The sequence below is a fragment of the Eptesicus fuscus genome, chromosome 22, assembly GCF_027574615.1.
Source record: "Eptesicus fuscus isolate TK198812 chromosome 22, DD_ASM_mEF_20220401, whole genome shotgun sequence".
Lineage (NCBI taxonomy): Eukaryota > Metazoa > Chordata > Mammalia > Chiroptera > Vespertilionidae > Eptesicus > Eptesicus fuscus.
Genome location: NC_072494.1, coordinates 27,359,159 through 27,638,544, shown reverse-complemented (window position 1 = coordinate 27,638,544; position 279,386 = coordinate 27,359,159). Strand labels below are relative to the sequence as shown.

At 38.5% G+C, this 279,386-nt stretch overlaps 5 protein-coding genes and 2 non-coding genes across 14 annotated transcripts; 5 read left to right on the top strand and 2 right to left on the bottom strand.

Moving 5' to 3' along the window:
• Positions 1 to 6,087: 6,087 nt before the first annotated feature.
• PTGS2 (prostaglandin-endoperoxide synthase 2) lies at positions 6,088 to 13,370 on the top strand. The gene is made up of 10 exons (XM_008145965.3): positions 6,088 to 6,234; positions 7,001 to 7,117; positions 7,236 to 7,379; positions 8,156 to 8,299; positions 8,724 to 8,905; positions 9,567 to 9,650; positions 9,776 to 10,022; positions 10,318 to 10,604; positions 10,984 to 11,131; positions 11,281 to 13,370. Exons 1-10 carry the CDS (start codon positions 6,183 to 6,185, stop codon positions 11,688 to 11,690), a joined length of 1,815 nt encoding a protein of 604 aa, XP_008144187.2. The 5' UTR covers positions 6,088 to 6,182; the 3' UTR covers positions 11,691 to 13,370.
• A 102,251-nt stretch (positions 13,371 to 115,621) lies between these two features.
• Positions 115,622 to 126,782, top strand: PDC (phosducin). The gene is made up of 4 exons (XM_008145964.3): positions 115,622 to 115,642; positions 121,403 to 121,487; positions 123,106 to 123,257; positions 126,258 to 126,782. Exons 2-4 carry the CDS (start codon positions 121,427 to 121,429, stop codon positions 126,780 to 126,782), a joined length of 738 nt encoding a protein of 245 aa, XP_008144186.2. The 5' UTR covers positions 115,622 to 115,642; positions 121,403 to 121,426.
• A 25,998-nt stretch (positions 126,783 to 152,780) lies between these two features.
• ODR4 (odr-4 GPCR localization factor homolog) lies at positions 152,781 to 183,488 on the bottom strand. 8 transcript variants are annotated; one of them, XR_008555164.1, is made up of 16 exons: positions 183,175 to 183,488; positions 182,803 to 182,841; positions 180,055 to 180,175; positions 177,457 to 177,591; positions 173,942 to 174,037; positions 171,227 to 171,333; positions 170,204 to 170,240; positions 169,301 to 169,441; positions 167,937 to 168,032; positions 167,144 to 167,209; positions 165,789 to 165,917; positions 165,002 to 165,090; positions 160,448 to 160,635; positions 154,598 to 154,708; positions 153,234 to 153,428; positions 152,781 to 153,097 (listed from the first exon to the last, which is right to left on the bottom strand). XR_008555164.1 is itself a non-coding variant. In XM_054711957.1 (15 exons), the coding sequence occupies exons 3-15, from the start codon at positions 180,151 to 180,153 to the stop codon at positions 153,361 to 153,363; spliced, it is 1,362 nt and encodes a 453-aa protein (XP_054567932.1). In that variant the 5' UTR covers positions 180,154 to 180,175; positions 182,803 to 182,841; positions 183,150 to 183,488; the 3' UTR covers positions 153,167 to 153,360. The 8 variants fall into 8 exon arrangements, 7 of the variants coding, with proteins under 7 accessions (XP_054567932.1, XP_054567931.1, XP_054567930.1 ...); XM_054711957.1 differs by lacking the exon at positions 152,781 to 153,097 and having other exon boundaries at positions 153,167 to 153,428; positions 183,150 to 183,488; XM_054711956.1 differs by lacking the exon at positions 152,781 to 153,097 and having other exon boundaries at positions 153,167 to 153,428; positions 182,773 to 182,841.
• On the top strand, positions 183,425 to 255,757 carry TPR (translocated promoter region, nuclear basket protein). The gene is made up of 52 exons (XM_008145959.3): positions 183,425 to 183,539; positions 183,901 to 184,209; positions 185,828 to 185,932; positions 190,931 to 191,004; positions 192,791 to 192,887; positions 194,239 to 194,342; positions 194,668 to 194,832; positions 195,225 to 195,317; positions 195,700 to 195,780; positions 195,861 to 195,948; positions 196,678 to 196,818; positions 197,761 to 197,852; positions 198,117 to 198,314; positions 200,806 to 200,913; positions 201,800 to 202,026; positions 203,689 to 203,852; positions 204,290 to 204,423; positions 204,505 to 204,653; positions 206,722 to 206,884; positions 209,218 to 209,352; positions 209,852 to 209,992; positions 210,908 to 211,073; positions 212,099 to 212,265; positions 213,461 to 213,613; positions 214,017 to 214,133; positions 215,436 to 215,639; positions 215,748 to 215,932; positions 216,471 to 216,618; positions 218,754 to 218,891; positions 218,983 to 219,114; positions 220,167 to 220,297; positions 221,470 to 221,680; positions 223,689 to 223,832; positions 224,392 to 224,590; positions 225,471 to 225,676; positions 225,861 to 225,922; positions 226,495 to 226,703; positions 227,994 to 228,266; positions 228,496 to 228,644; positions 229,264 to 229,347; positions 236,218 to 236,415; positions 237,340 to 237,471; positions 237,681 to 237,771; positions 247,070 to 247,251; positions 248,374 to 248,442; positions 248,570 to 248,664; positions 249,885 to 249,991; positions 251,222 to 251,317; positions 251,429 to 251,588; positions 253,127 to 253,245; positions 254,879 to 254,974; positions 255,561 to 255,757. Exons 1-52 carry the CDS (start codon positions 183,470 to 183,472, stop codon positions 255,614 to 255,616), a joined length of 7,317 nt encoding a protein of 2,438 aa, XP_008144181.2. The 5' UTR covers positions 183,425 to 183,469; the 3' UTR covers positions 255,617 to 255,757.
• Positions 198,585 to 198,712, top strand: LOC114233154 (small nucleolar RNA SNORA66). The gene has a single exon (XR_003619296.1). It is a non-coding gene; the product is annotated as a small nucleolar RNA SNORA66 (small nucleolar RNA).
• Positions 204,690 to 204,791, top strand: LOC114233150 (U6 spliceosomal RNA). The gene has a single exon (XR_008555237.1). It is a non-coding gene; the product is annotated as a U6 spliceosomal RNA (small nuclear RNA).
• On the bottom strand, positions 255,707 to 271,306 carry PRG4 (proteoglycan 4). The gene is made up of 12 exons (XM_028152178.2): positions 271,231 to 271,306; positions 268,526 to 268,648; positions 267,138 to 267,254; positions 264,368 to 264,517; positions 263,436 to 263,558; positions 260,239 to 261,837; positions 259,334 to 259,411; positions 258,102 to 258,238; positions 257,672 to 257,828; positions 257,051 to 257,248; positions 256,531 to 256,656; positions 255,707 to 255,902 (listed from the first exon to the last, which is right to left on the bottom strand). The coding sequence occupies exons 1-12, from the start codon at positions 271,304 to 271,306 to the stop codon at positions 255,805 to 255,807; spliced, it is 2,982 nt and encodes a 993-aa protein (XP_028007979.2). The 3' UTR covers positions 255,707 to 255,804.
• Positions 271,307 to 279,386: the final 8,080 nt, after the last annotated feature.

Genomic DNA, 279,386 nt, shown 5'->3' with positions numbered 1-279,386 from the left:
TTAAAGAGAAAAAGAGGAAGAGGGAGAGGGAGAGGGAGAGGGGAAGAAGGAGAGAGAGAGAGAGGGAGAGGGAGAGGGAGAGAGAGAGAGAAACATTGACCTGCTATTCTACTTGTTCATGAATTCACTGGTTGATTCTTTATATGCCATGACATGGGATAGAACCACAGAGTATTGGGACAATGCTCCAACCAACTGAGCAATCTGGCCAGAGCCATCTCTCCAGTTTGGGCAGTGTTTTTCTGTCACCTCACTTCTTTGAAGGACTAAGAAGAGTGTTGAATTATCAGTTTATTTGGATTTTTATTCTTTGTTAGGGGTGAAGTGGTGACTTCTGAGCGCCTTATGTGGCAGTTCAGAAACTGAAAGTCTTAAACTAGGTATTTAATTGATTAGTGTGTTCTCACCATGTCCATCCCTGTTCACCCTGCTCACATTCTCCTGCACTTCCTTATCCCCTTTTGCAATTCCTAGCTCATCTGAGTAGTTATGATATACAACCATGAAAAAATGAAGAAAAAGAAGAATCTGCCCAGTCGGTGTGGCTCAGTGCTTGAGTGTCAACTTATGAACCAGGAGGTCAGGGTTCAATTCCTGGCAGGGCACATGGCTGGGTTGTGGGCTCGATTCCCAGTGGGGGCGTGCAGGAGGAAGCTGATCAATGGTTTTCTTTCATCATTGATGTTTCTATCTCTCTCTCTCCCTCTCCCTTTCTCTCTGAAACCAATAAAAATATAAGTTTTTTACAAAGAAAAGAAAAATCTATCAGGGAATTGATTTATTTGAGAAAGAGAAGTGTTTTATAAAACATATAAATGCATATTATTTGGTACTTATTTATTGCCTTAAATTATAAAAAATAAATGTTTTTTTATAGCCTTAAATTTTTTCTTGTGTAGCCATGACTGGGTACACAACCAAGACTTACTAAAGGACTAAAATAGTCTTTTATAAGTAGCATTTCTACCCTTCAAGGAACAAACATACTCTGTGCCATATGCTTGGTAAAATATCTTTTAAGAATAATGCTGTAGGTTGTCCAGGACCAAACCAGAGAGGGTCAGACCTGCATTACCACCATTTGTCCACCAACCAGAACTGAAATATCATTGCTGACATGTACACATAAGGAACTGTTTGACATTGAAATTGGGTCTCAAAAGAACTGTTGGCCCAGAAAGAAACTCACTATAGACTGATTAATTTGCCTCTCAGCATAACCATTATTGCTTGTCTCATTTTCGGTTCTTATAAGTGTATTTTTAGTAGCACATGATCTCACTCATCTAGGGGAAATGATGAACAACATAGACTGATGAACAAGAACATACCCAGAGACAAGGAAGCATGGATCAGACTGTCGGACCTCAGAGGGAGGGTAGGGGAGGGTGGGGATAAAGCGGAGAGACCAACCAAAGGACTTGTGTGCATACATATGAGCCTAACCAGTGGTCAAGGACAACAGGGGGGTGGGGATATGCGTGGGGAGGGGTGTGGGATGGGAACGGGGGGATGAGGACAAATATGTGATACCTTAATCAATAAAGAAATTTAAACAACAACAAAAAAGAATAATGCTGTAAAATAGTAGTCAAGTTTTCAGGCTAATTTAAATTGGCTAATTGAAATAAGCGAATATTCTAGAAAAATTAATTGTACTGGACAAAAAGCTGTTCCTAAAGTGTTAACTAAAATTTTTATTGATAGTTCATCTCATGGTAAAATTGCGTAACATGTAATAAACCTAAAGCAGTCATATTTTAGTGCAAAAAATTAAAATTTAAAAGCTATCAAGACTACATTATAAAATTTCCAAAAGCCTCCTAATATTTAAATAGAAAAAGGGGGGATAGTAGAAGAATATCATGTAAGGAAAAATATCCTGTAAGTAAATTACATCTAGAAAATTTTTACTTTAGAAAATTAACTTTCATTTGTAATGCTAACAGCAAGACACCCAGGTAAAACATACATGGTGTCAAAACAAGCCAAAGGAAAATCGTTTGGGCAAAAAATGAAAAAGGATCACAAGTCAAATTTATAGAAAAAGATTCCTTTATTAACTTTTGGTCGAGAATATGTTTGTATATTTTCAGAAAACAACTCCGAGACCATGTGGATTCCTACAACAGAGAGGAATTGACAGGACTTCTCCAGCCATGAAGACAGAAGAGAAACAGTCCAGAGATGGAAGATGCTGACCATGCCTTGCCATACTAGCAGTCAGCAGCTGTGCGTCACTGCAGGTTGCCCAGGACCAAACCAGAGAGGGTCAGACCTGCATTACCACCATTTGTCCACCAACCAGAACTGAAATATCAATTGCTGACATGTACACATAAGGAACTGTTTGACAATGAAATTGGGTCTCAAAAGAACTGTTGGCCCAGAAAGAAACTCACTATAGACTGATTAATTTACCTCTCAGCATAATCATTATTGCTTGTCTCATTTTCGGTTCTTATAAGTGTATTTTTAGTAGCACATGATCTCCCTCATCTAGGGGAAATGATGAACAACATAGACTGATGAACAAGAACAGACCCGGAGACAAGGAACCATAGATCAGACTGTCAGACCTCAGAGGGAGGGTAGGGGAGGATGGGGATAAAGGAGAGAGATCAACCAAAGGACTTGTGTGCATGCATATGAGCCTAACCAGTGGTCAAGGACAACAGGGGGGTGGAAGCATGCGTGGGGAGGGGTGTGGGATGGGAACGGGGGGATGAGGACAAATATGTGATACCTTAATCAATAAAGAAATTTAAAAAAAGAAAAAAGAATAATGCTGATACAAGATGGCAAAGCTCTTTTTCTAGCCAGGATGCCATGAATGAAAACGACTACCGGCAATCTCCACTCTCTCTGAGTGAGTCACTAAATCAACCAAAGTAGCAGGGAAGGAAATGGAAAGAAACTCCTTTCCCCAGATAATGGATGTAAGTATCCTTCCCTCTTTGAGTGGTAGCACTCTATAAGAGTAATAAAAAATGTCTCTCTTAAAGATGTTAGCTCATTTGGAATTTTGGGTAGTGGGAGTCTTTTTGTCAATTTTCTTTTAACTTATATGAATGGCTTATCGCTTCTATTAATAACAATTTTATTCCTTTTCAGTCTATTCATGAAAGTTAAATCTAAAATGAGCACCGCACATGTAGCCTTTTAAGAACATTATAATGTCAGACATAAGATCTACCTAGTTATCTTCACATACAGAAAAAGAAGTTGATAAAAATTTAAGTAGCAGAAGGGGGCAGTAAAACTCAACAGAATACTCTGAAGACTTTCCCTTCAAATAGATGATTTCCCAAGAAATTTCAGAGATTAAATAAAAGAAGTATAACAGATATACATATTTATCTAAATATACACAGAAACACTAACTATATATAAAAGTGAGAGCTATAATTTTTACATAATCAAAGCCTGATTTTCTAGGGTATATCATGGCACAATACTCATCGTATTACATTTTCAAATAAAACAGGTTTAGTGCCCAGCTAGTGTTGCTCAGTGGTTGAGCATCTACCTATGAACCAGGAGGTCATGGTTTAACTTCAGGTCAGGGCACATGCCTGGGCTTTGGGTTCAATCCCCAGTGGGGGTGGGGGGGGGGTGCAGGAGGCAGCTGATCAATGATTCTCTCTCATCATTGATGTTTCTCTCTCTCTTCCTCTCTGAAGTTAATGCAGATATATTTTAAAAACAAACACTGTGTCCACCCTTAAAGTGTCATTTTTTCCTTGAACTCTCTCCTGACTGCACAGGTATACTGAACTCTCTTCACTCTACTGTGCTACGCAAGTTACAGTGTAGCTTAAACCAAGACATTTAGATTAAACCAAGACATTTAACCAAATAGATGTTTTTATTGAATTTCCACTATGGGACAGATTTCCATTTCTTCAAGTTCCAAGTAGTATAAACACGAATATTCTCTATGCCTTGTTTTGTCCTCACCTTAGAATTCAGTCTCAACCAACAACAGAACACACTTCTGTACATAGCAGGTATATAATTAAGACGTGATGAGGAGGATAATGATGATGCCAACTTCAAAATGAATGCAGGATTACCATGTAAAAATTTAGTACACTCTCAGAGTCAGAGCATGGATTCTTACAAGGCATCTAACTAAGCTTGAATCAGCAGTCCTAAAAATCAATTTAAAATTTGAGTAGATACAACTTAAAATGAAATGGAAAATTGGGTTTAAAGGAATTGTTTTAAAGACCTATGTTCTTAGTTGAAATTTCGTGTAAGACAGTACAATAAATGGGAGTGTCACAGATGGAATGATTAAATATGACTAGAGGATAGAAAGGTTTCCTGGATGAAATGGAATTTTAGTCATTTGTGTCTCATGTACAATCAGATAATGTGTAAATTGAGCAATATGATAAAAAAATTCCAGCCGAAACCGGTTTGGCTCAGTGGATAAAGCGTCGGCCTGCGGACTGAAAGGTCCCGGGTTCAATTCCGGTCAAGGGCATGTACCTTGGTTGCGGGCACATCCCCAGTAGGGGGTGTGCAGGAGGCAGCTGGTCGATGTTTCTCTCTCATCGATGTTTCTAACTCTCTACCCCTCTCTCTTCCTCTCTGTAAAAAATCAATAAAATATATTTAAAAAAAAAAATTCCAAGTGGATCTCTTTTTTTTTTTTCTTTAAGATTTCTACAAATTGTGGTATCCGATGTGGTTTTATTTCAGGTGTTATGCAGTACTTTTCCATCAATGTTAAGAACGTATGGCTTCTTTGAACATTTTATTCTTCCACTTTGCTGCTGCTAATTTCTTTTTTTCCTAGTTCACCTTCACACACCTTTCCCCTCACCACCAAAAGATAGCTATTAAACAAAAAGAAAGGATGAGAAAGTTCAAAATTGTTAAAAATAACCCTTCCTTTACATCCATTCTATCCAAGTCCTCAAACTATGTTCCAAAATGACAGAAAAACTAGTCCCTAAATGCAGTGTTATACTTTGAACCATTGTCACACCTCATCTTGGAAAAATGGGCAGAGAAGACCAAAAAAACAAAAAACAAAAAACAAAAACCTTTTAAACTCTCCCTCCTATTTGTATCTCCTGTGAAGGGCTGGTGACCAAAAAGGTGGAAACTACACGCAAAGAAATACATGCATTACAGCAGATGTTTTGCACATTTAGCATCCCTGCGGGTTCTGGACCCTTGAAAGGAGAGGAAATAGGGGGGAATACATCTCCGGCTCAAACTGACTATTTACTGGATAACTGCTTTAGGAGTCATGTTGTGGAGAGGGATTTACCTCCTTCCTCTCCAAGAAGCAAGGAGCAGATGGTGGTGCTGAGAACAGTATTTCCTGTGGTAAACACAATTAAGCTATAAAGAGAAGTTACAGATATGTACACGCACTATAGCTATTATATTTCATTCAGCTACATAACATTTTTAAAAATGTTAAAGGCATGTATTGCTGCCTATACAGTAGGTCAAAGGTTGTCACGAAAATCAAACCTGACATGTTTGAAATACATGACGCGTGTAAAGCGTGCCAGCCTTTCCTGGCTTTGATCGTCCCGGTCTGTCCAGATTGCAACTTCCCAGGCTTTCCAAAGACCTAGGGACCCAGACATGGCGGCGGTGACGCTGGAGGGGGGAGGGAGGGGATTCCCTACTTGCGCTCCGGAACCTCCGGGCGCTCACGCCAGCAGACAACCACCACGGAGTCCCGGAGTCCCGACACAGAAGACTGGGAATAAGAAAGGCGCAAACCCGAGCTCAAGGGCAGAGGAATTGGGGGTGGGGGTGGGGGATAGGAGAATGGGGGGAAAGGGTAAAGATACGAGTGGGGGTGGGGGTGGGAATCGGATTTGCACCCACCTTGGGGAAGCCGAGAAAGAGCAGCTTCCCGAGTTCCTGACTTTGTCATTTGCTTGGGTAACCTGGGTCTTACGCAATTTTTTAAGTGTGTGTGCGGGGCGGCAGGGGCTGGGGGGAGTTGGGCGGGTAAGAAAGGCGGAAAGAACTAGTCATGGCGTCACGTGGGCTAGTTTTCACGCATAAAAGGAAGGTTCTCTCCGTTAGCCTCCAGTTGTCAAAGGACTCGAGAGAGCGCTTACAGAGTACGCCCAGGAATTCCACCAGCGCTCCTCCAGCTCCATCCAGCGCCTGAGCGCACAGCCGCGCTCCCCGCCGCAGAGATGCTCGCCCGCGCCCTGCTGCTCTGCGCAGCCCTGGCTCTCCGCGCTGCAGGTGGGTACCTGGAGCCCCGCGCCCCGCAAGTCTCCACTCGGACTTGCCCTGGCCCCTCGCTCTGAGCACTCTCGGAATAGGGAGTCTGTAGACTTTGTAAAAGAACTTGGACCACTTGACCCCAAAGAACTGGGTAGATATCCCAGCTTTGCCACCAGCTCTGAACATCAAGGACCAGTTGCTTAACTGGTCCGGGTCTATTTTCTCATCAGCTAAATAGGCATAGTGATACTAATTTGCAGGTTGTCATTTTGATGAGACAGGATGAGGTCAATACATGTGGAATGTTTGTGTGTGGTACCCACTGTTACTGAGTGGAGTAATTGTTTTCTTTAAATACCCCAGTTAGTGCTTTCCTTCTCAGGAAAGCCCAGGTTTATGTTTGTTTGCTTTTGTTTTTCAGATAGGCAAAGTGTTTTAAAAGTAAGCTGTTTTTACTTCGCGATTTTCCCTAGATCTATCCGTCCTAATTTTGAGAGAGCTACTCATTTGAGCTTCTTAGTGCTGATTTGAGCATCTAAAACGTTACTAAGAAAGAGCTTAGCAACATGATTTCCATTATTTTTTTTTAGAATAGGAAGTAGGTATTACTGCTTTATAACCATTCTGTGAGGCAGGTTTTAAAAAACTTTATTTTCCCATGACTATTTGTATATTTCTAGAATTGATTGTAAAATATATCCATAGGAAGTAAAACAAGTAAATGTTTAAGTCAAGATTAAGATGCTGAGGAACAATTTATTTACTGCCCTTACTTTTATTGTAGCAAATCCTTGCTGTTCCAACCCATGCCAAAACCAAGGTGTATGTATGAGTGTTGGATTTGACCAGTATACGTGTGACTGTACTCGAACAGGATTCTACGGGGAAAACTGTTCAACACGTAAGTTTACCTTTGGGTGCTCTCATTTGGAAGGGGGATATATATAGTTGTCATTTTACAGATTCTATCGCCTAATGTGCCCCATTAATTTCGCCATCCTTTTTTTCTCTCATTGCAGCTGAATTTATGACAAGAATAAAATTACTCCTGAAACCCACTCCAAACACAGTGCACTACATACTTACCCACTTCAAGGGAGTCTGGGACATTGTCAATAGTATCCCCTTCCTGAGAAATTCAATTATGAAATATGTGTTGACGTGTAAGTACATTCTCTTTCTAAGGTTTTCAGTCTCCTCAAAGGAAAAAAATTTTTTATAATACCCCCGATTACTAAACCTAATCCAAAAACATATTTCCAACCTTATCAAAATGATTTTAAATATACTTTTTTAGTGTGCCTTCTAACTTAATGGCAAAAAATATGGACATTTCAGTCCCATCCAGTTTATAAAGGCTTGTCTCACAGTCAGAATTTTGCTTACAATTCTGTCCATCTTTCCCAAGCTTCTTGGATAGTTACTTAAAAAATCAAGATGGTAGACCATTTGGTCTTGTGTAAAGTATATATACTTTCTTAAAGATGCATTTTAATGAATCATTCTTTTAAGTTCAGTTAGAATTTAAAGTGTACATGTTTTAAAAGAGTACTATTGTTGGAATTAAATTCAATTTCTGGTGCTATTTTGCACATTTTATTTTTTTTATTTTATTTTTTTTATTTTTATTTTTTAAATATATTTTATTGATTTTTCGCAGAGAGGAAGGGAGAGGGACAGAGAGTTAGAAACATCGATGAGAGAGAAACATCGATCAGCTGCCTCCTGCACACCTCCTACTGGGGATGTGCCCGCAACCAAGGTACATGCCCTTGACCGGAATCGAACCTGGGACCCTTCAGTCCGCAGGCCGACGCTCTATCCACTGAGCCACACCGGTCAGGGCTATTTTGCACATTTTATGATTTAAAAAATGAATATTGATTTGCCTTGCATATGGGAACAAATTAAACAAAATTTTTTCTCTTGAAAATTTCAGCCAGATCACATTTGATTGACAGCCCACCAACTTATAATGCACACTATGGCTATAAAAGCTGGGAAGCCTTTTCGAATCTCTCCTATTACACCAGAGCTCTTCCTCCTGTGTCTGATGACTGCCCAACTCCCATGGGTGTGAAAGGTGAGTGAGAGGAGGCAGTTAGAGATGTATTGAAATGGGAGGAAGTGTGGGGGGGGGGTTTGAATTGCTACTTAGAACATTTGACCCTACATTATCATTTATTTGCTAATAAACGTATAATTCTTCCTTTCTTATGGCTATTTATGGAGATTCTTTGAAACTGTGAGTCCATGTAGACTATTTCATGAAAGGGATTATCTTAATGTTTTTTAATTATTTTATTAAAACTGGACTCATACTAGTTAAACCGCAGATAAAATTAATAAATAAGAAGTTGCTTCCCAGTGTCTTGGAACTGTTTTTATATTATGATCCTGGTCACAGTTGTATTTCTCCTGTGAGGGAGAAAGGCCCTGATAAATTGACAGTATACTATCTGCTTCCTTGAATATATGGATGAATTCTTGGTTTTCTCATTTTTCAGGGAAGAAAGAGCTTCCTGATTCAGAAGTGATCCTAGATAAATTTCTGATAAGAAGAGAGTTCATTCCTGATCCCCAGGGCACAAATTTGATGTTCGCATTCTTTGCCCAGCACTTCACCCATCAGTTTTTCAAGACAGATCATAAGCGAGGACCAGCTTTTACTAAAGGACTGGGTCATGGGGTAAGATAGAACTAAATCAGAAATATAGCTAATCATAGTGAGGTGCCAACATTGAAGACCATGTATTTATTTGCCACACCAAGTAATTCACCCTCTTTTTGAAAAGTGTCCTATCTATAAAATTTTTAGTGGAGTTTCATTTTAACTCACTGGTTAAGTAAACACACACACACACACACACACACACACACACACACAGGTATCATTTGGCTCATATTTTTAGTTCAAAATATTAGCACTGCCAAAGTTATGTCTTCAAAAGCATGTTTGTACCCTGATTATGCTGCTTTAAATATAAAGTGAAATCTTTGCAGCATTATATTTTGGATTCCAATACATTTATTAGTAATAATTTTATATCAATACATTTGCTGATGCTTTTTAAAGGAAATATCCATATAATTATAGCAAAGCATATGATATTTTAATAGGCTGCATAGGAGATACTAATGCCTTTAAACACAAGAGACATAGGTTTGTAGCTTCAGTAGATAAACATATTAACTTAGTATTTTGTGGCTATGAAAAAAGTGTTTTATTGAAAGTTTTTCATTGAAGCAAGCTAAATCATCAAATTGTTTAATAATAAATTATATCATAGATGCTTTATATAAGAACAACTTCAATAGCAGCAAACTGAATTTTTTCTATAATTTTCCAGGTGGATTTAAGTCATGTGTATGGTGAAACTTTGGATAGACAGCATAAACTGCGCCTTTTCAAGGATGGAAAACTGAAATACCAGGTTTGTCCCATTTGAATATTAAGAATTAGCTATGACTTACCCCTTTGCCTATATTTTTAAATCTCTGGTTGAAATGCGTTTCTTAGCTTTTAAGTTAATGTTTATTTATTACCACTGTTTTTTAGGTAGTTGATGGAGAGGTCTATCCTCCCACAGTCAAAGATACCCAGGCCGAGATGATCTACCCGCCTCATGTCCCTGAACACCTGCGGCTTGCGGTGGGCCAGGAGGTATTTGGTCTGGTGCCTGGTCTGATGATGTATGCCACGATTTGGCTGCGCGAACATAACAGGGTGTGTGATGTGCTTAAGCAGGAGCATCCAGAATGGGATGACGAACGGTTGTTCCAGACAAGCAGGCTAATACTGATAGGTAAGGAGGATAAGAGAATAATTTCAATAAAACCATCTTCCCCGGAGAAAACTAGTTCGTTGCCTTCGCTATGTTTTAAGTCACTTTGGGGGAATGTAGTGAATTTAAAATTACATGCTCCATATTAACTTAATCCGTGAGCATGATTATAATATAGAACTGCCTTTTGTATTCATGGTAAAAATGAAAAAGTAGAAGTGAAGGAATAGCACGTCAACAAAATTGCATTTTGGTTGCTTGAAAGTTAATGATCAGAAAGAAATAATGTTCCAAATGTTTTATTTTGCGCAAATAGGAGAAACTATTAAGATTGTGATTGAAGACTATGTACAGCACTTGAGTGGCTATCACTTCAAACTGAAGTTTGACCCAGAGCTGCTCTTCAACCAACAATTCCAGTACCAAAACCGCATCGCTGCTGAGTTTAACACCCTCTACCACTGGCACCCCCTTCTGCCTGACACCTTTCAAATTGATGACCAGGAGTACAGCTATCAACAGTTTCTCTACAACAATTCTTTATTAATGGAACATGGCATTACCCAATTTGTTGAATCATTCAGCAAGCAAAATGCTGGCAGGGTAAGCATTACTATTGAAAAACAAAATAAAACAGAGGACTAGTCCTAAATAGAAATGTCTTTTATTAAACTTACTAAAAAGGTAATTCGTTTGCTAATAAAATTCTCTTCTTGAAATAAGAAGCCTCACATTTTTTGAAAAGTCAAAGCTTTTAGTCTACAGTTATCAAATGGCAATATGTAATCATACCTTAGCTATAGGTATTTTTAAAAACTTTCTATAATCTCAGACTATAGAAATGATCATTTCAAACTTGAATAGTTTAGGTCTCAGATGGGAGCATAGGTCTTAGTTACTTGGTACCCAAGGAAGGCTTTTAAAATAGAAATTGTAAATATGCCTAAAGTTGTTGTTTTATAATGTAATTCCTTTTCCCCAGGTTAGTGGCGGTCGGAATCTTCCCGCTGCAGTACGAAAAGTAGCCAAGGACTCAATGGAGCACAGCAGACACATGAAATATCAGCCTCTGAACGAGTACCGCAAGCGCTTTCGGATGAAGCCCTATGAATCATTTGAAGAACTTACAGGTGAGAAAGAGTTTCTAAACTTAAAAGATTCAGAGGGCCTAATGCAAACAACAGAGAAGTTGGAAGCAGACTGAGGAAAGGGGTAAAACTACTTTGTTGTATTTTGTGAACATTTACATCGGTTGTGTCTGTCTTTGTCACCCTCACAGGAGAGAAGGAAATGGCTGCCGAGTTAGAAGAGCTCTATGGTGACATTGATGCCATGGAGCTGTATCCTGCCCTTCTGATAGAAGAGCCTCGCCCAGATAGCATCTTTGGTGAGACCATGGTAGAACTCGGAGCCCCCTTTTCCTTGAAGGGACTGATGGGCAATCCTATATGTTCTCCTCACTACTGGAAACCTAGCACTTTTGGCGGTGAAGTGGGTTTTAAAATCATCAATACTGCCTCCATTCAGTCTCTCATCTGCAATAACGTGAAAGGCTGCCCCTCTACGTCGTTCAGTGTTGGGGACCCCAAGCCCACCAACACAGTCACCATGAGTGCGAACCCCTCCCACTCTGGACTGGAGGATATCAATCCTACCGTGCTACTAAAAGGACGTTCAGCTGAACTGTAGAAGCCTATTGATCATATTTATTTATTTATATGAATGATTCCTTTTAATTATTTAATAATTATATTAAACTCCTTATGTGACTTAACTTCTGTTAAGGAAAAAGGGGTTATCCTTGTGAAGATTTTTGTGTCAATGATTTAAAGATGTCTTTTCTCCAAGTTAAAGGGAAAAACAGATGTCATTTGACATTTTTTACTTGAATTTCAGTTTAGACTGTTACAGTGAGAGCCACAGCAAAGATGTTTGAATATTTAAATGTTGTTACAAGATGGCAAAATGCTGCACATTTCTGTCTCCACTCCGATTCTTACAGTGTATCTTCCATGATACACTGGAAGCAACTACCTGTACACTGGTCCTTTGATTTTCTTCTAGCCATTTTGCTAAGAGAAGCTCTTCTGATCAGTTTACTTCTTCTATTTTGTTTCTCTGGTTTCAAGACCTCAGTTTGTCTTTCTTTGGACTCTACCTATATTTTCTTATCTGAACTTTTGCAAGATTTCAGGAAAACCTCAGCTCAGGACTACTATAGAGCTCCTCTTAAGAAGAATAAAAGAAAACAAAAGCTCTCAAAAAAAAAAAAGTCCTTGATAAAAGGTGTGCTCACGTGTTAAGTGAAAGAGAGAGAACTTTATGTTTAATTTTAACTATGTGTAACTGAAGAAGCTACAAAGAGACTTAGAACTGTAAGGGGTTCTTGACAAGAAGAGCTTTATATTCCTACTCTGAGGAATGTCCTTTTCCTTTAAAAACAAAAGCACACTATTCCTGAATAGTTCCCAGGAAGATAATGCTTCTTCTTATCCACATCTCATTGTCAGCTGACATTTTCTGGTACTGTACATTAATTAATTTATTGAGGATTATTATTTATGTTTTGTTAGGACATTGTTGTTATAAACTGGGTTGAAGCCTCTCTATCTCTTCTTTGGGATTACCTCTTTGAATTTTGAAAACTACAAGAGAAATTATTGGGTTAAGATGTGAATTAATTTTCAGGAACCCAACTCTGGTACATTGAGTTATTAGGTTGGAATTTATGTCATTAAGATTCACCTATACACCAGCACACAGAACATTGTGTCTCACCAGCCTGGAAGTGCCATAAAACTGACCTTTTATACGTTTTTTAAGGACCTGTGGATGCTACATTAATTCATCCCATCATAACTTATTGAAGAGACATTAGTCAAAGTACTGTAGATTTTAATATTTTTTTTTAATTTCTTTATTGATTAAGGTGTCACATATTTGTCCTCATCCCCCCATTCCCATCCCACAGATTTTAATATTTTTAATCAAGCACTGATTATGGATAACATTAGTATTTATGTAAATAAGAGCATGTCTCGTGGGTAGAGGGAGATGATGAAATCTCATTAAAGAAATAACTCAGGGAAATTTTCTTTAAGATTTTATGTTTAAAAGGTTAGAAAAAGAAATAGTCAATATTAGAAGGGGTTGCATAAAAACTATTAACTTCCCTAATTTAAAAACTGAATTGTTATTAACATCAACCTGCTGTCTGAACCCAGGAATTTGGAATGTGTGTATGAATGTTTTTGGTGCCTCAGACTGTATTTAAATTTATGTAAAGTACAAGTGTTGATATAAGTCTGTTTATTTTTATACTAAAGAATTGAAAAATCTCTTCTAAAATAAATTTGGACTGTTTCTATATATCTTTGTCATATGGTGTGTGATTTCTCTAAAGGGTTATACTTAAAGTAAACCATTGTTTTGTATTTTCCTACCTATTCCAAACTAGACTAGCCTTTAATGAAGTGGATCTGCCCTCAGCCATACAGAGGCTTCATAGGATCACTATTCATAATCTTATTAACTGCCACACCATATGGAAAACATGTGCTTCATGCTACAGAATATGGCAACAAACTTTTTTTCATTGCCTAATATAGAAGGGGGGGGGAAAAAAACAAGTACATAAAAGCAAAGAATTAGAAAAGAATTACTAATAAGGTACAAAATTTAAAAGGAAGTTTAAAGAGGAAGATATTATACTGAGTTGGGCAAGTCATCGATACCTGGCTCTTTGGCTTTTGTTGTACCCTCCCGACTCTTGACATCTTGGTAATTTCAATATCCAAATGGACCACATATTACCATTCTGCCTGGCCTCTTTCTTCCTTGGCCTTCTCCATTCCTGTGATGCATATTTCCCAAGGTCATACATACCTTGATCTCATCATTATTAATTACTATCCAAATCTTGATTTCAAGTATCCTCCTTTTTTACCAACACCTACAGCTCACCTATTTTAGGACTCACACTCTAACTTCTAACTCTCCAAATTTCCCTAGGCCTACTGACCTATCACCCTCATCACTTCAGTGTTTTTCACCACATTAACTCCGCATTTCCTAATTTATGCACCTAGCTCAGATTCCTTTGCCAATCATCATGGCAACCTCCTTCCATTGTTCTTAACTGGCACAGCTTAATTAATTTTGCCAATCCTCCTAATCTGTTTGGCTTCTCAGTAGCATTTAACACAAATGTCTAGAGCTTCTTTACTGAAAGAAGCTATATGATTTGATCCTCTCCTGGTCTTTCTCTATTTTCACAGAGTGCTACTACTCAGTTTTCAAACTCTTCATCCTCAATTATATCTATAAATTCAAGTATTTTGTTCCCCCTCTCCTTTAACTGTACTCTTCCAGGTGAATCCTATCCAAGCTCAAAAACTGAAACACTAACTAATCACTCCCAAATTTATGTCTCTAGAACCAACCTCTAATTGTCCATTGAAACTTTTCTACTCAAATACATAAATAATGGCTTATTTTACATCTCTTCCCTCTCAGCACCATATACCCAAAGTATTAATAATCCAAAGTTAAGGATATCACCATCCCCTGGTTTTCAAGCAAAACCCCCGTTCTTCTTCATGCCCATAGCCAGTCGAGCAGCAGTCTTATGGACTATATCCACAGATAAATCCTAAATCTGTCACTTTTCTCCAACTCCACTACTGCCAACCTAGTCGATGCATTAATTTCTTAATTGGTTTTCCCTCTTCTATTACTGCTGTGCTCCAAACCATTCTACTTATGAGAGTGGTCATTTTCAAACATAAATCATATGCCCCTCCCTTGTTTGAAATCTTCTGGTGGCTTCCTGTTACACAATGGATAAATCTAAACACCTTATCCTATCTTATGAGGGTCTCACTAATCTGTCCCTGCCTATCTATCTGATCTCATCCACTATAACTTCCCACCTTTGTGCACTGTGCTCCAGCCATGTTTCTTCAGGTTTGCTCAAATAAATAAGAATAGGCTTCATGAAAGAAGTAAAATATGTGCTGATTCTTGAATAAAGAGTAAAACCTTAAAAAACAAACAAAGAGAACTATCCATTCTGAAAATTAGTTTGGTAGTTTCTTCTAAAACTAAAAGTTTAATATATATATATATATCAGTTTTCTAGTGATGCTATAACAAATTATCACAAGCATACTGGCTTAAAAAACAATTTATTATCTACATTTCTGGATGTCAGAAGTAAGAAATAGATCTTATGAGTGAAACTTAAGGTATCAGTAGGGCTGTGTTTCTTCTGGGCACTCTCAGGGAGAATCTGACTCAATGTTCCAGCTTCCCGAGGCCACCTGCATCCTTTGCCTCACAGTCCCTTTCTCTGTCATCAAAGCCAGTAGGGTACTATCTTCTAATATCTCTGACTCTGACCCTCTTGCCTCCCTCCCAAAATGGCCCTTTTGATTACTTTGGGCCCATGACAATAATGCAGGAAAATGTCCCTTCCTCATGATCCTTATTTTTTTCACATATACGAAGTCCTTTTTGCCATGTAAAGCAACATGTTCACAGGTTCTAGGGATTAGGGCATGGACATCTTTGGAAGACCATTATTTTGCCAACCACATCATACAACCCAGTAATTGTACTCTTGGCCATTTATACCAGATAAACAAAAACCTATACCCATGCAAAAATCTGCACATGAATGTTCATAGAGACTTTATTCATAATAGATTTAAAAAACTGGAATAATCCCATTGTCTGTATCCATGGGGCAGTAAGGGCCTGGGGCGGGGGGCGGGGGCAGGCTGGAGGGGGTCAATGGGGAAAAAATGAGATAAATGTAATACTTTCAACAATAAGAAATTATTTAAAAGAAAAAAAAACTGGAATAATCCAAATGTCCTTCAAAATGTTAATGGCTAAACAAACTGTGGCAAATTGTGCTATGTCTATACCATGGAGTACTATACAGCAAAACAAACAAACAAACTTCTGATACATGCAACTTGGGTGGAATTCAAAAGAATTATGCTGAGTGAAAAAAAAAGCCAATCTTACAAAGTTACCTACTATATGCTTCTTTTTATATAACATTCTTGAAATAACAAAACTATAGGGATAGAGAACAGATTAGTGGTTACCAGATTAGGAATAGGGGGTTAGCTACAGCTATAAAGGGATAGCATGAGAAAGCCTGATCCTGATTGAATGTCTGTACCTTGACTGAGGTGGTAGTTACAAAAAGCTACATATCCTATGTAATAAAAGGCTAATATGCAAATAGACCAAACAGCAGAACAACCGGTCGCTATGAAGCACACTGACCACCAGGGGGCAGACACTCAACGTAGGAGCTGCCCCCTGGTGGTCAGTGCGCTCCCACAAGGGGAGCTCTGCTCAGCCAGAAGCCAGGCTCATGGCTCGAGAGCGCAGTGTGGCAGTGGGAGACTCTCCCTGAGGCAGCACTAAGGAGCGTCTGGCTGAGCAGCACTCCCATAGGGAGCTCCCGTGGGGAGTGGGCTTAAGCCGGCAGGCGGACATCCCCAAGAGGGCGCAGGCTGGGCTGAGGGACCCCCTCCCCCAGTGTACCAATGTCGTGCGCTGGCCTCTAATGTGATATAATTGCATAGAACTGTACACACACACACACACACACATGCGCGCGCACGCAAATGCATGTATACATGGCAAAATCTGAATAAGATCTGTGTATTTTACCAACGTCAATTTCTTGGTTTTGATAATGTACTATAATTATGAAAGATGTCAACATTGGGGGAGGAGGTATAAGTTTTCTTGGTATCTCTCTGTACATTTCTTTGCCACTTCCTGTGAATTAATAGTTATTGCAAAACAAAAAGGTTTTTAAAAGACGAAGAGACACAATGTTGTTCTTGATAGAGGGAATAGATTTATAGGCCATTTTTGTACCATGTGATTTTCTTAACCCTCATCCAAACTGCCACAGTAGATTGGGCCTAAACCAAGCTGGGAAAATTGATTTCTTCAAGGAATTTGAAAGTAGGATGGAGATTCTAGTTCAGCCAAACAATATGCTTTTGACAATGGTGTCAATGAAATCTAATGGGTAAGCCAAACAGTCTCTTCATAAGTGGCATGGCAACAGCTGAATATCCCCATGAAAAGAAAGAACCGCAATTATACCTCACAATACACACAAGTTAATTCAAGACAGTTTATGGATATGCAGGTAAAAGATAAAAGTAAAAAGCTATGAAGGGAAAAAATAGAACAACATGTTCATGAACCTAGGGTAGGCAAATAATTATCTACATTTCAGTATGTCAGAAGAAAGAAATAGATCTTATGAGTTAAACACAAGGTATCAGTATTAAGATGTTTTTAGTTTTTGTTGAATTTATTGGAGTAACATCTTACCTTATAATAGACAAATATGCAAATTGACGGCACCTTCGCTACGCCCAAGCCACGCCCACCAACAAAGCCATGCCCACCAACCACGCCCACCAGGAAACCGTTGCAGGGACGTTGGGGTGTGGCGGAGCCCAAGGCCGGGAAAGCCTCGGGCGGAGGCTTTCCCAGCCGTGGGCACCAGCGGGGAGCCTGCACGGATGGCAGGAAACCACTGGGGGTCGGCTCCTGTGATTGGTAGCAGGGACGCTGGGTACGGCCAAGCCCAAGGCCGGGCTTTCCCGGCCTTGGGCACCAGCGGGGAGCCTGCAAGGATCGCAGGAAACCACTGGGGGTCGGCTCCTGCGATCCTTAGCAGGGATGTTGGGTGCGGCCGAGCCCAAGGCCACCGCCCAGGGCCAAGCCCCGACCCTGAAAGAAGGCAGAAGGTGATGGCCACAGCCAAGACCTGGGTCCCCGGTGCCGGCAGAAAATTGGTGCAGGCAGCCAGGTGAATGAAGGTCTACTGCACGAATCTTCGTGCAAACAGGCTACTAGTTGGTTAATAAAATTATATAGGTTTTAAGTGTATAATTCTTTCTAAAAGATTTTTTATTGACTTTAGAGAGAGGAAGGGAGAAAGAGAGGAAAGAAGAGAGAGAAACATTAATGAGAGAGAGAAAAATTGATCCCACATGCACTTTGACCAGGGATCAAACCCACAACCTGGGTATGTGCCCCGACTTGGAATCAAACCTGTCACCTTTTAGTGTATGGGAGAATGCTCTAACCAACTGAGGCACATCGGCCAGGTCTCAAGAGAATAATTCTATAAAACATCATCTGAATGTTGTATTGTGTGTTCATCCCCCAAATTCAAGTCTTACATCATCATTTATCCACCCTTTACACTATTCTACCTTCCCCCACCCACCTTTCCCTCTGGTAATCACATGTTGTCTATGTCTATGTGTTTGTTTTTGCTTAATCCCTTCACCTTTTTCTCCCAGCCTCCCAACCTTCTTCTCTTCTGACAGCTATCAGTGATACAGAATAGACTCTGTATCTATGAGTCTATTTCTATTTTGTTTGTTAGTTTATTTTGTTCATAAGATTCCACATATAAATGAAATCATATTGTATCTGTCTTTCTCTGACTGGCTTATTTTACTTAGCATAAAACTCTCCAGATTCATCCATTCTGTCACAAAAGGTAAGATTTCCTTCTTTTTACAATTGAGTAGTATTCCATTGTATAAATGTACCACGGCTCTTTTATCCACTCATGTACTGATGGGGACTAGGCTATTGTAAATAACATTGGGTGTAATAACAATGAACATAGGGGTGCAAAAGAATTGTAGCTTTTATCCAGAAAATACTAATGATAAAAGAAAATGTATTAATAAAGTAGACTTATAAAATTAGATTGCTTGTTCACCAAAAGACTAGGAAAATAAATAGTAAATAGTCACAATACACAAATCTAACAAAAGACTTCAATATAGGATATATAAATAACTCAATAGTAAAAAGACAAGTTAATGAAAAACAAAAGACTTAAGTAGGAATATACACAGGATGATATATTAATGTCTAATAAGTACATGAAAATATGTTCAACATCATTAGCCATCAGAGAAATGCAGATTAAAAACAGTGAGACACTACTACACACCTATTAGAACAATTAAAATTTAAAAGATTAACTATAACGGTTAATGTTATCTGTCAACTTGGCTAAGCTATGCTGTCCAATTGTCTGGACAATTGTCTGGACAAACTTTAAGAAGTTTTATCTTAAAACTTCTTCACAGATGTCACTGTGAAGAAGTTTTAAGATAAATAGTTTAAGATAAACAGTCTAGATGTCACTGTGAAGAAGTTTTCAGGTGTGATTAACATTGAAATCAGCCCTGGCCGGTTTTGCTCAATGGATAGAGTATTGACCTGTGGACTGAAGGGTCCCAAGTTCGATTCCAGTCAGGAGCACATGCTCAGGTTGTGGGCTCAATCCCCAGTAGGGGGTGTTCAGGAGGTAGCCAATCGATGATTCTCTCTCATCATTCATGTTTCTATCTCTCTCTCCCTCTCCCTTCCTCTCTGAAATCAATAAAAATATATTTTAAAAAAACACACATTGAAATCAGTAGACTTTGAGTAAGGCATATATTCGTCTATAATGTGGTGAGCCTCATCCAATCAAGTTGAAGACATTAAGAGCAAAGATTGAGGTTCCCTAGAAGAGAAGAACTTCTCAAGGCAACAGCATTAAAAACTCTGCCTGAGATTCCAGCCTGCTGCCCTGAAGAATCTCGAGTCAAGACTGCAACATCAACTCCTACCTGAATTTCCAGCATGCAAATTTCAATCTTTATCATAGAATATAATGTGTAAGGAAAGAGAACTCCCAGTCACTATTTGGATAGAGGGTTTACCATGTTAGAACTGCAGTAAAGATTAGGAATGTACCTGGGTCATCCTATTCAAATGGCAATGTTTTTGGTATATCAAAACCAATTACTCTATATAGATTTAAATATACATCACTTATGTGAAAATAATCAATAATTACAACAATAAATAATGGGGTGAGAATGAAAAATCAAAGCAAATGATTGAACCCCTAAAGTTTCCTCACTTTCCTCATTCCATAGATATAGATATAGATGATAGAGATAGAGATACCTTTGACATGTGCCATAACATTTAATAAGTATATTTTAACAACTTAATATCACAGTCTTAGGAAACTCTGAGCTGTTTTTTTCCTAGAGTTTTCAACAAAGCTGAGATTTAAATAAAGATTAAAAAATCACAGTTGTTTCCCATCTCCATCTCCAATTCCATTGTACTATTAAGGGCTCAAATGTTTGCAGAGCTTAGCCCACAGTCTAGCTATGAAATAAAAGGAAATAGTTTAAGATAAACAGTACAGACCAGGCAGCGTGGCTCAGTGGTAGAGTGTCAACCTATGAACCAGGAGGTCACAGTTGATTTCTGTCAGGGCACATGACCAGGTGGCAAGCTCAATCCCCAGTGTGCGGCGTGCAAGAAGCAGCTGATCAATGATTCTCTCTCATCATTGATGTTTCTATCTCTCTCTCCCTTTCCCTTCCTCTCTGGAATCAATAAAAATTATTTTTTAAAATGGACTTATAAAACAAAGAAATAGTTCATAGTTTGTTAAATAGTTCTGTTTCTTAATCTAGATAAAAAGCATTACTTTCAAGGACTTTCATTAAACACAATAGTATTCAAGTGATCAGACTGCTCTCACAATAATAATTTACTTAAATGCCTTAAATTAAGTAGAATTTATTTCAACATTCTATGTAAATTTGCTCAGAAAAATAAATGGCCAAACTACCTACAAGCTAAACATGGAAAGAATTTCAGAGAACAGGTCATTATTTGATTAAAATAAAGGACATAGGAACAGTTATCCTCAGTTTACTTCCCAATTTCTTTCTTAGATGACTCCTCAGTGAAACCAATGGAAGAAGCTCAGTATTTGGGCTGGTCTTGTGTCTCATCCTATGTGCTTCATTGCACCTCTGTATCTTTGTGCACCCGGACCCTGTCCAGAGAGCATTTGCTTGCCCTTTCTTGTACCTGATTGATCCTAACAGGTGATGTAGAAGCATCATAGCGTGACTTTCTCTGGCTATTACTCAACATCTGTTCCCGATGACAACATTCGCAAATACAGGGTGGGGTGTATTTTACCTGCTCTTGAAGGAGTGTTCTCTACTTACATAGTATTCCGAAAGAAGCAAGGAAAAAAGACCAATGGGTTAACATTCTTTCGCCTTAAGCCAAAAATAGTTGGAGATGATGCAAAGAGACAAGAATGTTTCTTTCATCCACACCCTGAAAACGACCATTTAAAATGTAAATTTTCTGTAACATTGTCATGCTATATTTTACTCAGACTTGATTTATCACTATTAAGAAATGTTCAAAATATTGTGTTATCTGAAATGCTGTTTAAGATGAAAGGTGCCTGTTGCAGAGAGAGAGAGAGAGAGAGAGAGAGAGAGAGAGAGAGAGAGAGAGAGAGAGAGAGAGAGGCTTTGAGTATTAGAAACAGTGCAATTTTATTAAAGCTCCAGCTTTGCTAAGTTTATGCCAAATACTTTGATACAGATTTCCCTTTACCATATTGATCATCTTTATTCATTTAAAAGGTGGTATATCTTATAAGTATTCTTCATAAAGTGAATTCAAATAAACAAGTATTCTTTAGAACATGATTTCTATTTTATATTTAGAAATTCAGAGCCTCACTTGAAATAGAGGTATCCTATTTGAATTTCTAGACTAAATCACTTCATTCAAGAACATGACTTTTCACATTCCTGATAAACAGCATGGTGGCAGACTGACTACATGCTTCTGGCCAGCGCATGGGCTTTAGAGTTGGGCAAACCTGTGCTCTGCCACTTTCTATAAATGTGGTTAATAGCAGACCTCATATTCCTTACCTTTAAAACATAAATTAGGCCCTAGCTGGTTTGGTTCAGTGGATAGAGTGCCAGCCTGCAGACTGAAGGGTTCCGGGTTCAATTCCAATCAAGGGCATATGCCCAGGTTGCCGGCTCTATCCCCAGTGGGGGGCATACAGGAGGCAGCCAATCAATGATTCTCTCTTATCACTGATGTTTCTATCTCTCTCTCCCTCTCCCTTCCTCTCTGAAATCAATAAAATATATGATAAATTGGGAACAGGATTGACATACAATGTAAGGTATATATGTGTGTATATATATATATGTGTGTGTGTGTGTGTGTGTGTGTATGTGTATATATATATATGTATATATATATATATATTCAGAGAAGGGAGAGGAGAGAGAAATAGAAGCATCAATGATGAGAGAGAATCATTGACTAGCTGCCTACTGCATGCCTCCTACTGGGGATCAAGACTGCAACCAGGGTATGTGACCTGACCAGGAAGTAAACCGTGACCTCCTGGGTCCTAGGTCGACTCTCAACTGCTGAGCCACGCGTGGCTGGGCAAGGTAGCTATTTTTATTGTTCTATTCCAATCTATAAATAAAGGCAAATGACTTTTTATTTTTCCAATCACAATAAATAGTGTTAATAATAATAATACTGCAGTAAGAAAATAAATCAGAGAAAGTGGAAGTAATATGAGACTCTAATATTAGCTTTCTATGTCACTGGGAACTAGGAATTTCTCTGAGTTTTATTTTATTCAGTGATACTCTGAGAAGGCTACATACTTCTTCTTCTTATATAAGGCTCCTAAATTAGTATCAACATATCCTGTGGTAACTCAATATAGTTCTTTGTTTCTCAATTGGTTTAGTAGATACAAGGGACTGGAGATAAGAAGCTTTACAGCTCAGGAAAGGTCTGCCCTGTCAGACTATGATGAAAAATGTTACCTAGGGTGTTCTTTAAAAATACATATATATATATATATATATATATATATATATATATATATATATATATATATTCATTCATTGATTTCAGAGAGGGAGAGGTAGTAAGGGATAGAAACATCAATGATGAGAGAGAATCATTGATCAGCTGCCTCCTGCACACCCCACATAAGGGATCATCCTGCAACCCGGGCATGTGCCCTGACCAAGGAATCAAACTGTGACCTCCTGGTTCATAGGTAGACACTCAACCATTGAGCCACTCCAGCTGGACTAGAGTGTTTTTCAAACTTGATAGTTGTGGTAGACAGGGTCATGCCTCCCTCTAAAGTTATCTAAGTCCTAATGCCCAGAATTTGCCATATATTATATAACAAGGAGCAGTAAAAGCTGCAGATGGAATTAAGGCTGCAATTCATTTGACCTTAAAATAAAGAAATTATCCTGTATTACCCAATGCAATCATAAGAGTCCTTAAGTGTGAAAGAGGAAGGCAGAAAAGCCAATGTAAGGGTGACATAATGTGAAAAAGACCAGTTACCAACTGGCTTTGAAAATGAAATAGGGTAGGGGACCAAGGATATGGGGAGCCTCTAGGAGCTTGAAAGGGCAAGAAACTTATTCTCCCCTAGAGCCACCAGAAAGTAACACAAGGCTTGATTTTAGACAAACATGACCTATTTAGGACTTCTGAACTATGGATCTGGAAGATTATAAATTTGTATTGTTAAAGCCACCATGCTTGAGGTAATTTGTTATAGCAGCAATAAGACACTAATACAAAAGTTAACAAGGACAAGAGAAGAATAAATTGGGAGTAATGGGACCCACCTCTTATGATGGGAACTATTTATAATTTACTCAATATATATATTATATACAACAAATCATATGTGCATTTTGAACTCAGTCTCCTTCTGCTACATGTTAATGTTATGGTCCCTGCTTCTGCATCCCACAGAGACTAGCAGAGTGTGTGTTTCTTGCTTTAATGCCCTTATTACTTATTTGTCTTAAGTCTTGTCTTACATATTTGCTTTAAGTACAATCTTTAAGCTCCTCTAGTCATCATTGAATTTCTTCAGAGATCTTCCTTTAGGGGGAATTTTCTCTGCAAATACTGACTGTACAGTTGATTAAATTTTACACCTGTCTGCTCACTCTCTGATGAATCTTGCTTGATATTAACTGTAGTCTTGTTTTTGTGTGTGGATTGGAGGGGGATATTAAAGAAGAATTTATCATTTTCTTCTCAAATTGAAAATGAAAGCCTTCACTTGCCCACTTGTAAAATAAGTGCAACACCACTAAACTTCCTCCTTTCCCCAACATAATGTCAGCTCAGAATGAGAAAAAAACTGGTAAGATGCTTCATGTCCAGTACCCTACAGCTTTAATAAGATCCAGAAGGAGGAAGCACATCAAATTGGGGACTATCACAATATGGTGAAATGAAAAAAAAATTGATTTCTAGAGTCAGAGAAACCTGTAGGCTCAATAAACTCCTTATCATCCTATCTTTCACTAGTCTTTATTACAGAACTGTGGTATTCATTTTTCTATTCTTGGAGTGAAGCTTAGTACTGAGAACAACCAAAATACTCCATACTGTGATTACCAGAGTCTGGGGGAAAGAAGTGACAAAGGGAGATATTGATCAAAGGGCACAAAATTTTAGTTACTAGATTAATAAATTCTGGGAACCTAGTGTACAGCGTGATGTAGTTAATAATTATCTATCTATATATAAAAGCCTAAGTGACAGTTTGACCATTCGACCATATGACCGGTAGCTATGATGCGCACTGACCACCCGGGGGCAGATGCTCGATGCACAGACATAGAAAAATGGAACAGACTGATGAATCTCAGAGGGAAGCGGGGAGAGGGGAGGGCAGGAAGAGATTAACCAAAGATCTTATATGCATGCTAGAGGCCCAGTGGACAAATGTACCTGTGGGGTACCTCGCCTGCAGGGAACGCATAATAATTATTATGCGTTCAGAGATCATAATATTCTGGCCACTCAGTGTGTGTGTGTGTGTGTGTGTGTGTGTGTGTGTGTGTGTGTGTATACTCCTTACTGGGTTTTGATTGAGTAGATATATCACATCTAGCACTGAAGAGACTTTTGATATTACTAAGTCACTCTGGTGGGATACATGGCTTAGACTCTAAGAGAACCGCTAGTAGCGTTGCCTAAGACCATCGGAAAACACAGATATTTACATTACGATTCATAACAGTAGCAAAATTACAGTTATGAAGTAGCAACGAAAATAATTTTATGGTTGGGGGTCACCACAACATGAGGAACTGTATTAAAGGGTTGCGGCATTAGAAAGGTTGAGAACCACTGGCTTAGAGGATGGACTCTTTTGCTATCAGATTATTTTGAGAATCTGATAAAAGCTATAGACCTAAAACAACAAATAACCACAACACAAAAATTGTCATAAAACTTCAGACAGTTCTTTAGGCCTCTGAATAAGATCCAAGTTAAGAATGTAGGGCAAGCATGTCAAACTCTCGGCCCACGGGCCACATGCCTCGTTTATTTGGCCTGTGTTAGCCTTTGAGTTTGTTATTGAGACAGGCCAGTAATCTAGGACAAGCGGAATAGAAAACTGAGACAGATAGTGAAAACAGTAGTTTGCAGCCATCTAGAAAATACTATTTTCCCTAAACCAGGGACACTTAAGAGTAAATGATTTGCACTTCTCCCCAACCAGAGGGTTAATAGCTTAAATCACCTACTCAGGGAGACATAGCAGAAATCCAATTAGTGCCATTTGTGCCAACCACACCCAAGGACAGATGACGTTAAGAGAATAAATCTCATTCTGGTATATCAGCAAAAGGCTGGTGAATATTGTATTGAAATCCTCCCCTAAGATTCCTGCTTGCAAGAGAGAAATAAAAGTTTCAAGATGAAGGACCCAGCCTGAGCTCTCCCTCCCAGGAGCTGGCACGAGCCTCCGCCACCATTCTTCCCCCACAGGCTTGCATCTCTGATCTCTAAAGGACTCCATGAGGCTTGCAACCAGGGGGCTATGGGCAGCAGCAGTTCATCCAGGGCAAACCCCCTGAATCTCTCCCCAAGGGCCCCTTTTCTCTGACTTCTTAGTGAGCCAAAGCAGACCAGCCTGGGCTCACTTCCCCAGGCCTTCCTTGTTTCATTGTCCTCAACTTTAATAAACATCTTCTAAAATTCACCTGGCCTGTCAGCATGGCTCAGTGGTTGAGCTTTGACCTATGAACCAGGAGGTCAAGGTTTGATTCCTGGTCAGGGCACATGCCCAGGTTGCAGGCAAGTGGGGATTGTGTGCAGGAGGCAGTTGATCAATGATTCTCTCTCATCACTGATGTTCCTATCTCTCTCTCTCCATCTCCCTTCCTCTCTGAAATCAATAAAATAATTTTTTTAATTAAAAATAAAATTCACCTGGGCTCGTGTTGTGAAACACTTCCTGGGAAAAGTCAAGAATCTACACACTGCTGGCCAGCCTGCCCTAGGCAGACCTGCTTGGGCCAGAGAGAGGGAAAAAAAAAAAAAGTTCTTAAAATCTTCACCTATTGTGGGCACTGATCACAGACATAGGACCATCCATGGAGAACCAGAATATAAATTTGTTTTTGTAATGTTAGTGGGGTATTTTTTTTTTGGGGGGGGGGGAGGTAAGAATTGTGTGAATGGTTTAGGTAAAGAATAGGCGTGGAAATGTTTATAAAGGAACATAAAGAAAATGAGACTTTACTTCCTCTGAATGAATCTCATTAATCTTGCCAGTGTTTTCTTGGCTTCCAAGAAATCTTTATCAAACCAGGAAGTGGGTCAGCCTAACCTGGAGCAGACCGGGCAATGAGATGATATGTAAACAATTTCAAGACTTCTGTAAATCTGTGGAAAATTTACAAAATTTCCTAGACTTAAAAGATGGCTTGTCATATCTCAGAGGCTTTCCCACGTTTTCATCTTCTTTTACCCTGAATTCTCTGATACACTAAGATCTGCACACAAGTTAAGAGGTTGAAATATTAAACAACAGTCAGTTTAGTAAGAAAGTGGAAATTTTCGACACTACATAAGATGTCTCCTAAATAGATAAATTAAATAGGGGAGAAATATGATTGTATTAAATACAATATAATGATCCTTTGTTAAAACATATTTCTCCTACATTGATCCTAAGAGTTGCCATTTATAAATAGCCAGTATTAGTTACAGTTGAGTATGATGAGATATTTCTTTGAATAAAGTAGCTAATCCTAAAGGTGTCCATATCTTTATTTAGACATTGAGGATTTTGATACATGGCTCAGTCTTTCATTTCCCCACAATTCCTACCCATCTTTTAAAAGATTATGGGGATTGTGTAGACAACCGAGTTCAATGGTCTATGATTTTCAGTTCTACTGCATTTCATCCAACATCCACCCCTTTCCAAGGCAACCTTTATTATCATTTAGCACTACTAGCTCAAAAAATGTAACCCATAATCCTTCCATTGACTTCTGTACCAATAATTCTCTCCCACCTAACTTACACATTGTTACATTCCTACCTCATATAGGCCTAATCACTTATTCCTCAATTTTATTTCAGTCAATAGATCCTCTTTCAAGTTTTCTTGCTTTCCTCTCATAAATTCTCACCATCCAGATTCCTTATATTTTGGCATATTAGAAATTACAATATTATCTTCACTTGAACAGAAATTTTGCTTTTTTATGAAGTCAGAACTATGAATTCTTTATTGTTTGTGATTTTAAATCTTGCCCCAAACTCCCTCACTCTAAAGTCTACATTCTATTCTACTACTTGTATAGTGTTGCATTTCACATTTAGGCCGTCAGTGCATCAGGAGTTCACTTTTCTAAAAATAGAGCAGAAGTGAAAACTCCTTGGGCCAATAGCTAAGAGGCAGCAGAGAAGGCAGGGGCATGAGTTAGGCAGGTTAGCAAAGACATATCATGGTTCACTCCCCCAATCTCTGTAGACCTCACTTAGCAAAATCCCTACCTTATTGATATGTTCAGATGAGAAATTCTGACTTCTTCAAAGAAAAGATAATACTGTAAAAATAAACCAATTAATTATCAAATTTAAAAAGTTGTGGAAAGTAAACATGATTTTAACAGTAAATGCCCCGGCCAGCGGGGTCTTCTAACGGGGGTACCGAGGCGGCGCACCTAAGAGAATGAGAGACAGACAAGGGACGCAAAGAATGGAGGCAAGACAAAAGGGATTCTGATCAAGCCTCAAAATTTTATTTTTTACAGCGTTCTTTATTTGTGATTTCTAGAAGGGTGGATGCCTAGGAGGGGTGGGGGCTGACCTAGATAATCGGCTAAAGTCGTAACTATAGATAAAGGGTGTGGCGGTTGAAGGGCAGCTACAGAAGAAATGCTTTGTCCTCAGGCAAGAGGAAGTGGGCCTAGTTTCAGTAACTTACTGAAGGTCAGAGTTAATCCTTTGACCAACTCTTGGCTCCTGACAAGTAAAGAATTCAGTATGTGTGGAAAGCTAAACTCAAGATAATCTTCTGGAAAGCAGAATAAAAATATGTGAGGGAAATGGAACAGAAAAGCTAAAAGAATTCGAGAAATCCAGGAAGGCTAACTTCTAATAAAAAGGAAGTTTAGAAAAAGAAAACAACAAAAATACAGGGGAATTTTGCTTAAGTTATAAGGAAGATGTTCTATAGTGAAAAGGGGTTAATGAGTGCTGCCTAGAAATGAAAACAGACAGAAACCATAATGTTATGAAATTTTGGAACACTGGTGATGAAGAAGTGAAAGAAAAATTTCCAGACATAAGAGAAGTAAGTTACAATTAAAAGAGAGAAAATTGGATGGTATTGGACTTCTCAGGAACAGCACTGGACACCAGGAATCAGCAGAAATATACCTTTTACATTTTGAGGGAAGAATTTCAAGATTAAGTTCTATAGATAGCCAATTCTCAATCAAATGTGAGGCTAAAATTAGACTTTCAGATGTTCAAGAGCTAAAAAATGAAAGTGAAAGAAAATGACCTTTTGAGTACTTGTTCACAGGAAGCTATCAGAGAATTGCTGCAGTTAGAATAAGGTCAGACCGGCCAATATGGTACAGGGTTGAGCATCAACCTATGAACCAGGAGCCAGGAGGTCACGGTTCAATTCCTGGTCAGGGCACATGCCCAGGTTGCGCGCTCAATCCCCAGTGTGGGGGCGTGCAGCAAGGCAGCCGATCAACAATTCTTTCCCATTATTGACATTTCTAATGCTCTCTCTCTTTCTCTCTCTCTCTCTCCCTTCCTCTCTGAAATAAATAAATAAATAAATAAATAAATAAATAAATAAGGTCATAAAAAAAGGAAAGAAGAAAATAATGGGTCTTTTTAAACAAGGTATCCAATAGAGCAGTGATAAAATCCAGTTCCACATTGATGGTGAAGCTTAAAGCACCAGGGTGAGACACTCAGCAGGTTTGGGGGTTGAGTCTCCAGAAAATAATATGGAATTGAGAGATTATTTGACATGTTTGAGATTTTAGGAAATAATATTGATAGCAATTTAATAGACAGAATGGAATATTTGCAAAAATGAAGCATAGATATTTTTGAGCAAATGAAAAAGCTAAGTAAATTTGGCTGAAGGGAAAACTAAATTTGGGGCAAAGAGGAGAGCTAATTAGGCTCTCAGCACACAACTGGTTCTGAGTCTTTTATAGAGTCACAGTAATGTAAACACGGTTGACTGAACCAAAATTGTAATAAAGTTAGATTGGGATGATGGGAGAGAACAAAGAATAAAAAAGCAAAAAACCTCATCTGCATTACAGAAAATTAATATAATATGTGTAAAATTAATAAATCAAGAAATAGTATAAGCATGATATCTAGGAATATGAAGATTAATCCTAAAAGAAAAAAACTAAATGCTAAAAGGGTTTGCTCAGGGGAACAGTAATGGTTGGAATAATTTTTCTCATGATAAGATTTCAGTAAAATCATACTTAATTTAAAAATAAGTAAAAAAAAAAAGTTACTTCACATTTTTCCACTCATAAGATGGTGAAACCTGAATAATCACTCTAGAGCAGTGGTCGTCAACCTTTCAGACTTCACGGACCACCAGTGGTCTGTGGACCACCGTTTGCTGACCACTGCTCCAGAGGTAACACAGAAAAAAGAACAGGGGCAATTTTGGAGGGACAGTGATTATTTTGTTTTTAGAGCCTGTTGAATTGTTAGATTGACACCAAAATCTAAATCCACAGACCTTCAAGCCTCATGTGTCTGGTGGTCACCTGGTCATTTTCCATTACCTCAAGTCAGTCTTGCCAAAACTAACTTCATGATTATTATCCCCACCTCTACATCACCCTCTCTGGATATATATATATATATCTAATAATAGACAAATATGCAAATTGACCGCACCTTTGCTACACCTAAGCCACGCCCACCAGCCAAGCCATGCCTACCAACCAATCAGGACGAGTATGCAAATTACCCAACAAAGATGGTGGCTAATTTGCATATCAAGACAGCGTCGAAAGAAGCCAAGAGCTGCAGAAGGGAGTAAAGCTTCGAAGAAGCAAGCAAGTGGGGGGCGGGGGGGGGGAGGAGAAGGGAGGAGCGAAGTCAGGGCCGGGGGCGAAGGGAAAAGCAGGCGGGCTGGTGAGAAGGCGGGGCGGGTGACAAGGGCGAAGCGGAGGCGGGGCCAGGGGAGAAGGGAAAAGCAGGCGGGCTGGCGGAGAAGGTGGGGCAGGCACAAGGGAGGAACGGAGGCGGGGTAGAGTGCAGCAGAAAATCCTATTGCAGGATTTTTCCTGCAACGAGAACGCTAGTATATATATATTTCTCTCTCTCTCTCTCTCAATTGGTAGTAGTATCAGTATCAGTAACCATTTAGCCTAATCTAGAAATATGAAGTCATCCTTGATTATTCCTTGAACTCATCCCTGACAGACATTTCTAAGTTCTGCTGATATTACTACCTAAAATTTTTAATATGCACCTTTATCCATTTCTACTTGTCTAATTTTACCTTTAAGTATTCAAAGCTTGAATTACAGTAATCTGTTTACGTTTTTATCTTCCTTAATTCTATCCTTCACTTAATCACCAAATGATTTTAACTATGTTTACCACTCTACCAAGTCAGTGGTTCTTACAGTTGTGTATGTGTGTGTGTGCCTGACCTATTTTAGAAAAGAAAAATATTTAGTGATGTTAATCTATATATATAAAAGCCTAAGCAACCAAATGACCGAACGACTGGTCGACTGATTACTATGATGCGCACTAACCACCAGGGGGCAGATGCTCAATGTAGGAGCTGCCCCCTGGTGGTCAGTGCGCTCCCACAGCTAACCTCCAGCAGACAGCCAACCTCCTGTGGTCCCTCCCCTGCCCCCGCCAGCCAACCTCCCGCAGTCCCTCCCCCCAGCCAGTCGACCAACTTCCCGTGGTCCCTCCCCCAGCTGGCCAGCCCCCCCACATTGGCCCCAATCACCGGCCAGGCCAAGGGACCCCACCCGTGCACAAATTTTGCACTGTGCCTCTAGTGCAGTGATGGTGAACCTATGACACGCGTGTCAGCACTGACACACGTAGCCATTTTTGATGACACGCGGCCGCTGAGGCGGCCGCATGCCGAGGATGAAACATTTGCTGCTCCTGAGGATGAAACATTTGCGAAATAATGTTTTTTCCTCAAAGTGACACACTACCCGAGTTATGCTCAGTTTTTTGGCGAAGTTTGACACACTAAACTCAAAAGGTTGCCCATCACTGCTCTAGTGTAAAAATAAAAAGACTCAAGGAACTCAGAATAACTCAGCAATAATTACAAATCAATTAGTATCATAATGTCACAACAAATGGCACAATTATGTTCACTCATCCAATCAAAGAGTAATTATTGAGCACTCACTACTATGTGCCAGAGGGTGCAGGGAGTTCTACAGTGGCCAAAGCAATAGAGTCCTTGCTTTCAGAGACACACAATTAACCAATAAATAAATAAATAGGTAGTGGTAAGTACTATAAAAAATAACATTTCAGTTAGGTTAGTTTATTTATTAAGGGAGTGCAGTAAAGACCTCAATTATGTGGTGACATCTGAACAGAGACTTGAAAGAAGTGAGAGAGCCATGTGGGTGTCTGAGAGAAAGGTGTTTCAGAAAGAGGAAACAGAATGTGCAAGCATTCTGAAGTGAGAGTGCTCAGAGTGTTTGAGGAACAGCAAGGAGCCAATTGGTTGGAGTGGAGTGAACAGGAAGGAAATAGTAGATGAGGTCAGAAAGGAAGCCTTATGCTGGGTCATCTAAGGCCTCATAGGCCATGGAGAGGACTGGATTAAACCTAAATGTGATGGAGATTTTCTAGTGGCAGGGGTATGACAAGCACTGTCTATCCATTGTGGATCTATCTACTATTTGGATTCTTATCAATTACAGGTGTAGGCATCTCTTCTGTTCTGGTTCCGCTGACTTTATAAAGAGAAGGATCTTAATGTTTGTTGATTTTATGGAATGAGGGGAAGAACAGTAGATGAAGGTTTTCAGTCCAAATGTAGTATAGAGGAAATCAATTTTCTTTAGGAACCTTATTGCTGGTAGAGAGATTCTACCCACTTACAAATCTTTTACTTCATATTGAAATAGCTAATATTAATCTGCAAAAAGAATAGTCACTCATTCTTTGCACCTCTGCTCTGGGTTATATTGCAAAGCATTCCTGAGTTGACTGCCAATGAAGAGTGCCATGCTCAAATTATTTTTCCCCCACTATAAACTAGTTTACCCATGAAGAAAGAAAGATGATAGATGATTTCCTGACTACATACTTCCATCTCCACCACCCAGAAGAGAAAATCCTGCTCTCTAGTTTCAATAAAAACCAAGATGAAAGCCTCTGGTTGGCCTGGTTGGAATCACATGTTCATCCTTGGCTCAATCATGGCAGATAGGTGAATGAATGAGTCACTCTGACAAGCCAGATACATATCAGGTGCCCACCCCAGGCCTGGGGAGAAGATACTATGATAACCTGAGCAGGAAAGGGAAGGGAAGCCAGACTGATAAAAGACTGATAAAACATATAATCATGTACTGTATAGAGCACAGAAAATCTTGGACAATCTGAAGACCGCCTCCTTCCTCCTTCTACAGCCTTATCTCCTTCCAAGAATTATGTTCCAAAGTAGAGCAGAGTGCTTCAGAGAATGAGCTGTGAGGTTAGCAGATCTAGGTTTACAACATAAATTTGCAATTTACTAATTATAAGACCTTGAGTATTTTTTGTAACCTCCGTAAGCTTTAGTTTCTTAATTTGTTAAATATGGTAAATAATGGAACTAAAGGAAATTACTATTATATAAAACAACAACACATAGCAGGTGTGAGATTTTAGGGGGCCAATAAATATCACCCCTCTTTTCCTTTCAAGTTTGTTAAATTTAAAGAGATATTCAGACATCAGAAAATAGAAATATGCTTAAAACATGTCAAATCGTGTATTTCTGCTTAAAACCCTTTAGAGATTTCCCATCTCACACAGAGTAAAAGCCATACTGAGAGAGTTGCTATTAATGTGCAAAAACAACAATCACTCCTTCTTTGCATGTCTGATGATTATAGGTTTAGAAGACCCTGAAATCATCTTCCCGTCACCTCTTTGTCCTCATTTCTTATGGTTTCCAAGGTGCTCACTTTACATAACCACACTGACCTCATTACTCTTCAACAAGCTTTCAGGAAATCTCCCACCTCAGGTCCTTTGCCCTTGCTTTTCCCACTGCTGAGTGCACTCCAGGCACAGGTATACACGTGGCTTGCTTCCCACTTATGGAAGGAAATAGATAGAGCCCCGTGGTCGGCAAACTCATTAGTCAACAGAGGGGCAAACCGCAGCTCGTGAGCTGCAGTTTGCCGACCACTAATATAGCCTCTTCCCTCATTGGGCTAATTGTCTAGTAGGGAGATGGACAATAAATGCACAAACAAACAAGCATTACATGAATACAAAGTGTGGTCAGTGTTATGATAGAAAATACTTATACACATACTCCAAGAGAGAATATGGGCAGTATTACTGAATTCAAAATGGTGGACAAAGGAAGGGTCCCTACAAGAAAAGGTTATTAAGCTGGGAGTGGCATGCAAATAACATAATCAGAAAGTACAGACCTTGTCCCATTATCCAGTGTAGTAGAAATGGAATAATGAAGAGTTACCTGAGGGCCAAGCAGACAAGCGGAAAGGGTCTGAAATGTTCAGTCACACCCAGTCACTGGCAGATGGGCCTTGGTTCCCCTAGTTTTCAGGCCTTTGAACTACACCACCAGCTTTCCTGTGTCTTCAGCTTCCCAATAGCAGGCCATGGGTTTTCTTGATAGTTGCATGAGCCAATACCTAGTAATAGATCCATAATTGCATGAGCCAAATCCTAATAATAGATTATATATCCTATTGGTTCTGTTTCTGTTTCTCTGAAGAATCCTGACAAATACAACTGCTAATTAGATTACATACCTTATTTAGTTTTCACTAGTTTTTATATGCACTCATTTGCTTGTCTATGTGTGTACACTTCTGTGCAATTTATACATATACAGTTTCATGTAGTCTCCCATCACAATCAACATACAGAACTACTCATACAACTCAATAACAAACAGAAAAATCTAATTAAAACTGGGAAGAGGATGAAAAAGGTAAAAGGGAGTCAAATACATGGAGGTAGGAGGAGACTAGATTTTGGGTAGTAAGAACAAAATAGGGTTTACAGATGTATTTTAAAGTTGTACACCTGAAATTTATATAATGTTTTAACCAATGTTACCCCAATAAATCTAATAACAATTTTTAAGTGGGCAGAGGATTAGAATACATATTTTTCCAAAGGAGACATACAGATAGCTTATGTACATATATACATACAGGTGCATTAAAAGGTGCTTAACATCACTAATCATTGGAAAAATGCAAATCAAAACCACAATGAAATATCTCCTCACAACTGTTAGAATGGCAATTATCAACAAAAAATAACAAGTGTTGGAGATAACATGGAGAAAATGGAAAACTTATACACTGTTGGTAAAATTCTAAATTGGTACAACCACTATAGCAAACAGTATGGAGGCTCCTCAAAAACTTAAAAATAGACTTGCCATATAAACCAGCAATTCCACTTCTATGAATTTACATCCAAAAGAAAAGAAGACACTAACTCAAAAATGTATCTGCACCCCCATGTTCATTGCAGCATTATTTAAAAAGCCAAGACATGGCAACAATCTAAGTGTTCATCAATGGATGAATGAATAAAGAAAATGTGAACACACACACACACACACACACACACACACATACACATACACATACACAATGGAATATTATTCAGCCATAAAAAGGAAATCCTGCCATTTGAAACAACATGGTTGGAAAGGGCACTATGCTAAGTGAAATAAGTGATACAGAAAAAATACCATATGATCTCACTGACTGTTATATGTGGAATCTAAAACAAACACTGAACTCATAAATACAAAGAATTGATTGGTGGTTGCCAGAGACAGGGGGTGAAGGGTAGGTGAAATGTACGAAGTAAATCAAAAGGTACAAACTTCCAGTTATAAAATAAGTTGGAATGTAATGTACAGCATAGTGACTATAGTTAACAATACTGTATTCCATATTTGAAAGTTGCTAAGGGAGTAGATCTTAAGAATTCTCATCATAAGAAAAAAAATTTTAACTATGTGTGGTGATAAAAAAAAAGATACCAAGGTGTTCCATGAGCATATAGGAATTCCTCATGCTCCTCTTTTATAGTCTCACCTTCCTACCTCATCGCTGTCCTCTAATCTAGTCTCCATCTTTGTTGTTCTGCCATTTTGAGAATGTTATGTAAATGGAATCATATAGTGTATAAACTTTTTTTCTTTTTGTGTATAAACTTTTGAGACTGGATTTTTCCAATAAGCATAATGCCCTTAGATCCATCTAAGACATTGTAAGGAGCAATAGTTCATTCCTTTTTATAGCTGAGCAGTATTCAATTGCATGGATGTACCCATGTTTGCTCAGCCATTCACCCATTGAAAGACATTTCAGTTGTTTCCTCTCAAATTTATTTTTTTAAGTAAATAATTCGAAAACTTTGGGTCTTTCACTTTTATAAATAACTTTCAATTCACCTCTAGAATGAGTGAACAACTCATTGATGAACTATTTCTGAGCAAGATGAATGCAGTCAGCAGTAGGAACAGGTGGGTCATGCAAGCTGCTGCCATGTGTAATGAGCATCACATGGGATGTCACTCTGAATAAACATGACTTTACAAGAGTGACTTTTAAAATTATCTAAGCACTGATTCATTATAGCTTAATCCAAAACTGTCAAGCCTCAGGAGGCTGTGTGGGGAGGGCACCAGACATGGTGGGCATGAGGCAAAGAGGGCTGGTGCAACTGAAATGTTGCATAGGAGAAAGGAAGAGGGGTGACGGGGGAATGGTGTGCAAAGGAGAAGAGCATCACCTTTCCTGTGGTTCTGAAACAGGAAAGATGACAACATGGGAGTCATTTACACTTCCTGTTTCCCTCCAGTCACCGGTGGTTGGACTGTCACTGCACTCAGCACCACGCCCCTTTGAGTCTACACTTTATGCCCATTAGTAGCCATTTTGTTACTGATTTTATAAATCCATGTAGGGGCAGGGAGGCGATGTTTTGTGTTCCAACAAATTCAGAAGAATGTGTTCTCTTTTAAGTCAACTAGGTTTCTATACATTTGAAGTTAGCTCATTTTGAGTAATTTACCTTCTCCAGATGCTACACCTGCAAAACAGAGTAATCATATCTTCCTGAAGGCAATTTAGCAGGTCAAAAAAATTCCTATAATTGCCACCTTTACTATTTCATTAAAATAGTGTTTTATCAAAGTATTCTATTGAGGAGGAACTTTTGTGACCCTCTAGGTCTGTGGTTGGCAAACTGCGGCTCGCGATCCACATGCGGCTCTTTGGCCCCTTGAGTGTGGCTCTTCCACAAAATACCATGGCCTAAGCGAGTCTATTTTGAAGAAGTGGCGTTAGAAGAAGTTTAAGTTTAAAAAATTGGGCTCTCAAAAGAAATTTTAATTGTTGTACTGTTGATATTTGGCTCTGTTGACTAATGAGTTTGCCGACCACTGCTCTAGGTGAACAAAAATATATTTTAGAAACAGTACCTGCTCTCAGTGGACTCACAATTAAACTGGAAAAAATAAATGTTGAATGTATAAAGCATGAAATATATACACAAGGGCCTTATCCTAGCAATTAAAAATTTCCTTGAAATTCTCTTCAATAAATTTTCCTCCACTCTACCTTAGTGGTCCACTTCCATGATCATCACCTTGATAAGCCATCAGACTATTGAATCAAACACTCTGCTCTGTGGCCATATCCTTCTTCCTTCAAATGGCTTGTGTGAATGCCCTCAATGGGACCACACCAGTATCTCCTTGGGCTCTCCAGTCCTCAGTGTCTCTACTGCAACTCTTTTCTTTAGCTCCCTCCTGACTTTTGTTCTCTTCTTTTCCAGAATAAACAAATGGTCAGAATTTAAATGAAAAAGCCACATAGGAGAGGAAGCTGGTACACTTACAAATTCACGATTTCTAAACTCAAATGTGCCTTTAATAATGCTGGTAATCTTGCCCAGCCAGCATGGCTCAGTGGTTGAGCGTCAACTTATGAACCAGTCGGTCACAGTTCAATTCCAGGTCAGGACACATGCCCAGGTTTCGGGCTCCATTCCTAGTGCGGGGCGTGCAGGAGGCAGCTCAATCAATTATTCTCATTCATCATTGATGTTTCCATTTCTCTCTCCCTCTCCCTTCCTCTCTGAAATCAATTTTTCAAAAAATTTTAAGAAGTCCTAGTAATTCCATTGTGTTTCTCTGACCAAATTGCTCTCTCCTTTCCAAGCAGGTTACTTCATACCTCCTTTCTCTCTTCAAACTTCTGGCCTAGACCCATTCTTCCTCTTGCTCCCTGAAAATGGCCTACCTTTACCATAATAGAGAGAACACAGGCTAGCAGAGGTGAACTCCAACAAGTTCCTCCTATTGTTCCTAGCAGATGTCCCTGCACCTGGATCCACTGTAGCCTCCTTCACTCCTATTGTAGCCAGTGTACCCCTCCTCCTATTCAAGATCTGGATTCAACCCTCTTTTGAGTCCATCATCATCCATTGTCTCTTCTTTCTCTGCCTCTTTACTTATTCCCATAACTTTAACTCTTCCCATCAGCACTTTACCATGCATGTCCATCTCAGAACAAAACTCCCTTATTCTCCTTTCTTCCATTCCTGTTACCCTCTTCTTCCTCCTTTCCCCAGTGGACCATTACAAAATACAAAGCTATTTTTTATGATGACTATTGCTCTGTAGCTGTCCATAATGCCATTCTCCCTAGCTATCCCTTTTCTAGCAAAAAACCATGCCCTCAGCTACAGAAGTAGGCATGCCCCGGGCTTGACCAATTGAGGTCATTCTCTGACTGCAGCAATTGGTGAAGGGCCCTGTGGCCTGTGTAATAAAGTAAACAGAAAGCACACTGGGTATTTCTAAGGGAGATGAATTAATCCAGGGAACTCTTTCCATAAGCATGGGAAGGTTTAAAGAGCAAAAAGGAGATTAATAACTACTATATCTGCAGATACAGAAAAAGGGGAAGGGGGTAGGGACACAGAAGTTCACGGAGATGACCCCTGTAGACCTGGAACTCCAAGCTGTTGGGAAACTCTCCACAACTGGGATGTGGGCTTCTGAGGAGCAGATTTGACTGGCAAGTCACAGAAAGCCTGGGAGGTACAGCCTAGTTAAGTCGTGTGCAACAGAACAACCGTCAATCCATCTGCCAATCCATTTGTCCTGGGAGTCCCTGGTTCCTCTTAGGAATACTATGAGTTCAGGAAGAAGCCGGAACCCGGAGCCCCTTTCCCCTGCTGCTGGAGTGAGGAGGTAGGGACTGAAAAAAAGGAAAGGAAATTCCTCTCTTCCCTCCTTTTGCCTTCTATTTATCCGCCCACTGATAGAATTTAATAAGAAACTAGCTGATAAAGGAATCTGAGAAACGAAATTAGCCAAGTCCCAGCCCCAACGCCACAAAGCAGAATATAAAAACTTATTTTTAAGGACATAGAACATTACTTCAAACCAAAGTAGTAAAAAAAAAAAAAGTGTTCAGAAGAAATACCACCTACCTAATAAATAATAGCACTTATAATGATGTTCCCCTAACTTTCTGCTAAGCTACCTGTTGACGTGAAACTTCTGGGCTTGGGTTAGCTTCTCTGCTTTTCATGGCAACTATTGGATGTGACATCTGCTGTTCTCATTCCAACCCAGATCCTCTAAAGAAAAGCCCTCAGGAGTGTGTATACTGTTGTTCACAGCCCTGCATGGCAACAGGATTTGGTGTCTCCCTCATTTGAAAAGCTCCTCTCCACACCCCTCACAAGGCCCTCTAGGAGAAAAACATTTTCCACATATTCTGCTTATGTATCTTAGTAGCTGATTATACCTGCATGTTTGTTTCCAAAATACTGCCCGTTACAACTTGCACAACTTGGAAGCAGGCATATTGGTTCAGTATTCGAAAGTGTACATTTACATAAAAATGTGTCTCCCTTTTCCTGCAGGCATCAAAGTTTCAGCGCCCTGCCCTTCCAAGCCATTCATAGGGTTTGAAGGGCAGGGCAATGACAGAACACACTCATGCTTCATTGCCATGGCTGAAGACCTGGCTGGTCTTCGTACTCCCCAAGGAAAATGTTATGGCTTTTCTATTGGAAGGCAGGGAAGAAAGCCCTACATTTCCTACTCTAGAAATTCCTTTGGAAAACTGGATGATGCTGTAACCTGTCACACAGGATAAGGCCATGCCTAGAAACAGTGAAAACCAAACAATCGTGCAAACAAAGTCCTCTTTACTAGTAGCAAATTATTACACTAATTAACGTCTGGCAATGTGAACTATGTAACAGATTTTCCAGCTATGATGCTGTGGCTCACGAGTGTACCCCAGGGTGTTTATGGGTGTGTCCAAATATTGATCCTCTCAGCTCTCGGGTTAGCTGGATCCCAGGGGTGCCTTTGTTTTCCACCAGGTCCATTAAAATAATGATAATGTTCTGTTTGTACTATGATATAATAGGTTAAGAAGCCCTGTTGTAATTGACCATATTTTCCTCTTTTTTTTTTTTTTTTCCTTTTATGCCAGGAAGTTCTGAGACAAATGTGAAGTTTGATTACATACATTTTCATTTAGGATATTTATATATTTTTTTCTCCCTTTGCTCTGGTTTTCTATTTTATTGACCTCATTCCACATGTCTTTTATGCAGATAAATAAAATCTTTTGAAAAATTATCCAGATAAAAATTTCCATTAATGACATTAGAGATGTTGAAATATGGAATGTAACCACACAAACATGGACCTACGAATAAGTGATCCTCCTAACAAGAAAAGTGGCCTTTGATGAAAATCCTGCACTAGACTACAGGTAAGCACATTTTCAAATCAAAATCCAAGTTGTTTCTTCAACATGGTCATTCATGATATTGATGTATATTTAATGAATCTTAAATCAACAATATACAGTTGACATGTGCAGTGCATTATTAAATAGAAACAGAGTTAAATGTGTCCTCTCTGAAATCAATTAAAAACTAAAGGATGCATTTAAAAACACACACACACACACAAAAAAACACACACACAAAAAAAAAACACAAACACAACAACAACAACAAAAAACAGACAGAGCTGGATTGCCCAAAAGATAAGGAGTGAACTCTGTAGTGTCTTTCTGGCATGGGTGAAGAAGCTGTTTCCTAGTCCTTTTTTTTTTTTTTTTTTTTGTCCTTTGATTTCTTCCTATCCTTTCTATCCCCTTTGTTTTTATTTTTTTAAATATATTTTTATTGATTTCAGAGAGAAAGGGAGAGGGAGAGACATAGAAACATCAATGATGAGAGAGAATAATTGATTGGCTGCCTCCTGCATGTCCCCTACCAGAGATCTAGCCCACAACCCTGACATGTGTCCTGATGGAGAATCAAACTGTGACCTCCTGGATCATAGGTCCATGCTCAACCACTGACCACACCACCTGGGCCAAAAATGTATGTTTTTAGAAACTAGCTAGAGAGGCCCAACATTTTGAAACTATGATCTCTCCCTAGACACAAGAGCTTTGGATAACAGAAAGGTTTTTTTAAAAAGACCTTGTTTATTGGTTTAGCTCTCAATTAATCAATAAAACATAGTGATTAATCATCAATGAATATTTCTTTTTTTTCCAATATATATTTTATTGATTTTTTACAGAGAGGGATAGAGAATTAGAAACATCGATGAGAGAGAATCATCGATCAGCTGCCTCTTGCACACCCCCTACTGGGGATGTGCCCGCAACCAAGGTACATGCCCTTGACCGGAATCGAATCTGGGACCTTTCAGTCCGAAGGCCGACGCTCTATCCACTGAGCCAAACCGGTTTTGGCTAATCATCAATGAATATTTCTACATATACAAACATGGAAGGACTCCCATGACATGAAAACCCAGAGAAAGAAAAAAAGTGTTGTTTTTTTCTTTTTGTGAAATCAGCATAGATACCTGACAATAACTAAAAGAATATGAAGATAACAACAAAAGTGTTTTATTAATCCTCACCCAAGGATATTTTTTCCCATTGATTTTTTAAAAATATATTTTATTGATTTTTTACAGAGAGGAAGGGAGAGGGATAGATAGTTAAAAAATCAATGAGGGAGAAACATCGATCAGTTGCCTCCTGCACACCACCACCCACTGGGGATGTGCCCGCAACGAAGGTACATGCCCTTGACAGGAATCGAACCTGGGACCTTTCAGTCCGTAGGCCGACGCTCTATCCACTGAGCCAAACCGGTTTCAGCTGCCATTGATTTTTAGAGAGAGTGGAAGGGAGAGACGGGGAGAGAAAGAGAGAGACATCGATGTGAGAGAGACACATTGATTGGTTGCACCCCAACCTGGGGTCTGGGAATGAACCTGCAAGCCAGGTATATCCCCTTGATCAGGAATCGAACCTGCAACCCTTCCATGCATGGGCCAATACTCTACCACTGAGCCACATTGGCCAGGGTTCAAGCATATAACTTCTTTAGTAAAAGGTTTATCTTTACCTTAAGCATACCCTGTCCATTGTTTCTGTGCATCTAGGTGAACACACGTGTGAAATGACAAAAGTAATTGTCTTTCCCAGACCCCTGGAGGGTGTAACCACCCTCAATAGAAGTAGGTAATCTTGTTAACTATCCTGTACTTTGCTTTCTTTCACCTTCATGCAACTTCCCTTACTTTCCCTCCTAAATTCCCAAGGTATAAACAAACTGCAAAACTCATTCTGTGGAACATTTGCGATCTTGCTTCCTGGCAATTGTTGTCAGATTGGCTCAAATAAATTATTATGCAAATTGTCCACAGGTCTGGACATTTCTTACGTCAACACAGGGTATTAATAAATTGACAGATCTGTACAAAGTTACTCTTCATTAAACTCTCCAAAACAGCATTCTCTCTAACTCATATCCTGACTAGCTACTGTTTACTGGTTAAAGTTAAGTTGTCATGCAACTGTGTGCACTGATGCAGGAATTTACAAATTCAGACTCCCATCGTGGTTATTATGAATTTGTATGGGTTATGGACTTCTAGGAGAACCAGAAAAAAACTATGAACAGTTCTCTCCAGAAAACAAAAAATGGATGGCCACAAAAACTCAAAAATGTTTGTATAGTTTAAGGAGGTGACAAACCTGAAATTCTTCATAGATATTAAGAGGTCCTTTCTATCATCTATTAATTGAATATGATTTCAAGATAAGAGGGAAAGAAAAAATACAGCTTCTAAATTGTGCCCTCAAAGATACTGATGCACAAAAGATACTAGTGCTAGCTTAACATTCAATTATTATATCAGTAGAATGTGCTAGATTATGTTGCATGAACAAACAATCCCAAAATAAGCAGTTTATAGCACATTAAAAGTTTATTTCTCACTCACATGTGCCATGTAAGTGTGTGCATGTATTTGGTAATTGTTGTCACTTAGAAATGCAGACTGCTGAGGCACCATTATCCTGGCAATGGTGCTTGATCGGTGAGACAGGAAAAGCCAGTGCGGTTTATCACATTGTCTTTCAGAGTTTCTGTGTGGAAGTGATAAATAATCCTTTCTACTCAGATTTCATCAGTCCAAGTAAGGGACACTGCACGTATGACTTTAAAAGGTGGGAAAGGAAAGGAGTAATAAAAACTACTATTGTCTTTGCTTCAAGAGTTAGCTGTAGGTGTTATTCACTATGTCTGAGCTTCCATGAACACGACCGTGTGTTCTCTTTCTTTGTAATAAAAAAACCTTACATTTTCATACCTCATGAGGATTCTCATCAAATATTATTAATAATTTAGCATGGGTTCTACTTTCTTCTTTAAAGCTATATTCTGACTCACACCTTCCAAAACTGGAGAAATCAACCACTTAGCTTTATGGAACTGCCACTATAACAACATGCTACCATAGTCTGTGGAGAGATGGCGCACTCACTGTCAATCTCTATGAAGTAATTGAGTCAACTTTGCAAAACGTACCAGTAATGTGGCCTATTTTCTACCACTCCAATGGTGCGCCGGCATAGGCAAGTATTTGACTATTATGTCTTGCTGAAGTCATGCCTTGCCCTCCAGTTCTTCCCATAGGTCTTTGTATGCCTTTCTGCACTTGCTTCACTGGCCCATAATTGTCAACATGCCTTTCTGATTCATTAGATAGTAATCTCATTCATTCATTCATTAAACAAATATTTGATTTTAATGTACTTTATATTCCTACTCTTAACAGAGGGCCTAGCACAGATGTGAGTTCATAAATTATCAATGAAGTAATGAATAAATTAAAGAATACTATTATGATCAGTGTTATTTTTATAGGAGTAGCTGCTATCTATTGAAAAGAAGCCAGGATCCTTAACTAATTTATCAAGTGCTTTTCATATATTCTTGATTCACTGTTAAGTGTCTTACATTATAATCCCCTTTAATCCTTATAATAACCTTAGGGTATAAGCATTATTATCTTTACCAGATAACTCTACTCCATCTCTGCCACTCTATTTTCAACTGCATCTAATTGGTATTAGCTCCCTCCCTGAATTAGAGGATTCACTACTGAAAACTTTCCATCTCCTTATGTGTAGGAGCATCACTCTGTTACAGTTGAATTGTGTCCTTCCCCAGCCCTTCAATTCATATGTTGAAGTTCTGATCCTCCTGCTACTTCAGAATGTGAACTTACTGAGAAATAAGATGATTGCAGATATAATTAGTTAAGATGATGTCCTTCCTCCTCCTCCTCCTCCTCCTCCTCCTCCTCCTCTTCCTCCTTCTTATTCAATAAAAAAAAAAAGTCTTTAGCCCAGCCTATGTGGCTCGGTGGTTGAGTGTTGACATATGAACCACAAGGTTCCCAGTCAGGGCACATGCCCAGGTTGTGGGCTTGATCCCCAGTGTGGGGTGTGCAAGAGGCAGCTGATCAATGGTTCTCTCTCATCACTGATGTTTCTATCTCTCTCTCCCTCCCCCTTCCTCTATGAAATTTAAAAAAGTCTTAAAAATAAGACAATAGACCCTTCAAGTTTTCTTTCCATTTCAATCTCCTTTGGAGTTTCTCTTCCTTAAATTTAAATTGTTTCTGTCCTCCACACTTTCTTTCACTGCTCTCTTTCCCTTCATTACATCTTTTCCATCAGCTTCAACTACCATCCTTTTGCTGATGATTTTCTCATATCTTACCTACAGTTTTTCATGCGTTGCTTGTGGTTAATTTGCAGTCAGCATTTATCCACATATTCTTCCAGTACGTCTCCATGTATCAGAGAGGCTCAAAGGAAAAACAAAAACTTCCCTACTACCTTGCTTCTAGAGTTCTATATGTGAATTAAATTCCACCAGATAAATGCACTTGCAAGAGATGTGGAAGGCAGCAGTGGGCGAAGACCATCTCCCTGCTGCTTTGAGAGCTTCTCTGGCAAGCAGCACTGTGGAGCATGATTTTTCTGCATCTTCACTGCAGCTCCACGGATGATGAAAAGTGATGTGGCAGCTGCAGTGATAACTTCCTGGTTTGGGTTTCCTGATTTCTGAATCACAGGTAAAGGGGTGCTTAGACTCAGTATCTCCAGTGAAAGCCTTACAATTTCTTCCTGACTTTGTCAAAGTTGAAAGCTTTCCTAGAAGGGCAATTCTACCTAAAATTTATTTCTCCAGCTGCTCCAACAATGTGTTAATTCCCTTGATTCTTATCTCTAATTATATGAATTCAACCCCTTTCTGTCTAAGATAACTAGAATAGTTTCTGCTGCATGCACTGATGGAGAATTTGCTTCCTAGAATCGGGGCATTATTGCAACAAAACCAAGAATGTGTAGCATTAGCTTGGTGGCTGGGTAGTTGGTAACTAAAACACAGATATTGCAGAGCAAAAACTTAGGGATAATCTACACAATAAAAGAGAAATATGCAAATTGACCGCACCTCCATGATGCCCACCAGCCAATCAGGAGTATGCAAATTAACCCAACAAAGGTGGCGGGTTAATTTGCATATGCAGGCACGGAGTGGCTGGGCGAGGCAGGACACCTGCTATGAGGGGAAGGGCGGGGGGGGGGGGGTGCGGAGGAAGCTACAGGAGCAGCGCTCTGCCAGGAGCAAGGACTTGCAGGCTCCCGGGTGGCCGGGAGTGAAGCAAGGGGAAGGAAGGCCTATTCTTGCATGAATCTTCATGCAACGGGCCTCTAGTTGTTTAATAGGGAAAAACGTTCTTATAAAACTGCCACTTGCAACACCTTGCACACCAATCATATCTTAACAGAGCTTATAATTCAAGTGGAAATAATCGGAAAGACTCCTATCAGTGGGGGTCAGCTGCTTCTTGCCTCTTATCTCTTACCAAATCAGAAGAGAGTTAGGAATGCAAGCTAGCTGCAAGAGCTGGTTCTGGCTGTGGACAGGTGGTCTGGAGAAAAAAGGAGCTGCAGCCCCACCTGTCTCCAGCATCCCCATTAAGACTTCCCAGGCAGATAGTGGGAACTTGCTCGTGGAGAAACTTCTCACTGGCAAAAGTCAGATTGAGAATGCTGCCTCCCTTCTCAAGGCTTTTCTCTCTGACAGCTTCAGTGTGGGGTGAGTGGCAGGTGAGAACGCACTGGAGCAGGAAATAAAACACCAGCAATTTCAATCACCCTGTGCCTAGATAATATGCTTTGCTATGGTTACCTACAAACATACCAAGTTTTTGAGGAAAATGTATTGCTAAAAGTAACTTGAAAGCCTGCCTTACAAAAGCCTGTGATTTTTTTTTATTTTTTTTAATTTCTAAAGCAACCTCTGGATCCCCGAACCTGCACCACCAGGAAACAGGAGTGAAAGATGTTTTGCCTCCTAAGGAGGGCAGAGTCCCACTACCTACTTCAGATAAGATCACAGAAAACAGTGGATGCCGGAGGCCCTTCCTGACAGCAGAATCAGAGGTTGAAAGAGAAACTAAACTTAATTTACTGTCAGGGTAGGGAGGTTTTCTGGTTTCTGCCTATGGGATTTGAAAATTGCTAGAGATAGTGATTATTACACATTTCCAATTCTTTCATTTTCTGAATGAGAGTTTGTAAAGCACTTATTTTGTCCCTCTTCCCTTTTTGTAAACTGGCCAGGGCAGAGGTTTATGGAGAAAACTAGAGGCCCATCGCACGAAATCGAGCACAGGTAGGGTCCCTAGGCCTAACCTTCGATCAGGGCCATGTTCCACCCACTCGCTAGTTCCAAATCCCGCCCCGCCACCACCCACCCTGGTTCCCTGTGGTTCCCCGTTCGCCATACTGCAATCGGAGCCTGTGGGCTGGAGGGGAGAGACCAAGAGGTGGTCAATGCACCTCATAGCGACTGGTTGAGCAGTCATTCTGGTCATTACGCCCTCATGGCTGCTGGCCTTTTATTATATAGGATGTTTATAAGTCACTGGATCATTGGAGTCACATCTAGTCATAACTGAAAGGACACAGATCACCCAGAGAGATTGTGGACTCTGCATCACCCAGCAATCCTGGACTTGGAGCTAATGTGGGAACAGAGAAGACCCAGGGACTGTCTCCCTTTGTATAGGGGTGAATGTGCTGTGTGTGAAAAAAGCAGTACACTCAGATTTGGGGCCACCAAAGTGCCAGACTTTGGCAGAGACCACTTGTGCCTTAATGTCTGTTCTCTGCTCCTATCATAATAGAATTTTCAGGTAGAAACATGGCTGCAGAACAGGAGATTCTATTCCTTAGCTTTCTTTGTAGCTGGGTGTGACCATGTAACTAGGTTCTGGCTAAGGGATGTGAACAGAATTAATCAGGTTTTTTAAAAAAGTGTATATCCAACCTTGTCATTCTCCATTTCCTGCTTGTCAAATGTGAAACAGTCACCTTGGAACATAATGTAGAAGCCACACCAGAGGAACCTGGTGAATTTTATGGGACAACCTGCCCTATTGGCCATGTACCACCTACCTCAGGATTTTAGGTTAAAGAGAAGTGAATTGAATCTGCTTCAGTCACTGTTTCCTTAGACTTTGTTACAGCAGCAGAAGTAGTCTTCCATTACCCTATGTCCTCTCCTAGCCATTCCTCTCCCCACCACACCCTGGCCCACCCTACTCAAGGACCCTCTTAACATTATCTTGAAAACTCCTCTTCCTTCCATATGCAATTCCAAAGGATAATATTTGATTCACTGTATCACAGTATTTGCTTTTTGCTTTCTCCTTTATCTTCCTCACTAGAGTATAAGAGCTTGAGGCAGTAGAGACTATCTCTTGTTCATCATGGGTTTCCTAGAGCTCACTGCCTAGGATGTAATGAGCACTGAATAGACAGATGTTTAAAGGAATAAAAGGTCCATTTTTGGACCTGATATAAACTTCTTGAATGACTTTCCTTAGGATCATGATTCTATTGCATTGATCCAAAAGGGTCTGTAGAATATATTTACCTAAGTCTATACCTGAACTTCAGTGTGTATGCAGATCAAAATAATCAGATTTATGTATGTATGTATGTATGTATGTATGTATGTATGTATTTATTTATTTATTTATTTATTTATTTATTTATTTATTTATTTTTTAAGTGGAGATAAGTGGAAAAAGCCAGAGGATCATCAGAAGACCTGGGTGCATCTTGCTACTACCACAGGCTGGTCTTGTGTAAATCATTTGTTTTCATTACCTGATAGAAACTGTTCTCTCAGAGTGCTCGAGGCCAGCAAGATGAGAGTAGATTTAAGAAATGTCACACTTTTAGGACGTTTTTTAAAAGCGAGAGAAAATTGGGGAAATTGGTTAGCACTCACTTTTTTGTTTCATACTCTCCTTGTTTATTTTTCTAACATATTTGCTTTACAAATAATGATAAAAGATCTGAGGGATCAATGGAGGTATGCTAAATGATTAAATGAAAAAATGATTAAATTGGAAAAAAAAGATTAAATTGCATTATAAACACTTGCTATTTAACATTTTCCCATTAAGTTGATGGGGGCAAAGGGGGATTTGTTTCCACTCTCAATGTTATACTCAGTTACATTTTATACTGAATGTATGCTATTTGATTACTATATTAAAACTAATAAAAAGTACTTCAAGGCCTATATATTTTCCTATTGGCTTCTATAATAAATTTTACTTAAATGAATTATCTATTTTTATATTAGAAAAATATTTTGTTTGGCTAGTAAAATCATCATCAAGAAAAAACAGTCTCCCTAGGAGAAAAAAGAAAAGTAAATAAATGGTTTGAAAGAAAAGTCAATACATTCATTAAGAGTCATATTGCATCAAAGTGAAAATTTTCTGTTTTCTTGAACAACTAGAGTGTAAATTTATAAAATGCAAATTAGGAAGGCAATTTTCAGTAATTTTGATCCAAAAGTATTCAAAACACATAATAAGATGACTCTATTATTTTCTTGAAGTTTTTCCAGTATTTCGAAAGTAAAAGGTGCAATCAAATGAATTTTCCTGGTTAAATCAGTTAACGTGGTTCACTGTATATTCACTTTGTTTTGGCTTTGTGTAGATAAGGAATTTCAGAAGAGGATTTAAAATTTGAAAGAAGCATTAAGACCCACCCTGAAAAATTCCAGGTTGCTTATTATAAATTGAGGATGAGTGATAGGTAGAAGGGCCCTGGCACCCCCTGCCAGGAGCACATGAGCGGTTCTGGCTTCTGTTAATAAACGCACAGATAAAGCACTGAATGTTTTATAAACAAGCTGAGCGACTGACAGTGGGGTTGCCCTAAAATAGCAACAGCATACCAGTTTTACTGAACATCCCAAAAAGGACAGATGACATTAAATGTTCCTAATTAGGGAGGGTTAAAAATAAAATATTATCATTTTTTAAAAAGAATTTTTAATCTGAGAGATACCGCTCAAAGATGGCATCTATAAAGTGATCTGTAAATGATTTTATAAGCAGTGGCAGAAGAGTAGAACAATGTGAGCCCACAATCAGCAGAGTAATTGGAAGTAAGTACAGCCACGTTCCAGAGACCTGGCGTCATTGGCATTGGGATGTGGTAGGTATGACTACTATTCATTGGCCTAAGACTATGTTCAGAATGTGCGTTTAGATTTTAATACCTCTACGTCACTAAGAAATAGACAAACTAAGGAACAAAGCTTTGCTAAACCATAACGTCAAGGTGGGCAAGTAGATAAAGAGAATTATAGACACTCAGCTGAAAAAAAGACACTGACTCCAAAGAAGTTTGCTTAGAGTTTTATCCTTGGAATGGCTACAGAGGAAGAAAGAAAAGACGGGTGAAGGGTTTTGATGGAGAAGGATTTGAGATAGGTGTTTAGGCTGTTCCAGGGAGGAGTGACAAAAAACTTTCTAAATCTGTGACTCTTAAATGGTGTGATGCTAATATATATATATAGTAAAAGGATAATATGCAAATCGACCAAATGGTGGAACAACCGGTTGCTATGATGCACACTGACCACCAGGGGGCAGATGCTCAACGCAGGAGCTGCCCCCTGGTGGTCAGTGCGCTCCCGCAGGGGGAGTGCTACTCAGCCAGAAGCCCTGAGCCAGGCTTACAGCTGGCGAGCACAGCGGCGGTGGCGGAGCCTCTCCCACCTCCACGGCAGCCGAACATCCCTGAGGACTTCCAGACTGTGAGAAGGCGCAGGCTGGGCTGAGAGACCCCGAGTGCATGAATTTGGTGCACCGGGCCTCTAGTCTAATATAATTTGCATGGACAAGTCTTTGAACTTTGTTTCTTAAACTTTGATTTTATGAAACACAAATATGAATAAGCTCAAGTTAATGTTATTTTGTTAGGATTGAATTATTTTAATTAGTTACTTTATCTTTAAATTTTTTTACCAATCCACATAGTGTTGGTAAAGATTACCAGTCCTCAGATATAATATGAATGGCTCTGCTCTCTGCTAAACTTTAAGTCTCAGGTCAGTTTCCTATTGACAGCACATAAGAGTCTAAGGGGGAGTGGTCAATGGGGGAAAAAGGAGACTCATGTAATACTTTAAACTATAAAGAATTTAAATTAAAAAAAAAAAAGAGTCTAAGGGCAAAATCCAGAGGCCTCAGATATGCTCCTGTAAAGATTTATTTCAAATTACAGAGAAGCATTCCTAAGTGAAAAAAAAAAAAAAGCAGAAAGAAATAAAAGAAAGTATTTGATGTGGAAGCTTTGACATTGTAATAAGAACTTTCTGTTGTATTTTGGTAAAACCTTAAAAAAAAACACACTATTTTTAAAAATGTATTCAATAACTTATGCCACAAACACTTTCATCTCTACCCACATCTAAACCCCATTCCTGAATTTCCCCATTAAGACATAGAGTAAGTTTGTGAAATGAAGTGAGGTTCAAAGATTGGGTAGGGTCAGGATTAGGGCTGGGGGTCAGGAGAAGAGACTGTGTGGCTCAGGTAAACTTAGGAATAGGGGTCAGGGATAGGCTGAGGGTCAGAAAGGGGTAAGCTAACATGCATGTCAACCTACATTACCCACATGGTTCAGTTGGGTACAGTGTTATAGTCAAAGGAGAAGAGGAAAATAAGAATTCTGATTTTTATTTATGTTGTCCCCCAAAACACAAGGGGAACTCCAGATTCCGCATAACAGTCTTTAGATACTGAGTGGATAGGACAGAACCTTTTGTAGTGTGCATGAAAAGGAGAAAGCCTAAAGAACAGTCACTTATTAATAATTTTTGTCTAGTTACCCATACATTGCATGGTAACTTTTAAGAGATAAATATCTAAGTTTTATAGTTACAAAATAGATATGAAAATCTGTATGCCCATGAGAACTAAGTAATGGTCAAGAGAGGAGGATGAGAGTAAAAACTCGTTAGAAAAATTATAATAAACTGCTCTCTTTAGGCCACATGCCAAATACTTAAGAATACATAAAACTACTGACATAGAGAGAGGGCTGTAAATATGTTTAATCTTGTTATAAAAGCATTATGTTGTGTCCAAAACTTGGTAATGTGATCAATCTTAAATACAAATCTGAATCAGGTACTCCCTCATTTAAGTACTTGGTAATAGCAATACTTCAAGTCTACTACCAAATTATACATTAATCAGCTTGGCTGAAGTTACAAACAATTCAAAAGTCTTAGGGGCTCAAAACAAATATCAAAATTTCCTCATGTTGCATATCAACCACTGTGGCTCTATTCCACATATTTTCCTCTAACAGGACCCAGGATTAAGGAGCAGTCCCTGTTTGGTACATGCATTCTTTTTTTTAAATTTAATTTTATTTATTTTTATATGAAGAGTTCTAGGCATATAAGATATATTTAAGAAATTTTAACTCCCCCTCACCCTTATATCTATGTAAACTTTAACATAACCTAAATTTTATATAAAAGTTCATGATAAAATGTTAACATTTCAGTTTTTTAGATATTAGTTTATATTTTTCATCATTTTTATTTTTTATTTTTATTGTTTAAAGTATTAGTATTACATGCATTCTTATCATAGGAAGTGCTAAGCCTCATTTATGTTTTGATATTCAACTCAAGTATTCCCTCTCTAGAAGGCTCTCTCCAGCGCCCTCTATGGGTTGACATCCTCTTCTATGAGAGTCCTGGCATGGCTCCACCATGGCACTCAACATACTGTATTGTCATTGTCAGTTTGCTAGCTCTTCTCTAGAAACACAGCTCCTTTAGGCAAGAGACAGTGAGTTGTGTTTGTATGCATAAAAACAACCCCAAGTCTAGCATGGGCTATCTTTTTATTTTATTTATTTATTTATTTATTTATTTATTTTTTTAAATTTCTTTATTGATTAAGGTGTCACATATTTGTCCTCATCCCCCTATTCCCATCCCCCCCCCTCCCCACGCATGCCCCAACCCCCTGTTGAACTTAACCGTTGGATAGGCTCATATGCATGCACACAAGTCCTTTGGTTGAACTCTCCCCCTCTCCCCACCCTCCCCTATCCTCCCTCTGAGGCCCGATAGTCCCATCGATGCCTCCTTGCTTCTGGTTCTGTTCTTGTTCCTCAGTCTATGTTGTTCATCATTCCCCCTAGATGAGCGAGATCATATGTCACTAGATATATACTTATGAGAACTGAATGTGAGACGAGCAATAATAGTTATGTTGACAGGCAGATGGATCAGTCTGTAGTGAGTTTCTTTCTGGACCAACAGTTCTTTTGAGACCCAATTTCAATGTCCACCAGTTCCTTATCTGTACCTGTCAGCACTGACCCCTCAGCTCTGGATGGTGGACAAATGGTGGTAACGGAGGTCCGACTCCCTCTGGTTTGGTCTCGGCGAACCCAGGGGCACGGCTTCACCCGGACTAAGGGGCACGTGGCCTCACCTGGATCTAGGGACACATGGTCTCACCCGGACCCAGGGACGCTTGGGCTCTCCCAGACCCAGGGGCACGTGGCCTCATCCGGGCCTAGGTGTACAAGGCCTCACCCGGATCCAGGGACACATGGTCTCACCCGGACCCAGGGACGCTTGGCCTCTCCCAGACCCAGGGGCACGTGGCCTCACCCGGGCCTAGGTGCACGAGGCCTCACCCAGATCCAGGGACACATTGTCTCACCCGGACCCAGGGACGCTTGGCCTTTCCCAGCCCCAGGGGCACGTGGCCTCACCCGGGCCTAGGTGCACGAGGCCTCACCCGGATCCAGGGACACATGGTCTCGCCCGGACCCAGAGACGCTTGGCCTCTCCCAGCCCCAGGGGCACGTGGCCTCACCCGGGCGTAGGTGCACGAGGCCTCACCCGGATCCAGGGACACATGGTCTCACCCGGACCCAGGGACGCTTGGCCTCTCCCAGACCCAGGGCCACTTGGGCTCACCCGGGCGTAGGTGCACGAGGCCTCACCCGGATCCAGGGACACATGGTCTCGCCTGGACCCAGGGACGCTTGGCCTCTCCCAGACCCAGGGGCACGTGGCCTCACCCGGGCCTAGGTGCACGAGGCCTCACCCGGATCCAGGGACACATGGTCTCGCCCGGACCCAGGTGCGCGTGGCCTCTCTCACACCCAGGGGCACGTGGCCTCACCCGGGCGTAGGTGCACGAGGCCTCACCCGGATCCAGGGACACATGGTCTCACCCGGACCCAGGGACGCTTGGCCTCCCCAAGACCCAGGGGCACGTGGCCTCACCCGGGCATAGGTGCACGAGGCCTCACCCAGATCCAGGGACACATGGTCTCACCCGGACCCAGGGGTGCGTGGCCTTTCCCAGCCCCAGGGGCACGTGGCCTCACCCGGGCCTAGGTGCACGAGGCCTCACCCGGATCCAGGGACACTTGGTCTCGCCCGGACCCAGGGGTGCATGGCCTCTCCCAGCCCCAGGGGCACGTGGCCTCACCCGGGCCTAGGTGCACGAGGCCTCACTCGGATCCAAGGACACATGGTCTCACCCGGATCCAGGGACGCCTGGCCTCTCCCAGACCCAGGGGCATGTGGCCTCACCCGGGCCTAGGCGCACGAGGCCTCACCCGGATCCAGGGACACACGGTCTCACCCGGACCCAGGGACGCCTGGCCTCCCCCAGGATGGGCTATCTTTTTAAATGACTGAATGAAAAAAGAGTGAGTTAGTGAGAGATAGATAGGTGGGATTCCTTTGAATCAGGAGATACGTTGAAGACTGAGAAGAGTTTAGGAATCTTATCTCTGATGTTTTTCCAGAAAAGCTTTAGGCTACAGTGTCTGCTACAAAGGAAGGTGGTAAAAATGGGATAAGGAGTGTGAGAACTGTCTAAGTTCTCAAAAAACTTGCTATGGAGAGGATCAAATAAGAATGAATTACAGCAATATTTTTCAACATAATCTAGGGCACCTTATGAAAAATTTTAAATTTTAAATTTTCATTTTCATAATCATCCAAAATATAATTTTATTCTAGATTTTATGACTGCCCTCCTTATAACCAGATGTCCCACATGATTTTATTGCCCATAGTTTTTATTGTTTGTTTATTTGTTTTGTTAATCCTCACCTGAGGATATTTTTCCATTGATTTTTTAGAGTTAGTGGGAGGAGGAGAGACAGAGAGAGAGCATTGATGTGAGAGAGACACATTGATTGGTTGCCTCCCACACACCCCCTGACCAGTTGGGCTGGGGATCGAGCCTGCAACCGAGGTACATGCCCTTGACTGGAATCGAACCTGGGACCCTTCAGTCCACATGCTGATGCTCTATCCACTGAGCCAAACCAGCTAGGGCTTGCCCATGTTTTCATTTGTATTTATGATCATGTGACATGGAACTATTTTAATTATCCCTGGCATTCGATCAGAGAATCACAACTACTAGGGATCTATCTATTGTCTATTTATCTATCTATCTATGGATTTATCTTTTTACAGAGATTGGACCTTATACAATTGAGGGAGCTGGTTTCGAAGCAGTCTCTATAAGTTTCTTGTCTTTCCAGTGAATGCTGGAGCTTAAAATCCATGAGGCAGGCAGTGAGGAAGAAAAGGTGAATCTATCATCAGGGAGACCAAGAATAAGCTTATGGGGGAGAACCCCTAAGCACAAGCTGGAAGCTTCAAGAATGGACTGAATCTAGGGTTAGTTCTTATTGCCTCTGCCCTGAGCCATGTGAGTGTCCTGGAGTAGCTAGCAGCTTCACCCTGGAACTAAACAAATACACCTGTCCCAGGAATCACAGAAGCTGTGGGAGCATCCAAGAGAAGATGGAGAAGCTGTAGGCCTGACCACTGACTTACACAAATTGGGTGAACCAGAATATAACTGACAATGTGTGCGAGCTACAAAATAATTGCTGCTTCACTTCTGCCTTCCAAATATTGCACAAGAATCTCTCTTCTGCCTTATCCTAACCAGAAACATACAAGAAGGGCCCTTCTGGGAAATGTGGTTCAGGCTAGCCAAGTTGACACATTACAAAGCCACCACCCTGGTTTATGAAAATTAAACTATAAATTGTATGTGTATGCCAAATGACATCACAGCCTAGGGTGTAAATAATAACAGTCACAATGTATTGAATATTTTATGTTCTATTCTTCAAGCTTATTAACTCATCGAGTCATCACAAACCAATGCTGTAGGGACTATTATTGTTCCCATTTTCCAGCCATGGAACTGCATCACAAAATGGTCAAGTAACTTGACTAAGGTCATAAAGCCAATAAGTAGTAGCAGAAGCAGAAGTTAAGCCACGCAGACAGTCTAGCTCTGGAGGCTCTACCCTTACCCATTACGCTCTGCTACCTTCCTGTGAGACAATGTGAGAAAATATTGAGTAGAAGTGAGTCAACAGATGGCGCAAGGTCGTCTACTAATAAGCTTGTCAAGTGCAAAAGGACTTGGGCCATAGCAGTCAATACCGATTTCCCATTGCGAGCAGCATAACATTGCTCACCTAATTACATTAATGATATAAATGTTGCTTGAATTTGCTTTGTATAGATTTATTTTGGGTTTACGTTGTCTGAAAACTATAAGGAAACATGAGGAATTGACACAGCATTTATAATTTTAAAAATATATTTGTTTATTGATTTCAGAGAGGGAGAGAGAGAAACATCAATGATGAGAAAGAATCACTGATCAGCTGCCTCCTGCATGCCCCCTACTGGGGATCAAGCCCACAATCTGGGCATGTGCCCTGACCAGGAATTGAACCTGAATCTCCTGGTTCATGCATGGGTCGACACACAACCACTGAACCACACTGGCTGGGCACATGCTTAATTTTTATGATGGAAATAAAATCAGTACACTCTCAAATAGTGAATGGCTTAACTCATATTGGGGCAAGCTGCGCTGTTTCTGACTGAGAAAAGGGATGTGAGGAGCCAACACTTCTGAGCACATCATTAATAAACTAAAGGATGAACAAGTATACTAATAATAAGTGAATGAATCATTAGTTAAGCCCATGGACAAATGTTTTTCAAAATTCCTCAATCCCTACTAAATGGGAGATGCTTTTGCCAGCTGATATTAAGTTCTTGAATTAAAATGTGCATGCAGTTTTCCTCGTCTCTTCACAAAAAGCCAGATTTTCACAACAAAATACTTCCTCTTTGTCCCTGGGGGCAAAATGGTCAAAACCATACTCTTGGAAACAAAAGCAGGGACTTAAGGTACGTCAGGATGATTATGGCTGTCTGGTTGGAATCCTTCTGAGACTGCCCTTGCACAATCCTATGTGTAACTCGGCATTTGAAAATTAAAATGCATTTGGAGTTTTCTGTGACAATGGCTTTGTATTGCACAAGTCCCCAAGTGCTTTCAATCACTTCACCACTTCCCCCATCCACAAACTGCCTACATTTCCTTTATAGCATATGATGGGCTGGAAAAGGCATCTTTTCTATACTGCATGTGTCTTACCCACCAGACACTAAATAATCACATTTGGCACCAAGACTGTTCCTAACAGACTTGTCTGGAGATTATCTGCCTGCCCTGGCCCTGGAGTATCTTCCCATCTGAGCTGGACTCTGATGACCACACACACCATGGGTCCTGCCAAGTCCAACTCCTTCTCGCTTGATGCTTGGAATCCTCTCTCACCCCTTAATGCGTCCCTACTGACTCCACACAAAACTTGCCCAAACACTTTTAACTCTCCTAAATCAAATCAGCTCCCTCTCCTTCCCAAACCCTGACAAGCCCCATCCACTGCCCTCTATCCTATTTCACAATGCTGTAAGTGCCCTACTGGGGCATGGGTTGCAGGCTCGATCCCCAGTGCGGGGCATGCAGGAAGCAGCTGATCAATGATCTCTCTCTCCCTCTCCCTTCCTCTCTGAAATCAATAAAAATATTTAAACAACAACAAAAAAAACCTGCTGTGGGCGTGAATGCACTTTTTTTTTTTAATGCACTTTCTTAGTCTTCTTTTTAGTTTCAGGGAAAATTACTGACCAGCCAAAATGAGTCCTTTCCTCACTTCACCAGACAATTCATTGTTTTTCCCTTAATGCTTCCACAATATGGTTAAGACTTCTTTTTCTTCCATTTTCTTCCTTTATTTCTTCTTTTTATTTTTTTTTAACTTAACATAAGGTATTACTATTGCCTCTTGTGAAATATTAAACTCCTGGATTAGAATTCTGCCTCCTCCTGTAATAATGGAATAAGCAAGTGGATGTCATATTATTAAAGTTCTTTGTATGTCACACATATATTAGAAAGGCAATGGAGAGCTATTGAAACATCTTAAGCAGAGGACTAATTATAAACAGTTTGCGTATTAGAAAGACAATCCTGGAAGCACTGTGGTGTGAAAGCTGAGCTAGGAGTAGTGTATAGAAGGATGGTTTCTAGATGAATAGTATCACTGAACTAGACAAAGCTAATGAATTTGGCATTTAGTCATAAGAACCTGAATTAAGGAATTGATATGAGAAACAGAAAGCTGGAGCATATCTGGGAAATAATTAGACATATAAATACATAATTATTTTTATTAGAATCTACATGCATAGTTCCTTTCATTTAAAAAAACTGATAATTAGCCACACAACCTCTAATCCTCTTTCTTTATTATACCCCCAGTTTTGATTCCTCTCTGTCACTTCCCAAGCACTCTTTTTTGACACTCCCAGTTTCTCCTTCTTCCCAGAATATTAACACATCATGTAGCCACCATGACATAGGAAAACTATAAACTTTTAGAGGAAAAGAGCCAAGTTTTGCTTGTTCACCATCCAAATGTCTGTCCATTACTATGTCTCTAGCACACAATAAGTACTCCATATTTTTGTGTTGAATAAATAAATAGTTGTCTTCCCTTTGATCACATTTGGAAGGTCTACTGTAGGCATCAGCTGCAGTCCTTTGTTGCTAAGTACAGAAACCATCTCTGAAGAGACAGTGAGGAATCAAGACTGTGGGGTTATAATAAGGAAAGAGGGCAAAAGTCCCAGGCGTGGTTGGCAGATTTTTCAAAACTAAGAAATCAGAGTATATCGAAAGGCCAGTTGGAGATCACAAAACCTATAGGAAGGCTAAGGAAAGCTCAAGAACTAAAGCAAATCTTTGATGGCTACATGTAGGAAATACAGAAACTTTCTGGGAGCATGAAGGCATCAGCAATGGAATGAATAAAGTCCCATTCTTTACACCTCATTCAAGATCAACTTAGAAAGTAATAGCATGAAATGGTGCAATTTGTGTGAAAAGCCTAATTTTAATCCAGGCTAAAAAAAATCTAAGTCTAGGTACCGAGAGCATAGCCCAGTCAGAGTAGAGTCTCTACAAGTACTTGTTCAGTGTTCAAACGGTGCTCAACTTTTGGCTGAGGAGGGCAAAGCTGACTGATTGCTGTCCAGTCAGATTATATCCAAGGAGGAAAGGTTAATTCCCTAAAAGTAAATCTCTTGTTAGAAGTAGAAGATTTCAGGCAGCCACAAACCAATAAATATTCACTATATATAAAAAATGCTAAGAATATAGTAATTTTCATTATGTTCAGAGTACTCAGGAAGTCCTGTAACTAATGCTAGGAAATAGCATTTTTTTTTTTTACAAAGGAAATTGCTAAGATTAAATTATCTTTATAAAACTGCAATAGTCAATCATAATTTCCATGCAATTTCTTTGTTTCCTTATTTTTCTTATTTCTTTATTTATTGATTTTTAGGGAGAGAGACAGAGACAGAGAGAGACAGAGAGATATGTTGATTTGTTGTTCAACTTATTTATGCATTCATTGGTTGATTCTTGTATGTGTCCTAACCAGGGATCAAACCCACACATTTGGCATATTGGGATGGATGCTCTAACCAACCCAGAGCTATTACCTTTTTTTTTTTTTTTCATTTTTCCCTATTATGTGCAAATTAATGTGGCTTCTGAGATAGTATTCACATGCCTTGCTTTGTTATTACAAGTTTCAGCTGTTCATGCACTCCTTTTAGTCCCTATTCTTCTTCCTCCTTAGAGGACTAGGAAAGAGATTATTTTCTAATCTGATAATAATCTTGCTCATGCCATTCTTTCTCTATTTCCTTGCTTCACTCTGGAATTTATCTCTTTCCTCTGATCTAACCCAGACCCAGTTTATTAAATTTCAGAGTCTGGTGTAATAGTAAACATTTCCCCAACTGAGTCACATAAATAAGGGTAGCTGTCCTTATTGAAGTGTAACAATTTGCTAGTTTGAAATCTTTTCCCTTTTCTAGGTCCACATTAAATGGGATGTGACACCATAAGGTGATGAGTAAAATTCACTTTTTACAGAAATAAAAATGCATTGTATTATGTTAATGTATTATCTGTGTGGTGGAATGATAGCCCTGAGATCCATGCAAAGCCCTGCAATTACAGATTATTATAATGTTACCTCTAACAGGTTGAATAGCAACAGATAGTGTGATTTAACACTAAAGACTATAAAGGACCTGCTAAATGAGAAGATAAAACTTCCAGCTATGCAACACCGAAATGAAGTACATGAAAAAGACAGCATTTTTTTTTATAGTGTAATTTGTTTAGAATTTCTAGAAAATACATGAGCCAACTCTCATGAATCTCTCTTGATCTGGGTGAAGGAAAAGTGGTAGGAATCTCTTTTTCTTATTTAAGTTGGTTATATGAAAACTAGAGGCCCAGTGCACAAAATTCGTGCATAGGGGCAGGGGTTCCCTCAGCCCAGCCTGCACCCTCTCCAATCCAGGACCCCTCAGGGGATGTTCGACTGCCGGTTTAGGCCCGATCCCAGGGATTGGGCCTAAACCGGCAGTCAGACATCCCTCTCACAATCCTGGACCGCTGGCTCCTAACCGCTCACCCTCCTGCCTACCTGATCGCCCCTAATTGCCCCCGCCAGCCTGATCACCCCTAACCGCCTCTGCCTGCTAGCCTGGTCACCCCTAACTGCCTCTACCTGCTGGTCTAATCGCCACCATCTGCTCCGCCCTCCTTGCCGGCCTAGATACCCCCAACTGCCGCCCCTGCTGGCTTGGTTGCCCCAGGCAGCCTGCTGCTCGGTTGTTTGGTCATCCCTCACTAACCCCCCTGCTAGCCTAGTCGCCCCATGCAGCTTGTTCTGTCGTCCGCTCGGTTGCGATGGTCACTTAGGCTTTTATATAGATAGATGATCATATACCTCCATTTTAAAAACAGGGCAAGTAGAGCATTTCAATTAAACAAGAAGAAAAGCCATAAAAATCGTACTGAAACAGCATTTTTCTGCCTCTGTCTCTCAGCCACAAATGTAGGGGCTCCAGGTTACCCATCTCAGCCTTGGAAGCACCTGAGTTTGTCATGTTCCTGCTTCATAGCACACAAACCGCAGGGCTCCTCCCCCTCTGCTCTGGTTCCTGTTGTGCCCTCTCTGACGGTGACATTCTCTCCCGCTTCTCCTCTTTTCCAGGTATTGTGCCTGGTCCATAACTTGACCTGCTCCAAAAGCAGCCTCACATGGAGACATTTCCCTTAACCCACAGCTGTGCTACACTCTATCGCATAGGATACAAGGAAGTGTTGCTTTGTCCCCTCAAGTTTTAAAATACATCTCTTTTATTTTTATCATCTCCTCTTTTGGGGTTCTTGCACAAGTGTGTTGGGTCAAGTATAAAATAAAGGGACAAGCTCAACAGCACATCCCCAGTTTTACTCAGAATTACCCTTCCACTGTGACACTGACCCTTTGACTTCGGGCTGACTCACTCTTTTATAGAATGAACACTGTTACTGGTGGTCCCTCAGTCATTTATGCAAATAAGACTCCTTTTGGGTATTTCCAAACCAGTCTTATAGACAACCTCAACACGTTTGAATCCTCTGGGGGAATCCAAGAGATAGATAGGCTCCACAAACTAAGATTTTTTGTTTCACAGAAAAGAGACAACCCTCCATAGACTACTCTAATGCTAGCACAGTAAGTCTAGTGTGTCCTCCTTCGCCCTGCATTTGATTACACTGAGGAAGTCTCATATCCTGATTCACTGGGACTTTTCAACTTTCATTTTGCTTGACCTTGGAGTTGTATCTTTGGTACCATCTCATTGAAAGTCTGTTTCCCTTGTCTTTGCTAGTCATTCCGTCCTGGTTTTCTTTCTGCTGTGTTCCTCAGATAAGGGTAATGATTCCCATGTATCTAATTCTAGCCCCCCTCACTTTTATAACAAGGGGAGTATTTGTTACTATGGTATATATCTAACTGCTTATTGTATATGTAAACTTGGGTTATTCCAAAGCATCTCAACCTGACATGTTCAAAACCAGCTTCTATTTCCTTATTCATTCAGTTCTCATTATGCTTCTGTTAATATCACCATCCATGTACTTGGCTACAAGGACTGTTTAAGGACTTCAGACAATGTCAACTTTTCTTTCATTCTCAAACTTCCAACATCAGTTATTACACTATGCCCTGAAATACAGCCCTTCTCATGAATGCCATCGTTGTAGCCCCAGTTTGGTCATTCATGTCTTCAATAATCGACAATAATACATTTTGGCCAGTATATTCCCATCTGCATCCTTCATGATAACCCAAAAGTTATCTTAAAACACACACACACACACACACACACACACACACACACACACACACACATATACACACACACACAAATTTGCATCCTTCTACTGGTTCAAAATCTACTTATTTCCATTACCCATTTTCATTTTACAATCTGTTCCCAACCAATCTTTCCACTTTCATATCTTTCAAATTTCTTATATACTAGTCAAAAAGAGTCCATCCACCATTTCTGGAACATGCTATTCACTTTCATCTCTCTGCCTTTCTCCATGCTGGTAACTCTCCTGGAATGCCTCCTTCCCTTTTTCTATTAAGCATCGTTCAAGTTTGTGTTCGAATCCCATCTTCTTTCTAAAATCTTCTGCCATTGTGCTTCAAAAATCTCTTGCTCTCAGAGATTTGCATTACTTGATGCAGCAAATCATGCTTATATATTACTTTATTATCTTTACCTAGAATGCAACAGCATCTTATTCTTATTGCCTGGCACACATAAGGATAAAAGCAAAATAGCAAAAGCCGACTACATTAAAGATGAGGGCTTTAAAATAAAAGTATACGCTCAATATTTTCCTTAATTGATTAAAGATTCATTTCCTCAAAATAATAGCTCATCTAGGATTTTCTGCAAACTGTACCTATTAAAAGGATCTTGCTTCAAATATTAAATGCTAGTTGAAAAAATAAAATCTGAATTTTCTATGGCTATCATGATTGCCATAAGTTAGATGTAATGGCTCTGATTTTACTCAATACTTCAATTGTTTATGCTTAGATAGAGTAATTATAATTCTTCTGGTTATAAGTAAGTAAAATGGACTCTAGCTAGTTAAGCAAAAAGGGGACTGTATTATTTTCTCACAGAACGTAAGGACAGGCTATGGCTGCCTCAAGCACAACTGAAATGAGAATTTAACTCGGGAGTCTCCCAACATTCATCTTTGCTTATCTCTGAAACTGCTTCATTGCTCTTCTTCTCTCCTCCATCTCCTCTAATTCTTCCTTATCTATCTATCTATCTATCTATCTATCTATCTATCTATCTATCTATCTATCTCTCTATCTCTCTATCTCTCTATCTCTCTATCTCTATCTCTATTTCTGCCTGCGTCCTCCCCCGCCCCCATTCTTCCTTCCTATCTCCTGCTTACTTTTCTTGTTTCCAAGTGTACTAGTATATGACAGAACATTACTTGGCAACAGAGCCCGAGGTTGAAGTTTATTCATTCAGTCAGTAACTATTCTTTTTTTCTGATTTATCTCTTTCTTTTTTTTTTTACCTACAATCTCACAATTCTGGCCATGAGGCAGGATCTCACTGTAGGAATAGCACAGTTCCCATGTGGTAGTGGAGAAGGGAGGGCAATTCCCAGAAAAAAGAGAGTGAAAGTTTGCTCAAAAAGGGAGGGTACAGTTTCTGAACAGCCAATCAAACAAGTGTCCAATTCACCCAGTCAAAAAATTAAAAAATCAAACAAACCAAAAGCCAGAGCTACAAATAATTAGCAAAATAAACTGTTTTAGATTGTATCTCTTCTTTGGCTGTTGTTTAGTTTAAATGACTTGTTGGCATCATTAGCAATATGAAATAGATGGTGATCAAAGAGAAAAAAAATATCTTAAAAATTGGCCAATCAATCCTACCTAATAAAATAGTAATATGCAAATTGACCGCATCTTTGCTACGCCCAAGCCATGCCCACCAGCCAATCAGGGTGAGTATGCAAATTACCCAACAAAGATGACGGTTAATTTGCATATGCTGAGGGAGGGAGGAGTGAAGACTGAAGACAACTTAGAAGGAAGAGGGAGGAAAAGCAGAAAGCAAGGTGGCTGCCAGAGGGAAAGTCCAGGCGGGGCGGGGCGGAGCAGGGTGGGCGGCAGCGGCACGTGGGTGCAGGCACGGCGGCCGCAGCGGCCGCTTGCAGGATTCTTCCTGCAAATGGGCTACTAGTATCTGAATAAGAAAAGATTGACAGCACAGCAGAATTTAAACAAGGCTAGTGTTTGAGGCACTATTCTCATCAAATGTCCCAAGACAAAGTTATTCCATGGTCCATTACATTTAGAAAAATCAGCACATTACAGTCCTCACCTGGAGAGTCACAATACATACTTATGTTCTAGGGAAACATGAGGAAATTTTTAACATTCTAAACTTATTCCTTTTTAATACTTTTTAATTTATTGTTTTTCTAGTCATCATTTTGTGTTATCTTTATGACTATTTCTGTGAAGCCACAAATCCTTTTATGCTTTTAAGTCCCTGGATATTCCCCAAACTTAAAATGGCTAAGAGACTTGGGTTCAAGAGATAATTTCCAACGGGCTGGGAAGTTTAGTGTGTTCACTCAAAGAAGCTTAAAGTGTCCTCTCAGGAACAAGATCAATGCCATCATCTTCAATCAACTTTTTGTCAGACTCTTTACCAAACCTACCTTATTTAAAGTTCTGGATACTTTCTTATCCTTAGTTTACTCTGAGAGAACTAGAATTTTGGAGAAATTTGATGCAATTTAAGAAGATTAAGCTAGTGCTTAACCTTTTGCACTCGGATGTCGAGTGTGACTCGACACGGTTAGCATTAGAATAAAGGAATCGAGAAAAAAGCAAGCGAGTGCAAAGGGTTAAGGGTTAAAAACTCATCTTGGTAAATTTTTTTGTACGAATGCTAAGTTCACTTTTATTTTGGACAAATATTTTATTGTTCAAACTTTGAAACTTTATTAAATAATCTTCATTATGTTGATTTCTGGTAAGGAAGAGAAATTCATGGCATAAATTATTTTTATAGGACAAGTGAGGGGCAATAGCCTCACCCATTACATTTTGAATTTCTCATTAAACTCCAAATCTAATGGGGATTTCCAACTCTGCACATTCCCTATAAAACTTGTTTTTTTAAAAAAAATTAAATAGTTAACATGCAAGGTAACTTCTGTTAAAAGTTAGGCATACATTGTATTTCAACATATATTAAGTCATCATATTCTAAAGCATGTTGACACAAAGCCTATGGTGTTATAGGAGACTAAGAATTAATGTATTTTGCATGAACAGGAAATTGGAATTTTGCCAAGACAGCTACAGCTGCAAGACAATTTTATAGTTAGGTTGGGTAGCTTCTCCTTTACTGGGTGTTTGGGTGGAAATGTTACTTGTGAGTCACCAAGCATGGAGGAAGATTATAGTGACCCTGACAATACTCCTTGCCAGGTGTTTTCTAGTATGTCATTTATAGAAAGGGGTCATGGGGCCATCCCACAATGTAATTATTTAATTATGAGAAATTTAAAGGGAAATATTTGAAGACTAAAGATTGGAAAATCCCAAATGCTTCCCTTGTGGTGGAAAAATCCCACGTAGCTAGACAAATAAATAAAGGGTATATCCAAACAAAAGTCACAAATAAGTCATGGTGTAATCATAGGTATAAATCATGCCCATGTAAATACTGTAAGACAAAGAAACCCATGGTGGAGGTCAGGGAAGTATTTCTAAATATAAATATATTTGCAATTGATAAAGAAGAAGGAGACTTTTGCTGTAATCTGTGCATGTGGCTCTAAAATTAAAAAGTATAGAAATAACTGCAAAAAAATATTTCAGAATAAATATTAGGATTCCTGTGGAATCTTGTGACTTCCTAACACATTTGGAAATATGTGGTAGTAGTTATATTTTTCCATCTCTTATAATTATTTTATGAAAACTTTATAATCCAGCTGTATTCTTTTCGAAACTCAAAGTTCTTTGGTTAAATTTCAGAAATTACTTAAATTTCATCTGCATTTGAATCTAGCAATTTTTTATATTCAAGTTCCTTATAATATCGGTTTTTGAAGGTAGGGAAAGCAATCTCCTAATATTTATACATTCAAATAAAGAAATATTTGTTGGGTCTCTACCTTATTCTCTACCAGTCAAGATTCTTGGCCCCAGGGAAATGAAGGACGAGTTTCTTTTCCTCATAGGACTCACTTTCTACTGGGGAGACAAAGCAATTAATACACAAGAAGTAAATTTAAGCAAGTTAACTAAACTGCAATAAGAGCTGAGAAAGAAACAGGGTATAATAGCATGCAATGTCTCTGAAAGGTGATGTTTGAATTGAGACACAGATCCAGCCATGTGAAAAAGCCTGGTAAATGGGTTTTATATACTAGTACAGGGAACAGAAAATGCTAAGACCTGGAGAAGCAAAAGAGTTTGAGTTTATCCAAGGAACAGAAGAGAGTCCAGAGTATCTGTAGCATTGGGAATAAGGAGAGAGGTATGAACTGTGCCCGATGACGGAGGCAGAGCCCAGGGTATTGTAAGGAGTCTGAATTTTACTGAAAATGGAATGGTACACAGACAACAATGTGGTGAAGGCCAGGGGTGGAAAGGGAGGGCTGGGGCTGGGTGGAGAAGGGAAAAAAGGTGGGGGAATAGAGGACATCTGCAATAGTGTCAACTGTTTTTTAAAAAGAAAGCATGATGGTAAACCATTAAACTTCCTGGTTAGACTCAGTGGTTAATATAATCAAACAAAATAATAACTATTTCAAGATGTCAACTAACACTTAAAAAGATTTTAATTACTTTTTAGAAGACGTTTTTTATTATGAAACCCAACCTTTTTTCTTTCATATGCTATTCCATTGCTAAGGCTATGAGACCTTAGTTATGAAGTTAAGCATAACTCTAAAGATTAATTTTTATAGATCAGGAAGAAGTGGTTGTGGGGTAAGAAGGTGAAAGTTTTAAGAAGTTAATTCATTTTATAGCTTTGAGATGAAATAAGGAAGGTTTTCTGAAATAGGAGTAAGAATATGCATTATTTTATTCTGATAAAAATGCATCAGATACTAATTTTAATTAATTTTGCAAATATAGGAAGGTACAAATCCTATCTAATAAAGAGGGAATATAATATGTTAATTGACCATCATGCCCTCACAAAGATGGTGGCGCCCACAGCCAATAAGGAGGGAATATGCTAATTGACTGCCATTGCCCTCAAAGATAGTGGTGCCCACAGCCACAAGATGGCAACACCCAGTCCCCTCAGCCCTGCCAGGTGGCAGGCGCATGGCACAGCCGGGCCCGCCCCCAGGCGGGTCTGGCTGCTCCGCGCCCCTGCCTTCGGAGTCCCCCAGTTCCCTCAGCCCCCCAGCCACCCAGGGCTGACCCGAGGCACAGGCAAGCCTCGGTTGTCAGCTGCCCAGCCACCCAGGGCTGCCAAGGCTCAGGTAACAAGGGCCAGCCGAGGCTTGGCTGCCGGCAGTGGCAGCAGCAGAGGTGTGATGGGGGTGGCACCTTCCCCTGATCGGGTTGCCTCCTGCCCCTGAGGGCTCCCAGACTGTGAGAGGGGGCAGGCCAGGCTGAGGGACCCCCCTGCTCCAGTGCATGAATTTTCATGCACCAGGCCTCTAGTAAGAAAAGTATAATCATTTATAATAGCATTACCTTCTAGTCTTTCTTAATCATTCTGATATATGTATATTTGACAAAAGTGAAATTTTTCAACCAAATTCTTTTCATTTACTATTACCTTTTGGACAATTTTTCATGTCAATGAATAGGCTTTGACAACACCATGTTAATATCTGCACAATATGCCCTAGCTAGTTTGACTCAATGGATAGAGCGTTGGCCAGTGAACTGAAAGGTCCTAGGATCGATTCCGGTCAAGGGTACATACCCGGGTTGTGGGCTTGATCCCCAGTAGGGGCATGCAGAAGGCAGCCAATCAATGATTCTCTATCATTATTGGTGTTTCTATCTCTCTCTTCCTCTCCCTTCCTCTCTGAAATCAATAAAAATATATTTAAAACATATATATTTGCACAATAATTCTTCTTGTTGCTATAAGATGATTAATTTTTTCATTTATATGTTTTGGTTTCTTTTTTTCCCCTTTATCTTAGAAAGGGTTTATGAGAAACTGTTACTCATGGCAGTTTTTTATTTTAAAATTTGTCTCACTACATTAGGAAACACAGGACCAAATCCTTGGCAAGCAATATAGGATTTGTTGGTAGTGGAATACATTTCTTTTAGTTAAGTTACTAAGTACCACAGTGACTAATAACCCAAACTCAACAATGACAGCAAAAAATACCAATGGCCCAAATATTGGAATGCACTTTATATGTGTATGTAAACAAATATATTTTTTTAGGGCTCTGGCCCACATTGCTCTGTGCTTAGGTGTCGGCCTGTGCACTGAAGGGTCTCAGGTTTGATTGCCGGTCAGGGCATGGATATTCAGTACTAATAGAAAGTGTAACAAGGGACCTGTCTTAGGCTGGGGAGGGTCAGGAAGTCTTTGCTAAGGAAGTGTTTTCTGAGATGAGATCTGAAAGAGAAACAGAGGTTAACTAAGTACACAGGAAAACCTTCCAGATAGGAAGAACAATGAGTGAAAGGCTCACAGCATAAATCTTGACTGCTATGAATCCTCGGAAGGAAAGTGTTTTAACTAATTCAAACTCTAATTAAGCTTTCACTATAGCCTAGGCAGCTTATTAGTCATATTTTAAGCATTTATATTAAGTGGTAATGTAGTTTACTAGGTAACCATCACTGACTCCAAACAGCGACATATAAACATTAAAAGAGTATAAGAAACAGCATTGATTTCAATGCTGTCTTATTTGAAGCATTTGAACCAGAGCCTAAAAAATAAATAAAACATAGCTGGACTTTACTAAGATTTAACAAGTGTAGCATGCATGTTTACAAATTAGAATAGTTTAGTGTACAACATTTTTAATGATTATATATTATTTTGATTCTTTCTGAGTAAAGTCCCTTATAAAATAAATCCATATTTGTTGATGTCACTAGCAAATTTAGTTTGGGCAACATTCAGGTGTTATGTAATGAAAAACAAAAAACAAAAATACTTCATAGGATGTTAATAAAATAAAAATGGATGTTTTGGACAGTTAAAGGGAAAAAAAGGATAAAAACCCATGCTTTGTACCATATTACTTATCATTAGAGTATGCAGCAATAATTGTGGGAAATGGGAAAATACAAACACAGAATCACTGCTTAAGATGATTTTTAGCTACAAAGACGGGCATTTTAGTTTTCTACCCACAGTTTCTCACATCAATTAGAAAGAAGAGAAAATGACAAGTCTTCGTCATAGGTAAGTAACATCTATAAATATGCTCATGGTCATCATCAAAATAAGAAGTCCTTCGGTATACATTTAACCAAAGTATCCAAAACTGCCAATAAGTAGTAGTAGTAGGGTTAATAGTAGTAGTAGTAATAGTATTAGTTGTAGTAGTTACTGAGTTTACCATGAACTTTACCACCCTAGTGCTTTATTGCCATTATTTATAATTGCTGTTCAAGACAGGTATAATGATCTTTGCTTTATAGAAGATATAGTTTAAGTTCAGAGAGGTTAAGTGAGCCATTTACAATCACAGGGAGATCAGCTCTGGTCTCTCTGTTCCTCTGTCTCTCTGTTCCAGGTAATGTTGCTTGGACCCAGAGAACTTGCCTGGTTCTGGTTCTAAAAATACAGTTTCTTTTGGGTTAATGTTCTGATGATTTTCATAGCTCTAAGATAGTGATACCCCATTTATATTTCATGTATCTCAGATATTGGAAAAATAATAGACAAACAGGTCAATAGAACAGAACAGAGAGCCCAGAATAGACCCACACAAATAAAGTCAACTGATCTTTGACAAAGAAGCAAAGGCAATACAATAAGGGAAGTCTCTTCAACAAATAATGCTAAAACAACTGGACATCCACATGCAAAAAGAAGAAAAAAGAATCTAGACACAAATCTTATACTCTGCATAAAAATTAAATCAAATGGATCATATACCTAAATGTAAAACACAAAACTATAAAATTCCTAGAGGATAACATAGAAGAGAAATCTATATGACTAGGGTATAGTGATGCCTTTTTAGACATAACACCAAAGATACAATCCATGAAAGAAATAATGGATAATCTAGACTTCGTTAAAATTAAACCTTCTACTCTGCAAAAGACAGTATCAAGAGAATGAGAAGACAAGCCACAGACTGAGAGAAAATAGTTACAAAAAAAAACATCTGATAAAGGACTGTTATACAAATTGTATGATTCCAACTAGATGGTATTGTGGAAAAGGCAAAACTATGGACACAGTGAAAAGAACAATGGTTGCCAGGGAGGCAGTGAGAGAGTGAGGGGAGAGATGACTAGACAAAGCACAGAGGATTTTAGTGTAGTGAAAATATCATGTATGATATAATGATGGACATATGTAACTATACATTTGTCCAAACCCATAGATTTTTCCATTTGAAATGTCCCAAAGTGCCAAGTCAAGCAATGAAGTGATCAGTCAAGCACTCCCTGATCTTGCCCCCAAACCTGTATGCCCCTCTGCCTCTGAATCATCTCTTCCATCTTCCCTTCTGCTACAAGGCAGGAAGTGTCCAGCTCCCTCTCAAAACTAATCTCTCACTTGTAGCCTGGGTCTGAGAACTCACATCTGCTCAGAGCCTTTGCTCCCTTATTTAGCTCCTTTCCCTCCAGCTGCATCATTTCCATCAACGGGCAATTATCTTTTAGAATTCTTACCCTAAAGCAACAACAAAATCTTCCTATTATTACATTCTGTCTTAGATCCTATCTGATTTCCCAGCTCTCTTTGGAAGATTTCCTTTGTTGTAGAGATTTTTAAAATATGGATCATTTCTTCCCTCTCTAGAATGTTTTTTTTTTTTAATTGTCTACTTCTAGTTCCTGCAGTTCCTCATTTACCATTCGCTTAACAGCCCACTTCTATCTGAATTCCATACCCAGAAGTCCACTAGCCCTGCTTCAGTTAAGGACATCCAAAGCTGGATACTGCTGAACTCAATGGATTTGGTATTCACCTTACCCCGCCTCTCCTGGGAGTTTGATACAGCTGATCACTCCTTTCCTCTCCCATATGCACAAGCTCCTGACTTTTCTCCTGATCTCATTGCCTTCTCCTTCTCAACCTCCAATGCTGAGCTCTCCACCCTTAGTAAACTCCTAGAAGGTAGATTTCTTCAGATTTTTCAATCTCCCTTTCCATGCTCTCCCCAGCTTATTGCATAGTTCCCTTGGTATAACTGCTACAGATGTGTTGTCAAATCCTATATCTGTATTTCCGAAGTCTTCTCCATTAAGCTCCAGATTTGCACATCCAATTTCTTCCCTGGTATTTCAATTTGTGTATCTTACCAACTTTTCAAATTTAAAATATTCAAAACGTTAAATAAAACCTGGTTCACACCTCCACCCCAAGCTTTCCTGTCTCAGTAGAAAAAAATCACAATCTATCCAGTTGCTCATACCCAAAACTCTACGAGTCTTAATTGATTTCTCCATTCTCTCTCTCTCTCTATCCAAACTATCAGAAAACTCTGTTGATTCTTTCTCTAAGATATATCTTCACTCTCCCTACTTTTCCTCATCTCCTCTATTACAAATAATCAATTATAATGGCATGGTATTATTGTTTCCTTCAGTTACACTGTACTTTTTATAAACATAGTACCATCTAATCATGCCATGTGCACTAGAGAGAAAATGGACTCTTATTTAAGATAATTAATTTGACCAAGTTTGCATTACCTGCTATATTACCCATCTCATTTAATCTTCATAGCAAGGAAGTATAATTATTATCATATTACAAATAAAACTCAGAGGTATTAGGTCAGTTATCCAAAATTAGAGTTCTCTTTGCTCCCAGTTTCAACTTCCTACTTTCCATTCTTCTCTATATTACCATAAATATTTGTTAAAAATATAATTTTCATCATGTTATTCCTCTGCTTTAAAATCCTTTAATGGTTCAGAATGAACTATTAACTCAGAAAATCCTTTCATGGCTACAGAATAACATGTCTTATCATTACCTTTCTGATGCTTTTATGAGCTGGCCCTTGCCTTCCCTACCAATTTCATTTGCTCCACTTCCCACTACACCTTCAGAGCTCTAGTCATATCAATTTTAGAGATTCAGTTTAAACGAGCTCTGCTCTTATTTTTTTTTTCTTAATCCTCACCCAAGGATATGCTTATCAATTTTAGAGAGAGAGGGAAAGAGAGAGAGAGAGAGAGAGAGAGAGAGAGTAAACCCAATGTGAGAGAGAACATTGATTGGTTGCCTTCCCTACATGCCCCAACTGGATCGCACCCGCTACCGTAGTATGTGCCCTGACCAGGAATAGAACTCATAGCCTTTCAGTATATGGGACAACGCTCCAACCAGATAAGCCACACCGGCCAGGGCCAGGGTGTGCTCCTTCTTTCCTTTGTCACTTTATCCAAGCTGTTTCTTCTGTCCTGAATTTTTGTTCCACATATAGTGGACATTTTGATTGCCTAGCTACCATCTATTTTGTTTCTTTCAATAGCTATCCCCATTTTTGCTTAAATATCCACACTTTCCTGGTGCTATGGTTTGAACTTGGCTCAACTCTAGCGAATTAGCATGATTTCACACCCTGTGTACAGTTTTTTGTTCAGATGACCCAGTTAGTAACTCTGAGACATAAGGTGAGGTATATGTGGAAAATATTTCCTGACTCCTTTGAGGGGATTCCGGAATTGGCATTCTTTTCCTCTCTTGCAATTGCTGTGTACTTGGCACCCATTTTATGAGCATGAAGGAGATGAATCTTAAACTGAAGTAGAGTTTAAGAAGGCAGAGGGGATCCCTGGCTGGTGTTGCTCAATTGGTTGGAACATCATCCTGTACACCAAAAGGCTGTGGGTTCAATTCCTGATCAGGGCACATACCCAAGGTTTCAGGTTCCATCCCGGATTGGGATGCCTGTGGGAAGCAATCAAGATGTTTCTCTCTATCCTTTCTTCTCTGTCTAAAATAAATAATTAAGAAAAAAAAAAACATACCTGCTTTAAAAAACAAAGGCCGAGGAGGGAAAGGATTAGCCCTTCCTTAATGACCTCACTGAGCTGCTGAAACAAACCAACACTGAAGCTCACGTTACCGCTGGTCTTTCCAGTTATGTGCATTACTTTTATTGACATATTTTCTGCTACATGCAACTGAAAGCAGCTAAAAGTTAAACCACATTTTGTCATGTAAATAATGTCAATTAATACTAGGCCTTCCTTAATTTCTCCAAGTTAAGTTTTGTTTTTCTTCAGTGAAAGTTCCTTGTGTATACCTCTATCAAAACCCATAACTACATTGGTTTCATTACTAGTCTGTTTCCCAGGAGACTTGGACACCTTTAGAAAAAGAGTTCATGTTATTTGCTGCTCTGTGAGTTTGTTATAAGACTAAATGTGCTCAGAAGCAGCCTAAAATCCCTCTCCAATTTAATGCAGAGTTTTTCAACCTCAGCACTATTGATATCTGGGGCCAGATAAATTTTTGTTGTAGAGGGTTAATCTGTGCAATGTAGAATATTTAGCAGTATCCTTAGCCTCTACTTACTAGATGCTGGTAATATCACCCCTAATTTTTTAAAAATATATTTTTATTGATTTCAGAGAGGAAAGGAGAGGGGAGAGAGAGAGAGAGAGAAACATCAATGATGAGAATCACTGATCAGCTGCCTCCTGCACACCCCACACTGGGGATCGAGCCCTCAACCTGGGCATGTGCCCTGACCCAGAACCAAACTGTGACCTCCTGGTTCATAGGTCGATGCTCAATCACTGAGCCATGCTGGCCAGGCTCACCCCTAATTTTTTACACCAAAAAATGTTTTGGAGACTTGGCAAATATCTCCTGGGAGGTAAAATTATCCCCAGTTGAGATCGACTGACCTAACATAATGACCAAGAGTTTAGATTTTATGACAAATATCTTCTTAGGCCTTTAAGCCAAAAGCAATTTATAGAAGTGAATTCCCACAGGATGGCATTATATCCACCCTTGAATATAGACAGAAAGGGCTGAGGATCCCACAAAGGGCAGAGCCTATTGGTTTCACGTGAAACTCTTGGTCTGGTATGTAATAAAGGTGTGTTAGGGCAAACTCCACCTTTACTTGGGCACAGGATGTGATCTCACACACATCTAGCCTGCTTTTCTCATCAGCCAACTCCTCTCCACAAACTTGGGATGGGTCGCTTTCATCATTAGAAAAGGAAGGACCAAAAAGGGGAAATTTCCTTGCATGTGAAGAATATTTTATTAGGTGCCTGTAACAGAGATTGCCACCAAACTTCTTTCATCACCTCCTTGTTTCTTACACATGCCCAACCTAATCCCTAAATAGTTTCTCCCACTGACAGTGAGATCTATTCAAACTGTTACTAATTATAAACTCCTTTAGAGGCAAGATGATTTCACTGAGAGTGAGCATGCAGGTACTTGAGCCCACACAACCTCCTTGGCCTCAGGCAAACACTTCTGAAATGCCTTCTCTAATACACAGGATGATGAAAACGGAAGCCATAGAACTGAGTGAACCAAGCTCAAAACATTGTTTGGCTGATTGAGTGTTTTCTAATATATAAAGAATTCAGAGAAATGGTTCAAAATGAATGTACCTCAGTTTGATCTGACATAATAATCTATTCTCAGTAATTTATAATTTCTAATTGTTTAACTGTAGCTGAGAATATTTTTTTGCCACCTAACACTTCTAATTAGACTCATTTGTAATTTGAAGTATCTGATAATATAATTACATTGTTCATTATCTAAAAATAAAATAAAAGATAAAATGTATGTGCAACGTTGTTCATCACATCATGATGTATTTATTTTACAAAATTGAATATAATTTTAAAGACTGAAAGTAAATATTATAAATATTAGATTGAATGTAATATTATAAAATTTATGACTATAGCAATGTAAAAATGCTTGTGTAAATTAAATTTTTAAAAGAATATAAAATTGTATTTATTATGATTATAAATATGTAAAAATGAGATTATCTAGAGGTGGATGGTTGGGGAACTTTAAAGAAGAGACTCCAAAATGTTAGCAATGGTTGTGCTCAATTTGTGGATTTGGGGAGATGATTTTTCTCCCTTCATTTCCCAAATTCTCTATAAGGTTGTTTCATTATTTTTTAATTTATAATTTAAAATACCAATTGTAATAATATATACTCAGTAAACTATTCCAGCAAAAAAAAATAATCTATTTGGAACCTGAATTTACCAATTAGTTTATTACTTTGTGGTACTTAAAGTAACCTATAATTATATTATTCTACAATATTTATAAAGATGCAGGTACAGTACTGTCAACTCACATATTCTCATTTTATTTGCAAAAAAGAGTAGACTACGGCTATGCGTCTTCTCACACTTCTTATTAGACTTATTCTTCAATTTTAATGCTTTAAAGGATATATTTCATAATTTTATTGTATTTTTATTTAACATCTATAAAATAACTAAATATGTAAAGCATAGAAAGTTTATTTTTAAACAATAAAAAATATTCAAAACATTAATCCTCAGCTGTAACAAATTTTGGAGTAGTTATTGTATAGCCTATTGTTTTCACTTTTTTAAAAAACATTTTGATTAAATTTATTATAAAGACTTGAATTTTTTCCTTTTTTTAACCTTATGCAATGACCATTTGCTTACATAATTCAATATTTAAAAAAAATCATTAATAGCTTTATGATATCCTATTGTTGGGATATTCCATAATGTATAAAACCATTTATCTATTTGGGATATGTTTATTTCCTTAAGAGAGATTACTAGAAATAACATTATTCATTCAAAGAATATAAACTTTTTTATGATCTTGAAGTGGAACAACAAATTGCCCTCTTGAAATGGTTGGCCCCTTCTGATTGTAATTTAAAGTAGAACCAAAAAATAACTAGTTATTGCCTATTATTTTCTTACTAGTAACCCTGCACACGAATCCGTGAGCAAGTAGCTCGCTGCAGCTTGCCTCAGCTGGCGGCCTGGCCCACTGCTGCTCATAGCTCTCCGATGCACGCAGGTAGCTTGCTGCCCTTCCCTCCTGCTGTTGGTCCTTACGTGTCACAGCAATATAGGATAATTTATTTATATAAGTAATTCTGTAACTTGTTTTGTTTCTTCTATTTCCTATGTTTTATTTTACTCATCCCCTTCTTCCATCTCTCCAGCATATTCATAGATGCCAGCATAATTGTTGGGGATAAATAAAAAATGGACTTTTCAAAAGAAAATCAAGATTTACTCTCATCTTCTATAACGAAGAAACATGATTCAGAATAATGCATAGATGGGGTCAGGCAATTGATCATTACTATAACCTAATTAAATAGTAACTATTCATAAAAGTATTAAATCTAGAATAAAAAGAAGTAATATTATTTTCCAAATTGAACACATTCTTTGTGTCCTTTAGCAATGCTATTTGTTTTTGCTTTCCTAGATTTTCTTTTGATCTCACTCTGTCTGTATAACAAATATTTAAACACATGTTCAGAATTCATTTTAAACAATTTATAGTGGTCAAAGGTTTTACACTTCCAATTTTTAAAATTGATTTTAGAGAGAGGGGAAGGGAGAGGGATGGAGAGACAGAAACATCAATTGGATGCCTCCTGCATGCCCCCTACTGGGGATAGAGCCTGCAATCGAACCAGTGACCTCTTGGTGCATGGGTTGACAGTCAACCACTGACCCACCCTGGCTGGGCTAGACTTCCAATATTACGAAAATCCAAGGATTACTAAGAAAAATAGCATGACCCAGTGGCAAGAACTATGATCTCTGATTCAGAAGCTGACTATATTACAAAGGGCTGAATAACCTTAAAAAGGTCATTTTAAGTCTGCAGTGTTATAATTTCTCAATCTATAATATGGGGATAATATAGGAGATATATATATATATATATAATCTAATAATAGACAAATATGCAAATTGACCGCACCTTCACTACACCTAAGCCATGCCCACCAGCCAAGCCATGCCCACCAGCCAAGCCAAGCCCACCAATCAATCAGGACGAGTATGCAAATTACCCCAACAAAGATGGCGGCTAATTTGCATATCAAGACAGCGTCGAAAGGGGGGGGAGGAGAGGAGAAGGGAGGAGCGAAGTCAGGGCCGGGGGCGAACGGAAAAGCAGGTGGGCTGGAGGAGAAGGCAGGGCGGGCGACAAGGGCGGGGCGGAGGCGGGGCCGGGGGCAAAGGGAAACGCGGGCAGGCTGGAGGAGAAGGCGGGGCGGGCGACAATGGCGGAGCGGAGGCGGGGCCGGGGGGCGAACGGAAACTCGGGCGGGCTGGAGGAGAAGGTGAGGCAGGGGACAAGGGAGGAACGGAGGCGGGGTAGAGTGCAGCAGGAAATCCTATTGCAGGATTTTTCCTGCAACGGGAAAGCTAGTATGTGTGTGTGTATATATATATATATATATATATATATATATATATATATGATAATATTATAATCCATTTCAATTAGATTCACAAAAATTCATCCAGTGGTCTTTTTATCCCAAGCATTTTTTCTGGATACAATAAACGAAAAGTACACATGGTCTCTAACCTCATGAAATTTGTAAGTTTATTGGGGATGATGGCTTAAAAAGTATGATGCCTGTTACAAAAGGCACTGCATGGGCTGCTATGGGAGCTGTAGAACAAGGGAATGTAACAGTGGAGGGCATCTCCTGAGAAGATGAGAGGCTAAGGCCTGAGGAGAGGGTGTAACGAAAAGAAGGACTAGTGTGCATTTAATGGTTAGCAATCTGTCTGGCTACAGGAATAAATATATAACCAAAACATGATCTACTGACTTGCAGAGTGCTTTAAAAACTAGTTACTAACATTTAAGAACTTCAAGGTTACAGGTTAAAAAACAACAACAGATTTCCAGTTTCTTGAAAAATGAGAAGCTCTAACACACGGCAGCAATCATGAGACCAATGCTTTCATGAGAGTATGGGTGCGCCAGTTTGCCACCGATACCAACCACTCCCTGACCTGTTTCACTTTACATTCATCTGCCTCTGTCCGTAGTTGGGTTTTTAATATCTGAACTAAAAGGAAGATTGTACATCGAAGACAAGAAGGAAGTCTTGTGTGTCTGGAGCACAGAGACAAAGGGGAATCATATTGGGAGCTGATGCTGAAGTGGGAGTATGTGCAGATTGGGGGCAGGCCTGGTACATTTCAGGTGTATGGGTACCACTGAAGAGTCTTAAGCAGGAAAAGTACATGCTCATATTTGAGTTTTAAAACTATGTTCCTGGATGGAGAGTGATAAAGGAATTACAAAAAGTATTTTGAAAGCTGAAAGCTAGAAGTATCACTTTGATTTATTTTTCTTTCTTTTTTTATTGAATTTGTTGGGGTGACATTAGTTAATATAATAATATAGGTTTCAGGTGTACAATTCTAGAATACATCATCTGTATATTGTATTGTGTGTTTGCCACCTTGGACTTATTTTTCAAGTTTCAGATGAAAACCAAGAATGACTTTTAAATTTTGTGCAGTCAGTTCTATTTGATTTCTTTAAGCCACTGTGACTATTTGACTTTTTTTCCTAAAGACAACAAAATAAAAGTCAGTCATATCTTGAAAAAACACTGACCAAAATTATCCTAAAGTGAAGGGGAAAATACTTGTATAAAAAGTGAAAAAACAGTCGGTAAAAACCTGAGTGATAAAAGAAAACTTTCCCGTATGTTACAGAAAAGTCATCCCCTTGCTCAATACAGTTCATCCTAGTATTATTCAAATAAACTTAAACTCATACAGACACACTGAAAAAGTTATAACTCAGAATGACCCATGCAGCTTATTTCCTGTTAGATTCTAGCCCGGGTTCTGCTCCCTAATTCTGTTTGAATACATTTCAGCAATGAATCATTTTGTCAGTCTGCCAGTAGTCTTTCCCACTGAGCAAGTGGCATGCACTTCACGTACTTTAGCAGGAACACAAATGAGAACTTTGCTCAGATTGCACCCGATTTCCTTATTTGCTATTCAGAAATAAGTCACACTTTTTTTTATCAGTAATATGCCTCTCTAAGACTAAATATCATATGGCAAACAGTGGGAGTTAATTTAAAACACTAAGGGAACATTATCCAGGGATGACCTTGATCTGCATTTGGGGACCCTGGCCTCCTTCAGAGGCCCACTGCCTGAGATCTGCGTGGAGCCAGCCTCTGGCGTCCGGGATGAGTGAGTACCATGGCATGTCTGAGAGCACCACACATATTCCTTTTTTTTTTCGGTAATTTTTGTGCTCTAATATATTAGCAAGGTTTAAGTCAAGACCATTATTTCATTACTAGGGGCCCAGTGCACGAAATTCGTGCACTGGGGGTGGGAGGTCCCTCAGCCCAACCTGCCCCCTCTCACATACTGGGAGCCCTCAGGGGATGTCCTTTGTGGGAGGCAACCAGGCTGATCAGGGGAAGGCACCAGCCCCATCACCCCGCTGCTGCAGCCACTGCCAGTCACTACAGCCACCAAGGTGTTTTCATCAACACAGACTCCAGTCCCTTCACCAAGAAAAAATGACACCTTTCTTTAGACATTTTCAAGATGTGTCTTTCATAGGATATGCATTTCTTTCTTTCTTTCTTTCTTTCTTTCTTTCTTTCTTTCTTTCTTTCTTTCTTTCTTTCTTTCTTTCTTTCTTTTTTTTTATCCTCACCTGAGGATATGCTTCCATTGACTTTTAGAGAATGTGGAAGAGAAAGGGAAAGACAGAGAGAAACATCAAAGTGAGAGGAACACTTTGATTGGTTGCCTCCTGCATGAGCCCTGATCTGGGCCCGGCCAGGGAGGAGCCTGCAACCTAGGTACATGCCCTTAATCAGAATCGAACCCAGACCCTGCTGTCCGCAGGCCGAGGCATTATCCACTGAGTCAAACCAGCTAGGGCAGGATATGACATTTCTTAGCCCTCCAGCAGCAGACCTTCGTTTTTTTCTCCAGAAGTGTGGTGGAAAAACTCTAGATCACCTTTTTGGATTCTTATACCCAAGTTACTCAGAATATTACCAGTGGCATACAGGAAGCTTAGCCAATGTGCAGTCAGAAAAGGTATTTCCTCTATAGTTCACACCAATCGTGGGCTGGGCTCTGCCCAGGCCTAAGCTTCTGGCTGAAGCTTTAGGCCTGGGCAGGGGCCCTCCAGCACCCCCAGCTCCTGCCCAGGGCAGGGGACCCCCAGCTCCCTGTGATCGCAGGCTCCGCCCCTGTCCAGGCCTGCCCAGCCCTAAAGCCTCTGGCAGAGGATTTCGGCCTTGGGCAGGGGACCCCAGGCTCCCTGTGATTTCAGACTCCACTCCTTAAGTAGGGGACCTCCAGCTCCCTGCGATTGATTGCACGAGCAGACCCACAGCTCCCTGCGATTGATGGCAGGCTCCGCTCCTGACCAAGGCCGAAAGAGAGGCTTTTGAACTTGGGCAGGGGACCCCCAGCTCCCTGCGATTGCAGGCTCTGCTCCTGTCCCCTCATTCTGATTGCAGGCTTGGCCCTGCCCAGGAGCCCCCTGGCTCAGGCCCTTCCCAGGCTGCTCTGGGCCCACTCGGCCTTACCTCACAGTGACCTGGGTGCCAGGATGTTCCTGGGACACAGGAGCTGGGTGCCTGTGTATGCAAATTAACCGCCATCTTTTTTTGGGTTAATTTGCATACTCACTCTGATTGGCTATGGGCGTAGCAAAGGAACGGTCAATTTACATGTTTGTCTATTATTAGGTAAGATTATATTTTCACTTACTTTTTGCCACCTGTTTCTCCACCTCAAGACTCAAGTCTGAATTCCATGAAGAGCACACTCTTCATGTAATAATAATAATAATAATAATAATAATAATAATAATGAGTAATAGCTAATATGTATTGAGTTATTATGTGTCAGAGATTGTTCAAAGTGCTTTGCATGTATTAATTCATTTAATCATCACAACAACCATATCAGATAAGTAGTGAAGTTACTCTTTTCACAAATAAGAAAATTGGGCCATGTAGCGGTGGAGTTGAATGAACTCTTGCTATTAACCATCCCACTGCAGCTCTAGAGCCCAGGCTTTTGGCCTCTACACTGCAAACATTCTGCTATGCTCTGGTTCACCTTTTCTTCCACACTAATTAAGACTGTATTGGATGTGCTCTTTCCTAGGAGGCTTCTAGGCTCCTTATGGACACATCCTATCAGTCTAGAAGTTCCACTGGATACACTCGGTAGCAATGGCCCCGACTTAGGCTTAAGCTGGGATCCCTACTTTTCCCGACGCCTGGATTACAGCAACCCGCAGACCTTCATTCTCCCTTCCTTCATCCCCATCAACTCATACTGACAACTTGATTTTTTTGCTTCCACTTTATGCCCATATTGAAGATAACATTCCCTCCTCACCTAGGGATGAGCAAATAAAAAATCCTTTCTCTTCATTGAGTCAGAAACAAGAAACTAAAGGAGATCCTATTCTCTACACAAGTATCTTATGGAAGGTTGGTGGGCAGCAAGGACCAGGTGTTCCTCAGATCCGAGTTTTCTAGCTGCAACCATTTCCCCCCAGAAAAAAAAAAAAGGTGATTAAAGCAAATCCATGGAGTTATCTTTTGAACAGTCCTTCTTAAACCTCTCAATTCCATACCAGCAGCACAAATAAACTGTTGTTGAGTCCATCCATTTCCCTCCATACACATCCTCATTAACCTTGTGAAGGCAAAATCATCTCTCATCTGGATTATTAAAAATATGTTACCTGGTTTCCCAGACTCCCCACTATTCCATTTTATTTTTCACACTCTAGCCAAAGAATCTTTGCAAAATGGAAACCTAGTCAAGTTATGACTTCCTTGCCTAAAATCCTTCAATGAACCTGGCTGGTGTGGCTCAGTGGTTGAGCTTCGACCTATTAGTCAGGAGGTCACGCCTCGATTCCCAGTCAGGGCACATGCCTAGATTGCAGGTTCAGTCCAGTGTGGAGCATGCTGGAGGCAGATGATCAATGATTCTCTGTCATTATTTATGTTTCTAGCTCTCTCTCCCTTCCTCTCTGAAATAAATTTAAAGAAATATTTTTTTAAATCCTTCAATGACTCTCCATTGCTTTTAGGATAAATAAAAACATTTCAACATTGCTTTCCATTTATCTAATCTTAGTTTATCTCTCCAGACTCTCATCTTTCATCATTCCTCCCAAAAGTGGCCCTACTCTCTCTTCTATCGCATCACTAGTAACTTCTGTTTCACTAAAGTAATATAGGGGTGGACAAAAGTAGGTTAATAATACTACTACTAATAATGATGATTACAATAATTAATAAATAAATAATAAGGCAAGAATAAACTCTGTATTTCCTATACTCACAACTGTAAATCTACTTTTGCCCCACCCCTGTCTATTTTTTCTTGCCTTCTGGTGTTTGCACATCTTTTCTCCCACAAATCTCCCTGCCCCTTCTCCTTGATCAGGCTAACCTCTTCATGTTTTGTGTACTCCCATGTACTTCTCCCTGTAGTTATTCACTGTTTTCATGGCTGGTTACATTTTCATTGCTTTGCTTGTATCGTTTGTATCTCTGGCTAAACTGTAAGCCATACAGGAACAGGAACAGTTTACTTTGATTACTATTGTGTCCCCAACACTTATTATAGTGCCTGGCCAATAATAGGCACTTGCTAATCATTTATTGAAAGAAAGAGCACATGAGTAATCTGCTACATTACAAGTTAAATAGGTTCCCATGGGTCTATATGAAAGCTAAACTTTCAAATTAACATCTGGAACAGTTTGTGAATAATTTTGGATTTTACTCCATTATGTCCCATTGGTTTACTTAGAAATAGAATGTATATTTATGTAATGATCTCTCCTCTTCTTCCCTAATGACTGCTTCTAAATGTCATATATGTGTTATGTGTTATTTGATCAGACAAGAATATAGAGTAAAACTACGATCCAAGGTAAAGAAGTTAGAAATGGCAATAAGAGAGCTAGAAAGATTGGAAAATAGAAAAAAAATTTAACTTATTTATAAAATATTACGTTAACCTCTGACCAAGATGGCCTTAATGTTCTTCTCACCTAACAAAACTTCAGACAGGTTTCTTCCTGACTATAGGTCTCTGACCTTCCTTTTCTTACTGCATTTACTTTAGAAAAGTTGCAATTCTAAATTTCTTCTTTGCTCCTTGGAGATGTAAGTCTTCTTCAACCCAGAAATGTCTTTCTCTAGAACAAGCATGTCAACTTGTGGTCGGCCGCCAGTTTGACATGCTTACTCTAGAACCTAGGGATCATTCTTCTGAAATGTAATCACCAAGAAAGATGGGACTGTAAAGGACAAAATAAAACTCATTTATTCACAGATATTATTGTTGATTATGTAGAAAGTCTAATAGAATTTGTAGGAAAACCAGGCAAATTGGTAAGAGAATCTAGCAAGGCAACTAAATGCCAATCTCTACACAAAAATCTATTGAGCTTTTATGCAGCATGACCCAACTATTACAAAATTAAATGTTAAAAAGATACAGCTTTCAATAGCATTAAAACCTTTAATAATCCAAAGATTTAATTCCAGAATATATAAAAACTACTCCTACTAATCAATAAGAACAAGGTAGACAATCCAATAATAAAGTAGATAAAAGGCAAGAATGATCACTTGGCTAAAGAGGAAATTTAAATGGCCAGTTAAAATATGAAAACACACTTAATCTTTTTATAGCATTTTAAAATCATAAAGAGGTACCACCACACAATCTCCAGATTGGCAATAATTTTAAAGTACTCATAATACCATGTTGAAGATGTGAGGTCATAAGAATTCTTAATACACAGCAGATGGTAGTATAAATTGGATTAACTAGTTTGGAAAACTGGCATTATCCACTACAGTTGATGTCATATTTGGCTTGAGCATAGTAATTCCATTGTTAGACAGAGATTCAAGCACATGGTGCATTAGCATATATATGCAATAATGTTATTAGTCACATTATTCCGTTTTCAAAAACTAGGATTACCCCAAATGGCCATTAACAGTTGACTGGATAAACAAATAGTGACATAATCATACAATGGAATGCTATACAGGAATGAAAATTAACCAACCAACCATGTAGTTGGAGCTACCTATAAAATTATGGATGAATTTCAAAAAGAGTAAGACTAAACTTAAAGATAAGGGTTACTTCTAACTAAACAGGAGGAATTTATGATTGGGATGAAAAGACAAGAAGTTTCTGAGGGTGCTGCTTATGGTTTTTAATCTGAGTTGTGCACAGGTATTTGTTTTATAACTGTTCATTAAATTGTGCCCTAATTTTTGCATTTTTCCACATGTGTTATACTTCATACCTTCAAATTTTATTGTAAGAAAATATTGAGCAATTTAGACTGGCAAAAGTTTGAGTATAATGGCTAAAAGAATAGAAATAAAGTACAAAGATGCCAAGTCAGGTGGGGGTGGGGGTGGTTCTAGACAAACAAGCAAACAAAGAAACAGAAATTAATCAGTCAAAAGTGTTTTTAAAAAATGTTAAAGTAAAACAAAGAGGAAACTTGACAGATATGGTAGAATTAGGTCCAAATATATGACAATAAAACAAACCTAAAGGAACTTACCTGGAAATCATCAGTTAAAAGATGGACATGGTAAGATTGGATTAACAACAAAAATAAAAACGAGATGCCACTATGTGCAGTGTATAAGAAAGTAGGTGAAAGTAAAAGAATAGAAAAAGATGCACAAGGCAAATGCTAATCACAAGGAAACGTAGGTAGCCATATTAATAGGAGATAAAATCTGCTATAGAACAAGAAACGTTGTTAAAGATAGACAATTCGAGTAGCAATGGACCTCACGCTGAGTCTAAAAGGTTTTTTCTTCTGCAAGTCAGTGTAGCAGGCCCAATATCTCAGACTCTTTCTCTTTTTCAACTAAAATGGCTATCTTAACCCAAAAAAGCCATTAAGATTATCTCTCTCTCCTCCCTCATTGCTTGCTCAGTCTTTTGACTTAACTAATGTGGAAGCTCTCACTGCTAGGAAGCATAGAGTTTCATGAAGAGCTTCCATCGAGTTTCAAGATTATGATTCATTGGTTCCCAGGTTGGGGTACAGTCATCAAGATTTTCATAAAAGACCTCAGGGAATTCTATCGTGCACCCGAGATTCAGAGCCACTGGTCTGAAGCCTTCTGCTCCTCTGAGCCTCAAGGATGGAGCACTTCCTGAAGCCTTTGGACACAGTGAGTTTTGTCGCTTCCCAGTTTCTCATGACACATCCTCACGTTTAACCCCACCAACCCATACTTGGAGAAACCTGTGGGGTTCTGTAGTGAGCCCTGACTTCAAATTAAGTGAATTGAGGGTTGGCCTAATTGTTCTCCAGTCTTGCTCTACACACCACAGCCAGAGTATCCTTTCTGAACTCAACCCAGTCTCGACTCTGCCACTAGCCCACATGAATCCAATGGTCTCCCACTGCCTTTAAGTAAGGGGCAAGCTTTTTGACTTGGTTTTCAAGGCCCTCCTTGACCTGGGCCCTGCTTTCTTATCCAGACTTAGCTCCTGTTACTATTCCCTCTAAAGTGACATGCCAGCAATACTGATGTTTGTCTTTACACTCACACTCTCTAGCCTTCTGTCTTACACGTGTCATCAACTCTCCTCCAAACTCTCCCATTTGCTTTCATTCCTCTACCCCCTCCAAGGTCTTAATATGCATTTCCCTTCCTCCTGATGGCCCTGAACCCCTAGGATAGAGCTCACTGTTGTGAAGTAACCCAGTATTTGTATTTTGAAACAGTAATTTGACAGCTTAAATTATTGCAAAGTACTATTGGTCTGTCTTCCCTCCCAAATCCTAAGTTCCAGGAACGAGTGTGACTTATTTACTACTGTCTTTACAGCACTTGGAATGAGAGGAGTGCTTCAGAAGTACTGACTGAATGAATAAATGAAGACATGACAGGTAATGATTCCCCCGTTATCCATTCAGTCCCCCTGCCCCATTCCCAGATCCTGCAAACACTGAAGCTAAGGTAATAAAATGGGGAGAACTTACAATATGACTCAGATTTGTGGGGACACTTTCGGCAAAAAAAAATGACATTTGGCCGAAACCGGTTTGGCTCAATGGATAGAGTGTCGGCCTGCGGACTGAAAGGTCCCAGGTTTGATTCCGGTCAAGGGCATGTACATTGGCTGCGGGCACATCCCTGGTAGGGGGTGTGCAGGAGGCAGCTGGTCGATGATTCTCTCTCATCGATGTTTCTACCTCTCTATCCCTCTCCCTTCCTCTCTGTAAAAAATCAATAAAATATATTTTTAAAAAATGACATTTGAAAAATGCTAACATGAAGGTAATCAAATAAAGTTGATTGTCTTAGATGCTCTGAACTGAGAATAGTCCTTCCTCCACCCTCAGGATTTGAAGTCCTATGACTCCCTTTTAACAATTGTTTTCATATTCCATTTAAATATTTTTTATTTTATTTTAATTCTGTAAATCCTTCCTCCTTGTGCCTTTCACATCATTTTATATATTGCCAATAAAACTTTGCAGAGGACAGCATACTACCTGCTGTCCATCTCACATGGCAAACCTGATCATTGTCTTGAATGTAAAGTTTTGTCCTTTTAAACTTATATGCCAAGCATGTCACACTACCTTTGATTCATTTCACATGCACTTAGTGCCCTTCTCAAAATAGCTCTTAGAAATTCATTCTTCTCATAAGTGAAGAGAAGAATTCCAAGAAGTGAAGGGAAACACAGAGGAGAGAGTCCAAGTGCAGAATGTTCACAGGACACCCACATCAACAACAGACTATTATGTCCCCAGATACATATAATCAGCGTCTCTTAAAGGCAAAGCACATCAAAGAGCCCAGATTAACTTTCCTTAAAATAATGTCTCAGGAATTCTATCATTTTTACACAGAAGTATTTCAGTCATAGACCCGGTGAAATTCTATGTTAAATTTCATAGTAAATATAAAAAAATAGCTCCACTATACAATGACATTTTTAAAAACATCTATTATTTCTCTTTTAATGTAAGCATAATGAATATTTAATAAAAATTACATGATTATCCTAGGTATAGGATATCATAAATAACTTTTTGAAATATAAAGTAAATAATTCCGTTTTAAAAATTAACACAAAAAAGAAGTGTAAAAGTAAATGCCTAATGAGACAAAACTGTATTGTATGACAATAAATAATACTTTTAAAAACCCCTAAATTGACAGTGATACATCAGAAAAATACAAACAAGCTCAATTAAAATCTTGAATATAACTAAAGCAATAATAAAAATGGACAGTCAAAAATAGTGAAACATTAAGCTAAAAACATTTATATATACCTACACTAATGACCTGAACTAATGTTTAGACTATAATACCCCAAAACAAAGGATTTTCTGTTCCTAAAAATTCATCTTTAATAAGAAAAATTAGTGGCTGGAAAGATACTATGCTAGAGCAATTCTGTGTCCTCAATTTCAATGTGAAAGTTCCATGAAACTGCAGGACTACCAAAGACTTCAAACCAGGATATGCAGCCTGTGCTTTTAGTAGGAATTACTATTTTGTAAAGTAGAAAGATTGCTATAATTCTGCATTCATCCTAAGTAAAGATAACTATTTTGGTGAATCTCCAAAATTGAGAACATGTGCTTCCAATACAGGGCACCTTCTGCCAATGTTTCCAGAAAAATTACAAGCATATGTAGTTGCTTGTAACTGTTCATACCATTGATGGCCCATTCATTCTCTCCTTTCACTCTCGGTTCTGTTCCAGCCATGAGCATGGGTTAGTAATAGCTCAATAGCACTTTTTACACTTTGGCCCAAGGTATCCTCTCTTGCTCTGGGCCTCCGTCAAAGCTGGCAGCTTTTCAAGTCATCTGGTAAATGGCCAAAGCAGGATACGCAAAGTGGGTATATGTGCTCTTTCCAAGTTGTGCCCAGTATTAGGCCTCTTAAAGATTCTGAATGGTACAAGGCCAAAAGCACAACAAGTTGTTTTACTCTTGGGTGGGGATATCCTGACATATCCCAGGTGCACACTGAGTGTTACAGGCGGATCTGACATCAAGGTTGTCTGGTCTTCCCTTCATTCAAGGGGATCTGATAGTGTAAACAATTAGGTTAGGAAATTGGCTGAGGGATTTAAGCATGTTTGTTTGTTTTTTTCTTTTTATGGCTTAAATAACACCTCTGTTCACTAGACCTGGAGTTTTGTTTTGTTTGATATTATGTGCTGGTTGCTCCACTCCCAATTTTTTCCTAGGAAACTCATTCCTAATCAAGTAGGCATAGCCAGATAGCTCGTCCAGACAGTCTGAGGATTGTGCCAGTCCCACTACCTAATATGGTCATGTCTTCTCTCTGCCACCCCCACGGTGCTGCTCACTTCCAACGCAGTATTTCCTACCAGCATTTTTTGGCCTAGAGAAAACAGCCATTTTAAATAGATCTTTAAAACAGATGTTATAAGCATATATCTTTGGCCTTAATATCTCATCCTTCCCTAAGGATCTATGTCTTGAGATTCCTCATTATGGATGAATGTCCAAAATCAAGATTCTCATAAATACATCCTTAGGCCATACTAGCGTTCCCTTTTCTCCATATTCTCACCAACTCTTGTCAATTGTTGATTTGTTGATGGTAGCCATTCTGCCAGTTGGGAGGAGATACCTAATTGTCATTTTAATTTGTATCTCTCTGATGATTAGTGACTTTGAGCACTTTTTCATATGTCACTTGGCCATCTGTATGTCCTCTTTGGAGAAGTATCTATTTAGGACCTTCGCCCACTTTTTATTTGGATTTGTCTTCCTTTTATTAAGTTTGTATGAGTTCTTTATATATTTTGGAAATTCACCCCTTATCCAATTTATCATTGGCAAATAGATTCTCCCATACAGTGGGCTCCCTTTTCATTTTGTTGATGGTTCCATTTGCTGTGCAGAAGTTTTTTATTTTGATATAGTCCCATTTGTTTATCTTATCCTTTGTTCCCCTTGCCCTAGAAGATGTATCGACAAACATATTGCTATGAGAGATATATGAGATTTTGCTGCCTATGGTTTCTACTACAATTTTTATGGTTTCACAACTTACAGTTAAGTCTTTTATCCATTTTGAGTTTATTCTTGTACTAGAGGCCCGATGCTTTCCTTCCCCTGGCTGCCAGCACCAACTTCCCTCTGGCACCCGGGACCCGGGCTTCCCTCACAGCCCGGCTTTGTCCAGAAGATTGTCCAGAAGGATGTCTGGCCTATTAGCATATTACACTTTTATTATTATAGATATGGTGTAAGTTAGTGGACTAGTTGCATTTTTTGCATGTACCTGTCCAATTTTCCCAACACAATTTATTAAAGAGACTGTCTTTACTCCATCGTATGTTCTTGCCTCCTTTGTCACATATTAATTGAGCGTAATGGCTTGGGTCAATTTCTGGGTTCTCTGTTCTGTTCCATTGATCTATATGCCTGTTCGTATGCAGGTACCAGGCTGTTTTGATTACAGTGGCTCTGTATAATTTGATATCTGGTATTGTGATCCCTCCTACTTTGTTCTTCTTTCTCAAGATTGCTGTGGTTTTGGGGGTCTTTTTTTGTCCCATATAAATTTTTGGAGTATTTTTTCTATATCTGTGAAATATACCATTGGTATTTTAATAGGGATTGCATCGAATGTATAGATTGCTTTAGGTAGTGTGGACATTTTGATGATGTTAATTCTTCCAATCCATGAAGATGGTATAGTCTTTCATTTGTTTGTATCTTTCTCTATTTATTTTTTCAATGTCTTATAGTTTTCCAAATACAGGTCTTTTATCTCCTACGGAAAACAGTATGAAGTTTCCTCAAAAATTAAAAATGGAACTGCCATTTGACCCCGTGATCCACTTCTATGAATATATCCGCAGAAGCCTGAAACACCAGTCAGAAAGAATATATGCATCCCTATGTTCATAGTGGTGCTATTTACAATAGCTAAGGTTCGGAAACAGCCCAGCTGCCCATCAGTAGATGAGTGGATAAAAAAAAAAAAAAAAAGCTATTGTACATTTACACAATGGTATACTATGCAGCTGTAAAAAAGAAGTGTCTTACCCTTTGAAACAGCAATGGAGGGAACTGAAGAGTATTATGCTAAGCAAAATAAGCCAGTCAGAGAAAGACAAGTATCACATGATCTCTCTCACTGCGGAATCTAATGAACAAAATAAATTGATGAAAAAAATAGATCGAGAGATATAGAAGCATGAAACAGACTGCAGAACCTCAGAGGGAAGGGGAAGAGATTAACCAAAGAAATTATATGCATATATGCATAACCCATGAACACAGACAATAGTGCAGTGAAGGCCGGGAGAATGGGGGGGGGGGGCGGGCATTGGGGAGGAGACCACAGGGGGGAAAAAGAAGACATCTTCAATACTTTCAATAATGAAGATAATTTTTTTTTAAAAAAGAGATATATCATGGGGTGGGGTAAACTAATACATCCTGGGCTGAAGGCAGACAGGGTCCACTAGAGGCTCTTGAATGACCATGCTGAGGTCAACTGTGCGATTAGGAGCAAATCCAGGCCAAGAAGGAAAAGATCATTCAGACTCTGCCCAAGAAGGAAAAAACTAAGAAATAAATCTTTTCCATGTATGTAGTAGCCTCATCAGCAATAGATGACTCAAACAAATGGTTAAGATATGAAATAGAATATCTGAGGAATTTAATAACATTAGTGATCAAAATAATGTCACTAAGTGAAATTTAATGTCATATTTGGACTTACCCATGTGATATTGCTATTATTTGAATTTTTTACGGTTCTTTTTAATATGTATAAGGATCAAGATGAAGCCCAGGTACCATCAGCAAACATTTAAATTCAGCCCTATCAGTTATTATGTCATCACTAGTGGCCTGGTCCACGGGTTCATGCACATTGAAAGGAAGTTAATTAGAAAAAATATTTTAATATTGCCATTCACCCTTTTTCTATAATAGAAGTGTCAACCAAATTCACGATTGACAATGACACATCGAAACACGCGCATGCGATTGGAGTCAGTGAGAGCTTTATATGTATCATGCATGCATGAGTCAACATTTATTTTTAAATTGCCAGTGCGAGTCATATGTATCGGTCAGTCAGACGGTTGGATGGTTGGACAGTCGGTCACTTAGCGTTTTATATATATAGATTCTAAATACAAGGAAATAACAGCTGCTAACTGTGAAAGGGAAGCAGAATTGAAAACTTTAACACTCATAATTTGACATTATAAAATCAGGGCCTTGAGGATCAGTAGAAAAAAACAGTAAAAATGGTGCTGATGAAAAGTGTGGTATGTATATACATATTCATACAATGGAAAGAACTCCCGCTTGAAAACTGGAAAAGTGGCTTGGCTAAGCAAGGGCAAGGCTATATATGGTCAAGAACTGGGGATGGAGGGACACAAAATACAAATGAGTATATAAGTATCTGTAGGTATAGGATTATTGTGTTTTTGTGTGTAGCAATATCACATGTGTGTGAGGGTAGCTATACATGCACACATATATGTGCGTAAATGTAGATGTAGGTATAGATGTGTGTGTGGTAAAATTTTCCAGTCATGACATTCAACCAACTCAGCCACACCAGCCCGGGCAACAATATTACAAAAAAGAAAAAACGTAGGCCTTGCCATCTTATTATGTAAGCCTAGGTGCTGTTCTAACAAGATATATGTGAGGTAATTTTTTATGGTTGTGATATGAATGAAATTCTAAAGAAGAGAAAGTTTAGGCCTCATTACCTCATTCTGTCAGTAGCATAGGTCTAGGTGCTGCACTAAGGTCTCCAGCGGACATGGAAGGCAGTTGCTGAATTGAGTCTGAACCAAGTCTTCTTCCTCCTTTCACCTTCTCCTTGACATGTCTTTACTCCCTCTTTTCCTCCCCTTCTTTCTGGGAGTATGGGCGTGGGGGAAACCTTTCATAAGGGAGACCCTGGCTGCCCTCAGGGGAGAAGCTGTTCCACTCAGCTTCAGTCGCTAGTGATTTTCCCATGTTCTCTGTTGGCCTGGGATTTCTTCTTCTGGAAACTGATCCACTGGTTCCTCATAGTACATGAAATCTGGTAAGATTTACCAGTTAAACTGCTTTATTAGTTTTGTTTAGTGCTTTGCTTTCATCTTTTCTCGGTTGTATATTCCTTTTAAATAAGGAGGCTTAATCTGTGAATTGTTAAATTAATCAAGCAGAGAAAAGAATAAGTAATTCTACAAAGCCTAACGTCTTGAAGCTAAGGGAATCTTAAGAACTGCATCATGTTTCTCTAAAGCATTATCTAAGCCTATTTCTTCACAATGATCTTTTAAGTTTTGTAAATGTCACACAGACAGAAAGATTAGATTCCGGAAATTAAAGGATGGCCAAAATCCGGGGAAATACCCTTGGTCTGGATAACTCTACAGTGTTTTAGAAGCAATACAAAGAAAAACACATAATTCTAGTATTAGACTACAATCCCATGATTATGAGTCTGATTATGACATTAATCACCTCATTTTCAATTCAGATTATTAGAGACTATTTTACAAAAAGTTGAATTAATTCAAGGTATAACAAATTCAAAAGAAGCATATTTTGATTTAACACAAAAAGTATTTAGCATCTACTACATGCCAGCATAGTGGGAGAAATAAAATTAGTATAAGAGAGTAAAGCTTTAAGTAGTTCAAAATGTTTTCTGGGAGGTAGAAATTCCAATTTCAGTAGCAGCCTATAAAGGTTTGATCTACAAGGTTCTACCAAAGCTAGACATTCCAATACTTTTAAGTCATGGCTTTTGAGACTGTATTAAAAATACCTGTGCCAGAAGCATGAACACACCTATGAAAGTAGCAAGGGAAGTAGCCATCAAAGAAACCTTGTGGACCCCTGCTTGGGTTCTGTAAATATTTAAAAAATCAACCACCTTGAGTTCAGGAAGGATAAAAACGAGTATTCTTTCAACCAGTTTGTCTCAACACACTGGTGTTCCAATCCCCAACCTACTCTCACAGCTCTCCTTTCATGGTTTTGGATCCTGGATCACTTAGGCAACACTGCAGCCTTAGAACTCAGTCCTCTTTGGCACAACTAGACTAGCAGTACTTGATTTTGCTACTGTAGGTTTGAGAACATAAAGAGTTATTCAGTAGATCCTTTCCCTTCTTTTATTTAAAAAAATGCATTTTTATTGATTTCAGAGAGGAAGGGAGAGGGAGAGAGACATAGAAACATCAATGATGAAAGAGAATCATTGATCAGCTGCCTCCTGCATGCCCCAACTGGGGATCAAGCCCGAAACCCAGGCATGCGCTCTGACTGGGAATCGAACCATAACCTCCTGGTTCATGGATCGATGCTCATCCACATCAGCCGGGCTCCTTTCTCTTCTGATTCCACAGGTTCCCATCACAGCATATGATTCTGTTTGAATGGGCATAAATTGTTGTAAATTTTAGAGACAAAGAGAGATGGACTGCCACCTGACCAACACAACTATATTGTCCTTCCTGAATAACAGAACAAAACAAATTAAATATTTCATTTTTAATCTTGAGGACCCTACATATAGAGAAGAAGAAGAAGAAAAATATATACATATATTTAAGAATTAAGGGTAATTAGCTGAAACCGGTTTGGCTCAGTGGATAGAGCGTCGGCCTGCGGACTGAAAGGTCCTAGGTTCGATTCCGGTCAAGGGCATGTACCTTGGTTGCGGGCACATCCCCGGTAGGGGGTGTGCAGGAGGCAGCTGGTCGATGTTTCTCTCTCATCGATGTTCCTAACTCTCTATCCCTCTCCCTTCCTCTCTGTAGAAAATCAATGAAAATATATTTTTAAAAAAAGAATTAAGGGTAATTAGTAGAATAAGAAATAAATTGAATAAAGTGTCAGAGGTAAAGGGATAAAAGAATGGTCAAAATGGTATGAACTAAATATGAGAAGGTTTTCTGAAGGGAGAGAAGTGCACTTAAGATAAAGGAAATGGGATGGGTAAGGAGGCATGGAAAAAAATTTATTAAGTTCTAGGCAATCTTAATTTTTATATTCTTATAACAAGCATATGGCAATTTTAGAATAAAATAAATTCTGGAAAAGGATATTTATTTATTTATATTCCTCTTTGATTTGATGAGGAAGAAAAATAGGAATAATATAGATAGAGAATGTTGATTCTGAGTAGTAAGTAGTTTTGGTTATGAATTCTAGATTGTAAATAAAATCAGTATTGACAACATGTAAGTCTAAACTCATAAATGTCACTAAACTTATAACATTGGCACAATCTTAATTTAAGAACAATGCTTAGAGTTTGCCTTTTGGCCCTGACTGGTTTGGCTCAGTGGATAGAGCGTCGGCCTGCGGACTCAAGGGTCCCAGGTTTGATTCTGGTCAAGGGCATGTACCTTGGTTGTGGGCACATACACAGTAGGGAGTGTGCAAGAGGCAGCTGATCGATGTTTCTCTCTCATCGATGTTTCTAACTCTCTATCCTTCTCCCTTCCTCTCTGTAAAAAATCAATAAAATATATTTTTAAAAAAAGAGTTTGCCTTTTGATTTAAAAGTAATATTTTCTTCCTCTTCCTTTCCATTTAATAGTACCTTTAAAAATCTAATAAATATTTATGCTATGTATTTTAGAAAAAAAAATAGATGGTTAGGTCATGGTTATATCAAAAGCACAAATCTCATTTCACTATAATGCTTAGGTCAGTCCCAACTGATGTTACACAGCCATAGGATTAAATAAATCTCCATTATTGAAAATGTTAAAAAATGAACTAGCTAAAAATTTAAATTAGTCAAATGAATTTTTAAGGTCTGTTCTAACCTAAATTCCATGATTCCATGGCTCTGGCTGGGAGCTCTCCTTTATTCTGCAGAGTCTTCCTTACAGGTAAAAGTTCCACTTTACTTCAGCAATGAGCTGCATGATCGTGCCCTTCCCAATTTGGTTCTAGAGGCATCTATATCACAGTCTCTGGAATCCTTACTAAACTTTTAGATTCCTAGGCCCCACCTCAGACGTACAAAAGAAGAATCCTTACTGGTAAATCCCAGACATCTACATGTTTCACAAGCTTTCCCAGTGACTGAGAGAACACTATAATTTGCGGACACTGTTCTAACCCCTGACATTCCTGCAGACCAGGAAGGGCCATTTGCAGTTATGACTACAGTTACGGTGTCATCTCTTCCTTAAGGAGTGAGCTAAGCTCACAAGCATCTTAAACACTGTCTAAGCACCCCACCACATCTGGAGGGTAAATTTACAGCATGTAACGTCTTCCCTGACCTCTCCTTACAAGAGACAATATTCTATTTTCATTGTCATGACAATTTCTAATAGTAATCTTTCTCAAAATTCCTTGTCTCACCAAAGAACACTGAGTGAATAAGGCCTCAGTTATCAGCAGTGTCTGGTTAAGATTTAAATCTATAAATACTTTAGCCTTTTTCATTTCGATGTGATATTAGAAAAGAACACAGTATTCAGATCATATCTGCAACCTAAACCACAGAACACAAGTTAGGAAATCAACTCACTTATCTCCATTTAGTGTAGTAAAAATATTAACTATTTGATTGTATTACCAAACATAACTGCTGTCGTATGGTTTACAATGGCAGAAACAAAACTGAGGATCCTAGAATCTCATTTACCATTTTTCCATTACAATTTTTTTAAGTACATACCAAAGATTTATGGCATATTGAAAATACAGAATAACTAAAAACTGAGTAATTAGGCTAATTGAAAGAATTCTAATCCAAACTGATAAAAAGATTGAGCATTAAGTCTTTTATAAAATACTAGAGGCTCGGTGCACGAAATTCGTGCACAGGGAGAGGAGGGAGTTTCCCTCAGCCCAGCCTGCACCCTCTCCAATCTGGGACCCCTTGAGGGGTGGCAGGACATCCCTCTCACAATCCAGGACTGCTGGCACCCAATCACTCACCTGCCTCTGCCTGATTGCCCCAACTGCTTCTGCCTGCCAGCCTGATCAACCCCTAACCATTCCCCTGCCAACCTGATCAATGCTTAACTGTTCCCCAGCCGGCCCAATTACCCCTAACTGCACTCCCCTGCTGGCCTGGTCACCCCTAACTGCCCTCCCCTGCTGGCCCAGTAACCCCTAACTGCCCTCCCCTGCAGGCCTGCCCCCCCCAACTATCCTCCCCTGCAGGCCTGGTCCCCCAACAACTTCCCTCCCCTGCTGGCCTGGTCTCCCCCAACTGCCCTCCTCTGCTGGCCCGGTTACCCCTAACTGCCCTCCCTGATGGCCTGATTGCCCACAACTGCCCTCCCCTGCAGGCCTGGTTCCCCACAACTGCCAACTGCCCTCCCCTGCAGTCCTGTTCCCCCCAACTGCCCTCCCCTGCAGTCCTGGTCCCCCACAACTGCTCTTCCCTGCAGGCCTGGTCCCCCCAACTTCCCTCCCCTGCAGGCCTGGTCCCCCCACAACTGTCCTCTACTGCAGGCCTGATCCCCCCACCAACTGCCCTCCCCTGCAGTCCTGTTACCCCCCAACTGTCCTCCCTTGCTGACCTGGTCTCCCCCAACTACCCTCCTCTGCCGGCTTGGTCACCCCTAAATGCCCTCCCTGCTTGCCTGATCACCCACAACTGCCCTTCCCTGCAGGCCTGGGTCCCCCCACAACTGCCCTCCCTTGCTGGCCTGGTCATCCCCAACTGTCCACAACTGCCCTCCCCTGCCAGCCATCTTGTGGTGGCCATCTTGTGTCCACATGGGGGCAGCCATCTTTGACCACATTGAGGTGGCCATCTTGTGTCTTGGAGTGATGGTCAATTTGCATATTACTGTTTTATTAGATAGAATTATTTTCAATAATACATAGGATAAAAAATTTCACATGTGAAATGGTAGTAGTAAGCATAAAACCTTTTTAGGGACATGAAAGTAAAAAAAATATTTATTATATATATATATATATATATATATATATATATATATATATATATGAACATTACTTGAGTTTTTGCAAATTCATTCTATAAATAGACCAGGTCCACACAGACATGTTCCTATGTATGAAAACTCCAGAAAAAAACATAAAGGTATATACAATAAATTATTACTAAGTTCTAAGATGTAAAAACTGGATTCTAAATAAACTCATGTAATAGAACATTAGGAACAGCATACTTACAAATAATAATAAACAGCATGGGGAAATGTTAATGATATAATGTAAAGTAAAACAGGAGGACATAAAATCATAGATTCTATGAAAAAAATGTATGCATAGAAAAGAATATTGGAAAAAATTCCACAAACTGTACAATAGTACTTTCTTCTTGGGGGGCATTTCAGATTATATTACACAGGGTCTGATTTCTATCATCATGGTCACTCTCCTTCTGATATATTTCTGTTCATTCCTACTTTTAAAAGAATTCCGTTTCGAAGCTCATAATTGAATATAATATTCCACAGGTGTTTTAATACAATAGGATGATCACTTACTGCGATCTGACTACTCTTTTTTTAAAAAAAGAAATAACATTCTTTTTTAAAAAAATATATTTTATTGATTTTTTACAGAGAGGAAGGGAGAGGGACAGAGAGTTAGAAACATCGATGAGAGAGAAACATCGATCAGCTGCCCTCCCCTGCCAGTCATCTTGTGGCGGCCATCTTGTGTTCACATGGGGGCAGCCATCTTTGACCACATTGGGGTGGCCATCTTGTGTCTTGGAGTGACGGGGATGTGCCTGCAACCAAGGTACATGCCCTTGACCGGAATCGAACCTGGGACCCTTCAGTCTGCAGGCTGATGCTCTATCCACTGAGCCAAACCAGTTAGGGCCTGACTACTCTTTAGACAACCAAAGATGCATCTATTTATTGAGCATTTATTAAGCACTTACTCTGAGCCAAGTCCTGGGACACAAAGATAAGATAAAGATTCTGCCTTAAGGAACATAGAGTCTAGTAAAGGACAGAGATAATGAATACTCTGATAAAGACCGGAAAAGCTACTGTAAGGGCAGAAATAAGAGCAGTCAATTTTTTTTTATTAGACTTAGGATAAATCAGCTGAATTTTGACCTATGAATCAAAAGGACTTTGATTTCACACCTGTTCAGCGTGATGCATGTGAGATATCCAATGGAATTGTCCAGTCATCAGTGAGAGTAGAAATCAAGAAAGTTCTGGTATGGAGATGAGAATTTCAGAGACACCAACACATAGGTGATAGCTAAAATCATGAGAATGCATGAAGTTGTTAAAAGTGAGCACAAAGGAGGAGCAGGAATATGATCCAGAAACAAACAAAAAAAAAGCACAAAGTCCTCAAAAACAACACTAGTTAAGGGAGGTACCACGCAAAAGGCCCCACAAATAAAGGCCAAGAAGAAATGGTCAAATACGTAAAATAGAAACCAACACGGAGCTGATGAGGAAGCCCTGTATGGAGTTTTTAAAGAAGGACACGAGTTGACAGCACTAAAGTCCAGTAAGGTGAGAAATGAAACTAATTCACTGGAGTTAAAAGTGAGGTTGTTTTGGGTGACATTTGCCAGAGCAACTTCAGTGTGTGTGTGTGTGTGTGTGTGTGTGTGTGTGTGTGTGTGTGTGTGCATGCATACTTGTGGGGTTGGGAAGACAGAGGCTGGAGGCACTAAATTTAAAAATAAGTGAAGACAAAAAAGAAAATACAAATGAAAAACAAATATATATTTTAAAATTGACCTCTTTAATATATAAATGCAAATTAAAACCAGATGGCAGTTCTACTTACCAAATTAATAAAATATTCTAAAAAAATAACACTCAAGCTGACAAGGGTGTGGTGAGACAGCACACACTGCTGATAGGAAGATGACATAATTGTCCACTTTTCCTGTAATCTACCCAGCACGACTAATGTCCCCTTCCTTTGCAGCCCCTGTAACATCTAACTGTACTTATGCTCTTCATGTACAACTCTCCCTCTATTTGGCTTATGAGATCTTTGAGGATAGAGAACTAGTCTGAGAAATCTCTGTTCTCATTAGATTCTAGCTTCCAGTGCAGTGCCTCACTCCTGGTAATTATTTAAGAGATTCTTGTTGAATGAATTCATAGGGACCAGAGTTTTTGTTTTGATACATGCTGTTCTAGCTAAAATTGGCAAAATTTACCCCAGGTTTAAATGTTATCATTCAAAGAAATTAAGCCAATAAGAAAGGATGAAATAGTGCCATTTGCAACAACATGGATGGACTTTTAGAACATGATGCTAAGTGAAATAAGTCAGTCAGAAAAAGCTAAGAACCATATGATTTCACTCATATTGGGATATAAAACTGAAACTCATGAACATAAATAGCAGTGTGGTGGTTGCCAGAGGGAGAAGGGTGGAGGGAGAATGGGGTCCAATATATGGTGACAGGAAAAGATTTGACTTTGGGTTGTGGGCACACAGTGCAATATACAAATCTTATAACATAGAAACCCACACCTGAAACCTGTTGGGGTGACATTGGTCAATATGTTCATGTTGACCAATGTCACCCCAACAAATGTATTTTTTTTTTAAGAACAAAGAAATTAAGCCAGGAAAAGTAGTTTCCTTTATGAAAATCTGATAATATATGAGTAATCAGACATAAAAGTGGAGACATAAATAATATATATCATGCCTATGTACAAATATTTATGCTGTCCTGGCCCTCCTTCCATTTTATCATTTTAATTTTCTTGAGGTAAGTATTTTCCTTGGTTTAAGTCTCTATTTATCATCTCATCCTTCTTCGAGTATAAATTTTAAAAGCTACTCATAGCTTCCTAGTCTATCTAAGACAGTCATACCCTCTACTGGTCAGCCGGCGTCTGACTAAAACTATGTCTAGGAAGTTTATTGAAATTGATGAAAATGGAAAAAGTATAAATTCACTTGGCATTTGAAGTGGGAAAGGAAAATATGAGTAGGCTTGCATGTATTTTTAATATGCTTCATTTTCCCCAAACTGTAATTTTAATGAATCATCAGAAATTATTGTGTCTGTATGTGCTACTTGGGGGATCTCAGGAAAAACAGTCATCGCTGGAAAAACAGGTATTAGATTTTATGTTACCTCCTGCCTGAGAGCTGAAGCCCTCCACCATCAGCATCACGTAGTGCTACTCCTCTAGGACTGATCAGTGCCACCCGGAGAGGGAACCACACCAGCTCCTTCAAAGAATTTGGCCATTTTCTTTAAGTATGCCAAAACTGCACTATCATTCCTTTGCTTACTTGTGAATATACAGAAATAAAAATAACTTCTCTGATTAGGCATTACTCTCCTCTATGTGCTAGATCAGTGCTGCTCACCAGGGGCAATTCTGCTCCCCAAGAGACATTGGCAGTGTCTGGGAACATTTTTGGTTATCACAACTCAGGGTTGAGGGGAGTGGGGGGTTGATAGGGGCCATGGATACCGGTAAGCATCCCACTGTGCACAGGGTAGTCCCCACAACACACATTTATCCAGTTCAAAATGTCAATAGTGCTAAGGCTGACACCCCCTTTGCTAACTGATAGAATGTGTACAACTTTCAGAGACCCCTATTCATCGTTTGAGTCCCAGCTGAGCTACCATCCCTTTCCACAGGCTTTCTCAGATCAACCCACAATGACATCTTCACAGGTTAAACTTTCCCTAATTCAGGTTTCATTTGATGGTGACCCATCTCAAAGATATTTTTAGGAATCACATATCCACGTTCATTGCTGATATTTCTCTCTTCCCTTTTCGTAATTTGCCTGTGTTTTAAGACAGATCAAGAGACTCACTACTTATGTTGCTTTCCCTTTCCAAATTTTCTTTTTTTAGCTTTTTTCAGGATCTTTACTGTAATACTGGTTTCAAAGAAAGTAAGTTTTGAAGTGGGAAAGAGTAACTAATTATTCCATTGTTTTTCCAGCTAAAATGTTTGAGTAATATTTCTAGTAACTTACATTATGCCAATGTCTTTTGCTTGGCCCATTCTACTAAGCTTAAAAACAAACAAAAAGGCTATTATTTTTGGCCTCTGATCAACCATATAATTCTCCTTCTATTTAAAGTTTGAAGATTTGGCTTGTTCTTTCTAATGTCAGGAATTCATACCCCCATGAGCCAGTAGTCATAGGAATGGGAGACCTGGGGGAAATAAAAAAGCTCTGAATGAAAGCTAACAGTTTAATTGAATTCATTAGTAATACTCTTATGAAACAAGTGATTTTCTTGAAAAAGAAAGGTTTTTTAATAAGTCACTGCTTTATTGGTCATTTTTTTCTGATTCTTGAGGGAATTTAAATATGTTTGTCATCTACAAACATAGGGACTATAAGTACATACGGAAGACCTCGGCAAGGATATAACTTGTTATACAAAGTGATATTAAGGTTTATAATAATTATATTTATTTTACCTACCCATTGTTTTTAAAGCTAGTTAGATAGCCAGGTTACTTGGTAGTACATTTCTTAGAGATAAAGAGCCATGATGGAAAGATCTGAATTTTGCCCGAGACTGAGGGAGATGATAAAGTGGTAGAGAAGTCACTAGCAGTAGCCAGCTAAAAGATTTTAGCTTTCATACTCAACTGAAACCTACCTTCCTATTAATTCCATCTGCTCCCATTCTGAAGCAACACTAACCAAGTCCTGTCTGTCTTCCCCAGAAAATTCCTTCAGATAGGTGAAGACTGCTGCCCTATTTTTCTCAAGTCTTCTCTTTGAACTCATTTTGACAAATGAAATATCTAGCCTAACCAAAGACAAGAAAAACTCAGAGAGAAAACACTGCATGATACTGACCTTTGAGTGTAACCCAAGAGTGAACAAACTGTCTTTTGAGATTTAAACACTATTTGACTTGAACTCCATTCTCTTTATATTGGAGCGCACCTCCTCCAACTGTCTTTGGGAATTCTTAAATGGGAAGGGCAGCTGAAGACTCACTTTTCTCCTGGTTACCCTGGTTCAGAGCTTATGTTTTCAGTGAATATTCAGTCATACTTGATTACTGCCTTACGTGGATGTTCTTTTTCTCTTCTGTCTTGAGCACTAACTCAAACATGAAAGACAGACCCTTGTCCTGCATTTTCCCCAAACCAATCACATAAGGCATTTGTCTTTGTATCAAACTTTATAGTAGTTTGTGGGGCAACAGAAGATGCTTCCAATGTAGAAATGCAAATGATAAATATGTATAGTAGGCATCCTTGTAAAATAGAAGACATCCTTAAAAGTCCTTTAGCAATCCATGTTAGCCCTCTGCCCTTCTAAATACTCTCACATAGATTCCACCTATTATTTTAGCTCCATCATTTATAACATTCTTAGCCTGTCTCAAGGAGGCTATGGGACAGGGTCTGGATTCAGTATATTTGTATTATCAATGGCACCATGATTACACTGGTAAACCTGGCTTAAAACCACATTACTGCATTCAGGTGTTCCTTTCTTTGCCATCAAGTACTATCTACTTTTACTTTAAATTATAACCTATATGTAAGCCCACCCCTTCATTTGGCCACACCCTTTCAACATATATGTGGCCTTTGCTTTCGGTCTTTGTTTGATGAAAGCCTTCTTACCACTGCCAGATTCAACTTCAAAAGACAGAGAATTCATAATTCCACCTCTGCCCCACATCTCTGAGCAGACCTGCTGGGTTAAGTCCCACCTTTTCAGGTCAGAATCACATCAACTTGCTTCTCTAAGAAGCCAACTAAAGATTTCTCAGTGCCAAACCATTATTTTCTTGTTAGTCCTCCTTTAAGGAAACATATTTCTGCTTCCACAACTTTGTTCATGATTTCCTCCATTGTGGGTTACCACAACCAAGTACCACAATAGAAGTGGCTTAGACAAAAAAGATGTATTTTCTTACAATCTTGGAGGCTAGAGTCACCTCTTACAAGGACAGCAGTCATATTAAATTAGGACCCACCCTAATGACCTCATTTTAAGTTTATCTCTTTAAAGTCCCTATCTCCAAATATAGTCACATTCTGAGGTACTAGGGATCAGGACTTTAACATATGAATTTGGGGCGGGGGGGAGGGTGGTTAAAATTCAGTCCTAAGTTTTCTTCTTCCTCTTCCTCCTCTCCAATACTTAAGGCTACGTTCAAATCCTCCTCCCAGTCTACCACCTAATCATTCTACCTCAGTTTTCCCTCTTCTTCTTCTAAGCTCTGACCTCATTCGCATTTGCATTTGCATAGTTTCACCTTCCTGGTGTAATTCTTCTATCCCCAGAAAGTTTAAGATCTTTAAAGCTCTCTAAATTATTGGTAAGAATTTACTGATATGGATTAGGAATTCAACAAGATTGAATTTCCTCAGTCTGAATTGTCTTATTTTGAAAAGACTTTTCGTAGTCATATTTACTATAATATGGCTTTCATAGACAATGGCTAAGTACCTACGCCAGAAAAGGTCACTACTCTGTTAACAGCTAGAAAGTAATGGTTCAAGTCTTTGAGAAGAAAAATTTCTCTGCAATATAAGCACATGTGAGATCCCTCCCCTAAAACTTTTTAAAAATATATTTTTATTGATTTCAGAGAGAGGAAGGTAGAGGGAGAAAGAAATAGAAACATCAATGATGAGAGAGAATCATCGATTGGCTGCCTCCTGCACACCTCCTACTGGAGATTGAGTTCGCAACTCGGGCATGGGCTTCCTAGTTCACAGGTCCGCTCTCCCCTAAATATTAAATTTTATAATATTTTCCTCTTTTAAATAACTTCTTTTTTCCAGGATCTTTGTTACTAAATACCATAACTTGAAACCATAATTGTTAACTTGGAAAAAAATCAGCATTTACCTTGTGAATAAAATACAAACTAACATTTATGCTGTACTTATGTATAGAGTATATTCAAATTGGTCTGCCTGTATTATCTCACTTAATCCTTAACAACTCTAGAAATGCATACCATGATTCCTTCCATTGTATATTTGAAAAAACTAAGGCAGAGAAATGTTTAGTAACTTGCTCAAAATATTATGATGGATTAAGACAATGTAATCTGATATTAATGCCCAATGGCTTAACAAGAAATAAATAATTCTCTGTCTCTCTGTAGTGTTCTTTTTTAAACCCTAAGTTTTAAACTCATAAATTATTTTCCTAATATAAATCACATCCTTTTGATATGGATTTTTGTTGTTGTTAATCCTCACTTGAGAATATTTTTTCATTGATTTTTTAGAAAGAGTGGAAGGGAGAGAGATAGAGTGAGAGAAACATTGATATGAGAGAGACACATCAATTGGTTGCCTTCCACACTCCACCCGACCTGGGACCGGAGATGGAGCCTGCAACTGAGGTACCTGCCCTTGACTAGAATCAAACCTGGGACCCTTTGGTCCGAGGACTAAGGCTCTATCCACTGAGCCAAACTGGCTAGGGCAATAAGGATTTTTAATCACAGAAAAATATTTTAAGTATATTTTTAATATTGTCACCTATGTTTCAATCCATTGAGCAGTGTGTATGACAAATAAATTACTCCATTTACATGTTCTTGAGCTTCGTGGTTTCCTTTGTAACCAAGTTCTCTGATTTAAGATCAAACCAGACGGAAGGCCTGTATGAGATTATGTTGCCCTCATGTGATAGATATTATGAACTGCAAACAGAATGGACTAGCAGAGACTACTAGCATGCAGCCCAGCTCTGAGGAGCTGAGAGTATTACCTGTTCACTGATCATTCTCAAAAGCCAATGCAGTTTTCACAGAAGAAACAAAGTGGGAGACTATCCAGTTAGTGCAGGTATTGATAATACTACGTATCTACAGGTATTACATACATTTACAGTCTGGCGGCAGGAAATATCCAAAAATGCTCTTCCTGTGAACTCTACATGCTAACAGAGAAAGTTAATATGTTGAATTGAAAATTATCTTTTTAAAAACTGTAAAATTCTCAAAATTTCTCCAAAGGGGTATGTAATTTACCCACTTGATTATACAACTTTACTGGGCCCGCTGTTTTAAAATCTGAATCTTGGACACATGGACTTTAAAATATGCACTTAAATCCTCTATTCATCATTATGAGTATGGAAAAAGCCCTTGTTGATGATATAAAACAGCAGAGATCCGGCCCTTCAACAAAACCCAAGGCAGATAATTCTCCAAAGGGCCCTCTTTCCTTGAAGAAACAGTCTGTTGGCTTGCAAAAGCTGTGTACGGCTAGAATTACCCCTGGGTCATAATTTCACATGGTCGTCTCATCAAAGATGGAGTTAAAAACTCAAAACAGAACATCAAAATTCTACCCTAGATGATGCACGCCTAGATGATGCCTAGAGAATGTGCATCCGAGCCTGCGAAAAGGCCTCCAACTTCTCTCTCAAAGGGCCAGCTTCCAGAACCGAGGGTTCCGGCCACAAATACACTCTTTTCTACTTCAACAGGATGTCTCTCGTAGCTTCTCTGGTAGTCTGATTTTGCAATATCAAAGTCCAACGTTATCTGGAGAGATAAGCCACTATAACTCACAAATTCTTAAGCACAGATTAAATTATCAGCATACTTACGGCCAAAAGAAAAGCAGTAAGTGAGCCTTGTGAGAAGAGGAGCAGCTGCGGGTAGTATTTCATGGAGACGGATGGAGGGATGACCCAAAGCTCACGGTAAGGCCGAGAGGAGCAGCCTGTGGGCTGTGGAACTGGGAGCGAGGGAAGGTCATGCAATCAAGAGAAGCCAAGCACTGAAGGGAAAGGGGGAAGAGGCTGAAGCAAATTGGACTTCTTGAGAATATTATGTGGGACTGGCCTTGTTGACCAAAACTGAACTACAGAAATTATCCAATAAGGAAGGAAATTTTTTAAATCAGAGTTTTCAGATTAAATAAAGCGAACAAAGGGTAAAAATGGAAAGAATGATGACTCTATCACAAATGAATTCTCACTCTTTAACGATTAAACATTTTGTACATAGAAATACCGAGTGATATGGAAATGCTAACGCCTCAGTTCGGTAGTGAACCGACTGTTCTGTCTCCTCTCAGCCAGGGCCCTGACCAGGAATCGGACCGTGACCTCCTGGTTCATAGGTCGATGCTCAACCACTGAGCAACAGCAGCCAGGCTGTATTGTAAATTATTAAAAGTAATTCAATATTGCCTAATTAAGCATCAGAATAATGATAATAATAATAAGCTAAGTTCCAACACAGGTTCATAATTCACTCAAGAAAAGTTGTTTTCTTCGTGTACTATGCCTTAAGGTACAAGAAACGTGACAAGAACGTAAAAGCCTGACAAATGCTTTAGGGATTAACCCTGGACTAAAAAGGCAGGAGGCTACATAATCTCTCCTATCACCATGACTACACCTTTGTATCGCGCACCTGAAAATGAATGTTATTTATAGATAAAGCCGCCCAATTAATTCTCACAAGAGGATTACAAGCCTTCCAGTCAAGGGAAAGGCCCAAGGGAGCTGATAAACAGGTTCTGTCAAAGCACTTGTAGAAGTGAATTCCAGAATCGCTGACTCTCCCACACCCTATTCTAATCCAAAAATATATATATCCTCCATCTAGGAACAAAAAATAAGAGCCTGGTATTAAACAGATGGATTTCACCTAAAATACATTGTAGGGTAGTTACACAGAGAATATATGTGTTCTATACACCCAGATTTTGGAAATTGCACTAAGAATTCAAAAGGCTGCTTGATGTTTTCAAAGGTATCTCAAAGTAAATTAAAAATTCTTTGTCAATTATAACAATACTAGAGGCCCAATGCACGAAATTCGTGCAAGAGTAGGCCTTCCTTGCCCTGGCTGCCGGCACCAGCTTCCCTCTGGCACCCAGGACCTGGGCTTCCCTCGCAGCCCCAGCTTCATCCAGAAGGTCGTCCCGAAGGACATCGGTCTAAGTAGCATATTACGCTTTTATTATTATAGATTCTTCTATATCCAAACTTGACTCTTCCCTTAAGCTCCAGGCCCAATTTCCTTGGACCACCCAAAAATACTTCATATTCATTATGTCCAGAAACATCGCTGTGCCCAAACCTCCTTCATGAACGTTTGTTCTCAGTGAATGGTATCACTATCATTCTAACCACCTGGTTAAAACTCTACATCACCCTGGTTGCTGTGACTCGTTTGGGCATCGTCCCATGCACCCAAAAGTCACTGGTTCAATTCCCGGTCAGGGTACATGCCCAGGTTTCGGGTTTGATCCCTGGTCAGGGCGGGTACAGGAGGCAGCCAGTTGATGTTTCTCTTGCATCTATGTTTCTCTCTCTCTCTCCCTCTCCTTTCCTCTCTGTCTAAAATAAATTTTAAAAAACCATATTTTAAATAAATAAAAATGAATCAACATCACCACTCACAATCTGCATCTTAAAAACAAAACAAAACACTTTACATCATCATTAATCCCTTCTTCATCCCCACTCCCACCACAGCCATTAATGAACAAAAGCCTTTGGTTTCTACCTCATTCAGTCCTCTGTTCTATTCTTGTCGTCACTGATCTAGTCCAGGGATTCATTAAATTTCAACTAAATCATCTGTCTTAACTGTTCTGACTGCCTCCCTTTCCAAAGGTTCTTTCCACATTCCTAATGGAGAGTCCTCTAAGCAGTATGGCAGCAAGATTACAAGTCCTTAGCAAGGCATTTAATAATCTAGGTCACATCTGCCCATCAGACTTCTTTCTAAATTGATGTCTCTGCAAATTCTATCCTCCAGTCACACCACACACCATTCCTATTCCTTGAACACTGTACACCATAGTTCGGGAGTTTTAGTCATGCTGTTCCCTGCACCTACAAAGCTCTCTTCTCTCTTCTCCAAATAATAACATGTTATTTATTTATTTGCTCTCTCTCAACCAAGTTCAGGTACTACTTTTACCACCTTCTCTCATTTGAACTATATCCTAACACTAAGAACTTATCACTATTTCCTGTACCCTAATAAAATCCTGTTTGTTTTCCCAAAGAAGCACTTCTTTCACACATGCATGTTGGTTTCTCACTAAATTGTAAGTCCAAATGCTCTAAGCATGTGATTCTTAACTCGGTATTTCCTATGGTCTCTAGCAGTATGTGTGTGTGTGTGTGTGTGTGTGTGTGTGTGTGTGTGTGTGTGTGTGTTTATCCATCAGTAGTCCATTGCATGTTTATCAAAAGCAATGACTACCATTAAATGAGTGCTTATTAAGTGCCAGGCTCTATGTCCATTTTTCACTATACTAACTGAAACACTTAATCCTCAAAATAAATCTATGAAGTAGGTACCATCAGCCCCATTTTGTAATTGAAGTCATAAAAATCTAGAAAAGCAGCTTCCCCAAGGTCAACACTAGTCTGCAATCAGGATTGCAGCCAGTCTTTCACAATTTACAGCTTTTGCCTTTAATACATAGCTCTGGATAGTTAATAGTCAAACAAAATAAAACTACAGTAGACAAAAAGGCTGCCATATGAATACAGACTGAAAACATCGAGAACATTAGTGCCCTAACAGGTACCATAAGACAATTTTGAAGATTAAATAAAATAAAGTACGTAAAATGCCTAGGGCAATACCTGCAACACAGTAAGAGTTCAAACAAGTTTGGTGGGGATGTTTTGTTGATTTTTCAGTAATGAATAGTATAAAAAGTATACTTAAACTGATTCCCTAAATCATAAAATCATAAATCAAGGAGACTTGCTTTAAATTCATAGTGTCTTGAAGTCAGATAAGAGAAAATATTGTTTTAAATTTAAACATAAATTTATAAGATATTTCTTAGTATATCTGCTATAGAAAATATAAATGTATTATCAAAATTGTTTGGTAAAAATTATGATGGTCTCCTAGATGACATCACAAAGACATTTATATTCTTAAGCTTTTGAGGCTGATGTCATCTCCCACGATGCATCCCCCGCCACACACACACACACACACACACACACACACACACACACACACACACACCTGCCCCCGCCTTGCTGGGAAGAGAGCACTGGAGTCTTTGGAACCTGAACCAGAAAGCTCACCCAGCAACCATAATCATACCAACCGCTACTCATGGAGCAGTTACACAGTGCATATGTACCGACTCTTTTATTTTTCATAAAGCACCTATGAAGTTGGTTTTGCTGCTATTTTTGTTGGTGGTGGTATTATTAGTCAAATGAGAAAACCAAAATGTGAAGAGTTTAAGTAATTTGCCCAAAATTACACGGCTGTGTGTGACATAGCCAGGATTTAAGTGTGTGTCTGTCTGACTGTGGAGCCCAACCTCTTAATCACTCAGTCTGTTTCACTCAATCTGTAATCTACTGTTGCTTTGATTTTTTCCCCCTTTTATAAAGGGAAACTTTAGTGTGAATCATTACATTATAAATACTAGCTTCTTTTTAAAACCTCACTCAAGCAAAACACTCATTGTCTAGGAAATCCAATTTCTTTTAATTCAACACAAAGAGCAGACATAAACAAATTATAATTTATGTAGTCTGAATTCCAATACCATAAACCAGAAGGTCCCATGTATGTTTATCTATCCACAGAGTCTTTTCCTAGAATGGTCTGAAACCAGCAATGACATCACTGGGGGCCAGACTAACTTTGTACCATATGACTGTATGGTGATGTGTTCTGGGTACGTTTTTATCTTGCTTTCTATAAAGATCAGATCCATAATACATCAAATAAGGTATTTTTAAAACTTCAGCTTTTCCCAGGTCAGCAACATTGTCCAGTCTTTGCATCTACATATTTGCACTGCTGTTTTCATGGTGATGCTCTTTTTCTAATTTGATATCAATCACTGCTTTCTCTTTTTTAAAATATATTTTTATTGATTTTAGAGAGAGACAGAAACATCAATGATGAGAGAGAATCACTGATAGGCTGCCTCCTACATGCCTCACAGTGGGGATCGAGCCCACAACCCGGGCATGTGCCCTGACCAGGAATCGAACCATGACCTCCTGGTTCATAGGTCGACAATCAACCACTGAGCTACCACAGCTAGGTGAACCATTGCTTTCTTTACAGTCTGGGCTTTCACTTTAAAAATGATCCTGTAAATAACTGTTCACTTGAAAATTCCATCCCTTGTAGGAGAATTTAAGTTTTAAATATTTATGTTGGACCTGCTCCCTGAAATGAAAATATGTACAATGTAGGGGCCCACTCAGGATTTACCATCGTTATCTCTGAACTCTCCTTTCTTCACCACATAAAGAAGCAGAAAGATGACAGAGAAGTCAGAGGGTTCAATGTAACAAAACAGTGGTTTCAGGGCTCCAGCATCTGATTACGGTAATTAGAGACTTGTCCTGCCAACTTCAATATTTTGAAGTTGAGACAAAGCTTTCATTTAAACCTTTCAACTATTCATAAAGCTCGAAGTTATTTTCATTGGTTCATCGGGCATCTTAAATGATTATCCTGAAACACCAGAGATACCCACTAAAATACACTTTTCTCCTTAAATACTTAGGAGTGTTATGCTTTTGTGCCACTAACTTTTCATCATTTTTAGCTTTGTATTTCGGATTCTTTAGCCAGACCTAGAGTCATTAAAGTCTAGAGCTATTCCAAAGGGAGCTAAGATTGTAGGCAGGTCACTCTACATGCTCTTTTCATATATTCTGTCCAAAAATGTTTTATTTGGATAAACTATTTAAATTTCAAAATGGTAAGACAGTCCAAAAGGGTATATATGAAAGAGGAGCAATCCAAATAGAACATGCTGTATTCTGATTTATGAGCTCTACCAATGTTTGTGGGGTTTTGTTGTTCTTATTTTACCAGCTGGAGAAATACAAGTTTCCTAACCAAACATATATCAAAATCTGTATATATCAATGTATTTTGTTGTTGCTGTTAGAATTGAGCCTTTAGTTTAATTTTAGCCACCATTTTGGTCAGTCAAAAAATAGCCCTCTATCTAGCCCTTGTAAAGTTATTCTTATACTAGTAGCCAATAATACTTATTCTGTCCTGCAATGGAATCCAGTGTGATCAATTCATAAAAAATACTCAAGGTACATTAATCAGAAGGGGAGATAATACTTTTCCAAACACATTGGTAGTAGGCTGAAAAATGAACCATTCCTGATGTTCATTAATTTGTTGATTATGAGGATTATAAACAAGTCATTTGCCAATGATTTAAGAAATAATCAATTCCAAGTTCTCCACTATCCTATATAATAAAAGCCTAAGATGCAAATTGGCCGAACGGCAGAATGACCAGTTGCTATTATGTGCACTGACCACCAAGGGGCAGACGCTCAATGCAGGAGCTGCCCCCAGCCCGCAGGCCCCAGGCCAGCCAAGACAGGTGCTAGCTGGGGGGCCCCCGATTGCCCTGCTGGTCGCCCCACAGATCAGCCCTGATCACCATCCAGGCCTAGGGACCCTACTCATGCACAAATTTTGTGCACCGGGCCTCTAGTAGTGAAATATAATTGAGATTACTTTCTCTAAAATGCATTGATTTATCAAATACATAAGATCCTGCTATTATAAGGCACCACTGAAGGACAGAGTTGACCACGGAGCTAATATTCTAGTGAAGAAACACTAAATAAGTACAACAAAGAAAACAACAGATAAATCATTTCCAAGTAAATGTTTCCTTTATTCCTTGAGTTTAGATATTATAAAACAGCATCAAATGTACTGGTTTCCCTAAGTTTCGTCATTCTTGTCTGGGTCAAAAATAAACCTGTTTTCTTATCTAACAGGTTCTTTATCAATTGGTCACTACCCATGGCTGTCTCAATTAAACAACTGTTATATAATTTAGGTTAAATGAAGAAGGAGGAAGAAGAGAAGGAGAAAGGTATAATCAAGGATAAAATACCACTGAGCAGTTTTACTATTATTAATTCAATTAATAAATTACTATGGTATACTAGTAAGTAGCTGAGTTATTTGTAGACTCACACTTACATTTAATGTCTGCTCAGTTTCAGAGAGTTGAACTACAAAGTAATTCTTACTTTATGAGTAATATTTTCATTAATACAGAGGATTCATCTTTTCTGGGTGGAGTGCTTAACATAATACAATATCTGCAACAGCACTGACAAGCCCTTTTCCCACCAGTTTTCCAGGAGCAATTTGAGGTTCAATCAAATGTAACTCCTAGTAAGCCAACTATTACAAAGGTAATAACAAGTAAATATTCACCTAATTCATAAAATAACTATTCCATGTTATTTTTATATTGGTCACATTTCTAAGCCGGAATAAAAATAAACAAATAGCTAAAAGAAATATAATCCAACCCAACAAAACAGTGTATCTCCTACTTATTTTTCAACATCTGGCTTTTAACAACATGTATGTCCTAAAAATAACATAAATTTTACTAATAGGTTCCAAATTATAGACTCAAAATGCAAAATGAAAAATTCAGGTAAAAACTCCCAAAGAGAAAAAACATAAATACTTTCATTAACTATGTATTTCTACTCCTCGAAGTCCAGATATATAGATGTCTGAGAATGCAAAATTAGTTTCCCAGAACAGAAATGAGTCTTCAACATCCTGTAGTAAAAAGAAAGGCTAAAGTTTTAAAAGTAAACACAAATAATTGGAATTATATCAGGAGAAGAGAAAGGATATATAAAAATGAGAGAAACAGAGGAAGCAAAAATAATAACAGAATATTGCCTGCTTAGTGTGTGACAGTTAGTGGGGTGAAGTAGTTAACGTACATTAGATTCTCACGCTGAATCCCTAAGGTCAGTATTCCTATCATTCAACATAAGAAAACCGAAGCTCAGAGAGAATTATCACAACAGTAAACAAAAGAGCCAGGGCTTGAACTTGGACATCTCTTACTCTAAAAACAATGCTTTTAACCACTATCTTATGTTACTTACTTATGCTCTTAATCACTACCTTATGCTATTTAAGCAAGCAAAAAGAAGTAGAAACTATTCACTCTTAATATTTTGTGGCTTCTTTTTATTTTGAAGTAATTTCAAGCACACCTAGGATTTATGGTGTTGGAAGGAGATTTGACTTGGGATGATGAACACACAATACAATATACAAATGATATATTATAGAATTAATTGTACACTTGAAAACCACAAAATTTTATTAACCAATGTCACCCAAATTAATTAAATCTTTTTAAAAAAAGAAAAAAATAACTTTCCCAGAAGAAAAAAATAGAATAGGACAAAAGAGAAAGAGAATTAAACAAATGTGATAAAAAGTTAACGATTTGGAAATCTGGGGAAGATATATCAAACAAAGTTCCTTGTGCTCTTCTTGCAACTTTTAGGTTTGAAAATATTTCAAATTCAAATGTTACAGAATTTAAAAGAGTGTGTATTTTTTACAAACTTGTTTTTCCTTAATCAGAATCATTAGAAAGTAAGTTTGAAGATATTTGGGGTCGTGATACCTTTATCCTCATTATCTAAAATTGAGGAACAGGCTATTGAACAAGAAGCTGAAACAAATTCTCATTTTATCACAATGCTGTTTCCTTCCTTCCTTCCTTCCTTCCTTCCTTCCTTCCTTCCTCCCTCCCTCCCTCCCTCCCTCCCTCCCTCCCTCCCTCCCTCCCTCCCTCCCTCCCTCCCTTCCTTCCTTCCTTCCTTCCTTCCTTCCTTCTTCCTTCCTTTCTTTCTTTTTTTTCATTAATCCTCATTCAAGGATATTCTTCCATTGATTTTTAGGGAGAGTAGAAGAGAGAGGGAAAGACAGTGAGAAACACTGATGTGAGAGAAACACATGGATTGGCTGCCTCCTGCATGAGCCCCCACCAGGGCCTGGGCCAGGGAGGAGCCTGCAACCGGAATCCAGTCAAACTGGCTAGGGCCCAATGCTGTTATCTTGATGATCTAATTCCTAAAAGATACTATTGCTTTCGGATTTAATTGCTAATTCTGTTAGAGTCTGATTAGAATTATCTGTCTACTGCTATGTGGTTGATTTGTATATCAGATTTACACAAACTACACTATGGGCTAGTCCATGAATTTGGAGTAATTGGGTACAAAAGATTAATGTTTCTCGGTAACACATTCAAAGGCTTGAATCAAATCTGTTCACTGAACTATTATACACCTAGTGTTTGATGTGTTGGGTAACCTTTTTCCCATAGTTCCTCAACTTTGACATCTGTCAGTCTGTTTTCTGTATGTATGAGTCTGTTTCTATTTTGTTTGTTTATTTTGTTCATTAGATTCCACATCTAAGTGAAATCATATGGCACTTGTCTTTCTCTGACTGGCTTATTTCACGTAGCTTAATACTCTCCAGGTTCATCCATATTGTCACAAAAGGTAAAATTTCCTTCTTTTTATGACGGAGTAGTATTCCATTGTATAAATATATAACTATTTTATCCACTCATCTACTGATGGGCACTTGGGCTGCTTCGATCTTGGCTATTATACTGGTAAATAATGCTGCATATGTAATTTCATGAGCATGCTACATAAAGTAGATAACAGAATGCTAACCTGCAACACTGCAAAAAAAAAAAAAAATCCTAATGACTAGAGTTCAATATTTGTGTACAATTCTTTTGGTCATTATTCTAAAGTTAAGTTTTCAAAATATTGTATTCAAAAGTTACTTGGGCTCATTGCCCCCCCCCCCCTTCAATGTAGTTGTATTTTTCATTTGAAATATTTAGATTCACTTGCTTCTTTTTGTATTCAACTTGAGAGGACCCTCATTCTTACTGGCTTTACACTACTTTGTGGGTTTAGTTTGTGTATTAAAATGTTATCATCATAACAAAAGTCAAACTGTACAAAAATCATACTTGGAAAGAAGTCACTTCCTCATCTCCAGTCCTTCATTTCTATTCATTCCCAGTAGATAGCCAATCTTATTGGTTTCTTGGCTTTTCCTTCCTGTGTTTCTATTTGGCAAAACTAAGCACTCATGTAATTGCTATCTCTCAACCATTCAATGCATCCTGTAAACTATAAGCTTACTATTCTCAGTTCATAGAATAGTCATTCTCTGGGAGAGCCTTGACTCACCATCTCAGTGCAAAAATCTAATTTCTGAAGACTGCAATAAGTTTTGGTAAGTGTTCCCAAGCAAAGGTTAGGTAGTCAATAAATTGTTGAATAAAAATTCATGGAAGAAAAGTGAAATGAGCAACATAATGGAACAAACAAGGACTAAAAAAGATACACTAAAGCAGAGGTCATCAACAGTGCAAAAGACTGTATCCAAACTTTTCTAGGATTTTCCCCCAAACCAAAGAAACAAACAAAAATAAGGATCAGCAGAAATTTTAATGTGAGACATTTCAAGGCACCAAAAAAAGAGAAGAAAGTAGTTGTCTGAACTTTAGAGGGAAAATGTACCATGCCAAATGTTGTTGAGAAGGAATTATTATAGTTAAATCAAGAAAAAATTCTTAATTAAAAAAAAACTAATATTTTTCTTTCAGAAATGGCAAGATCAGTCCATGCTGAAAAGAGAAATTTTTTTCTCTCAAACATACACTAAGTAAACAAAGATTGTATTTACCCCAGGACTTGGAGCTCTTTTTTCAGCTTATTTGTCTGTTTTTGCCCTACTATTAATGAATAGGCTTGTTAATTCTCTTATGTCAATCCTATTACCTATTCAGAGCTATTTCTGCAGGGGTCATCATATCCAGGGATCTTAAATCTGAGCTTAAACCTGTCCAAGGTCAAGAGGAGTTCTGTCCTCAGGGATTCTTATCCACTGAACATAATCAAGGACACCAGGCACAGAGAACCAAACTGTGAGTCACCGATAGTCTTCTTGATAATTTCTAAAAATTTACCTTCATGGAAAGAATAATGATTTTACTGTTTATGTATTATTGTGTGTTCTTTTAAAATATTGCAAGTAACATTAAGTAATAATTTACTATAAAGACAATTAAATAATGTGTTTCTTTCCTTCTTAAAGTGATTTGCACCAGACATCTTCACTAATGTAAATTCAGGATAAACATGCAATTTTCAGTCTGATAATTCTAGAAAGTTAAAATAAAACCACGCATAGAGAGTTAACTTTAAAATTTTAAATTCTTCATTCCTCCCTTTGAGTGAAAGAAGAACTGAAGGAAAGAAGTGATGATTTCTTGCACTTTATATTTGAAGGTTTGACTCCTGGGATGTAAGAGGGAATATTACATTCAACACTAAAACACTCTCAGATCTCTGAACCAAACACTAAATGAGTTGTATGTTCTCGGGCTTTTTCCTTAATATTACATATTTTTGTTGCTTTGTTTTAACCTTTAAAGTGGGAATAATAATACAGGCATTTGCTTCAGAAGGTTACTTCAAAATTTAATGAAACAGAAATGATGTTTTTAAAAGAAAAGAGCATAGGAAGTTTGTTGATGTTTGTTAAATTAGGTGAAATATTTCTTTCAGTTGGTTTCATTTTGTTGCTATATTGTATGTATGGAGGTGATTATTTTTTAAAATATATTTTTTATTGATTTCAGAGAGAGGAAGGAAGAGGGAGAGATAGAAACATCCATGATGAGAGAGAATCATGGATCGGCTGCCTCCTGCATGCCCCACACTGGGAATCAAACCCACAACCTGGGTATGTGTCCTTGACCAGAATCGAACCCGGGACCCTTCAGTCCGCAGGCTGACACTCTTCCACTGAGCCAAACTGGCTAGGGCGAGGTGATTATTAATACAATAAATTTTACAGTTTCCATCATGAGAATGAAGTAAGATTTTCTCATTGTTTTTCCCATGCAATATATCTATTAACTGAAAAAATAGCTTTAATTATAGTATCCATTTTAAATGCATATTTTTGACTACTATACATGCTACTTAGAATCACCTAACATTAAAAGCTAGCAAATTTTTTAGAGATAATCTCACTCAGCATGGTGATTCTTTGCCTAAATATTATGTTTATAAACTGGGTTTGGTATTACATAAGTTGTCAAAATATATATGAACCATTCACAATAATGTCTATAATGAAATTCAAACCATATGTGCTGGAATAATGTATATATGAAATATAGAGATATTTAAAACAACGTATGTGTTTTGAATTCCCTGCAAGATCCTGACCTTTCTGTTTTAAAATCATTTTTTAATAAGAAAGAAAAGGCTGAACTGTTTTCTACAGGAGTTCAATGTGACGTTGGGAGGACAGTCCTGACAGGGGTTAAAACATCTGACACTAATATGTCAGCCTTGGTGAGAACCTTGGCCTGGCTTAGTTGATCAGATTAGCTCGCAGTCACCTTGGAAAAGGCAGGAGAGCAGAGACCTCCGGAGATTCATGGTTAGAGGCAGAGAAAGGTAGGACATGGAGCCCTGCAAAGGGTGGGCGCAAAGAGTGTAATACCCTACAGAGCACAGATCAAGACAGGATCTAGGTTTCTATCAAAGTGCAGGTGAAGCGGGATTTCTACAGATTTTCCCACCTAGCAGTCTTGCTTGGTTTCAGGTAGGCCTTAAAGATAACTTGCTAAATTCTACTCTAGTTGAGTTAAAAAATTATTTTAATCAAGCCCTTCAGTACTGGATTCCCAGTCAGTTATTTCTATTCATGGCTAGTCATGTTCAGATACAATAATGTCATGTTCAGTAGTGCTTTCTCTGAAACAGCTGCTTATCTGTTTCCAAAAGGAAACACATGCTTTCATGTATAAGGGAGAAGGAAGAGTATTTGTTTTAAACTGCACACACAAAAAACTTATTTTGAAAATTTCACATTAGAGGTACTTCAATGCTCTATGTTTTCTTTATTTTTTTATGTCTGTGGAAAGATGCCATGCATGTCTTAGGTAGAGGGTAATTTTGTTTGGTTGTTTTAATCTTTTTACTCTGTACTTAGGGAAACCAGTATTAGAACACCATCTAAAACCTTTCATTATAATTTTTATATATATTTTATTGATTTCAGAGAGGAAGGGAGAGGGAGAGAGAGATAGAAACATCAATGATGAGAGGGAATCACTGATTGGCTGCCTCCTGCACTCCCCACACTGGAGATTGAACCCACAACCCGGGCATGTGCCCTGACTGAGAATTAAATCAAGACCTCCTGGTTCATAGGTTGACACTCAATCATTGAGCCATGCTGGCAGGGCATAACGATAATTTTTTTTTAAAAATGAATGAAGATACTTTTATCTAAACCTCGGCCCTACTAAATAAAACAGAGTACTTCTATTGAGCCTTCTCTCCCCTGGCATCCATGCCTTTTATTTCTCAACAGAAAATAATAGTTATTGAAACTATTACTAGGACATCAGAACAACCCAGACACTAGCCAAGGAAATAAGTGGCATGTGTATTACCTGACATGCAGGGGCTTCTTGGCCCATATTTTTGTAGGCTCTTCTGCAGCATCCAAATGTGGGTGCAGGAGCAAGGAAAGAACTGGGGAAGAATCCAAAAATCAACTAGTTAATCCTAGGTGAGCCTCCTTTCCCCAGTGGTAATTCTTAAAGGATCAAAGCAGACCCTGAGAAATCCACAGTCACCAAAGCTTTAGAAAATGAGGAAAAGGCAGTCTGTCTCCGAACCCAGAACACAGACATATTGGCCAGCATCTACATAATTTAGGTAATTCTTTGCAAAAGTCAAAGCCAAGTGCTATAGAATGAGTTGTAGTCCTAAGAATTCAGATGTGGATTATCTATCCTCAAATGTAACAATCTGAAAATATTAAATGGAAAATTCCAGAAATAAACATGCATATGTTTTAAATTGCATGCTGCTCTGAGTAGTGTGATAAAATCTCATGCCAACCTACTCTGTCCCACCCGGAACATGAATCATCCTTTTGTTCTGCATTTCCATGCTGTACATATAATACAATAAGATATTTTGAGAGAGAGAGATCACATTCACATAACTGTTATTACAGTATACTGTTATAATTATTCTATTATCAGCTATTTTTGTTGATCTCTCACTATGCCTAATTTATACTTTATCATAGTTATGTATGTATAGGAAAAAGCATTATATATGCTTGGCACCTTCAGTGGGTGCGAGCATCGGTCGCTGGCCCTGATCACCCCTCAGGGCTTCTCCACCTCCCCCTCCTCCTGAGGGGCAATCAGGGCAGCAGCTGCCGCTCGCACCCACTGACGGTGCCAGCCCCACTCGCACCTGCTGCTGGCGCCGGCCCCCGTCACTCCATGCCATCAGTGGGTGCAAGCAGGGCCAGCGCTGTCAGCATGTGGGAGTGGGAGTGGTGGGGTGGGAGCAGCGCTACCAGCAGACAGGGGATCAGAGGCTGGGGCGGGTGGGTCCAGGCAGGGGCGCGGAGGATGGGCCGAGACCCACCCCTGTGCCCACTGCAGCCTCGTGGCCCACAGTTTCTTTCAAGGTGCACAAATTCGTGCACTGGGCCCCTAGTATACTAATATAATCAAGGAATCATGTTTCCCCCAAGTAACTGAATTATCTTTTCAGTAAAGGGATTTCTTTGAAATTGTCAAGAGTCTTTGTAAAATGAAATTTCTTTTTTTTTTTTTTTTCTCCACTAGATTGCCAACTAGGATGACAAGAAGCAAGCTAGGCTTATGTCTCTTCAATATTTGAAATAAATTTATTTTTGTATTTTAAAAAATCTTATGTACATTTATTGCAAATAGTAACTACCCCAGGTTAACTATCTAATAGTAAAATAAAAGACACTGGCTTGAGTCTCTACTTTGCTGGGGACTAAACAGCTATTGAAGTTGTCAAATAAGCTTTCATTACTTTGCTCTGTAATGTTCTTTTGAAGCAAACCAATGATATTCATTTTTCTTAGATGCAAAAATTATTTTTAAATAATTGCAGTCATTAAGTAGCTTCTTTTGTTAAAAAAGATTTACTTATTTCCATTTTCCCTGATTTCCATTGTCCTTTATTCCTTTTCATTACTAAATCCATTCAAATTTAATTTAGTATTATTTATTAAACTTAAAGTTACATATATATTGAAGAATGGATAGATATTCCCTTAACAGCCTTCTCATAAAAGCCTTTCCTGTTCAAGTAAATAAAATTAAATTGGCAAAGACCTTTGACCTCAGTGTAATCAACTCACTCTGGGGTTTTTGCATCCCCAGTGCTTCTGCATAGGGACTGTAGTGAGGGGAACAATAAAATTATGAGACCAGTCCAAACGTTGGGAGCAGAACTGAAAGCAAAAAAAATAATCAAGACAAAGAGTTCTGTTTACCATTCTGTTCCTTGGGAAAGCACCAAATAGACCAAGTCCAAGGAGAAAGTATAAACCAATAAAAATATTTTTGGACTAGGATCATAGCTTAAAACTGACTTTGAAAGAGACAAAGGGAAAATTAGAAGAAATAAGGGTGAAAAAGTAGTGTCCTAATATCTGCTGCTAATATATATCTTCCGGGACTTGAAACCTTCAAGAAAATCACAGCTATATGGGCCCCTTAGGGAATGTGGTATGTATAACAGAGTTTTCCAGAAAATGGAAATATAAATAAGCAAATAGGTTGGATTTGAGTGTGAACTAAGAATAAATAGGTTCTACACGAGGGCATCCAGGGATTTCCTGTGAATAAACTCCACGTGCTTTTGTTAGATTTTTGTGATGTATCTTACAGTTTTTCAAAATCTATAGGTATAATTACTGGTTTTCACTGACTTAGTGGGTAACATCCCCAGAACTTGCTCTGGAACGGAGAGATGTTATGATGTGAGGTTTTGAATAGCACTGTACCTTAGAACATCATTCTTTAATGCCAATTCAGAAGTTGAATTTGTCAGACTGTATTGAGAAAAAATGGCAAGTAATTTAAATTCCATCCTTTAGCTTCCTCAATTGTAAAGTGGCATTAATAACTAGCCCAGCCACATACGTCTGTGTGAGAATTAAATGATTTTTGACACTTAAAATAATTGAAACAATGCCTGGTACATAGTAAATGTTCATAGTAAGTATATAATTATTATGAATTAAAATGTTTTTATTATATAAAATATTGAGATATAATTCTACAAATTTGGTAATAAACACTAATAAAAAAAAGAAAATCAATAATAAATAATGTTCACTGAGCCAGACTGGTGTGGCTCGTGGTTGAGCATCCACCTATGGACCAGCAGGTCACAGTTCGATTCCTGGTCAGGACACATGCCCCGGGTTGCAAGCTCAATCCCTGGTAGGGGGCGTGCAGGAGGTAGCCAATCAATGATTCTCTCTCATCATTGATGTTTCTATCTCTCTCTCCCTCTCCCTTCCTCTCTGAAATCAATAAAAAAAAACTGTTAAAAAAAATGTTCACTGAGTACATAGACCTAAATTGAAGGCTTTTTAAGTAAAAGACAAACTGAATTATATAAAATCCTTAGGTCCAAATATCTTTAATAATACAAATATTAATGTCATTTTATAAGCAGATAGAAACATATTAAACACTTCATCACTTAGTGATAATCCTTAGCCTCCATGGAACCTGACAGCAGAGGAATATTTATGTATTTATCTATCTTCTTATTTCTGATCTATCATTACTTCTTTGCTCATCCTATAGATTATAACAAATCTAATCTCTAAAATGGAAGAAGCCAAAAACCCAAGTTTGGAAGAAGACTTTGAAGGACAGGCGACACATACAGGTAAGCAAAGCAATAGGAATAAAACTAATTATTAAAGTAAAATTAAACCTGAAGATCTCCAATGTTCTTAGTGCCACTATTCAGTATGGAATTTGTTATACTTTTGAGTGGTCTGATGGAATCATCTAAAAATAATTGAGTGGGTACATTAATGTGAGATCAAGTACTTTAAAAAAATTTTACTTAGAAGTTAAGGAATGAGAACTTTAATTTGAAACACTAGTTATTGAGGATTTCTTGCTGCCGGCGCTCATAAGACCTATGTACTATCCTCTCTCCTAAAAGCCCCCACTATGAACTTCCTTTGCAATTGTAAACAGTAGTAGACCAAAAGATAAATAAATAAAGTTTTTTAATTTGTTACTCTGTAAAAAGTAAAGGTAATGATAAAACATTCTTAAATCAATATTCCTCCAGAAAAACCTGACAAGACTGCCAGAAAAAAATGTGTGAGCAACAAAGAAACTGCTTAAGTAAATTAATATCTATACAATGAAATACCATTACTCCAGTTTTTTTAAAAAGGAAGCATCTCTGTATGTATGTATGTATGTGAAAATAATCTCTGAGATACATTATGAGATTAAAAAAAAAGAAAGCAAGGTTAGGGAAAGTATGTATAATATACTACCATTTTTTAAAAACAAGTTGAGAAATGATTTATATATATATATATATATAAACACATGCTATAAATGTACATATTTTATATATGTAAAACATACCTGGAAGACGACGATAACACAAGTAAACAAAAAACATTAATTGCCTAAATATAATGAATGCAAGGGTGGGCAAAAGTAGGTTTACAGTTATTCATATGGAAAATAATCTATAATAATAAAAGCATAATATGGAAACTGACCAACAACTGAACAGCAGAACAACCGTCTGGACGACCACGCTATGACATGTACTGATGCCAGGCCAGCCAAGGCGGGTGCAATGTGATTGGTTGGAGGGCCCTGCCATCGCCCCACAATCGCCCCGCAGAGGGAGGCCCAGGCCACCAGCTGGCAGGGTGATTAATCGGGGGGCTCTGCCATTGTCCCAAATAGGGAGGCCACCCTCTGTAGGGCAATCAATCGGGGGGAGGGGGGGGAAGGCTCTGTGGAACTGGGAAACTGCGGGGGGTGGAGTGGCGGCAGATGCAGGCACAGGTGGGTGCGGGCAGGGGGCAGGTCCAGGACTGCGAAAGCCAGGGCTGTGAAACCAGGGCTGTGAAACCGGCAGCCAGGGGAAGGAAGGCCTACCCTTACATGAATTTCGTGCATCAGGCCTCTAGTCTATATATATATATAAAATCCTAAGCAACTGGTTGACGGATCAACCAGTCGATATCTTTATCCCCAAATTTTGACAATAGTTCAAAGTCCATAATTTGCATTTTCATCAATGCAGCTGTTTCAGAAAGATTCTTAGCCAAACCCTATTTAACAGGATTAATGTGGAGAAAACATTTTTATGAGGATGGTAGTCAGAAATTTCTAGCCCAAACAAGATGTTAGTTTCTGATACAGAACATGACAAGTCTATTCCCATGGTGACACACGAATATCAATGTTTACAGTCCTTTTGAAAATAAAAAGGGAAACAATTGATTTTAATTGTGTTTCAGGACCCAAAGGAGTAATACATGATTGGAGAAAGTTTAAATTAGAGAGCGAAGATAATGACTCAGTCCCACCAAGCAAGAAGGAGATTCTCAGACAAATGTCTTCTCCTCAGAGTAGGGATGACAAAGACTCAAAAGAAAGATTCAGCAGAAAGGTAAGCTAAGGAAAATTCAATAAATAATTTACAATGTGTAAACATGAGTCATGGTTTTTTACAGCACTGTTTTTTTTAAGCTTACTTATATACTTGTTATATAAGGTGTATGTCTATGTGCATGAAGAGATACATTGGAAGATGATCTCTACGATGTTAATGGAGATTATCCCAGAGTATCAGAGTAGTGACATTACTTTCTGCCTTTAGGTTATCGTTTATTTTTGAATCGTTATAATTAGCATGTATTAATTTATATAACAACAATATTTTCCATTTATTTTTATTGATTTTTAGAGAGGAAAGGGGAGGGAGAGAAAGACAGAAACGTCAATGATGAGAGAGAATCAGTGATGGGCTGCCTCCTGCATGCCCCACAATGGGATCGAGCCTACAACCCAGGCATGTACCTGACCAGGAATCGAACCGTGAGCTCCTGGTTCACAGGTTGATGCTCAACTACTGAGCCATGCCTGCCGGGCAACAACAATATTAATAAAAGAAACCATAAAGTGATTTTTCACTGTGGAAAAAATCACTTTAGTGGATTCTCTTCAAACTAGTATATTTGAGTTTTTTTATATTGATTCTCAACAGACAGTGCTTCAGAAATATATTTGCTTCCAGGCTTCTGGCCACTGTAAAAGTCTAAGATGTTGGTTTTGGTTCCTTCACTGAGTCATTATGTGATGTGGGTGAGACAATTAAATTTTCCCATCTTAGGAACTGTAACACCTCCTCCACTTGCTTTATAGGATGTGAAGAGAAAATAAGTGTAAAAGTGTTTTGAAAAATGTAAAATGCTACACAAACATGAGACATTATCATTGTTAAAGCTGTACTAAGGTTAAGCTTTAGCAATGTATCTAATCATTAAATATCTATATGCTTGAATATGTGAATGGAACAAGTTCTCATAAAAATGCTCAAATGTTTAAATCAGTATTTGTGTGGTTTAGTCTGTTTAAATTAACATAATTATAGTAGCAATGTAAAAATTATACAACATATTTAACAATTTTTAGGTTTAAAACAAATTAGTCCTGCCGGCGTGGCTCAGTGGTGAGTGTCAACCTATGAACCAGGAGGTCACAGTTCGATTCCCAGTCAGGGCACATGCCCGGGTTGTGGGCTCAATCTCCAGTGTGGGATGTGCAGGAGGCAGCCAATCAATGATTCTCTCTCATCATTGATGTTTCTATCTCTCTCTTTCCTTTCCTCTCTGAAATATATAAAATATATTTTTAAACAAATTAAATTGAGACAATAATCTTAAAGCAGAAAAAATATGATAAAAAAAGAATGAGGGCATTAGAAAAACAAATATAAGAGGCAGAAACAAGAGGATGTATGAAAGCATCAGATACTTTTACTTAACCTGAACCTCAGTATCTTCTGTAAAATTATGTATTAACAGCTACCTCATAGGTTAATGGGGGGATTAAGTAAAATAATCTATGTAAATTGCCTAAGATATAGATTTTTCTTAAATCCCACCTTCTTGCCTTCTCAATTGTCTACTTGAAATACTGTCAGCAGTTGCTGTTTGAGAGGCTACTGATGAGAAGGCTGATTTGATCCCCCTGAGAACTGTCCACCTTCCATGGTTCTTGGCTGCTCCACAGCTCTTTAGACCCTTTATTGCTCCTTTGTACCCTTTCTTCTTCTACTTCCTCCTCCTTATTTTAAAAAAGAAGGTGGTTGTGGGGTATGGGTTTTTAACATTCTGTTGAGTAAGTTGATAATGTGTAGTTCTTATGAAAGGTTCTGCAAATAATTTTATATTCTATCTGTAGTGATTAGTTGCTGCGTTGGAAGATGAAAGGCCATTTCTTGCTTTAGCCTAAACCAGTGGATAAGAATTGCCTAGAGGGCTTGTTTCAATACGGCTCACCCAGTCTCACTCTTACACGTTCTGATTTGATAGATCTGGGGTGGTGCCCAAAAATTTGCATTTCCCAGCACTTCTCAGGTGATGCTGATGCTAGTATAGCAGGAAACTCCTGGCTAATCTGATGAACTCTAAATAGTAGTAAAGTTGTCTTGGATCTTAGTCTACATATCCAAAAAAATCAGTCAGTGATAAGATATGACCTTTTTATTTGTATTTATTTTTTTTAATATATTTTATTGATTTTTTTACACAGAGGAAGGAAGAGGGATAGAGAGTTAGAAACATCAATGAGAAACATCGATCAGCTGCCGCCTGCACACCCCTCACCAGGGATGTGCCCGCAACCAAGGCACATGCCCTTGACCGGAAACGAACCTGGGACCTTCCAGTCCAAAGGCCGACGCTCTATCCACTGAGCAAAACCGGTTAGGGCAAGATATGACCTTTTTAACAACTTTCGTGGAGGAGACACTAATGTCCAAAGACATTTGTTGAGGACACGTTTAAGTGTGTGTGTGCGCGCGCGCGCGCACACACGCTTTATGAAAGTCACTCCAGAGTAGACCCTGCTGGTTTGTATGTGAATTTTTGTTCTCACCTGAAGTGATGGGCAGCTAAGCGGTACATTTCTGACTGAGACTGTGATCATCTCATTGGCTCAGCTATACTCAGCAAATCCTTATGTATGCATTGATGTCATGAAATAATTACTGAACCCCTACTTTGTGTCAGACATTATAGCCGATATTGAAGAGTAGTGAGTGAGACAAATAAAATTCCTGCCCTCACAGAATGTATCAGTTAGAAATATTAATATTAAACACTTCAACAAATAAATATTTAATTCAATATCAGGTAGTGTTTATTGCTATGAAGAAAAACTAAACCCATATATGGAATAGAAAGCTTAGGGCAGGGATTCTTTTAGGTAGAGTAATCAAAGAAGGTGACATTTGAACAAGCTTGAATGAGGTAAAGGAGAAGGTGACTTTGGGGGTGTGGGGGGATAGCAAATGCAAACTCTTTGAGTGAGGATGGGTTTGGTGTGTCTAAAGAATTGAATTTCTGGCTGAATGGTTTCTATAATTCTTTTTATTTATTCCCAGATGAGCATTCAAGAATATGAACTAATCCACCAAGACAAAGAAGATGAAACTTGCCTTCGTAAATACCGTAGACAGTGTATGCAGGATATGCACCAGAAGCTGAGTTTTGGGCCTATATATGGGTTTGTGTATGAGCTGGAAACTGGGGAGCAATTCCTGGAGACCATTGAAAAGGAGAAGAAAATCACCACAATCATTGTTCACATTTATGAAGAGGGCATTAAGGGCTGTGATGCTCTAAACAGGAGCCTAACATGCCTTGCAGCCGAATACCCTGTGGTCAAGTTTTGTAAAATAAAAGCTTCTGATACAGGTGCCGGGGACCGCTTTTCCTCTGAGGTACTCCCCACACTGCTCGTCTACAAGGGTGGGGAACTCATAAGCAATTTTATTAGTGTTGCTGACCAGTTTGCTGAAGAATTTTTTGCTGGGGATGTGGAGTCTTTCCTAAATGAATATGGGTTACTACCTGAAAGAGAGATATATGCCCTAGAGCAGACAAACATGGAAGAAGATATTGAGTAAGATTCCCTATGTCAATATTTCATATTTCTCTTCTACATATTAAACATTGATTTGGTAGTATCCATATTCTTTTAGAGAATACCAAGTATGGACATGGCTAGTCTAATGTGGAAATAAAATCAGGTTGGCACTAAGGTTGTATGAATAGCATTTCTTAGTATTAGTTACTAAAATTGATATTAGTATTAGTTACTAAAATTGATATAATGCTTAATTAAAAAATATTGTAGTCTTCAGAAACATATTAGTAGACAAAGAGAAAATGGATAATATTGTGACAGTTTTCAAAAATCCCTTTCAAGTTATGTATTAACATTTTTACTCCTTGTTTTTTTCCGCAATGTTATTATTTGGACTTTAAAAAATATATAATTAAGCCCTAGCCAGTTTGGTTCAAGAGGATAAAAGCATCGACCTGTGGAAAAAGGGTCCTGGGTTCGATTCCGGTCAAGTGCACATGGCTGGGTTGTGGGCTCAATCCCCAGTGTGGGGCGTGCAGAAGGCAGCCGGTCAAATGATCCTCTCTCATCATTGATGTTTCTGTCTCTCTCTTCCCCTCCCTTCCTCTCTGAAATCAATAAAGATATGTAAAAAATATATATATCATTAATTATCATCTTGCCTACATAATAAGAATAAAGTCTCATGAGGAAATAAATATTGTATTTGAAGTCTATTCTTTCTCAGGTATTATAGCATCAAGGTCCTAAAAACATTATATAACCTAAAATTTTAGAAATATCATTCAGAAAGGTATATTCCAACCAAACTAATGCACAAGAAACTTAGAAACTTTGTAGAGCATTAAAGTTGTAAGAAAGAAAAAAGAAGCATTTGTTAGAAATAAAATTTCAGAAGTTAACCTTATCTATTAAAAAGACAGTGTAGAAGCAGGCTTTTTTTATTCTTGGGACAAAAGGATAACATTTAGTATTAATAATAATCGCCAATTATGGGCTAGTAATTTACACATATCATTTCTAATTCTTAACTACAATCCTGCAAGTAGATAATATTCTTCTCACTTTATAAATGATGAAACTGAAGTGAAGTAGAAGTTCAGGTTTGTACATATTCCCCTAGTGAAACAATGTGGAAGCCAGATATTTCTCACAAATTCTAGTCTCCACTCTTCTAAATTACTATTTTATAGCTTCTCTTCTTTCCTAAACCTTTAATACCATTTCCCCCCAATCTAAACACTTCACTTTGCTCATACTTCATTGAAAAGATAGAAGTTATCAGATGAGTCCTACCTCATCTCTCCATCACCAGTCTAAAATGTGCACCTGTAGCCTGGCCAATCGATGATTCTCTCATCATTGATGTTTCTATCTCTCTCTCCTTCTCCCTTCTTCTCTAATATCAATAAAAATATTTTTTTAAATATGCTCATCTATAATTTAAAGTTTCCAGCCATCCCTCATTTCTCTGCTTTTTCTTTACGATCATGTCTCTTGAAAGAAGTATCCAAAGTCACTACCTTTATTCCTCATTTCCCATTTTTTCATCCCACTTCAATCAGGCTTTATTATTGACCAATTCCCGATATATAGTTGCTACAATAGATACTGTTTTTGCTCACGAATCTAAAATTCCATCTTCTATTCCTCCTTATTAATAGAGAAAGGCATTTTAAATACCCTATGGTTGATGAATACTAGACACAAAGTAGAAAAGTTCTAGAATGGAGACATGCAAGGTAATATAGATATATAAAATAAGGAGCTTAAAAACATGTTTTATCCTATCAACTAATTGCTATCAAATTTATTAATCCCTTACAGAGTCTTCTGTTAGGGAATTACTGGAATTTAAAGAAACCATAGCAAAAAAAAAAACCAAAAAAAAAACAGGAGCCTTAGATGAGATATTTATAATTTTAAAACTCGTTACTAGAACAATTGTTTAGATTGACATTAATTCCATGGACTGGTAGCAAGTACTTAAAAAGATGATAGCAAAGTAGTGAAGAAGAACAGTCAAGTGGGTATCTCAAAAGAGAACAACAATATTTTAGAAAGAAAACATAAGTTCTTTTTAATCACTAGTCATTATTAACCACAATATAATACAGCTTTGTAGGGCAGGGATAGAGAAGCATAGATAAACAGCGAAAGAAGGCTCTCATCGATGGAAAAGAAAAGTAAAAACAAGAGCTTTTCCTGTTCAATCAAAGCTTTACTCTTATGAGAAATAATCTACCATGCATTAATTTAAAATTAATGCAAACTTCAGCAGGACTAACCCCAGGAATGTATTTAACCCATAATTGCCAAAACAAAAGTAACTAGGTGGCACCTCTGTAGGGAATAAGTGATGATAGCAACCATTCTCAAAATAAGTACTTGGTGACTAATGGATACCAGAGTAAAGCTTGATGGTAACACTCATCAGCAAGAATCAGACAAAAGGCAGGATTTGACTAGAATATTTGAAACCCGCTGCTGCAGAAATCCTGGGTTACACACTCGCCTCCTGTAAACACTTAATATGCTATTATTTTAGGCAGGAGGAGAGGAAGAGCTCATTTTTGTCTCAGCAAAACAGTGACGTCTTAAATGTAAAGGTTTAAAGTGTCATAACATGTCATAACAAACCACCCAAATAATACTGGAATAGACTTGAAATAACAGCCAAAAGTGTTACTTATAAAATAAGAAAATAATAAAAATAAATCTGTAGGCAATAGAAAAATTATATTGAAAAGCGAGAAGTTCATTCCTTCATTTGTTCACAAAATATTTATTGACAAGTGGCAGTGTCCTTGACCTTAAGGAGCTCAAGGTAAAGGAAACAGGCACATAAGCAATAAGTGGTAAGTGCATCTACATTTGTATTTCTGTCTATGTCTATATTAGCAGTGGTGGTTGATATACTTAATACCCTAGGTTTGAATGCACTCACTCCTTTTGTGACCTTGAGCACATTAATTAACCTCTCTGTACCTGTTTCCCCATATATAAAATAATAATAGGCTCAGCCTCATTGGGTTGTTATGAAGAAAAAATAAGTAAATTGTATAAACTACTTAGAATAGTAACTGTCACATAATGTCTTACTCACATGTTAGTTTTGATTATTATTACTAATAGATATATATAAAGCAAAATGGTGCATAACTTATATAGATGTAAGATCTTAAATATACATTAAAAAAAGGTAATTTAAGAAGCTGGGGTGCAACTCACCTATGCCAAACACAAACATTCACATTCCTCCAAATAGGACTTTATTAAAAATTCTACATATTTGAACTAGAGGCCCAATGCACAAAATTCGTGCATGGGAGGGGGGGTCCCCTCAGTCCAGCTTGCACTCTCTCCAATCCGGAACCCATTGGGGGATGTCCAACTGCCGGTTTAGGCCAGGATCGGGCCTAAACCGGCAGTTGGACATCCCTCTCACAATCCTGGACCACTGGCTCCTAATCACTCACCTGCCTGCCTGGTCACCCCTAACTGCCCTCCCTGCTGGCCTGATTGCCCTGTCCCCTCTGCCAGCCTGGTCGCCCCACACAGCCTGATTGTTCAGTCATTTGGTCATCCCTCACGAACCCCCCTGCTGGCCTGGTCACCCCATATAACCTGCTTGTTCAGTTGTTTGGTCGTCCCTCACGAACCCCCCTGCCGGCCTGGTCATAGGTAGCCATCTTGTGAGGGCATGAGGGCTAATTTGCATATTACCTCTTTATTATATAGGATTGTAAGAAAGTGATCCTAAAAAACTGCCATTTAATATTGACTGTAGATGCCCTGCTGGCATGGCTCATTGGTTGAGCATTAACCTTTGAACCAGGAGGAGGTCACGGTTCGATTCCTGGTCAAGGCACATGCCCAGGTTGTGGGTGTTCAGGAGATAGTCAATCAATGATTCTCATCATTGATGTTTCTATCTCTCCCTCTCCCTTCCTCTCTGAAATCAATAAAAATATATTTAAAAAAATAACATTGATTGTAGATACCACAGTAAGTATAAATTAAATTAGCTCTAAAAACTAGAAATGTAAAATAAACATTAAAACACAAATAAAAAATGTATAGAATTTTAAGAAATTCTGTACTGAATTTATTGCAGAATAAAATTATGATTATATAATTACCTATTCAAATAGATCTAGTACACTATTATCTCATGGTGAAAATTATCTCATGGATTTATATTTCTTTGTTCTCTTTTTCAAATATTATACCAAGTTTGAGTGTCTAATATATACAAGGAATTATGTCTGATAATAGAGGAGGAGTGATAAAAATGGGTAAGATATAGTCATTCCTTCTTCCCAAGGGATTTACAGTCTAGGAAGGGAACACACACATTCCTGAAATTAAAAGAGTTGGGGACTTATTTTTGTTTCTTTATTACTGTTTAAGGGCTTGTATTCTGTAACCCAATTGATAATGGATTTCAGGGAAGAAACTGTCATCCCCTCATGCCCCTCTGATTAGCAAACATATTCTGTCATAATCCATTCACTTCTTACTTTCACTACCAAATCCCTTTTTGAAATCTTCAATTTCAATGAACCATTCTCTGATGATAGTCATCTACCCTTCAGCTCTCTCAGTCCTTCACTCCCAATACACATATTCTTTAAGACCTCCAATTTCTCAGCCTTCCCCAATTAATATGTTCTCAATTTTCATGGTTTCCACCCTTTCTATGTAGCCTAGACACTGGGTGGATGACATCAATCACCTTCCCGATAGCATATTCCATATTTTTGTCACCTCATTCTTCCAAAACACTTCTCTTTGAAATTTCCAAATATCCGAACATCTCCACTAGAGTCCATAACTTGTTCAGCAAACAATTCCCTCTTCCATTCCCACAGCCACTACTTCAAACCTTTATTATTCCCCTCAGTCTTCCTCTCCTAAATCCTCCCCACTCTGAACAAATGGCTTTGGTTTCAACATCACAGGAAAAACTGAGCCCACACAACATGACGTTCTCCATTTACTCCACGTGTACTAACCCATTGATTCTCTATTTCATTTTTCTCAAAAATGTCTCTTTATATAAGGCTAATTCTGGCATCCATACTTTTAAAAAACAAAACAAAACAAAACAAAACAAAACAAAAAATATATATATATATTTTATTTCAGAGAGGTGGGGAGAGGGAGAGAGAGCTAGAAACATCAATGATGAGAGAAAACCATTGATCGACTGCCTCATGCACATCCCCGACTGGGTATAGAGCCCACAACCCAGGCATGTGCCCTTGACTGGAATGGAACCCAGGACCCTTCAGTCCACAGGCTGACACTCTATCCACCGATCCAAACCAGCTAGGACAGGGTTAGGGTTAGGGTTAGGGTACTTTAATCAGATATACCACACTCAAATTTCACAAGTTTTTTGCTTATCCTATATAATAAAAGCCTAATATGCTAAGTGTCCAGTCATCTGTTCAACCAATCGAAGCATAATATGCTAATGATATGCTAAGGCCGCTCAACCACTCGCTATGATGTGCACTGACCACCAGGGGCAGACGCTCTGGTAGGTTAGCTTGCTGCTGGGGTCCGGCCGATTGGGACTGAGCAAGAATGGCCAGACACGCCCTGGAGCCCTCCTGCAGTCCGTCCCCAGCTGGTCAACCTCCTGCATCCCTTCCCGCCCCCGATTGTGCTCCGGTGGGATCCCTCGGCCTGGCCTGTGCCTGTGCCTTCTCACAATCCGGGACCCCTCAGGGGATGTCAGAGAGCCAGTTTCAGCCCAATCCCACAGGCCAGGCCGAGGGTCCCCACTGGTGCATGAATTCGTGCACTGGGCCTCTAGTATTACATAATTTACTCTCTGGTTCTACATCAGCTTCTTATTCACAACCTAAAAATAAGTCTCTAAAAATTGGTTCTTCACAATTCTCATTAGCTATAATGCTGTCTAGCATTTCCCTTTCCTTCACTGACATTTTATTTTTTAAAAATCCATGTCCTTAATCTTTACGTCCTTTCTTTCCATTTACTTCTCCACCCATCTTCCTCAACCACTCCACTGAAAGTGATTCTGATAAAAACTAACAATGGCCTCCCTGTCAAGCAGGTTCCTAACAAGAAATGGAGTGCAAACCAAAAGGAATGATTGAAGGGAGTTTGATAAAGAGGATGTTTACAAGGGTGTAGGGAGGAAACTAATAAGAGATAAACACCACAGGGCTAGCAATAGGTAAAAATGACTACTATCCCTCAGGCTTTGAGACTTGTAACTCCTGGAAAACCAGTGAGACTTGTAACTACTGGAAAAGAACTGACCAATAGGAGCTTCAGTTTTTTGGAGAGAACACTGACCCTGCCAATCTGTCGCCCAGTGGGGTGAGAGATCAGAAATAACGAGCTCTCTCTCCTCCTGTTCTCTACTGTCTCTTCATTGTCTCCCATTGCTCAAAACCAACTGGACAACAGAGGGCAAGAAAATGTTGCTGATGAAATATGTTAAATCAACCTTCTTGGGCACAAAGCAGGAGAGATAGTGGATCTTAAGAGGCAAATGGAGGATATTCAACACAGCTACCTTATTACCAAACCCACTAGACTATGCAGTCCACGTCTTACATGATTTTTGGCTGATGGCCACTCTCAAATTGAAATCCTTTCTTTTCTTGGTTTTCCTGATACTACCATCCAGATTCTCCTATGCTCCTGAAACCATTCTTTCTCCTTTTTACCTTTTGGTTTTTCTACCTTGGCATATTGATGTTTTGTAGGATTAGTTTCCCGGGCCCTTTGTATTCTATTATCCACTCTGACGGCTTCAGGTACCACCTGCACAAAGCTTCTGAACCTTGCCACTATTGATATTTTGGGCCACATAATTCGTCTTTGTGGGAGTTGTTCTGTGTACTGTAGGATGTTTGGCAATATCCCTGATCTCTACCCTCTAGATGCCAGTATCACCCCTACTCCAGTTGCAACAAATAAAACTATCTCCAAACACTTCTGAGTGTCCTCTAGAAGTCAAAATCACTCCCCATTCAATAACTACTTACCTTTACCTGTAAAAGATAGATCTTTTATGTACCATAAAAGGTAGTGGGTGGGTAAGAAAATACCAAAGCTTTCAGGTATCTTGGAACATCTGTGAAACAAATAAGAAGAAGTAGACCTGTAAATATTCTAGACATATACTCTGAAACATTTGCAGATATAGACATTTCTTGATAAGCCGTGATTTGTGGGAGTACAGTGGCTGTGTACAGAAATATTGTACCTCCTACTACTAAAAAATGTATTCTTTCAAAAAAACATAAATTTAATAGCAATCCTTCTATAATCAATTTTCAAGAGTTTGATCTCTGAAAGTTCAAAACCTGAAAAGAACATAAAGATTATTATGGTACTAGAGGCCCAGTGCATGATTGAATCATGCACGTGTAGGGTCCCCTACACGCTTTTCGCAGTGGAGCTGGGTGCTTGTCCGCTGGTGCACCAGGACTTTCAGAAGCCTCCGGCGTGGCGGAGGCTTCTGAAAGGCCTGGTGCTGGAGCAGACAGGCACCCAGCTCCCCCACTTTTGATGGTCCGCGGCTGCTGAGGGGGGCTACCCTGCCGTTGAGAGGCGCAGCTGGGTGTCCGTGGCAGGCCCCCTCAGCGGCCGCGGATCTGGCCGTTGAGAGGCACAGGGGGCGGGAGTCCTGCCCCCTGCACCTCTCAACAGCAGGGTAGCCCCCCTCAGTGGCAGCAGATCCGTGCCTCTCAATGGCCGGATAGGCCACCCCGAGTCCCGCCCCCCAGGCTCCCGCCGCCCAATCGTGGGAGTAGCGGAGTGATGGTAATTTACATGTTACTCTATTATTAGATAGGATTGACATAAATTTAGATAAAGGTAAGTAGTTTTTATGACAAAAGTTATTATTTTTATGGCAGTTAGATTTGTTTTAATAACCCCAGTGCTTTTAATAAGAAAATTATGAAAAGTTATTTAAGAACACATACATGTTCCATGAGCAGATGTTGGTATATACTGTTATGAAAACAAAAAACTTCACAAAGAAGTTAAATATTAAATTCCTGAAACACTGATGAAGTCAAAACATTATGTAAGTCATGATTACTAAAGAATTCACATGAAGGCAAGGCCATCTGTGCTGTAAAACAGTGACTTTGGAGACCCCAAACAACATAGCTAATAACATTTTTATAGTATTATAACAATTTCACATATGTTATCTCATTTTATTCTCACAATTGCTCTGTGAGGTAGACAGAGCAATGGTTTTAACATGTCCAGTTCAAGAATGAAGACATTGTTTTCCAGTTTTATTGAGGTACTTGACACCCAGTGCATGAAATTCGTGCACGGGTAGGGTCCCTAGGCCTGGCTGGCGATCAGGGATGATCTGTGGGGCAACTGGCAGGATGATGGTGGGGGGGGGGCGGGCTGATGGTACCTGCCTTGGCTGGCCTGGGGCCTGCAGGCTGGGAGCAGCTCCTTCATTGAGCATCTGCCCCCTGGTGGTCAGTGTGCATCATAGCGACCGGTTGTTCCACCAGGATTTCACCCCCTTCCCAGTTAAGTAATACAGAGGAAAAAGTAACTGAAGTGTTTCTGGTTAGTTTCTTGTCCAGGCTTATACAGCTAGTAAATATAGAGTCTGAGCTTAACCTTGGGTCTCCCAATCCTAGTCCCTACGTTCTTTTTATCATACTCCTTACCTAGCAGACCCTTACACAAAAAATACGTTAATAACCAAATTTGGGATTTTCCTAAGATTAGAAGATCTTTCTTAATATATTTCAAGTCTATATGTAAAGTCTTTAGAAAAAAAACACACACAAAGTTACTAGATAAAGCTTCAGTAGGTTTCATAACTCCAACAACTAATGTAGTGACCATGACCCTGGCAAAGAGAACAAGGCTAAGTATACAGTAATCTCAGTTTTCAATTATGGAATTTTCTTATTTGGGCAGTAGCATTTAAGGAAAACATTAAATTTTATCTTTTCTTGAGGCTCTTAGCTGTAACAAGTATCAAAGTCTTTTTCTCTTTCAGGTGTTTGTGTGTGTGTGTGTGTGTGTGTGTGTGTGTGTTTTGTTTTCTTTTGTTTTTTTGCTGTAGTATACATGACAATGCTCTTAAAAATTAGTTTTCATAAAACCAGGTGTTTCACCCTAGGCAATTTTATTTCTCAGAGTGTCCACTCCCAATTCCCAATCCTTCAACACATACTAGCTTGATTTATTCATCTTATCTCAAAAACAATAATTCATTTTTAAAGGTTGACATTTATTCATCACTGACAACACATAATTATCTCCCATACATGGTTCTTGTTCTAACAAATTAATGCTCTTTCAACAGGCTATACTAATCACATGAAATTGAACTTGCAAGGTAACTTGAATTACAGTGATTCACACAATAAATTGTGTTAAGTTCTACAGAAGTTTAGAAGCATAAGACTACGACTGTACATTACATTTATGTTTTTTTGAAAAGTAATACAGATGCCATTTTTGCCCATCATTTTTCCTACTTTGAGCATTTAAGGATAAATAGGATATTTTAATTTTATTTTGTTTTTGCTTTTGTTTTGGTGGGTGAATGAGAACTTTTAAACCTCCATTTGACTTTTTCTGAGATCGAACAGCAGTGAATTGCTATACAGTTGAAACTAGATTGATTGTACTACTCTTCTCAGTTTTACAGTGAAAATTAAAATAGAAATTGTTCCAAACATAACTCAGTGTCTAATTTTAAAAATTAGTGTCTAGTTAAAAAAAAATGAGGCAAACCAACAAACAAGAAACTAAATGATATAAATGCATTAGTTAAAAGGCACATATTGTCAAATTAGACTTAAAAAATCGAATTAGTTGCTGTTTATGAGATACATTTAAAGCATCAGGATACATAAAAGTTGGAAGTAAAATGATGAAAAAGCTATAACAAGCTAATTATTTTTATAAGCAATTATCACTAAATTAATAGCAGACAAACAAGCTTAAAGAGAAAAAGCATTATTACTAGTAAATACAGAAATGGTTGTTACATAATAATAAAATTTCAGCAGCAAGATCTATCAGTTTAAAAAAAAAGATCTATCAGTTTTAAACTTATATCTAATAAAATGTCATTCACTATACACAGTACAAACTGGTAGAATACAGGGAGAAAGTGAATATTCTGTTATCAGAGATTTCAATACAGTTCTTTTGATCCTTAATAGATCAAGTAACAAAAAAGTAGCATCAGTGTAGATACTAGCCACATAATTAACAAGCTTGATCTAAGGGACATATAAAACACTGCAACCGATAATTAGTGAACTAATCATTTCCCCCTTCTGCACAAAAAGAAGATTTTTAAACGTTAACAACCAAGACACTATAAAACAGATTACATTTTAGGGCCAATGCAATTAAGTGGAAATTAATAATCAATATAAATTTGTTACTAATGATAAATATATATATATACATATATATATATATATGTATATATATATATATAACTAAATAACTCCTGTGTCAAGGAATAAAATCATACTAGAAGTTTCAAATTTTTAAAACTGAAAAGTAATAGACATTCTTTACATCAAAACTTCTGGGATAGAGCAAAAAGGCTATATCAGGGAAATTTTTATTCTTAAAAAGATAAGTTACAAAAGAATGAAGAAAAAATAAATGACCTCAGTGTCTAATTTAAAAAATTAGTGTCTAGTTAAAAAAAATGAGGCAAACCAACAAAGCAGAAAAATGAGGAAATAAATATGAGCAGAAACGAATAAAACATAAATTATAGCTACAGATGGAATCCAAAAAGCCAAAAGTTAGTTCTTTAAACAAAATTAAGAGAATAGAGGAATATCTGCCAGATTGATGCAAGGAGGGGGAGCATAAATAATACTAGGAATTACTTTAAAACATATGTCCAGATACCTGAGATTTAAAAAATATGAAACATTATAAACAACTTAATGCCAACAAATTTGAAAACCAGGTAAAATGGAAACATTTCTAAGAATGTAGAGCTTACCAAAATTGATTTAAAAACAGAAAGTCTGAGTAATCCTTTAACAAGCAAATAAACTAGGAAAGTATTTACAAATATTACTCCAAAAAAAACACAAGGTCCAGGTGTATTTACTTGTAATTCTATCAAACACACAAGAAACAGATCATTTTATATAGGCTTTTCCAGAGGACAGAAACAAAGAGAATAATCACCAGCTCATTGATGAAATTAGTATAATCTTGATACCAAAGCTGGACAAGAAAGGGAAATTATAGGCTAATGTCACTTATTCATAGAGATGTAAAAATTCTAAATAAAATATAAGCAAATAGAGTTCAACAGTGTACGAGAAAGATAAAACATGGCCAAGTTAGATTTAAGCCTGGAAGGTAAGGCTGACTATATCAAGTTCATAAGTTCAGATTATGCACCTACCCTAGCTTAATGTCTTTAGTTGCTGGCATCACTACCCGAGCCCCTTCCCACCTCCAAGCAATATAGGTGCAGCTACAAAAATTTATTTCAACTTCAATAATTACTAACTCAGGTTGAGTGAGCCAAATCCTCTGATGGTTGGATCCAGAATCCAATCTACTCAAAAACACTAAGATTAAATTTGCCAGGATTCTTAACCTTACATTCATCCAGTCAACCTCTAAAGTGAAAAGTTCTAGCCCAGCTGGTGTGGCTCAGTGGTCGAGCATTGACTTATGAACCAGGAGGTTGTGGTTCCATTCCCAGGCAGAGCACAAGCTCGGGTTATGGGCTTGATCCCCAGTGTGGGGTGTGCAGGAGGCAGCCATCAATGATTTTCTCTCATTGTTGATGTTTCTATCTCTCCCTCTCCCTTCCTCTCTGAAATCAATAAAAATATAATTTTAAAAATAAAATAAAGTGAAAGCTCCAGCATCTCTTCCCACTGACTGCTACTTGTCCACTCCCAACTTGCTATTTGCCATAATATTCTATTGCACCATCATCTCCATCCCCTTCCATTCCCTTTTCTCTCTAAAAAATGCACACTTCCTTCTGTTTTCAACCTTTTCTCTAAGCATTTCTTCCACATCTTTGCCATAACTGAAACCTGATTCTTCAAAGAAGATTCACTTTCCCTTTCTCATTTTCAAGTGGTGACTGCTTATTCTTTCAAAATCCAAACATCATTCTTAACAGTCTTTTTTACTCCAGTTCATTATTCTCACTTGCCTATGTAAAAAGGCTATGTAATTTTTAAAAGACTCAGGGTATTTGTCTGTATCACTTTTCCTCCACCCTTGTAACTATCAGCTACTGACCTAGTTGCTCTCCCTCACTTTTCAAAAATGAGATACTTAACTTACACAGCCTTCCTTTGTTTCAAGTTCTATCACGTTATTCTAGCAGATCAGCCATCCATAATCTGGACTCTCCGTTCCTTGACCTCCAGTAACATACTTCACCTCTACCACTCATTTCATTTGCTATCATCTGTGTGTTCCTTTTTTCCTAAATAATTATTCCAAGCATCCTTACTTTCAATCACGATCATGTCTCCTTATTGGTCAACTATTACCACAATTATGGGTCCTTGATTTCTTCTAGATTTTCACTGCATTGATGCCTTTACATGACATTTACAATTCATCAAATCCTTCTCTCTGTCTCTGTCTCTCTCTGTCTCTCTCTCTCTTCTCCCCTCCCTTCCTTTTTTATTTAACTTAGATTTCATAGTTCATCATTTAAGTATTCTTTAAACAATATTCTTGCCAATATAATAAATTTCCTAGCCCTTCTTTGCTTTCAACTTGTTAGACAACACTTCCAAATACTGCTCTTCAATTTTTCTATTCTTAAAACTGAGAAGACAAAGACTACTGGGGCGGGGGGAAATCACACAAATTCTTTTATTTATTATTACTAACCTCAAATGGGGCTTTGCTGCTGTCTGGCAATCCCACTGTGTTTCTTTGGTCAACTTGATCTCCCATTCTTTGCAACAATTATTTGAAATCTTTGTTCTCCTCTTTCTTCACTATCAGGAGATGACCTTGCTGACTTCATAGAAATCTGAAGGCATCAGATCAGATGGAATCATCTTCAGCTTTCCACTACCAAACCTACAAGCCCATATACACCTGCCCCAATTTTCTCCTTTCTTTAAGCTTTATATTAGATGTTCCTTCTCCCATGGTCAGTAGCTGCCAATGCTTTAGAAACCATCCCCTCTCTCTTTCTCTGGAATATTATACTCATGTGTTGTTGTATTTTTTAACTCCTTATACAGTCATCCCTCTTGCTCTACATATCCAATTATCACTCCTTTTCATCACATCCTTATATGTATATTCCCCACTGGCTACTAGGTTTAGCAAGTCATTTTCCTGAACTTCAGTTATGTATTAAAAGGGCATGATAAAAATAAAAATACTTCATCATAAGTTGTAAAGCACTATACTATATAATGAGTTAGTTTCATATTGTTAAAAATTGTTCTACCTAAAAATCAAAGGAATTAAGCAACTTCCCAAGACTTTATTATTTCTTCATTGAAAAATCTAAGGGTATAACTACTCAATTCTCCATAATCATTAGCTATTATTTCATTTATAATTAGAATATAGAAAATATTTTCAATAGTGCCAAGTTAAAAGTATAGGAATATTTTTAAACCTTGCTACTTTTGTTTAAATACAGATATTGCAGTATAATGTCTTAGCTTATTGACGTTCAGAATTTTAATCCTGAGGACAAACATCTGGGGTATATCTACAACTAAATTGGATTTGACTAAAATAGAACCTAAGAGCCGATTAAACTACCTTCATCCCTATCATTAAGTTCCCCTTCACAATTCTGTAAATAAAAGATCTTCTTAACAAACTGAACAAATTGAGTGAAAAATCTTTCCCTAAAGGATCGTCTTTTTAATTGCAGGGCTCTTTTGGGATCAAAAGTTCAGGGGTTTCACAGTACAGTATAAAGTCTAACTTCACTTGATGGTGCTAAGTATGTTAAATATTTATAAAATATTTTTGCAAAGATAAAAAAAATGGATAATCTATTTACAGTTATTGAGATAATAGTTACTTAAACAAATGTCTACTCTTCCTAATTATGTGGTCCTTGGATACAATACATAATTAATGTGCCCTTCAATTGTATCCATCAAATTTGAACACATTCAACAAATCTCTGCCCTGCTTACTACACGAGTGTTATAAAAATCCAGAGATAAAGTCTGTGACAACACTTTAGAAATGGCAAAAGTAGAGAAAAACATGTGATTTCTAACTCCACTTTTATCTCTTGTCCTTAATCAATAAATCAAAATGTATTAAAGTATAAAGTTACCTTATAATAGGTTATGAATTGTATGAGAATTCATTGGCTACCTTTAATGAATATTCATTAAAATACTGATACTTTCAATATAATTACTTATTATATTAAAGTCAGAAAATAAGAATAATTTACTAGATATGTATTGTACTTTGGTTAATTTACATTTAGATGAATCATTTAGATAAGGGTCAACAAACACAATAAGCATTGTACTAGAGCTTGATTTTTCCCCAACTATTTTGTAATACAGTTAAGAACCTATTGACTTCTGAGCATTTATAAGAATAGGCAAAAGGAAAATACATTTCATATATCCACCGAAATGTCACAACAGAACAGAGGGAAACAGAGGTGCTGTAGTAAAAGGCAGACTGTGGCAAAGGTCATATGTGGAGTATGTTTTTAGAGTAATGATAGCAATTATTTCCCTTGGGAACTTTTAAAAAATATATTTTTTTATTTATTTCAGAAAGGAAGGGAGAGGGAGAGATAGAAATATCAATAATGCAAAAGAATCATTGATTGGCTGCCTCCTGCACACCCCCAACTGGGGATGGAGCCAGCAACCTGGGCATGTGCCCTGACTGGGAATCAAACTGTGAAATCATTGTTCATAGGTCAATGCTCAACCACTGAGCCACGCCGGCTGTGCCTTAGGGAACTTCTTTATTTTTATTTATTTTTTTTTTCTTTTTAAATTTCTTTATTGATTAAGGTGTCACATATTTGTCCTCATCCCCCCATTCCCATCCCCCCCCTCCCCACGCATGCCCCAACTCCCTGTTGAACTTAACCGTTGGATAGGATCATATGCATGCATACAAGTCCTTTGGTTGAACTTTCCCCCTCCCCCCACCCTCCCCTATCCTCCCTCTGAGGCCCGATAGTCCGATCGATGCCTCCTTGCTTCTGGTTCTGTTCTTATTCCTCAGTCTATGTTGTTCATCATTTCCCCTAGATGAGCGAGATCATATGTCACTAGATATATACTTATGAGAACTGAATGTGAGACAAGCAATAATAGTTATGCTGACTGGCAAATGAATCAGTCTGTAGTGAGTTTCTTTCTGGACCAACAGTTCTTTTGAGACCCAATTTCAATGTCCACCAGTTCCTTATGTGTACATGTCAGCACTGACCCCTCAGCTCTGGATGGTGGACAAATGGTGGTAACGGAGGTCTGACTCCCTCTGGTTTGGTCTCGGCCGGACCCAGGGGCACAGCTTCACCTGGACTAAGGGGCACGTGGCCTCACCCGGATCTAGGGACACATGGTCTCACCCGGACCCAGGGACGCTTGGCCTCTCCCAGACCCAGGGGCACGTGGCCTCACCCGGGCCTCGGTGCACGAGGCCTCACCCGGATCCAGGGACACATGGTCTCACCCGGACCTAGGGACGCTTGGCCTCTCCCAGACCCAGGGGCACGTGGCCTCACCCGGATCCAGGGACACATGGTCTCGCCCGGACCCAGGGGTGCGTGGCCTCTCTCAGACCCAGGGGCACGTGGCCTCACCTGGACCTAGGTGCACGAGGCCTCACCCGGATCCAGGGACACATGGTCTCACCCGGACCCAGGCGCGCTTGGCCTCCCCCAGACCCAGGGGCACGTGGCCTCACCCGGACCTAGGTGCACGAGGCCTCACCCGGATCCAGGGACACATGGTCTCGCCCGGACCCAGGGGTGCGTGGCCTCTCCCAGACCCAGGGGCACGTGGCCTCACCCGGGCCTAGGTGCACGAGGCCTCACCCGGATCCAGGGACACATGGTCTCGCCCGGACCCAGGGGTGTGTGGCCTCTCTCAGAGCCAGGGGCACGTGGCCTCACCTGGACCTAGGTGCACGAGGCCTCACCCGGATCCAGGGACACATGGTCTCACCCGGACCCAGGGACGCTTGTTCTCTCCCAGACCCAGGGGCACATGGCCTCACCCGGACCTAGGTGCACGAGGCCTCACCCGGATCCAGGGACACATGGTCTCACCCGGACCCAGGGACGCTTGGCCTCTCCCAGACCCAGGGGCATGTGGCCTCACCCAGGTCTAGGTGCATGAGGCCTCACCCGGATCCAGGGACACATGGTCTCACCTGGACCCAGGGACGCTTGGCCTCTCCCAGCCCCAGGGGCACATGGCCTCACCCGGGCCTAGGTGCACGAGGCCTCACCCGGATCCAGGGACACATGGTCTCGCCCGGACCCAGGGGCGCGTGGCCTCTCCCAGACCCAGGGGCACGTGGCCTCACCCGGGCCTAGGTACACGAGGCCTCACCCGGATCCAGGGACACATGGTCTCACCCGGACCCAGGGACGCTTGGCCTCTCCCAGACCCAGGGGCACGTGGCCTCACCCGGGCCTGGGTGTACGAGGCCTCACCTGGATCCAGGGACACATGGTCTCACCCGGACCCAGGGACGCCTGGCCTTTCCCAGACCCAGGGGCACGTGTCCTCACCCGGGCCTAGGCGCACGAGGCCTCACCCGGATCCAGGGACACACGGTCTCACCCGGACCCAGGGACGCCTGGCCTCCCCCTGACCCAGGGGCACATGGCCTCACCCGGGCCTAGGCGCACGAGGCCTCACCCGGATCCAGGGACACACGGTCTCACCCGGACCCAGGGACGCCTGGCCTCCCCCAGACCCAGGGGCACGCGGCCCCACCCGGGCCTAGGTGCACGAGGCCCCACCCGGATCCAGGGACACATGGTCTCGCCCGGACCTAGGGGTGCGTGGCCTCTCTCAGACCCAGGGGCACGTGGCCTCACCTGGACCTAGGTGCACGAAGCCACCCGGACCCAGGGGCGCGTTACCTCTCTCAGACCCCTGGTCGCGTGGTCTCACCCGGATCCAGGGGCGCACGGCCTCACCCGGACTCGGGACCCAGCCTTACCCGGATCCAGGGGCCCACGGCCTCACCCGGACCCAGGGTTCAGCTTCACCCGGACCCAGGGGGACGTTACCTCTCTCAGACCCCTGGTCGCGTGGTCTCACCCGGATCCAGGGGCGCACGGCCTCACCCGGACTCGGGACCCAGCCTTACCCGGATCCAGGGGCCCACGGCCTCACCCGGACCCAGGGTTCAGATTCGCCCGGACCCAGGGGCACATGGCCTCACCCAAACCCGGAATCCAGCTTCACCTGGACCCAGGGGCGCGTGGCCTCACCCAAACCCAGGGGCGTGAGGCCTCACCTAGACCCAGAGGCGTGTGACCACATCTGAGCCCAGAGGCTCGCAGGCTCGCCTGGACTCGGGTCTCAGCGGGGTTTCGTCTTCTTGATCCCAATTCCTGTTGGTCAATTCCCTCTCAGCAATTCCTTCGGTCATTTTCTCAGAGCTCCAGGGCGGCTGCCGCAGAACTCGTTGGGCGGCGGGCTCGGCAAGGCTCCGGTGTGCCCGGTGCACGGCGGTGGGCTGGTCCGGTGTCGCTGCGTCGGCCCTTGGGTCTGCAACGGTGGCCGGTCGCTGAGCGTGCGCACCTGGCCACTTCGGGGCATTGAGATTCTTGAAGGACTCGGAGGTCAGCAAGCACGGAGTCTCCCACCCCATGTCTCCCAGGGGCTCGTCTGTCCGTGCTCGGCAGCGAGTGGAGCCGTCCCCTCAGCCGGAGACCGCCGGGGGAACTGCGCCGAGCACGTTCCAGGCCGCCATTGTGTCGCCTGAGCCATAGTTCTTAAAGTGTGGACTTTGGGTCACCGGCATCGGCATCATCCTGCGTACCCCTCTCTTTTATTCTAGTTGTAGAGCATCTGCTCAGCCAGCCCCCCGGTCTTTCTGGCTGGAGTCTGCTCTGCTCTCCCGTCGTAGTCTCAATATTGTTGTGGTAGGCAACGATCAGGCTGCCGCCCTATGTCTCCATCTTGGTCCTCCTTTGTACAGTTAAGTCTTGATTGTTGTTGGTGTCACTGGGAGGAATTGTCCTCCAGGCCAATTGGCCGTGAGGACCCTCTTTGTCTATATAGGAAGAGTTGCTGTGCAGGAGACATGTTTGTGGGCCGGGTCTTGATGCAGCAATGCCTTGGCGCTCACTGAGTCTGCCTCTAGAATGCCTCCCTTATGCAAGTGATTGAAATCTGGTGTCATCTCACACCAACCACTAGATGCCCTCGTTTCTGGGTCTCCAATGTAGTGTGGGTCAGCCACTACCTGAGGCACTCAGCAGGAAAAAGCTTCTGCTCAGCTTGGCTGGGGCGGAGCTACAGGGTGGAGCCTACAACCTTGGCTTCCTGTCAGCCCCGCCCTATGAGGCTCCTGCGTCTGTGTCCCTCTGTATTCCTTGCAAACACCTCTGAGAGAAACGCGCCCTGGAGTTTCGCCCACTGCCAAACAGTCCAGTCCCTCCCCTAATGAATCTGGACTCCCAGATTCTCGCCTGGAACTGGGTTTCAGTGTAGTTGGAACTGGGTCTCAGCGCAGTCTGGCGTCCCTGTCTCCTTCCCAGCAGGGCCACCCAGTGGCGCAGACAAAAGTCCGTCCTCTGCGCACCTTCCAGTGCGCGCGTCTGGAGCCGCCGCTTCTCTGTGCCTCCGCCACCACAGCCCAAATTCATTCCCCCAGCGTGCGCCTGGCTTCCCAGGGTTTCGCCCGGAACTGGGGTTCAGTGCAGTCGGAACTGGGGTTCAGCACGGTCCTGAGCTTATGTCTCCTTCCCGCTAGGGCAGTTCAGTGGCGCAGGCAACAGTCCGTCCTTTGCGCCCCTTCCCGTGCGTGCCTCTGGAATTCTGCCTTCCCCCGCTCCTCTGTGCCTGCGCCCCACAGCCCAGATTCATTCCCCCAGCCTGCGCCTGGCTTCCCAGGGTTTCGCCCGGAACTGGCGCTCAGTGCAGTCGGAGCCGGCGCTTAGCGCACTCCGGAGCCTTTATCTCCTTCCTGCCAGTGAACGCCGGCCAGGCCGTCAGCCGCCCCTTCCTCTCTGGCTCCATCCTCCCCGCAGGCGCGCGTGCTCGTGTCTCCGCCAGTTTCTCCATACCTCAGGCTTTTACGGCTCCCCCGATTGTCCCCGTGGCCTTCTCCTTCCCCCCAGCTGTGGGCATTTCAGTCCGCCAGCTCTCCTGTGGTTCTGGACGATGTCCGTTCTGACCTCTAGTTGTGCCTTTGAAATTGTTGTGCCCGGCTGCAGGTTAGGTGTTTAACCTATGCCGCCATCTTGGTTTCTCCTCGGGAACTTCTTTAATTGTCTCTCCTTTCTCCTGTATTTTTGTCATTTTTAAAATTTGACATATAATAAAGAATATACATATAGTAAGTCTCCAGTGATGTCATCAATTCTCTCCCTCTCTATATGCATGTGCTACTACTCCCCCATTGAGAAATGCGCTTCTTTTTCCCCTCTCATGGAAACTAGTCTGGCCTTGTTTGTTTTGACCAATAGAATACAGAGAAATAACACCCTGAGACATCTGAGCCCAGGCCTTAATTGGTTAAGAAATTCCACTTCTTTGAACACTGATTCTTGGGGCTCCTCCTTTTGGAATTCAACCGCCGGTTATGAGAATCCTAAGAAAGGTATGTGAAGGAGAAACAGACCACTGCCAACCATGTGATTCCCTAATTCATATTCTTTTTTTTTTTTAAATCTTTATTGTTGAGAGTATTATAGATGTCCGTCTTTTTTTCCCTCGTTACCCCCTCCACCTGGTTCCTGCCCCTATCCAGGCCTTTACCACCCTATTGTCTGTGTCCATAGGTAATGCATATATATGTATGTAAGACTTTTGGCTCATCTCTTCCCACACATCCCTTTCCCCCCTTCCCTCTGAGATTCATCAGTCTGTTCCATGTTTCCTTGCCTCTGATTCTATTTTATTCACCAGTTTATTTTGGTCATTAAGTATCTTACTCATTTATTTTGATTTTTAGATTCAATTATTGATAGATATGTATTTGTTGCCTTTTTATTGTTCATATTTTTTTATCTTTTTCTCCTTCTCCTTCTCTTCTCCTGCTCCTTCTTCCTATTCTTAAAGAACACCCTTCAACATTTCATGTAATACTTATTTGGTGGTGATGAACTCCTTTAGCTTTTTCTTGTCTGTAAAGCTCTATATCTGACCTTCAATTCTAAATGATAGCTGTGCTGGGTAGAGTACTTGGTTGTAGGTCCTTGCTATTCATCACATTTCTTGCCACTCCCTTCTGGCCTGCATAGTTTCTGTTGAGAAATCAGCTGACAGTCAAATAGGTGCTCCCTTGTAGGTAACTGCTTTTCTCTTGCTGCTTTTAATATTCCTTGTTTTTAGCCCTCAGCATTTTAATTATGATGTGCCTTGGTGTGGTCCTCTTTGGGTTCCTCTTGTTTGAGACTCTCTGTGCTTCCTGGACTTGTAAGTCTATTTCTTTCACCCGGCAGGGGAAGTTTTCTGTCATTATTTCTTCAATAGGTTTTCAATATCTTGCTCTCTTCTTCTGGCACCCCCATAATGCGAGTGTTGGTACACTTGAAGTCCCAGAGGCTCCTTACACTATCTTCATATTTTTTGATTCTTTTTTCTTTTTGCTCTTCTAATTGGGTGATTTTTGCTTCCTCATTTCCAAATAATTGATTTGATTCTCAGAATCCTCTATACTCTACTGTCGAGTCCCTGCAAATTATTGTTTCAGTTAGTGTATGCTTAATTTCTGACTGGGCCTTTTTCATGTCTTTGACATTCTCACTAAGATCCTTGAAAGTCTCAGTAAGTCCCTTGAAGGTCTCATGAAGATTCTAGAGTAACCTTATAACTATGGTTTTGAACTCTATATCCTGTAGTTTGCTTTCTCCTATTTCTTTCATTTATGACATGTTTCTTTGCCTCCCCATTTTGGCTGCTTCCCTGTGTTTGTCTCTATGTATTAGGTAGAGCTGCTGTCTCCTTGAGTTGGCAGAGTGGCCTTGTATAGTAGGTGTCCTATAGGTCCAAGTGGCTTAGCCTCCCCAGTCACATGAGCTGGGCACTCTAGGTGCACACCTTTGTGGGCCGTGTGCACAGTCTTGTTGTAGTTAAGACTTGGTTGGTGTCACTGGGAGGAATTGACCTTCAGGCCAATTGGCTGTGAGGACCAGCTGCAACTACAGCGGAAGAGCTTCTGTGCAGGAGACACCCCTATGGCGCAGGACTTGCTTCAGTGAGATTTTGGTGCTGAGTCAGGCCCTTGAGTGTGGTGCGTTGTAATCTGCTATGGTCTGATGCTGACCAGAGTGCACTGGCTCGTAGGTCTTCAGGGAGGTGCAAAGGCAGCCACTGCCTGGGGCAACCAGGCAGGAGCTACAGAGAAGTCTGCATATTCCTTCTATTTGTATCAGGTTTGGAAGTGCCCAGGCAAGACCCAGCTGTGAAGCAAGGCAGGCTGGTGCTAGTGCTGGATCTTGGGCCTTTTATTGATAGGTTTGGGGTTCTTTGGCCCAGCTGCTGCTTGTTTGAGAGATTTTAGCCAAGCCTGAAGCCTAAGGAAGGGTAGGCCATTCATATGCAAAAGCCACTGCACACAGGTTGGGTGAGGCTGTAAATTGGATGAGGCAGGGTCTCAGGGAATCACCAGGGCAGAGCAAACAGAAATAGCTGCCAGTCAACCCTGCAGCCCTATGACACTGGGGATCGAGCCCACAACCTGGGCATATGCCCTGACTGGGAACCAAACTGTGACCTCCTGGTTCATAGGTCAACACTCAACCAAAATCCTGAATTCCCTTAATAGGATTTTGCCTTTTACACCAGCCAGGCTTTCCAGTGATTTTTAGAGAGTGGAAGGGAGGGTGGGAGGGGGAGGAGGAGAGAGAAAGTGAGACAGAGAGGAAAAGGAAGAGAAAGCGGGGGGGGGGGGGGGGGGGGGCTGAGAGAGGGAGAGAGCGGGGGAGAGAGAGGGAGAGACAGAGAGAGGGAGAGAGAGGGAGGGAGGAAGGGGAGAGAGAGAGAGAGAGAGAGAGAGAGAGAGAGAGAGAAAGAGAGAGACTGGATGCTTCCTGCCTGTGCCTGGACTGGGACCCAGGAACAAACCCACAACCCTTCCGTGCACAGGGTGACGTTCTAACTATTGAGTGACACTGGTCAGGGCTAAATGTGCTTGTTTTTAAGCTTTGTAAAAATTGTATCACATTACATGTAGGCTTCTGAGACTGGATTTAATTATCACTTTATTTTTCAGGCAATTCTACCTGCTAAATAAAATTACAAAACCCATATTTTTTCAATAGCTGCTCATGTTTATTGAATGTTTGCTTCATATCAGGCACTGCTCTGCATGCCTGATATATACAAAGTAATTTAATACTCAATTCTATGAGATAGATACCATTATCTCCATTTTATAGATGAGAAACAGAGACACAGGGGGGTTAAGTAACTTGCCCAAGGTCACACTGCCAATAAATATCAGAACTTGAATACAAACCCCACAATTTATTTTTTATTCTCTTATCAATGGACATTTGAGTGGTTGCAAACAAGGATGCCTAGAACATTCTCACTTGTACTCCTGTGCACATATGCATGAATTTCTCTAAGGTATATATGTAGAATAGTTAGGTATTAGAATATGTGAATGCCTAACCTTACACGATAATGTCAAATTGCTTTCCAATCCCACCTATAGATGTCTTTTTTTTTTTTTTAATTGATTTCAGAGAGGAAGGAAGAGGGAGAGGGAGCAATAGAAACACCAATGAGAATCATTGATTGGCTGCCTCCTGCACATCCTCTACTGGGGATGGAGCCTGCAATCCAGGCATGTGCCTGACCAGGAATCAAACTGTGACTTCCTGGTTCATAGGTCGACGTCCAACCACGTAGCCATATCATTTCTTAATTTTTCAGTCTAAAATGATATTCATTGTCGTCTCAATCACTTATGAGATTAAACATATTTTCATGTGTTCAGTCATATCCTCTGAAAGTATGTGGTTTCTGTCTTTTGCTCATTTTACACCGGATAATGATGAATAGAAGTGTAAATAACAGGCATTGTTGTTGTGTGTTCCTGATTTTTTATGTATACAACTTAATCATTATCCTCTTTTACATAATGCTGAATTCCCTTAATAGGATTTTGCCTTTTACATCTATGTTCATAAGTGCTATTCATCTGGAACTTTATTTTCTCCTACTGAATGGGTCTGATTCCAGTACAATAATAGTTATACTGACCTCATAAAATGAGCTGGAATACTCCTTTATTTATTCTTTGAACCTGCATTTTCCTAGACCATGGTCTATTTTGTCTAAGTTTGCAAATATATTAAGATGCTCCTGGTAGTCTCTTATCATTTTTATCTTTACTATATCTATAGGTACTTTAGTCATTCATTTCTTCCATTGCCTGTGTCTCCTTGCTTCTACATTGTTTATTCTGTTGTTCTTTTCCTTAAGTTACACTTAGTCTTGTCCCTTAGTTTAAAACCATGTCCCTCAAAGTGCTGTTTCTGCTGCATCGCCCAATTTTCCAAATGTAGTACTTATAGATTCTAAGTACATTTTCTTCTTTCATCTGTAAAGTTTTATTAAACTTGTAAATATAAGATTTTTAAGGATTAACTTTTATCACTGACCTCTAACTTATTTCTGATTATCCATTTAATACTAACTTTTTGAAATTTACTATAACTTATTTCATGACTAGTACATGGTCAATTTTTGCTGATATACAATGATTAAGAAGAATATTTTCTGTTGATTATTCTAAATATGTTCATTGACTCAATAGTGAAAATTAAATTATTCAAGTCTGTATTCACTAATTTTTTCAGTCTGCCCGATTTATCAATTAAGAGCTGTTGAAATCTCCCATTATGTTGTTCAATTTGTTGATTTAGCCCCATAGTTCATACATTCTGAGGTCATTTTATAGAGGAAATACAAATTTAAAATTGTTATATATTCCTAGTGAGTTGATCCTTTTCCATTTATTTAGTAACCTTCTCCATCTTTACACATCATAAAGTCTAATTTTATGTGATCACTAAAACTACACATATTCTCTTTCGCTATTTGCCTAATGATTGTTTTTTTAACCCAGGAAAATGGTTTAAAAATTAAACTGTTGGTTAATTTATTTTAGTCTATTCATATTTATTTTAATTATCTGATGTCTTATTATCATCTACTTTTTTCCTCCTCGCACCCATAATTTTTCCCTTTTTGTACTGAGTTATTGACTTCCTATTCCATATGTTATATTTATTTTCCTCTACAATGATTCATCCCATATCTATTCTTTAGCAGTTATACTTGAACATTTTATTATACATATTTAACATAATTTTAAAGTTAAACAATATCATAACCATTTTCTCAATAAAAGGACCTCAGAGTATTTTAATGCAAGTCACCCTCCTCTCACCTTATAAGTCATTGTCCAGTTTTTTAATTATATCCTATTTTACTAGTAAAAGTACACATTAATGTTGCATAAAACATTATTTTACATTTGTTTACAACTTTACTTCTTATAAACAGTTCTTTCATTACAGCTATTTTCTATAAACAACACTTGATTTCCACGTTTATTATTTTATTTGCTCACTAGCAATTCCATTTCCAATCACCCTTTTGGAATCCTTTTCCTTCTTGAGATCATGCTTTTGCAGTCTCTTTAATGAAGGTCTATTGATAGTAAAACCTGTTTTTCATCTAAACATGTCTTTATGGTCATATCTGAACATGTCCTTCAGTCTTGCTTGGCTCAAATTCTAAGTTGACTAGTTTGTTTCAGAATTTTGAAGGCATTATTTTACCATCTTTTGGGTATGTACATTGTTGCCATAATGAAGCCTATTCAGTATTTGTCTCATCTTCCTTGATGCTTTCCCCACTTTGTTTTTATAATCTTGTTTGGTATCTAGCAGTTACATTCATTGGGGTTAGGTATGAATTTCATCTATATGTGCTTGGGATATATATTGTGTTTGCTGAATTTATGAATTCATATTTTCCAATAAATGCAGAAAATTGTTATTTTTCCAAATATTGCCACTCCTCCATCCTCTTTCTTCCCCTAGTACTTTAGTCCTCATAATTCTTCCTTCCATGCCTCTTAGTATTTATATCTTCCAGTAGCTCATTTCTCCTTGCTGTGTACTGAGTCATTTTTTAGCTTTAGCTTTCAGTTTATTTACTGTCTTTTCAGCAGAGTCTAATATGACATTCAACACTTCCAAGGATTTTATTTTTTAATTTCAAGTAACATTTCTCACTTCTAGCAGTTCTATTTGTTTTATTTTGCACATCTGACTATGGTTCCATCCTTCGTGTATTGTTGGCAATGAGACCTTGGAGAGTTTAATCTGAAGATGGTTATTTCTACAGATTCTTTCTCATGCTAGTTAGTTTCAACTTGTGATTGGTGATCTCTAGTCATGAAATAACATTGCTTTATCTTAATCTATGAGAATCTTCATCCTCTACCTTGCTTCTGTCAAGAGCTATAGGAGACTACAAATTGAGGACCACTTCAACTGTCCTGGCTAGAGTAGCATCTCAGATTCAGATTACTCTCCTTGTTTCTGGTCCGAGGCAAACTGCATAAGGCAGTGCTGCAATTGGTATCTGCCATGTGAGCAACCACAGCCCACCCATATGCTTAATACAGTATTTACGACTTACAACTCAAAATGTATTCATTTTTTGTGGCGAAAGAAAAGTAAAGGTATGATCTTTGGAGATCTCCCCTACTTTCCTTGAGTATATTAATGCATTCAAAGGTACATTTTTATTCAGGATCTAGGTATTTCATAGTACCTAGTCTAATGTACTGCTGGAAGAAAAAATCTTATTTAATATAGTAAAACAATTATGATATACAAACACGAGAAAGCACATGATTTATGGCAATCTTTACTGATTCAAATCTGGAAAGGTTTCCTACCACTTGATCAGAACTGGGTCAATATTTTGGAACTGGGTAAACATTAGAAAGGTCCTACAGTATGAACTTACCCAATAGGTGGTTGCCCCACTTTGTAGAAATTTCTCCTGTTGTTCTATTACTAAGATATTCAGCCAACCCTGACTATTCAAATTTTCAATGTCCTGATGAATATGTGATCCAGATCAAGAGGACTAAAATCTGTGAAAATAAACCATCAGTTTGAACATTTAAAAATAAATAATAATGATTTGTTACATGAAGCTTCCATCTAGATAAATAATTTTATTGCAGGGCTAAACAAGGCAGCTGGTGATTTCATTTGTCAGAAACACACCTAATAGGAGTTTGGCAGCAGGTCTGGCTGCTGTTGTCTTAAATGCAGATGGCTTGTTTGCATCTTTATTATTCATAATTGTTGGCCAGTATTCTCTAGATGATCAGGAAGCTCATTGTGCTTCACCCTAATCACTGAAGTAGTGAAAGGAGATACCCACAGCAAGGAGTGCAACTGCAAATGCTGCAATCATACCTAAAAGTAAACAAACACAAAACAAATGGAAATGGAATAAGCGGAAGAAAAGCTTACTTGATTCTAGCCTCTAAAATGTAGGTAATTGATGGGCCTAAACAACAACATCACACATACAAATACATATTCTTACACACATATAGACATGTCCTAAAAGCCAACAAAGTCTTAGAGGAAATACAGCAATAAGTTTTTAAAAAAGTAGATTGCAAAGGTTAGACTGGTAATCATGTACTTCATCACTTTAACGAAACCTTAAACAACAAAAAATAGTGTCTTGTACATGTGTGCACTCACACACACCTAAAAGAAAAACACATAATTTAAAAGGGTCCTATCTATTTACACTGAAATTCCAGCTGTCTCATGCAATTAGGCTTAAACAAAAAAAACAGCTCCAATGTGCAGTGGTTCTCAATCATTAAATGCAGTCATTTGAATAGCTATTGAAAACTACAGAAACTCAGATCACCATTCTAAAATCTAGGAACTAGTAACTCATTTTTGCCCCCTAATTATTAAGTTAAAAAACAAACAAACAAACAAAAAACCAGATTAGAGAATCACAAACACATACACACACACACACTCACACACACACACACACACGTATAAAGAATTTATGAAATTAACTTAAGTTTATCTAATAAATAAGTGGTAAGAAAAACAACTAAAACTTCTGGCAGTCAAAAACCTTAATACTTTCCATGAAATAATAGTGTACATGTTCTTTAATCAATAAGTCTAAAAAATGTGTAAGTGACTGCCACACTATCGTGGAACCTTTTAAATACTGAAGTGCATTATAAATCTTCAGCCTCAAATTTGACTTTTTTTCATAAGAGATATCGAATCTGCAATAACAATCCTGGGAAAACCAATTTGGAAAGTATTGGTCCTACTATACTAGTCAATTCCCCAAACTCAACATGCTTTTCTTCTAAAAGCACCAATAAAATTAGTAGGAAGTGTCATCTTTGAGGGCCCTTGGGATAATGCATCATTTGTACATCTTTCCATCTCCAGGTCTTAGCACGTTCCACAATTCTCAATAAATATTGGCTTAATCTAGTACCTTTAAGTAAAATAAAACCCAGTAATTATAAAGTAACAAGAAAACGGAAATCCAAAATACCATCTTTTTCAATGTTATAAAAGAAATAAAATACCCATGTTTTGCTGAATTTTCAATACTATTGTAGTTTGCATTGGTTCTTTTGGTTGTTCATCATCTCTATTGTCCAATGGAGCTTCAGAATTCATAGAGGAACTCAGAAAAGCTGCAAGAGGATAATAATAATGAATCCTATTGTTGTTTTGGCAATTAATAATTTCAAATAATTAGATATTAGTAATAAAGATGGGATCAGCAAACTGCAGCCTCTGGGCCAAACTTGCAGGGGTTGGTCAGACACCCATGGGCCAAATTTGCAGGGGTTGTCCAGACCTTATGTGTTCCACAAAGCCTAAAATAGTTACTATTAGAACCCAGACAGGAAAGTTGTCCTGACTCTTGATCTAACCTGAAATTTGAAATATATAAGCAAAATATGATAATAAGTGTGACCTCTAAAAAAAATCTTTGTTAAGCAAGGCAATATCTCATTTTACAGATGAAATATAAAACCTGGGAAGTTAGTGCATATTTGAGGTCATGGGCAGCAGATTGAGGATCCAGATATGAGGTTTCTTTCTTCTTAGTTATGGGTGAGAATAATTTTTGTAGGTTTGCTTAGCTGAATTTATTTAACACCAACTAAAAGTATTTGAAAAGAAAACATTCTTAGAGATCATATAGAGCAGTGGTTTTAACCCCCTCTTCTCCTAGTGCTAAAGAGTCTGACATAAAATCCAAGCATGTACAACAGGTGAAAGTAGAATTACTCTGGCTGAAGTAGGGGTGGGTGGCTCCTGGAGCCAGACTCCCTTCTTCCTCTCAGGTGGCAGTGGAGTTCAGTTCTATAGAACTCTGGGGAACTATGTTTGAAAGCAACTACTTCATGTTGATCCCTTTATTTACAAAGAAGAAAACCACAGTGAGAGACAATAAATACTACTGTTTAAATTCCAAGTAAAATAGCCTAGTACATGGGTTTAAAATGTCCTTATAAACGTGTGTATCCCAATATACTAGCACATAAACTTATTGAAATAGATACCTAGCGCACCAAAATGGATGAAAGAAAAAGGGAAAAATGCCTAGTTCTCATCAATTTCCCATGAAGAAAAATTTACTGTCATTTTCAGAAATAATCCTTAGTAACGACCTCATTAGAATCAAGGGAAGCCCCATTCTTTTTATATTCTCTTAACATATAACTAAAGAACTTTAAAAACAAACATATTTTTCCTTTTTCCTACTCCAATATCAAGTTGTCACAAAGGCAAACAAATTCTTATTATGAACTGTCTCTAAAACTATTCAGTCTCTTATATTTCTACAGCTTGTTTGCTAAAGGGCCATAACACCTTAGTTCCAGACTACATTAGCCTATCAGCTTCCAATTTCCCCTAACTTCATCTGACAAAAATTGAATGGGAGGTGGGAATAGAGGAAGATGGAGGTGGGTAAAGGGGAAATTGACGGAGACTTGACTTGGGGAGGTGAACAGACTTTACTTGAGGGGGTGAACACACAATACAGTGTACAGATGATGTGTTGTAGAACTGTGCACCTGAAACTGTATAATTTTGTTAACCAGTGTCACCCCAATAAATTCAATTAAAAAATGGAATGGACAACATAATTTTATTCATGTTAAAACACACGCACACACAAACTTTGGCTTTTCTATCAGCAAATATCACTGGTAAAAAACTTTTTCTTTGGGCCACTATATCTTTGTATCAGGTAATGAATAAACAAAAATATTGGATAAAGCATGAATTATTCCTATTTGCTAAAGGAATTTTTTTTATTTAAACACTTGTATATAAAGAGCACAAAAATGGTTCTATTTGTCATGATATACATTTAATATTGAATTGTTATATGTGAAGATTACTATGTTATTTTACCAATACTTTAATTTAAATGCAAATGACATATGTTCAATAAAAAATTAGATTGTAACCATTCCTTAAAATCAGGTAATTTAACTTCAAACAAATCATGTAAGAAAACAACTTTCTTGAGCAACTGTTAACCAAAGAGAAAACAAGGGCCATGATGAATACATGCTAACTGTCTATGTGTTCCATTTCACGCCAAGTTGTTAATAGGTGGGCAGGACTATTTAGAAGCTTAAAATGAAACATTAAGACTTGCACTCCTTTGGTTAGTTGTCTTCTTCTCCATCTCTGAATCCTAAATTAGTGAGGTTTCACTACAGTCAGTGATTTAGCCAAAAAATACTTTTTCCTCATAATTAAATTAGCAACATTTAAGGAAACAGCAAAAATTAATTTCAGTTCAGATAGCAAAACAGAATTAGTAAAATGAGTTTCATCCAATTTTAAAGGTGTGTCTCCAAATTTTAGCTGATACTGTGGATAAAGTACATCTGAATTATTAAGTTAATATCTACTAGGAGGTGACTAATGCATCTAAGTAATTTTAAAGCCATAGTTATCCCTCACCTTAAGTGAGTCATTTTGACAAATTGTTCTTCATCCCTTAAGTCATTTAAAACTATGTTATTTTAAGATATTTACTTGGCAAATATGTATTTTAAACATAGCAACTACTTGGCAGCATATTATAGAACAGAAATAAATAATAATCAAGCTAGATACTTATAAGTTTAATGCTAACTGTATAGCAATTGACTTCAATTTTTAAATTTAAATATCAGAACTCCACTTTTTATGGTTTATTATATATAAAAATATTAATTTAAAATATTTAGGAAAATCTATGCACCCTACAAAATATTACTTTCCTACTTTAATAATAATAATTTCCATTATAATTCAGGAATAATTATTTTAAAGCCTTATAATACTAGTTATTATCATGCTGCCTTTATGTTTAGAAAGTATTTTACCTAACATTTTTACTAAATTCTCATACCAACCCCAAGAGAATCTGAGGTTCAGAGGGAATTTGTTTAAGGTTATACAGCTGCAAGTGGCACACCTGGACTAAGCTAAAATACTATCTTGGAAAAATTATGCATCTAATATATATTTTTTTGCATCTAATATTTTTGAATAAATTAATAAGTGAATAAATGAATGACTAAGTGAATCTAATTCTAAACCAATAGGATGTTTATGTAAAAGCACTTAATTTTTCTATTACAAGGTCATGTTTTCACCCTACCTTATAATTTGGAAATATGTCATTTCATTATTAAAAATACACTAATTACTAAATCATCCCTTCTAATTTAAATATTTGATGAAGCAAAACTAACATAATTCTAGAAAAGTAATATTCTTGGCTATAATACGACTCATACCAGTGTTCATTTCCTAAAAAGCCTAGTTACTTTTACTGTATTCATCCTTCTAAATGAACTCAAATGTTACCTGCTCTGAGAAATTTTCCCTGAATCCCTTACAGGTATAGTGTTTATGCTAAATAAATATAGTAAATAAATAAGACTATAGTCTTATAGTCTGTATTGGTTAGGTCCCATGGAAAGGTAGTAAAACAAAATTGTTAGAAAAAAGCACACAGATTCTAGAGTCAAACTGCTTAAGTTTAAGCTCCACCAATACTAGGTATGTAACCTGACAAAGTTATTTGACCTTTCTGACCCTCAAGTCTCTCATTGGAAAATGGGGTTAATAATAATCTGTATCATAGGTAAGGATTAAATGATTTCGTATTTGTAAGGCTTCTTAAAACAGTGTCTGGAACGTAAGAGGTTCTATATAAATAGCTAATATTGTTATTAGAGTGTTAGGTTTAATTCAGAGTAATATATTTCAAGAAAGGCAAATCCAATATAATAAAAAGGTAATATGCAAATCGACCAAATGGCAGAACAACCAGTCGCTATGACATCCACTGACCTCCAGGGGGCAGACACTCAATGCAGGAGCTGCCCCCTGGTGGTCAGTGCATTCCCACAGGGGGAGGGCCTCTCAGCCAGAAGCCCAGAAGCCAGGCTCATGGCTGGTGAGAGCCTCTCCCACCTCTGTGGCAGCACTAAGGATGTCCTACTGCCAGCTTAGGCCCGCTCCCCAGAGAGAGCGGGCCTAAGCCGTCAGTCAGACGTGGAAATCCCCTGAGGGCTCCCTGACTGCCCCCGCCCCCCCAGTGCACGAATCTTGTGTACTGGGCCTCTAGTCAGAGTATATTTAAAGAAGTAGTTTTTAATTTTTCTTTAGTTACCAACCCTTTGAAAGCTATAGATCTCTTTCCCAGAAAAAATTATACAATTACTTTCAAGTGATTTGTGGATCTCCCAAAAGCTATCTAGAGCAAGGCAACCAAAGTGGCAAGATAAAATGAGGTCTGAAAACTATAATAAAGAGAATAGTTAAAGGTGTATGGGAATATCTAGCTTTAAAGTATTTAAAACAGAACAGTTACCCTCAAATTTAAAGCATGGACCCCCAAAAGCAGTACTCATGTTTTATTGCTGCAGATTACTGAAAAAAGTATAGATTATAGGAAGGCAGACTGGTATAAGGAATAAGGAAGAATAGAGTCTAACCACCCATCTGCAAGGAATATAGATTCAGTATTCAGTATTATAAGACAGAGGATGAACCAGGACAATTCTAATGATCCCACATGAAGTGCATTCAGATTTCAACAACAGAATGGGTCAAGAATTATTGGTAGGCATTAGTGAAAGAAATAAACAAAACAAATAAAAACCTCCACCCTCGTGATTCTAAGTTTGGTTTGCAGGGATATTACAATCACTAATATGGGAAAACATATTTTGAGAAGTAGCAATTATTTTTTCAACTAGTCTACTTTCAAAACTCTTTTAGAAAATATTAGTTTTCAAAACACTGAAACACAGCTGCTGCTTTAACATCAGGTACCGAGCAATTTGGAGTGTTGCTGTTTTTTTTCCTTTAAAACAAACTTACTATTCCACATCATGGTTAATACTAACCTGGAGCTGTTAAAAATCCAACCTGGTAGTCTCCAACTAAGCGGAGGCTTTACTGACAGATTTGTAATTCACCAAACAAACACTTACTTGACATCATATTAACAAGAGAACTCTGAATCAAACACTCTACTTTGTGAGGGGTGGGAATTAGTTAAGCAACAGAGGAACAACTAAAAAATTAGAATTAGAAAAAGAAATTAAAAATTGCTGTATTCTAATTTCATAAACATCCATATTCAAAAGTAACCTAAAGACTTTATTAGTATATCAGAAATTTCAAGATTGATAAATGGCTATGTACGCAATATTTATTGATATTTGCAAATAACTTCTTTTATCACTTATTTTTTTAATGTTTCAGGAAGTGTGTCACACATGCCTGTACACATTTATTGATTGATATGTTTTCATAGCCTACTTTCACTAGAAACAAAAACAAAAACAAAAATGAAGCAAAGCTAAACAAAACAAAAAAACAGTCTTCCAAAATGTACGGTCAAATGTGAAAATGATGGGTAAGAGAAGAAAATGTGTCACACAATTAAGATAGTTTGGCAAATCTATACTCTATAAAAATAATTTTTGGAACTGCCTATTTCAGCTTAGTACCAGTTATATAAAGGGGGTAAAAAAATAAAGGCAAAGTAGTATGGAGAAGACGTTTAATAAAGTATTTTTTAAAACTTTGTGACATCATGTTTAACCAAATAATTAATCAAAATAATGGGTTTTGAGAAAACTTCTCTTACAATAAAAGAAATACCTCAAAACCATATATTTCCACCTACTTAAGGCAACTCTTGTTTCCAGATCTACTTGCTAGGCTTAGAAAAACCTGAAGTATCTTAAATGTTGATACAATTTTCCAGAAAAACTAAATGCCTCAGAAGTTATCAATCAGAACTAGCTTTAAGGAAAAGACATATTTAAACTAATGTCTCATAGGTGATCTTAGCAGTAGTCTAATCAGATTCTTAAATAACACCATGGAATTACCTGTGTTTATTTCCTCTGCAATTTCCAAATCTTCTATTTGAATCCTATGATCTAACATCTCTATAAAATGGTCTCTGATTTCTTCAGCTGACTCATCACCAAATTTATAATCACATAACATTACCGTGGATCCCGGAATGGGGACAAAAACTCGGTGAGGAAGGATGTGAAACTCTTTTTCAGAATCTAAAAGGAGAAGAAACATTATCAATATTTAGCTAAGTCGGTCACTGGTATCAGTGACATATATTTTGTAAGTAAATGAAAGCATCATATACATACCAATAGAAATAAAACCTAAAAGTTGTTTTTATTTTCTAAATGATGTGACACAAAATTGCTGTTACTGAATCCTGCTTTATTTCAATATCCCTGGCCTCTGCAAGGGATCTAAATGATATTCCTGTGAAATATAAGCTTATCACTACCTTCAATATGAGGATGTTGTTGATTATATATTCTTTTATTAACCACCCTTCTATGAAAGAATAATCAGGAGAAAATTTTGTCCCTGGTTATTTTTCTTGTTTGTTTTAACTTTACAAACAATTTCCCCCTCTTCATGCAACTTTGGAGCCAAATTAGTGGCCCATCTATATGGAGTGTATAGAACATGACAGCATACATTTTTATACATGTATGTACAAAATAATCTCACCACTCACATAATCTACAAAGTGTTAGTGGTCCCCTCTATCAAGCCTGTGTATGACAGCAAGTTATGTTTTATATACTAACCTCACTACCAACTCCATCTTGCTTTCCATTTTCCCTTTGCCTCATTCTTAATACTAATATTTATTCTGATCATTAATCTTAATTAAGTTCTTAGTTACTCCTAGAACCTTATTACATGCTGTACATAATTAATAATGCATACATATTCTGTTTTTCAAATCAGGTTATATGCTTCTTGAGGAAAGGCATCTGGTCATTGATTTGTATCTATCACATTGCCTTGAACAGAACAAATGCTTAATGAACATCTAATAATTAGACATACTAAATGCTATAAACTAGAAGTAATATTCCTGGAACAACAATTAGTGCTACATATTGTCATAAACAGCATTAAGTAATATCTGAAAAAATAATCTGGATCTAAATAAATAATGAAGAACTATGTTTCACTCTTCTTTGAATACTTACAAAGTAAAATATATTCCCCCCCAATTTCTAACATCATCACTGGTCCAAACAAACACAACTGGTTCTACACCATGATTCTAGTGAAATATCAACAAGGATCAAGATTTTGTGTACAGAATGGACTCTCTCAGCAATAGATATGATTTTTAAATCTACCACTATACAGGCCAAGTAGAAAAGCAGGGCTCACTTTTATAGTAACCTTTTTTCTTGCCAAGAAACTAGTGGTAGCTTTATATAACTGCAAACAGAAGACAAAGAATGTCTGTCAGGGGAAATGCAATGACTTAAATTATGTGTTTCTGCCATATTATACTTATTATCTGCTTTTCATAAGAGAACGGGGAAAACAGTTTTACTCTTTGAACAGACTGCCACCTATCTGTAAAATTATATTACTACAATTTGTTTTGCAGCACGTGAACTGTCCACACAGATGGTTAGGCATCTATTATTTTATTTGGGGCCAGTTTCTTGAAATAGGTTAAGTTCAAAACTTTTAATGATGGCTATAATGTGTATGTATAATTGGCTTGCAAACTGCATTCATTCTAGTTTTGCCTAAAAAAGAGATAAATATGCTATAAAATCAAATGTTAAAGAATTGGTTGTGATCAATTTAAATTACTCACTAAAAAAGAAAAGGCTCTTATAATTTCAAATTAAAAAGTTAATTTAGCCATTTAATATCTAAATAAAACCAAGTTTTCTAATTGGTCTGAGGCTAAAAATGGGAGGGGGGCCTTTGTAAAAAGACACATCTTAAAAAGTATTCCAAAAAGGAGTCCTTTAGGAGTAGTCCCACAGCAGAGTATCTAGTTCACCATTATTTCAAGAAGTTCAAAACAGAAAAAACATTTAAATTTAAGCCAATATGATAAGAATTGGGTTTCTGAAGTATTAGTGCAATTTTTGTAAAATAGGTGCTATCTAAGCTGACTCTTAAAAGATAAGAGCCATTTGCATGGAGGGATGAGAAGTGCCATCCACAGACTGAAACCACGACCACAGGCAAAAAGGATTGTACATGACTGAGAGGACAAGTGATATGAATGGATATGGTTAGCAATGGAAGGAAGTAAGAGGTTTCAAAATGATGGCCTCATTTTCATAAGGAGTAGGTCATCTTTTGAGAGAAGGTTGCACAGGATTGAATGGAAGCTGATACAGAATAATGAAGATGGTCTGAAATACTTTCTAAGGGGAAAACCCTAATAAGTAAAAAGAATGACTGGAGTTCATATATATTTTTTAAAAAATTTTACAGTCACTGAAGTATTATGTTCTTTCACCTGGATAGCCAGAATCCAAAGACTATGTTTGTTTTAAAATAAGGAATTTAAAGTTAATATGCCCTTTGCAGACTTCCTGATGCATGCAAAAATATTTTACGGCATATATTCTACATTTTACCATTCTACAAATCTACAAAATCTTACAAGCATAGGAGAAACATAAACTAAGTAAAATGAGGACTAAATCTAAGATCTAATAACTTGGTATACATATATATTCAACTTCAATTTTACATTTGTTTATATTATACTTGCAATTTAGTCTTTTATATTGATATCCTAAGATCAACTTACATGTTAATGGAATAAGTATCCTGTTACTAAAGTTTTAAAAAATATATTTACACTTGCGTTTCTTCTGGAAATATAATGCTATACTTCCCAAAAATTAAAGTTAAGAAATTTTAAGACAAGTATCATTAAATAATTCTCTTCCTTCATCACCTCTAACATAATAGCAACTACTATTTATTGATGGCTTGACTTAACAACTTTAAAAACATCATCTTGTTTAATCTCACAGGCTCAAAAAGTAGCTACTATAATCTCTGTTTTTTATATAAGATAATGGATGTTTAGATAGGCTGAATCATTTGTCCAAAGTCACTTAACTAGTGGCAAAATAGACAAAGAGCCCAAGACCGTTAGTCTTTGTTCTTTCCACCAAACTACAATGCCTATTCTCTTCACATAGCCTTAAAAGTTATTCAATTACAGTGAAAAATGTTTTTTATTTTTAAAAAATTTAATTTGTAACTACTGCAACTGCTCTTTGAAGCAATTAATTATAGTGACTGGACATCATCAAAATTTTCAATACTAACTCACTTATAAAATGATACCAGGACAGTCATATAATACCATTTTTATGAGGCATTTTTAAACAGAGTAATTAAATAATATGTGTGATTAGATAGATCTTTGGCATTAATGATGGATATATGTCCATGTCTCTGAAAATCTCAAAATTCACTGTTCAGCTGTAATCATACTGTTGCTCAGAAAGTGATTATTTAACACCACGAGAGCTATACCATCTACAAAGCCAAGTAGCAAAAACAAAGCCATAATGAGGTGAGGTTGGTAGGCTGACTGGGTGGCTAAGTGACCAAGTTTCACACAAATATCTCAATCCAATTGCTGCACGTAAGAATCAAAGCCATGTCTCAGCAAAACTATACATTTCATTATCAGTGGAGAGAACCTCAGGGTTATTTGTGAAGTACTGCAAGGACAAATGTGAAATCTGGCAATTCCAGGAATCTATCATACTAGCAATATAAAAAAGATGATTAGCCTACAGAACCTAATATACTATTTACTAAAAGAAGTTAATTTTGTAGAGGAGCTATGCTTTCTCCTATAAATATAAAAATAGTGCCTTAACAAACTAATATATATGTTTCAATTATATGTATAGTCAACTGTGAATTCCTAATCTACTCACATTTGAATGGTAGCAAGGTGAAGATGAATATGTAGCTCTAAAAAGCATACTCAATATTTTAATTTTCTTTTTGAATAAAATATTTTAATAGAAATTACAAAAATGGTATAAATTATTTATGTTTCACAATAGATATAATAGTTAGAATAAATAGGTTATGACACCATGGCCCAAACTTTTTAAATTTAATTAAAGTCTGTTAGAGTAATTGATAAGAAGTATATAAACTAGTACACAAAAAATTTGGTAAGAATAAGATGTCAATTGCATATAGACCACAAATTAATACCTATTAAATAATCTATTATATAAATATTCAACACTAATGTTTTGATTATGAATGAATTATTTTAAAAATCTAATATCTATTAATTTTTAAAATTAGCTTTAAAATGTTAGCACAGTTTTCTAGTCTGGTAGAAATTCATGCATAATTTTTAAAAAATCTTTCCAGAAATTATTTTAAATATTGATAGATTTCCTATTATAAGGTGTTCACAAACTATTTTTTGTGCAACTGAAAATTTTTCATTCAATAAAAAAAGATGACATATTGTTATTAAAGATAGGTATAAGTATGAAAAATGACACATCTATTATATCTTGGCATCCTATCTACTGAAAACATGCCCAATAAAAGTACTTAATTTTATACTCATAACTTTTTTTTCTGGAATTTCATTCAAAAGCAGATCCTCAAATAGTATTTCACAACGATCAGCAACTGTATTCAATATATCTCTCTTCACTGCCTACGGAAAAACAAGACAAATTACAATAAGAAATAAAATCCGTTACTTTAGATTTGCATGATTTTATTACTAAGAAACCCTCACATAACTGGTCTCCCTGTATAATCACATCCACTAAAATAAGTGATACATCATTCCTTTTCAAATGTCCACTTAACATCCTTATTAACAACATTAATAGTTTAAAAGCAAATTTGCCTGCCTTATCTAAATAATAAATTAAAACCAAATAAATAAATGCAGTTTTGCATTTAAACAAATAATGCTACTATTCCGAACTAGCAAATGTACAACTATGAAAAAAGTGCTAGTCATGGCACTTTTTCTGAATTACAGAGATTATAGAATACTACCTAATCATTCTTCCAGTAAATACTTTTCCTATTATTTAAAAAGTTCAATTTCTATTTTAAAGGAAATGATTTCCAATGTACTAATAAGTCACACTGTGGAACACTTAATGACTTGTATAATCACCACTTTAAAAAAGACATAAAATAGACATTCTACATATGAAAATCTTGTGATGAATTACATGGCATAATTGTACTGCCTAATCGTTAACTGGGCCTTTATTAGTCAAAGTTAAATTAATAATCATGAAAGCTTGATAATGCAAAAATTAAAACTTAGGACTTTTGAATAGTCATGTTAACACGCTTCTGCTTTTCATTAACCAGTTATTATTCCTTTTGTACCTGCACAGCATCCTTAACCTTGGGTTTATTGCTATGAATGTAAGCTCTGCATTTCACAGCACCCTTAAGGTTTACAGAGCCGCTGCAGATCTGGACGGTGGCTGTGGATCTGTGGTCTGAATTCAGAAGCTGAAAGACAAAAATCACTTTAAGTTCTAATAGCTAACATTATATTAACTATATAAACTACATTAATAACTACATGAGACTTTTAAACATTATAGAAGCCATTTAGTAAAGTGAGAAGAAAATTTTGACTGAACCAAGTATTTGAAAATTTTCTCCATAAATTATTAAAAGGCCTTCATATTTCTCCTTATATAAGTTATATATCATTTGTTGAGTATTTGAGTATAGTCAAATACTTTATGTTAAACTTTTAATAGTTTTGGGCCAAAAGACTCAAACATTAAAATAATGTTTTTTATTAAAATAATGTTTCTTGGGCTGGAAAGATGGCGACTGGCAGGTCGAGAATATGTTTGTATATTTTCAGAGAACAACTCCGAGACCATGTGGATTCCAGCAAGAGAGGAATCGACAGGACTAATCCAGCCATGAAGACAGAAGAGAAGCAGTCCAGAGACGGAAGACGCTGATGTGGCCTTCCCATACTAGCAGTTAGCAGCTGTGCATCACTGCAGATTGCCCAGGACCAAACCAGACAGAGTCGGACCTGCATTACCACCATTTGTCCACCATCCAGAACTGAAATGTCAGTGCTGACATGTACACATAAGGAACTGTTGGACATTGAAATTGGGTCTCAAAAGAACTGTTGGCCCAGAAAGAAACTCACTACACACTGATTCATTTCCCTGTCACCATAACCATTATTGCTTGTCTCGTTTTCGGTTCTTATAAGTGTATTTCTAATAGCACACGATCTCACTCATCTAGGGGAAATAATGAACAACATAGACTGATGAACAAGAATAGGCCCAGAAACAAGGAGGCATGGATCAGACTGTCGGGCCTCGGGGGGAGGGTAGAGAAGGGTGGGGGTAAAGGGGGAGATCAACCAAAGGACTTGTGTGGAGGCATATGAGCCTAACCGGCAGTTAAGGACAACAGGGGGGTGGGGGCATGCGTGGGGAGGGGTGTGGGATGGGAATGGGAGGACGAGGACAAATATGTGATACCTTAATCAATAAAGAAATTTAAAAAATAATAATAATAAATAAATAAAATAATGTTTCTTGCGAATAACTTTCCTAGAACTGGACATTTTCTAGTCTCTTACATCGCTAAAATTCTTTGACTCTCTAATTATAAACATAAAAACAGAAACAATTTCATTAAGCTTATTCTTAGAAATAATGTACTTTAGATAAGAAGGATTTTAAAATATTTACCAACTGCGTTAACACTCTGACATCAAAAGAACAACTACTTGCTTGAGCATTTCCTCGAGGTTTTTTCTAGGGGAGAAAAAGTTAAAACTAGATTACTGAGATCAGAATGGAACATAAAAGACAATTTAGGAACTATCCTACACATACTAATTAACTTAGAGGAAAAAAGTATTATTATTGTTTTATTTTAGCTATTTCTATAGACATGTTACTTTGTATATTCTATAGCAATCAATGTATGTTAATAAAAACAAAAAAACAAAACATTAACTCCCTACTTTTATTCCTCTAAAGCAAAGACTAGCAAACTATGGTCTACAGGTCAAATTGAGACTACCACCAGTCTTTATAAATAAAGTTTTACTGGAATACACTAAGATCATTCATTTACGTATTGTGGCTGCTTTCACGCTACAACATCAGAACTGAATAGCTGCAACAGAGACCAAACGGTCCTTATTTTTGCAAAGTTTGCTGGCCCTTGCTCTGAAAGGAGAGATCATAAAGTTTCTCTTCAGATCAAAGCTATTTTAGGAGCCCATATAGACCCTTCTTTAAAATGGCAAAGGTTGGTCTTTAAACTGCCATAAGGGCAGAATTCTGATTATTTCCAAAATAATCTCATAATTTTATGAGAAAAACATCTGCCCTTTACTTCCAAAGGCCTTAGAAATAAGAAGTAGGTGAAAATTGTTTTCGTGAAGGAAAGAACGATAGAACTAAGGATACATCATCTTTTGTTTTTCCTTAACACAAATAATTTCATAAAAAAGATGATTTTCTCTGAACTCACCTGTCCTTCTAGTAGGTCACAATCTTCAGCTTTAACTTGTCCATTAATCAAATATATACCATTTTCTATTTGCTTCGCCCAGCGTGCAAGTCCATTCTTATAAGAAACACAACAGGGATATCTTTCAGATATGATGCCATCTCAAACTCCCCACAATCAACTTTTTCCTCCTAATTCACTGGCGTAGTAAAAATCTTTATGTAGCAGTTTTTTGCACCTTACTCATCCTATATAATAAAAACCTAATATATTAAGTGTCCGGTCGTGCGGTGACTGGTCAACTGTTCAACCAATCAAAGCGTAATATGCTAATGAATGCTAAGGCCACTCAACTGCTCACTATGATGTGCACTCACCACCATGGGGCAGACGCTCCCACCAGGAGGTTAGCTTGCTGCTGGGGTCCGGCCTATCAGGACTGAGCAAGATGGGCTGCATATGCTCTGGAGCCCTCCCGTGGTCCCTCCCCAGCCCTGATTGTGCACTGGTGGGGTCCCTCAACCTGGCCTGTACCCTTTCACAATTCGGGACCCCTCGGGGATGTCAGAGAGCCAGTTTCAGCCCGATCCCACAGGCCACTCCCCTCGGGAGGGCGCCCGACACAGGGCTCATGGCTGACAAGTGCTGCTGCAGCGGCACAAGCCTCTCCAGATCAGGTCTGATTGGGTGCAAGCCCGTGGCAGGCACAGTGGGGCCAAGATAAGTGGGAGCGGCAGGTAGGAGCTGCAGGCGGCTTTGGACTGTGGGTTTCAGCCCAATCCCTGCAGGCCACCCCAAGGGACCCCACCCATGCACGAATTTGTGCACTGGGCCTCTAGTATTTAATAATAGTTTTTCTAATCTTTATCTCAAACTACCATTTACATCACTGACTTAGAAGGTTTAATAACTCATGACCATAGTCAAATAAGTTCAATAATTCCCGTTATCTTTTAAAAATGTGACAAAAGAGAAAAAGCCTCAAATATATAAAGTAGTATTTGCCTCCAACAGAGATGAGATATAAACAAAAGAATGATACAAAAATTCTTAAAAAGGACTAACAAAGAGAACACAAAGCTAAAGATCATGCAAAAGCAAAAAGACCAAACAGTATTCCTTCTTACATAACTATATTTTACAATGTACATAATTATGTTAATTAACAAATATTTATGGAGCACCTATTATGTTAAATACGTTAGTATCATGACATTGTCCCTCCTCTAAATTTGTAATCTGGGGTAATAAATTAGTTACCTATAACTATATTGTTACAATTAGAATGCACTTTTTGAGGATTATAAAATGAACAGTAGACAACCAGAATAAAAGCAAATTATCTATTCAGCAATCACTACAGAAAATTCATTTTACCCTGATACCTTTGTATTTTTCTCCAGAGTATAGCTGACAGAAGTAGTAGACAGTGGGATGTGAATATTAATATGAACTGTACACTCTAATGAAAGCCATGAAGTTGATAGTCCATTTTGATACTTCCAATCTGCTGGTTTTGCTGAACTCTTTAGTGAGAGGGGTAAAAACATAGAATATGTGCTTTAGGTCATCATATGTACAACCTAATAACTTGAACAACCTGATAGCTAATATATTTGGCCATATTCTTTCATCAAAGGGCAATAGGTTATAACTAAGTAAAAACAAAGCACGCATTTAATTTTAGTAATCTTCAGAATACTGAACTTGGTGACTCCCTCCTCCAGCGGTTGGCTGGCAAAAACCAGGTGGTCCATGTTTAGAATTCTGAGGAGTCCTCTGGTCTCATCTATAGCTTCGACAATGTTAATTCTGAAGCTTCTGATGTGAAGCAAATAACTACTGAGTGAGTTTCAGGTGCCAGATGTTCTCCTTTTAGTCCCATCCTCCCTAACAGAATTCTACAAAGTTACTTTTTCACATTGCTTTTAAACACCTTAGTAAATGTTAGTTTGGATTCTGCTGAGTGCAAATAGTTTGCTTACTAGGCACTATAGCTACCAAAAGCCCACATACTTTTACTACCAGCCTCTCAAATATACTACTAAACACATAAACAAGATAGGAGGAGTTTAATAAACATATGTTAACAACTAAAAAAAAACAAAACCACCACATGAATTTTCCTTGTCTGTAATGAAATATTTCAAAATAAAAAAATATAGGTGGTTGTGGACATCAATAGGAGGGAACAGCACTGAAATTTTTAATAACTAAATAAAGAATTGAATTGTATTTTAAAAATAGTTTGCAACACAGAAAAATCTTTAAAGAGCAATTTTTCTTACCTTTGGATCATGGATATCATAAGTTCGACAAAGTATTCTTTACTAATTAAGGATAAAAATGACCCAGACCATCAATAAATAAAAAAAAAAAACAACTATAAGCATCCAAGAGTTTTTACAAAATTATACCATTTTACACACTTAACAATATATACACATATGTATGTAATTATACAAATATATATATATATATAAATTGCTCTGACTATAGTTGTGGTGCTTTAAAATATTTATTATGGCTTATAAATCCTGCTAATCATAATGACTAGAAAGCACTTGCTCAAATACACACCCTGTATAACAAATAGGTGTGCTGTTTTGGATGGAGTCAAGCCTGAAAATCTTTATTGGGTCAAGGGGCCTGTACAGGAAACTTTCTAGTTAAATATACGAAGGAGTTTAAAGCCCAGCTTCTGCAGGAGTGATCACTGTTTGAATTTTGTCTTTTCAAAATCCTGATTCATTGGGCCCTTGCATTGCTTCACTCTCTTCCTAAGAGTGTCACTTGCTTGGGAGGCATTCTTGCCCTGGCAAGATGTATAGGAAAGAAGCTAAGGGGTCCCTATAACTAGCTTTTAGTGCCATTGATCTTGGCTGAAGTCCTAAAAATTTCTTAGATACCCTAACTGTCCAGCTAGGTGCACCTGTGCTTTGAATTAAACATTTTACCAATAGCAATTGGAGGTAAAAATTTAACATAATAAAAGCATTACTTTGCTTAAGCTGTCAGCTGGGGTATCTACTTCTCTGTAGGGGACCTATCATGCTGGTAAACAGTTCTCAATCCCTAGTCCTTGACACCTCTGTCAAAGCCTTTGCAACCTTGAGGCATGATTATATTAGTAGTAGTAGTAGCAGTAGTAGTTGTTGTTATTGGGCTAAGTATGTGTTATTTACAGAAAAACTTACAACTACGATTATTTTTTAAATAATGATTTAAGTAAATGTTTGGGGGGAAAACTTATAGGAACATTATTTTGGTATTATATACATTTAACACATAAACACCTAAATAAAAGATACTTTTTTGTAGAAGAGCAAATGTGAAGTGTCACTCGATCTGAGACTTCCTCCTCTGTGAAACTCCACAGTCTCTTTTTATTCATAGATTTTTCCACAGCAAATACTAGCTGAAATAGAGGAAAACACACACCAATTGAATGCAAAGTGAAAGAAGAAAAGTGAATGCAGGAAAACATACAATTATAATGTCCCTAAGCTCCCATCTATTTAAAATTTCATGACTCTACAATTAAATTATCTTTTCTTCAAAAGAAAGAGTGAAACTGATTATTAACCGTTTGGGTTCCATTTACACAATTGTTTTTTTTTAAATAGAAAATATAATCCATCATCATTAAGAATCAACTGAACATAAAAATTAATTTTGGGCAAACATTTAAGTGAAACATAGAATAAAGGCTTTATTATAATAAGAGTGAGAAAGGACAAGTTATTTTTAAACTATAAAAATGGAGCATGTCACCCATTTGGCATTTCTTATTTAAATGTCACAAAAGATTTAAAGCAATATATAAGGACACATATAATATAGTAGCAACATAAATTTAAAGTGACAAAAAAAGAGAAATAGTGACATATATTTATACCAGAAATAAGAATTATAGAAGGGCATACTTGATATATGGAGAGGAGTTATAATATGGCTCTAAGCTTTCTAACAATAATGTGTACAACGAAACCTAATTTGTTACCTACTGCACATGGTCCATAAATTAGCTGAAAACAATTGATCAGAATAGGCACAACTTTTTTCATAACGATATCAAAAGAAATTTCTTCAAAGACAATATAATGTGATATAATGAACCAAGTTCTTAACAATGATCTTATGGGAGACACTGGCAAGTTTTATAATGTTTTTTCTTATAGTGTTCCTCAATGCTGGCCAATGGAAACAAAGTTAGATAATTCAAACTCAATAATTTCTGAAATACAGCATTTCTAAAGTCTCATATGCTTCTTACAAACAGATACAAAAGCAACAGGAAAGAGGATCTGACTATATTTCTCTAGCACTGAGTCCACATTCACCCCCATTCAATCCAGCACCAACCACAAAAGGATGCACAACCAATGTTATTAATACACAAAGGTTTAGGTCATATTCCAAAATGCTACTGAGACCGAGTAACTGTAATATACATTTATTAAAAACTAGAAGCCCGATGCATGAAATTCGTACATGGGTAGGGTCCCTAGGCCTGCCTGGCGATCAGGGCCTTCCAACTGCAGGCTGGGGCCTTCCTTCTGGCTGCCAACAAGGGCCTCCCTTCCCCAGCTGCCAGCCGGGGCCTTCCTTCATTCCGCACTGCCCCCTGGTGGTCAGCGCATGTCATAGCAAGCAATAGAACTCCTGGTCTCTTGGTCAAATTCCCACGGGGACACTTTGCATATTAGCTTTTTATATATATAGAAGATGGGAAAGATAGCAGAAGGTTGAATAACTTCCCAGGGGAGGGAAAAATCTCCATTTTCTTCCCTTACTCCCGTAGGTACAAATATCAAAAGTTTGACAGTGGACATTTGATAGGTAACGTTATAAAACTGGGAGAATCTGTAGAATCTGGAATTCTTAGTTGCACACTTCTTTACTAGAAAAAGTTTTGGGGATTTTCTGTGGGTTTTTGCATTTTTTAAGATTATGAGGTCCGCTCCTCTCTTAATGGGGGGAATAACTTTTTTATTTATTTATTTTAAAATATATTTTTATTGATTTCAGAGAGGAATGGAGAGGGAGAGACAGAAATGTCCATGATGAGAGAGAATGATTGATTGGCTGCCTCCTGCACGACCCCCACTGGGAATCGAGCCTGCAACCCTGGCCTGTGCCCTTGTCCAGAATCGAATCTGGGACCCTTAAGTCCACAGGATGACGCTCTATCCACTGAGCCAAACCAATCAGGGTGGGAAATAACTTTTTAAAGAGATGAAGGCTGGCTGCAGAGTTTACTTTAGGTTGTCAGGGGAAACAGCTCGTGAACCTTCATATTTACATGTAGACTTTATTACCCAATTCGCTGATGTGGGAATAAAACGAAAACAGGGGATTCATAATACTCAGCCCAGGAATAAAGAATAAATATCTGATTATTGTGCTGACTTTATGTTTTACTCTCAGGATACTGGGAGAATTGAACAGAAGAATCACAAAACCAATATATTTCACATTATAGCAATCACTTGGAACTAAATGAAAGGTCTAACAGAATACTGCTATTGTACAACAGAAACAGTTAAATCATTATAAATTGTTTCATAATAATAAAAAATATTTAAATGAAGACTATTTTAACATCTGCAGCTTGGACTGAAAATATAAATATTGACATTACACACAAGATACCAAGCAATTAGGTGGGAAAGCTATGTCAACACAATCTATAATAATAAAAGCATAATATGCTAACTAGACCAGACGTCCTTCCAGATGTCCTTCCCAGACGACCTTCTGGAGGAAGCCAGGGCTGCAAGGGAAACCTGGGTCCCGGGTGCCGGAGGGAAGCCTGGGTCCCAGGTGCCAGAGGAAAGCCAATGCTGGCAGCCGGGGAAAGGAAGGTCTACTCTTCCATGAGTTTCGTGCATCGGGCCTCTAGTATAAAGAATTATGGGACAGAAATTCAAATATGTATACACAGGTATACATATATACAAATAGCATCCATTAAAATAAGATGTAACTTGATCATATTAAGAATTTTTATATTTCAGACTTACTCTGCGCAGGGTATTTTGAAAATCATTTCCCATTTCTAATGTTGTAATAATAAATACTCCAAGAACTAAAAGTCCCCCAGGTAGCATTCTGGATACCTAAAAATAGAATATAATATTAGCTAACATAAACATTTGGCATTATATGCAATCCTTTGTGTCTGAGAAGCTAAATATTAAATAAGCAAATCCCTACTGAGTACCAACTATATGAACAGCATTGAAGTAGGAGTTTTGAGAAACGGGTTAAAATACTGAGAAATGGATGATAACCAAGACAAATGGGGTGTCATTAGGAACACAATCTTCCTAGAGTATCCTGAACTTTTACCCTAAAATAACCTTATAAGTAAAACCATTAAATAATGAAACCCATTAGCTACATAAATAAACCAACCCCTTTCTCATGAAATCAAAGACTGAAATATCTTGTAAGATTTTTTTCAATGGCTTCCACTATCAGGTAAATAAAGTATCATTTTTTCCTTAGACTGCTATTTCAGACTAAAATCTGGATAATCAGACATCCTTCATTTGACACTACTTACTCTGAAATATCAAAATGCCAGTCAAAACTTCTCACTGTTCTCCATATATATGCCTAGGCTTTCTAACGCTATAACTTTACTCAGGCTGAGAGCTGACTTTTTTTTTTATATTTTTGGGTACCTTACTAGTGGGTCTGGGAGGTCCTTAAGGGAAGAAATAATTCTCAACTATCACTGTATCCCTATATTTAGAATACTAGAGCCTGGAATTTGATCAGAGGGAGTCTGGCTTGAAAATCCATTGTTTCCTATTACTTAGGTTTACCTGTTTTTAAAACCTATTTATTGATATAATTGAGTATTTATGTTATTTCGTAATTTTTCTTTACCCTAAAATAATACTGGATAAAAATCCTTTCAAGTCTTTCTGTGTTCACTGGATTATTTGTTTAGGATAAATCTCTTGAGGTGGATTACTAGTCTAAGAAGTTATGCATATTTTTAAAGTATGTGACACATACTACCAGTTTGTCTTCTGTAATATCTATTATTTCCCTTCACATAACTGTGGCTACTAGTACTTTTTAATGCCACATGGATATCTTTCTACCATCTAGACTCAGTTAGGTTATCCTTTGTGTAGTTGAACAAATTGATCACAAAGTTAAGTCTTCAGAAATTAGATATCATAATATAATCCCTAATAGATTGGTGTAGCCACTGCTGGTGGCTCCCTCTGGCTTCATCAATTCTATTTACTATAGTAACACAAGCCTGACAATACAAAGAATAAAGTTTTCGTATTTAGCATGGGCATCTGCATATCTTTTCAAAATAGCTACATAAAATTAACCATTTCTTTCTAGAGGCACAAAAATGTGAATATATTTTGCTACATAAATTTTATGTTTCTGTATGCATCTAAGTATATACACACAAATATATTAGCTACATAAATAAACATATATACACACAAACCTTTTGGAAATGAAGTTTAAAATATTTAACATTTTTGTTAGAAGATGATATATTTCTTGGATAACTACACTAGAGGCCTAGTGCACAAAATTCGTGCACTTGGTGTGTGTGTGTGTGGGGGGTCCCCTCAGCCCAGCCTGTGCCCTCTCGCAGTCCGGGAGCCCTTGGGGGATGTCCGACTAAGCCGCTGTGCTCGCCAGCCATGAGCCCGACTCAGGGCTTCTGGCTGAGTGGCATTCCCCCTGTGGGAGTGCACTGACCACCAGAGGGCAGCTCCTACATTGAGCATCTGCCCCCTGGTGGTCAGTGCGTGTCATAGCGACTGGTTGTTCTGCTTTTCATTCAATTTCTGTATTAGCCTTTTATTATATAGGATACTACACACCTCCATCACAAAAACATGTGTGTTTAAAAGATTTAAAGTTCATTGGAGAAAGAAATAATTTTACTTTTACCTTGCTCTGACATTCTTTATTAGATGATATAAACCATTCAATATCTAATTTTAATTAATTTAAACATCATTTCCTTGCCCACCCCCAAATCAGTTTCTTGCCTATATAATAGCAACACCATCTTCCTAGAAACCCAGGCTAAAAATCTTAGTAATCTTGAGCTACTCTTTCTTTCACAATATTTCTCCATTCGCAATCTACTTGCTCACTAAATTGTCTTGATACTAGTTCTCTCTGAAATGTTTTGGCAATGAAGTTTTAGTTCACTGCTTCAGTTTATTCATGCATTCATTTATCCAATATTTTGGAGTTTTCTTTATACACTATGAAAATACTGTGCTTGGCACAGAGGATATAGCCATAAACAAAACAGATATAAACCCTGTTCCTCATGAAGCTGAGTCTAGCTTAGACTCACATCATCTTTTTTTGGACTATTGCTATTATATGTTTTTTGTTCTGTGTCCAGTCTCTCTACTCTCCATTTACACTGTACTAAGGCATTAAACTGCCACGCGTCCAAAACGGAAACCAACCTTACATGCCACGATATTTTGAATTTAATTTAAAAAATCAATTTGCAATGAATGTTATAAAAATAAATGTATTACTCATAATTCAGGTATTCTTGAATATTTTCAGGTGAAAATTCTCACAAAAAATGATTTTTTAAAGCATCTATAGACGCTTACGGTGTACAAAGGGTTAAAATTAATTTCTAAATTACTGGCAGATCATATTACCTCCTTCTCCAAATAGGGAGCTCTGAAACTTACCATAGAGCTACTGTCTACCAAACAAACTCCTCACTTCTTAGGATGGGACTCCAAAGCCATCCATAACTGGCCCTTTACAGTCTTATGTATAACTATATTCTTTTATATATCCTGTATTTCAATTATACCCAATTGCTTGCTATTTTCCTAACATACCTTTAACTTTAATGCCCTCAGGTCATTTATACATACCTTCCTTTGGACATTGAATTTGTTCCCTTACTTCTACTGGCAAAATCGTATTCATTTTTCGAGTTCAGAGCCTTCCATCAGACTGTCTGATTCCAGCCATTGGCAGGTATTTAGTTATTCCCCCTCTATATTTCTGTAACATTTTCTATTTTTATCTCATTTCTCTTATAACTGGTTTGGGTAATGTCTTTTTGCTTTAGTTAAAACATAAATTATGAGGATTTTAAAAAAATTTAACCATCATTTATTGCCTCAATGCCTAGATTAAATCTTTACAACAATCTGATCAGAAACTATATTATCAATAACCAGTGTTATTTTAAAGTAAAAACTGAAAATAAGCTAAATGAACGTAGTAGGAGTTAAAAAAATAAAACAGATAAAAATTAACAATGGAAAAGCATAGCATATAAGATAAAAAAGTCAGACCGCCTGGGTTCAAATCCCAGTTCCACTACTTATTCTGTAATCTTGGGTAGGTTATTTAACTTCTAGTAAGGAAATGCAAGTTGTGAAGACTTAAGAATGAGTACTCTGAAATCCTACTCTGGTAATCTGAGGATAAAGTGATTTTATTGTGTCAGTCAATAAACACAAACTTAACTATATAAGGAGAAAACTATGGTGACCTGGTTAGCATGTTCTGTGGCCCATTCTTCATCCAAGTTATCCAACTGATCTTTGGGATGCTTGAGGTTCTCATTTCTTTCCTCTTTCGGTGGTGTTCTAGTGGCAAGAATCACATAATCCTTCTGTGAAGAACACTTAAAAACAAATTAGAAAAACTTACTAGAGTGATATCTGACTGAAGAATGTAAAGCTCTTAGGACATACAAAAATAGTAATATTTATAACAGCTTAAATTGTTAATGTCTGTATTATAATGGAATCTATACAGAAATCAATTTTCATAAATATGCTTACAACACTTCCCCCACATGTCATCTTTTAATATATTTACTATCAGCCTCTTATTTATTTGGACATCCAAATGTGAATCACATAGTAGTCACTAAAAATGACTTACTGGATGAGTAAATGAACTACATTTAAATCAAAAGAAAACAAATATGCTCGTTCAATTTTCTAGTTATTATATTTATTTCCTATATAATTTTAACATATTGGTGGTTCAATGAAATAAAGCAACAAATGACCTTATGCATCTTACTGTCATTGAAATGACAAATACTGTATATCAACAGAAACTAAAAAACAAAAAGAAAAACACAAAAAATTGACAATAGTGGGAAACTTGCATATGTGTGTCCACAGAAAAACAAGGGGACACATAAGTGAAATGGTATCAGATTTATGTTCCTTAGTTTTAATAGCAGTTAAATGGTATTCAAAGGTGGGAAACCCAAATATAAATTAAGGGACATTTAATAGCCTAGTGTTATTACAGTCGAAGGTCCCTATAAAGAAAGAATAAAAATAAGACTGATAATACAAGTTAGTATGTGGTCATCCTCAGACATGACCTGAAATTCCCATCTTTAGTGTCATCTTGGACTAGAAAAGAAAGAGAATTTATTTCTATAAAAGTTATTTCCAGAGAGTTACATTCAAATGTACACAGGAAAAGGTAGGTGCTGATTAAGAAAGTTATTCCTTCTCATAAAATCTATGACTTTGAAAAGAAAATGACCCTAGAAGTAAGAAACAGATAAACTTGACGGGAAGGAGTGAAAAATGATGAACCCCAGAATAAAGAGGAAGAAAGAACATGTAGAAGAGTGGAAGGAATTAAAAGGCAGCATGAAGCAACAGCAGAAGGAACATCCTAAATTGGGAGAGGCATTTGTGAGAAACCGTCTATATGCACTAAGGCAAGTTTGGAAGAGGGTCTTTCTCACTGAACTTTTATTTTATGAACCCATCTTTCTCTAAAACACTTCTTCCTTTAAATTAAAAAGAAAAATGGGAAGTAAAGAAACTTAAATAAAAAGTTCCTAGCAGCATGCATATAAGCCTAACCAATGGACACAGACAACAGGGGGGTGAGGGCATGAGTGGGGAGGGGGGGGAGGGAGAAAAAAACCTATGGAGAAAAAAACAACAACACAAACACCAGCATCATAAAAGATTTAACATTTAACACAAAAAAATAAACATATAAAGTAAAAAAAATAAAAGTTCCTAGCAAAAGGAACCCTATATTAGATACTGAGTTTCCGGAATAAGGAAGAAGTTCAGATTGTTGCCAAGAGAGGCAGGCTGGCCATCTAAAGAGAGGCCTCATAGGATGGGACTACCTGGGTGAACAGTGCAGGGTCTGCCCTCTGTCTTACAAGGTCAGAATCAGGTTTGTGACCATGAAGGTGTGACCAGGGGGGGTCATGGGAATATGGGATAGCATCAGAACAAGGAAAGTTAGTTATGCAATTTGAATTCTCTAAGGCATCAGGATAAAATATCCGGAACTAGAGCTCTGTCACAATAGAGCTTCATTTGCTAACAGGCCTCAAACTCAAGCCCTTGGGCCACAGTGCACTTTCCCCTAAACGGTGTTTAGATGGATACAGGCAGTCCGTCTATGTTACTCTCTTTTTTAGTTGTTGTTGCTACTTTGTATTGCTGACGAGTCCTCCTTGCTTATTAACACAGTTTTCCTTCAATTATAGTAAGTCAGTTGGTGCTCATGCTTCTTAAAGTAACTGTCCAAATCTCTATTCCATTTTGTGTTGACTTTTAAGGCTTAACTTTATGGGGGAAATAGAATGCGTGTAATTTTCAAATTTTTCCCACCTCTTCCCACTCCCTCTCCATTGAATTAACATTTTTTTAAAAATCAATATGATAAGTACTATACTATGTAACAAAATATAGGATGACTGTTGCTCTAAGGCTGAGATAAGATAAATTAAAATGGGAATAAAACTATCAAAAGCTACTTCTATAAAAAACTGAACCACCAGGAATCAATAAAGATTAAAAGGAAGTACAAAACACTTTGGAAACACCCACACACACAAACATACAAATAATGTGCTCAGTAAAAATTCTAATTTTGAAGTTTCCACATTATAAATTATTTTTGCATTGTCAAACGGGAATGTGTTCCGACTTGAGCACACCTGGACTAGGTCTGTCATACTGCTCCACATTTTTCCTCAAAAATCTATTTTAAATTTACTTCTACATTCCATCCCTCCATCCCCGAACCTTGAGTTTATTGTTAAACAGCATGGTTCAACTTTAAACAAACAGTAAAAGATACATACCTGTCCTATTAAAAGACCTGAGACAAAAGACTTTCCTTGGAGACTGAGGTTTGAGAGATACTGGCCAATAGTCTCTTCTACAATGTAGGTTCTTCCCATTATTGAGAACTAATTCAATCTCCTAAATTACAAGAAAAAATATAATATTTTTAGGGGGGGGGAATATAACTTGCAACATTTTCCTCATGGGGGGGAAGTACAGAGAGAGAAGTGGGACTACCTCAATGCTACCCTATGCCTTGCAGTGACTGCTTATTAAATAGGATATTCTTACTTGCAAAGTTCAAATGTAGCTTCAAAATTCTCAACACAGTGCTGCAACCAGAGTTGATATGAGACTAACCAAGCAGAGCTGATATGAGAGATGAAACTGAATACCACATTTCCGATAAGGAAAAGGACACTAAATTAGTAGTCAACACACCTGTATTTTTATTTCAGATGGACTACTCCTTAGTTGTGTTAAAATTAATAATCTATTGCTAAGCCTCAGTATGCATTTCTCAAACAGAAAAGATAATTTTTTTTAATCCTCACCTGAGGATATGTTTTTATTGATTTGGAGAGAGAGAGAAGAGAGAGAGAAACATCGATTGGTTGTCTCCCATGAGTGCCCCAACCAGGGATCGAATCTGCAACATAGGTATGTACCCTGACTAGGAACCAAACTGGCAACCTTTTCAGTGTACGGGAGGACATTCCCACTGAGCCACACGGCCAGGACAAGGATGATAACATTTGATTTGCTCACTGGGCGGTAGAGAGAACCTAAGCATACTGGGAAGAACTACTACATGCCAGAAGTTGTGCCAGGTGAGATGCGTAATACTTGATGTCTGCTCTTGAGTAACCCATAGAACAAGAGCTACTGAAGTAAATAGCAATGCAATAACAACCTTTGTATAGCTCCTACTGAAACAAAGAAAGGCAATGTAACTTGCCCAAGTGACAAAGCTGGTAAGTGGCAAAGGTACGATGTAAACTCAGTCTGGTTCTAGAATCCATGCCCTTAAACACCATGCTCCTAACGAGGAATCAAACTCAGTTTCTCTTCTAAACCATTACTAAGGGTAACTCCCGACGGCGGATGAGAACCAGTACATTCCTCTTACAGGCCTGTGCTCCTTTGATGTGATTTTCTGTAGCTAAAAAACAAAGATGCCAACTAAAAGAGTAGGCAATAATGAATAATGATCTCATTTGGTGTGGGAGACAAAAATGTAAAGAGATAATATTCCAAAACGTTATAAAACGATATAAAAATCTGCAGGTACACAGTTGCAGCATTTTGAATAGAGATAATAAGTCTTTTGAGTTTTATAAAAAATTTCACTCTGAGTCAGCCCAACCAAGTGGAGGCAGCTAGAGATGTGCTGGGGTGGCGTATCTGACACCGGTAAACCGTCACAATGATTTGCGTTCTCTAAAACGAAAGCCCAGAGGACTGGCTCCAGCTTGAAATGGCTGGCTGGATGCTGTTCTTGTTGTTGCTGCTGTTGTTTTTCAAAGAGCCTGTTCAGTTTTTTCTCGAAATGCATTAAATGTCTTCCTACCTCTTTTCTGACAACAGTCTGCACACAATTTTTGTTTAGATTAAATCTAGAACTGCCTGTCTAAATCATTAATGCCTCCATAAAAGTAAGAGCCTTTGACTTTTATAGTGCCTTAAACTTAACCCTTTGCACTCGCTTGCTTTTTTTCTCGATTCCTTTATTCTAATGCTAACGGTGTGAATCACACGCGACATCCGAGTGCAAAAGGTTAAAGTATGCATTTCAGTGTTTTAAACTTTCCTCTACTTCATCATGCTATTCCACTCCTTTCCTTCTGGCCTAATAATTCCGAATTCTTGCAAGAAACAGCAGTGACAGTGACTCCAAAGTGACGGTATATACCTGGTCTAACCTTATTTCTTCCAAGGTGGCACTTATCAGCCATGTCAATGTATAAGAAGCTGAATGCAACAGAAGATGAAAATGTATTGGGTTGTAAAATCTGGTTGAATGTTAGATTTTTTTTGTTTTGTTTAGTGCTCCTTTGAAATTTTGAAATGTAGCCAACGATACTTTACAAAGGACACTACTAAAAAGGTGGACCTTGGCTTACACAATTCAGTTTTACCTGAAATGTTGTGCGTCAGCAAGAGCTTTCCAAGTTGTCCAAACACTGTGACTTGAGACAACTCTACCGCCCTGCACTCTGATTACCTAGTCTACAAAATAAACCCCAGCAACTCTGAAAAACCTATCTAAACTCAGGATTCTGCGAGTTCATGTACAAAATATCTGCACTTTCCAAATGGTCGATAACAATACGATAATATTGTGTACCTAGGGCATAGTACAGAACTGCACATACCTGCAACCTTAAAGTGATTACATAAAATATTTCAGAGATTAAAAAAAAAAAATCAACCCCAAACTCTTTACTGATATTCGAAAAAGGCCTACTATTGTGGGAATTGCAGGGTGAACGACATGAGCAATGCTTTGTTTTCCATAAAGAATTTTACAAGTTATTTTAGGGGAGCAACCAAACATGACGTCATCTTTAGATTCAGCTTAAGATGCCAGAGTTACCTCTGGAAGCAAGCCGTTCTCTTCGGGTGGCAGAGTGAGAAGTGGTTTATAAGAAACGTGCTTAAAAACGTTTGTGACGGCAGTTTTTCCATTTAAGAAAAAATATATAAATGTAAGGTCACCTTTTCTGCAATGTTACCTTAGCACACAAAACAGAGGTTCCACTCACCACTCCTCCGAACTTCCTTTTTCAAATAAAATCTTCGTCCTGGAAAATGAACCGGGCTCCTTAAAATTCCTGTTGGCTCCCTGTTACCCACCCCAACACACACACACACACACACACATGCACACATGCACACACACATACACACACACACACACACACGGCATCTAAACAGCTCTTTCCAATAAGGTGAGTCTGTCAGAGTTGGATTTGAGTGTGTGGTGCCATCGTGTCTGTCCATACGTTTCCTACCGTCTGTTTGTTGCTTCCTTAAAAAAAAGGAAGCTCTCCTGTCCAAGTGCACACACACAACCTTCGCACACACGCATTACACCCTTAGGCGGAATCACCTGTACGCGTGGCAGGCACACTTACCCGCCGGTGTGTCCGAGCAGTTTAGGGTCCAAGTACCAGCCTCCAGGGACCAGATTCCCCTCAGGCCTTCGGGGCCCAATAATTCATCCGAAGGCGACGGGCGTGCCCCCCCCCTTACTTCCCACTCCCAACCCCGGGTCTCCGGAGCCGGGTGGCGCAGACTGATGACGCAACGACCCCCTGCCTCCGCCGCAGTTCCTCTGCCAAAGCGCCTGCGGGCCACCCCGCCCCCTTCCGGGCACCGTTCACGGCGTGGCGTTAGCCCGGCGCTTGCCATCCGGCCCTGCCGGGACCGATGCCCTCTAGCGGCTCGGTGCCTAGGAGCCGCCCAAGAGGACTAGCCATGGCCTCTCGAAGCTTCGATGGTAAGCTCGCCCTGCTTTTTAGGGAGGGACGTGGGTTAATAAGCACCCTGGGGCGCCACCTCGCGGACAGTGGCCACGCGGCCTGCTTAGGAGAGCCGGGGGGCGGGAAGAAAGGAGGAAGCTGACCCGATGTTGCGTAATTGGGCTCCGCGAGGCGTTTGAGGGGGGGAAAAAATACATTTCCCAGAATCCTGCGGGGCTTAATGCTTGGTGAAAAAGGGAAGTCGGAAGGCAGGTCCGGGTCAGAGGCCGCCTCTGAACTGTTCCCAGGATGCGCCGCTGCCGGCTGCTGCGCGCGCATTCGGGCGCGGGCGCCGTTGCGCTTGTGGTGCCGCCACTAACCCAAGATTTGATTTCCCAGGGTCCCGCCGCGGGAACCTCCGGCGGGCCGGCGCGCGCGAGCCCCCGAGCGAGGCGGCAGAGGTGGCCGCCCAGGCTCCTGGGTCCTCCTGGTCTTCGCCTTGCTTCTCCGTTTCTGGTCCGTCGGCCGCTGCCGCGGCGGCCCCCGGCCTGGCCGACATGGCGGCGGTGTTGCAGCAGGTCCTGGAGCGCACGGAACTGAACAAGCTGCCCAAGTCCGTGCAGAACAAACTGGAAAAGTTCCTGGCCGACCAGCAGTCCGAGATCGACGGCCTGAAGGGGCGGCACGAGAAGTTTAAGGTGGAGAGCGGTAAGTGACGCCCTTCCCGCCCCTCAGGCGTGGGCCCCGACTCCGGCGCCGCGGCTGGTCTTTCCCGCTTACGAGCTCCCTCTCTCTCAGGCTGCGACTCCCCTGGTAGCATCGCCTCCTCGCTCTCGTGGGCCCCCTAAGGCCTTGTCTTACCGGCTCCTCTCACAGTTTTGATACGCAGGAGCCTTTTGTGTTGGTTCGTTTTCTGTTTGTAAATCTGAATGCCCAGTCAGGTCCGTTTTCTTGGTGATGAGGGCCGTCTCACAGAACAAGAAATTGTGACCATCTGGGGTCTGTGTACCCCGCACCGAAGAGCCTACCACCTCTATCGAAGCCTAACAGTGATGGGGGCAACCTTTTGAGCTTGGTGTGTCAAACTTCGCCAAAAAACTGAGCATAACTCGGGTAGTGTGTCCCTTTGAGGAAAAAAAAACATTATTTCGCAAATGTTTCATCCTCAGGAGCAGCAAATGTTTCATCCTCGGCATGCGGCCGCCTCAGAATGGAACCTGGGACCTTTCAGGGCTGACACGCGCGCGTCCTAGGTTCGCCCTCACTGGCCGAGTGCCCCGTATGTCAGTTGCACGGACGACCGCCTGGTGGCCGGCTCACCTGCATTCAATTTGTCCGATTGACTGTCTCGTGCGCTTTGAGCGTGTGTGCGGCTCTGGTTCCAGCAGGAGGAACTAGATGCTCGCAGAAACGCGTCGGTGCATAGGATGGCGTTCGCAGCGGAGTGAACGTGCGGTCAATACGTTTCCTACGTCGGACTTCACCTCTGAACGTTGGAGTTTAATAGAAAAATACGTTACGACCTATTTAGTCATGCCTGGAGTAGACCCTCAAAGAAGAGCAGAGTTACCGACACTAGTGAGACTTCCTGCCCTAGGCTTTGGTTTACCACTGGTCGGCGGGGATGCTTACGGGGTTTTGTTTGCTAAGTGGGTTGCAAGTCCCGAATAAATTTTTGCTTCAAAAAGTGTAGCAGAATTGATGTTGGAAATTAATTTCCCGGGTCCCCAAGGTGAATATAGTACACTGCATTCTGTTCATTAATTGACACAAAAATATAGAGTGTCTTGATGTGCCTGATAACAGTGCTGAACAGCACTTACTCAAAGCCCTTCCCGTGATAACACATTTGTTTTTACATAAATGTAGTAATTGTACACTTTGGGGTATATTTTGGCTTGTTTTCACACTAGCCTTTTAAAGCAGACGGTTTTTAATGGAAATAATTTTTTCTCCATTTAATAAAGCTTAGTTGGCTGCTTTTTATGCTAAGATATCTACTGACGTGTGGGGAAAATACCGAGATATAAGACATGTTTCCTGCCTTGAAGAAGTTCTTAATCTTGTGGGATAGATAGACAAGTAATTTGTAAAATCCCCCTCAGGCCTTACTTTCTTTTGTCATATACTTACCATATAAGTCCGTTGGAAATATTGAAGTCATTTTCAGTGCTACATGTATTTACCTTTACTCAAGTTTTCTTACTTGGAGTGCAGTTCCAATACTATGTCTTAAATTTTAAAATGAAGCTTATTAAAAATAAGTGGCAGTATCGAAATTGAAGGTACATGTGTGCTTTATTTTATTTTCTCTGCTCTTCTGTAGAACAACAGTACTTTGAGGTAGAGAAGAGGCTGTCCCACAGTCAAGAGAGACTTGTGAATGAAACCCGAGAGTGCCAAAGCTTGCGGCTTGAGCTAGAGAAGCTCAGTAAGTATTTAATTACATCTTTTTTTTTTTTTAATGTATTTTTATTGATTTCCGAGAGGAAAGGAGAGGGAGAGAGAGAAACATCAATGATGAGAACCAGTCATTGACTGGCTGCCTTCTGCATGCCCCCTACTGGGGATGGAGCGCACAACCTGGGTAAGTGCCCTTGACTGGAATCCAACCAGGGACGCTTCATTTTGCCGACTGATGCTCTATCCACTGAGCCAAACCGGCTAGGGCATAATTACATCTTTATCATATTAGTGGAGTATTGAGATCTTCTGACACTTTTGTATACTTTGGAAACATCTACTTTATATGAAAATACTGTTTCCATTTATGGTAATATTTTGATTTTTCATTCCGTGGTAAAAGAAAATAGGGTTTAATGGTTAGGAGGCCTTGATTCTAATTCTGGGTGCTATTAAAATGTTCTTTTGCCATATGTAACTCATAATAGTGCCTGACTGTTGTTTATGAAATGGCTAGAACCACATGCCCATCTACTTACTATACAGATCAAATGTGATATTTTAGAAAGCATTTTGAAAAAAATAAAAGCAATTAGGCAACTGAAAAGGTAAAGAGAGTGCTTAATTATTTTTGTTGTTGAAAAATTAAAACCTATTTCATTTGTTTTAATTTTCTGTTAGGATTTTTATAAGTACTTATTAATCTCAAGATATTTCCTACTTAATCCTAGTTCAGGTGAAAGAAGAATAGCTAATTTCCTTAATTAGTTTTCTTACATCATTAAGTACTAAAAAGTACACAAGATCTTAATTAAAGGTCTTGATCAGGCGTCCTCAAACTACGGCCCGCAGGCCACATGCGGGTGTTTTTGCCGTTTTGTTTTTTACTTCAAAATAAGATATGTGCAGTGTGCATAGGAATTTGTTCATAGTTTTTTTTTTTAACTATAGTCCGGCCCTCCAACGGTCTGAGGGACAGTGAACTGGCCCCCTGTTTAAAAAGTTTGAGGACCCCTGGTCTTGATATTTATTGGGAAGATGATGTGTATTTGCTTTGTCTACAATAGAAAAGACCTGGTAGAGTAGGGGCATAATATCTGTTACTAGATACAGATGGATTTTATTTTGATTAAGAACTCAGGAAGCAAATGATAAGGAGAATGGTTAAAACATCAATCTTCTTTCTTACCCAGGTTCATGCCCTTTGGCTATTTGGGTTATACATTTTTTCAGCTCATTTTGGCACAACTCATTTTTAAAACATGACATACCTATGATGGTATGATATATATATATACATTTGTAATGAAGGCATATGTGCATATTGAGTAACTAGATCCAGTTTATTGTCTATATGTTGTTTTGCTTTGGCATAATAAGAAGGTCTGTACAATAGTGATGCTAAAGAATTTCAGGAAAATGACTGATTATAGCTGCTTGTGTTAGATCTGGAAAAGGGAGAGGGAAGGGAAGATGGGGGTAAAGAAACCTAAACAGACATTTGAGGTGTATACATTTATATATTTTTTTTAGTTTTACTGGATGTGTAAGTTTGGAAAGCCGCAAGTAACTTTAAAGTAAAATAGAAAATTTAGACTAATTTCGTAGGGTTTTTTCTTGTAATAAGCCAATTGTTTAAATAGAACTTGACACTGGAAATAATAATAAAGTATTTGCTCATTAAATTGCTAGCACATAATATAGATGAGTTTTGATTGAAGAAAACTTAAAGTTAACTCTTTCCTAATTACCTTCATGTGTTTAGCAGAGAAACTATTAAGGAGAGAGAGCCCATTCATTATATGTGGACATTGTGGGGTTGGTAATTGGGTATCAAGCATAATTTCCTTTCTTCCATGTTAAAGGCTCTCTTTACAGTGATTAATAAACTGAATTATAATCACAGTGTCTATTGTGATTTATTCTGTATACATTTTATGGAAGTTAAATGTTATTAACTATTTTGGTATGTTTTCGCTCAGTTTTCTTTTTTTTTTAAATAAATCTTTATTGTTCAGATTATTACAATTGTTTCTCCTTTTTTCCCCCCATATCTCCCCATCACCCGGTTCCCTCCCCCGCATTGTCCTTATCCATAGGTGTATGATTTTTGTCCAGTCTCTTCCCGTACCCCACACACAGACACCCCTTTCCCCCTGAGAATTATCAATCTACTCCCATTCTATGCCTCTGATTCTATTATGTTCACCATAGTTTATTCTGTTCCTCAGATTTTTAATTCACTTGATTTTTAGAATCACTTGTTGATAGATACTTGTTGTTCATAACTTTCATCTTTACTTTTTTCTTCTTTTTCCTCTTTTTAAAGAATACCTTTCAGCATTTCATATAATACTGGTTTGGTGGTGTTGGACTCCTTTAGCTTTTTCTTATCTGTGAAGCTCTTTATCTGCCCTTCAATTCTGAATGATAGCTTTGCTGGGTAGAGTAGTCTTGGTTGTAGGTTCTTGCTATTCATCACTTTGAATGTTTCTTGCCATTCCCTTCTGGCCTGCATAGTTTCTGTTGAGAAATCAGCTGACAGTCGTATGGGTGCTCCCTTGTAGGTAATTAACTGTTTTTCTCTTGCTGCTTGTAAGCTTCTCTCTTTGTCTTTTGCCCTTGGCATTTTAATTATGATGTGTCTTGGTGTGGTCCTCTTTGGATTCCTCTTGTTTGGGGTTCTGTGTGCTTCCTGGACTTGTAAGTCCATTTCTTTCACCAGGTGGGGGAAGTTTTCAGTCATTATTTCTTCAAATAGGTTTTCAGTATCTTGCTCTTTCTCTTCTGGCACCCCAAAAATTCGGATATTGGTACGCTTAAAGCCATCCTGGAGGCTCCTTATGCTATCCTCACACTTTTGGATTCTTCTTTCTTTCCGCCTCTCTGGTTGGATGTTTTTTTCTTCCTCATATTCCAGCTCTTTGGTTTGACTCTTCAGGTGCGGTGGTCTACTCTGAATATTCTTTATTTCAGACAGTGTATGCATAATTTCTGACTGGTCCTTTTCCATTTTTTTGGTATTCTCATTAAGGTCCTTGAAGGTCTCTTCAAGTTTCTCAGCGGTTTTTAGAAGATTTTTTTTTTAATATATTTTTTTGATTTTTTACAGAGAGGAAGAGAGAGGGATAGAGAGTTAGAAACATCGATGATAGAGAAACATCGATCAGTTGCCTCTTGCACAACCCCTACTGGGGATGTGCCCGCAACCAAGGTACATGCCCTTGACCGGAATCGAACCTGGGACCCTTCAGTCTGCAGGCCGACGCTCTATTCACTGAGCCAAACCGGTTTCGGCAATTTGTAGAAGATTCTTGAGTAACCTTATAAATATGGTTTTGAACACTGTGTCATCCATTAGTTTGCTTTCATCTATTTCTCCTACTTGTGACATACTTCGATGTCTCCACATTTTGGCTGCCTCCCTGTGTTGTTGGAGTGGCTTTGTGTGGTCGGTGACCTATAGGGGCCGGTAGCTCAGCTTCCCCAATCACCCTAGGTGGTCGCTCTTGGTACTCCCCTTTGTGGGCTGAGTGGAAAGTCTTGGTGTAGTTAAAAGCCCTGATTGCTGTTGGTACACTGGGAGGAATTGACCTCCGGTCCAATTGGCTGTGAGGGCCTGCTGTGTCTATAACGGAAGAATTGCTGTGCTGGAGACACAGTAGGGCTTTGATGCTCACTGAGTCTGCCTCTTGAATGTGTCCCTTATGAGAGTGGTTGAAATCTGGTGTCGTCCACACCGACAGAAAAGTCACTCTCACTCTCCGACCGATGGCCGAGAGTCCCAAAGGCATCTGGGTCCCCCGCGTGTCCCCAGAAACTGGAGTTCAGAGTGGTTGGGATTGTTGGTATCACTGGCAGGAGTTGATCTCCAAGCCAGTTGGCTGTGAGGATCAGCAGTGTCTCCGCTGGGAGAGCTTCTGTGCTCAGCTTGGATGGGGCGGAGTCTCAGGGTGGCGCAGACAAGCTTTGGTTTCCCGTCTGCTCCGCCCTTAGAGGGGCGGTTTCTCCGTGCCCGAATTAATGGCTGCGCGCCTCTGAGAGAAGGCAGCTTTCGAGCCTCTCCCGCTGCCTAACCAGTTTCTCCCCAGCTGGGGCTGGATTTCAGTGCAGACCAGAGGTTTTGTTTTTCTCCCGAACGAGAAATCCAGCCACTGGGAGGGCTGTGCTCAGCTTGGATGGGGCGGAGTCTCAGAATGGCGCAGACAAGCTTTGGTTTCCTGTCAGCTCCGCCCTAAGAGGGCCGGTTTCTCCATGCCCAAATCAATGGCTGCGCGCCTCTGAGAGAAGGCTGCTCTCAAGCCTCGCCTGCTGCCAAACAGCTCTGTTTCTCCCCGACCACAGCTGGATTTCAGTGCAGTCGGGAGGTTTTGTTTTTCTCCCAAACGAGAAAGCTAGCCACGCAACGTCTGCTGCCCTCCCTCTCCGCGCGCCGAGAGCAAGCCTGCCGCGTATTCAGCCACCCGCCCTTTCCGCGCTCACGGATCTCCACACCTCCACAGCCCCTGAGGCTCAGTGTCCCCCTCTCTGTTTTTTCTCTAGTTGTAGGTTTTCCACTCTGCCAGCTTTCCGGTGGTTCTGGACGGTGTGCGCTCTGTTTTCCAGTTGTAGTTTCAAAATTGTTGTGGTAGGCAACAGTTAGGTGTTTACCTTATGCCGCCATCTTGGTTTCTCTCCCTAGATCTTTTCCAGTTTTCTTATTTGTAAATTTAATTCACTGTTTTTTTATGTTTGATTTGCAAGATGTCATTGAAAAATAAAGAAGTTGGTAATTACCTATGCTTTTACCTATAAATGTTGGCTGGAATGATCACATGGAATTTTGGAGACAGGATAGCATATTTTAAAATTTGGTCTAGAAATACAGTAAATTTGGGATGTATTTATGATTTGGAATGTAATGTATAACTCAGTCTTTCTGAAACTCTGTTTCTTAACTTTAAAGTGTATATGAGTGGCAGTTGGATAAAACCTGTTAGTTGCAAGTTTTAAGCCTGTGTGTGCTCATAAAATTCCTTTTATACAGACAGTCAACTGAAGGCACTAACTGAGAAAAACAAAGAACTTGAATTTGCTCAAGATCGCAACATTACCATTCAGGTAAATGTTATTCCTATGAATAAAACTAATTATAAACATGATACTTGAGGAAGTTTTCTATTCTGATCTATTAGTTATTTAGTCAATGGTAAGATGAAACAGATGTTCTATTAGAAGAAGCTACTAGCAAAAGCATATACATAAATTTCTTAATTGAATCTTTATATGTTTTATTGATAGATTGGACATTTTACTCATTAGAATATATATCAATACGTGACATAAAAAAAGCTTGCTTTTTTAGCTCTGAAGCGCACTTAAGTTTGATTTTTTAAATTATCATTGCAAGAGAATTAGACATAGGATAGATGGATGTTCGTAGGTCCAACTATCCGTCTAGTCACTCATCCACTTACCTACCTGCCTTCCATCTTTCCTTTCTCTTAGAAATTATCTATTTAATGCATACTATTGCCAGGCATTATTTCAGTTATTGAGGGTATGGGTAATTACACATCAGAAATCATTTACTTAGAATAGTGATATGAAAAACAGACTGAATGTGATTACAAGGATTGTTGACCAATTTGTTTAATAAAATGATCATACTCATAAAAAACTTTAGACTCCATTGCTTTTTTAAAATTTGTATTTGATTTGAGTTTGAAAGGTACAAAAAATTCAAGAGGGAAAATGGGCAAAGGAATTTTAAAAAAGCAAAACAGAAGTAGCTGCAAAATGGTTAATGACAATGTGAGATGTTGCTCTACTTCACTTATCAGAAAAATGCAGATAAAACAGTAACGTAATTATCTTTCACCTTCCATGTTAACAGTAATTTCTTTGTGTTTTTTTTAAGAGCAATCTGTACTTTGACATGGGTGGCTTGAGAATTGATACTTATTACTCAAAAGCATATAAATTGCTGTTGTCCTGCTATAAAAGCAGTTTGACTATGACTAAATATGTTAAGATTTTTAAGTAACTCCATTTCTAGGGAGCTCTTACTGAGAAACTAGAGGCCCGGTGCACGAAAATCATGCACTGGGGGGAGAGGCGGGGCGGTCCCTTAGTCCGGCCTACGCCTTCTGGCAGTCCAGGACCCCTCAGGGGATGTCCGCCTGCTGGCTTAGGCCTGCTCCCCCATCCCCACCCAGGTTCGAGCCTGAGCTGGCAGTCAGACATCCCTATCGCAGTCCGGGACTCTTGCAGTCTGGGACCCCCTCACTCCTTACCACCTGCCTGCAGGGGAGGCAGGAGAGGCTCCCACCACCACCACTTTGCTTGCCAGAGCACCGCTTAGCCAGAAGCCGGCCTCGCTGCTCCTTAGTGCTGCTTTGGAGGCGGGAGAGGGAGCCTGGGCTCTGAGCGGTGCTCCCCCTGTGGGAGTGCACTGACCACCAGGGAGCAGCTCCTGTGTTGAGCATCCACCCCCTGATGGTCAGTGCACGTTATAGCGACCAGTTGTTCCACCGTTTGGTCGATTTGCATATTAGGGTTTTATTATATAGAGGATAATTTCAACTGAGGTGTAAATGTCGTGACATCAAAAAATTAGTAAGTTAAATGCCCTACGAAAGTGTATTTAAGTAGGACACTTTCAAGTGATAGTGACATGAGTTTCATGATCCAAGGAAAAATAATTTTTAAAAATCCAAAGCATGAACAGAAATATTGAGAATATAGGTAATTTTTAAACTTTCTGCTATATGAGCTAGAAAAAAAAACAACCATTTTAAATCACAGCTAACATGAACTAAAGTGACAATTTCATATTCAGGTTCCTGTATTGGTGATCAGCTTGATTTATTTATGTATGTATTATGCTTACTCTTTTGTATGACAGAGCCAGTTTACGAGGACAAAGGAAGAATTAGAAGCTGAGAAAAGAGACTTAATTAGAACCAATGAGAGACTATCTCAAGAACTTGAATATTTAACAGGTATGAAGAAGTGCTGTAGCCTCTAACTCCACTCTTCCTTTCTCTTCTAACAGTGCTAGGAATTAATATCCTGTTCATGTCTGTTGTTGGTGTTTATTTATCATAGCTCAGAATAGAGTTCCTATTGTTTTTCCCACTTACTTTAGATCATTACCAAGGATTTAAAGAAGTGTCTAGACAAGTACGTAAACGAAAAATATCTCAAGTAGTAATTTAGACCAAGATCTACATGCAAAGATACTCAATAGAATGTTATTTGTAATATCAAGTTGGAAGTAGTTTAAATGTTTACAGAGGCTGAAATCATTTATTTTATATATACACCTTTGCTAGTATAAGTTGTCCACGAGCATTCAATATAAGAAGCTAAATGGGGAGCCCATACTTAGAAACATACACTGAAGTGTAGGTAGGAGGCAGGAATATAAAATATATAAACATAGGCTATAATATATAGTACAGTTGGTATATTTAGATAAATATGACATGCAGTTTACTGGTATCAAGTTCCCTTTGTTTACTTTTTGTAAGCGTTTTGAAAAGTTTTAGTTCTATTAAAAGAAGAATTTTCAAATATTTATGTTGCTATATAATATTTAATTAGACATTTCCAGTCTCAGAAAAAAGTTACTTCAAATTATTTGTTGATGTTGATCAGTTGGTGAGTAGGTAAAATTAAAAGAACTTTTCTTCGTAAAAACCTTTGTAAGGAATTAAAGGAAAGTAAGTATGTATCCTGGTTTTGTATAGGAGGTCTTTATATGTATCTTTTTTTTTTTTTTAACTTAGCAAGTAGCTGTTTGTGAAATATTAATAGAACTTTGGTTATATGTCAGAAAAATTAATGTTAATTTTGTATATTTAGCTTAAGGTATTGCATTTAAATAAAATAACCAGTATAATTTAAATGTCTGGTTGGGTGCAGTAATTTGGTTCTTTAATCATCTGCTTGCTAAAATTAAATTTGTATTAAGTATCTCAGAATTAAAGTAAAATAGAACAATTGAAAACTACTTACTTCGTATTAAATGTTTATATTCCTAGATATGCATTTTTTAAAATATATTTTTATTGATTTCAGAGAGGAAGGGAGAGAGAGAGAGAGAGAAACATCAATGATGAGAATCATTGATTGGCTGCCTCCTGCATGCCCCCGACTGGGGATCAAGCAGCAACAAGGCATGTGCCATAGACAAGAATCGAACGAACAAGGGACCCTTCAGTCCTCAGGCCAATGCTCCATCCACTGAGCCAAACCCACTAAGGCCTACCCTAGACAGACATTTTTGATGTTTGATTCCTCTAAGCAATAATTAGTTATTACTTTCAAATTGTCTTCTGACCTTTCTAGAGGATGTTAAACGCCTAAATGAAAAACTTAAAGAAAGCAATGCAACAAAGGGTGAACTTCAGTTAAAACTGGATGAACTTCAAGCTTCTGATGTTTCTGTTAAGGCAAGTAACAAATAATTCCTAAATATATAAAATACAATTTTTGCTTAAAACTCACCTAAATTAAATTTAGTCAAGATATCTATAAAGTAACTAAAGCTGTGTTTTGTTTTTTTAATGTCAGGGAATTAAGGTAGCTTTAATTGAACTGTTTTGGTTATGTGATATTTTAATTTCTTATTCTTTTCTGATTATGTTTTCTGTTAAGAATCCTTGCAGATACTTATTTCTGTTATGAGGTATTCTGCTTCTGTTTCTTGGCTGCAGGCAAAATCATAAATAACCACATATTATGTTTTACTATAAAAAAATTTTTAAATTTCTTTAGCATCGAGAAAAACGCTTGGAGCAAGAAAAGGAATTGTTGCATAATCAGAATACATGGCTGAATACGGAGTTGAAAACCAAAACTGATGAACTCCTGGCTCTCGGCAGAGAAAAAGGAAACGAGATTCTAGAGCTTAAATGTAATCTTGAAAACAAAAAAGAGGAGGTATGTTAGTAAAATTGTATCTTTGTGTTGGTTACAACTTAATTTGTGTGACAATTTATTAAACATTTATTCAGTGGTGTACACTTGTAAATATATTGTAGGATTAAGGGTCACATGTGGAGAACATAACTCGTAAACATTTTGCCTGGGAAATTAACCAGTTGTTTTGAAATAGAATTTATGACATTTTTAAAAAGTGGTGGTAAGTTTTTATGAGCTATATCCAAACATGTTCCATAAACTTTTTTTATTTTCTCAAATATCCATATTTTATATAAAATGTTCTTAGGCCATTGGAGGTTATTTTGCATTTGGCAGCTAGATTTCATATCAAATTAATTTCAGTTAATATAGCATTCTTCCCCCAACCCAACTCTACTTTTTGTTTTTAGGTTACTAGAATGGAAGAACAGATGAACAGCTTGAAAACTTCAAATGAGAATCTTCAAAAGCATGTAGAGGACCTGTTGTCCAAACTGAAAGAGGTATAGTGACCGCTGTAAAATGTCTCCTACAGAAATAATAAAGCACTTAGGAAACTGTTTATTTTATAAAATTATTTTGTTTTTAACTGGCACCACAAAATAGGACACTTACCTAATCAGATACAGCAATTGTATGCTATATCCAAAGTAATGTCTAAAAATGAGTATCATTAATTTTAATATTTGAGTATTCCCCTTTTATTATCAATATTTTATCCTTAAAGTAATTCATCTTTATCATGAAAACTGATTTTCATTTTATCTCATTACCATACAAACCTTTTTTTTTTTTATCTTGGTGCTTGATAAGCCTTCTCAATTCGGTTCAAAGATGTCTGCTATAATTGATATTGTTATTTATTTATTTTTGGATTTTTTTTAGGCTAAGGAACAGCAGGCCAGTATGGAAGAAAAATTCCACAATGAATTAAATGCTCACATAAAACTCTCTAACCTATACAAGGTAGGTATCCTGCCTCACATTTTAGTGTCCTAATGTTATATTATTGGATGTTTTGGTAACTTTTTAAGTTTACATTTTAGAGTGCTGCTGATGACTCAGAGGCAAAGAGCAATGAGCTGACCCGAGCAGTGGATGAACTACACAAACTTTTGAAAGAAGCTGGAGAAGGTAAATTTTCAATTATGCAAAGATTATTTTATTTTTAGATAGAAGGTACTTTTTTCTTACCTTTGTGTAGATTGTTGGGTTTAGAAGTTAGATTAACTTTATTATGGACAGAAACTCTGGTGTAGAAGAAAGATCCTGGATTAAGATATTTTAAATTATTTTGTTAGCAAATACTGTATTTGAAAATATAGTTCTGATTTTTCTATTTTGTTTAGCTAATAATTTTATGTATAATCTGATTTCTAATAGAAAAATTTTTCCCCATAAAATATTTACTTTGATAAGTACATAAGTTTATAGTTTGGGTACTCTCTTAACCCATAAATAAGCCTCACTTTTAAATTATAAATAGTGTATTTTAAAATCTCTGATTTTCTTATATTCTTGATTTTCTTGAAATATGTTTTTTTATAGTCTTTTTCAGTTATTTCCTATCTTCTAAACTAGAGATCAAATTAAAACCAAAGAGATACTTAGAGGCACTTTTTTACAATTTGAGTTCCTTTATTTTCCCTGTGAATAGGAGACATCAAAAGAAGAAATAGATTTGCCAGGCCAGGACACTTTAGGATTTATATGTAGACCAAGAACATTAGTGGGTACTATCAACCACAGCCTGTCTAGAATATAATATTGTTGGATGGAGGGGAAAATGACTATTCTGTTACATTTTATAAGCTCCAACTTTTCAATTACATGTTTGAATATTATCTTTAAAAATATTTTTAGCAAATAAAGCAATACAGGATCATCTTCTAGAAGTAGAGGAATCTAAAGATCAAATGGAAAAAGAAATGCTTGAGAAAATACGGAAATTGGAGAAAGAATTAGAGAATGCAAATGACCTGCTTTCTGCCACTAAACGTAAAGGTATGGATTAAAATGCTTATTAATGGCTTGAAATACTAGAACTTCCCTACATGGGTCTCATTTAATTTTACTAATAGAATTGCTCTGTAATGTGATGTAAGAAACTCCATCTAGCTATAGTATTAGAACGTACTTTTAGTTTAAAATTAGTACTTCATATGTACTCTTATTGTATTGTCAAACAGAAGTACCATTTGGTCACGCATAATTGTGCCGATTTTCAGAATAGTTTTAACCATAATTACTGCATTTTTTTTAATTGAATCATGTTATATTACTCTTTGATGTCATAATTTTTAATGTTCGTAGGAATTTTTATGTAACTAGAAGCCCGGTGCATGAATTCGTGCACTGGTGGAGTCGGGGGGTGGGGAGGTGCGTGGCATGGCGTGGTGGCTGAGGGCCAGGATGCGATCGGCCCTCCGGGCAGGCAGTGGGATGCCCTTGCTGGGGATCTGGATCTGTCCCGCTGACATTCGCGCCTGTTGTCGGGAGCCACATGGCGGCTGCTTTTATATCCTTTATTCTTTGCGGCATGTCTAGGGAAGGGAAGCTGCCGAGGCCAACTTCCAGGAGGCCAGGCAGCACTGTCATGCCGGTTCATATTGGTGCTTGGCCCGTTCTCCTGAGATTGGACATGCAGGACTACTGAGGAAGTGGCTGCTGCCAGGGCGGTGGGCCACCTGGACAGGTCATCGTCAGAGCGGCGCTTCTGCTGTGGGAGCACACTGACCACCAGGGGGCAGCTCCTGCTTTGAGTGTCTGCCCCCTGGTGGTAAGTGCGTGTCATAGCGACCAGTCATTTGGTTTGGTTGCTTAGGCTTTTATATGTATAGATAAAAGTGACACACAATAGATGTCACTTTTTACTTTAAAAAATTTATTAGTACTTTTAATTTCAAATTTTACAAAAACATACTAGATTTCTATGTGTTGACACAGGAGCCATATTATCTGAAGAAGAGCTTGCAGCCATGTCTCCTACTGCAGCAGCCGTAGCTAAGATCGTGAAACCTGGCATGAAATTAACTGAGGTAAGAGAGGTATTAAATATTGTTATTTTCCTTCAGCAAAAGTGTTCATATTTCTCTGAAACATAGTCCTCAGAAAAATTAACCTTAAAATCATCTGATGATTAATGCATTTTTCTGAGAAAGGTTTTCTTGGTTCTTAGTTCTGTGTAATATATAGTAAATATTCCCTCTGTGAGTGCTACTGAATGTTTATTATGAAGATGGCCAGACTATGTACTTCTCTTGTTATCCTTGCATTTGAAATGAACTCTCTTCTACTTTCAGCTGTATAATGCTTATGTAGAAACTCAGGATCAGTTGCTGTTGGAGAAACTAGAGAACAAAAGAATTAATAAGTACTTAGATGAAATAGTGAAAGAAGTTGAAGCCAAAGCACCAATTTTGAAACGTCAGCGTGAGGAGTATGAACGTGCACAGAAAGCTGTGGCAAGTTTATCCGTTAAGCTTGAACAAGCTATGAAGGTTGGTTCCATTCCCAAATTTTAGCTGTAGGAAAAATACATTTGAGAAACAGTTAATTATACATATTAAAGCTTGTCATTACATTATGAAACACTTGTAATCACAAAATGTTCTTACCTTTATTTAGCTAAAACTATGAGCGCCTTTTACATTTTTAAAGATATTTGGGATTATTTCTATGTAGCAGGTGATAAATAGCCATTTCCAGTCTAACTTTTGTAATAGAATGCTTCTAAATTTAGCATAGTCATTTTTTGTCAAACAGTTGTGGTGCAAACTCGATCATTAACTGCATATTGTTGGAGAAGTGAGGAGAACTAGGTTTGCTAAAATAATTGATGTGATAGAAAAGTATCAGCCTCAGAAACTAATGGAATCCTTTATATCCTCATGTAGTGTGGGGGGAAAAAAAACCAGTTGTGATAATTCTGTCTAGAAATGACATTGTTTCACCATAGGGTGTACTTATAGATTTATTAAATAATTTTTTGAGGAAATTCAGTTAAATCAATTTGTATATGCTGTTCTAAACTGAAATTTCATTCCCCCCCCCCCTTTTTTTTTGAGAATAGTATAAATAAGTTGTATCTTTAATTCTAACTTAAAACTTTTGTTGCTATTGCTAACACAATTTTAACATTAGTTTAAATCAGGGTATGTTTTATCTAATTATCTCTCCCTTGAATCAAATGACATCTGAAGTCTTACTTTGACAGAATATTGGCTTTTTGACACCCCCTTTTCTCATCTGGTTTGAGAAGTGGTCCATTGAATCTAATTAGATCTTGAGTTTCTCACTATTGAGAAGTGAGCATTTTGCCCAGAGCTTTTTGTCTGAAGGGAATAGATAGTGAGATAGAGGGGCTTAAGAATCAGGAAATAGCAGCTATTCATTATGGAGAAACCTGTTTTTTTCTCCACTAATGTACAGGAACAGTGATTAAAAAATACCTATCTATACTAATAAAATGGTAATATGCTATAATTAGACCAGGAGACCAGACATCTTTCTACTGTCTGACTTTGTTCCGGACAAAGCCACAGTGATGAGGGCCAAGGAACAGGCGATTAGGGGCAATCAGGCTAGCAGGGGAGGGCAGTTGGGGGTCATGAGGCCAACAGGGAAGGGTAGTTGGGGGTCATCAGGCCGGCAGGGGAGCAGTTAAGTGGCGATCAAGCTGGTAGGCAGGCAAGTGGTTAGCAGCCAGTGGTCCCGAATTGCGAGAGGGATCTCGATTGGAGAGGGTGCAGACTGGGCTAAGGGACACACACACACCACCACCACTACCCTCCCTGTGCACGAATTTCATGCACCAGGCCTCACTGCCAAGGAATTTAAAGATAATTACTATAGTTTTTTAATAGCTAAATCTTCTGTCCTTAACATACATCATGTGTCCTTTAGTCAAGATTCTATGATCGTCATTTGTTAGATTTTTAGGGTTTTATAACCAAACTAGAGGCCCAATACACGAAATTCATGCAAGAGTAGGCCTTTACAGCCACGGCTGTCTGGATCCCTCCCTCGCAGCCAGGGCAGCTGCCTCAATCCTGTGGCTGTAGCCCTGGCTTCATCCCAGAAGGACATCCGGTCTAATTAGCATATTATGCTTTTATTATTATCAATAACGTCCTTCCTTGACATCTCAATCCCATTTTGAATTCAGTAAATTTGTATTATTGTCATCGTTCATGAAATTTGCCTGCTTCATTTGCCACATACTTTTCTTTTGAAATTGGTTTATGCATGCCTTTAGGGCACTATGTTCAGAAATATTTGAAACACCAGGATAAATATGAGCCATCTTTCCCTTCAATTTTTATGTGAAAATAACACATGAAGAAGCAAACGTATCAATTTGAGGTAACACAACATTTAAAAGATACACTGCTTATATCAGGCTCCTTACAACTATGCCTCAAATTCCCTAATAAGACTATGGTGCCAAACTTTGCAAAGCACTGCATATACTATTGTTTTGTTTTATTTTGTTTTGCAGGCTTGTGACTTTGGCAACTGATTCTTTACAATTAATTCTTAATGCATTTTTTTATAAAATAAAGTCTTTTATGCATCTTACCCAACATGTTTTACTTAATTGATATTTTCAGATAACCAGTGCAATAATGATTATTGTAATGTAGCTCTTTGTTTTTGTCTTAGTTTCAAAACTTTTGAGATTATTTACGTGGTATCATTTGAATTTGATGTGGATATAAAATTGTAATTGACAGTTAATTTGGGGGAGTGGCAAATTGCCAATACTTTTCATATAGTGATGAGCTATCTTTGAGATATTAAATACATATGTTCATATTCATAAAGAATATCTCCATGCTATTGGATATGAATATTATAGAATATTTTTAGTTTATAAGTTGATTGCTGTGGTATTTGAGCACTACGTATTTTTGTTATTTGCATAACTGCTTCATTTGTATAGCTCTTAGAAGGAAATACAAAATTTTCATTTGAATTTACATTTTGAAGGAGATTCAGCGATTGCAGGAGGACACTGACAAAGCCAACAAACATTCATCTGTGCTTGAAAGAGACAACCAGAGAATGGAAATACAAGTAAAAGATCTTTCACAACAGGTTAGAAGTTTTTCTTTTTCTATTTTTCCCCCCTAAACTGACAGCCCAGTAATGTCTGAATCTGTTGGCAGTTATCTAGGAGAGAACTACCACATTTGAAATTCTCATCAATTAAGAATACTACTCTAGCAGAATTCCAGCCTAGTCTTTGTTTTTTCATAGCCCCTCCTTTTCTTCCCTTTGTCTTTAAGTGTTTGATAAATTTTGAAATCATAGGTACTAGTTGTGATAAATGAAATAATTCAAAGATTAAAAAAAAATTTACCCCTACCCATGTCCCAGAATATAACCAAATTACAGATTTCTGTATATTTTTTCATGCCATTCTTTTTATAAGTATAAACACACATGAGCATATATAAATATACACTAGTTTTCTTTGTTTTTACTGATATATTAGAACATTACTCTGCCACTTTTTTTTTAACTAAACTTGTCAGGAAATGTACATCTATTTTTGTTCATGTATTTTACCCTAAGTTTTGTTTGTAGGTCTACACACATAAACACAACACAAAAATTTTACATAAATGAGATTGAAACCTATTTTTCATGTTCTTCTCCATTATATAATACATACATAAGGATGCAAGTACAAGCATATACTTGTACACACAATGTGTATCTTATTGGGTCATTGTTTTACAACAAATTGAGCCAGCCATGCTTCTGAAATTGTAATTTGGCTGCTTTTTTAAAATAACAGCCTTCATTATACACTTTTACAGAAATGAAAATAATTTTAAACTTTTTTTTAGTGTTTAATCTCTTAAACATTAATATAAGTTAATGGTGTTTATGAAGTAATCTTTCCATTTGAAAATTTCCATTTTTTCCAGAATTGAAGTCAATACTATTTGATAATATATTAAAACTTTGTTTTTAGATTAGAGTGCTTTTGATGGAACTTGAAGAAGCAAGGGGTAACCATGTAATTCGTGATGAGGAAGTAAGCTCTGCAGATATAAGCAGTTCATCTGAAGTAATATCACAGCATCTAGTATCTTACAGAAATATCGAAGAACTTCAACAGCAAAATCAGCGTCTCTTAGTGGCTCTTAGGGAACTTGGGGAAACCAAAGAAAGAGAAGAACAAGAAACAACTTCATCCAAGTAAGTTATTGGCTACCTTCATTTATTAGCAAACATTGAAAACCTCTTATGTATCCCCTAGCAGTGCTGGATAAAGGGAAAATAGTGATTTAGGAGAGAGAAAAAATGGAGCAATAATACGAAAAACAATTCTCTCAGGGATGTGTGTGGATGAGCTCGATAATTAGATAAATAAATGGATCGTTTTAGTTCAGTGTCATTAAAATTATCTATATATATAAAGGGCTAATATGCTAAGTGTCCAGCATCTAATCAGTCACTGTGATGCAAACTGACCACCAAGGGGGTAGACAACATGGGAGCTGCCGTGATGCACAATGGCCATTTACAGAGAAACGGCACCGCGGACCTGACACTGACAAACACACAGCTTCCCCCAGTTGGGACACAGGCCCTGCCACCACCCCAGAGCGACAGCCCACCAAATTGCAGCTAACACTGCCGAGACCCCATGGCGCAAAGTGAAGCCCACAGCCCAGCCCAGAAGCAGTACTGTAGGTGCCGGGTAGCAACACCTGGCTTCCTATCCCTAGTGACTAGCCTCCTTGGAGTTTCTTAGCCCAGGAACACAACTTGCTTTATAGCCAGGTAGAAACATTTTACAGTTTAATAAAATTTCTGGGGAGCATTTTCCCATGCCTCATCTCATTTGATCCTCATAGAAGTGCTGGAGTAGGTAGATAGGAGATTCGGTGGAATCCTATTTTCTTTTCATTAGCCAGAAAACGGAGATTTAGAAAGCTTGGAAACTTGACCCGACTGAAGAGAAGTAAGAAATGGTGGACCTTGAAAATGACTTCAGGTTTTCTCACTGCGCAGAATATAGTCAAACACTGCTGCAGTTAAATATTTCACCCTTTGTTCTCCCTGCATGATCTATAATAATAATCTGCTTCATGTTGTAATTTATTGCTGTGTTGCTGACAGTTACCTGAAAGAGAAGTTGGGGTGCTTCACTGGGCTGGAAAATGTTTAGCTAAATCAGAAAGCAGGTTTAATTAAGCAAGTTTATTCTATATCTACAAAAGGCTAAGGTGACTCGCGCATGCACAATACATACAAAGCTCTCCTGCCAATCGCGCACGTGTGTTTCCATCTGTCATTGTCAATCATGAATTTGGTTGACACTTGCATTACAGAGAAAGGGCGAATAGCAATATTAAAATACTTCTTCTCATTAATTTCCTTCCATGTACATGAAATCATGCACCGGGCCACTAGTAATAGATAAAAGCCTACTCCTGGGAGCATAGAGATGGAGGGCGGAGCCTAGATTTTAGATAACAGACGAGGTTTCATGGAGAAGATATGTAGGGATTATTCAGGCAGAGTAAAGAATTTTTTTTTAAAGTGTGCTTGGTGCTAGAGGAGGAGGAGTGGCTATGAACACAAGAAGACTAGAGTTTAGACTGAGTGGAATCAGTTTAATTTTTGCAAACAAATTTTTCAGATGATGAGTGCCTGAGTCCTGTGATGGGGCTTTAGAAGCAAGCAGTTCTTATAATATCAGTAGAAGAAAAATCATACAAGAAACAAAAATGTAATGCTTAATGATAAATGCTCAAATACTTAGTCTGCATACATTAGAAATTATAACTGCTTCTTAAGCTCAGTAAAACAGACTTAGTTTTTTTGTGGGGTTTTTTGTGTGTTTTTTTGTAGAATTACTGAGCTTCAGCTCAAACTTGAGAGCGCCCTCACTGAATTGGAACAACTCCGTGGGTCACGACAACATCAAATGCAGCTTGTTGATTCCATAGTTCGTCAGCGTGATATGTACCGTATTTTGTTGTCACAGACAACAGGAGTTGTCATTCCTTTACAAGGTAGGTTTTTTATGTGTTAAAAGATTCTAAGTATTTGGGGGAAATTTTTATGAAATGTATCTTAGGGATTTTGGAACATACGCAGTATGTATGGTAACTTCAAATTTGACTACCATATATGATTGATTATAACAGGTCATCGATCCTAAATACCATTATTTTAGGTATTGAAAAAGAAGAAATGCTGACCATTGTTGAAAAGTCTGCATCTTAAAATTAGTGAATTATCTTTATTTTGGTCATTTGGTTTTAACATTTAATCTGCAAATACACCTAATAAGAAACCAACAATAATCTTAATAAGCTATTTAGTAAATTGCTTGTTTCATAATTTCTGTAACCTATGATTTTATTTAAATGATGTATTTACAAAGAAATGTTTTAATGTTATACATGTATGTATGTCTTATTTTATTTTATTTTTTACATTTCTGAAGCTTCTAGCTTAGAGGATAGTTCTCTCATGTCAACTCCAAAACGTTCAAGTACATCACAGACTGTTTCTACTCCTGCTGCAGTACCTATAATTGAGTCAGCAGAGGCTATAGAAGCCAAGGCTGCCCTTAAACAGGTAAAGGCCACACACCTTTATCATCTTGGATTAGGTATTCAAGAACAGTGTCATCTTCCAATAATTTCCCTTAATATTTAGTTGCAGGAAATTTTTGAGAACTACAAAAAAGAAAAGGCAGATAATGAGAAAATACAGAATGAGCAGCTTGAGAAACTTCAGGAGCAAGTCACAGATTTGCGATCACAAAACACCAAAATTTCTACCCAGCTAGATTTTGCTTCTAAACGGTAAATTTTCTTTTGTTCAAAAATTAATGAAATGTAGAGCTCTCTTCAGCATATATGCTAAAATTGGAATGACAAAGAGATTATCATGACTTCTGCATAAGGTATGACTCTCAAATTCATGAAGCATTCCATTGTTTTTGACGTTGGGTGGTGGGCACACAATACAATATACAGGTGATGTATTATAGAATTGTACACTTAAAACCTGTATATTTGTACTAACCAATGTAACCCCAATCAGTTTAATTTAAAAAAGAAATCACATTTAGGTTATCAAAAAAATTAAGAATACTTCAGTGTTCAAATGAAACAAAATTCAAGGCTTAATTTTCAATAGTATTATGTTTTTGTGGGCCATAATTCATTTGAAAAGGTATGGGGGTTTAATTTTAATATTGGTTAATGATTCTCATGGGCATTGCTAAGGGATCCAGATAGTTATTTAAAACTGAAGTTCATGGGAGGAATGTTGCTATTTTTCCTTCCTGAGGTTGAAAGGCCTAATATTTCTGTAGGACTTTATTATTTTATAAATGCACCAGAGCATTAGGCATAATGTGAGCCAATTTTATTCAGCCTTTGCTATTTTAGGTAGAAGACAAGCAGGTACTAGTTAATTTTGGGGAAATTCACTTTCTTGGCCACTTACAAAGGAATAATAATAAATTTAATTCCATAGTTGTTAGATCCATTGAATACTTGTTAGTTTAACAAATAGGACAAATTTTATTTCTATAAATGCAGGCATACCTTGGAGATGTTGCTGGTTCAGTTTCAGACCACTGTGATTAAAAACTGCATTAAAGCAAGTCACACGAATTGTTTGATTTCCCAGTGGATAAAAGTTATACTATAATGTGTTAAGTGTGCAATAGCATTATGTCTAAAAAAAATGTACATACCTTAATTAAAAAAGTATTTTATTGCTGCTTGGCCAGTGTGGCTCAGTGGTTGCATGTCGACCTATGACCCAGGAGGTTTGATTCCTGGTCAGGCCATATGTCTCTGGCTTGCAGGCTCAATCCCTTGTGTGGGGCGTGCAGGCAGCCGATCAGTGACTCTTTCTCATCATTGATGTTTCTATCTATCCCTCTCCCTGCCTCTCTGAAATCAATTTAAAAAAAAAAAAATTTTTTTTTTTTTTTTTTGTAAATACTGTATTGCTTTAAAATGCTAACTATCATCTGAGCCTTCAACAAGTCATGATCTTTTGCTGGTGAAGGATCTTTCTTGCCTTTGTGTTTATGAAAATGCAGTACTACAAAGCGCAATAAAATGAGGTATGCCTGTATTACATGATAAAACTATGTTTTTGTAAGGATAAATTCCAAGTTTGTTATTCCAAATAAAAGCATCCTTTTTGCACTATGTTCATAGCTCTAGCCAGCTATTTTCTAAGATTCAGGTACTTAATAAGATGAGCCCTGGCCATGTGGCTCGGTTAGAGCCACAAGTGGCAGGTTTGATTCCCAGTCAGGGCACATACCCAGGCTACATGGTTAATCCCCCATTGGAGTGTGTGTGTGAAAGGCAACTGATCTATGTTTCTCTCTCATCAGTATTTCCCTTTTGCTCTCCCTTTTTCTCTCTAAAAAATAAATTCATTCATTTAAAAAAAAAGTAAGATGAGTTATGGATGAGAAAAGAATGGCAAAAATCTATCATGAACCATGCATCCATATCTAAAATTGCATACTGCATTGTGATGGGTGTCTGGTTGAGTCAACATTGTATTGGCATTTCTAATATGATTAGAATTCTTCTAAAGGAATAAGATTAAAAGTTAATTCAACATGAAATACTATGCTTATTTAGAATTTGAATTAACTGCTAATTTTGAAGTTTAGAAAAAAGTATGAAGGTGTTACATTATTACAAAGCCACTTTTTTATGTATACTTAATCATTTAAAATTAAGCTAATGTGAAATTCTTTAAGGAATTAAGCTGGGCTATAGTATTTCAGTGTATTACAGTGTGGGGAATGCACTTTTTCAGACTGGTGGAGTTAGTTTAATGATTGATAGTTTATGACTTATGTCTTATAGAATTATTTTTCTTTCATACAAGTTATGAGATGTTACAAGATAACGTTGAAGGATATCGCCGAGAAATAACATCCCTGCATGAGAGAAATCAGAAACTCACTGCAACAACTCAAAAGCAGGAACAGATCATCAATACAATGACGCAAGATTTGAGAGGAGCAAACGAAAAGCTAGCTGTTGCAGAAGTGAGAGCAATTTTTCTCATCTGATTTGCATTATGAATTTCATTTGACATTTGTTTTTTAAGTTGTTTAATTTTACTAGTTGATATGACATAGATATTTGAGGAGCTTGTGTATTACAAATCCTTGATGAAGGTTTGAACTGCACAGGTCCACTTATCCATAAATCTGCATATAAGTGGTGCGGGGGCCTGATGCGGCGGGGGCCAGACATGGCGGGGATCTCCCTTTTCCGCATCCCGTGCAGAAAGAGAGATGAACGAACCGGTTCTAAATGGAGGCGGCCAGGGATTGAGAAATAATAGAAATAAAGAGAGCAAGACGCAGAAATAGATTCATGAAGCTGGGAGCCTGGGTAGATCTTTCTGTGCCTGGCTGGGGCCACCGAACTGATCCAGACTGCAAAGCTGAGGCTTTATTTATAATCAGGGACAGACAAGACAATTGACAATGTTCTTCTAAGTTTCACCTGTTTTGGCAGCACTTGCTGCCCCTCCCACAGCCCATTAGCTACCCAGGAAAGATCTAGGGATCAGTTACAGGATCAAGCTTAATTATGCTTAGAGGACTGTGCCCTTCCAAGCTTGGGACTTGTTTGTGACTTTGCCAGCAGGTCAGTCCGAGGCTTAACCCTATAACCGCTTCCTACAAAGTGGACCCAGTATAAGTGGGTCCTGTGCAATTCAAACCCATGTTTGTTAAAGGGTCCATAATAGTTAGGACCACCGTAGGTGTTTGGGCTCAGTGGATAGAGCATTGGTCTTCTGACTGAAGGGTACCAAGTTCGATTCCGGCAAGGACACGTGCCCAGGTTATGGGCTTGATCCCAGTAGGGGGTGTGCAGGAGGCAGCCGATCAATGATTCTCTCATCATTGATGTTTCTATCTCTCTCTCCCTTGCCCTTCCTCTCTGAAATAAAAATAAAAAATATAGTAGATCCAAGACTAGGAATCTGTAGGTTGAGGGCTGACTTAAATTGCACGTGGATTTTCATCTGTATAACTAGTTGGTGTCCCTAACTGCCTCGTTTTTGAAATGTCAACTGTTTCTAGTTCATCAGCAGGGTGTTTCTATAGGGGAAAGAAATTTGTTTTTTATACTAAGATTTTCTTACAAGTCATCCATTTCAAAATTTGTAAATCACTAGCTACAACAAAGACAAATGAATATTTTATCCATTGCTCATTTCTAAAAAAAAGACGGTATAAAATTACATTAGGATTATATTTCTGAATTTCAACATGAATATAAATGTCTATCAGAACTGAATTCTTTGATGACTAATTCTTATGTAGGGTTTTGCTTTTTTATGAAGTCTTCTCAACTTGTTTTGTTTTGTTTTGCTAATCCTCACCTGAGGATACTTTTTCCATTAAATTGTAGTGAGAGTGGCAGGGAGGGAGAGAGAGGGGAGAGAAGCATAAACATTGATTGGTTGCCTCCCACATGTGCCCCAACTTGGACTAGGGAATCTAACCTGGAACCTGCAACCCAGGTACATGGCCTTGATCAGGAATCAAACCTGTGACCGTTGGTGTGCAGGTCGATCCTTTAACTACTGAGCAGCCCAGCTAGGACTCGTGCTCTCAACTTTTGATCACTACTTGTGAACTAGGTAAAGTTGTCTCCCACTTTACTTATTGAGAAGTAGATTCAAAAGCTAAGTAATTTGCCTATTTGGGGGCAGTCATATGATATGAGTTGGTTGGGACTTAAAACCACGGTTTTCTAAATCTATTGGCTGTATTCTTTTATTTTTATCTTGCTCCCACTCCTTTGTGCACTTTTTCAGACTGGTGGAGTTAGTTTTAGGATTGATTGTTTATAACTTATGTAAATATGAATACTTTGAGGGTATTGATCTTCAAATCACCCTCCAAGATCCCCTGAGATTCAGAGTGTACTTTTCATGGGGAAAAAAGTTTAAGTACATCAGTCAGCACTCGGATAGTACCACACTACCTTCTAAAACTTGCATAACTTAACGCAACTAGACTGTAGCATAATTTTGCAATTGTGTTTCTTTTACTCTGGAATTTTTTATTTTTATTTTTTGTTTGTTTTAAAGCCTGATTTGTTGGGCCAAAGAATTATATGAATTTATGGTAATCACAAGATTTTTTTCCTTTGATCTGTTGGCATTCCCTATTATTTTTGCTTCATATTTCAACACATGAAACTAAGTTATATTTTCTTATATAATGAAAAGGTATAGACTCAATTAGCATTAAGAACATGGAGTAATGAAGGATCACTTTAATTTTGTAATTGTATTACTATATTACATTTGACACATTGTTTTCCAACATTTTTTTTCATTTGTATTTTCTCCAAGGTAAGAGCAGAAAATTTGAAAAAAGAAAAGGAAATGCTTAAATTGTCAGAAGTTCGTCTTTCTCAGCAAAGAGAGTCTTTGTTAGCTGAACAAAGAGGGCAAAACTTACTGCTAACTAATCTGCAAACAATTCAGGTAACCAAACAAAAAGGCACATAGAGAAAACAATTTTAAAGTTAAATATAAATAGTTTTCACATTGCATCTTCTCAGTTTTCATAATTAGAAAATGTATCCATTTTGATCATTGAATTTCGAGGTTTATTAAAATGTGTCAGTATTCTAAATAAAACATGAAAGATCTGAAATTCAGGCAATTGGCAGTTTTGGTATGCAGGTCTGCATTTACAGAGTTGTGTGTAGTTTACTTGTTTACAAAATTTAAATTTTTGGTTTTATTTTTTGCTTTAAAACTTAAAGAAATCTGAATTACTATTTTTCTTATGTTTCCTTTTTTCCCCTATTAAATAGGTGTTTTAATATGTAAAATGTTAAAATAACTTCCTTGGTAAATGTCATAGATCCTAATGGGTTGTAATCCTATAATCCCCTATATCCTTTAATTTGTAATGCTTTTGCTTTTTTTTTCCTGGCTTTTTAAAAAGTGTAACAAAAAAATCTTTTCTTTGCCTTAGGGAATACTAGAACGATCTGAAACAGAAACCAAACAAAGGCTTAGTAACCAGATAGAAAAACTGGAACATGAGATATCTCATCTAAAAAAGAAGTTGGAAAATGAGGTGGAACAAAGGCATATGCTTACTAGAAATCTAGATGTGAGTCTATCAGGATTCTGAATTTCTGTGGATTTATGTTCAGCAATCAAGCTGGTGTGTGGACACATTGCCATCTCATGTTGAAGCATGGTTTTAACGAGACTTCTTACAAACTCAAGTTTTTGCCTCTTTGTATGCCTAACAATTTTTATTAGGTGTCATTCATTATGAGTTTTACCCTCTTGAGTGCTGGATATTTTTGTATTTCTGTAAATCTTGAGCTTTGTTCTCTTGAATGTTGCTTTTTATGATTATTAGGCCCAAAGTAGTACTTAGTCTAGAATAAATGATTCCACATTACTGAGGTTAGACCTTCCTGAGTACTACTCCTCAGTGTTCAATGGATTTTAAGTTTTTTCAGTCTGGCTACTGGGAAAAGGCATTATTCCTGACTCTGGCAAAAGGCACTCTGTTAGGATGGCTCTCTTTGTTGCCTGGGGTAATTTCACATGCATGCACTGATGAGTTTCACTGAATATTCAAGAGGGATCCTCTGCAAATCTCCAGGGTATTCTTATCTGTGAAGTTCTCTTCTAATTGTCTGTCTTATGAGTTCGAGTTAATTTAGCCTTCTTGTACTCGAAGCTCTGTGTTCTCAATTCAGGGAGTCTTCTGGCCTCTGACTCATTTTCTTACACTGTGCCATAGCCTGGACACTTAAATCAGTAAGCTAGGGAAATTGTAGAGATAGCCCTTCTTGTGTCCCGTCAACCCACAGTTGTGAAATTGTTTTATATGTTGTGTCTGTTTCTGTTTGTTTTTGGGGAGGGGCGGGAGGTTTCAGATGAGAAGATAAATCTGGTTTCAGTTGCTTACCTTGGCCAGAGTTTTAAAGTTCTGTACAAAACTTGAACCACTAGTTATTTTAGAATCTAAAAACAGTGTTTGTAGGGTTAATGTATTTTTTCCTTACAGGTTCAACTTTTAGATACAAAGAGGCAGCTGGATACTGAGATAAATCTTCATCTTAGTACAAAAGAACTATTAAAAAATGCTCAGAAGGAAAGTGCTACATTGAAACAACATCTCAGTAATATGGAAGTCCAGCTCGCTTCTCAGTCCTCACAGAGAACTGGTAAAGGTAACTAAATAATTATACTGATAATAAAGTATTTCTTCAGAAACATTTGTAACATGTGTCAATAAATAGCCTTTTCTTTGTGGATACTAGCAAAAGAAAAAATAACACCTTAGTTTTATATGTAAATTAATAGATTTGCAGACTTGGAAGGTTCAGAATAGTTCTGCAGGCATCTGACCAAGGTATGCTCTTAGTTTTTTAATTGTGAAAACCATTTATTGAGACCTTTTAAGGGCTGATAATTTGAATTTTAAACTCTCCCTTTTGAGATGTAGTTACTTGTAAAATCTGTAACTATAAGGGTCATTTACAGAAATAATTGATTTGTTAGTCTTTCCAGAGCAGTATTCCTAATTTTCGCTCATAATCTCAAAAGTTTTGTTTCGTTAGATTTTGCTTCTCTTTTGGAATACAGCATTTCAAATGCAAAGGCTTTATATCCAGAGACTGTTTTTCTATATGGTTTTATTTCTTACTAGGAGAGAAATAAAAAACATAATTGTATATATGTGTGTATATGTGTGTATATGTGTTTATACATAAATTTTTACCTAATACATAATAGTGTATATATGATAATCTAATAGTCCTTTCTTATTGATACCATTTGATAAAAAATAGTTCACTCTGCAATTTTTTCCATTTCCAAGGATTTTAGAATGAAAATTTGGCTAAATGATTTAAGATTTGGTGTTTTACACTAGCAGTGTTTAAATAATTAATTGATAATCAGGTAATTCCTTCAGGTAGCTCCTCAGTTAAGTGGCATATTATGTATTTTTCTCTTAAATATCTTTTCCGTAATATTTGTAACAGCAGAGTTAATTTTTTTTTTTTTAAAGCACTAACATACTGACAGAACAGCTGTTTTTATTTTGGTATTCAGCATTGTTTGAAATACAATTCATAGGTGGTTAAGTTTTTCTACGTTTGAGCCTTAATCCTAATTTCACAAACTCTTTGATAACAGTTATTTCTTACATCATTTAAAATGTTAACTTTAAGAAAGCTGTTAAATCTTTTAGGTCAGGCTAGCAACAAAGAAGATGTGGATGATCTTCTGAGTCAACTGAGGCAGGCAGAAGAGCAGGTGAATGACTTGAAGGAGAGACTCAAAACAAGTGCTAGTAATGTGGAACAGTATCGAGCAATGGTTACTAGTTTAGAAGACTCTCTTAATAAGGAAAAACAGGTATGTACAATTTTGAATTTAATTTGAATGCACTTTTTTTTTTTTCCTTTTAAATTTATTTTTTAAATAGAAGCCTGCTATGTGTAAGGCACTGTGTGGTAAGATCGAGTTGAACTGACATCCTTACACTTTTACCTCTTAAAAGTGCTTCATTTTAATAAAAACAACCCACAGAATTTGTAAAACATGGGAGGGTATAATCGCTATAGGAAAGGTTAAAGATCAGATGTTGATGTGAGTGGGAGGTAGGTAATAGTATTTATCTCCTGAACAAGTATGGCTTCACAAAACATGGCATTTGTGCACAGCCTTGAAAGTACCATTTGGGTAGTCAGAGAAAGTTATTTTGTAGCAGAAACCCTCAGCCAAGATAAAGGCTTCAGATGTTGACAGTTTAACACAGTGATGGCGAACCTATGACACGCGTAGCCATTTCTGATGACACGCGGCCGCATGCCGAGGATGAAACATTTGCTGCTCCTGAGGATGAAACATTTGCGAAATAATGTTTTTCCTCAAAGTGACACACTACCTGAGTTATGCTCAGTTTTTTGGTGAAGTTTGACACACCAAGCTCAAAAGGTTGCCCATCACTGGTTTAACAACTAGTGTATTGAATTTGTGAAGTTAAATACTGAGGAATCAAATTGTAAGTGTAGTCAGAGAACCAAATGTGAAATGTTTTGAATGTCATATTTGGTAAAATTGCTGTCGTCCCCCCCAACATGTTAACAGCAATAATTTGCTTTAATTAGAAAGATTAATGTGGTAGATTTAAGGATACAAAATAATGTGGAGACTATAGCAATGGTCTAGGGCCAAGTTTTAAACGATCTTTCTGTGTTGGCGTCATGGAAATCAGGGTATGTACAAGGGGGAATTCTTTCAGTAGTAGAAAGGACAGATTTGGCAAGTGTATATGAGGATTGAGAGAGTAATGAGAATTGGAAATTTCACTTCAAAAGAAAAATGGCCAAAAATATCCAAAATATTTATTGAGATGTAAATAAATAATGCTTATAGTTTTAAATGTTTCTGAACTCTTTAATCAGCATTTGATAGATTTTTTTTTGTTTAAAAAATGGCAAACAATAATTCTAGTACTTTTCAAATTTAATTTAGATTTGGAAAAAGTAATGTTGAATTTTAAATGTGTATATGATATTTGCATCCTACTGTTTGCATGATGGTGAAGGTGACAGAAGAAGTGCGTAAGAATATTGAAGTTCGTTTAAAAGAGTCAGCTGAATTTCAGACACAGTTGGAAAAGAAGTTGATGGAAGTGGAGAAGGAAAAACAGGAACTTCAGGATGACAAGAGAAAAGCCATAGAGAGTATGGAACAACAGGTAAATGAGGTTATCACCATATTAATCTTTTTGTGTGTATTTGAATTTTTAAAAAGTTTCTTTGTTACAATTTGGTTCATCTCAACAGATATTGATTGAACACATACCCAAAAATTTTATTTAGTTTTATATTTTACTTTGTGTATATGTTTACTTTTTCTTTGAATATTTTAGACTATAGTAGTAAGTGTCAGTGCTGCTTTTTAGAAGCCTCTGCCTGAGAACTGACCTTTGCAAGTGTTAAGGATGGAATATGGAGCTGCAAAATGTGTACATTATATCAGGTTATAACTATTTTAAATTTTGTAAGAAGTCCCTGTTACTAACTGGCCTTTTAAAAGTCTGTCTTTACTATTTTAAAAGTAAGTTTGCAATTGACTCTAGTTTTAATCTTTTAATTTAGTTATCTGAGTTAAAGAAAACACTCAATAGTGTTCAGAATGAAGTACAAGAAGCTCTTCAGAGAGCCAGCACAGCTTTGAGTAATGAACAGCAAGCCAGACGTGACTGTCAAGAACAAGTAAGTGTTGCTCTCATAGCCGGTATTGATAAGTGAGCTTTGACCCTAGAGAACAGTTCCTGGGCTGTATTAATGCATTTTGGGAATTGGTGAGCCTTACAAAAATTGAAGGTTATTTCTGCTTTCGTGGAACTTGTACTAAGATCAGTTGAAAAGGATAGATGAAGTCTAAAAGTAAAGTCATAATCATTAACAAAACACTCTTGACAAATGGAAAAATTTAAAGATAGGAGTAGGAGATTGTGTACTTGCTCTCATTTCTTGTTTTTTTATTGCAGTCTGCTAGTTCTGATTATAACTATTATAGAAAAGATGGTTAGAGATACTTTTTTCAGCAAAGTATTTTAATACATTATTGAGGTTACAGATTTTTATTAATTTTTAGAGAGAGAGAGGAGGGGGAAAGGGAGCGAGAAAGAGAAAAAATCAATGTAAGAGCAGAACATTGATCGGCTGCCTCCCCCACTGGAGATTGAGCCTGCAACCTGGGCATGTGCCCTGACTGGGAATCAAACCAGCAACCTTTTGGTGCAGCAGACGAAGCCCAATGGTCTGAGACCAGTCAGGGCACACATCACTCTTTATAAAGATTAAAAAATACAAAATCACATTATTTGTTTTAAGTATATGTATATACATGCATATGGTGAAGCTTTTTGTATATATTTTTTTTAAGAACAAAAATTGATAAAACACAATTCACGGTAATTGGGATTATTAAAATGGTAGAATGGGAAATGAATATAAGAATATTGCTAATGTTCTTATTTTTAAGTTCATTAGTATATTAGTAACTATTTGGTTACTGTTCTTTATTGCTTATGTGTAAATAGCATATATGTTTTTCAATTACTTTAAACAATGCAATACAGGGGGAAATGCTTCAAAGGTAAATTAGACAAAAATCAATTATCCTTGGCTTGATGCCAAACAGTGTAACATTGGAAATTAAAATCAGGGAATGTATCTATAATTCAATTTTCAAATTAATTTTTTATTTCTTTTCGATCACTTTAAATTTTTGTGTGTGTATGCATGTATTTTACATAAGCAAGATATATTTTGCTTTTATTTATAAAATCTGTTCCAAATTGCGACGTAGTCTTCATAATTTTCATTTGGAGCAGTTCTTTAATATTTCATTAAGTGGATAATAGTATAACTTTTAATTATTCCATTTTGGTGCATTTATATCATCTCCACTTTTATTATTTTAAATAGTGCAATGTGTATCTTTTCTTTTGTAATAACCAGCTTTGGCTATTTAATCTTTTGTGTCAATGGTGGAATGATTTCTTATAGGCTAAAATAGCTGTAGAAGCTCAGAATAAGTATGAAAGAGAACTGATGCTCCATGCTGCTGATGTTGAAGCTTTACAAGCTGCCAAGGAACAGGTTTCCAAAATGGCCTCAGTTCGTCAGCATTTGGAAGAAACAACCCAGAAAGCAGAATCACAGTTGTTGGAGTGTAAAGCATCTTGGGAGGAAAGAGAAAGAGTGTTAAAGGTATCATTGCACATCATACTAGAATGTTTAGAAGGATTGAAAAGTTTGGGGTTTTCTTTTTAACGTGTGTGGGAAAATCTGCTATAATGACAGAGTCTTGGCTTACAGGATGAAGTTTCCAAGCGTGTGTCTCGATGTGAAGATCTAGAGAAACAAAACAGATTACTTCATGATCAGATTGAAAAATTAAGTGACAAGGTCATTGCCTCTATGAAAGAAGGTGTACAAGGGCCGCTGAATGTATCTTTCAGTGAAGAAGGAAAATCTCAAGAACAAATTTTAGAAATTCTCAGGTAAACCAAAAATATTCTTAATGCTTTATTTCTGTGGTCAACTATGAAATGTAATACAAATGTATAAATTAGAGAAGTGGTGTAAAGCTCATACCGTCTTTTGGCCAACAAACCCACTGCCACTCACATAGAGGTTATGTGATATATGCTAATTTAAATATATGGCTTTAAGTTGAATTTAATAGTAAGAATTTGGGTTCTTTGAAAAACTAAATGCCTTTCAGATCATTTAAGAGATATACAAAGCCACCATCTATAATAAATAAATATCATTACTTATTAATGAAATCATTACGTGAAAGTAGTTATTAAAGTGAATGGACCTTGTCAAATTAAAATTACCCAATTTTTAAAATGTTGCTGTCATTTTTTTATTCAAATAAAATCTTATATATTCTTGTAGATCATTACTTATTAATGAAATCATTACGTGAAAGTAGTTATTAAAGTGAATGGACCTTGTCAAATTAAAATTAGCCAAGTTTTAAAATGTTGCTGTCATTTTTTTATTCAAATAAAATCTTATATATTCTTGTAGATTTATACGACGAGAGAAAGAAATCGCTGAAACGAGGTTTGAGGTGGCTCAGGTTGAGAGTCTGCGTTATCGACAAAGGGTTGAACTTTTAGAAAGAGAGCTGCAGGAACTCCAGGATAGTCTAAATGCTGAAAGGGAGAAAGTCCAGGTATGTATCCAAGCTTTAAGAAAGCAGTTGTTAAATCAAGGTCATTTTAGTTTCTAATAACAAAAAAATTTAATTTGAAATACATATTTTTCGTAAACTCAATTGATTAAACATTGATACAGTGATACAGTTAGTGGTAAGACACTAGTGTTAACCAGACTGCCTGGTTTCAAATTCTAGCTTTGTGTCATTAGATGTGTGCCTTGAGTATACTGTTTAATTTCCCTACTCTTAAATTTCCTCATCTAAATAATCCTATATAATAAAAGGCTAATATGCAAATCGACCGAACGGTGGAATTACTGATTGCTATGACGTGCACTGACCACCAGGGAGCAGACGTTCAATGCAGGAGCTGCCTCCTGATGGTCAGTGAGCTCCCACAGGGGGAACGCAGCTCAGCCAGAAGCCCTGAGCTGGCCTCACTGCTGGTGAGGAGCAGGCTTAAGACGTCATTTGGACATCCGCCAAGGGCTCCCGGACTGGACTGCAAGAGGGCTCAGGCCGGGCTGAAAGACTCCCCCGTCCCCTCTCCCCAAAGTGCTCGAATTTTGTGCACCAGGCCTCTAGTGGGATGATAATGATGAGGATTAAGTGAGTTGGTGCACATAATTCATTGAGAATCATGTCTGGTGCATAGTAAGTGATTAAATTTCAGTTATCTTAATTATAGTTATCATTATATATGCATTTGGACAGTTATTCTAGGATGACGTGGATTGAAACTGCTACAGAATAGTTTTTCCTCAGCAAAGGAGAAAAAAAAAAGTAATAATTATCAAAAAAAGGAAAAGAAGATGCTATAGTAAATGGATGGTCACAACACAAGCTAGACTCCTTAACCCTCACTAACACCCAAAAACTTATTGCATGACCTTATTGTGAGGAGATGAATTAATACAGCAGTCACCATCTGGTGGTCCACGGACCACAGGTGGTCCCTGAGGTCCAAAAGGAGGGTGATCACTGCATTAATATATAACCTCACATCTGGAAGAAAGGAAATTAAAGCCTGGTATCATTTATCTTCTGTTAACTGACTGCTAGAGAGAAACCATTGACATGGGAAAGTGAATAGATTTATGGAATTTATGTTTTCACACAGAAATTAAAAGTTCCAGAATTACATCATGTTGAGAAAGCAATCCAAATTCAAATAGATCCCATTGTAGAAATAATAAACAGACCTTCTGATTCAGTGGAGTTAACACTTGGAGGAAAGTGGCAGAATCAGTGTTTCTAAAAAAGATTGCATATTGTCTCCTTTGCTGTCCCTTTGGTCTATAGAAATGCAAACAGTACTAGAAAATGTCCAGCCCACAAACAACTTCAGAGGGGAAAAACCAATTCTTACACAGGGTAGGAAGAAAGTGAAGAAGTAAAACATATCAAAAGTAATAGAACATCTACCCACTAAGAACATTGTAGCATGGCAACCATGAGCCATAACTTTAAAAAATGGTTAAGGAATAAGGTAACGTGTAAAAGATGGATAATTACACCCAATGAGAACAGGATAAAAATTCTTTACAGTTCAGTAAATACTCAGTAAAAGTGCTCAAAACCAAAGTGATGGAACAACCAAATGATATGAAAAAATTTCTGAGCAAAGGGCAGAGGGAAAGGACCAAATTAACATTATTTTAAAACTATTAATAAACTAGAGGCCCAATGTACGAAATTCGTGCAAGAGTAGGCCTTTGCAGCCACAGGCCACTGCCTCAATCCCTCGGCTGCAGCCCCAGCTTCATCTGGAAGGTCGTCCGGAAAGACATCCAGACAGTCTTGGCCGTTCAGTTGATTTGAATATTATGCTTTTATTATAGATTTTGTATACCAAGAAAACGAATATAGAAAGAGATCTGGATTGCTATTTTTACTTAAGGTTAAAATGGATTTTTTGTTGATGGGGTTTGTTGTATCTCTTTACTTTCATCTTTGTGATTTCTTGCATTTGTTTAAAGTCTTTGTAATAAGCAGGCATCACAGAAAAATAGACATGTAAAACTTTCAAAAATTTTAGTTTTAAAACGACATAATTCTCACTTTTTGTAGCAAAGATTAGAACTGGTAGGAAAAGATAGATCTTTATCTATTGTTAGATGTTGGTGTATACATGTGTTTGAAATCTTTAGGTAACTGCAAAAACAATGGCCCAACATGAAGAACTGATGAAGAAAACTGAAACAATGAGCGTAGTTATGGAGACCAATAAGATGCTAAGAGAAGAAAAGGAGAGGCTAGAGCAGGATTTACAGCAGATGCAAGCAAAGGTTTGTAACTTACTAATCAATAGTGGAAGCATGTTGTTTTTATTATGAATTTTTACGTCAGGTAAGAAAAATAAATTGGCATTATTTTCAGGTGAGGAAACTGGAGTTAGATATTTTACCCTTACAAGAAGCAAATGCTGAGCTAAGTGAGAAAAGTGGCATGTTGCAAGCAGAAAAGAAGTTATTAGAAGAAGATGTCAAACGTTGGAAAGCACGTAACCAGGTAAATGCGATTAAACCTATTCCGAAACATGGAAATGTTGATTTTTTTAAATAGGGTAAAATTTAAGGGGATAATTTATTTTGAAGAACTAGCAAAAGCCTACTATATTTAATAGTGAAAGTCGAATATGTTACATGTAAATAAATACAATTTGGTTTTTAAATTTTTTTGGTCATGTTTTGTAAAAACGGCTAATTTTTAACTCCAAATTTAGACTTTCACTTTATCTCTAAAATACTTTTATACATGAAACAATGGATTTTTATATAGTTTATTGGAACACTTTAAGAAGACTTGTTCACTGGAAACCTTGGGAGACAAAACCATATCACATACTAGTATATGGTTAGAAACTCCAGCTCTGTATTCAAACAAAATGTTGAAAACCTGCCTCGCCAAGTATTGGTTATGTGGTTTGTCAGAGTTTCTTAATCTTTTCAGCCAGTTTTCCTCGTAACATGGACATACCACTTTTCATGTTACAAAAATTAAATAAATAGTGTAAAGCAGCAGTTCACCCATCACCTGGTACCTAGAATGGTAACCAATATCTGAATAGGACTGTAGAATTTAAGAGCCCATTAAATCTTTATTTTTCTTAATCACACAAGTAATATGAAAAGTCAAGAAAGGAGGATGATCTACCCAAATCTACATCTATTTCTATTAAATTGTGTTACCTTCTATCCTGTTTAATTAGTTATATTTGATTATTTTTCTAGATTATAATGCATTAGAAACATTTTTTTCCTTGTAAATGTCACTTTAATGAAAAAGGTGTTTAATGTTAAAAGCTTGTAGATTTTTTTTTATTTGGTTCCATTGTAACTATTCTGAAATGTTCATTTGTAACTATGAAAATACATTTCCCTTTCTATTTTGGCTAGACTTTAGTTAAACTAAAGCTTTGATCTTCATTATCTTGTAGTTTGGTGGTTCATTATTGTGTATCCAAGAGACCTAATGTAAACATAATTAAGTATCCTGCTGTTATATAGCACATTGGTTTGATAAAACCTATAAAGCTATGTTATGCATTTTTGCTATTTTAGCATCTAATAAATCAACAGAAAGATCCAGATACAGAAGAGTATCGGAAGCTCCTTTCTGAAAAGGAAGTTCATACTAAGCGCATTCAACAGTTAACTGAAGAAGTTGGGAGACTTAAAGCTGAGATTGCAAGGTATAAGGAAGAAGCCTTAAATTGTATATAATACATGAAATCAAAGAAGTTATTTCTGCTCTTTTTAAGGCTCCCCAAGTGCTTCCTGATTTTAAAAAGAATGGAAAGTGCTAGAGCCTTTACTTTGCTTTTATTATTTTAAGGAGGAGCCAAGCAATCAGTGATTTACTTTATGCCTTCATATATGAATTATTTCCTATATTTTATTACTTTTTTTAAAACTACAGTTATTAATTAAAGCTAAATGTGGTTTATTTTCTAAACATCCAGAATAATTTATAAATAGGTTTTTATTTTTATTTTGGTTAGAATATATTTATGAACCTATTTTGAAAGATTTTAATGAAGTATTTATATAAAAAAAATTTAATGAATTTATATTGTCCTTTTAAAGATAAGTTGAATATTAAAATTAATGTTTCTGGTTTACATTTTAAAGGATTTAATGTCAGTTGTCCATGTCATAATCTCTATTTATAAATGCTGGGTAGCTTACAAATTTTTGTCACATGTATTTTTTACTTGTTTTATAACAGTAGTCCAGCATTTTATTTCTTTAATATTACTTAATTTTAAAAACGAGAAAGCTAAAAATTCAGAAAGGTACCTACGTTTGCAGAGTTAGTAGTTGTTAAACCCATACTCTTAATTCAGTCATCTGATTTAAGTTAAGTTTATGTAAAGTAAAGGGTTTGTCAAACTTTAACCCACAGGCTTGTTTGGTATGGTCTCTGAGCTAAGAATGATTTTTACATTTTAAAGCATTTTTGAAAGGAAAAACAGGTGACAGAGATGGTATGTATGTGGTCTACAAAACTTAACATTTACTCAAAACCCGATCAAGTAGAGTCAATTTTGCTATCAGGCAAATGTGGATTATAATCTGCGAACCAACACTAAATTACTATGTAAAATTGTGCATGTTACTTGACCACTTATACCTCAGTTTTTCTCATTTAAACATGGGAATGTATGCCTATCTAATAAGCAAATAAGATCTTTATAAAGGATCACTGTTTATAAATTAAGGAAGTATCTTTTGAAGTATGTGTGGGGTTTTAAAAAGATTTTTAAATGAAAATCTTACTAAAGCATTACTAACACTAAAAACTGTTAATTAAAGGATTTGAAAACGAGTCTCATATACTTAGTCTTTGATTATTTTTTTTTAGATCAAATGCATCGTTGACTAACAATCAGAACTTAATCCAGAGTCTAAAGGAAGATTTAAATAAAGTAAGAACTGAAAAGGAAAGTGTCCAGAAGGACTTAGATGCCAAAATAATTGATATCCAAGAAAAGGTCAAAACTATTACTCAAGTCAAGAAAATTGGGCGTAGGTACAAGACTCAATATGAAGAACTCAAAGCACAACAGGATAAGGTATTTTGAAGTGATTTTTTATTATTATGTGTATATATTCACATGTGAGTATATGTATATTTATGTATATACATAAAATATTTCTTCTTTTTTTAATATTTTATTGATTTTTTACAGAGAGGAAGAGAGAGGGATAGAGAGTTAGAAATATTGATGAGAGAGAAACATCGATCAGCTGCCTCCTGCACACCCCCTCCTGGGGATGTGCCTGCAACCAAGGTACATGCCCCTGACTTGAATCAAACCTGGGACCTTTCAGTCTGCAGGCCGACGCTCTAGCCACTGAGCCAAACTGGCCTCGGCCATAAAATATTTCTTGACATACAGTTTTGATCTACACAATTTTATATATCAGGGTTACATATAAAAATCTTATTCATAATTTTGATTATTGGTTTTTAGGTCCTAAATTTTCATATAAGCTAATTTATGATACTGTTATTTAAAATTAGCTCTTTAATATGTCCCAAAATGCACTATAAATCAATGAAGAAATTTTAATAAATGTTAGGTATTTTACATCAATTTTCCTATTTCAAATACTGTCCCTTTTCAAAACTATATTCTCAAAACTCATTGCTGACTAAAATCATGTATATCAAAAAAATGTTAGTTCTTTATAATTAGGCTATGTTGTAGTTTTAGCGTTCCTGTTGCAGGAAAAATTCTGCAATAGGGTTTCCTGCTGCACTGTACCCCGCCCTGCCTGCTTTCCTCCCTTGTCCCCCGCCCTGCCTTCTCCACCAGCCCCCCTGCTTTTCTCCCTTCTCCGCCAGCCCGCCCGCTCTTCTTCCTTCTCCCCTGGCCCCGCCTCCGCTCCTCCCTTCTCCCCCAACCCCGCCTTCTCCGCCAGCCAGCCTTCTTTTCCCTTCTCCCCCAGCCCTGCCTCCACTCCTCCCTTCTCCCCTGCCTCGCCTTCTCCGCCAGCCTGCCTGCTCTCCTCCCTTCTCCCCCACCCCGCCTTCTCCGCCAGCCTGCCTGCTCTCCTCCCTTCTCCCCTGCCCCGCCTTCTCCGCCAGCCCGCCTGCTCTCCTCCTTTCTCCCCCGCCCCGCCTCCGCTCCTCCCTTCTCCCCCGCCCCGCTTCCGCTCCTCCCTTCTCCTTCCTTCTACAGCTCTTGGCTTCTTTCTACGCTGTCTTGATATGAAAATTAGCTGCCATCTTTGTTGGGGTAATTTGCATACTCGTCCTGATTGGTTGGTGGGCGTGGCTTGGGCATAATGGAGGTGCGGTCAATTTGCATATTTGTCTATTAGGTAGGATTAAAATAACTTTTTTTTTAATCCTCAGCTGAGGATATGTTTTTATTGACTTTAGAGAGAGAGGAGGGGAGAGGAGAGAGAGAAAGAGGGAAATGTTGATGTGAGAAACCATCAATCGGACGCCTCCTGTACCCACATTTGCACCCTGACGGGATGGAACCAGCAACCTGGTATGTGCCCTGGCCAGAAATCAAACCCGCAACCTTTCCTTGTGTGGGATGATGCTCCAACCAACTGAGCCACACCGGCCAGGGGTGGCTGTTTTATAGTTTTAAATAAGTAGTCGATATTAACCACCTATCTAAAGTAATTTTTAAATCCTTGTTATATTTTGAGTCTGAATTTTGTTTTTAATTCCCAAAGATAAAGAACTGTATACTGACCTAATGACATATTTCGCATATGTTAGATTAGAAAATATATAAAGGGAAAAAAATCCAAAATTTTTAGTGCTCAGTGTTAACCACTGTAAGTACACTTTACTTTGAGTAATTTGTCATTCCAAATAATTTTATGTTAATGAATCATTGTCCTGATTTGCTGGTTAATATTAAGTTTTGTGGAAAACCCTAACCTATTTAATAACTTACTTTTGGACACACTAAAGGTGTCCTATTGAAATTCATTTATGAATACCCTTAAATTTCTTTGCATAATATGATTAGTTTTCTTAGATAAACTTGCAGAAGTGGGATTACTAAATATAAATGTGGGAGTGTAGTATGACTATTTACTATATTATATTAGATCATGGAGTCCTCAGCTCAGTCTTCTGGAGACCATCAGGAACAGCATGTCTCAATCCAGGAAATGCAGGAGCTCAAAGAAACCCTTAACCAAGCTGAAACAAAGTCAAAATCACTTGAGAGTCAAGTAGAGAATCTGCAGAAGGTATGAGTGTGAAATAGTGGAACGTGCATGTCCCAATTTTTTCCTTGTTGAATACCTAAAGAAATAGGATGCAATATTGTTCAGTCATAAAAATGAATTTTAGAAAGAAATATATCTTAAACACTGACACTTTTCATCATATGGACGTGTATTTTATCCTTTTTATTTTGAATAACTCATGTCTGAAAGTAGTATCTAATCATCTTCAAGTGTTCACTTACTTGGTTCGACCAACATTTTATATTTATACTTCCATTTAATCTAAGGCAGGCGTCCTTAAACTACGGCCCGCAGGCCACATGCGGGTATTTTTGCCGTTTTGTTTTTTTACTTCAAAATAAGATATGTGCAGTGTGCATAGGAATTTGTTCATAGTTGTTTTAAAACTATAGTCCGGCCCTCCAACGGTCTGAGGGACAGTGAACTGGCCCCCTGTTTAAAAAGTTTGAGGACCCCTGATCTAAGGCAAAATAATGTTTTACATTTTAAGTCTGTAGAACATACAGTTTATATTGATTTAATTGCTTTACCTAGTAAATACTTGGTTTTCCTTTAAAAGACATTATCTGAAAAAGAGACGGAAGCAAGAAATCTCCAGGAACAGACTGTGCAGCTTCAATCTGAACTTGCACGACTTCGTCAGGATCTTCAAGATAGAACCACACAGGAAGAGCAGCTCCGGCAGCAGATAACTGAAAAGGAAGAAAAGACAAGAAAGGCTATTGTAGCAGCAAAATCAAAGATTGCACATTTAGCTGGTAAATTATTATGTATACTAGGTTTCTTTAGTTAGACACAAAATAAGAGCATTCTTAATTTTCAAGTGATGAGGATGTCCTTGATATAGAAGGTTTTTCTTGTTAACTGGTATTGAATAGATAGGGAGTACTGCTACCTTTCTGCTTTAGTTTGTAACTGTTATGACCTTTTGATGGAGATCCTTTGGGGCCACAGTGTATTGTCCAGAGGCCCTCTGTAAACTAGACAGCATTGGATCTTACCAGCCCAGGGATTTTTCCGTGCCTCACTTCACTGAGGACCCCTCTACCGTAGCTCTTCAGGGAAAATACCATGTCAAAATATCATCTCAAGTTAAGGGGGAATCCCGTGTTGCAATACACAGGGTCTCACTGTGCCTTGCTTGCCAGACTACTTAGTAGGTAAATAAAATGCCAAATTAGTTAGGTTTTATTATGAGCAATTTTTTTAATCTCTAAGATAATGTCCTAGCAACAAATAAGATAAAATAGTTATTTTTTAGTCTATACAATAGGTTGTATGAAATGAAAGCTTTGCAATTTATAATATTGTACTTAATACCACATTGAAATATTAAAGACCATATAAAAGGACTTTTGCTGGCTGTAGTTTATGGTAGATCCCTTATTTTTTAGATCTTCGCTAGGAAAAGTAACATTTTTTTATATTGGAATAATTGTATTTTATACTAGAATAATAAATACAGATATGTTTAAAACTGCCTGTTGAGATATATGTATGTCAGAATTATTGTAAATGTAAAAGTTCAGGAATAGAATCTTACTAGTATACCACCTTTGAGTATCTATTAAGCACATAAATATTCTTTATTTTCTGTGTTTGATTATAATATTAATAGAATCACAATTACTTCTTTAGGTGTAAAAGATCAGCTAACTAAAGAAAATGAGGAGCTTAAACAAAGGAACGGAGCTTTAGATCAGCAGAAAGATGAATTAGATGTTCGTATGACTGCTCTTAAGTCCCAATATGAAGGTCGAATTAGTCGCTTGGAAAGAGAACTCAGAGAGCATCAAGAGAGACACCTTGAGCAGAGAGATGAGCCTCAAGAACCTACTACTAAGGTGATTAGCTAATTCTGTACATTTTACTTGAAGGTACCTGGTGATTGAGGAGTCCTTATCAGAGTGAATTTTAGCTAAACCAAGAATACAGAGAGAATTAACAAAAGTAAAACATTCTGATGACATTTTTTTAGTGGAATCTTGTGGGATAGGCACAGTAATCCATAGTCTTCTTTTTGTATAGGTTCCAGAACAGCAGAGACAGATAACACTGAAAACAACTCCAGCTTCTGGTGAAAGAGGAATGTGAGTTTTAATCCTTGTATAGTCTATCTGTTTTTCTTTTAAAGTTCAGCAAAGATCTAGTGATCTTTGGGGAGAAAAATAAATCTGTATTACAAAAGTATGTCCCATTAGGTAGAGCTTTGTGACAAAGAAAACATCTTTCATCTTTTAGTCTGTGATTGACGTCTAAGATAGGCTACCGATTTTCCCTGTGATGTTAAGGATACCAGTACAAGAGGCTGGGCTGAAACTTAGGGAAAGTGGTCAACTGTTGGATACATTTCACAATGTGATGCACCACTGCATAGTATTTCCTACACAGATTTCAGTGCTTAAATTCAAAACCTCTTCAATAAGAGTTTTGAAAAATTTAGTGAACAAAATGTATAGAACTATATTTACTGACTCTAAAATTTTTTTTAATCTACCAAAAGTCTACCTAAAGCAGTGCTAGGAAAAAGAGAATTAGTAAGGTAATATTTGTTGAACACTCACTTCAGGGAATATATGTGCTTTGATTTTGATAGAGTGTATGTACTTTATAAATAATATTTATAGTAATTCAATGATTCTTATATTCTCCCCTCTATAAGTGCCAGCACATCAGATCCACCAACAGCTAATATCAAGCCAACTCCTGTTGTGTCTACTCCTAGTAAAGTGACAGCTGCAGCTATGGCTGGGAATAAGTCAACACCCAGGGCTAGTATACGCCCAATGGTAACACCTGCAACTGTTACAAACCCTACTACTACCCCAACAGCCACAGTGATGCCCACTACACAAGTGGAATCACAAGAAGGTAAGTGAAATAATACAGATATGAGTGACCTGGCTGCTTATTTAGTTTTACTGTGACAGGATGACAGTAATTTTAAGGAATAAACGAGGCTTCCACTAAAGCAGTGATGGGCAACCTTTTGAGCTTAGTGTGTCAAACTTCGCCAAAAAACTGAGCATAACTCGGGTAGTGTGTCACTTTGAGGAAAAAACATTATTTCCCAATATTTATAGTTTAAATAACATAAATGTATAATTGTTATATATAATTGTATTTAATAAACCAAAATCTAAATATTTAGTGCTGACACGCGTGCCAGAGGTTTGCCATCACTGCACTAAAGCTAAAGTCAGACATGTAATAAAAGTGGGTAGTTAATAGTTTTAAGTAATACCTCTCAGGACACTTGTTAATGCAACAAATTTCCTCCCTCCCTCCTTGTTTTGTTATGTTTTGAAAGAAGGGAGGAAACTTAACCCGATAAGTATATGGCATGTTTTTCCAGGACCAAAATTTTCACTTATTTTTTTAAGGCACTTTTTAAAAATACATGTTTTAATAGATTTCAGAGTGAAAGGAAGGGAAAGAGAGAGGAGCACCAATGGGACAGAATTGGCTGCCTCCTGCACGGCCTCTACTGGGAATCAAGCCCACAGCCCAGGCATGTGCCCTGACTGGGAATCAAACCAGCGACCTCTCAGTGCAAGGGACGATGTCTATCTAACTGAGCCACACAGGCCAGGGCAAATTTTCACTTTTAAGAACTAAGAAAGATGATAGGAAATCCACTTTGGAAAACCATACTCAGTCACTGGTTGAACCCAAACATCACTTTCTTGTTGAAATTGTCTGATCTCTTCATGGCTTTCTTCGCTTTGTTCCATGACACTTTCCTATTCACTACAGCAGTTACAATTCAGTTAAATACATACCTTTTTATTCCACTAGATTGAGTTCTTAAAGAGCAAGAATTTTCATTATTTAATCTTTTTATCCAATCCCAAGATAGGTGTTTAGTAAAACTTTACTAAATGCAATTTTCTTGGCTTCTTGTCTAAACAAAATGATGCTTAGTAAATACTCATATTTGATGTTGGCTTTTAATTTTCATTTATTTTATATAATTTAAATAGAATAATAGTTTAAAAATAGTTTCAGGTATTTAATTCAACTACCTATCAGTCCCATAGACAGCACAAAAATGCCTAACACATTGCCTTTACCCTCTGTTTTTGTCACCTCTAACTGAATAGGGAGGATAATCCCAGCTTTGATAAGAAAACTTAATATATTATTATAATTACTTTTCAGCTATGCAATCCGAAGGGCCTGTGGAACATGTTCCAGTTTTTGGAAGTACAAGTGGATCTGTTCGTTCTACTAGTCCTAATGTCCAGCCTTCTATCCCTCAATCCATTTTAACTGTTCAGCAGCAAACACAAGCTACAGCTTTTGTGCAACCCACTCAACAGAGTCTTCCTCAGATTGAGCCTGCAAATCAAGAGCTGTCCCCAAACATAGTAGAGGTGGTTCAGAGTTCGCCAGTTGAGCGGCCATCTACTTCCACAGCAGTATTTGGCACTGGTAAGATTAATTTTAAAATGAAGTTATAGTAGGCCTGTGTGCTTGTAGTTTCTTGGATATAATACATTATCTTGAGTATTCTTTGTATATAGTTGTTTTCTACCGGGTATTAAAGTGGATGAATGTATTCCTAACATTTTATTTCAAGTTTAGTTTTTAAAATTAACTTTGTCTAAACTGAGTTTGTTATCATGCTCTAACTCAAGATTTAAATTATGTAATTTCAAAGTTTCAGCTACCCCAGGTTCTTCTTTGCCAAAGCGTACACGTGAAGAGGAAGAGGATAGCACCATAGAAGCGTCAGACCAGGTCTCTGATGATACAGTGGAAATGCCTCTTCCAAAGAAATTGAAAACTGTTACACCTGTAGCAACTGAGGTGTGTAAAGGTCTTTCTGATTATTCTCTTTCAATAGAGTTAAGGTATTCTTTCAGTTATAGCATTACTAGGTGAATAGACTTTTTGGGTCCTAAATCCAGAAAACTTCCTTAATTTACTGTAAAGTTTCCACTGACAATTCAGATATTGTTCCTGTTGCCAACAGTGTTTTAAATCCTTTACATATCTTTGATTAAATTAGTTCCCTTTTCAATTTTAAAAATACAGCTACAAAACATAACTTAAATTCCCTTTCAGTTTTTTTTAATTCAAAGAATATGTATAATCTCATGCACATTTTAAACTGTTACCTACTATCTTTTTCTCAGATTAACCAAAATTATAGTTATTTTCTTTTTTTGAGGATAAAATGTAATGAATTATGTTACTATGAAACATTGAGACTACTAAATTTCATGAGCATGTATTTAATTAATGCTCAAGACTTATTTTGTATTACTGAAGAATATGACAATATTTTATGAGTAGGTATAAGTGAACATTTCTGATGTACAGTTTTATAAAATTACAAATGAGTTTTATTTTATTGGGAGAACTAGCTTAATTAATGCATTATCTCATGAACAGATGTGACTAACACTTGTATATTGTGGTTCAGGAAGAAGTTATGGCAGAAGAAAGTACTGATGGAGAGGTAGAGACTCAAGTATACAACCAAGATTCTCAAGATTCCATTGGAGAAGTAAGTAAAACATTGAAAGTAACAAATTGTTGCTTTTAATGAATGAAATTAGCTTTGACAGTTGAATCATTATTTGTACTTTTTTAATTGGTTGCTTTCACATCTAGTGAAATATTAGAATTACCAGTGCAATTTCTGCTTTCTTTTACTCCTGATTGGTATAATGCCTTCTAAACTTTATTGAAGGAATGTTTTGTTTATACTTAGCACCGATTTTTCCATGCTAACAGTCCTAATGAGTCAAGACTATCCACTTAGTTATTTTGGAAGGACGAGTGCTGGTTGAGTCTTGAGTTAACCCATAGTGTCCAATATGGTGGTCCTCTATTGCTTCCCTTACTGAAATAAATTAATCCATGACAGGAAATGCTTTTATACATTTCTTCATTTTTTGAACTCTGATTGAGACCTCTCCAGAGACAACCTCATTAGTGGAAATGCATAGTCTGAAGTAGCAAAGCACTAGGTTCCATTCCTAACTCTACCACTTAGAAGCTGTGGGGCTATAAGCAAGTTGTTAATTCTCTCTAAGCCTAAATTTTCTCGTCTGTTGGACTAATATAATTTTTAGCTTTGAAAAATACCTAAAGTGATATCTGCCACATATTAGGCACTCAAAGTTTTATTTATTTTTCTTCCATCCTTTTGCCCCACATATTGAGAATTCATAATATAACAGAACTCATTACTATAAGTCTAGTGTTGTTTCTAAGAAATCTGCACTTATTTATTAACTTAATTCTCAAAACAACCCTATTTTATAGGTGGAAAAAACCCAATGCCCAGATAAGTCACATACCCAAGTTCTCACAGCATTAAAGCTGGGATTCAAAGAGGGTATCAACGTTGAAACAATATTTTCTGCCTGGATAAATTTTCAGGATCATTTTACTCTAAAATTATTTTATCTGTATAGAATAAAGGAATTATTTTAAGCTAATCATAAGAAATCATAGATTGTAAGTAAATTTTAGTTTCTTAGCTGCATTAATTTTTTAAGTTACTTTTTCCAGTTTTCTTTGGCTAAAAACATGAAGCTAAACCTTTAGGATGAACCTTTAGGATGAATACATAAGACACTAAATTGCATCTTTTTCATGTGTCTTTCAGCAAATATCTTAAGAACATAACAATTGTCAGATTTGTTTAAATTATACTAAAATCTCTGCAAAGTTTTTCGTTAAGATTAGCAAAATTGCCTATGACTCAAAAATGCCATTTGGTTTTTCATTCTGCCTTGTAGCACTGCCTACTAAATGTGTAATAGTTTTATTTTTCTGATTTTCTGGCAATGAAGCAGATGTTCCTGACAAGTGTTGCTTTTCTTGAAATAAGCATGTCACTTTGAGGCACATTTTTATTTTTTTTTTTTTTTTTTTTTTTTTTTTTTTTTTTTTTTATTTTTTTTAATTTCTTTATTGATTAAGGTGTCACATATTTGTCCTCATCTCCCCATTCCCATCCCACCCCTCTCCCCACGCATGCCCCAATCCCCTGTTGAACTTAACCGTTGGATAGGCTTATATGCATGCATACAGGTCCTTTGGTTGAACTCTCCCCCTCCCACCACCCTCCCCCTACCCTCCCCTATCCTCCCTCTGAGGCCCGATAGTCCGATCGATGCCTCCTTGCTTCTGGTTCTGTTCTTGTTCCTCAGTCTATGTTGTTCATCATTTCCCCTAGATGAACGAGATCATATGTCACTAGATATATACTAATAAGAACTGAATGTGAGACGAGCAACAATATTTATGCTGACAGGCAAATGAATCAATCTGTAGCGAGCTTCCCCCTGGACCGACAGTTCTTTTGAGACCCAATTTCGATGTCCAGTAGTTCCTTATGTGTACATGTCAGCACTGACCCCTCAGCTCTGGATGGTGGACAAATGGTGGTAACGGAGGTCTGACTCCCTCTGGTTTGGTCTCGGCCGAACCCAGGGGCACGGCGTCACCCAGACTAAGGGGAACGTGGCCTCACCCATACCCAAGGGGCTCGTGGTCTCACCTGGGCCTGGGACCCAGCCTCACCCGGATGGATCCAGGGGCGCACGGCCTCACCCGGACCAAGGATCTGGCTTCACCCGTACCCAGGGACGCTTGGCCTCTCCCAGACCCAGGGGCACATGGCCTCACCCGGGCTTAGTTGCACAAGGCCTCACCTGGATCCAAGGACACATGGTCTCTCCCGGACCCAGGGACGCTTGGCCTCTCCGAGACCCAGGGCCACTTGGGCTCACCCGGGCCTAGGTGCACGAGGCCTCAACCGGATCCAGGGACGCATGGTCTCACCCGGACCCAGGGACGCTTGGCCTCTCCCAGACCCAGGGGCACGTGGCCTCACCCGGGCCTAGGTTCACGAGGCCTCACCCGGATCCAGGGACACATGGTCTCACCCAGACCCAGGAACGCTTGGCCACTCCCAAACCCAGGGCCACTTGGGCTCACCCGGGCCTAGGTGCACGAGGCCTCACCCAGATCCAGGGACACATGGTCTCACCCGGACCCCGGGACGCTTAGCCTCTCCCAGACCCAGGGGCACATGGCCTCACCTGGGCCTAGGTGCACGAGGCCTCATCCGGATCCAGGGACACATGGTCTCACCCGGACCCAGGGACGCTTGGCCTCTCCCAGACCCAGGGCCACTTGGGCTCACCCGGGCCTAGGTGCACGAGGCCTCATCCGGATCCAGGGACGCATGGTCTCACCCGGACCCAGGGACGCTTGGCCTCTCCCAGACCCAGGGCCACTTGGGCTCACCCGGGCCTAGGTGCACGAGGCCTCATCCGGATCCAGGGACACATGGTCTCACCCGGACCCAGGGACGCTTGGCCTCTCCCAGACCCAGGGCCACTTGGGCTCACCCGGGCCTAGGTGCACGAGGCCTCATCCGGATCCAGGGACGCATGGTCTCACCCGGACCCAGGGACGCTTGGCCTCTCCCAGACCCAGGGCCACTTGGGCTCACCCGGGCCTAGGTGCACGAGGCCTCACCCGGATCCAGGGACATATGGTCTCACCCGGACCAAGGGACGCTTGGCCTCTCCCCGACCCAGGGCCACTTGGGCTCACCCGGGCCTAGGTGCACGAGGCCTCACCCGGATCCTGGGACACATGGTCTCACCCGGACCCAGGGATGCTTGGCCTCTCCCAGACCCAGGGCCACTTGGGCTCACCTGGGCCTAGGTGCACGAGGCCTCACCCGGATCCAGGGACACATGGTCCCACCCGGACCCAGGGACGCTTGGCCTCTCCCCGACCCAGGGCCACTTGGGCTCATCCGGGCCTAGGTGCACGAGGCCTCACCCGGATCCAGGGACACATGGTCTCACCCAGACCCAGGAACGTTTGGCCACTCCCAGACCCAGGGCCACTTGGGCTCACCCGGGCCTAGGTGCACGAGGCCTCACCCAGATCCAGGGACACATGGTCTCACCCGGACCCAAGGACGCTTAGCCTCTCCCAGACCCAGGGGCACGTGGCCTCACCCGGGCCTAGGTGCACGAGGCCTCATCCGGATCCAGGGACACATGGTCTCACCCGGACCCAGGGACGTTTGGCCTCTCCCAGACCCAGGGCCACTTGGGCTCACCCGGGCCTAGGTGCACGAGGCCTCATCCGGATCCAGGGACACATGGTCTCACCCGGACCCAGGGACGCTTGGCCTCTCCCAGACCCAGGGCCACTTGGGCTCACCCGGGCCTAGGTGCACGAGGCCTCACCCGGATCCTGGGACAAGGCACATTTTTATTATATCACTAGAGGCCTGATGCATGAAGTTTGTGCATGGTTCGGGGTGGGGGGGGGGCACGGGGGGAGTCCCCTCAGCCCAGCCTGCACCCTCTCCACTCCGGGACCCCTCGGGTGATGTCATCCCTCTCACAAACTGGGACCACTGGCTTCTAACTGCTCGCCTGCCTGCATGATCACCCCGAACTGCCCCCCCACCCCTGCTGGCCTAGTCACTCCCAACTACTCCTCCTGCCAGCGTAGTCACCCCCAACTGACCCCCGTCCCCCCACCAGCCTGGTTGCCCCTCACTTTCCCCCCCCTACTTCCCCCCCACCGCCAGTCTGGTCACCCCCAACTGACCCCCCTGCAGGCCTGGTCGCCCCACACAGATTGCTGCTCGGTCATTTGGTTGCCCCTCACTAACCCCCCAGCCCGCCTGGTTGCCCCACACAGACTGCTGCTCGGTCATTTGGTCGCCCCTCACTAACCCCCCGGCCTGCCTGGTTGCCCCACGCAGCCTGTTGCTCGATCATTTGGTTGCCCCTGACTAACCCGCCTGCCAGCCTGGTCGCCCCACAAGCCTTTTCGGTCGTCGATTCGGTTGTTTCAGATGCGATGGTCGCTTAGCCTTTTATATGTATAGACTAGAGGCCCGGTGCACAAAATTCGTGCACGGGGCGGGTGTCCCTCAGCCCAGCCTGCACCCTCTCCAATCTGGGACCCCTCGAGGGATGTCCAACTGCCCGTTTAGGCCCGATTTTACCGGGATCAGGCCTAAACGGGCAGTCGGACATCCCTCTCACAATCCAGGACTGCTGGCTCCCAACTGCTCGCCTCTCTGCCTTCCTAATTGCCCCTAACCGCTTCTGCCTGCCAGCCTGATCACCCCCTAACCACTCCCCTGCCAGCCTGATTGATGCCTAACTGCTCCCCTGCCAGTGTGTTTGCCCCTAACTGCCCTCCCCTGCAGGCCTAGTCACCCCTAACTGCCCTCCCCTGCAGGCCTGGTCACCCCTAACTGCCCTCTCTTGCTGGCCTGGTCACCCCTAACTGCCCTCCCCCCGCAGGCCTGGTCCCCTCCAACTGCTCTCCTCTGCAGGCCTGGGTCCGCCCCAACTGCCTTTCCCTGCAGGCCTGGTCGCCCCCAACTTCCCTCCTCTGCCAGCCTGGTCACTCCTAACTGCCCTCCCTGCAGTATTGATTGCCCCCCAACTGCCCTCCCTTGCAGGCCTGGTTCCTCCCAACTGCCCTCCCCTGCTGGCCTGATCGCCCACAACTGCCCTCCCTTCCAGGCCTGGTCCCTCCCATCTTGTGGTGGCCATCTTGTGTCCACATGGGGCAGCCATCTTTGACCACATGGGAGCAGCCATCTTGTGTGTTGGAGTGATGGTCAATTTGCATATCACTCTTATTAGATAGGACTAGAGGCCCAGTGCACGAAATTCATGTACTTGGGGGGTGGGCAGCCTGGCCTGTGCCCTGTCAAAGTGTGGGAGGCCCACGATCGATCACCCCAAAGAGATAGGCCGGAGCCAGGGTTCACGCCTTCGTACTGCGTGGAGCCGGGAGGCGGGACCCTCGGGACTCCCAGGCAGGCCTTGCTGTGCAGAGCCGGGAGGAGGCAGGACCCTCAGACAGGCCTCATTTTGTGGAGCCTGGAGGAGGTGGGACCCCCAAGCAGGCCTCCCTGCACGGAGCCAGGGGACCCTCAGGCAGGCCTCGCCGGACCCCCAGGCAGGACCCACCTCCTCCTGGCTCTGCAAGGAGGTGGGACTCCCAGGCAAACTCCATGCTGCGCATGCAGTGTCAAGCCCAGCCCCACCCACCTGCATGCGCCCACTGTGTGCTCAGCCATCCTGTGACGGTATGAGGACATCACGGCGTGACGACTACTTAGGCTTTTATTAGTAAGGATATATGTAGATGGCTTCACTCTTTTTCCATTACAGTAAACGTAATCTTTAGGAATTATTTTGTTTATAAGACATTGTTCCTGGCTTGTATAAAAAATAGATTTTGCTGAGTGTTTAAACTATAGACATTTCATTTTTTATAGTAAAAATAAAAAAATAAAGTTGAAATTACAGTTTATTTGAACAGCTAGCAAAATGGAATTGTGAGGAAAGAAATTAAGCAAAAAATCATTTTTAAACCTAGTATCTTTAATGTGGTTTGAAGAGTTAGGATAGTCAGAGTTTTGGGGGTAATAGAAGTGTCCTTGTAAAAAGACAATAATAATAATAATAATATCTTATTTAGTGTATTTTTCCAGACTAATTCCAGTTTTGGGGGAGAAAAGTTAGGTTGCAGACTCATGGGTTGTTGTTTTTTTTAAACTGGTCTACCATACTGTCAACTAATCAATTGGCTGTTCTTGACATTGAAATATGTCATAAGTATGAAGTATGCATTGGAATTTGAAGACTTACTACAAAGGTTAAAATGCAGAATATCTGGTTAATCTGTACATTGGTTACATGTTAAAATAATGTTTTGGCTCTGTTAAGTATATTATTAAAATTGATTTCCCCTATGTCTTATCTTTTTAAATGACTACTAGAAAATTTTAAATTGCATATGTGAATCACACTGTGACTCTTGTTATATTTCTGTTGGACAACACTAATCTTACAATATCATGTTAGTAGTTTTGACACAGACATCTGTATATTTGTGTGTGTGTGTGTGTGTAACTATTATTTTTACTTGATTTTAGAGAGGAAGGGAGAGAGAGACATCAACAGGAGAGAGATACATTCATCAGTTGCCTCCCAAAGCTCCCCAACTGGGGATCAAACCCGCAACCTAGGTATGTATCCTGACTGGGAGTTGAACCCTCGACCTTCTCATGGGACGACGTTCTAACCAACTGATCCACACTGGCCAGGGCTATTTTATTTTCTTTTTTTTATTGGAGTATTATCCAATGAGATTTATAATTCCTCTATAGGAAGACAATAAAGAAACCCAAAGGTTAATCTTTTATTTGTTTTTAAAAGTAATTCTTTTGAAAACCATGTTTTTAAAAATAAAATGCTCGTAGCCTATATGTGTTCTTTAGTCTTTACTTGGATCTATGGTATGTTACTGATAGATTTAGATATATTCAACTTTTTATAAATTTTTTTAATTTTTAAAGGGAGTCACCCAAGCAGATTATACTCCAATGGAAGACAGTGAAGAAACCTCTCAATCTTTACAAATAGATCTTGGAGCCCTTCAGTCAGATCAGCAAACAACTTCATCCCAAGATGGTCAAGGCAAAGGAGATGATGTCATTGTAATTGACAGTGATGATGAAGAAGAGGATGATGATGAAAATGATGGAGATCATGAGGTTTGAAATCATTCATTTTTGTTTTTAATTTATCTTTATTGTTCATAGTATTACATATGTCTCCTTTTTTTCCACCCTGTCACTACCTCTGGCCCACACCTTTCCCCCCTCCAGGCCTACCACACTGTTGTCTATGTCCAAGGGTTGTGCATGTGTGCATATAAGTTCTTTGAAATGCTGAAATCATCCAGACTACTAATGCATCAAACAATAAATTCTGATTTTCTGTCAATATAAATCCGTGATTTTGCTTTTTCTTTTACCTTGATTAGCTCCTAAATTAATACTTTATAGTGAAATTGAGTGTAGAACAGTATTGGAAAACCCATTTGTTTTTTAAATGATTGCTAAGCACTTTAGAATTTGTTAGACTAGTTAGACTTAACCATAAATCTTACTATAGGTGACTGGATTTAATTGTAAGATCTTTGGTTTCTAGAAATAGTAGAAGAAACTCAGATTTTTTTTTTCCCCCCCTCATGGAGCCCAGGAGTCCTTTTCAAAAGAAAATGAGGTATAATAATTGAGGCATATTTTCAGTGACACTCTGTGTTTTATTTTGGGAGTTAATCCTATATTGACAGCTTCACATTTCAGATTCTGTTATTAATCAAACCTCATACTAAAGCATAATTTTATCAGTCTTCAATGCCACATACTAAATTTAAAATTAAAGTGGATCACTTGACACCTTGTAGACATCTAGGACCTTTAATCACTGAACTGATTAGTTTCAGAATTGATTGTTATTGTATTACTACTGGTAAATTTCACAGTTGCTACCACTGTACTAATCCCATAACTCCTGTACCCTGATCAACAACATGCTACATAAATTTCTAAGTATGTTATCAAGATGTTCAGAACATGTGCGCCATATCCTAGATCTTTATTTATATGATATATCCTATATCTTTTTAATAGGATTATGAAGAAGATGAGGAAGAAGATGATGATGATGAAGATGACACTGGGATGGGAGACGAGGGTGATGATAGTAATGAAGGCACCGGTAGTGCAGATGGCAATGATGGATATGAAGCTGATGATGCTGAGGTAACTGGTTAGAATTTTGACCATGCATTTTAAGGACTTCCTCAAAAAAACTTACTGTTCTCCAAGGGTATTAAAAGGCCTCTATTCTTCGAACACTACAACTTTTTATACCTTTGGGTTTGTTTCTACCCCTTTTGTGTAGCTGATTAATATTTCTTAAGACAATTATATTGGATTTATTTGCACTTAGTATTTATATTTTTTTTTAGGGTGGTGATGGGACTGATCCAGGTACAGAAACAGAAGAAAGTATGGGTGGAGGTGAAAGTAATCAGAGAGCTGCTGATTCTCAAAATAGTGGTGAGATTCTTAGTCTCTTTTTCATGGAAGATTCTGGTAATTTCTAAGTTAAGATTGCATTTATCACATAGGTCATAAAACTTGGTTAGTAAATTGGCAAGCTAAAGATTTATGCTTGTCCTAGCTTTGTCATTTTATTCTGTCATCAAGTCTGCTATATTTATACCTGTAAAGGGCAGACATTATACTATCTTTTCTACCTCATTTTAGACTACTGTAAGGTTAAAACATTGAAACCTGTAAAATATTACAAATACCATGTGTTGCTGCTGTTCTTGTTAAGTGAAAAAATTAAATCAGGTACTTCTAACAGCAGTTCACAACCAGAAGAGGTCAGTCTAACAAGCTACATGTTTCAAGAGTGTGGATATTGGAGCTTCGCAATATTAATATTGTCTGCTTATCCAATGAATAAAAGCCTTTTTGACCAATATAGCATGCTTTTTGTTAAATTTTTGAAATGATGAGTTCTGGAGGGCCATTGAAATGTAGTAGGCAGTAAAGGATTATGAGATTCATAGAAAAAATTTTAGAATCATTTTAAAAAATTGGTGGTCATCTAGTATTAATATCCTGGTTTTATAGATAATATTAAGCCAAAATCATGAGTACCAATATAATAAAAAACTTATATATTTAGTCTAATGGAAAACAGTGTCTCTGAGTTTTCATACAGATCTATGTATTTTAAAGGCACTACAAGGTATATGCTCATTTGAATTAAGGAAATTAAGGACGGGCCACTTTCCACTTTAAATTTTTAAGAGAAAAATAAACTAATGACTATTAACCATATAATGAAGAATAGTATTTAAGAGATGAGGTAGGATGAGTATCATTAATCTTAGGTAATACACATTTTATAAAACATTTGTAGATTAAAGATACATCTTTTGTGTAGTTGGGATAAAGAGATATTTTTTTATATTTATTTATTTATTGCCGAAACCAAAGTTCATGACCCTGGTGCTTTGAATGGCCAAAATTCACAATGTCAGAATTCAGGGTGAGGAAAGGTTTATTTGTGGAGAAGGAAAAGATGGGAGACCTAATGCCTTAGATCCATCTTGCTCACTGGACTAGATTAAGGGGCCTGGGGAATAGGTATGTGGAAGCACTGACAGGGCAAGTTTTAATTTGAGGGCCTTGGAACTTAGCCATTTATGATAAAGGGGTGAACAAGACAGGATCTTCTGGACAAGGGACCTTTGGCATCGGGAAGGATTACAGTGTTCAAGTTCTGGTTATGTCCTGGTCCTTTGGTGGGGGCAGGGTGGGGAGTGAGACTTGCTTCCAGGTGCAGCTGAAGGTCAAAGTTTTCTCTGTTTATGCTTCATCTGTGACTTGTGGTTTTGGTCTGTTGTTTCTGTAAAGCACTTCAGTGTTTTGTTAAACAGGATTGGACCATGTTTCTGTGATTACAAATTCTCCCCTTTTTTTTGTTCATTCCTTAATCTTGAGGGAAATAGGGCAACCAAGTCCAGGTTCAATTAAGAGGGAGGATTAGCTGTGCATTGTGCCCCTGTTATCCAGCTTTTACTCCTATCTCTTCCACGATGGTCCCTGAACCTTAAAGGGGACAAGCAGAGACTACAGCAGTGGTAGAGGTAGCAGCAGGCCAGGATACCTGTACTCTTAATGAGATAAAGAATAAAGTAACTTTTGTTATTTTGTCCTCAAACCATGTGATGAGCGGGCAAGGTTTAGGAAAAGGGCAATTTTAGTTCTTAATGATTTCAAATCACTACACAAGGATTCATTCAGCATCCAGTCCAGTTTACAAGTAGCAAACAAAACTCAAAAGGCCATGGACAGTGTTAGAATCTAATATCCACAAAGGTATATTGTAGTTCCTATTGAAATAATTTTCTCTCTAAAATCACCCTGATTTTTACCAAAGATAGCCAAATTAATACTAGTGTATCTGCAAAATAAATCTAGTTTCAATAAACTTGGCCTGTCTACTTGTCTAACTGCAGCAAGAATAGTAATTAATCAGAGGTACCATTAAATGTGCTTTTCTGGAATTTTCCTAAAGAATATTCAGATTGAACTTTAACCTCTCAAGACTAAAAAGCCATAAACTAATGAATATTAACCATATAATGAAGAATAGTTTTTAAGAGATGAGGTAGGGAGAGATTAATGATACTTGGGTAATATACATTTTATGAAACATTTTGTAGATTTAAGATACATCATTTGTGTAGTTGGGATTAAGAGGGGTTTTTTCCCCCCCTTAATTCTGACACCCAAGTTCATGCCCCTGGTGCTTTGAATGGCCAAAATTCAAACTGTCACTTCTGCAGTACCTATAGATTTGGGTGAATTTCTCTGTTAAGGTTTCCAACATATTCTGAGGTTCTTTCTTTGCATCTCCCAAGAAGCAACCTTAGTTCCTCACCAGGTAAGACTGCTATGAACCACATAAACAAGGCTATTTTCCCATAGGGTTTTTTATTGGCTTCAAAAGTCAATCTTAACTCCTCAAAGATTTCTGGTCACATCTGTATCTACATGTCTCTCTCAAACAACTTTTCAGTCAAAGCCTTGGTAATAAAACCAGTTTCCAATTGTATCCCATTATAAAGAAAACATTATTATTGAACTTTGGTGGCAAATAATCACTTTGCCATGAAAATGAAAACACTCCTTAGAAGTTTCTAGATTCTGGAAGGATCCAGTAGGGAGAAAAAAGATAAATGTTTTAATTCGGCTAAAAGATATAGTTTACCAAATTGCTAAGTCATTGGTAAACACATTTCCTTTTATTTGGAAAACAAAATATTAAAGAAGTCAACAATTTCAAATGAAAACGTCATAAAAATTATAGCCATTTTCATCAGTTCATTCAGTTCTATGAAATTGAACTTGTTCTGCTTGAATCCAGTTTTTCCTGTTAATGGCAAGGTTGTCTCTCAGGGTTCATATGGTTTGCTCAGTAAAGTGGTTATCTCAGTCACTAGAGATTGTGTAAGGTAGACCCCAAGTGGGAAACCAATTTTCTAACAGTTTCTTTGCCATTGTAAAGGCATCAACCTTGTGGCAGAAGAAAGCTTCAGCTCATCCAGATTACATACAAAATCCAGATTTTGCTCTGGAAGATAACCTATTCTTAGTGCCTATAATAAGAAAATATGTACATTTTTCTTTGTCATATAAAGGTGTGTGTCTTTCTTTGGAGCCTTCTACAAATTTCCGATAAAGTACTATAAATTCTGAAAGAAAAGCAAGAAATGCTGTTTACATAGCAAAACTTTAGTTCTTACTATTTAGGAGATTTAGTTTTCTTAACTAATCAAATACCTGATTAAGACAATATAACACAAAATTATTTTGATAAAGCACAGAATATTTGCTTTCTAGGCAGAAAACTTTTTCACAGTTTCAGTAACAGACCAGTAGTCTTTTTCAGTGGAGAGAAACCTAACTCTTAATTTTGTATCAGCTTACTTATTGGGCTAATAAACACAGGTAGAATAAAAGTATTATTTAATTCTGTAGATTCTAAAGTTATGCCTATATAACCAAACCAATTTAAAACCAGCTTTAATATCAAATATTTTTTTAGATTATGTGATTCTGAAAAGCATTTGGGTTAGTCTGTTAGGTTTTTTTGAGAATTCTTATATAAGCACAAGTTTAAGCCAATTGAATATAAATTAGCAGTACTATACAGGGTAGAAATATCCTGTATCTAGAACAAACATATTGATATACATAAACATAAAGACCAATGGAGACAAATCTCATAGCTTTCATTTTATTTATTTGTCTTTAAATCTTTATTGTTGAGGGTATTACAGATGTCTCCATTCCCCACTCCCCACCCCCATTTCTCCCTCCACCCCCCATTTCTCCCTCCACCCAGTTCCTGTTCTGCCCCAGGCCTTCACTACCCTATTGTCTGTGTCCATAGGTAATTAATATATATGCATGTAAGATCTTTGGCTAATCTCTTACCATCCCCCCCCCCTTTCCCTCTTAGATTTGTTGGTCTGATTCCATGCCTCTGATTCTATTGTATTCACCAGTTTATTCTGTTCATTAGATTTCTTACTCGTTTGATTTTTAGATTCAGTTGTTATGTATTTATTGCCTCTTTATTGTTCATGTTATTTATATTTCTCTTCTTCCTCTTCTTAAAAGAATACCCTTCAACATTTCATGTAACACTGGTTTGGTGGTCATGAAATCCTTTAGCTTTTTCTTGTCTGTGAAGCTCTTTATCTGACCTTTAGTTCTACATGATAGCTTTGCTGGTTGTAGGTCCTTGTATTCATCATTTTGAATATTTCTTGCCACTCCCTTTTGGCCTGCAAAGTTTGTTGAGAAATCAGCTGATAGTCAGATGGGTGCTCCCTTTTGGTAACTAACTGCTTTTCTCTTGATGCTTTTAAGATTCTCTCTTTGTCTTTAACCCTTGGTATTTTAATTATGATGTGTCTCGGTGTGGGCCTCTTTGGGTTCCTCTTGTTTGGAACTATGTGCTTCCTGGACTTGTAAGTCTATTTCTTTCACCAGGTAGGGGAAGTTTTCTGTCATTATTTCTTCAAATAAAACTTCAATATCTTCTCTCTCTCTCTCTCTCTTCCTTCTGGCACCACCATAATGCAAATGTTGTCCCAGAGACTCTTTACATTATCTTCATATTTTTTATTCTTTTTGCTCCACTGATTGGGTATTTTTTGCTTCTTCATTTCCAAATCATTGATTTGATTCTCGGAATCGTCTACCATTGAATCCCTATAAATTATTCTTTATTTCAGTTAGTGTATGCTTAATTTCTGACTCATCCTTTTTCATGTCTTTGACATTCTTACTAAGATCTTTGAATGTATCACTAAGTCCCTTGAAGCTCTGTTTGAGTCCCTTGAAGCTCTCATTAAGATCCTTGAGTAACCTTATAACCATGGTTTTGAACTTTGCATCCAGTAGTTTGTTTACTTCGATTTCTTTCATTTGTGACATATTTCTTTGTCTCCATATTTTGGCTGCTTCCCTGTTTTTGTTTCTATGTATTAGGTAGAACTTCCTAATTGGTAGAATTGCCTTGTGTAGTAGGTGTCCTGTGGGGTCCAGTAGCTCAGCCTCCCCAGTCACTTGAGCTGGGCACTCTAGGTATGCCTCTAGGTATGCCTTCTTGTGGGCTGTGTGCATAGTCTTGTAGTTGGTCCTTGATTGCTGTTGGCATCACTGGGACGAATTGACCTCCAGGCCAATTGGCTGTGAGTTCCAATTGCGACTGCAGTGGAAGAGCAGCTGTGCAGAAGACACCCCTATGGAGCAAAACTTGCTTCGGTGGTGCTTTGATGCTCACTGAGTCTGGCCCTTTAGTGTGTTGCTTGTGGATGTGTACAGTTGTAACCTGGTATGTCTGAAGCTGTCCACTGGGTGCACTGGCTCTGGGTCCACCTGGCAGGAGCTCTACAGAGAGAAAATGCTATAGGTGGCTGCTACTTGTATTGGACTTGTGAAGCAAGGCAGGCTGGTGCTAGTGCAGGGTCTTGGGCCTTTTATTTATAGGTTTGGTACACACTGACTCAAGCTGCTATTTGTTTGAGAGATTTTAGGAAAGTCTGAAGCCTGAGTCAGGACAGGCCATTCATATGTAAAAGCTGCTGCAAACAGCTTGGGTGGGGCTGCAAATTGAATGGGTGGGGTCTCAGAGAATCACCAGGGTAGAGGGAACAGTGTGAGCCAAGCGGATGGAAACTCAGGGCTACCAGTTAGCTCTGAGATGGGGGAGGTCCCAGCACAAGAACAATGATCCCTGCAAGGACCCCCGTCTGGGGAAAAGCCACCCCCAAGTTCCTGCCCTAATGCCAGACAATCCAGTTCCTTCCTGTATGTGTCTGGGTCCCCCAAAGCCACCCAGCACTAGAGATCGAGTCAGAGTAAGTCCATGCACTGGCCCTTTCAAGGAACATGTGGATCTCCAGCAGCCTCCATGTCACTCAACCACAATCCCCGCTGGTTTTTACAACCCAAAGTTATGGAGGCTTCTCTTCCCAGCTCTGGAACCCTAGGCTAGGGGTCTGGTGTGGGGCTGGGATCCCTTGTTCCTCACAGTGGAAGAGCAGCTGAAATATCCCTCCTGATTAAAAAAAAAAAATGGCACGGGTACCGGTCCAGCCCATTCTGTGCCTCTGCCCCTCCTACGAGTCAATGTGCTTTCTTCTTCTCCAGTTGAACTTCCATTTATCCAGCTTTCAGGTGGTTCTGATTGATGGTGGTTTCGTATATCAGTTGTAATTTTGATGTGGTTGTGGGAGGCAGCAAGTACCGGTGCTTACCTACTCTGCCATCTTGGTTCTCAATCATAGCTTTCATTTTAAAGCATCAGCTTTTATGGCCTAAGTACAGTGAATAACTCAGGGTTGTAAAACTGGATCCAGATGATGTTTCTGGCAGATGGACTGAGTGAGTTAGGATTTTACTCAGATGACCAAGCTTTGCATGCTGTAAGAATTCCTTTAAAGCCCTTTTTAAAGTAATTTATTATCAATCAAAGAATGCATTCCATTGTCTCCAAGGGGCCTGAGAGCCTCTCCTTCAAGGGTGCCCCTTAACGTGGACACTTGTCAACAAACACAACAGAAAATGGGAAGAAAGTGTGCACAATAAAGTTCAAACGCTCAGAAGGTAAAAAGAGTGGCTTCAGGACGCCTGAGTTAAAAGTGGTAGATTTTCCTGGAGGATGATGGCTAGAATGGAGCCTAAGCACACATGGCAGCTGCCACGTGTCTGGAGATGAAGATGGGGGAGGGGAAGAAGCCACAGACCCAATATCACTTCATAACTTTAAGCCAATGAACAAAGTACACGCAGAGCGAGATCAACATATAACACACAAACAAGGTAATTGAGTACTATCCTAACCAAATCTTAGATAAACTATACAAGTTACAGATTTCAAATTCAAGTGGCCAAACGAGTTCAAAAATCAGGTAAAAATCCTACAATTATTCTCTTCTCCAACAGGGAAATAAAATAAATGGTTTATTTCAAAGGAAAATTGGAGAAGAAGGGAGTACCTGGTTGTACACGCCAGGATGACTTACCCCACTTCCCAATCAAATACATTGACTTGCAGAGAGACAACAAATATACTTCACACCGTCTACCACAAAGACACAAATGGGTAGAGCCCAGAAATTCTGATCCTGCTCTTAAATGGAGGCCCCCAACTAAGTTTAACCCTTTGCACTCGCTTGCTTTTTTCTCGATTCCTTTATTCTACTCGGGATTTAATTTTTTAAATACACCAGATTTTACAAAGTGCGGTAGTACTTTAAATACACCAGATTTTACAAAGTGCGGTAGTAGAATAAAAAATACACCAGATTTTACAAAGTGCGGTAGTAGAATAAAAAACGAGTTTCTTTTCATACAAACTTATTTATTTGGATTTTTTTTATATTTCAAATTATTGATACATTTTTTAAATACACCAGATTTTACAAAGTGCGGTAGTAGAATAAAAAACGAGTTTCTTTTCATACAAACTTATTTATTTGGATTTTTTTTATATTTCAAATTATTGATACATTCAAAGAGTATAAAAAGAGCTGCTACCGATGTTAACCGTGTCGAGTCACACTCGACATCCGAGTGCAAAAGGTTAAAATGCAAATGGTTTTGTCCCAAGGTAGAGAAAGCCCACATAGAGGATTCCTGGCTGCACACTTACCCCCAAAATGGAGCAGCTTACTCCAAAACAAAACCAATGTAGATTGAAGTCCAAAGGCATTTTCTTATTCCAAATGAGCTCTGTGCTGATTTGGCCAGCGCCTGCCAGGGAAAGTACCTTCCGAGCCCCCAAGGTAAAACATCCTTGGAGGCTGTTCCAGGTTTGGCCTACCATAAGCACTAGCTCCTGACTGGCTCACCAAATAGTTACTGAAAGCAAAGTTTGTGAGCCCAGTGCTTAGGCCAAAACTCAAAACGTTCCAGCTTGGAGTAAGAAAAGGTTTATTGATCAAGAAGACGCCAAGGGAGAAGATGGGAGACCTAATTGGTACCTTATATCCATCTTACTCACTGGCCTAGGTTAATGGTTTTTAAGGGGTTATGGGGAAATAGTGCTGACAAGGGAAGTTGTAATTGGGGACCTTGGAACTTGGTCATTTATGGTAACAGGGCATCAACACTGGATCTTCCTGGACAACAGTTTCTTGGTGTCTGAAAGGGTTCCAGTGTTCAAGTTCGATTATGTCCTGGTCCTTTGGTTAAAGGGGGAGATTTTAGTTCCAGATACAGCTGGAGACCAAAGCTCTTTCCTCTGCACATGCTTCACTACATGACCTGCAGTTTTGGTCCACTCTGAATGAGCTTCAGTGTCTTTTTAGGATAGGTCCATTTTGAGCTGATTCTGTGGTTGCATCTGTAGGTGTTATCTCTCAATGCTACGTGTTTTAAAGGAAAATGTTCATATCCACTTTTCCCAGATACAAAGCATATAACAGATGCTCATTGAATACTTGCTAGAGAGTTTTCCTTTTTACAGTCAAGCAGAAATTGGCCTAGTAGTCTGGATAAAATTTAATTAGTGGATAGATTATGTACATTGCCAATAGTTACAAAAATGCTTTTTCTGAGCATGTATGCTTGTATTGAATTAATTCTCACAATAAGCTTGTCAGGTTTATGTACCAGTGTAGAATCTGAGAAACAGAAGCAGAAATAAGCAAAGTGACTTAACCAAGGTCACAAAGCTATTAACTCTTGAAGATAGAATATGTTCTAGACCTAACTTTAAACTACTACCTTGTTGAACTTTCAAGTAGATAATAATTTCTGATGTTTCTACCGTGTATATTGTAGACCCAGACATCTGAAGGATCATTAAATTAAAAATTTAGGAAAACCAAAATGTAAGAGTGCCATTATTGGGCTTTTCCCAATAGTCTTCATCCTGTTTGAGTGTAATACTGATGTCATAGTGGTCTCACTCAGGAATTTGCCAGTTTTAATAATAGCCAAAATGTATTAAATGTTTATTTTATCATGTGTTAGGCTAAGTGCTTAAGTCTACTATTTGAAACCTTCAGAAAAATCTTTCTTGTAAATTACATCTGTTGCATTAACCAACCAAAAAGATTAAGGAACTTGGCTAGAAGCTATACTACTGATAATTGCATACCCATTATCTCTGGACCCACCATACCTCACTACTTTCCTTCTGAAAATACTACCAAGGTGAACATTCCTAGTGGCAAGATTCATACTTTAGGGATTGTCCACATTATTTTGCAGTAAGTTTAATAGTTCAAAATAAGCTTCTCTTTTCCTGTAGGTGAAGGAAATACAGGTACTGCAGAGTCCTCTTTTCCCCAGGAGATTTCTAGAGAACAGCCATCATCAGCATCTGAAAGACAGACCCCTCGAGCACCTCAGTCACCAAGACGTCCACCGCACCCACTTCCCCCAAGACTAACCATCCATGCCCCACCTCAAGAGTTGGGACCACCAGTTCAGGTATTAAAAGTAGTGGTCATTCTGAAAAATGAACTTTTAAAAATCTTGGCTCTTTTCCCTTTCCATTAGATATTGCCTTTTTTCCCGCAGAAATTAAGTGAACCCTTTAATGTTTTGGCATATTTTTATAAAATTCTTTGAACTGAAATGAATCTCTGATTTCCTTGAAAAGGCAAGGCTGACTAGAAGTTGTGCATAAGTTGAAATGGTTATAGTCATAGCAAATAAAAGTCTGGTCACTGTTTCTACAGATTACAAAAGGAAAAAGATATTCTTGGATTTTAATTAATGTAAAATGTATTTTAGCAGCTGACCATCATCTGTTTTGAAGTGGGGTTTTTTCCTCTTAAGTTGCATGTTTTTAATAAAAGGAAATTCTGTTCTGCTTAACAAAACATTCTTCTCTTCATTTTTAAATAATCATACATATTAATTCCCTCTTTGAAAATTAATGAAAGTGTGCATAACCCTTTACATGTAGCACCCTTTGGATATCTCTTAATTAGAAGCTCTTGCAGAAACAGGACAAGTACAAAGGCTCTATTAATAATCTAGCTTGAGTTTTAACCCTTTAGAGCATGGAACATTTTCAAGTATAGATCTAAAATACCACTTGTGAAGAAAACTGCAATATGTGAAAATATAAAGTCTTAAAAGAGTGTGTATGGATCCTGCAAAATATACCAAATCTGTCAGTTTAAAATTGACTAAATTGAGAAACAGTTTATATGTAGTTAGTACTGCTAGTAATCTTTCCAAAACATAAGCCATAAAATCCAAAAGCATACTTACTAATGAATAAATTAGTTACAAAGAAATAAGATACGATCAAAGATTAGTTTTAAATATTGGTTAATATTCTGTCTATTAGTTAATGAAATATTTGTTGGTTTAATGTTACAGTCTGTACAATTAAATATTTGTCATAGTTTAAAACTGGTTTCTTTAGTATAAGATTAGTGGCAGTTTTTCCTGAAAAAATATTATGGTGATTATTATATCATCTGCTAACATTTTGGTTATTTTATTACCAAGTAAGCATAATAAGCTCCATTGATATTTAGTGTTTGTTTCATTGTCTAATTCCTTAAAAACAAAAATGTAATTCCTTTCTTGGCCCAGAGAATTCAGATGACTCGGAGGCAGTCTGTAGGACGTGGGCTTCAATTGACCCCAGGAATTGGTAGCATGGTAAGTACCTACCCTTCCCCGCCCCCACCCCCATGTAAAATCAGTTTATTTGTTCAGCAAATATATGTGTAGCCAATATGTGTGTTTCTGTCATGCCTGTGTAATTCCTTTTTTGTTTTTGTTTTAGCAGCAGCATTTTTTTGATGATGAAGACAGAACAGTTCCAAGTACCCCAACTCTTGTGGTGCCACATCGTACTGATGGATTTGCTGAAGCAATTCAGTAAGTGAATGAAAGAGAAACATTTTGTGACTAATCAAATTCTTACTGCTTCGCTGTTAATCTGTTTACATTTGATTGACTCATTATTCCTTGAGTCTTCTGTGTACTATTTTCAGGGGGTGTAGTATGGGAGGGTTGAGAATGTAGTGTTGGGGAAAATTATGTAGAGGGAATGAAATACAGTTGCTTCCATCAGGAATTTGAAGTTTAGAGTCAGCGTAATAATGGTTAAGAACATGGAGTTTAGATTTAGAATACCTGGGTTTGAAATCTAGCTGTTCTGCTTACTAGCTGTATCAAGTTATTTAGGTTCTCTGTTCCTGAGTATCCTCATATTACTTATGGGAATGATGAGTCAATAGTTCCCACCTTATAAGTTGTGAGAATTACAGAATTTATGTTAATATGTTTAGAATATTATTGGCAGATAGTAAAATGCTTTGTAGACTGGTGGTGTTGACAAGTACAGTGATCATGGTGGATAGTATTGTGAAAGCACTAAGCATATGAGCAAATAAATATAATCTTAATAATCTAGGAGAATAGAGGTATAAGGAATAGTCTTTATTAACACAAATGAAGAAGTAATTTATTTCAACAATTAAGAGGAAAGAGTCCGAGAATACTTAATGGGAACAGCATTGAATCCCTAACACTTATTGAGCATTTCCATAAATCAGTTGATTTAATCCTCATACCAAGAGAATATTATTGTTGCTTTTTTACAGATAAGGAAGCACAGAGCTGTTAATGAATGTGCCAGAGGTCAAACAGCCAGGAAGTGGCAGTTTTGGGTTTCAAACCGGTTAATCTGGCTCTAGAACCTCTGTAAACTATTATGCTATACCACTCCACTTAAAGGATAAAAAGGCTTTCCATGTGAAAATATATGTGTTTGATAGATACATAGAGATATGTTTAGTATTTACATAGATACATAGAGATTTCTAACAGATTCAAGAAATAGGAAGCATTAGTTCAGAGACATGCAAGTTACTTATATGTAAATCATGTATATATAAATCACATGTATGAATTAATACTGTTTCCAAAATATTTGACTGCTGATATTTTGAAAATGTTTGTATAAGAATTCCTAATCAACTTTATTTTCCATCTTTTTCCTTCCCATTTTGTTTATGCTCATTTTTTTCTATATTTTTATCATTGTGCACGGGGTAACTTTACATTTCATCTTAAATCAATTTTTGTCTATTTAGTTCCCCACAAGTTGCTGGTGTTCCTAGATTCCGGTTTGGGCCACCTGAAGATATGCCACAGACAAGTTCTAGTCACTCTGATCTTGGCCAGCTGGCTTCTCAAGGAGGTAAACAGCTAGATAAAGACTTGTATCTCCTGGGTTTGCTTATATTTGGTAATAAACTATTGTGTTGTGATTTTTTTTTTAAAGTAAGCACATATAAATATAAAAGAAATTGAAATCTAAATCCTCTAATTTATGGGAAAAGCTGAAATATATGTACTATTTACAAAACATCGTCTTACATATAAATCTTTTCAACAAAGTTCTGAGTTCTTTGAACATAGACCCTTGCTGCTACATTTGTATCTCTTCGGCACCTAGGATAGCATCATACATGTACTAAGTGATAAATATTTCTTAAACCAGTAAACATATGTAAATACTACCACCCGTTTTAAAGTTTCTAGAAGAAATGCAACATGTTTTGTGTTTGACAGTTTCCATTTTACCAATAAAACACACAATTTAACATTTCTAGTTAAATGCATAATACAAGATAGATACTTTCCATTAACATTAAAAATAAGAAAAATAAAATGTTAAAAATATGTGGAATAAAATACAAATTAAGTAATAGTAGTTGATTATTTGGACATGAATTATGCATTTGTGGAATTAATGACATTTAATCTTCATTTGGTACCCATATAGCCCATTATATTTCTGGGAAGCTGTTATATAGCATTGTATAAGTGAATAGGGAATGCATACTACTTTAGTAAGTCCTAAGCAAAAGACTAATCTGTAGCCCTCATATAAGTCATGTAGTATAAATTTGTCCCTGATGGTTTAGGATATTAGTTTTAACACTATGCCTCTACAATATGAAATTGTGAGTTAACTTCATATAAATTCAAAATTTGTGTGGCAATTTCTAGACTTGGAAGTTGCCACCACTTACTAACTTTGTAACTTTGGGAAAGTTAATTAACCTTGAAATTTAGTTTCGATAGCAAAAAGGGGACTAAATAATACCTTGCAGTTTTGGTGATAAGTAGAATCTAACATAGTTGGATAATCAGTAAAGTTACCTTGTATAAAACTATAAGAGCAGCTTTTAGCTGTTTGTTTGTTTGTTTGTTTGTTTGTTTGTTTTTTAAGATACTTAGTGTTAGGGAGCTTAACAGATGTGTTTAAATTGTATTTCCATTTTTGAGGGATTGATGTTTGCTTGATGGGCTAAGTATGGATTTTAACAAAGTTGTGTCTTTGCTGATTAATTTTTTTCTTTCAGATGCCTTGCATTTGGCACTTTTGTATTTCTCATTCATTAATATTCAGAATTGTCTTTAGGTTTAGGAATGTATGAAACACCCCTCTTCCTAGCTCATGAAGAAGAGTCCGGTGGCCGAAGTGTTCCCACTACTCCTCTGCAAGTAGCAGCTCCAGGTAGGTGTCATATTACTAGATTGTGTGTTTTATTGGCAAAATGGAAACTTGTGAGGCATCTTTTGACTGGAAATTAAAAAAGATTTTTTAATTTCTGGTCTTGTTTTGAAGTGAACGTATTTACTGAGAGTAGTACCACCTCTGATGCTTCAGAGCATGCCTCTCAGTCTGTTCCAATGGTGACAACATCGACTGGCACTTTATCCACAACCAATGAAACAGCAGCAGGTGATGATGGAGATGAAGTATTTGTGGAGGCAGAATCTGAAGGGTAAATGTTTACTTTGTAATATTTGCTTGCTTTAGACTTGCCAGACTTTTGCATTTGTTTTCCTTTAGCCAGGAAACAATCTGTTGAGCTATATTTTCAGTTGCATCTTACTACAAAAGTAAACCAAGCCATCTATTTTGAAAGATTAATTTTTGCATATAATAATATTTTGGGACTTGGAGGTTGTTATTACAGAAGACAAATGTTAGCTCCCTGAACATTGCATAATATATTTATTCTAGAACAAAGTATTTCTTTAAAATCACTGGTACCCTCCCATTAATGTAGCTACTTGAACTTTTCCCAAAAAAAGATAAGTCAGTCTGTGAAAGTTAGGAATATTAGGAAATGATTCAACTTTCCATTTAGTAGTGGGCTTTCAAATGAACCTCACTTATCCTTAATGTGCATTTAGAACTTCTTATAAATTAGAAATTATCTAGTAGTTTTCAAGACCTAACTATTGGTAATACATGTGTTATAAACAAAGTAATCTTGGAGAAGTTTAACTTTTAAGATGGAACCTAATTTATTTTTAAATATATTTATTGATTTCAGAGAGGAAGGGAAGAGAATGAAACATCAGTGATGAGAGAGTATCATTGATTGGCTGTCTCTTGCTCACACCCCACTGGGGGTTGGGAATTGAACCCTGACCTCTTGGTTCATAGGTCGATGCTCAACCCCTGAGCCACACCAGCCAGTCAGAAACCTAATTTTTATAAATAAAAAGTTGGGCTATTTCATGAGTCAGAAGCAGAGCTAGAAGTAGAACCCAGATTTCCTATGTAGAGCTCATGCCATGTATGCAGGTCACTTCATATAAGTCATTTCTAACCCATAGAATACCTTTGCAAAGTGTCATCATTTTACAAGTGAGAAAGCTCGCAGTCAGAGCATATACCTCTGGTGGCTGACTCCAGCCTCATGTGCTTTATTTAGCTTCACGCCTGACCAACACTGTTCAGCGTAGGCACATAGTCATGAGAGAGAACTTCCAGGTACATTACTAATAACTACTAAAATTGAACTCTTATTGTTTTGTACTCTTACTCTTACCTCCTCACTTGCTTTTTGATGTGCTTTCCGGAATGGGAGAGAGAAATGGCCATTGAGCCAGGAATTCTACCCATAGCCTGTCTCATCTGCGCCAGAGCCCCTTTTGAGTTAGAGGTCTGTTATTAATGGTTGTGACTTGTGAATTATTTTACTACTATACTCTCCTAGAAAGTTGTTTTGAGGTTTATCAAAATCTGGATATCTCCTGCACATCTTAAGAATGTAAACATCCCTTGTCAAAAAGAAAAAGAGAAAAAAAACAACTAAATTTGGAATGTGAGAAGAATGAGGAAGAAGCAACGTGTCCCCTGCCCCTTTTAAAATATATATATGGCTACCAGTATCAGAGTTGGCAGTTTTGATTTGGAGTAGAACTCTGCATTAAGTGACAAATTATATGGAAAAGAGTTTGGAAACAATAGGATACACTCTAGAATCAGTTTTATATTTTCTAATCCATTTTTGTTTTCCTTTCTTAGTATTAGTTCAGAAGCAGGCCTAGAAATTGATAGCCAGCAGGAAGAAGAACCTGTGCAGGCATCTGATGAGTCAGATCTTCCTTCCACCAGCCAGGACCCTCCTTCTAGCTCTTCTGTAGGTAAGTTCCAGCTGTTGACTACATGTAGCTTTACACATCACACTTGTTTGCAAGACACTTTTATTGGTAACAATTTTATCATCTTTTTCCCCCCTTAATTGTAAAATGCTTTATTTAAAAGGGAAATTTTATTTTCTTATAGGGAACTTGGTTTATATTAAAATTGGTTGTATTAGTGGTGCTAAAAGGGCTGTGAGGGGGATGGTTACTAAGGAGTAGTACTTTAGGCCTCTCGCCTAAACCAGAGCAGTTCCATTTTTGTTTGTTCTACATATTAGAGTTCTACAGCGATCTGATACAGAGAGTTGTTGAGCACTTACTGTGTATCAGACAGTATGCAAAGCCCTTTATATATTTACTCATTTAATTCTCACATCAGTCCAATGTGGTAAGCATTCATCCCCAATTTGTAGTTATGGAAACTGAGGCACCGAAAGGTTGAATAACTTCTCCAAAGTCACATAACTAAGTAAAGAATAGGCAAGCCCTGAGCAAGCGCACAAGTTTGCCTCCAGAGACTCCAATCTTAAACAACATACTATACCAACTTGCCTATATCAAAATTTTTAGGTAGGGAATTACTTTTATTAAAAAAATACATTACTCAGTCATCCACTCCGATTATTTTCATTTTGAATTGTTATAGCAGCCATTCTCCAACTGCCAAGCTTTATGGAAGACATATTCAGTTACCACTTTCTCAGGGTCTCTTCTCCCTCTCAGCTGCTTCTCTGGCACATCCACCTTTTAGCAGCTGGTAACTTTAAATCACTGGACATTCATAAGTAATCTTGCAGCTGAGATTAGAAATAATGTCTACAACTATCAATAATACAGTTAGTGAAGTTTTGGTGCCCCCAGTTATATTCTAACATCCCATGAAAATTGTTTTTTCTCAGCAGAATTGGAACTAGTTATATCTTACTAGAGCTTACTTGGAAAAATATGGTTCTTGTTCCCTTTTCAGTATAATAGGAAATTAGAATATATTTAAATTTATTTGAAAATATAACACACTAAACTTTCCCACCTGAGCAGTTACTCATTTGGTTAACAAATATTTGAGTGTTTATCATGTGTTGTCAGGCAATTTCATAGAAAGCACTATTGAGAGAGTGATATTTAAGTAAACACTGGGCGGTCATTTGAGGGAAGAGCATTCTAGGATGAGAGAAACAGCAAGTGCGTCCATGAGGCAGGAGTGTGATGTGTTCAAGGTCAGCAAGGAGGCCTGTGTGGCTAGACTACAGTAAGGACGGAGAGATTAGCAGGTGACAGGATACATCTAATAGGTCATTGTAATTGCATTGACTTGCATGGATAAAGGAAGTTTTGGCAGGGCTTCAAATAAGTGACATGACCTGACTTAAAGACTTGACTGTGTCAGTTTGGCTGCTGTGTAGAGAAGAGACTGAAAAAGTAATGAACAGAAACAAGGAGAAAATTTGGAGGACATTCCAGGTAAAGATGTTTTAGACAGGATTATGGAGTTAAGGTTGTGGGAAGAGGTCATATTTGGGATATAAATACAGGAATTTTCTTTTTACCCTTTTAAAAAAACTTTTAAATAATGCAAGGAATGGACTCCTCTGCATTCATTTCGTTTTTTCCATCTTAATGTTTTTCTTCTTAGATACTAGCAGTAGTCAGCCAAAGCCTTTCAGAAGAGTAAGACTTCAGACAACATTGAGACAAGGTGTCCGTGGTCGTCAGTTTAACAGACAGAGAGGTAAATTTCTAACATCCTGACTACATAATAGGATGTGGGATGATGATAAATGGAAGAATATTTCTCGTGCTTAAGCCTCCAACTAGTGTATCATTTTTTTAAATGTTCCAAGGATTGATTAACTATGCATTGGGTATGTGATGTTCAGTAATATATAAAATATAAACATTTTGTAGACAGATATGTATACCCTAGGTTGTGTAATGAATATGTGCTTCTATTTCTTCCTTGAATTCAGAGTATGTATACCCTAGGTTGTGTAATGAATATGTGCTTCTATTTCTTCCTTGAATTCAGAGTAAGATTTAGAGAAGTGCTATGTAGTTATTTGGTACATCTCTGCCTATTATACTAGCTAAACAAAGTCATATTCTATTGTACAAAAGTGTAAAATTTTAATATCTCCATGTTTTCTTGCTTTCATGTCATAAAAATATTAATCTAATTGTAATGATTATCATTGAAGATGTGAAATGTTTAGTAGTTTATGAAAACAATTTATAATAAACCAGAGTAAGTGGATACTCTAGTTTGGGGCTAGCTTCTTAAAAGATTCATTCAGTTTGATTTTTTCTCTCTCTTATAGGTGTGAGCCATGCAATGGGAGGGAGAGGAGGAATAAATAGAGGAAATATTAATTAAATGTTCTATAAATTGTAATAACTGTGAATAAGATTGTTCAGTCTGTTTTAGTGTTATGATTGTCGAGTTTAAAGACATTTTGTATTTAAATTGGTATGCTTATCTCAACATTCTTTATTAATAAAAGGTATTTCAGTGTCAGATTTTATCATTCTTTGTTTGACTTGTCTGTTCCTTTGCCCACCGGTCTAAGGACAGTTGTACCAGACTTTGGATAAGGTCTGCCCAGAACCATTAGTAACGGCTCTTGCTGTTCTGCTGGGCACATCCATGTTATAGGCTTGATCTAAATAGAAGAGAGAGATCATTTTGTTAATTACAGCACTTAATATAGAAATAATATAGAAATATTTCTGAGTATAACAACATAACCTAACAAAAACTACTGCCTTGACAGATTGACCTTTTACCACCTTTTAATAAAATTAGGTTTAACTCTCCTTCAAAGTAAAAATCAAAAGCCACTTGGGTTTTACCCTTTTGTTAAAATTCTGATGTCATCTGTATAGGCAGAACAACACATTTCTGGGTTTTTCAAAGAAAAGTGTCTCAGGTAATATAATTTAATAAAATTTGTTTCTCAGGAACTTATTTCTGATCTTACGGACTGTAATGATGCAAATCAGTGTAACTTTATGGCAAATGGGGCCTCCACTAAATGCCAAATACTGTTTTCAGGAGCAATTTTACGTAAGTAATGATATTTTATCAATAGACTCATCTCATGAAGGATAGGGCAGCATTCAGTTGCAGTCCTTCCAATTTAATGTGAAAGAAAAGCAAAAATTTAAACTTTCTCTTCAGGGCAATTAGTTTTAATTTCTCACCTTCAGCCTCCGTTGAACACTTGGTGTTTATGTGTGTATTTCAGAGATTAGATCACATCTTTGAGAAGCTATTGAGATTTTACTTACCCCTAGAAAAAGCATAGTAATCGTAGCCATCGGGTTTTCTGATGTTGGGCAGGGATATAGCTGAGGTAACCACATTGGGAAGTCCTCTCCACAGTGTACTTATTTTGGCTTCGTTGTGGAGGAAACCTATAGATGATATTGGAAAGAGCAGCTGTTAGAGTCAGACATACTAGAGTATTAACTCCAATCTGGTCATTTAGTAGCTCTGTTATCTTGGATGTTATTTAACTGCAGTGCCTAGTTTTTACCCTCTCATAATTGGTGCAAATAACTACCTTTTATCACTGTTTTGTATATAATGTTCTTGGTAAGAGATAATTATAAGTAACATTCAAACTGCATTCCTTACCCACAAAGGAAAAGTATTGATCTTTGAGCATTCACTGAGGCACATTGATGTTTTGCACCAATAAGCTTAAAATATTTGGGTTGTTTGGTCAGTGTTCATATTTAATAAGCTTTACATCTACTTCGTGTGTAAGAATTTTTAACACAGTAAAAAGAAAAAAACACACATTACCTTTGTCTTGATAAAGGACTCTGACGGGCGGCGAATAGTGAATTCTGATGGTGTGTGTTTGAGATCCGATAGCCCGTTCAAAGCGAAGTCTCCTAACCTGTGTTGTTCCTCCATACACTGGGTAATTCAGAGCAGGCCTTCTTCCAGTGCACTTCATGTTGGGTTCCTGTTTATAAGTATACTTCTGAACTCTGCCCCCTATTAGGAAAACATAATAATGAAAATTAATTTAGTCTCCCCAAAAAAAGTTGGAAAAGAGCTTTTACAAGGTGGAAGAAACAATGTTTTTCATAAAGTATGGCTAGACAGTAATGGCTGTTGGTCAAGGGTATTATGAAAATAATTACTAAATCCTGAAATACTTGAATGATTAAATCCAGACTGCATAGCTATGTATTTAACTTGGTGTGAGAGTAAATGATGACATTCTTTAAACTGCTATTTGCATGTTGAGAGATCTAAATGTTTCTCAGTGCCCTTAATTTTTTTAATTGAAATTATTTGATCCAGCTATTAAAGACATCTTTTGACAGTAAACCCAGTAGTAAATGAAAATATTCAATAAAACTTTTCTGGCAACTATTAAAAGTTGTGTAATTTTGTCAATTATGTAGCACATACCTCTCTTGAAAAAATACACAGATTCAGGTCTCTCCTTATATTTAGGTATTGAAAGAGCTGCCAGTATTTTTCCATTTAGTCCTCCAAATCCTTTTACAATTTGTTTGGGATACCCAGGATCTTTTACATCATTGGTGAAACGCCAGTACTGAGAATCCTGCTCATTTAAAAGACGAAGTGATGTTAACAGTTTGGGGGAGAAAAAAGGTTAGGAATTCATTCTTAAAACTTTCTCCCTATACTTAAAAATCTAACTTAGGTATTTGAATAAGTTGACCATTAAATGTTACCAAATTGTGTTAACCTTTGATTAAATTTTGATGGTAGTCATTTGTTAAAATATGGAACCCTTCTGAAGTGGAATTTAAGCTGACTTATGTTTTCATAAACAAAGATTTGCTGATTCCTCTTACAAAGGTATTTTTCTTACCTTAAAGAAGAAAGTTTTTCCTTCACAGTTGCACCTAGTAAAAACAGTATCGATGGGAGAGGGAATACCCCAAACTTCAGTAATTCTGCGAGGAGGAGATGGTGGACTGAGTGGATTTAACATCCAGAAGTAATGACCTAAAATTGAAAGTGATAAATCAGCCTACAAGCTGAATGAAGACTAAAACCTATCCCAAAAGAGACCAAAATGAAAACATTTTTAATCATCCTGAAAACATTGAATGTGTTAACAAGCATTTTATGACCAGAAGTTTAGTGAGAACTGTACTAGCACAGAACATAGTGTTTGAACATTTTTGAGAGTAAATCTCAAGTCTGAAGTTTGACATATTTTAGTTTTCCAGTTTCTCTTGAAAGCCTTCTGACTTTGTGACTTACAGAAAATCACTTTTCTCTCAATTTCTTTATTTTTCAGAAACAAGGAGTTATAATTAAAGGCCTACTAAAATCTCTTCCTCTACTGAGCAAGTCTATGTATGACTTACTTCCCTTCAGATTTAATCTAAGTAAACGAAGACTGGACTAGTGTCAGTACAGATAATTAACATACAATTGCTGTTCTGGGATTCCTCCACAAAGAGTAATTAACACGGCTGAATACATCACAATCAAGATGTTATATTTGCCCTGGCTGGTGGTGTTAAGTGGTTAGAGCACCGGCCCTTGTACCAAAGGATCTCAAGTTCAATTCCAGGTCAAGGGCATGTACCTGGGTCAGGGCGTGAGTGGGAGGCAACCAATCAATGTGTTTCACTCACATTCATGTTGTTTCTAGCTCCTCCCTCCCTTCCACTCTCTAAAATCAATGGGGAGGGGGAATGCTATTTTCAAATACAATAGAACAAGGAAAACAAATCCTGGTGTCGTTTCATCTGATAGGAATTAAAAGGTAGTTCAAAATTTAATTTCTTAATGGTAGGAACAATTAGCATCATTTCACGCTCTTTGTTTTGTTACTCTAATTTGCCTAATTTTATTAATCTAATATTTTGGTAATTACTATCAGGTTTTCATATACACTGAGTGGCCAGATTATTATGCGTTCAGAGATTATAATAATCTGGCCACTCAGTGTATTTCGTGAGGTAAGGTCATTAGTCAGGTTCCCCTTCAGAAACCTCAACCCAAACTACTGACTCCTACCTATGGCTTTGGTTCTCATAAATGCCAAGAACAAAATAATGGGTAGAAAAAAGTTTGTGCAAAGCTCACCTCGAAATGCAACTAATGTCCCATTGGCCAGAGTCGTCAGTCCATCTACCGATCTACCATTGCATAAATTGGTTTCATCTGAAATAAAGTCAATACAAAACAAAATGAAAAAGTGTTGTTTTTGTTTGTTTTTCAAATTATCCCAGTTTTATTTCCTCTTCATTTCTTAAGCTCTTGAAGGGTATTATAGTTTGAGATGTGTGTATTTCACAAGTGAGAGAGAAGTGATGTTTCATAATTGTTTTACTAAAATTAAAGGTGATACTATTCAAAAAGTATGTAAAAATAAGTGATGGCCTTGACTAGTGTGGCTCAGTGGATTGGAGCATCATCCCATGCACCAAAAGGTGGCAGGTTCGATTCCCAGTCAGGATATATACCTAGGTTGCAGGTTCCACCACGAGGCAACTGATTGATGTTTCTCACATCAATGTTTCTGCTCTACCTATCTTTTTCTTTCTCTCTCTCCCCTCTCTGCTTAAAAAAAAGTGATGAATTGGAATGGACAGGTTACCTGATCTTCAAGTAAATTATTTATTGGATGTTTAATCTCGACATTCCATTTTTCAGTTCTTACTGCCCTTTTAGATTTGGTTTGTAAAAGAAAATATTGCAGGTTTTTGCTTTGCATTGTACTTTCTTTTAAGGGTGGACCCCCAACTAAATATTTTTGCTATTCTGTACACTGGCTCTGCCTACAGATGCACTAAGTTCCTAAAACTAGGTCATTACTCCTTTTTCCAAATATCAAAGAATTTTACTGTGATTACGCCTCTGCTTCTAAGAGAAGCCGTAAGACTTCACAAGTTAGTAAGTTCAGGATTCTAGACAATTTATATATTAAATCAGGGCATTAATAGATAGACATATGTTAACATTAGAAACTAAAAAACGAGCCTCTTTACCTGACAGCATGGGGTTGATGCCAATGCCTTGTTCAGATCCTCCCACTGTGAGGTCAGCTCCTGGGATAATTAGAGGAGTTAACACGGGGGGCCTGAGAATCACATAAGGTTTTTCTCCTTCAGCATCATTTGCATCCTCATTCTTTGGATTTTCTTCAGCCATTTCTGAGTGACTAGGTTGGTTAGGGCTGGTGGTGGTTTGGAGCAAGTCTTCCCCTGAAGAGGCAGGGTTCACTGTAGGCACCGTTGATGTGGTCGTCTTTGGGGGAGATGGTGTAGGTTTTGGCTTTGTCACTTTAGGTGTTGTGTTTGGCTTTTTGGTGGTAGTGGGCATTTGGGGTGCTTTGGTTGGCTTTGGGGGTTTAGCAGTCGTCACTTTAGAATTAGTAGCTGTATCTTTGGATGTAGTTACTGTGTCTTCAGATGTATTTATAGTCTCTTCCGTTGTAGTTGTCTTTTTTGTTGCAGCCGTCACTTCGGGTGCAGGAGTCGTTTCCTTAGGAGTAACTTTGGCCGATGTGGTATCCTTGGTTGTGGTGGATGTCACCTGCTTGGTTGTGCTTGTTTTGGACTCAGTGGTCTTGTCTTCTGTTGGAGGCACTTCAGGTGCAGGAGTCGTTTCCTTAGGCGTAACTTTGGCCGATGTGGTATCCTTGGTTGTGGTAGATGTCACCTGCTTGGTTGTACTTGTTTTGGATTCAGTGGTCTTGTCTTCTGCTGGAGTTGCCGTCTCTTTTGTTGTACTTGTAGATGTAGCAGTTGTAATTTCAGTTGTAGTGTGCGTGCCTTTTTCTGTTGTCTTATCCTTTGATGTGGTGGTCGTGTCAGGTTTGGTCCCTTCAGGAGCCTTTGGTGTGGGTTCTACGGGAAACTCAGGAGTTGATCCAGCAGGGTTCTCAGGAGGAGTGGGAGGCTCCTTGGTGGTAGCTAGAGTAGAGGCCTCTGAGGTGGTTGGAGGTGTCTCAGGAGAAGTTGGAGCTGGCTTTTTGGGAGTGGTGGGCTCGGGCTTTTTGGGGGTGGTGGGCTCGGGCTTTTTGGGGGTGGTGGGCTCGGGCTTTTTGGGGGTGGTGGGCTCGGGCTTTTTGGGGGTGGTTGTAGGTTCCTTGGTGGTGGTGGTGGTTGTGGTGGTGGTGGTGGTGGTGGTGGGAGAAGGCGTTTGAGGAGTGGTGGGAGTAAGAGATGTGGTTGTAGTTTCAGCTTCGGTTGTAGTTTTAGCAGAAACTGATGTGGCTTCCAAATCTTTAGATGTTTTTTCTGCACTTAGCGTCTCTTTACCTGAAGTCGTCTTCTCTGATGTACTAGCTGAAGTCTCTTTTGTTGTTTTAGAAGTCTCTTTAGTTTCAACCGTTTTCTCCTTACTTTCTGTTGAAGATTTGTCTTTGGATGTTTCAGGTTTCGGTGACGGGCTGGGTTTAGGACTTACTGTTGTCACTGTTGTAACCTTGGAAGTTGTGGTAACTTTAGTGCTTTGAGTGGTGGGCCTGTCAGGAGTTGGGGTGGGCTTGGAATCATCATCGTCCAATCCACTTCCAGCTTCATCTACAGCTGGTGGTTCTGGGGCAGGTTTCTTCTTAGGATTTTCTTTCTTGTTATCTTTTACTAGAGAAAAAAAATATACATCTTTTATTCTTGAATAGTTTGTCTTTAGTAATGATGTAAAGCTCCCATTCTTATCGCTGACTGTGTGACTCTAGGCAGGTTGCTAACCTCTAATATGTCTATTAACTACTGTAAAATGTTAAATACGTAACTTATCTTATTGGGCTATTTTAGGGAATGAATGAGATAATGGGTAAAATGCACAAGTAAAACTATACAATTAATAGACAGAGACATGTGGCAAATTAGAAATTTACCCATATGGTCAAATAACACTAATTCATCTCTTTACATTAAAGCTCTTTGGCCTTCCCTTTCTCTGCTCCTTTTTTTCCTCATTGCTCAGTGTCCCTTTCTCCCGGAAACCTAGTTCCAACATCATGTAGATTCACTGCATCCATTAGCTGAGAGGCCTCTACAGCTACATCCAAGGATGCTCCAGTCACCCCCCTGGTCCCTGCTGAGTCATTTCCATGCCCAGGGCTGTTAGCTCTTATCATTCTTCTGCCCAGTCCCACGGGTATAGAAAGGAGATAAGGATGCTATGGCAGCCAAAAGCCCATTTAACAGGATTTGCCATAGCAGCTACCCCACGGGTGAACTACAGAGCCCCAGGGGCACATCATGAGATGAGTTCATTCAGCAAACATATATTGCACTTCCATCGGGTGCAGGAATCTCGGGATGACTCAAAGATTGAATATCTGGCTATTAATCTAGAGAGAAGACTTCAGGGGAAATCATAACCACCCAGGAAATAGTTCCTTAGAACTCCAGTATCCAAAATCCAGTACTTCCTGGGGAAAGAGAATATAGTTTAGAATTTCAGGAAATAAAAGGCAGAACAAAGGGAACCTCTTTAGGAGGGAATAGCCTACTCCCGTGGTCGGCAAACTGCGGCTCGCGAGCCACATGCAGCTCTTTGGCCCCTTGAGTGTGGCTCTTCCACAAAATATCACGGCTTAAGCGAGTCTGTTTTGAAGAAGTGGCGTTAGAGGAAGTTTCAGTTTTAAAAATTTGGCTCTCAAAAGAAATTTCAATCGCCGTACTGTTGATATTTGGCTCTGTTGACTAATGAGTTTGCCGACCACTGGCCTACTCCATAGTACATTTTCTACTACAGAAAAATCAGCCAGATATGACATCTGATTCATTAGGAAAACAGAAAAGAGGATTTGTGAACTGGAGAATAATACTGAGTTTCCCAGAGAGGTGTATGAGAATTTAGTAAATTAGCATTTTAAAGCAGTATATAAGTACTTGTTAAGTAAAATTAAAAACCTGGAGAAGGAAAAATGAAAAAAAGAAAGAAGGAAGGAAAATTATGTCAGGAACTAAAATAGAAAACCACAATCATCTTTGGCGCCATCCTGTGCTTTAGTTGGTTTCTTATCCTTTGCTTTAGTTGGTTTCTTAGCTGCTTGTTACTAATTTCCTAAAGGATGTTTGCATTGGTATTTTCTAAAATAGCTTTTATAAAGTTATACACCTCCCTCCCCAAAAATTAAAATATCTTCAAATCACTATCAACACGCATTACTTTAGATAATTATTGTTATGGCATTGATATAGTCTTTGATCTTTATCAATGCTCAAACCTTTGGGTTTCTTCTTTAATTCTTTATTAGCAGCTGAATTTTTGGAAGACTTGATTTTCCGAATACTTGAAGAGGAAGAGGAAGAAGAGGAAGAAGACTCTTGATTTTCAGAAACAGAATGTTCTATAAATCAAATAAAAAGGTGATCACACCAATTGTGATTTAAAGCAAGAAAGAACCGCCAGTCCAAATACAACAAGAAATGCTATTTACTAATCAATAAATGTCTGTGTTCTGATTTTGTTTTGTCAGCATAATCAACTGCCCTTCTAATTTAATTCAGTTAAAAGATACCTGAGCTTATCACAGATAGTAGCAATCCTATATAATAAAAGGCTAATATGCTAAGTGTCCAACGGTTCGACCGTTTGACCAGTCACTATGATGCACACTGACCACCAGGGGGCAGACGCTCCAACCAGTAGGTTAGCTTGCTGCTGAGGTCCAGCCAATTGGGACTGAACGAGATGGGCCAGACATTTCCTGGAGCCCTCCCATAGTCCCTCCCCAGCCCCGGATCATGTACCAGTGGTGTCTCTCAGCCTGGCCTGCAGGGATCGGACTGAAGCTGGCTCTCTGACATCCCCCAAAGGGTCCCGAATTGCCAGAGGGTGCAGGCCAGGCTGAGGGACCCCACCCGTGCACGAATCCGTGCACCAGGCCTCTAGTATAACTACAGAATCTAATCTGGAAAAAAATCATGGTCTTGCTTTTTTAACATTAAGACTTGTTTCCTCTGATTACTTTAACTTAAACCCATACTGGGTTCAGTAAATAAGGAAAACAAATATCTGAGGGTTTATACTTTGGCTTAAACTTTGACTTAAGTAGACAAAAAGCATAATAAGTCTTTAATGACTCAAGATTATCCTTTTCTTAAGGAGTCACCTATAGGTTATTTCATCTCAAACCTCTTTCTGTCATCTTCCTACCTTCTGTTATTTCCTCTGATTCTATAACTTTCTTAGTCGTCTTCTTATCTGTTGATTTGGGTGAACGTTTGGTTGTTGATTTGATGGGTTGACGTGCTCTTGCAGGCGGAGGTGCAGCCTTGGAAGATGGTGGTGATGTGGGGCTATGCACTGAGGCCAAGCAAGATAGGTCAGTTAACATCTGTTTATACTCATCAGTAACTAACTGTGAAAGCCATGGATGCATCTGTCTTCAAGATTAGATGCTGGTTTGCCCAGCCGGTGTGCTCAGTGGTTGAGCATCCCATGAACCAGGAGGTCATGGTTCCATTCCCAGTCAGGCCACTTGCCCAGGTTTCAGGCTCAGTTCCCAGTAGGGGGCGGTGCAGGAAGCAGCCTATCAGTGATTCTCATCATTGATGTTTCTATCCTCTCCCTCTCACTTCCTCTCTCTGAAATCAATAAAAACATTTAAAAAAAAGAGTAGATGCTGGTAAAAACCAGTGTAGGCAGGCTTTGGCCCAACACTACTCCAACCCAATTCTGAGGTGGTGTTGCTGTAAAATATTGGTCCTCTTATGCTATGACAGGCAGCAAAGGCTCAGGGCTCAGAAAAATTCCAGTCCTAGTCCTGCAAGGCTGTCATTGAGACCTTAGGGAAAAGAGCAAATTCCTTTTGAACTTCATTTTCTTGTTTGCAAACGTATTTATTCTAAATGATTTCTGGAGGTATTTATCTAAAAAGTGCTTGAGTTTATAAACTCCATCCCTTCTGTCTGCCTTCTGTGGTGAAAATAATTATTCCACGTGGATGAGAAATAGAGTAATTACATTTTTTGTTTCCATGTCCTTTTACAAGTGACGATGCCAATTTACCTTTCAGTTATGTGTTTAATCACGAAAGTTCTAAATGAATATTTACTTTTGTAAAGCTTCCACAGCTTCCCATGATGCTCTTCTCAAAACGTGTTGCCCTTCCCCAAGTCAAACAGCTGTTCATGGTTTGATGTGTTTCTTTTAAACTTTTGTCACCCCTCCTCCCACCTCTTTTCATGTCCAGAAGAGAAGACATGTTTTGATCACTAGGAACCAGAAGGAGAGGAGAGGGGCCTGTGAAAGAGTGGGAAGCAGAGAACAGGGGGGACGCTCTGGGGAGTGGAGGGTTGCCATAAACCCACTGCTCTTACCAAGCATCTCAGAACTCTGACTGCAGTCTCCATGAACGGACCACCGCACCTCTCCCTTCCTCCCCCCTACAAAAGCGACAAGTACCTCAAATTTGAGGAACTGTTCTGTCACGTACTAACTAGTGATCTTCAGCAACACCCTTAACCTCTTGGCTTTCCTCACCCACATTCATAGCTCGACGGCTGATTCCTTCAATTCTTGAAATGTGATCACTGAAATATTACAGATGCCTACAAGCAGTATCTAGCAATCTTGAAACAACTGAGTGGTGAATTAACAAGATAAATAGGTTGCTATTCTTTAACCTTTTGCACTCGGATGTCGAGTGTGACTCGACACGGTTAGCATTAGAATAAAGGAATCAAGAAAAAAGAAAGCGAGTGCAAAGAGTTAAAAATGAAGTATTGAAGCTCTGGGTGTTCCTTTATTTGTGTTTTCCACAAACCTCATGAAATCTGATCCATCTAAGGCATTATCTTTATTAACAGGCTCTCTCCATGCTTCCTCACTCTCTAACCAAGCTCACTCCCCACCCAGCCTCTGCCCAAGATGCATTCTTAGTGTTCTGTCTCATGGCCAACACGGTTCTCAGGGCGGTGAGTAAACATGTCCTGCCCACATGGGTCCTCCTGAAAGCTGCAGGGACTCTGCTCTGAGTTTTCCATTACAAGGGTGTCCTCTCCGTTGTTCCTGGAATGCTTTCCAATGAAAACTCGGAACAGTGAAGAAAGGCCCCTCAGCTCCACTGCCTGCCAGCTGCCTGCCCTCTCTCCACTGCTGGAAAGGAGCAGGAGTGCAGCCTTGTCTAAATAGAATGATTGGGTTATGCAAGCAATGCTGATCTACACTTTCTTCCACAAAGTGTCTTGTTTTAGCAAAGAAGGCTTTAAGAACAAACATTTGGTAAAAAATCCATTATTTAAGAATTATTTTTAAATCTTGGGGCGGGGGGGAGGAGGTTGGTAAAATTTAGATGGTTTTACTACCCTCAGAGTACTTCTTCTGGACCCATAACCAGAGAAGATTTTAAGGTGGGACTATCCCTTGTTATTGACTATCAGGCACAGGACTTGGAGAGAGGGGGACTGTCAAGATGGGAAGAGACATACAATGCACAGTTAAATTCTTGGTAGGTTTGCTTGTAGATTTAGCGCCTTAAACTAATTCACAAATGTACTAGTTCAGAGAAGCTAAAAAATGTGCATTCTCCCTTTAAATACACACTGAAAAACATTACTTTGTAAAGCACAGATAGTTCAAAGGACAGCTGACCATTCAGGTGAGAAGAAATCATCCAGGGAGTTGGTCACTGTTGATTTAACCTGAAACTGAACCACACCTACAGAGAAAAGCATTTACACTCCGGCCCACCCTCTGTTACCCAGCCTGCGCCCTGGAGCCTGGCAGAGCCAGGGAGTGCTGTTGGAAGAGGCGGCCGCCCCTCAATTCATCTTAGTGAGACAAAATCAGAATGAAGTAACTTAAATGTTAGTGAGATCAACACCTTAGAGGGACGGGCTGTGTGTCGGAAGTTATCAGTGAAGCGAAGGTGGGTGCACAGCTCTGGCTGCACCCAGAAGCACCCACTGGGACTGATGCTTACCTTCACAGAAATCGTCGTAATCGGAACAGCACTTGCCATACTTCTTACATTGGGAGTCACAGTCACACTCCCTCCCTCTTTCAAAGGTCTCGGAGCAGCGGCCTTTACAGGAGAGCTCTACCCAGAGCAAAACAAAACGTTGCGCATTAGGATTATTGAGGACGACACAGCCACACCCATGAAGGGGTTGGGGGGGGGGGGGCATTTCCCACCTTCTTTCTGGCCCACTAGAGCCCCCAAAGAGCATTTCTAAGTCCTTTGTTTAGGAAAATGGATCGTTTCCCAAGTGGAGACAGCCCACGTCAAGAAAGAAATATGGGGACTTAGGGAAGCTTTTTTTTTTGCCCTTCAAGGTTCCAAGAGACACCCCAATGCTACCCGAGTCATTTCCATGTATGGACAACGGAAAATGGGAACTGTTTCAATAGTAAATGACCCTTCATGGGAAATCCCTCCATCTTTTTTCCTCCTCACATCACTGTAATAGTTTTCTGTTAATTTAATATTCAGATCCTACAACAATATATCCCAAATGGGTCAATATTTCAGCTCAAAATTAAAGGTCTGTTTGTAATGCAGAGACCTTTATTATGACAAACTGGGTAAGGAGTAGAGGTGAAAGACAACCTAATCCATGGCATGGACTGTGAAGACAGACTTGCATATTTCAAAAAAGGCTTGGTTAGAGAGCCAATGACTCCAACGAGGCCTGTTTGAAATAATTACCTTACACAACACAACACATACATTGTACAAGAATATATTTATGAGCTTCACATGCAAATTCAAAAAGCAAATATAATTTTAATTATAATTTTTATAAATTAAATATGACATGTCTCTGTGTTAATAAAATGGCCCAAAATATATTCAAGTGAAATATTACCTACCATTCATTGAAAATTCAAACCTTTTGGGTTTTCGTTGAAAAGTCATCATTAAACACTAATGCTTCATCATGAAAGTGCCATTTTTAGGTAATTTAGAAACATGTCAATATATTTTTAAAAAGTCAACTAGTAGACAAGATTTTAGGACCATAGATTCTTCTGGTGAAACTTCTGAAGGGTCTCCTCACTAAGCTATGACATCTCATTACGTTTTACTTAATGATTCCAGAGTCACAGTGTTAAGTCTCTATTGAAGACAAGACATTGTATTTGGCACTTATCAAAAACCTTGTGCAAGGACAGATCTCCAGGACCCCCTTTAGATTCCCCCAGTAGTGACATGTTTTGACACCATCCTTAGGGACAGCACGCTGCGACATTTATGCAAGGGAAGGGAAAGGCACTTGAGCAACAAAAAGCGCAATAGTGTGAACAGAGCACAGCAAGGGACTCTCGAGAACAGCGATGCTTGACAGGAGATGCCAGCTTGGCACTTACCCACAGTGCAGAACTTCTTGAAATCAGGGCAGCACTCCAGGTAGTGTTGACAGTTATAATCACAGTTGCAGGGGGTATCTCTAGAATACCCTTCCCCACATCTCCCTGCACAGCTTGATAAATCTAAAATCATACAATATAGGTAAACATGGCCAAACCACTTACAGAAAGGGAGAGATCTCATGAGGAGGACAAAGCCATTGGGGGGAGAGAATTTTGTCCAATGGAAAAGGATGGGAATGATAATTAGCCATAGGTCCAGGTGATCTTTGCCTGATCTTTTATAAGACTCACTTTATTCTTTCCTAGACTGAGAATATAAATACTCTTTTGAAAATCAAAGTAAGAGCTTTGCACCCTTCCTGGGGAGGAGGGTGGCAGCTACAGCTCTCCTGATGTTGCTAAGATGATGGCTTGTTGCCATCATTGGAGCCTCTCTGTGCTGGGTACTGAGTCATACGTTATCTCTAACGCTTTTTGAAAATGTTGCCAAGAGACTGAGTAGCTTCTCTTTAGAGATAAGGAAGCTGAAAGATTGAAATTTTAATAACTTGCTTCAGGGCACCCAGCTAGTGAATAGATCCAGGATACATGTATTACAGGTCCATGAATACCTGTTAATTATTCATATTGACCTCTTTCTCAGAAGTGTCCTGATTTGGCCCTAAATTATATAGTTACTAGAATCCCGGTGCATGAAATCCATGCATGGGTGGGGGGTCCCTCAGCCCAGCCTGCACCCTTTCATAATCTGGGACCCCTCAGGGGATGTCCGACTGCCAGTCAGACATCCCTCTCACGATCTGGGACCGCTGGCTCCTAACCGCTCACCTGCCTGCCTGATTGCCACTAACCACCTCTGCCTCGGCCCCCGCCGCCGTAGCTTCATCAGGAAGGACGTCTGGAATGATGTCCAGAAGTTTGTTCGGCTAACCAGCATATTACACTTTTATTATTATAGATCTTAAGTCAACAGCCCATTTAGAATTTGAACTCTAATAGATCTGATTCTAAAACCCAAACTTTCTCAACAATCCCAGTGCCTCTCATTCTTGATGAGCTTAAAGAAAGCTGGTTATACCCGCACAAACTCTCCTAGGCGTCCTTTCCCTTTTATTGGTGGGGGGCACTGGGTCCTTTAAATGTCAGGAAGTCAGATGTTTACAACCACTGCTAAAATGACTGCAAAATGAATAACTATTGAAATAACACCTGGACATGAATATAAAGGTCATGAAGAGAATATTTCTGGGTAAAACAAAAAAACAAAAGCATAATTATCCTCCAATATAGTTTCAAAATCATTTGGAAAACACGTTGAAATCCTCCCTGAAGAGATAATCATGGAAAAACAACAATTGAATCCGTCTCTGGAATAGAAATTGGCAGATGCAATGTCCTAAATCCATAGAGGGACTTTTGAAACACACTGGAAAAAAAAAAATCTCAAAATGATGAGTCCAAGACAGTGAAGGTCTTATATGCAAATTAAACAGTCAATATTAGGAAAACTTTCAGAAGTGTTTGCATACATACGCACACAATACACACAGAAATGCATATATAGTGTATGTATATAAATACATATATTATATATAAAGAAAAAAGGGAATGGGAAGAGGTTGAGAAGGCAAGAAAAGCAGATGCAACATCAAAATGTTATTTACCGTTAGCAGATTTCTGAAATAGGAAATCAAATGTCTTTACAGGAAAGGTTTCTTTTCATAGATTACATGTCTGTACTTCTCTTGCTCTTCATTTTAATAACTAATTTTCAAATTCATTTACTTAAAGGAGAGTAACCTGTTTTAGTGAACAATTGACTATCACCGAGGAAAGGTGGGTTAGAAAAACGCACCCAGTGCTGTGAGCCTTGTAATTTATTATGAAAGAGCACCAGGCTCTGGAGATACCAGAGCCGTCATCATTCCTTCTGAAATGTTTACATTTGCTTTCATGCATTTTCCATCTTTTCTTATCTCAGCGATTCTGAAACGATGCCCATAGCAGGCAGTTTCCTTTCTTGCTCAGGTTCATGAGAACTTTAATTATTTTACTGGAAATGTCTATGTCATAAATGTAATTTCACCATAACAATCATGCACCTAATATCAAATGACATTCACATCTGTGTAATTCCATATTTGGTTGAACAGTCCTTATAAGAAAGAGAGAGCATTTTCAAGATCAATAAAATGCCATTTCAAACATTGCAGATGTCCACTGAAGTAAGTGCTTTATCAATACTTTATTTGATGTAAGAGATTAATTTCTTTGTAAACATTTAGATAAAAATTATATGCTATTTAAATACTGATCTTGTCAGTTAAATAATATTGTATCATCCCAGCGACATCTGCATTTTTTTTTTTTTTTAGCCTTAGTTACCTGTTGTACTATTTCTGCTACAAAGGTCGGTGCATATTTTTTTAAAACTTTTGGGATAACCCTGGGAGTAATGAATACAAAAATTATTCTATAGGAAAGCTCAAAACTTCTTGAAAGATTCTATAACACAGGAGACAAGAGTGAGAATTCCAAAATGCTCATAAAAGATACATGTTTTTACATAATAAGGTTGTATTCTGCATTCAACTTAAACAAATATACACTTTTACACATCTATTTCTGTTGTTCGCCTAAGAGTGGGAACTGAATGATGAGCAATAGTTGTGAAATAAAACAGTTTTTGATAGTTAAGATACCTTGAGGAGAAACTTGCTGAATCAAGAAAACAGAAAGCAGCAGCAGCAAGTGAATGGGAAGTATCTTCCACTCCATGGCCTTTGCTGAGAAGAAAAGAAAAGTGTCAGGAAACTCCTCTTTCATCTCACCATGAGCTTACGTCTGTGCTGCGCTCATGTTTCGGTAACTTTTAAAATGCAATGTAAGGATAAAACAGGACTTTTAGTCAGCTTTAATTCTCTAGTAATTATTTGACCACTGGATTTAATCTTATGAAGAAATCAAGTCACCATCTCTGTCATGTCATTGAACATTTTAATTCTTTAGAATTCCCCCCAATAGAATACAAACTTATCTGCAAATTCCATTAAAATCAAAACAGGTACTTACAGTGCACGGTTTAACTTCTATCTTAAGGAAAAAAATAACCAGCCTCAGTAAAATTTAATTTAACAAACATAGGAGTTACCATTCCAACTTTCCCTTTGCTCTCAATACACATTTACAAGCTTCCAACAGGTGTACTGCAGAAATGGGATCTTTTCCCAAACTTCCCAACAACTATCGCCTTACAAATCTGTTTCAAAAACCTTTAATAAAGTTTATCTCTATTGAATTGAAAGCATTTAATTCCATGAAGCAAGTTAACTTTGACACTTACCGGTGAGAGGATAGATGAATTTCTCCAATGTCCTGGAAGTCATATATATATCAGTGCAGATACACTGGGATGAACCAATTAGTCCAAAGGTTAGACAAAATCAACAGTGACAACCAATGAAATCAAACTTTCCTCATTTATTGGAAGAGGGCCCGGACGACTAGACTTAGGCAACATCTGGAAAACACTTCCATTAAGAGAAATGACTACTACAAAATAAATTTCGATTTATTGGCCCAAACACCTCTAATTTCTAAGTGAACAAATTGTTCTGAGATGGCAAAGCACCCTGGCTGGCTTTGACAAGTATACTGAAACAGCAACTTTAAATGTCAAACGCTGGTATCATTTCTTCCAGTTAATCTAGCAAAGAGTGGTTTTGAAACTTACCTAGTGTTAGCCTGTGGTACGTATTTTCTGAACTTACACTATTAAATCAAACGTACATTTTTGTTCTTGAGTATTTTTGTTTTCCTGGAGCTCAAAAAATATGTCCCGTTACCTACAACTGCATAATCCACAGTGTGGATTTTCCAGGTTCCTCTACCAAGTAGAAACCTGCTTGAAATTTGTATCATTTCCTTGGTTCCTTTATTTAAGCCCAGCAGTGTTTGGAAAGGGTCTTTTGAACCCATTTTGATAAGCAATGTTCCTGTTCAAATCCTATCTACCTGCATACGGCCTTGCCTATGTCCCAGCACCTTTGCAAAACTTTCTCAGGTCAATCACATCCAGAATCATAGTCAACGCTACATTTTATTGAAATTATCTGTTCACCTGCTTCCTTCCCACCACAACAGTCTGCGATTTCCTCAAGGATAACCAGCGTCGAGGTCTCAATTCTGTTTCCAGCATCTAGTCCAGCAATCCACCAAGGTTGCTGGACACAGGCTCATTGAAACAAACTGTTGTAACCTGGGATTCCCCCGTGTTGTGTATTTGTTAAGTGCTGCATTGAATTGTTACAAAATGCCTTTAAGTTGAATATAATTATCCACATTTTACAAGTAAGATGAAGACCCACGGACGAACAATCTGTGACCCACGAAGAACACATAAGAGCAGGAGGCAGAGGGAAGCTTTGCGCCCAGGTCTTTCAGTTCCACCACGTTCCCATGATATCCAGCTCCCTTTGAGTCAAAGCCATCACTTCAGTCTTTAATCACAGTACTCCATTTTACTCCCTCACGTACACATGTAGGTTTATGAGATCGCGCCCTTCGTAAAGGCAGAAGCTATGATATAAGCATCTCTTTTGCTCCCACGGTGCTTATTCTGGGCTAAACCATGTACAAACACAATTTAGAGACTGTCTGCCTACCTCTACGTAATTTCCTTTCTCTGGAAAGCACCTCCTCCTCGTTAGGGGCATTTCCCTTTTAGCCACTTCTCTAGATGTGATCTTGTCACACCTGCCACAGATGATAGGCTTAACCTAAACTGAACTGGGCCAGCATGTTTCCCTGTCCCGGAAATTGGAAACGGCGATTTCGAGATTGCAAGTCTGTCTAGGCAGATGTTTCACATGCTCATTTCTGTTCAAGGTCTAAAGGAGTAAGAGAAAGTGCTTCAGAATAAAGAGGGAAAAGAATGAAGCAGCCATGCAGACAGAGGCAGAGCGGGTTCCGATAGCTTTCAGGAACTCTTTGTTCCTGAGATCCAAATGCCTTCTTGCTCTGCATCCTCATGCAGCCTCCCCGCCGCCATCCCCCTTTCGGGTTGAAGCTGCTAAAGAGATGCTTTCTGTTACTTAACATCACTAATCAAAACATAGCAGCTATTCAAAACACCCTACTGGATGGAATTAAGCCGAAGTCTCTTAGTTCTTAATTTCCTGAGGTCAAGAGGGGCTTTTTCAAGCCAGACCTACACAGTATTCCCTTATTATTTGTTTGACACACTGGGAATACCAAGAAAGCAGGTACAGATAGATACACATAGACACACATCCTTAAAGCAAATATAAATTGATCTCTGATTATTGCCTCTTAGAACTATCCATACTATTATTTTCCTCATTTACACAAATGTACTATAATGATGGCAAAAGACATTTTAAAATTGGCTGAAAATCTGTTCCAGTAATATGTATTCTCGAGTTCAAGCCCTAAGCTTGGAAAACTGACAAATAAAACAACACACACACACACTATTATGGTCAACCCATTAACACATTCTCATTGTCATAAAATATTTTTTCTCTGTATAAGTATGAAAAAAATGAGAAACTATTAAATGTGAAGTTCCTAAGGCTTAGCTTATAAATACCTGATTTGCATAATGCCATTGGCTAATCAGACTGACTGGGTAAATAAAGTTTGCCCCCAAAGCCTGGAAGCATTTTAATTTCATCTATTTAATGTATCTTTATAAACCGTACCAAATGCTTCATTCTGCGACTACTGGGCCATTTAACCTTGCTTGTCCATCACACAGCAATTGTTCCATTAGGTTTAGGTTCTCCCTTTGAAATTTTCTTATTAAAATCTATTTTATTAATTTTCACTTAGGTCTCATTTTTAAAAAAATATATTTTATTGATTTTTTACAGAGAGGAAGGGAGAGGGATAGAGAGCTAGAAACATCGATGAGAGAGAAACATCGATCAGCCGCCTCCTGCACACCCCCTACTGGGGATGTGCCCGCAACCAAGGTACATGTCCTTGACCAGAATCGAACCCGGGACCTTTCAGTCCGCAGGCTGACGCTCTATCCACTGAGCCAAACCGGTTTCGGCTTCACTTAGGTCTCATTTAATTGGGGAAAGTTTATCACAGGATTGGCTGTTAATAAGGGGGAGATGGGGAGAGGAAAGAGATGGAAAGCACATAAATAATATTAGATCCTCTACTCATCTCCTGGGCATAACTTTCATCCAGTTCTCCCTCATGAACCTCACTTTCTGAACTTGGCGGCCCCGCAGTGCTGCCTTCAGAGAACACTCAGTGTGTTCCGGGGTATTTTCTCTGCAGTAAATTATCCCAGATGGTTGTGCCCTTCCACCTGATGTGCTCCTTCTCCATCCCCGCTGTTAGCTGTCCCTGTGTCCTATAGCCAGTGAGTCTGTACCCAGTGGCTTCTCTCCACCTTTCCACGTCTTTGATGTGTTTCATTTCCTTCCAGCAGCAGCCTAGGAAAAACTGAAGCATGCTGGGGGAACACCACAGAGGCAAGCCAGCTCTTTATTGCCCCAGGTTTGCTCACAATGCTCAGTTAGTGGACTCCAGAAGTAGAAAAACTCCTCTCCTCTCCTTTGGAGCAGAGACCTGGATGTGGGGACTGGCTCTGTCTGTTCTGTCAGGGCATTTTCATGTAGGAGAAAGGGTCGTGGCTTTTTTTTCTTTTTTCCTGGATGTTGATCAAAAGTCTGACCATTAGATAAGAGAAGTATATTGCATTTGCTCTGGGGGATTTGTAGACTACACACCAATGCAAAAGAATGAACTATGAGTAATGAACCCTTGGTATTGGGAAGGAAGAAGTAAACCATTTTTTATTTTGTTTGTTTTTTTAAATATATATTTTTATTGATTTTTTACAGCGAGGAAGAGAGAGGGATAGAGAGTTAGAAACATCGATGAGAGAGAAACATCGATCAGCTGCCTCCTGCACACCCCCTACTGGGGATGTGCCCGCAACCAAGGTACATGCCTTGACCGGAATCGAACCTGGGACCCTTGAGTCCACAGGCCGATGCTCTATCCACTGAGCCAAACCGGTTTCGGCAGTAAACCGTTTTTTATTTGCAGATGACATGATTGTGTATGTAGAAAATCCTGAAAATTTTAAATCAACCTCCTATGATACAAGATCAATCACAAGACTTATCACACTTTAGTGTAGGAACTCAGATGTGTTGTCTCTTGAATGTTCATAGAATAAGAGTTCCTTCATTTGTTCGTTCATTCAATTATCTCTTAAAATATTTTTACTGATTTCAGGGAGAAAGAGTGAGGGGGAGAGAGAGAAAAACATCAATGATGAGAATCATCGATCGACTGCCTCCTGCACACCCCTACTGCGGAACAAGCCCACAACCCAGGCACGTGCTCTGACCGGGAATCAAACCGTAACCTCCTGGTGCATAGGTCAACGCTCACCGGCTGGGCTACCATCGTTTCCTTTTGTACATGATTGCTAATTCTGTATCTGCTTGCTCACCTTACAAGTTTACAGTCTTTCTTCTAATGGCCACTTTGCCGTCAGACCTCTGATTTCTAGCCCTTAGCAGTCAGCTTTGTGATCATTCCAGCCTATATCCCTTGGATTTGAGATACCAAGGAAGCATACTATGTCACAACTCAGACAAAAATCATTACAAATTTATTTTTGAGGAGTCAACAACATGAGTTATTTCCACATTACTATTGAGCGAAAGTGAATCGGGGTGCTATAATAACTCAGTGTGACAAGTACTGGAGGATTGGGAAATTCAGTGGGAGCAAAGGCTGGGTGTGGTCAAAGGACCACGGATAGGTGGGACAGGAGAGAAGTCTCCCAAGAGACCACTTGAGGACATTTCATTGAGTCATTCCAAAGCAGGAACACCAGGCTCTTTAACGATACCGAGTGTGATGCAGGTTTGGCTTGTAAAACCTCTTTCCCTGCAATGGTAGCTAATTTCTGTCAGGAGGATTGATTCCCGTCAGCAGGATGTTTGCTTGGAATTGCCCCCTTAACCCTTTTTATTAAGCTGCTTACAGAAAACCAGATCAGAAACTTAAACTAAAACTCATCATCTCCCCCTCTCTTGGTCCTTTTCTCCGATGCCGTATGAAAGTAGACCTGGGAAGATCTTCCCTCTCTGGGGACTGATAGATGTTGGTGGGACGAAGGAATGGGTAAATGTCACTGCTAATACCAGCCCTTTGCTGCCTCTCCTGGGCTGGAAAGGAGGACCTTGGCATTGACAAGCCCCTGCACACGTCAATCAGACCTCAAGAGTGAAGGGATGGAGAAGGGATATGAAACAAGTGGTTATTTATTTATCCTTTTTATCTGTATCCTGCTCTTTGCACAAAGGAGCACTAATGGAGGCCAGATCTTTTTGCGTCCCCCCCCCCCCCCCCTCGGCCAAGTCCTCCTTGAAGTAGTTTAGTGAAGAGCCAGGCCCTTCATGGAAGCAAACTCAAGGTCACAGTCGTGCCCCCAGTCCTAGAAGGCTTTACACAAACTCCCACAAACCATCACATTTACTGAGTACCAAGTAGGTACCAGGCACGTACTGTCATTAAAGCAAAACAAATATAAATAAAAACAAGACAAATGGCAAAGTAGGTTTTTAAAAATTATTCTCTTTATAAATAAGGAATCCGAGCCTCAGAATTTCAGCAGAAATTGGCAGAAGCAGGGTTCCAGCCTACATTTGCCGGAAAAATATAGAAGTACACTTCTATAATACCATATTCCACCTTCTACCACTGAATTAGTTTGGATCTTTAAAACATTTTTTCAGTTTAAAAGGGAAATATGTCTTTCTCCTTCATAGATGGGCTGTCATGATGAATTCAGCAGAATATAACAAGTAACTCTAAGCGTCTTTTTCTTTGTAAAAATAATTGATAAAAGAATTCACTTATAATTTTACCACCCTAACACAACTACTTACATTCATTCTTACATATTCCCTTGCAGATTTTGTCTTTATGCAATTAAAATTGTTATACATATATTCAAGATCAATATCTATTTTTAATTTTTTACTTATTGAATTAGCAAACATGTTTATGCTTTTTCATAACTGTCATGTTCATTCCTATATAATACTCCACGTAGTTAAGGTATCATAACTTAGTTTTACGGAACTATTTCTCTATTGGAAGACTATTCTTTTGGCTATTTGGTAATAAAAACATACATTTAGCTTTTTTCTTTTTATTAAAGAAAACCTAGAGGCTCTGCACAGAAGAAATTTTTGGAGGTTCAAAGAGGCAGTCATCGAAACATCTAGAGCTTTATTTGCATAAATTTAAACTTTGGTTCCTAAAGAAAAATTAAGACATATTATAAAAAGTCTCCTCCCAGTGGCCACTGTACAATTCTAGTGTGTTTAACACGTTAAGCGCCCAGTCACCGGTGACTGACACTATACTTTCCGTCCAGAAGACAAAACAGGCTGGGCGCTTAACGTGTTAAAAGAATTAGCCTTGCCCTGGCCGGTGTCACTCAGGTGGAGTGTGGTCAGGGCACATACCAAAAGGTGTCAGGTTTGATTCCGGGTCAGGGCACATACCCAGGTTGTGGGTTCGATGCCCAGTAGGGCTGCATTCAGGAGGCAGCTAATTAATGTTTCTTTCTCACTCTCTCTCTCTCTCTCAAATAAATTTTAAAAGTTATTTAAAAAAAATAATTAGCCTCTCCTTGTCCTAATTTTTATAAACTCCCTGACCCAATATACCATAGTTCTTAGGATATATATGTCCTTAAATCTGTCTGAGTAACTATAAAAATGAGGTTGAGCATGCATCATCATGAAATTGAATGTAGTGAATATAAGTGGTATATGCTTAGGGTTAATTCTTTCCGTTTTTGCCTTCAAGATTATTTTATTTATTTTTATTTTTTAATTTTTGTATTCTTTTTTATTAAATATTTATTGTTGAAGTTATTACATGTTTCCTCTCCCCCACTGATTCCTTCTAGCAAGATTATTATTTTAAATTATGATATTGATTTCAATCCTTACTTAACAATGTTCTATTATTGACCTCTCTGCAAGTTGCTTCAGTTCTTTTGCTTATGATTAATGCTGCAATAAACTCATTTTCCCCCATGCAGTTTGCATTGCATTTTACTTTTTTTCTTTTATTAATTAAGGAGGCAGCCAATCAATGATTCTCATCATTGATGTTTCTCTCTCTCTCCTCTCTCTTCCTCTCTGAAATCAATAAGAATATATATATCCTATACACTGAGTGGCCAGATTATTAATATGTGTGTGTATTATATATATATATATATATATATATATATATATATATATATATATAATATGTGTGTGTGTGTGTGTGTGTGTATATATATATATATATATATATATATATATATATATATATTAGAGGCCTGGTGCATGAATTCGTGCATGGGTGGGGTCCGGAAAGCCTGGCCAGGGGGAAGGGACATGGGCGGTTGGCCAGCCTGCCTGGTTGAGGGGACAATTTGCATATTAGCCTTTTATTATATAGGATATACACTGAGTGGCCAGATTATTATGTGTTCAGAGATCATAATAACCTGGCCACTCAGTATATAATAAAAGCGTAATCGACTAAAGGGCTGAATAGTGGAATGACCATCCAGACGACCATCAGGGACCACGCTATGACACCTACTGGCCAGCCACGGCAGGTGCGATGTGATTGGTCGGGGGCCTGGCCATCGCCCCATGATCGCCCCACAGAGGGAGGCCCAGACCACCAGCTAGAGGGCTGTGGGGGGTGGGTGCAGCCGCCTCCCTCTGTAAGGGAACCCTGGGTCCCAGGTGCCCGAGGGAAGCCAGTACCGGCAGCTGGGGGA

What these genes read in the sequence shown, in the direction of transcription:
- TPR (XM_008145959.3), top strand. Translation starts at nt 183,470, where the DNA reads ATGCCCTCTAGCGGCTCGGTGCCTAGGAGCCGCCCAAGAGGACTAGCC. An exon ending in AACTCTCTAACCTATACAAG is followed by an intron (nt 195,781 to 195,860) that starts GTAGGTATCCTG and finishes TTTACATTTTAG; the next exon opens with AGTGCTGCTGATGACTCAGA. An exon ending in CTCAAGAACCTACTACTAAG is followed by an intron (nt 225,677 to 225,860) that starts GTGATTAGCTAA and finishes CTTTTTGTATAG; the next exon opens with GTTCCAGAACAGCAGAGACA.
- PRG4 (XM_028152178.2), bottom strand. Translation starts at nt 271,306, where the DNA reads ATGGAGTGGAAGATACTTCCCATTCACTTGCTGCTGCTGCTTTCTGTT. An exon ending in ATCAGAGGAAATAACAGAAG is followed by an intron (nt 263,559 to 264,367) that starts GTAGGAAGATGA and finishes TTTGATTTATAG; the next exon opens with AACATTCTGTTTCTGAAAAT. An exon ending in TGTGTATTTTTTCAAGAGAG is followed by an intron (nt 257,249 to 257,671) that starts GTATGTGCTACA and finishes TTTTCCTAATAG; the next exon opens with GGGGCAGAGTTCAGAAGTAT.
- ODR4 (XM_054711957.1), bottom strand. Translation starts at nt 180,153, where the DNA reads ATGGGAAGAACCTACATTGTAGAAGAGACTATTGGCCAGTATCTCTCA. An exon ending in ATGATATCCATGATCCAAAG is followed by an intron (nt 169,442 to 170,203) that starts GTAAGAAAAATT and finishes CTCTCACTAAAG; the next exon opens with AGTTCAGCAAAACCAGCAGA. An exon ending in GAAAATTCAGCAAAACATGG is followed by an intron (nt 153,429 to 154,597) that starts GTATTTTATTTC and finishes GTTTACTTTTAG; the next exon opens with GTATGATTGCAGCATTTGCA.
- PDC (XM_008145964.3), top strand. Translation starts at nt 121,427, where the DNA reads ATGGAAGAAGCCAAAAACCCAAGTTTGGAAGAAGACTTTGAAGGACAG. An exon ending in AGGACAGGCGACACATACAG is followed by an intron (nt 121,488 to 123,105) that starts GTAAGCAAAGCA and finishes ATTGTGTTTCAG; the next exon opens with GACCCAAAGGAGTAATACAT. An exon ending in AAGAAAGATTCAGCAGAAAG is followed by an intron (nt 123,258 to 126,257) that starts GTAAGCTAAGGA and finishes ATTTATTCCCAG; the next exon opens with ATGAGCATTCAAGAATATGA.
- PTGS2 (XM_008145965.3), top strand. Translation starts at nt 6,183, where the DNA reads ATGCTCGCCCGCGCCCTGCTGCTCTGCGCAGCCCTGGCTCTCCGCGCT. An exon ending in CCTGGCTCTCCGCGCTGCAG is followed by an intron (nt 6,235 to 7,000) that starts GTGGGTACCTGG and finishes CTTTTATTGTAG; the next exon opens with CAAATCCTTGCTGTTCCAAC. An exon ending in ATCATTTGAAGAACTTACAG is followed by an intron (nt 11,132 to 11,280) that starts GTGAGAAAGAGT and finishes TCACCCTCACAG; the next exon opens with GAGAGAAGGAAATGGCTGCC.